At 40.9% G+C, this 288,358-nt stretch overlaps 2 protein-coding genes, 1 long non-coding RNA gene and 1 pseudogene across 8 annotated transcripts; 2 read left to right on the forward strand and 2 right to left on the reverse strand.

The window, feature by feature from the left end:
- Positions 1–16,330: 16,330 nt before the first annotated feature.
- On the reverse strand, positions 16,331–63,476 carry AQP9 (aquaporin 9). Its single transcript, XM_043555324.1, has 6 exons — positions 62,703–63,476; positions 33,977–34,103; positions 30,352–30,489; positions 28,656–28,774; positions 23,130–23,347; positions 16,331–18,244 (listed from the first exon to the last, which is right to left on the reverse strand). The coding sequence occupies exons 1-6, from the start codon at positions 62,811–62,813 to the stop codon at positions 18,070–18,072; spliced, it is 888 nt and encodes a 295-aa protein (XP_043411259.1). The 5' UTR covers positions 62,814–63,476; the 3' UTR covers positions 16,331–18,069.
- On the reverse strand, positions 48,209–48,298 carry LOC122469728 (annotated as a pseudogene).
- A 58,740-nt stretch (positions 63,477–122,216) lies between the features above and the next one.
- Positions 122,217–222,710, forward strand: ALDH1A2 (aldehyde dehydrogenase 1 family member A2). Of its 6 annotated transcripts, none has more exons than XR_006293282.1 (15): positions 122,218–123,022; positions 159,403–159,507; positions 159,690–159,830; positions 162,829–162,958; positions 175,415–175,476; positions 177,491–177,619; positions 177,741–177,854; positions 209,101–209,203; positions 210,916–211,100; positions 212,462–212,626; positions 213,311–213,468; positions 213,818–213,892; positions 218,545–218,606; positions 220,607–220,774; positions 220,868–222,710. XR_006293282.1 is itself a non-coding variant. In XM_043555329.1 (15 exons), the coding sequence occupies exons 4-15, from the start codon at positions 159,756–159,758 to the stop codon at positions 220,938–220,940; spliced, it is 1,437 nt and encodes a 478-aa protein (XP_043411264.1). In that variant the 5' UTR covers positions 122,909–123,022; positions 126,403–126,530; positions 159,403–159,507; positions 159,690–159,755; the 3' UTR covers positions 220,941–222,710. The 6 variants fall into 6 exon arrangements, 5 of the variants coding, with proteins under 5 accessions (XP_043411260.1, XP_043411261.1, XP_043411263.1 ...); XM_043555329.1 differs by lacking the exon at positions 218,545–218,606 and adding an exon at positions 126,403–126,530 and having other exon boundaries at positions 122,909–123,022; XM_043555325.1 differs by lacking the exon at positions 218,545–218,606 and having other exon boundaries at positions 122,217–123,022.
- Positions 222,711–262,459: 39,749 nt separating this feature from the next.
- On the forward strand, positions 262,460–268,516 carry LOC122467841. Its single transcript, XR_006293091.1, has 2 exons — positions 262,460–262,589; positions 268,364–268,516. It is a non-coding gene; the product is annotated as an uncharacterized LOC122467841 (long non-coding RNA).
- Positions 268,517–288,358: the final 19,842 nt, after the last annotated feature.

The following is a 288,358-nucleotide window of genomic DNA, read 5'->3' on the forward strand; positions in this document are numbered from 1 at the left end:
TTTTTTCTGAAATTTATTGACAAATTGGTTTCCATACAACACCCAGTGCTCATCCAGGAAACCTCAGTTTTAAACAAAAGGTTATACTCAGGACAGTATCTTCCTACAATTTCCAGAAAAGTAGCCTGCAGCACACCTACCTATAAATACAACTACAAGGCTGAGAACATTTTGCCAGTTAGTGACACCATGAAAACAAAACATTTTCCAATCAGCCTTTCTTCTCCCATAGGAAGGGAGATGGTGGAGATACTACTCTCTGGAAATGAAGCGTAAACCATGGGGCTTACACCTGCTACGGTGGAAGAGTAGAAACCACTCAAGGATCTTCAATAAGTTTGGATTGAACCACTCTGCTAGTTGACCCCTTCCCCTTTTTTCATTTGCATTCATCATTACATTTTCTCTTTCCCATTCTGATGTGCCTACAGTTTATTTTTGTGTGTGTGGTTGACTGAAACAAAGTGATTGTTATACTTCATGTGTATTGGAAGTTTGGTATAGAAGATTCTAGACACCCAACTCCTCCCCCCCCCCCACCTAGTTGTTGCTTACAATGAACCTCTTTTCAATGAATATCTAATGAAGGTAGCTGTTAAATAAAAATGAATGCTATGTATAAAATTGTGAAATGTTATTTTCTACCTTGTAAAGAAAAAACATACCAGTGTGGAATGTATAATTTATAGTCAAGCTGGAAGACTGTGGTAACTCAAATGGCATCAGGCATGGAGTGGGCAGAATGTAAAGTCACCAAGAAAAACTGGAAGATATTCTAGAGATTGCAAAAGAATCCTCAGGAGTTCAGTGTGTTTGCTGAGTAAGGTCCTTGGAAAAACATTCCTGTGGGTTCATATTATTGGCACTCCAAATGAGAGACATAATATCTTTTCCTGAATTTATTGGGCTGAGTTTCTCAAGTCTAGTGTGTTGTGTGTCTGCTGCATATGGCACTCTAAAATTAACTTGAAAATAACAAGCTGCTGGCCTGGATTTTATTTGGTCTGTGCAACATTTTTGAAAATCAGAAATTTGCACATAAAAGCCCAGATTCCCAACTTCTCTCAACATGTTGGAAGATCTGACAATAGTGGGCTTAAATTTCTTCCCAGTAAAGGTTGTCTCCCTTGGCCATGAACTCTGTGGTTTGCCATAGTCCCTAGAAGTCCCTGTTGTTATATATCCAGGCAATTTTATTTAATTTTTTTAAATGTTTATTTATTTTTGAGAAAAAGAGTGTGAGTGGGGGAGGGGCAGAGAGAGAGGGAGACACAGAATCAGAAGCAGGCTCTGAGCTGTCAGCACAGAGCCCAATGCAGAACTCGAACTCATGAATGGCGAGATGATGACCTGAGCTGAAGTCAGATGCTTAACCGACTGAGCCCCCTTGGCGACCCCCAGACAACTTAACTTAAATGGCTAGCTTCTGTAAGCATCTGAGTTTGAGACCCACATTATCTATTTTCAATTCATTTAGATAAAATAATTTCTTTTGACAAAAATGGGTATTTATATCTATTAAGGCACCTCATGCGCTCAAGGCATGAAATGCCTTACAAGACATTTTATATTGCATTATTTCATTTGCTCCTCCTTTGAAAGAAGTATAATTATTATAACCACTTAAAATCATAGGATTCTGAATTTTGGAGAGGCTGTGTAACTTGCCCATGGTCACACAATTAGTAAGAGGCAGAGCCAGGATTCAAACCCAAAGACTATGCTATCAGATAAGTGAGGCAAAAGAGAACATTGAAGTTGCAATAATCTGTAGCTAATTTCCTTGAAGAACAAGAAAACAATTATAGTAGCGTATGAAAGACCACAAGTCAAAGACCCAGGAACCAGGATTGAGACAGACTTGCTTTTCGGATAACCTTACCACTTATTATTTTGTAACCTTGGGAAATCTCCTTTCCTCCATTGGCCTGTTTCGTAATTTATAAAATGAGGGTAGGAAGGGTGAATAAGGACACCTCTAAAAGCCCCTGACCTGTCTCGCTCTTTTTGGTACCTAATCAGAGAAAGGATTTGTTCCTTTTCTTTGGCTCCCTCTGCTGACATAGAGCAGGAGAACACATTTGTTGCCCAAACCATTTCAAATTTAATTCAACTGTTCATTGAGGGTTTGCCCTTTACAAGGTCATGGTGGGAACCTGGTTACTTGGTCAGAAAACTTAGACCAGCGATAATTATGAGTTACTTCCTGATTGCTGCTGAGAAGAGCAAAAGAAGTGAAGGTCTAAAGTGATTCGAGATTTTATTATATACATGGAAATCATAGAATCAGAAAATATCATCATTGTCGTCACCATGGGAATAATGAAAGCTAATATTTATTAAGCACAGAGAATAGGCCAGTTGCTATCTAAAGTACTTTATCTACTTTCATTTCCATTTTATTCTTAAAGTAATTCCATCAAAGTTGTTTATTATCCTCACTTTGTACTGGGAGGGAAATTACAATTCAACCCCTTCCTTTTTCAGAAGAAATTGAGGCCCAGGAATATTAAGTGATTTATCCAAAATTATATGGCAGCTGACTGCTGGGAGAGCTAACACTAGAAGCTGTCCAGAAATATTTGTATTTATTTTGTTTTGTCCAGCTTCTTCAATTTAAAATCTGGCTGAAGAGATGGAATATACCAAGGAATAATTAACAGGAGGAGGTGTATAATTAGAAACTTAGTTTTTGAGGTTGAAGGGGGCCTTGGAATCTATCTAGTATGACTTCCTGTTCAGACAGAAGCTTCTCACCACACCCTTGACAATTGGATACATAGCAGTTGAGTTGAAACCTACCCTCAGTCCTAATTTTGTGCACTGGAGCTATACAGGGTATATTTAAGCTGTCTTCTGTATACAGTCCTCCCAAAATTTGAAAACTCTTGTGAACTATAAGACATCATGTCTGTGCTAAAATCTCCAAATGTGTTTGTCTTTCACCTTATATATAAATTTTATTTTATTTTATTTTTTTAAATTTTAAAATGTTTTTATATATTTTTGAGACAGAGAGAGACAGAGCATGAGCAGGGGAGGGGCAGAGAGAGAGGGAGACACAGAATCTGAAGCAGGCTCCAGGCTCTGAGCTGTCAGCACAGAGCCTGACGTGGGGCTCAGACTCTCGGACTGTGAGATGATGACCTGAGCTGAAGTCGGACACGTAAACAACTGAGCCACCCAGGTGCCCCATCACCTTATATATAAATTTTAAAATAAAATTAATTATAAAATTCATTGCCTTCCTGCAGTAGACTCCAAAGATGGGCTCCAACGAATGATTCCTCCTAGTATTTATGTCCTTATGTAGTCCCTCCCATCCTGAATTTTGGCTGTCCTCTGACCTACATTGAATGGGCAGAAGTGACTGTGTCAGTTTTGGTCCTAAGCCTTGAGAAAGTCTGACACTTAGAGTCATTGTGCTCCGTGGAAACAAGCCAACATGTAAAAAGTTTAGCTGCCCTGCTGGGGAGGAAATGCCTGGGAGGATAAGATAGCATGTGGAGAACTGAGGTGTCAGCTCTGTGAGTGAAGATGCCATCTTGAATGTTCCTGCCCAAGGGCCTCCAGAGTGCTTCAGCCCCAGCTGTCAACTGAGCAACTGCAAGAGAGATTCTGAGCAAAACCAAGAGAAGAAACACACGATTGAGACCAACCAACACACAGAATCATGAGAGATAAGAATAAAATTTATTAAGCTACCGAGTTTGAGTGGTTTTATACCAATAGAAAACTGAAACAACCCACTCAGAAAATATTTCCAGAACCTAAATTGGATGTCTAATGCTGAGGATGGAAAGAATAGTGTCTGTTTATCCTGGCACTATTAACACTGCCCCAGACTTATTTTCCATTTAACAATCATATCATCAGATTGAATGTGTAGTTAACATCTCTAGCATCTGTCACAGGATGGCTGTGTGCCTACTTCTCTCCAATGTCTTCCTTAAAGGTACTATGGACCTAAATAAAAGATTCTGTATCTTTTTTTCTTCATAATTTTTATCTGGTCTGCTGTGACTCAACATTCCAACCTGATGAGATTTTTAGAAAAAATTTTTTGCTCTGTTATCTAATAATTATTTCTTTTGTCCTCTACAATTTGACAAACATGCCATACATATTTTATTCAATTCACTGATAAAATTGTTGACTGGGCCAGGCAAATTCAGAGTCCTTCAGCAGGGCACTGGAGGCCTCCTGATGAGTAGGTTTGTTCCACTGTTTGAGCAACACTTTTAGGAAATGATCATTCCAGCTACAGGTCTGTTTAGTCTGTTGTCCACCAAGCTGTTTTTCTTCTTCTTTATTCTTTACAGTGACATTGTACAGCATTTTCCTTCCCTGAACTTTGTGGGTATAACTTTCCAGTGAAGTGGTTTAAATACAGTCTGGCATGATGGGCTGTTAATCAACTCATGTAGGCTCCTAACAAATACCACTTTATTTTCTACACAATCATAAACAACTTGTTTTGGAATCTGAACTGCACAGGTTTGGTAGTTAAACACACCTGGGTCTAAATCCTAGCTTTTTATTGTGAGCTACGTCAAGTTATTCAGCTTCTCTGAGCCTCAGTTTCATCTGTCAAATGAGGATAATAATACCTTCTTTAGGGGTTTTATGTGATGATTAAAATGAGATCATGTGTGGAAAACATTTAGTACCATGCTCATCTTGTGATATCTCAATACATGTTGCATTTCATTATTGTTCCTGTTTTATTATCGTAACAATAAGTTGTTCCTCAATCTGCGGTTTCTAAAATTGACCTCTTTCTTTTCACTTTTCTGAAAATTTGAATAATATATGCCAATCCCTAGTTTTATGGCACTGTGTTGAAGAATATAGCAAAAATAAAAATAGTACTTCTTTCTATCTGCCATCTGTTAACATTAACCATCTGCCCGAAGCTGTAGGCCTCTCGCTTTTTTTTTCTTTCTGCTCAAAACAGTGATTAAAATGAGTCCCCCGCCCCTGCATCTAACTCATACCTTTTGTGTTCCTAACCTGTTTCACATGGTTCAACTCATGTGGGGCTCCAACCTCCATCAGACAAACCCACTGGACCACTCTTTTGCTTCTTTCATATTTTGCATAGGTCTGTTATCCTGTCATAGTTCTGTCAACTCAGGAGTAGGTTAGGCCAGACCTAGAAGTTATTTGCTCGCGGGTTAGGGAGCAGGGCTTGGAGAAGCAAGAGAGCACTCTAGTCGTGAGGGAACTGGGGCACCAGAAAGGGAAATGGAATAGAATTATAGTAGCAAGGACCTGGGTACCAAGTCATAGGATGGGGTGCAAGGCTGACATAGTGAGATACTAAAAAGTATCAAATCCAGGGTTCCTTACATCTCCCCTCTAAAACTGGTGGTATCAGGGCACCTGGGTGGCTCCGTCGGTTAAGCGTGTGACTTTGGCTCAGGTCATGATCTTATGGCCTATGAATTCGAACCCCGAGTTGGGCTCTGTGCTGACCACTCAGATCCTGGAGCCTGCTTCAGATTCTGTGTCTCTGTCTCCCTCTCTTTCTCTCTCTCTTCCCTGCCCCTGCTTGCATGCTCCCTCGCTCTTTCTCCCTCCCTCTGTCCTTCCCTCCCTCTCTCTCTCTCAAAAAAAAAATAAACATCAAAAAAAATTAAAAAAAATTTTTTTAACTGGTGGTATCAGATCTTAGGTCTATTAGGTGGATCCAGTGGTGGGGGTAATTACTGTGCTGCCCCAGCACAGAGCCAAGTGAGATACTGAGATGTCCTCTAAGAGAATTTCCAAGATTCCTGACACTTGCTTATACTATACAGTTCTTCCAGCTGGTTTTGAATTAAATCTTGAAGAGCCTTTCTTTTACTGATTTCTGAGACTTTTGAAACATCGCCATATTGTAAGACTAGACAGAAACCTATCAGATACCTTTCTTCCAGCAGGATGATAATATTTGACTACAGCTGAGTGGGATCCAGGTCACTGGTGACTCTCTGAGTACTCAATATGTCAATTTTATGTTAGAACAGATCTGATTAGAATGGAGAGAGGCAGTGATGGGTTACACTTCACAGGGCAGTCATTTTTAATCCACTTTAACAACCTAAGGGAATGGTACTGGTTATAATCCTTTGGCTGTCTGCAGCATCAAGGTGCCCTTAAATGTCACTCAAAAGCTATCTAAGACTTTTGCCATTTCTTAATCTTTTTTAAAAAAATTTTTAATGTTTGTTTTTGAGGGGAGGGGAATGGGGGAGGGGCAGAGAGAGAGGGAGACACAGAATCTGAAGCAGGATCCAGATTCTGAGCTGTCAGCATAGAGCCAGACACAGGGTTTGAACCCATGAACTGTGAGATCATGACCTGAGTTGAAGTTAGATACCGAACCGACTGAGCCACCCAGGCGCCCCCATTTCTTAACCTTTTAAAATAAAACAAAATATTCCCTTCCCATTGTTTTTAAAAGAGGTGGAGAAGTAAAGAGATGGGGAAATAAACCTCACCTCCTAGAGATAACATCTCTTAACATATTGGAGTGTATTTGAGCTAGCTTCTCTCTGCCCTCCTCTCCTCCCTAGTCCTTCTTTCTTATCCTCCTCCTTCTCTGTCTCTCCTTAGGCCTCAAGGGCAGGAAGTTGCGTTATTTACACTTCTCAGTCACGGCACATTATCAACATTTGCATGTCCTTGGCTTTGCTTCTATTTTATTTTATTATTTTCCCCCTTCATTCTGAGTCTTTATCCCAGTCCTCACTCCCACTAAGGGTAGCCATTCTAAGATGCTATATTCTTGCATTTGCATATATCATTGAAGAATATGTTATATTTATGCATTTTTAATTTACACAAATAGTGCTTACTATAGATCTTGTTCTCTCTCTTTTTATTTTTTAACTTGACACTGTTTCTAGGATCTATTTAAAGTGCAAGATGTCCATCTGGCTCATTGCTGCTAACTGCTGCATGATGGTTGATAACATGCATCCACCACATTTCATTTCCCTAGTGATGGACTTTTAGATTATTTCTAACATCCTTCTGTCAAAAACAACACAGTAAACATCCCCATGCATATGTCCCTATGGATCTGATTATCAGAAGTATATGGACAGGAGGGAGGTGCTGAATCACAGGAATACAAGTACCTACTACGACTAAATGCTTCTAGGTTGTTCTTTAAATGGTCATGATAGGGGTACCTGGCTAGCCAAGTTGGTAGAGCATGTGACTCTTGATCTTGGGGTTATGAGTTCAAGCCCCATGTTGGGTGTAGAGCTTACTTAAGAAAAGCTAATCTAAATGGTCATAACATTCTTTTTTATTGAGAGGTAATGTGTTTCCTGTAAAATTTGCTCTTTTAAGGTATATAATTCAGGGGTTATAAATTACTCACAGAGTTGTGCATCTAATTCCAGAACATTTGTAGCACTTCCAAAAGAAATCTGGTATATATTTGCAATCACTCTCCATTTCCTCTTCCTCCAGACCATGGCAACCAGGTCCTAAAAACCCTACTGTCTGACTCTATAGATTTTCCTGTTCTGGACATTTTGTATACGTAGAATCATATTATGTGTGGTCTTTTGTGTCTGGTTTCTCTCACTTAGCAAATTGTTTTCAACGGTCATCCATGTTGTAGCATGCATCAGTACTTCATGCCTTTTATGGCTGAATAATATTCCGTTGTATGGACATACCACATTTTATTTTCCCACTGATCAGTTGATGGATGTTTGTGCTGCTATTTGGTGTAATGAGTAAGTGTCTATGAACATTCATGTGCAAGTTTTTGTATAGACATTTTTGTGTAAATATTTTCAATTCTCTTGAATATGGACCTAAGAGTGGACTTGCTATGTCATATGGTAACTCTCCTTAATCACTGAGGAACTTTTTCTGAAGCAAACATATCATTTTACATTTCCACCAGCAATATATGAAGGGTCCAGTATCCAGACATCCTAACCAACACTTGTTGTTGTCTAGCCATTCAAGTAGGTGGGAAGCAGTATCTCATTGTGGTTTTGATTTGAATCTCCCTAATGATTAATTATTTTGAGCATATTTCTATGTGTTTATTGGGCTTTCTATGTATTCTATGTGCTTATTGGCCATTTATATATCTTCTTTGGAGAAATGTATATTTAAATCCTTTGTCTGATTTTCAATTAGTTATTTGTCCTTTTATTATTGATTTCTGTTCATTTTTTATATATTATGGACATAAGTTCCTTATCAGATATATGATGTGCAAATATTTTCACCTATTCTATAGACTGTCTTTTCACTTTCTTGATGGTGTCATTTGAAACACAAGTTAATTTTGATGAAGTCCAGTTTATTTTTTTTCTTTTGTTGTTTATACTTTTGGTGTAAGCCATTGTCTAATCCAAGGTCATAAAGATATATGCCTATGTTTTCCTTTAGGAGTTCAATAGTTTTAGCTTTTACATTTAGAGTCTTTGATTCATAATGGATTAATTTTTGTATATGTTGTAAGACATGGATCTACATTCTTTCCTTTGCAGGTGTATATCCAGTTGTTTCACTATCATTTGTTGAAAGAAACTTATTTCTCCATTGAATTGTCTTGGCACTTTTGTTGAAAATGAATTGACTGTAAGTGTGAAGGTTTGTTCCTGGGCTTTCAATTCTATTCCATTGTTCTATGTCTATCCTTATCCATACTGTCCTGATTACTTCAGCTTTGTAATAAGTTGTAAAATCATGCAGTGTAAGTCCTTCAACTTTGTTTTTTTCAAGATTGTTTCGTGAGTGTTTGACAGTGTTACCATTAGTATTAGTTTTCTATGGCATATATAACAAATTGGCACATAGTGGCTTCAAACAACACAATTTTGTTACTTTATAGTTCCATAGGCCAGAAATCCCACATGGATTCACCGAAATCAAATCAGGATTGCATTCCTTCCTGGATGCTCCAGGGAATAATCTATTTTCTTTTTTAGCTACCAGAGGCCACCCTCATTCCTTGATTCATCACATGCTTGTCCATCTTCAGAGCCAACAATGGTAGGCCAAGTCCTTCTCATGATATTTTCTCACTTCCTCTTTCTTCTACAGTCACATCTCCTTCTTACACTGTTTTACAGTTTTCAGTGTACAAAGCTTGAAAGCATTTTGTTAAATTTATTTGTAAATTTTATACTTTTTGATACTACTATAAATGGAATTGTTTTATAATTTCATTTCAGATGGTTTGTTGCTAGTGTATAGACATAAAGCTGATTTTGGATTCTTGATCTTTTATCCTACAACTTTGCTGAACGTATTTATTATATCCAATAGTGTTTTCTAATTTTTAAATTTTTTTAATGTTTATTTATTTTTGAGAGGCAGAGAGAGACAGAATATGAGCAGGGGAGGGGCTGAGAGAGAGGGAGACACAGAATCTGAAGCAGGCTCCAGGCTCTGAGCTGTCAGTACAGAGCCTGACATGGGGCTTGAACTCATGAACTGTGAGATTGTGACCTGGGCTGAAGTCAGAGGCTTAACTGAGCCACCCAGGTCCATGATATCCAGTAGTATTTGTGTGTGTGTGTATGTGTAATCCTTAGGATTTTCTACATACATGATTCTGTCATCTGGAAATAAACACAGTTTTACCTCTTCTTTTCCAATCTGATGTCTTTTACTTCTTTTTCTTGCCTAATTGTACTGGCTAGGATTTCAAGTAAAATGTTGAAGTATCTGAGTAGACATAACTTATCTTCTTCCTGATCTTAGGGGGAAAGATTTCAGTCTTCCATCATTAAGTATGATGTTGGTGTGTGTTTGTTGTAGATGTCCTTTATCAGGTTAAAGAAACTCCCTCCTATCACTAATTTATTGAGTGTTCTTACTATAAAAATGTTTTAGATTTTTGTCAATTGATTTTTCGGCTTCTACTAAAATGATCATGTCACTTTTGCCTTTTATTCTATTATGGCTTATTACACTGACTGTTTTTCATACATTGATCCAATGTTACATCCTTAGGATAAATCTCTGTGATCATGGAATATAATTCTTTTTATATGTTGCTAGATTCAGTTTGCTAGGATTTTCTTGAGTATTTTTGCATCAATACTTATTAAAGATTTTAGTCTGTAGTTTTATTGTAATATCTTTGTGTAATTTTGGTATCAGGATAATTCTGGTCTCATAGAATGAGTTGAGCAGTGTTTTCTCCTCTTCCATTTTTTGGAAGAGTTTGTGAAGAATTTGTACCAATTCTTCTTTAAATGTGATGTGGAATTCACCTGACAAGCCATCTAGTTTTAGGTTTTTCTTTGTGGGAGGTCTTCTGATTATCAATTTAATCTTTTCATTACAGGTATGTTCAGATTTTCTATTTCTTCTTGAGTCAGTTTGAATGCTTTTTGTCCTCAGGAAATTTTTTTTTTCAAAGTTATCTAATTTGTTGGTATATAGAAGTTCATAGTATTCCTTTATAAATCTTTTTATTTCTGTATGTTCAGTAGTTATGTTCCTTCTTTCATTCCTGATTTTAGTAATTTGAATCGTATTCCTTTTTTCTTGGTTAATCTAGCTGAAGTCTTGTCCATTTTGTTGATTTTTCAAAGAGCCCATTTTTTAATTTTGTTAATTTTCCCTATTGTTTTCTATTTCCTTTTAGTTTTGAAAGTTTTTATTTATTTAGGTAATCTCTGCACCCAATGTGGGGCTTGAACTCATGACCCTGAGATCAAGAGTCATATGCTTTTCTGACTGAGCCAGAGAGGCACCCCTGTTTTCCTATTTCCTATTTCATTCATTCCTACTTTAATCCTTATTATTTCATTCCTTTTGCTTGCTCTTAAGGTGTTTTTTTTTTATTCCAGTGTAGTTAAGATTGTTCCGAGTTTAGTTTGATCTTCTTTTTCAGTGTCTTAAGGCAGAAGACTAGGTTGTTGATTGGAGTTTTTTTTTCTTTTAACATACGCATTTATAGCTATAAATCTTCCTTTGAGCATTGCTTTCACTGAATCCCATAAATTTCCATATGTTGTGTTTTCATTTTCATTCATCTCAACGTATTTTCTAATTTTCTTTGGATTTCTTCCTTGACCCATTGATTATTTAATAGTGGTTGTTTAATTTACACATACTGGTGAATTTCCCAAATTTCGTAGCTATTGATTTTTCATTTCATTGTGGTCAGAGAACATATATTGTATGATTTCACTGCCTTTTTAAAATGTTTATTTATTTATTTTGAGAGAGAGTATAAGCAAGAGCGGGGCAGAGAAAGAAGGAGAGAGACAATCCCAAGCAAGGTCCACATTCAGTCTAGAGCCCACATGGAGCTTGATCTCAGGACCTTGAGATCATGACCTGAGCCGAAATCAAGAATCCAACACTTAACTGATGGAGCCAATCAGGCACTGCTGTATGATTTCAATCCCTTTAAATTTATTGGGATTTGTTGGCCTACTTATAGTCTGTCCTGGAGACTTGTCCTGCTTTGTGTATTTTGGAACTCTACTTTCAAGTACATGTATGTTTACACTCCTTAGGTCTTCTTGATGCACTCTTTTATCATTTTTAAATGTTCTCTTGGTTTCTAATAACAGTTTTTCATTAATACCTATTTTTCTGATATTAGTAGACACTTCTCTTTTGATTACCATTTGCATGGTGTGTATCCTTTTCCATCATTTTACTTTCAACCTATGTTTGACTTTCAATATAAAGTGCATCTTTTGTAGACAGTATAAAATTAGATGATATTTTCAGATTCATTCTGCCAATCTCCATCTTCTCACTGAAGTGTTTAATCTATTTACATTTAATGTAATCATTAATAAGGTAGAATTTACAATTGCTATTTTGTTATTTGTTTTCTATATGTCTTATGTATTTTTATTTTTTTATTCCTCCATTATTGCCTGCTTTTGTGTTAAACATATTTTGTAGTTCAGTATTTTCATTCTCTTGTCTCTGTTACTATTTTTTGAGTTATTTTCTTAGTGGCTGTCCTGGAAATTACAATAAGTTTATTAATTTATAACAACCTAGTTCTGATAAATAGCCACTTGATTTCAATATTGTAAAAAAAAACCTAGCTCCTATACAGCTTCATTCCCTCTTCACTTCATGCTGTTGTCACACAAATTACATACTTATACGTTATAAAACTATCAATAGAACCATGTAATTATAGTGTTATACAGTTATGTTTTAAAATATGCCATGTGAAAAAAAGTTATAAACAAAAGACATGTATACTGCCTTTGATATTTACCTATGTAGTTACTTTTATCAGTCTATTTCTCATGTGGATTTGATTACTATCTAATGTCCTTTAATTTCACCCTGAGAGATTTCCTTTAGTATTTCAAGCAGTGCAGATCTATCGGTGACAAACTCTCTCAGCTTTTGTTTTTCTGGCAAAGTCTTAACTTTTCCTTTATTATTTAAAGGGTAGTTTTGCTGGACATAGTTTTGCTGGACATAGAATTTTTGATTGATGTCTTTTCTTTTATTACTTTGAATATACTATCCCACTGACTTGTGGCCTTTATAGTTTCAAATGAGAAATCATATATTAATATTTTTAAAGATTTCTTGTACTATTTACATACAGTGAACTGCACAGATTTTTCAGTGTAAGTTTTGACATACATATACATCTATATAATCTTTAACCCAATCGAGAAATTTAAAACTTTTATTTCCAGAAAATTTTCTCTAGTCCTTTTATAATCAATACTGCTGCCCACCTCTGCAGCAAACAATACTCTGATTTCTTTTTCCTGACCTTGAGCTCATTAAAAATTGAACCATACAGTATGTACTTTTTATGTCTGATTTCTTTTACTCTGCATGTTTTAAAGATTTATCCATGTTACGGCATGTATTAATAGCATGTTATTTTTAAAGTTTGTTTGTTTGTTTATTTGAGAGAGAATTAGTGGGGGAGGGGCAGAGAGAGAGGGAGAGAGAGAGAATCCCAAGCAGGCTCCGCACTGACAGTAGAGAGCCCAACGCAAGGCTTGAACTCATGGACTGTGAAATCATGTCCTCAGCCCAAACCAAGAGGACTGAATCTGCTACCCAGGTGCTCCTTTAGCATATTATTTTTGATTATTGAGTAATGTTTCATTGTAAGAATATACCACAAATTATATATCCATTTTCTTATTGATGGGCATTTGGATTTTTTCCAAATGAGGGCTATAATGAATAATGATGCTATGAACATTCTTGTATAAGGCTTTTTGGAAGACATATTTTGTTTTACTTGGGTCAGTACTTGAGAGTAAAATGCACGGTCATGGAATATATGTATGCTTAATTTTATAAAAATACACTTTTACAGAGTAGTACCATTTTACACTTCTACTGATAATATGAGTTCAGCTACTGTTATTAAGTCTATTTTGGAATTAGCCATTTTAGTGCCTATAATTTAATACATTATTGTGATTTTAATTTGAACTTCATTCATATTCTTATTGGCCATTCATATATATTCCTTAATAAAGTGTCTATTTAAGTCCTTAGCTCATTTAAAAAACATCTGTTTGTCTTTTTTATTGAGTTGAAGGAGTACTTTAGATACTCTGGGTACAAGTTCTTTGTTAAGTATATGTATTACAAATATTTTTTCCCAGTCTGTGGCTTTCACATTCATTTTCTTAATGGTACCTTTTAATGGGTAGAGGTTTTACATTTTGCAGAAGTCTGATTAACCTGTTTTTATTGTTTTATATTCTTATACAAGAATTCTTCTAATCCTAAACTTGTAAATATATCTTCCCATGTTTTCCTCTAGAAGCTTTAGCCTACGATCCATCTTGAATTAATGTTTGTGTATTATGTTACTATGAAGTAGGAGTCAAGATTTCCTTTTTTCTATTCCTTTATTCATTACTATTTTTTGAAACCTGTGTCCTTTCTCTATAGGATTACATGGACTCCTTTACTGAAAATCAATTTACCGCATAAATGTGGATCAAAGTCTGTATTCTCTATTTTGTTTCATTAATCTATTTGTCCCTCCTTAGGGACATGCTCTGTTAATAGCACACTGTCCCTGGCTGTATAGAAAGTAGTGAAATCAGAGAGTATAAGTCCTCCAATTTTGTTCCTTTTTTCATTTGTTTTGGGTCTTCTAGTGCCTTTTCATTTGCATAAACATTTTAGGCTCACTATGAACTTCTCACTTGTAACTGCTTTTACTTCATCCCACAAATTTTGGTATATTTCCATTTATATTTACCCCCTTGGTATTTTTTCATTTCTGTTTTGATTTCTTCTTTGACCCACTGGTTGTTCAGTAGCATGTTGTTTAGTCTCCACATATTGGTGGATTTCCCAGTATTCCTCATGCAATTCATTTCTAGTTTCATACCATTGTGATCAGAAAGATGCCTGATACAATTTCAATCTTCTTAAATTTGTTAAGACTTATTCTGTGGCCTACCACATGATCTAACCTGGAAAATCTTCCATGTGCCCTTGAGAAGAATGTATGTTCTATTGCTTTTGGATGGAATGATCTGTATCTATCTGTTTAGTACATCTGGTATAATGTGTTGACAATAAAAATACCTAGCTAAACCATAAAACTTGTGTTATTTAGGACAGTATGACCAGTCTGACTCCTCACACAATGGAGTCGAACCAATTAGGAATTGACAACCCAGCACCTAAAGTTGTCCAGCCAGTAAGGGAAAGAATGAGGGGGGAAGGGACATGGGTGCTGACCAGAACCTTATAAAACAAGGACCCTTACCTATGGTTGCAGGCATTAGCTTTTGAATGCCCCCTCTCTGTAACGAGAGCTTTCATACTATTCTTTTCTGGTCTTATACTCTAATAAACTTCTGCCTGCTGCTCATTTTGTGTCCACCTCTTCAGTTTTCGAAGTGGCAAGACAATGAACCCTGGGTATTGAGGTAAAAAAAAATTCTACAACATTTATAAGACGTGTGTGTGTGTGTCTGTGTATGTGTGTGTAAACAACTTAAAGGAAACAATAATTTATATCTTAAGGATCAGATTTTTAAATGTGATATTTATCCTTTGCTTATCCTGTTCAACAGCTGAGTATTAACCTTGGTTCTTACTAGTTAGAAAAGTCTGGGGTGTCTCAATGGCTCACTAGGTTAAGCGTCTGACTCTTGGTTTCGGCTCAGGTCATGAACTCATGGTTTGTGGGTTCATACTCCACATTGGGCTCTGTGATGACAGTGCAGAGCCTGCTTGGGATTCTCTCTCTCCTTGTCTCTCTGCCTCTCCCTACCAATAAATAAACTTAAAAAAAAAAGTCCTACAATATTTTACATGCTTTGAGATCTCAACAAGTTGGAGAATCATAGAGAAATTCTGTTTGTCATTAAAATAAATACTTTCTATTAAGTTTCATGATTGACAAGGAGGGTGGGGGATGTTAAAATTCCAGCTCCTAAAAGGTCTATTTAAAAAGTAGGTTATTTGGCTCTAATTGACTTCTGATACTGATCATTCAACCACAAAGACATTATCTTGCATAAGAACCTGCCACAGGCAAACTCACTTGTAAACTGGGGCAGAGAGAGAATGTGAGCACCTAGAACAAGAGGAACTTTTTTTTTCCATTAAAAAAAAAGGCTTCCTGGGTTTGATTTCCATAAGTGTGCATTTCTTCTTTATAATTTCAGTAGATCATAAATTACACAATTTAACCTGAAAACTAAAATTTTACGTTGCCTCTTCCTCTAATAATTATAATCTACCCTGGGACTGTTCCTGACTTGTTTGGCTTCTCTGTTTTTGCAGAACTTGAACCAGGGCACAGGGTTTCGGTGTCTTCTCTTATTCCTCACCTCACTTTTTTTTCCAAATCCAGGGTCTCTTAACCTTTGCATTATTGCCATTTTGGGCTGAATAATTCTTTATTGTGGGGGAGGGGGGTGGGGCTGTCTTGTCCTTTGTAGGATGTTTAGCAGCATGCTGACTTCTATCCACTAGATGCCAGTAACTCTCCTGCCCCAATTATGACAACCAAAAACCTCTCCAGACATTGCCAAATATCCCCTTGCAGGGGGTGGTGGAAGGGAATGGAAAGGGGGCAAAACTTCCCCCTATTGAGAACCACTGCTCTCAAATCTCTGAGGATCCCAAGCCTGTGAATGCTACCAGGAATCACCTGGCCACCTCCAGACATGGTTCTCAAAGAAAGCTTAGACACATATAATTTAACTAACTCAATGTTCTCAACCCTGGCTATGCATTTGAATCACTGTGATATTTACAAAAGAATAACTGGGTATTAGTAATTTTTAAAAACTCCCCAGGAGATCTCAATTTGTAGACAGAATGAACATATGTACTTAGAAGTCATAATACTCCTAAAAACTTAAAAAAAAAACACTAATTTTATTTCAAAGAGGAAATATCCAGGTAGTTTCAGAGCAAGGAAAAAAAAAATTCCAGGTTGGTAGATGGTAGAACATAGGCCACTGGAAACATTTCACATTTACTTTTTGTTCTGTGATCATCACAAAGCAATTGGGAAAGTGGATACCTCTGGGAAGGCTGGGATTTTTAACAGTTTGAGAATGAATCACTTGGTGTAGGGCAATTTCTCTGGTGCTTGTGAGTTACAAGCTTGTGTAAACTTGTCACCAAAGGAACATCAATTGGAGCACTTCACAGGGAAGAGCCTGACCAACAGGAAATTCCCCAAATGTAATGTTTGTGATTGGCAGGGAAGGAAGGAGGGGGAAGAGGAGCAAGATTTAGCAAGTGCAAGCAAGAGAGGCCTTCTGATAACGTTTTTCAGCACATGAAAAGTACAACCAAATTGCTACCTCTTTCCTTTGTTAGTGCTTCAGTAACAGTGGAAATAAAACCAGATGATAAAGGTCTTTATATTTTAGGATCCCAGGAACATTATGTCCAGAAGATGTGCACATTCTGGCAACTGCCAATCCATGTCTTCTGGCTAGCCAAGAATCTTGGCCAGTTATTGATCTTCAGAAAGGTGTAGGATGCATTAGACAAGGCTCAATTTTCCTTGTGGCCTTCGGCAACTCACTTAACTTCCCTGAGCTTCTGTTTCTTTATCTGAGAAAATGGGAAGCATGGCATATACCTCAAACAATCACCATGAGAATTAAATTAGATAATAAATATGGAAGTGTTTTGTGAGTTGTAAAGCCCAATAAGGTAATGCTATCTTTCCAGGGACCTTCTATCCTGAAGATTCCTCTAGTCCAGGTTCCAGTGGCTTTCAGTTTTGACTTCTAGGGCATGTGAAGAATAATGGATGAGTGCAGCCATTGACATCTTTTTTCAAACGTCTATCCTCAAGTGGACAATTAGGAAAACACATTTGAGTTAAAAATACAGAGTGATGTATTTTTCATAACTGAGGTTACAGTTGTATTTTAGGTTATTATATACCAAAGACAAGGAAATTAGTTGGTGCCCTCTAAAATGCAAAGAGCAAGAGATTAATCTGATAAATGGTTTCCATTAAAAAATTCCATTTGGTTTCCCAAATTTGTCTTGTCTCCTGAGGTTTCTGAATGCCACAATGTCCTTCCCCTGTGCTTTCCAGCTGTAGTCTACGTTTCCTTTATTCCCAGGTTTGAGGAATATCTGTATTCATACAAAGATAGTGGCACAACATAACTACAGAGTTAATGCTAATCCGTGGACATATTAACTGAAATCACTATTTTGTCTTTCAATTTAGTTTTGGTTGATACTCAAAATGTAATCTTTGTGGAATTTGAAAACAAGGCTTTTGTAATGTCATTTCATACAAGTAATGCAGCTAAGATCATCCAAATAAGTCCATGGTCAAAGTTCTAAGTGATTAGTGCTCATCCACTAATAAAGATTCCCATCAAAGGATAAAATAAACAGAGCAGGGAATATTCAGTGCTATTCTGGGGGCAGCTGATGGAGAAGAGGTCGGCATTTGCAAGCTTTTACTCGAATGCTTTTACAGTTAGGTGCCTCACACGGCTAGCAGAGAAAATTGGATGGATTCCATCCTAGTCTTATGAAAACACAGATGCCTGGATGCCATCTTTTCTGAAGAGAATACTAGTTCAGCCAATTGCAAACCCAGAACTGAGCACACTACTACATTATCACACTAAGTTCATATTTATCTGTTTTGTCTTCAGTTTGTTCTGTCTCGAAGTCTGGGTCAGGGTCTGGGTGGTGGATTTCAATGACAAGCACATAGATGAGGCCTCCAATGACAGCGCCAACCAAAGGGCCCACTACAGGAATCCACCAGAAGTTATTTCCAGCTCTGAAATCAAACAAGATATTAGTGATATTGCACTTGGACCTTTCTCCTGATATTATTGTTTAGTTATCCACTAAACAAGCCAGTCTTTCTCAGGCTCATGGTTCCCTTTTAACTCAGCAAGAACTAAGCCTAAGGACACTTACTGTAGCTTGGCAACCATCATCCTGGATTTTCCATTTACCTGATTTCAGATGATCTATTCCATTTTCCTATGAGTACTCTTGAGAGAATATGCCCCATTTATTTTCCTTTCAGAAAATATAGTCCCTGAACCCACTGTCAAAACTGAAGACATCTAGGGATAGTTCAGGTTGATTACTCAGGAATTGCCTTTCTTGTATCCTGAAATGATGAATCCTGGGGATAATGAATGGAAAGGTGTGGAGGGGTCCCTGGAAATCATCCATCTATGAGGGCAACCACAAAATAAACAATCAGGAAGTGTTTATCAATGAATGAATTAATTTTAAAAAATGAAAGGTGGCTATATGAATTACCTTCTAAATATAATTTAGTTACATGCTTATTTTTTGAGGTCACAGCATAAAGTTCCTCTCTGATAAGGGTTTTGTGCCTTGATTCTGTCTTCTGAAGAAGTCTTCAATGACGGTACATTATACTAAAAGTATAGTTATGGGAGAAAGCAGATGCCTTTGTAAATTGTCACCAACTTTTTCAGAGACAGGAAATTGATTTAAATAGCTCCATAGAAAGGAACATGATCCTCAGAAGCAAGCAAAACTGTACACTATATTGTTCAACGACCTATATATTTCAGATAAAACTTTTTAAAGCAGGGGAATGGTAAACACAAATATTCAGGATAATGCAGAGGAGGCAGGGGAAATAGCAAGAGCACACACATATACTTGAGGACTTCACATTGTCCTACCTAGAAAAGGTTGATGGCTTTCCTTTTTATCATTCTGCTTAATAACTACATATATGTTCCATGTGGCCTTTTGTTTCTATCACAGTTTGATTAGAAAGGATAATAAAGGAAATAAGCCCTGCCCTTGAACTTCGTTCTTTCATCTGCATGGTGGTCTCTTCTACCTGGATCATTCAAGCACTCCAAAATCTTAGATTAGGAATGCAGGCTGGAGGGCAGAGCACCGAGGGTGAGCACAGCAGCCACCAGATGTCACTCTTACGGCACGGGAGAGAGGAAGCTGCACTCGCTGCTTTCTTAGTGCCCCTTCACAAGCCCCCAAGGACTTTCCTAGGAGAGGCACGTGGGCTTTAAAGAGCTAGGAGACTTCTCTTTGGTAAACACATGAAGCAAGTCTAAGCCATCTAATTTGTCTACCATTTTGTTTCGTTCGTCATGATTTAATGGCGAATCTCACTGTCATTTAACAGATTAGTGTCCCAGATATCTGCCAGGACACATGTGCTCTTTTCACTGGCTGGGCTCTTCCTTCTGTCAGGGTTGAACCTATTGTGCCAAGGTCACAAGTCATAAATGAAGGTCCTCACATGTAGTATCCTTCTTGGCCCAGTCTTAAAAGTCCACAGTGTCATTTGCACGCTGTGATTGGGATATCCCAGGAAAACGTCTGTGTTATTTGCTTAAGGTACATACCATCATCAGGGATTCATTCCTTTGGGTAAACTATTTAAAATATTAACAATACTCCTGAGATCCTTCATCTATGAAGTCATAAACAACTTAATATGAATTAGTGGAGAGAGCTTAGATGGGAAACATCCTAATATTTAAGGGAAAAGCAGTAGTCAGCTAGAGTCTGTTGACTTGTCCTTGTTGGACCCTCTGGTGCCCCACTCCGCCATCATCCTCACTGCCTGTCTTACAGGGGCAAGTGAGGACTTGAGAATAAGGCAGTCTTGGTTTTATCTGAGACTGTGGGTGTAGATCCAAGCTGGGATATCTTCTGAGATGCTTATCAGGGATAGGGAATCCTGAAAAGATGGGAGAGTCTGGGAATACTTTGGAGACCTGTTATCCCTCAAAGGTTTTCTCAGAAATTTTTGACGATTATCGGCCAGCCAGCTCTTTCCTAACTGGTTTCTGATCCTCTACTCTCCTTTTTATTCATTTTATGTAGTGATGTCAGATTAATTTTGCTAAATTGGAGCTCTAAACACATCAAACTTTTGCTCTAAATCTTTTGCTACTTCCCATAATCTACACAATAGGGAGCGGCCAAAACCCAATTTTTTCATTCTGGGAGTTTAGATCCTCTGTGATCTAACAAGAGTTGTCCTTTTCAGCCTTCTTCATGCACTCTTCCAGATAGACTAGATCACATGTCATTTGAACATTTGTCTTCGTATACAGCAGCATCTCTGCCTGAAATATTCTCTTTGTCCCTGTTTAAACATGTCCAAATACTATAAAATGTCCCTACTTCCACCCCTATAATTCCTAAATTTGAAGCTGAAAACCGTTCAAGTGCTGGTTTTAATGAGTCAAATCTGTTTAATGCCATTTGACAACTTCAACTTGTGTAAGAGCCTATGCTAACCCCTCTGAAACAAAACAAATAAAGCTGAAGGACAGCAACTGGTTTTTGTCATCTCCAGCACAGCTCCTTGAATGAGAGCTCAGGTAGCTGCATGGATGAATAAATGAATGAATGAAGGGAGAAGACCCTGACAGAGGGACACAGAGCTCAATTTGGCACTAGGTGATTGTAGCACTTTGCCACAGACATGATCTCCTGCATATACATAATAAAGCCAAGAGAGAGTAGGGAAAATCTCTGCCTATCTTAGAACCACGATCACTCTTAGAGCTTTGGATGAATCACCAAGCGGGGCTCAAAGGGAGGCCTTTGAGGCATCTTTGCTCAGGGTCTGTGTGAAGCTAATTGAGGTGACCTGGTCATGGGGGCAGTGGTCTCCTAGAGCGAAGCTCAAGAAGGTGGAATTAACGAAACTCATAGGTTAATTCTGGGCTCTGGTTATCTTTCTGACATATGTTTTTCATTCTCTGTTGGAAGAATACAAAAGATCCTTTCTAGTTGGAGACATTTTGTTCAACCTTTTCATGTTCTAGTGGTAATCATTCTGGAACAAGAGCCCTTCACCTGTGGTACTCTTTTTTTTTTTTTAATTTTTTTTTTCAACGTTTATTTATTTTTGGGACAGAGAGAGACAGAGCATGAACGGGGGAGGGGCAGAGAGAGAGGGAGACACAGAATCGGAAACAGGCTCCAGGCTCTGAGCCATCAGCCCAGAGCCCGACGCGGGGCTCGAACTCACGGACCGCGAGATCGTGACCTGGCTGAAGTCGGACGCTTAACCGACTGCGCCACCCAGGCGCCCCGGCACCTGTGGTACTCTTAACAATTTGTCTGAATAATTCTTTGTTGTGGGGATCTGTTGTGGGTACTGTAGGATGTTTGGCACTATCCCTGGCCTCTACTCACTAGATGCCAATAACAACTTTCATCTCCACCCTCCCCAGTTGGGACAACCAAAAATGTCTCCAGGCATTGCTAAATATCTCTGGGTGGAAAAAAATCACCTCTGGTTGAGAACCACTGCTCTAGAAAATTCACTGCATTACTAGTTTCTTAAAGATAGGGGATGTGGCTTGGTTTTCTTTGTATCCCTCATCTCTTAGGACATGTCTGGAATATAGTGTTTATCCATTATTTCATTCAGACATTAATTAACTTCTATGAGCCTCTGTATATGACAGGCCCGAGTCTTGTCACTGGGAGTGCAGCAGTGAGGAAGCTGCCAGGTCCCTGTCCTCGGCATGCTTATACTCTAGCAGCTCTCAACCCTGTCTCTGGTATTCTGACTGGTATCAGTTATTTCAATAGCTAGTTTTTCACATTGGAGAAGACAACCCAGCTTACACTTAAATAAGTCATAACATGTATATGACTATATGTATAGGTCAGTGTTTAGAAACACTCAAGTCTTTTCTCATAGCAAATATCAAACTAACATTTCCTTACACATGTCTCTCCTGCCTCTCTTTCTCTGTATTAGAGCCCTGTTTCCTGATGAACCAAGTGAGTTCCTTTCCCAGAGAGAAATGTGATAAAGGGATGGAGACAGGCCACTGTGATTTTATGGGGCAAAAGTGGGAAGGAAGAAATGGGTACAGATTGTCCTGGAAGACTGGTCCCGACAGTTGGCATGTTTCCACAGCACATTCTGAGGTAGAAAGCATGGCGTCTTGCCTTTTCTTATACACAGGCTCTCTTTTATGTCTGTTCTACCAGGGACTTCCTACTCATACCTCAAGACCCAACTCAGCTCTCACTTCTTCAGTGATGCCTTTTCCAATTTCCCCAGGCATAGCTAGCTAGTTACTCTCTTGTCTAGCACTTAGTTTTAGGAGTCGCCAGAGCACTTATTATGTTGCTCAAGGCTAGTGTCTTAGCTGATTTTGAAATTTCCTTACCTAGCACAGTGAACACAGCACAGATAGTGTTCAGTAAAGATAGGTTGAATGACTGAAGCATACATAGCATGATTCCCTAGAAAGAGCCCTGCAGTAGTATCGGAATATGTAAATTATTGCCACAACTTTGTATCAAAGTGAATCTGCAGAGAAGTTATACAACCAAAATATCCACATAAAACCATATATCAATTGAGGATTGATTATTATTATATAGGGCAAGGCTATCTCTTCTGGAATTTACCTGGAGCCTCTCTCTCTGTCTCTTTCTCTCTCTCTTTCTCTGTATCTGTGTCCATGTCTGTCTTCCCCACCCATCCCCTACCACACTGCATACCACAAATCACTAGTGAAATATTCCATACTGATGACCAGAGTGTGCCCTTAACCTCCGTGCTCCTGTCTGAACTCTCTTTGACTTCCATAGTCCAAACACAGCTCTCCCCAGTAAAGCATAGCATGAATCTTTCTCTCTCTCCCAACACCACTGTTACTTACGTGAAGACCTCAAACCCCCATCCTGCCAAAGCAGTGAAAAGCCTGGGACTCAGGTCTCGAGCTGGGTTCATGGCACAACCACTGTTCAATCCCAAGGAGGAAGAAATGACAATAATCAGAAGGCCGATGGCAATGGGTTCTAGGCCTTTGGGGACTCCCAAATTTCTGGAGTCAAAAATGGCAAAGACAATCATGAGGAGGAACATGGTGGCCACTACCTGCAGAAGGAGAAAATACATAAGGGATTGAACTTGTATTCTACTCATTTGCCCACTGCAGAATTTACCCCCTCTTGTTAAAGAACAAACCTAGTAATGACTAACATGCATTGGTGAGCAATCCTAGATGTGGGTGCCAGTGTCATCCTCATTTACACATTAGTTACGTGCCAAGGTCAAACTCAGTGAGCGGCAGTCAGGTGTGGACCCAGACAGTTTAGCTCCAGTGACTCTTGCCTTCACTACACCATTCTGCTAAGCTACTACCCAGCTAGCTAAGCAATGAACTAAGGCCCTCAGTCAAACTGGCAAGACACCAGTGGATAAACGGGTAAAGGAAATGAACAGAAAATTCATAAGAAAAACAGAATTAAGAAACAAATAAGTGGGAAAATCTGATTCATATTGGAAAAATGCAAACACGACTAAACGTTAGGGAAATGATACCAGTTTCCTCAGGCTCTTCTGGCAGAACTAAATGTACCACTCTCAAAAGGAAATTCAGCAGTAATTTAGCAATATGCATTAAAAAATCCATAAAATTGTCTATTCAGTTTGACCCAGCTAGGTATCTGAAAACCATACCCTGGAAATAATCTAAAATATGAAAAAAAAAACCATAAAACAAACATGCTCACTTCGGCATTATTTATAGTGCTAAAAAATTGGAAGAGATCTAAAAACATATTAAATAGGGAAAAAGCTAAAAATAATAATGGGAGTGTCTATTTATGGTCTACTCTACAGCCATTAAACACAATAAATATAAAAGCTATGTGATAATATTTAAAAGTGCTTATGATATTAAGTAAAAAATATATGCACGTTGTATTTCATATTTAAAAAACGTGCATAAAAGAAATACTGTAAGAAAACATTGTAAGAAATATTGTAAGAAATACAATAATAGGTATTCTGAAGTGGTGCATTCTAGTTGGTATTTTCCCCACTATTTATTTTCCCATATTTTCCAAACTATTGTTTTACTTACTTAACCACTAATTGATGGACACTATTCACTGAATACCTATTAGGTGCCAGGTGTTTCATATGTTTATCTCATTAGCACTTCCTAATAACCATCAGATAAATCCTATTATTATTATTATTATTATTATTATTATTATTATTTTAAGTAATCTCTATACCCAACCTGGGGCTCGAATTCACAACTCCAAGATCAATAGTTGCATGCTCCACTGACTGAGCCAGCCAATTGCTCCAAGACAAATCCCACTATTACTCTCAGTTTACAGATGAGGAAACTTGCAGAGAAACAGGTTAAGAAACTTGCCCAAGGACACACAGCTCATAAGCAGAAGAATCAGGATGAGAACCAGGCAACTGATTTTAGAATTTGAGTTCCTCATCCTTTCATCTGTTTTCCAACACAAGAAGATTAAAAGTATTTGTATTCAAAGAATCATGTTATCCCAAGGGTGCTCTTCCCTGGAAAGTCTTTTCCCACTCTCCCAGGCAGGATAGAAGCTTCTACCTCTGGACTTCCATTATATTCGACTTTACTCCTATCACAATCCTGATCACCCTGCTACAGAGGGATCTGCTTACTTGTCAGATTGGGCACCAGACCCTGAACGTTGAGGAAGGAACAGCCATGGAGCTGTATCTGGCTCAGTAGATACCAACAAATATCAGCTGAATGAATGACTGTTTGTTAATTAAATTGTGGAATATCCTTGAACAATACTTAGAGGTAAACAATTTTGTGCTCTTGAGATAAACTGACCCAGAAATATAGCCATGGTAGCCAGAGTTCTGTTGTGTGTCCACTGACTAACAGTTGGTACTCTCTGGAACTCTCCGCAAAGCCTAAAGAATACAGAACCTTCAGGGGTCGCCCATGGTTGAAGCATCAGGGTTTTCTAATATTCATTTTCTCTACTTAGCTATACATAATAACTGGCTTAAACCCACGGCTCTTAGAGAAACTGGCAACTCACTTTGAGAAAAGGTGAATGAAGTGAACACAGTGACTGAGGCTTAGGAGATCATATGGGGATAAGCATCGGGTAAGAGATGGCAACCCTCAGTGAGGCTGGACCTCCACTGACCAGAAGACCAAGCAGTTTTCTTGTCACCAAGATACTCAGTGGTACATCTTGAAGACAGGAATTGGAAGAGCATGTAACATGATATAGGATTGCATTATAAGAACAAGGTTGGGAGGGAGAGAGGGCTGGCTAAAGGTTGAAAAATAACTGCTTGTTGAGGGATTTTACTGCTACCTACCGTGTATTAAGCAGGCATTATTGATGCCATTTATCAGAAGACTAACCTGAGGCTTCAGTAGGTTCTGAGTGACTTGTTTAGGGCAGATGCTTGGAAAGAGGCAAGACCGGGCCCCATCTCCCAGCACACTGCAGAATTCTGAGGGAGGCTTGTGTCACTCTCCTGCCCCCGGAGTGGCGGTGTGTCAGGGATGGCTTGGCCCCAGCTAACTCTCAGGAGGAGTAAGGAGGACAGCATTGCACCAGGACTCAGGGGGGAAATATGTGGGGCTAGAGGCTTCACTTTGCTCCTCACATTCTCAGAAAAGTCTGAGAGCACAGGGATGAAACCCTGTGACCACACTGAATGAACTATGCAAACCACACTGAATGAAGTATGCAATGAAGCCACTGCCCTTTTCAATGCAAGCCGGGGTTTCAGAGAGAAAGTCAGTATTCTTTCTCTCTTAGTTCAAATGGAAAGGACCTGAAATCACAGGAGACATCTCTAAAGGTCCCTCAACAGCTCTTGACTCTGCTCCCCTCTTCTTCATTATAAGATAAACTGTGCCTGAATTTAATGGAACGTAGGATCCCTGAGAAACCCAACGGTTTGGCATCCCCAGAGTCCATTCTGAGGCAGCCCCTGCATCCCTTACTGACTCAGCAACTGCACCAGTCAATGTGGACTGTTCCCACCCTCCCTGTCCTCCTGGCAGTTTGAAACCATTATCATCTAGCCATTCTCTCTCACTTAATAGAGACTGATGCCCAGAGGGGTAAAGGATGTCCACCATCTTGTTTCCAGCAATCCTGCGGTCTCTCCCCTCCCGTCTTTTTCTGTGTTGCTGTCCCAAGTTTATGAAACAACTTCCCTCCTGCTCCTTTCCTTCAGATGACACCAGTTTTTCCTAGTTTCCAACTGGCTAATTTAGTCTCCAGGCTGGAAAGGACCTTAAAGGGGACACATCCCACAATGTCCATCATCTGGTGTTTGAATCTCTGAATCCAAGCTTTCCAGCCCTGGAGGTTACCCAGACAGGCCTACCACTAGACAGGCCTAATGACTGTTGTCCTGTGACAAAAGGGTCTATATTTAGCCCAGCCCCAATTGCTAGAAGAGCTTTCCTTTTATTGAATATAACTTGATCTCACCATAATTTCATTCATGTAGGGATTAAATATTTTATAATTAGTATATAAATACTGGTGTACAAATTTTACATAATATATAAGTATAGTAATAAATATTTATTGAGTACCTGCTATGTACTAATTTCCACCAAATCTCCATGGAGGGTATACACACCAAGTCTAACTTTTTTTGCACTTGACACTCCCTCAAATCTTTAAAAGCTACTGGTACATGATGATCACATACATCCTCCCCAGCTCCTGCACGCACACCTTCTCTAGAGCAAACATCCCTACTCTCCACTCATTGCTGTGTGACCTTTTTGGATCCTCTCTTTCAGTAGTATGTCCTCTTGAAGTGTGACATTTGGATGAGTCTGATACTCCAAGTATGGAAATAGAGTAAGACCCTAAACTACTTCATTTGAATACAATCCTTCTATCTTTTCAGCTTATGATAACATTCCTTTTTATGGCAGCTACATCTCTCTGTGTCTTTTCCACCAAAACTTTTCTTATCATCGCAGCTCACTTAGACTCTCTGTTCCAAATTACTAATGTGACTCCTACAGTCCAGTTTCCCATCTAATTATCCTCAGTTTTGCAATGTTCCTCTTGTTCTTAAGTGATCATTTTGTTTTTCACTAGATTCTAAATTCCTGAGCAGAGACTGTTTACATTTTCCTCATATTATTCATTTTATTCTTACAAGTAATTTGATAAGTACTACTACTATCCCCACTTTACAAATGAAAACCTGAGACCCTGAAAGTTCAGTAGTTTAGCTAAGGCTACTCAGGGAGTTCAGGCAGAACTGTTATTTTAAGTCAGGTACTCAGACTCCAAATCTTGGATCTTTACAACTCCTGTTTACTTGTCAGTCCCTCCAGCTCCAACACAGGGCTGAGCGTATAGAAAGTGCTCAAGAAAGACTTGTTGCCTATTTGGTTTATTGATAAAAGTGGGAAGGAAAAAGGCTCAGGACATGAGGGCATAGTTTCTTTCATCTATCTTAAATGGAGGTGGACAGAGTTGGCAAACTGGAAGATTCATTTTATACACATGCTCACTCTTCCCTGTCCCACCGTATAAATCCTGATCACAAGAGAACAACTTAGAGTTGCTGGAGATGTCCTCTCTCCCTTTTTTCCTCCCTCCCTCCCTCCTCTTCTCCTCCTACCCTTCCTTCCTTCCTTCCTTCCTTCCTTCCTTCCTTCCTTCCTCCCTTCCTTCCTTCCTTCCTTCCTTCCTTCCTTCCTTCCTTCCTTCCTCCCTTCCTTCCTTCCTTCCTTCCTTCCTTCCTTCCTTCCTTCCTTCCTTCCTTCCTACCAGGTTGACCAGCAACCTTCCTGGGATACAGTAAGGGAGGAAGAGACTATCAGGTTGATAATGTTGATCCTCCAACAAATAGACCAGAATAACTGTTCATTTGGCTACATCATAGATGGTGGGTGCATCTTGTTTAAATGCCAATAAGGTGGAGACACTTCTGGCTACCTTGAGAGTTTAGATAAACCTGTGCATATTAGGAGACACAGAGGATCAGTGATACTCTAGGCTCAACTACCACACTTCACAGTCCTTGAATTGAGATAGAAATGTCTTTTCTTATGGCCTCCCCATTCAGATCATAAAAGAGACTGTAATCCTGAAACAAACCCTATTTGCTCCTTGAGGGGTTGAAATGTCTAGTCATCTGCTCTCTTCTGGACCTCAACCAAAGTGAAACAAGTGTATGTATTAAAGAGGAACCAGAAAACTTTTTTAGTAGTGTCAACTTTGGTAAAGGAAAAAACTTGTTAACAAAAAGCTTGGGTTATGCCTAATGACCTCTGACTTTGGAAACACAGCCTTTCCTTTCTGCTAGCTTATAATGCAACTATGCTTTCCCCTTACTAGGTCATAGCTTTTCACCAGAGTTAGATCTCTGTCAAATGTACACTTACTTGGTCTGCAAATGCATTTGTCAGGGACAGATATGGAGCTGGGTATGTCGCAAAAATGTGTGCTGTTGCATTTTCTCCCACGATGAGCAATTTTCCACCAGCAAAGGACATAAGTCCATCTATGGAAGACAGAGCTCTGGAACATTAGTGTCCTCCTGGCAAAGCTGAGTGCAGCCTATGTCCTGTTTGTGCTAAATAGCTACAATCACTCAGGTTCAGCTTGGCAGATCCACACTGTTTGCCACTCCTCACTTCATAGTGTGGTAGTTTTATGTTTTTTTTTTTTTTTAGTTTATTTATTTTGAGGGGCGGGGGAGGCATGGAGAGAGAGAGAGTGGGAGATAATCCCGAGCAGGCTCTGCACCATCAGCGCAGAACTCAACACGGGGCCCAAACCCACAAACTGTGAGATCATGACCTGAGCCGAAATCAAGAGTCAGGCACTTAATTGACTGAGCCAACCAGGAGCCCCCATAGCATGGTAGTTTTAGAGATGTACAAAGAAATTCCAGGATACCAGGTCAAAGATGGAAAGCCCTGGTTGCCCTCTATGGTTCACTCCAAACTTGAGCCAAATCCTTAGCCATTGGATCTGGGGAACTAATATTCTCTGGGGGAAATTCTTGGAATTTTTGATATCAACCAAATGCCAAAGTGGAGCTTTGATGTACTGTAGGCAGAACTCGTAATTCCCAGAGGGTTCTCAGTAACCCCCAATATGAGTCCAGAAATTGGGGGTGTGCTGTGGTACAGTGAAGATGCCCTCAGAACAAGGGAGACAGCAGTCCTCGACACAGCCAGCACTGGCCCCAGTCCCTCCTGCCACAGCAGCTGGCTCTCCAAGTTTCTGATCTGGGCTGCAATTCTCTGTCATTCCTCTTAAGCTCTCTTTCTCAGAAAGACACTCTGTGGGAAGAAGCCTCCTTCCACGTTGTATTTCTCTAAGGCATGGTTTCATAAATTCTAGTTCCTAAGGGCTTCAATTCAGAGGCATAATGTAGGAGACTTAACTTAGGTTAGACAGAAGGAACTATTTTAACAGTTAATTTCATACAGTCTCAAGATTTTTTAGTTTGAAGAGTCTTAGAAGTCAATTCTCTCACTTTCCAGAGAAGGAAACTGAAACAACAAAGTCAGATGACTTACTTAAGTCACACAGCTATTTACTCACACAGCACAGAGTTAAAGTCTGGGGCTTCAATCGTCAGGGCTGTGTTTTCACCCCAAGACTGCTGCAGAACAGAAGTCCTGGTTGTTGGACGGAATGGAGAAGAGATCCCCACCTAGCCTATTCTCAACTATGCCTCTTCCTTCAAAGACTTTGTTCCAGATTCTTTCTCTAAATACTTACTCATCATATCCTTTGCTACCTACCAGTCAACACCTCCTCTCCCAGCCAACTCAGAGAAAGCTTGTGGAGAAGCCACTGGCTTATTGCTTATTTTGTGCATGTTCACATTGTGGTACTGATTGGATCTAAAATAGACTTCAAGTTCTGCCCTCCGTTTAAGCTTGTGACCATTTTCTTAAACAGGCTTCATGAATTTGTCCTAATGATAATGTTGGTCCCATTATTTAGAACCTAGAATTCTTAGAACTGCCTGTCAACTGCGGAACATGTTCTGCTCTTGCCTTATCTTATCTCTTCCTACCAAGTAATTCTGACTTTAAAATCATGGCCAGCTGTCCTACTCACCATAGTAAATGCCAAAGAGGGCTGCAGCTCCTACAAAGGCTCCCAAAAACTGGGCTCCCACATAAAAAGGAAATTTGAACCATTTCATCCGTCCAAAGAGACACATTGCAAAAGACACAGCTGGGTTGATGTGGCCACCTACAAGAAAGATAAGATGATTAGGGATGTCAGCAGCAGGCCAGGGAGAATTATTATGAAGAAAGCCTTATCTAGAGATCCCAGGCAGAATTCAGTCTTCTAGGTAGAGAACTGTATGTGAAGAGACAGAGACTTAAGCATTTGTGAGTGTAAGTATGTGTGTAAGTGTGTGTGTTTGTGTTTGAGTGGGGAGGAAATGGGAACTAGTAACCTGCAAGTGTCATTAGACACTGTTTAGAGAGTTAAGCTTTCTGAAAAGGGAGTCAGATATAGAAAGAAACTTGGACTCACGAGGCTTACTTTCTGTCTATATCTATCATCAATCTACCATCTAGCCATCATCCATCCACTGGGCTTTATCTATCTATAAAACAGTAACCTCAAAGAGATTGATATAAACTGATAACTTCAATATATTTTTAAGTCAATATATTTATACAATATATTGTTTAAGGTTTAAATCTGCATCTAGTAATTCCTTGGTCCACATCCAGAAGGTCTAAAACAATCTTAAGATGGAAAAGAGATGTCTAAGGGGAAATGAACCCTCATAAGCACTCTGAGACAGAGACCTCATTCTTCACCTTGGCCTTCACACAATAAAAGGCACATAGCAAGAGTTCAAAATATGAAAGCCAAATAAATAAATAAATAGTCAGAGGATTTTATTCAGGTGACTCAGACTGCAAAAGTACTGAAAGGGAAAGTTGTTTGGGAATTCGAGAGGGTATGTTCAGGATGGTGCCTTGCAAAGCAACAGGTGATTTCTCCTGGCAGAGATGAGCGCACAGCCTGGAATACTGCTGGACAAAGCAGAGCGGTGTAGTGGAAAGAACATGAGTGCGAGGCACAGAGAGTGCCACCCTCAAGTCTTGGCTCTGCCAAGGTTGTTGTAACGATCAGATGATTCATACGCAGAGCCCGGGGTGGAACTGGAGCCCACCAGGCCCAAGACGGAAGTCTTATGCGAGCAGATTGAACCCTTTCAAGGTGCTGTTCTGGGCAAGTGACCCCCTTTCCCACACTCAGAGACCATTCTGTGATAGAGGCAACCTTAATATTTTATTTGTCATCACGCAAAGCTCTTTTGTTTCTTCAAGAATTTATACTGCTTATAGAATGCTACATCAAAAAAACCCACCATAGCCTAGGTAAAAGTAGGCAGTGTGACCACTGTCACGGGGGACGTTGCAAAATTAATGGAGGAGTTGTGAGTTCCGATTGGCCAGATTTGAATGGCAGACCACTGACATGTTCACAAGGAAGCAGGGTGTGGTAACTTCCTTCCAGTAAGGTAATGTTTTCTATTTCAAAACCAGATGTCGTTTGACTTCACCAGTCTGTGACCACAAATGAGATCTTATTTATATTTATGCCCAGTGCACATTGGTTATTTTTGGAATCCTCAAAGAGGGCCTCGTATGTGCCCACAAACCAGTATGTTAGCTGTAGCCACATGAGAAAGTCATCTCATGTGGCTTCCTATCCTAGTCCCGTGGCTGCTGAAACAACCAAAACGGGTGTCTGTGTGGATGGCAGTGGTAGGCTGGTGTGTTGTCCCTGCACCTTCCCACCAGTGGGAACGCACCAGTCTTCAAGGAGCCTCTCCAGAGATGGGGAGATGAGCTTCCTTTCCAACCCAATGCCATCTTGTATTAACCGGGCTTAGAAACTGCTGTACTTGTATTTTGGGGTCTCACAGGCTCTCGTGAACAACTTGGTCAGCTCTTAAGCCTCACCCAGAAACAGCCTCTAGTGGAAACAGTCTCATCAGCTCTGGTTCTCACCCCTCTGGCCACAGGGGCTTAACCCAGGTCTAGGGGCCAGATGGGAAGACTTCACACCATCCCTCACCCTCTCTTCCTCTTCTTGCCGGTCTCTGCCCCTTTTTTTCCTATGGTGACCGCCCAAATCCCTGAGTATATCAATGGATACCAACAGACATGGACTGCAGTGGTGATGAAAGCAATTTCTTACACTCCTAGGGCCTGGGGTCAATTTTTCTAAATAAATAGAATTCAATTCAGGGTGTTATGCAGGTGAAATATTCCCAAACCGTGTCACTACCTAAAAAACAGCTGAGAATGCACTCATGTTTATATCCCACGGTTTGTGGAAACCACACTTGTTGTGTGAACATAGGAGGGCCTGGGGGGCAGCAGTGGAGCCTCCTGCATGCTTGTTTTAAGCCACAACTGTGATCTGTGCCTGCTGTCAAGGCCTGCACTGTAATTTGGCCTTGGCGCAGTCAGGATGGTCCCCTGTGTACTCTTGTGCTTAGGTAGGCAGTGCAGCCCTGGGATCACAGCAAAGGCTTGACGAGAGAGTGAACATAAACACTGGTCACGCCAAACAAATCACACATACAGGCATCTCTAGCCTGGACCACCCCAGGATCTGAGTCCATGTGCTATGGAAAGGGTGCCAGCCAGCAAATGACCGTTCCAGGTGCCCAGCCCAAGGAGGCTCCCCCGGGGTCTAGGCAACCATTCTTCAGGGCTCCAATGGCAGTATCTGTCACCAGGCCAGCTGGCCAGCATGGTTGTCTGGCAGGCCTGCTCTGCCCAAAGGCCCTGCTTATAACGCCCTTCCCATAATAGACCACTGTGAATATTGTGTGACCGTGGGGACATGAGGTTTGCTGTCACGTAGACCTGCGTCAAATCTTTGCTCTGCTCTTTGCCAGTTGTGCGACTCCAGCAATTTATTTAATATCTTGGCGCTCCACTTTTCTTGGTGGGATGTAGACAGTAATGCCTGCCTCAGAGGGCTGCTTTAGAGAAAAGAGATAAAGTATGGACAGTCCCAGGATAGCACCCAGCACGTGGTGTTTCCCTTTCTTCCTTTATCCCCAGTGGTCCCGGCTTAGTGTTCTGACAAGGATTCTGAAAGATTCTGAGTGCCTTTGAGAACTGGATCATGTCCACAGTGCTCTCCTAAGTCCCCAGACTGCGTTAAATATCATCATTTCATTTTGCTTCTCAGAACATTGTGAGTGGCTTCTAATCAGGGCAGAATTAGCCCATGATCTGCTTGATGAGACCTGCACTTCCATGACAGCACCAGTCATTTTGCAAGTGGCATAGACTTTTTCATTGCTGTGGGTAAAGGTCCAGGGATTTTTCTCTCTTGGAGTGATCTTCACTGGGCTCGGCATAGGGTATCCGAGAACAGCTTCCAGGCATGGGGTAGATAAGTTAAAAGATCATATTGATGGATGAAGAATACAATATAGTGACTAGATTTAGGGGTCAGCTAGTTCTGAATCCTAACCCCATCTCTGTCTCTTGATAAATGTTGCCTTTGCACAAGTCACTTACCGTTTGCTGTCCCCTTTGATTTTAACATCTATAAAAATAGAATCAAATACATATTCTTTCAGGGTTGTGGAGATCCAAATAAATTGAGGTATGTAAAGCATCCAACACTGGGCTAGCACACTGGAATGGTTGAATTAACAGCAGCTATTATTATTTCTATTACTTACCAGAGACACCTCCAGTCACATAAATGGCCATTACAACTGCCATTGCAAATCCAACATTGATAGTGACAATTCCTCCCAAGTGTCCACGACTGAGGATAGCTTGGGCAACAGAGCCACATCCAAGGACCTGGAATGAGAGGAAGCTTCATAAGTGGGGATGGCCACTGTCAAAGACAATGGAAAGCCACAGGAACAAGAAAGATGTTTTAAGCAAACATGTAGATTGGGCTGCCTCAGGCTTCATGCAAATCAAATCGTAATAATCCCCCTGTGCACAGAGAGCAAAATGGTGGTTCTGAAGCTGTATCTGGCTTACAGATGAGGTTTCTGGGCCTGCAGCATTAACATTTTCCCCATACTTGTAAATCGGGTAATTTCACACCATGATCCAGGGTTCTGCTCTTAGTTTAAATCAAACTTTTTATTTGAGGCAGTTGTAGATTCCCTTGAGGTTATAAGAAATAACACAGAAAGATCCCATGTACTTTTTACCACTGGTTCCTTTTCATCAATCAGAAGATCTAGCAACCCCAGGGAAATAATTTCCTGGAGCAGAGCAGCAGCTGGTCACTCCCTTTAAATTAATGTTTATTTTTGAGAGAGAGAGCATAGGTAGGGGAGGGGCAGAGAGAGGGGAGGCTGCTCACTCCCTTTAAACAGAGCTTGTATGCTCCCAAGCGGCTCACTCACTTCACTCCACTCACGGAGGTCTCCTTCCTGGCCCCTATAGGAGAGCTGGCAATCCCTGCTCTAGAAGTTCCCAGTGTAAGCCATCTCAGGCTCACAGTCATGTGCACATCTGACAAATGGAAAGGCCATTTGTGCCATGTACAAAGCCATGGGAAAGGGCATCTGATGTGCAAGAAAACAAAGGAAAAGTGGCAGGGGGATAGCATTGGCAATCTAGCTCTTCTCATCCCCATGTCTTTTCTCCCTGATGAGGCTGTACTTTCTTAGGGAGCCGGGCTGCCAAACTTACTGCTTCTTGCATTCCCTCTGGCACCAAGCACAGAGCTGTGCTTATAGGAAGCACTCTGCAAACAGTTATACAGTAAAGATGAAGTAGGATCTTCCATAGTCTTCAGTTGTAGAGGGTATTTTGGAGAATGGGATAAGTATTCAGAAATGTCTGGAACAAATATATTATGGTACATCTACTCAGCAGAGTACTATGCAGCTGTATCACAGAATGAAGCAGATCAGTGTGTACGGAAAGATTCCCAATATATACTATTAACTTTTTTTCATGTTTATTTATTTTTGAGAGAGGAGAGAAAGTACAAGCAGGGGAGGGACAGAGGATTTGAAGCAGGCCCTGCACTGACAGCAGCGAGCCCAACACAGGGCTCATACTCATAAATCATGAGATCGTGACATGAGTCGAAGTCGGACGCTCAACCAACTGAGCCATGCAGGCGCCCCTATATTAATAACTTTTAAGAAAAGATATAGAGCAGTGTTAAAGCACACTGCCAATCGTATTCAAAATATATTACATTAAAACCTTGGATTGTGAGTAACTTGTTCTGCAAGTGTTCCACAAGTGAACAAACATTTCTAATAAATTTTAAGTTGATAAATGAGTGATGTCTTGCAATACGAGTAGTATGTGATGCCTAACATCACATGATCACAACCAAGTTAATGATTCTCTCTCTCTCTCTCTCTCTCTCTCTCTCTCAGTGGGATTGTGGATGATTGTTTCTCATGCTCAGATGCTCGGTCTCAGGCTGCAGTGTTTGGCAGTTATCATTGATTTTTCAGAATGTTAGAAAGTGCCCACAACTGACACTAGTGTATTTTTTGTCACTTCAGAGCACCTATGGACAGTCCTCTGCTTTTCCAAACAAAGTAAGCTTAGGAAAGAATGCTTTGCTTCATTCTAGGTCAGCCTGCCTGCAGATAGAGACCCCTTCTTCTGCTGCCTTATTGACAATTACATTAAATACAGTATATGACAAAAGTTTATTAATACTGTACTATAGTAACATCCATATGAGCATATACAGTGGCCCCCATGCAGAAAAAATTCCATTGAGTCAGTAGATAGCTGTGATAACATAAGGGATTGTGAAAGTCGTCCTACACAATAACCCTTCTCTCTCTTGTCTCCCTCACACCAGCCACACAGTTTTTCAAAGGCAAGTAAAAAAAAATTTTTTTATTTTCTTTAGTATTTTGTATTATATTAAAGGACTGTAATCATTTCTACATGAATATTTTTGAGTTGTGGAATGAATCATCTGAGTTTCCATTATTTCTTAAGGGAAAATTTGCTTTGATATACAAGGGCTTAGGATTACAAGCATGTTTTTGGAACTAATTATACTTGCAAACCAAGGTTTTACTGTGTATGTATTTCTTTTTACATTCATGAGCCATCTCTATGAACACAGATCAGGAGATGGTACTGGATTCCATGGGGGGAGCTAAATGGCCAGTGCAGATACTGGGAGGGCAATTTTCATTGCATACTTTTTTTTTTTTAACCATGTGTTTCAGTTTGTTTGTACCTCTATAACAAAATACCACAGACTGGGTGGCTTATAAACAACAGGCACTTATTTCTCACAGTTCTGGAGGCTGGAAGTTCAAGATTAGGATGCCAATATGGTCAGGTGAAAGCCCTATTCTGGGTTGCAGACTTCTCTGTTGTATCCTGCAGAGCAGAAGGGACTGAGCAAGCTCTCATGAGTCTTTTAAAAGGGCACTAATCCCATTCATGAGGGCTCCATCCTTGTGTTCTAATCACCTCCCAAAGGCCCTACCTCTAATACCATCACTGTGGGCATTAGGTTTTTAGCAAATGAATTTGGCGGGGGGGGGGGGACACAAATATTTGTAGCATCATGCATTTCCTAATTTTTAAAAAATGAGTCCTATATTTTCACTGAACAACTAAAACCCTTTAATCACGGTCCATTAAGGAAACATTTGATGAGGGAGTGTTACTGGGAAAGACAGATTAGTTACATGTAAGTCTGGTAGAAAAGCAACAAGACAATAAATGGTCATCAGCCATCCTCATGCTGTGGTTTAAACAGCTAGTATGCTCCTGGAGGAATAAGTTCTGGACTGAAGGATCATTAAATCATTGCTCTTTATATTTTGAATTGGCCAAACTTTTTCTAGAATACATGGCTCAGCTTGGGTTTCATAATGAAACAACAACTTCAAGAAGGACTCAGCATCAAGTAAAGAATATTATTTAAGGACACGTGAGGAAAGGTTTCAGAAATAAATATGCTCAAGGAAAAAAGAGATTAAACATGTGAATGCCTCTTATCAGGAAGATAATAACCAGCCACTATGTGTCTCTTCACAAAAGGATGAGAAGAGAAGTGTGAACCTGAAGTAGGAGAGGTAGCACATAAACAATTTCTTGACAGTGATGGATTAATTCTAAACCGCTCCCCCAGGGTGCATTTGTGAGGTCTTTCATAGAAATATAATATACAAACAATAATTTCATACATATAGAATGATTTTGTTTTACTCCTCCCTGAAGGCAGAGAAATTATCTTGATGGTCTTTCAATAGCCTCTGTAATCCCCAATTCTAAGACATATTGACTCACCTCAGTTCCAACTGCTGGATGGTAGGGTTAAGTAGGTGGCTTGATATCTTGAGGGACGCCCTTGGGCTACCCATCACACATGCACTGGCTTGGCTCCAGACCCTACACTGAATCCTAAGTGAGGTTGTAATAGGAACATGTTCCCCTTTCCTTATTCAAAAACATCCCCTGGGTCCATTTCATAGCCTATCAGTTTCACTTAGACTTGACCTATTTTTTTCCCAGAATCTCTATCTATTATAATAACTCTCTGAATTAAAACCACCACCACATTGGTGTCTTTCTTTTTAATTTAAACGGAATTAACTGCCCTGTGCACAACTTCCAAAGTAACTGGCATTTTGGCAGCATCTTCAGAAAACAAGAATAAAAGTTTACTGACAACTGCCATGACTTGATTTAGACAGTGAGGTGTAATGAGACACATCCGGACACAGTCCAGTCCTGAAATATTACTGCTTTCCATATAAGCATCTTCCTGCTTTTATGGTCTGATGCGCGTGCACTCGTGCTAGTCTAGAGGGGACAGAAAAGTTTTAAATGGCCTGAGTGGATTCAGGGAGGCCTCTGCCCCGTCAAATTTCATAATGATTAATACTCTCCTTTTCCACCCCAGATGCTGAAATGGTTTTTTTGTTCTTTCCTCGGGAGGATAATCGATGCTGTGTGCTGTGGGAAAGGAAGGCAGACAAATGAACAGTGTGGGGACTTCCCTGACCATCAGAAATTGCCACTCAGATTTCAGCCCAGATTTACATCATTGCTTTCAAATTTTAAAATACATTTACTATAGTCTCAGACGCAATGAGGAAGTCAGGCAACTACCCTCTAGTATCACCCCTTGCCTGCCTCGTCCCACCTGAATTTACTGCACAGGGAAGCAGTCCTTGGATATCCTAATGTATCGCGGCCTGATTGCTAGGGAACTGGTCACCCACTCTGGTTTCCTCCTTCTGTGCGCCCAGTGTAGTTTTTTTCCTTCCAAAATGAAAGAACTTTCCTTCATGGTATTACTGAGAAATTTTCCAACCAACTCCCTGCCCTAACCTTTGAAAAGCCTGCCCTACCATTCTCCTTCTTAGATACAGAGAAAGCCTATTATCATATCCACTTTGTCTCAGTTTTCTGGTCTCCCTATCTGGAAAGCTGTTTTGGACCCATTACCCATTTATAACTCACCACACCTAACCTTTGTTCTTTGAAATTGAATCGTACTGTCCATACTATACAATTAGTGCTTAGTTGTTTTCCAAATGCCGGACCTTGGTTTCCTTATCTAGAAAACAATTTCTAAGATTCCTTTCCATACCCACAGCAAACACTAGGCTGGTTTATTTTGTTTTATTGTTTCCTTAGGTGTTGTGTTTCCCACGCCCACCATCCCCTCCTTGTATGTGGAGGCCATGTACAGACCTTCAAGTTCTGTTCCACCTTCTTGTCAGGATCTAGCAACTGCTCAGTCTAACTGCCTTCTCCAGGAGAGTTAGAGAACTCACAAAAACATGTAGAGGAAGAAAGGTGTTACGAGTCATGGATCTGGTCCTTACTGTGTCCTTTGCTGTGCCCCCAAAGCTCCTCATTCATCTCTCATTCATATTCTCCCAATAGCTTCACCAAGCTTTCTCTTCTCTCATCTGCCAATCCACCAACCTCCTTTCTGCAAATACCACCACCTTCTACTTACTCCGTGCCTGTAAGTTGCCTTGAAGCTCAATGACAATGTAGAATATCGCATTTGTGTTCGTTATCCAGCACTATGTAACTACCCCTGAACTTAGTGGCTTAAAATGACAACATTTATTTTGCTTGTGAGTCTGCAGTTTGGGCAAGGTTGGTCAGGGCATTTCAACTCTGCTCCATTTGGTGTCAAGTATGTTGGTTCAAAGTTGATAGGATTATAATTATCTAAAGGCTAACACATTCACGTGTTTAGTGGTTGATATTGGCTCTCAGCTGATGCCTTAGCTGGAGCATTGGCCCAAACACCTACAAATGGCCTCTCCATGTGGACTGGCTTCTTTACAACATGGTGGCTGGGTTCCAAGTGTGAGCACCATAGTCTCCAGAGCCTGGGGTCTTAAACCCTGCATGATGCTCTCTCCTCAGCCTTAGCACCATGCTGGTTCTGAACTCAATGGCACACATACTGGATCTTATATAGGCATTTCACCAACAACATCCTAAACAGGTATTCATCTGGTCCATGTTGGATTACTGTGAGGCATAGGGAGCTCATTATCACATCAGGCAGTTTGTGCTATATATTTTTTCATTGTTCCATTGGCTGGGGAGTCCTTCCTTATATGAAGTTGGAATCCTCTCTCCTGTAATTTCTGTCTATTAGCTCTAGGCCCATTCTTGGGACTATAAAGAATAAACTTCTTTCACATACCGGGCTTCTAATAAATGGAGGGAGCCTAAGGTCCTCTCTAAATTCTCTTTCCTGGATGCCTGTCCCTTCATTTTTTATTCCTGAGAGTCAGATTCCCAGTGAGTCTCACCTGGTTGAGCTCTGGGTTGTCAGCATTCCTCTTAAAACACAGGGCCCAGAAATGGACACAGTCCTCCCTTATTCGTGTGTCATGTTCTGACATGGTAATTTATCCTATACCCTCTGCTCATTGCTTCTGCTGCCATCTAGTGGGACACTCAGGCACAGGATGTACTTGAACTGTTCACGTATCTATGCCTGATTTTCCCAATTTTATAAGGTATACAAGATCATGTGTTAAACTTCTTTGTCTCTGTAACAGCATCTAGAATATTGGAGGTAATTAAATAAACAGATTTTAGCTGCTGTTTCCAGGTACGACTGTCGGTGTCTGTGTAAATGAACATGTCAATTCTCAGTCTCAGCTTGATTATCTATTAAAGCGTAATAATAATAATACCAGCCAGGCTTGTTTCATAGGATTGTTTAGTAAAGGTGAAAATGGGATAACAACAATGAAAGCACTATTTAAATGACAAAAGGCAATGACAAGTGCAGGATATTATTGCTTTTAATATAGACTAAAAAAGAAAACCCCCATTTTGGGTGAGTAAGTTAAGACAAACGGACTCATGAACTTAACCACTGACTCACTGATGGCTAATAAAACCAGGGAGAAACACATCTATGACATGTATTACAAATAGTTGCTGTTTCATTCCTAGTAGTGGGATAAATTTGCGGAAGAGAGAAAGTGGGAAGCTGACAAGAGCTTCACATTGTTTTGCCTATTTATGATTCCTCTCCAAAGATGGGTCCTTTCATATTTGGTGGGGTTTTAGTGCTTTTGGTAGGAAAGCAACACAGAAAGGGGAGAGGGTAAATACTGTTGTTATTATCAGGTACCACATGTGGCAGGAGTGGGAGAAAGAATTTCAGTGGAAAAGCAAGAAGGACATTTGAAAGGCAGTTGGACTGGTGACCAGTCATTCTCAATCATCCAGGCCAAACATTCTGGAATCATTTGTATTCCCTCCTCTTCTCTCCCTTTGCCATTCATAGCCAATCATTCTCAAATTTTCTGAGTCTTCTTCTGCAGCCCCAGCCAGTGTCCTCACCCCCAGTGTCTCCCCACTCAGTGACCATGCCAGATGAAGCACAACTTATATGCCATTACTCAGGAAGTAGCAGCACAAACACCTCCACCTGGTCCTCAGGGCCCTCTGGTGCCTTGCCTCGTGACTCATCCACTTTCTGCCCGGTATTCTTCAGCATAAATCTGCATCAGCCAGGCTGGTGTCCCAGTCACTTGAGTCCTTTGAGCTCATGACACTCATTCCCACCCTGTACACCTGCTCATGCTATACCGTCCAGCAAAATGTCCCTTCTCTTCACTTTCCCCAGCCAAACCCAATCTATTCTTAACACTGAACTAAAATCCTACCTCCTCTGTGGGGTTTTTCTTTGACAGCTTCAGCCTGCAGAGGCCTCTTCTGCTTCTTCTACTATGTCTTTACAATGTCATTTCATTATATTCCACCTTGCCTTGTGTCACCCCACCAAGACTGTAGCGTCTGCCACAGCAGCTCAAACGATATCTGATGTAATATATTAAAATGTCTAAACATAAGCAGGGAAAATAAAACCCTGTGTAAATGTCTTTTCAAGAGAAACAGTCAATTTCAGGGTGGGATGTGAGAAGTGGGAGGTGTGATTTCTAAGAAATATCAGTTGGGCTGCTGGCAAGTTCCCAACTGAACCATGACCCCTACGACAAGCTGATTACTGGACACAGATCAAGTTATTATCACAGACAAATGCTGGAGATGAGGAGAAAAGATAATAAGCCTACTATTCTCAAAACTCTTAGGTATCTATTACCTCCTTTACAGTGCCAACCAAGATGTTCCCAACACAGTACACAGTGTGTAATAGACCCTCAACAAATATTTATTTAGTCAGTATGTAAAACAGAGACTCAATAAACATTTATTTAGTAAGTAGGTAAAAATTGAGTCCTTTCAGAAAAGCAGTCATTAATAAAGGCTAGGGATTCTTTAGCAAAACGTTTACAAATGTTTGCAAATGCTTGCAACACGAGGCCAATGATCACTAGGGAAACTTAATTATTATAAGGGGTCTGTGATTCTTTGTGTGCATCAAACATGGTCCAAATAAGGGGAAAAAACCCATGTCTCATATCTACTTTTTGTAGTTCAGTATTTTCAGAATTAATAGATACTGAAAGAAGAGTTGAAAGGACTTCTTGGGAAATACTGTCATGGACTTTGGAGTTAAGGCTTCATGAAATGCTTACTATCTTTCCTCATCTGTTTAGGGTAGCATGGATAAAGAAATATAAACACCAGCTACGATCTATTTGGTGTGTTCTTTGTGCCGGCTTCCATGCTAAGTGCCTTACCTGTATTACTTCATCATTATCAACTTATGTTCACCCTAGGAGAAAAGTACGGTATTATTATCTCCCTTTTATGGATGAAGAAATTGAGGCTGAGAGAGGCCAAGCAATTTCTCTAATGTTACATAATAAAAAAATAAAAGAGACAGAACCTGGATTTGATCCCAGGTCTGTCCTAATCGGAGGCCTGTGCTCTTAACCATTACACATTGGGTGGAGTGAGAGGTCATCAGAAGGAACAAATACCCCCGAGAATTGATAGAAATATTCAGGTAGAATGCTGGGCTCCCACAGTGTGGGATCAGGGCACCAGTTTTCCTATCTCATACTGCAAGTGAAGGGCTGTCCGAGAATGCTGAAGGACTTGGAGACCCATGATAGCAGCCATCTGTTATCAATCTACCCAGTGCAAACAACTGCATTGTAAACCAGGTATATCAGTCCAAGGGGGCTGAAGGCCTGAGGATGATGCTCATTTGGGGACTCTTCTTATAGTTCTTGGGCTCCTGTACCAGGGCACGTGGCGTTTCTGGTGATAACAAACATGGTCACTTTGGTCCGACACTTGTGAATTTTCACCAAAGCTTCTAGTGACCCAGCAAAAAATCCTTTTCAGGCCCATTTCCCTTCTTTCTCAGAGACCAGTGAGATAGGCTGGTGACGAAGTGCAGCTTTTCAGTTTATGCAAAACCTGTTTCACTGATTAACATTTGCTTGCTCTCTTGCTCCTCCTGCATAGGCAACTTCCACTTTTGTCTGTCTTCTTTCCTCTTGGTGTCTCGCAACTTTGTGGTCATCGGGAGAAGGTACACTCATGTGCCCGATGCTGACCAAACCTGCCTGGTACCGGAAGTGAGTGGGCTGAGATAATGGTGGGGCAAGGCCTTTATCTGTACTGATGAACCACACCCACGAGCCACATAGATGGCACTGGCCAGCATTCTGGGGACTTATTAGCACTCATATCTGTTCTCAACACTAAGATCCAAGAAGTGAAGCCATTCCCCTACTCTCACCTGCCCCTTTAACCAGACCCAAGAAGTAACCCAAGGGGCCATTGTAAAATGCCCCAACATTTCCCAAGCTCACCTGGCTAGTATTTATTTATTACCATTCTCTTGAAAACTTTTCTAAGAAGGGAATATCCTCCTTTAATTTAGTAATGCCAGTTTGGGACATGTTTGTTATGTCTCACGTGGGAAGCAACCATGTGAGCCAAGAATGTGAGTCATGTATGGCTGTTTACCTTGTACATTGGTGCAGGTCTTCTTGAAATTTAGGGGAGGAATATATTTTAAATGAAAAATATCCTTCAGTGGAGAATTTGGCATTTAATGTAAATGTTCATAAAACAGAAGTCAGTATTCAGAGTATGCCTGTGGCAACATTTGTAATTTAAATGAACTGATTTGTTTACACACACACATGTATGTTACAAATACTCTCTTTTAGTCCCCATAATAACTCCAGGGAAGGAAAACTCTGCTGTTTTCTTCTAAAGAAACCCTTGGACAAAGAAATTAAGTAATTTGCCCGAGGCCATACAACTAGTGAAAAGATCTTTTGGAACCTAAAATTAACATTTGTGTCCAAAGGTTGTGTTTCTTCACTTACCCTAAACTGCCCTCAACTGTACCTGAACAAAATAAGTAGTGTGTCCAGATTTGTGCTTTACACGTCTGTCTTTCAAAAAATGTAATATAGTAAACTAAGATCCCCAAATCTGCAAGTAGCCCTAATTGTGATCTGGCATTCACTCAGCCATTCCTTCCTCTCGTCATTTATTCCTCCATATATATGTACATTTGGCACATGTGGTGCCTCATGGTAGCAGGGGTGCAAACAAAATTCAGACACAGGTCCTCTAAGAGCTCACAGAGTAGTGGGAGAGGTAAGATAGCTGAGAACCGGTAAGAAAAATATGGATGAAGTGTGGTGCTGTTATTTAATATTCTAAGCTTGTTATCTTTTTTTGATGTTTATTTATGTTTGAGAGAGAGAGAGAGAGAGAGAGAGAGAGAGAGACAAAGCGTGAGTGGGGGAAGGGCAGGAGAGGGAGACACAGAATCTGAAGCAGGCTCCAGGCCCTGAGCTGTCAGCACAGAGCCCAATGAAGGGCTCAGACCCACGAATCGCAAGATCATGACCTGAACTGAAGTTGGACTCTCAACCGACTGAGCCACCCAGGCACCCCACTAAGCTTGTTATTAGTAAATGGCTTAAGCATTTATGGCTAGGGAAAGTATACCTGGAAATGTGGTTTTATAGTTTAGTCTTACGACCTAAGTGACAGCTATTTTGACATTTCAGTCTCCCCAAATTCTTGAATTATCTGATTAATACCCCAAATTATTGAATCATCATAGTATTTAATAATACTATTAAATCTGAGATGTATTAATATATGCACATAACAGATTGGCCTAATGAGCAACTTGATTAAAATTATATGAGATCAAGATTTCTGGTACTGCCTGAAATAAAAATGGTTTTCACATGATTGCCTCAATCAATTTTGCCAGGTGTTAGGATGAGAAAAGAAAAGGACGACAATCTTGCACTGAGGAATTTGATTTCCAATAGCAGGCCTCTTATAAACAGATGATATTGAATAGAAGGCTGAGGCCCTCACAATCTCTCCACTTGCCCTTTTCTGGTGAGAATAGTTTGTAGAGTGTGGTTAAGGACATCTTGAGAGCACAGTCACAAACTGGTGGTCCATGACTGAAGACAGTCTATGAGTGGGATTGACTCAGAGATATGCTTGGCCTACATGGTGATTTTTTTTTTTTAATTTTAGAAATTGTCGCTAGTATTTAATCTTATTTTTTAATGGTTATTTATTTGTTTTGGGGGGTGAGGGGCAGAGAGAGAGAATCCAAAGCAGGCTCCATGCCCAGTGTGGAACCCAACGCGGGGCTCCATCTCATGAACCACGAGATCATGATATGAGCTGAAATCAAGAGTCTGAGCTTGACCTACTGAGCTACCCAGGCACCCTTGTTGCCAGTATTTAAAAAGAAAAATTACACATAGACCTTTTTTTTTTTTTTCAAACTTGAAAGTCTGATAAAAATCTACCCCATTCCTACTTGGCCATAGTGGAGACAGTCTGGGTGGCAGACACCTCCTGAGACAGGACAGACACTTTCTTCTTAACCCTGCCATGTCCATTTCATCCATATATGTTACCTGCCTCATCTCAATAAGCTTTGGGGCTACTGACTCCCATATTAAGTCCTGGGAGGAGAAATCCATTTAGCTTTTGGTGTCGGTGACTTCCTGACCCCACAGATATCCTGGTGATAGCAGCCCCAAGATGAGATGCAGCACAGACTCTCAGTTCCTGGAGAGAGAATCTGTGGCTACCTTCAAATGAAAGACTGACTATGGGCAAGACTTTAAGGTAGCAGTGATAGGGAGACCAAAAGCATAGTCTCCTTTATTATTTTGTACAGTTTATTTTGAGAGAGAGAATGCATGAGTTGGGGAAGGACAGAGAAAGAGGGAGAGAGAGAGAATCCCACGCAGGCTCCACACTGTCAGCGCAGAGCCTGATGCAGGGCTTGAAATCATGAACTGTGAGATCATGACTTGAGCCGAAATCAAGGGTCAGACGCTAAACTGACTCAGCCACCCGGGTGCCCCGCATAGTCTCCATTCTTGAGAAGGGAGTCACTTTGAGCCTTTGCCAGAGGTTTTCCTCCTCCTATAAACATTTTGTTTTTTGTAACTGGAGAGGAAGGAGAACAAATGCCAATCTGTCAGTACATTCTCTGCAAACCTTGGCCCTTCAGCCTGTGCTGTAGGTATATGTTACTATAAGTCGCACATCCTACCTATCATACATCTATTTAGTTTTTGTGACTATATCCACTGGAACATGTCATGATAATAGAAACAACAACAACAGCTAATATTTTATTGAGTGCTTTTTATGAGTTAAGTACTTTCCATACATTAGCCCATTGGTCTTCACATCAACCCTTTGAGTCAGGTCCTCTCTCTTACTTCCTCCATTTTACGAACAAGGGAATGAAGTTTAGAGAGGTTAAGAGAATTTCTCACATTCACACACATGGGGCCCAGGTTTGACTACACATGATTTCGACCACTGGATAGGTGAATGAACAAACATTAATAGCACATGTATCACACTGTCATGTACATTGCTTCCATTATTCTTCCCAACATTTAATCCGCATTTAAAAATTGGAAGCCCAGGGCTCCTGGGTGGTTCAGTTGGGTAAGTGTCCGGCTTCAGCTCAGGTCATGATCTCACGGTTCGTGGGTTTGAGCCCCAGGTTGGGCTCTGTGCTGACAGCTCAGAGCCTGGAGCCTACTTTGGATTCTGTGTCTCAGTGTCTGCCCCTCCCCGGCTCTCAGTCTGTCTCTCTCTCTCAAAAATAAATAAACGTTAAAAAAAATGTTTTTTAAATAGAACAAAAAGTGGAAGGCTGGAGAGAGACAAACCAACACAGACTCTTAACTATAGAGAGCAAACTGATGGTTGGGGTTGGGGTAATGGGTGAAATAGGTGATGGGAATTAAGGAGGGCACTTGTGTTGAGCACTGGGTGTTGTATGGAAGTGTTGAATCACTATATTGTACACCTGAAACTAATATTACACTGTATACTAACTGGAATTAACATAAAAACTTTTTTTAAAAAAAATGGAAGACTGGATAACCTGACAGAATTCATACAGCTAACAAGTGGCAGAATTTGAGTCTGGAACCAGGTCTTCTGATTCCTAGCTCTGTGTCCCTCCTGTGCCAACTGCTGCTGTTTTGGTGGGTCTGTTTGTTCCCTTTATTAGGACAGAATGCATATTTATGCACAGCTTTCTAGTCAGTTAGTTTTCAAACTGGAAAATAAAATGTTCTTAGTCATAACAAAAATAGTCACAAAAAAAACCCAAGACTGAAACCTGGACCTTCTGGTTAAAAATAAAGTATTTGATGGTATGTGGCCTGAGAAAATATCAGGATAAGATCAATCACCCCTCAAGAACCAGCTGTACTTGAAAAGAGATGATGTTAGGGCAAGCTCATAAAAACAGAGGAATCTGAAATTTGAGAACCAGGTGAATGGGCGAATGGCCAACCTCAGTGCTCTCTAAGTAGAAAAGAGGACCAAGCACAAACTTGGGTCTCAGAAACATAAGGTGATAAACATCATTCTTTCTCATAGGATGAAAAGAACAATGCTCTCCTTTTCTGGCCTGTATCAGGTGTTCATGTCCCTCAACTCATCCAAAATAATGCTAGCTTGGACAAGAACTTGATCACAATCCCTGGGTCAGAATTAGGAACTAATTAAACATTTATTTATTAAGGTATGAGTGTTCAATAGGATAAGCATGGGTCTGATGATGCTGTACATAGATGGAGGGTTGCTGAGGACAGTTCTCTCCCCCTCCCCCACTTTTTTTGGTAAATGTTTATTTATGTTTGAGAGAGACAGAAAAAGCATGTGAGCAGGGGAGGGACAGACAGACAGACAGACAGAGAATCCATCACAGGTTCTGCACTAACAGCAGAAAGTTTGATGTGGGGCTTGAACACACAAACCGTGAGATCATGACCTGGGCCCAAGTCAGATGCTTAACCAATGGGACCACCCAGGCACCCCAAGGACAGCTCTCTCTTTATTCAAAGTGGCCTAACAATGTTAAGAACACCTTGGGTCACTTTCAGTCTGGAAGATACCTGAAGAAGGAATTCTGGGGCAAATTTGTTTCTTAGATTCATTCCAGACCCAGTATGTTCCACAGACCATTAGTTCCATGAGATGCTCCTCAAAAAAAAAAAAAAAAAAAAAAAAAAAAAGGGATCTGTGCAGGGGCCATGCTAATCTTCTCTGTATTATTCTAATTTTTCTCCAAAGAAGACATACAGATGGCCAACAGACACATGAAAACATGCTCAACATCACTCATCATCAGGTAGTGCAAATCAAAACTACAATGAGCTATCACTTCACACATGTCAGAATGTCTAAAATAAAAAAACACAAGAAACAACAAGTGTTGGCGAGGATGTGGAAGAAAGGAACCCTTATGCACTATTGGTGGGAATGCAAGCTAGTGCAGCACTGTGGAAAACAGTATGGATGTTCCTCAAAAAATTGAAAATAGAATGACCATATAATACAGTAATCACACAAGTGGGTATTTACTCAAACAATATGAAAACACTAATTCAAAAAATATATGCACCTTTATGTTTATTGCAGCATTATTTACAATAGTCAAATTATGGAAGCACCCCAGTGTCCAATGATACATGAATGGATAAAGAAGATGTGGTATAAATACATACAATGGAATATTATTCAGCCATAAAAAGGAATGAAATCTTGCCATTTCCAAGGTGATGGATGGATCTAGAGGGTATAATGCTAAGCAAAATCAGTCAGTCAGAGAAAGACAAATACCATATGATCTTACTCATGTGTGGAATTTAAGAAACAAAACAAATGAACAAAGGAAAAATAGAGACAGACCAGGAAACAGATTCTTAACTATAGAAAACTGATGACTACCAGAGTGGAGGTGGGTGTGGGTGATGGGTGAGATAGGTAATGAGGTTAGGAGTACACTTATCCTGATGAGCATTGAGCAATGTATAGAATTGTTGAATCACTATATTGTATGCCTGAAATCAATATAACACTACATATTTACTATACTGAAATTAAAATTTTAAAAAGGGATTTGTTGGCGTGACTGGGTGGCTCAGTTGATTAAGCGTCTGATTGTTGGTTTTGGCTCCAGTCATGATCTCATGGTTTGTGAGATCAAGCTGAGTCGGGTTCTGTGCTGATAGAGAGAAGCCTGCTTGGGATTCTCTCTCTTTCCCTCTCTCTCTCTGCCTTTCCTCCCTCTCTCTCTCTCTCTCTCTCAAAATAAATAAACATTAAAAAAATAAAAATAAAAAATGAATTTGTAGTCAAGTAAGTCCAGGGTCTATATATTCTATTTCCCTCTTAGAGTTTATAGTGAACATTAAAAGCTCTGATAAGTCCTATAGTTGAAGAAACTGCTTAACTTGGTTTAACCCAGTGTTTTCCAAACATATTTGGGACGGACAGCATATTTTCTTTCACTTAATTCTTATTAGCATTTCATGGAACTAGTATTCTTCAGAATACATTATGAGCAACTACCTAAAACACCTTGAAGGGAGAAAATCTGCTGAGTCAGCTCTTTTAGGGGAACAGGGGATTGAAGAAAATGTACATGAATATGTAAAATTTTTTTCAGATACAAAGGGTATACAATAAAATATAAGAAATTTATCACTTGGTGTGTGGGGGTGGCTCAGTCAGTTAAGTATCTGACTTTGGCTCAGGTCATGATCTCACCTGTATTGGGCTCTCTGCTATCAGCACAGACCTCTCTTCAGATCCTCTGTCCCCCTCTCACTCTGCTCCTCCCTTGTGCACAAGCACTCTCTCTCAAGCAAAAAAACTTTAAAAATAAAAGAAATTTGTCTCTTTCCCATCCCAGATTTTATATTTTATTCTTTACAGTAACTAATATCACTACTTCCTGGTATATCCTGTAAAAATGTGTGTGTGTGTGTGTGTGTGTGTGTGTGTGTGTGTGTATGTGTTTATACAAATAGGAGTATTTTATACATACCATTTTCTGCTGGCTTTTTCAAGTTGTTAGCTTAATGAATCTTTTCGTAACAGCATACAAGAATTGGCCTCATTATCTGTAATTCCTATATAGCAGTTCATTGTAAGGATGCACCCCAATTTCTTTAACCACTTATTTGTTGATAGAGGCATGGGTTTTTCAGGAGGTTTCCTCCCTAGAAAATCTAAACTTTTAAATAGAGACTAAGGCATGTGGGCTGATTCTAGGCTGGGAGAGAAATGAAGCCCTCAGATCTTTTTTGGTCTTGGCTGGTCATGCCGGGACTGTGTGTCTTAGCATGATCAGCCAATCTATCATGATGGAGGAGGGGGGCACATTTTGCTGGCATATTTTCTCTTAAAGCATTTTCTTTGCTTGGTGGGTTCATTGGGCTCAGCAATCCTACCAGGACATGAAATAAGGTGCCCACTACATGTATGGAGTAGACTTCATTGCTGGGCTGTTGTAGCATTTTGATCAGGCCTATCAGCTACCTCACTTTTATGAGGCTTCTCTTCCTCCCAGTCCTTCAGTTTATGCTGTATCTTCATCATAAGGCTGATGAGTAAAGAGGAGACAACGTCTGCTCTCATTTCTATGTTCTCCTTTCTTGTCAAGTAATGGAAACATGTTGCAATGGGCTTTGTCACTAAAGAAAAAAAATGAACCAAACCCATTCTGGAAAGTAGAAAACAAAAATACTTCCTCTTTGAAAGTCAATGAATGTAGCAAGTTTTCTGAGTCAAAATTCAAACTCAGGGATCAAAAACAGAGTTCTGTTTGGCAGAATTGTTTGGCTTTAGGAATCTGTAGCCTTTAGATCAATGACCCAGAACAGACTTTTCTCCCCAGGTCTTTTGGAACTCTGAAATTTTCCAGGCCAGTCTGGCCCTTCATGTTCACTGTTGGTAAGGGGAACTCTATAGGAAAGTCCTCCTTCAGCTGATCCTGACTCAGGCTGTAAGGACTAGAAGAGAATCAGCTTCATTTGGAGAAAGCATGGGATTTCCTAGTTAGTCATTCATGGTCACACATCCCATGTAGGGGAAAGGGAGCAGAGAGACATTCTTTTTTTATATATATATATATTTTTAATGTTTATTCATTTATTTTTGAGAGAGAGAGAGAGTGACTGAGGTGGGTGGGGAGGACAGAGAGAAAGGGAGACAGAGAATCCCAAGCAGGCTCTGCACTGTCAATGCAGAGCCTAATGTGGGGCTCAAATCCACAAAACTGTGAGATCATGACCTGAGCAGAAACCAAGAGTCAGACACTTAACAGACTGAGCCACCTAGATGCCCTGCAGAGTGCCACTTTTTTGGGGAGAGTGCTCTTCAACAGGGTATGCACATTCATCAGTCTTCCTTTTCTAGTTTTCCACTTTACAACAATCATTTCTTGGTGGTGATATACCCGAGCAACCTCCCAGAAACAAATGTAAGCCTGCTGTGGAAGAACAACCCCACAGTGCAGGCTGTACAGAATTCCCACAGAGAAAAGCAAACCCTCCTGGAAGAGTTTACACTACAAATTTACAAAACACTAAAGGAAGTTTTCTTTTGTGAATGAGAGTGCATAAAATAAACAGGATTATTAGTTCCCCCAAAACTTGAGATGAACAGAACAATCATAAAATACCATCAGTACATTAGGCTTCAGTGAGTTAGAGAGATAAAAGAAATAAACACATGAGAAGAGAAAAGAAAAGCAATTTTTGAAAAGAACCAAATAGAACTTCTAGAAATGAAAACATATTAATGAAACTAAAGACTTAATGAATGTATTAAAAGATTAGACACAACAGAGTGAGGAATTCGTGCATTGGAAAATAGATATGAGACAACTACATAAAATTCATCATGGAGAGATTAAGAGATACAAATATGAGAGAAGGGTAGAGACGTAAATAAAAAAAGTAAGAAGGTCAGGCATATATGCACATTTAATAGGAATTCTATAAGGAGAAAACAGAGAGACTGGGGAGAGGCAAGGCGATTAAACTAAGAATTTTCTAGAACTGTATAAATTGTGAATCTTTAAATGCTGATAAACAATGAATCCTGAGCATTATGTATAAAATAAAATAAGCCCTAGTCATATTGTAGTGAAATTTCAAGGGAAAAAAAAGAGAAAGTCTTTTTGTTGTTGTTGTTGCTTTTATAATTTTTAAAATTTCAGTATAGTTGAAACACAATGTTACATTAGTTTTAGGTGTACAACATAGTGATTCAACTTCTCTATATGTTATATTCTGCTCCTTTCCAATGCAGTTACCATCTGTCACCAAACAACACTATTACAATACCATTGACTAGATTCCCTATGCTATGACTTTTATTCCTGGGAGCCTGTATCTCCCACTCCCCTTCACCCATTTTGCCCATCCCTCTATTCTTCTCCCCTCTGGTGACCATCATTTTGTTCTCTGTATTTATAGGCCTGATTCTGCTTTTTGTTTATTTATCCATTCGTTATGTTTTTTTAGATGTCACATCTGAGTGAAATCACATGGTATGTGTCTTTCTCAGTCTGGCTTAAATACCCCCTCTATCTAGGCCTGTCCATGTTGTCGCAAACGGCAAGATCTCCTTCTTTTTTATGGCTGTATAATATTTGTGTGTGTGCGTGTGTGTGTGTGTGCCACATAAAAAGAGAAACTCTTAATAGAAACTAGGGAAATTCAGATTAAGACAAGAATTAGATGAACACTAGACTTGTCAACAGCAATAAGAGACATTGGAAAGACACCTGCGAATTGCCAAGCAAAACCAGTTGTCAACCTCAAATTCATCAGCCAATCATTGAAACTTGAGAGTGAAATAAAGAAAAACTCAGGCAAACAAAGACAGAGAAAGTTTATTCCTCACACACCCTTTCTGGAAAATTTCCTAAGGAAAGGTTTTTTTACTGCACAAAGAAGGAAAATGCACCTAAAAGTAATGCATATATGTATAAGTAATTAGCAAATAAACTGATAAGTGGTAGTAAATTTAAATAAGTAATCATCATTAAAAATACCAATAATAAAAATATTGGAGGTAGAATTTAAATATCAGACAATAAAGACATGTAAGATAGAGTGGTTGATTACAATCAGGATTTTAAAAAGTTTTTGTGTTGTTCAGAAGGAAAGAGGTTGATTCACTTTAAACTTTGTTAACTCTAGAATACATTTTTTAAAGATGAAAGGGTAAATACTTAAAAATAGAACAAGCACAGGAGAAAGGGGAGAAATAAAGAAACCTGTTCAACTCAATGGAAAAATGTAAGAAAGGTCACTTAAAAAGGGGGGCCAGGCACCTGGGTGGTTCAGTCAGTTAAGGGTCAGACTCTTGATTTCTGCTCAGGTTATGATCTCACAGTTGGTTCATGAGATTGAGCCTCTGCTTGGTATTCTCTCTCTCCCTCTCTCTGCCTCTCCCCATTCATGCTGTCTCTCTTCTCTTTCTTTCAAAATAAACTTTAAAAAAAAAAGATCAAAGCAGAAATTACTGAGTGAAAAAAAACACATTAAAAATTAGAGAGAATCATCACAAGTACAGTAGAGATATTAAAAGCCATATGGAAATTCTATGAAAAATTATTTCACAATTATTGCTTTCACTGTATTGATTTTGAAAATATTAGCAATTTTTAAAAACTATGTTTGAAAACACAAATGAAGTACGGTTTCCTAGAAAAAATATAAATTGCTAAAATGTAATTAAGAATAGAAAATCTAGGGGCTCCTGGGTGGCGCAGTTGGTTTGGCTGAGTGTCTGACTTCGGCTCAGGTCATGATCTCAAGTTCTGTCAGTTCAAGCCCTGCATCAGGCCACATGTTGACGGCTCGGAGCCTGGAGCCCGCTTCATATCCTGTGTCTCCCTCTCTCTCTGCCTCTCCCAACTTGTGCTCTCTCTCTCAAAATAATAAATAAACATTAAAGAAATTTTTAAAAAAGAATGGAGAATCTAACTTAGACAATTAGACATAAGTTTTAGAGAAATCTTGTACACTTCTCTCTCACTCTTTTTTTAGTGCATATGCTAAGTAATCTTCAAGGAGTAGGTAATCCTTTATACAAAGTGTTTCAGAAAATATAAAAAGAGGGAAAGAACTACTTTTCATGGTGCTAATGTAATCTTGGTGATTAAATTAGACAAAGGACAACATAAAAAGAAATTATAGTCCAAATCCTTAATAAAACATTGCAAATGAAATGCCACATGGTTAGGTGGAAATTCATCTCAGAAATGTAAGGATGGTTTAATGCTAAAAACATTGTCAATGTAATTTTCTTCATCAACAGATAAAAGAGTAACCCCTATGCTTATCTCAATAAATATAGAAGAGATACTTTTTTAAAAATTCAATAAACATCCCTAATGAAAGTTTTAGTAAATGAGGGGCAGATAGGAATTCCCTTACTCAAATCAAGAATGCCTACCCAAAGCCTATAGGAACTATCACACTTAATGGTAAAACATGAGAAGTAGATTCTTTAAAGTTGGGAATAAAATAACAATGCTACAATGATAGCTTCTAATAACCTTGTACTAGGAAGGTTTTAACCATGGTAATAAGAAGAAATTAAATATTAAGGTCTAGAAAGAAAGAAAATAAAAGTTCTCATATTCTCAGGGAAAAAAAAAATTGTTTGTACCAGCACAATCCAATAGAACTTTTCACATTAAGAAGGGCACTTGTTGTGGGAGCACTGGGTGTTATATGTAAGCGACGAATTACTGGGTTCTAATCCTGAAACCAATATTGCGCTATAGGTGAACTAATTTGAATTTAAATAAAAACTTGGAAGAAAAAAAAGAAAGTAATTATAACAAAAATATATGGCATTGGTGCTGGTTTGGACAGAGAAATCACTAGAACTAAAAAAAGTTTTGACATACAACCACCTTTATATATGCACTGATATATGATCTATCTAACTGGTATATGATATCATCACAATCAGTAGAAGCAGAACAGACTGGTCAAATACATTACTGAAACAATTGGCTATTTTACCAGATAAAGGGCACCTACTCTGCACCATACACCAGAATAAATTCTAATGATTTAAAGACTTAACTATGAAAAGTAAGACAGTAAGCTATAAGAAAACACAAAATATCAAAATCCTATTATAATCAATAAGAAAAAGTTAAAAAATGCAGAGGATATGAGCAGGCAATTTAAAGAATAGGAAAGCTAAAGCTTCAGTAAACCTGAAAAAGATGGCGGATTGCACTAGAAATTCATTAAAATTACTAGTGAAATTCTATTTCTTTTTTTTTTTTAAGTTTATTTATTTATTTTGAGAGAGAAAGAACGCACGAGGGAAAGGCACAGAGAGAGGGAGAGCAAAAATCCCAAGCAGGCTCAGCACTGTCGCATGTCAGCGCAAAGCCTAACGCGGGGCTCAGTCTCACAAACCGTGAGATCATGACCTGAGCCGAAATCAGAGGTCAGACACTTAACCAACTGAGTCACCCAGGCACCATGGCTTCTTATATGTCGAATGGGCAAAAATCTAAAAGTTGGATAATATCAAGGGTCAGTGAGTACATGGAAAACGGAGACTCCTATGTTGTTGATGGTACTTAAATTTAAAACCACTTTAAGAGCAATTTTACAATATGCATAAGTTGAAGATGCACATGCCTAGGGCCACCAAACCTACTTCTAAGTATGTACTCAGAAGAACTCTGGGGCACACACACAGGACACGTACAAAGATGTTCACTGCAGCAGTGTTGGTAATGTGTTGCAAACCACATAACTGTTCATGAGGGGAACGGATACACAAACCCACCGTACTACAAAAGTAAAATGAATTGCCCACACCTACATGTCCCCAAATAGATAAATCTCAGAAAGTGTATTTGGGAGGAAATTTTCAAATCGTAGAAGGCATACAAACTATGAAGCCATATATGTACATTTTGAAAACATATAAAACATATATTGTTTCAGGCAACAGCAGTGGAAGTTCAAAAGCATAAATGAGAACGGTAATTTCAGCATGGTGAAGAAAAACCAGAGATTTGATTCTAATCCCAGCTCCACCACATATTTGCCTTTGGGCAAGGTGCTCGATCATACTAAGCCTTCATTTCCTTATCTGTAAAATAAGAAAAATTCCCTTACCTCATGAGATTTTTCCAGAACTAATGATTGTCTGGGTACAGTGTATGTTCAACAAATGTTTACTCCTTTCCTGGTCTTTTGTCCTCATCTCATCACCATGCTGGAAGGCAGAGAACCTTCTGCATCAGCCTTCTCACAGCTGCTAAAGGTACAGGGCAAGGGCCCACAGAGAACCTTACATGCTTAGTTCTTCCACACTTTCATATTTAGAACCTGGGACTTTCTTAAAGTGACAGAACACCCAGTACAGAAGTACAGACCCATGAGAGGCTGAGAACTAAACGTAAATCGAAAGTAAATAATAAGAAGCAGGTGGAATTGACTGTGGTGGAAAAAGCATTTGACAGAATCCTGTGAGTGTGTGGGTCTCTGTTTCTTCATCTGAAGGACACAGAGGCATGGCATTTGGGGCCAGAATCAGCCAGGCACTGCTGACAGCAGAGGCTTCTGCCCAATCATATGTTGGCAGACTGACAGCTCTAGCTCAGTGGGACCCTCATCATTGGCAGCCAGGCTTGGAGGGGGACAGGTCTTTGCAAAGTCATAATCCAGACCAAGCAGAGAGGAAACAGAGAAAGGGCAGGTGACTGTTGAGCAAGAAAGTGTGAGAGAAGAGTTATGGTGTCCCTTTATTCCCCCTTGCCTATTGGTCCCTTGCTCTGAGCCACAAGGTGTCCTCAAGGAGAATCCAGAAAATAGAAGCTCTAGGGGAAACACAGTGCAATGCATGGTCAATGTGTTCATTAAGGACATGAAGATATGACTGAACCACCTCAGAACCCTAGTGTTACAAGAGCTTTGAGTGTGTTTGTAGATACTGAAGTGGTCCATAAACTCTATGCTAATAGAGCTTCTGTAAAATTTCTCTGCCAGGATCATGTCTGCTCTATATAATCATCTTTTGGTACCTTTACTATCTAATGTATTTTAGGCTACAAAATTAGTAAAGTTCTCTTGAGCTTTCCCATGAAAGGAGTTAATTCTCATCAAACAATGGTACATTAGTAATAACTAAATCCAAGATATCAAGCCCAGCTCTCACATTCATGGGCTGGGTGACCTTGGGTGAACCTCTTAATTATGTTATACCTATTTCTCCCACTTGACAAAATGGAGTTGATATCTTTCTCTCTCTGTATCTCTTTCTTTCTCCCTCTCCCTCTCTCTTTCTCTCCCTTCCCCCCAGGAAAGATATAAATATAACAATAAACAAGAATCTATCTGAGATGTGCAACAACATGGATGGATCTAGAGAGTATAATGCTAAGTCAACAAACACCACATGATTTCACTCATATGTGGAATTTAATAAACAAAACAAGCAAAGACAAAAAGAGACAAACTCTCTAGAGCACAAACTGGTAACCAGGGGGAAGGTAGGTGGGGGCTGGATGGAATAGGTAAAGGGGATTAAAAGTACACTTATCATGATGAGCACTGAGTAATATATAGAATAGTTGAATTTCTATATTGTACACCTGAAATATAACACTGTATATTAACCAAAATGAAATTGAAAAAAATAATCTACCTGAGAAGGCACTCTATGCCTCTTGGAGGGAAAACGCAGTGGAAACCAAGAGAAGTTTATGCTTAAGGCAGTGTGGGCTCCACACTGACTCAAAGGACATATGATTGCATCAATCTGTGTGTCAGCTTCCCCATCAATAGGAAGGGCCAGCAACATCTATCTCATCTGGTTCTCAGAGCTGTCCTACTAGTACCTGGAAATTCTAAATATGCAGCAGTCCCAAATGTCCTGAATTATGCCCTGCAAAGCACTTATTTTAAGAACTGGCTTGTTTTAATAATTTTCCTATTTTACTCTAAATGCTAGTCACATATTCTTTTGTTTCAAAAGCTCTCCAGTATGAAATAGACCCACTCTAAGATCTGAGCACACTTTGTAATAATCATTTTAAAGACCTAGAATTTCTATAGTTAGCATATCTGGTATCTCTCCAAGAACAGAATGGCAAACTCAGTGACTTTGGCAAGGTGGGAAGTTTGGTCATAAAGTCACGGAGGAAGGCAGAAGCAGATATAGAAATCACTGTGGGGTTTGACATTTGTCATGTGCCATCCATCTCACTTCCTCCCTCCCTCCTGCACTGCCCACTCCCTTATGCCCTCCACATCCTGTGTCCCAGGTCTCTGCTCATTCTATTTCACCTTCAGGGCACAGATCGAGGCTATTACTTTTAGCAGAAGTATTTACATTTTTTCAATCTTAGAGATGCAGAAAGGTAGATCTCTAATGTGCAAGCTTGACAGAGTGAGACAAGAATTTAGAGTCTTTCCCAATACACAAAGAGATGATCACCCACTCATAAATTCTGCCCTGGAAGGATGCCCTTCCACTACAAGAGGAAATATAGCTGCTGGCCAGGCTGTTCACCTCAGCATCTTCAATAGGATGAACTCTGTATCAAAGAATCCGGAAACATTTGAAGACAGGAAAGGGTGCATGGAGTGGTGAGGAGTAAACATAGCTGCTACAAGAAACGACTAGAGATTCTGGGAATTTCAGCCACCAAAAGACATTTTAATTGAACACACATTTATGGGGACCCATTTACGTACGTGCAGAGTTCTGTGGCAGATGTTGGGGAAAGGAGCCTGCAAGATGTCCAGAAGGAGACAAAGAAGCTGTTTTCAAGTACTACAAAGACTCTGAAGTAGAAGAGGGGAAGGGGCGAGCATGGGGAAAGGGAGCCAGCATTTTATGAGCGGTTCCTATCTCAGGAGTTTACATGTAGTGGGTATTTAATGTGCAGTTTGAAATCCCCAGGCCCTGAGCCATGTGCAGAAGGCTAAGGATTCCCCTGCTCGCTCCCTTCCCCTTGTTGAGCAGTGACCCTTGTTGAGCAGTGTTTTCTGCTTCAGAAAGCTTTGGGGGTACAACTCATGGTCTGGCCTCATCAGGTGCCCACCAGTTAAACTCACGTGACTGCAAGCAAATGAGAGAGGTAACTCATGGCTCCAGTCTATGGAGACGTTCAAGTGGAGGGAGTCTGATTTACTATGTACCAAGGACATTGTGGAAGGAACTCCAGCAATGGGTGGGAAGTGTAGGCTCTAGAATTAGAAAGAATGCCAGTTCAATGCTTTCCTGGTTTGGGCTAGTGACTTCATCTCTTTGAGTCCTCATTTCTTCAATTGTTTATGAGTAATAATAAAGCCTTCCCAATGCAGCTATTGTAGGATTAAACAAATGTATGTAAAGAAGCTAACATATGGTAGGTACTTAATACATACTCCCTCCCTACGTTTGCAGCTCAAGGCTTTGAAACCCTTCTATGTATTAGGGAAGATCCACTGTGACCCCTCTCCCTGGCACTAGCAAAGGTGGAAAGGTATACCTATCCCATGTCTATAAGCCCAAATTAGAGCTAATTCTTTGGCTTATAACCTAGTTATTGCTGTTTTTAGTTATAGTTTACAAAGAATTTTTCATGGACCTTAATGCTACCAGTGGGCCTTATTAGTCATTTGCACCATGGTATAAATGAGTTTAAGATACTTCTTCTAAGGGCAGGTTTTTGAGAGGAAGGAGGAAAATGGCACCAGACTCTCAGGGTCTGGGGGAAAAGCCAAATTTGAAGGACTGATGAGTCCTGCATATCCTCTGCCATCTTTTTTTTTTTTTTTTATGTTCCCTTTTGCCCATACCTTGTCAGCAATCAAAGCTTTCTACTATACAAAGCAACATATTATGCACATTTTCTAATAAAGCAGAAATAATTATTTTGGCTAAGAGTTGAGCAAAGCCACATAATTGGTTAGAAAAAATATTGTGTTGTGCGAAAACTTCTGGCATATATACCCCCAAGCCTTAATAAAAATATTATAATCACAATTATGGATTCCACAAGAGTTTGCTTTAAAAAATAAATGTACAGTGGAGATGGAAATGAATCATTTAGGAAATTATTGGCTTTGGCCAGAAGACACAAAGTTTTATTTTTCAATATACAGTATGAAGATATGTGTTTAGCTCCCACCGTGAATGGTAGGGGAAGACATGCTACTAATTGTATGAGTAAATGGCTGACGGTAACTTTCACTTACTCAACTCGGAGGGAATGAGATTAAGAAACAGCTTCTTGTTAAGAAAGGAGGGTTTAAATTAAAAAAAAAAAGAGGGTTTTTAACTTTTTCAGTTGCAAAATGGTTGTTTAGTTCACTTCCTCCTCCGTGTGTTCTGCAGATGACTACAGACTGTAACTGAATTTGCTTTATTTCTCAGTACCACAGGTCACCATAGAGCTGCATCGAGTCTGTAGTGACATCCACTCTCTTCTTTGGGACCAAATTTCAAGTAACATGAACAGTTTTTGTCTCACTGAGGGTGATTTTCCAGTAAGCACAGAGTAAGATCAGAAGAATCATGGGCTTGGGGCACCTGAGTGACTTAGTCCCTTAAAGTGTCTGACTTCGGATCAGGTCATGTTCTCACAGTTTGTGAGTTTGAGCCCCGCATCGGGCTCTGTGCTGACAGCTCAGAGCCTAGAGCTACTTTAGATTCTGTGTCTCCCTCTCTCTCTGCCCCACCCCTGCTCACACTCTGTCTCTCTCTCCTTCAAAAATAAATAAACATTAAAAAAAAAAGTTTTTTTAAAGAAGAATCATGGGCTTTTATTTTCTCTCTTTTTCTCCAACCACCCGCCCTCCCATCCACATTCTTAACACGAGTGAGGACAGTCAAGAAAGAGTGCAAATAGCTGTCCATTTGCCTCAAGAATACTTGAGTGAATTCAGTAAAAAGAGGTTCTCAGAGACCAGAACACTTATGACTTTCTCTCAATTTACACTAGTTCAATTTTTTGAGTTCACACTTGTTTCTTGATCTTGGCTTATTCTCCTAAATTATGTATTTATACAAAGCAAAGAACTTTATTCTGAGATATAGCTGACTTATAAACATTATGTTAGCTTCAGGGGTACAATATAATAATTCAATATTTATATATATTATGAAATGATAGCCACAATAAGTCTGGTTAACATTTATCACAACATAGTTATAAATTTTTTTCTCCTGATAACAAACTTTATCTATGCTCTTAGCAACTTTCAAGTATGCAATACAGTATTATTAACTGTAGTCACCATGCTGTATATCAGCAAGAACTTGTAAGTTTATGGACAAATCTCTATAACTTTAAGAAAAATGAAATTATTAATATTGAAGTAGGGAATCTTTGAGTGGATTTTTTTAAAAAAAAATTTTTAACATTTATTTATTTTTGAGAAAGAGAGAGAAAGAGAGAGAGCATTAGCAGGACAGAGAGAGAGGGAGACACCAAATACAAAGCAGACTCCAGGCTCTGAGATGTCAGCACGGAGTCCAACACGGGGCTCGAACTCACGAGCCATGAAATCATGACCTGAGCCGAAGTCAGATGCTTAACCAACCAAGCCACCCAAGAGCCCCTTGAGAGGATTTATTTTTAATTTTTTTTCAACATTTTTATTTATTTTTGGGACAGAGAGAGACAGAGCATGAACGGGGGAGGGGCAGAGAGAGAGGGAGACACAGAATCGGAAACAGGCTCCAGGCTCTGAGCCATCAGCCCAGAGCCGGACGCGGGGCTCGAACTCACGGACCGCGAGATCGTGACCTGGCTAAAATCGGACGCTTAACCGACTGCGCCACCCAGGCGCCCCGAGAGGATTTTTTAAAAAGCAAGTTAAAGTCAGTGGTTGTTGCATATGAGAATAATTGAAAATTTAATTTTCTGGCTCCAGCTGAAAATTCAGGATCCAAAGAATGCTATAGCATGCAATAGGGTGGAAGCTTAGAGCCCGTGCCACTTACATAAACTATCCAGTCTTTCCTTAATAGCTATGCAGTTCTCTGGACAAAATCCTTGAGTGGTTCTTAGAATCAATCCTTCTGTTCTCACACACACACACACACACACACACACGTTTCTTATAACTGTTGTATTGAAGATCTTTAGATATCAGTTTCAGGTAAAAAGAGGGGGAAAATGAGGTAAAACCAAAGAAGGATGATTGTAGAATGCATATTTCTATCTAGTGTAATTTCTAACTTGTTAAAAGTCAAATGATATGACAACACAATCTTTGCCGAGCACTTGTAATACTGAGCTGTTTCTTGCCGCTCATATTTATCGACTGCCAGTTCTTACTTCAAGTGACTGAGTCACCTCAATATTTGTGGGAAATAAACAAGGTATAAATCAATTAATCAATGAGACAAATTACTAATGACTGATTTTAATCAAAGCCAGCTCAGAATCTCAGTAAATTGCTGAAGTGAAGAAAGTAGTTCACTCCCCCTCTCCTGTCCCCATCAACTCTTGTGAATAAATGAAATGTGTAAATGGAAACCCAACCTTGTGGCCAGTACAGAGCCAAACAGCCCGGAAGGAATGTGCTATTTCCTGGAAGAGATGAATCTAGTGACAAACTTAAAGAAAAGAAAACAAAACTATTCATTACCAGCTGGGTAGAAAGGAAGGCATAATTGGGTCAGGATTCAGGAAACACTTACGATCATTATAAAGGTGCCCAAGAACTCAGAGATTGTTTCTTTAGCTAAGGTGCTCTTCAAGACCAGTCTTTGCTTGAAGCTCTTCCCCTTTCGTCCTTTCCCAGGCTGCATCTTGGGTCTTCTCCAAGGACCACTCTCCACCAATACCTGCTTCTTCTGGTCCCTACTTCACTCGCACATGAAAATGGAAGTTTTGACAACTGCTCACAGATTCCTGGAGATGTCTGGTGAGCTTCTCTGACTGTACAAACTCTGTCCCAATTAGAACCCGTGACTTAATCCTCTTCTGGTGAAATTGTCGTCTCCTGTTCACAGTTGTTTATTTGAATTAGCAGGTTAGAACCTGAAATCCCCAAACGATCCTTTTTGTGTCTGATAGATTAATCATTACCTTTATTCTCAAGGTATTTTTTTCTCTGTTGGTTTTTGTTTTGTTTTGTTTTGTTTTTTTTCTTCAAGAGATGAGAAAAGAGATGTTGTGCTGGTTGTGTTGCCAAACCACAGCGATGGGCTCCCGTCCAGAAGATTTGCATGTTACACAATTGCAGTCTTCTGTTTTCTTTTTTTTTCCCCTGTTCAGAAGTGGGTGGTTGGGGTGTAGTTTGGGATTGTCAAATCAGGTACAGATACATCCAGTGTAAACATTCTCTTCTGAAGGAACTTTTCATGCACATTGGAGAATATGAAGCAAATACAGATGTATTGTTCTGCAAGATTAATCCCTCTTGTTTTCTTCCAATGTAATTCCAGTGATTTAATGACACCTTCCTCAGGGTGGTAAGAACAGCTGCATCCATTCTAGAGATGGAGAAACAAACATACAAAGAGACCATTGCAAGTCTTTAGGACAGGATGGATCTCCTCCTTGGTTACTGTGGCTGGGTTTCATCTACTGAGGATAGACTGGGATCCAAGAATTAAAATGATGGAGAAAGCAACTTGTTGACTTTCTTCTGAAGGAGGATTCTGGTTTGAAAATCTAGTTACTCCCTTTTGTTTACCATGAAATATTTAAGCAAAATTCATAGAAAATAAACAATAGCAGCTTGAAACTGTTGGAGATCACTGAGCCAGAAAGAGATCAGTCTGAGTATATGCCACGCCAGTTAAACAAGAAAGTAGTTAAATACATCTAAATAATCCTTCTAGGTTATGCCATTTAAGTTTGATGAATTATCATCCTTGTAGGCAACAAATTGTTTAGGACTAGCTTCCTGTCGTGTCAAATATTTAAGCCTTGTTTTTTAAAGCTAGTTTGTCTGAAGAGATAGAATGCATCAGTTGTTTTTGAATATCAAGGCAGTGCCATGGAATTAGTACCCACGCTTTGTGCTGCCTCCCAACCCTCCCACAGAGAAGCCAGCTCTGTTTCAGGTCTTTCCCTACCTTTGCAGGAGGCCTACAGTCATTTCCAACTGAGGAGGCAGGCAGGAAGGGAGGGAGGTGAGATCTGGTGAAAACAGCTATTGAGAGTCAAAGGACAGAGGAGATACCTAATCTGTAGGTGAGGTAGAGTTTAGACCTAAAGAAATTATAACTTACCTGAGGGCACATCATTGCAGAGCCAGGACAGGAATGTAGCATTTTGGCTTTAATTCTTGGTTAAGTTATCATGGATACCATTGTCCAGAAGGATTACTTGTGACCACACTATTCCAAAGTCCCAGTAGATGAACCAGAGAAACAGGACTTTATTGCTGTGACTACAACTAATATCATACAAGGGTGTTCTTTGGTCTGTTTATTCACTCATCTAAGAAATATTTATAGCATACTCATTATGTGCCAAGCACTGCATTTAGCAAAGCACACATAGTTCTTGTCTTTTACAGAGCTTAGAGTCTAATGAGGAAGACAGGCATAGTGAAACAATCATACACACAGAAATATGAAATCATAATTGAGATGTATGCTATAAAGATATAAGACATACTTCTATGAGCGAATAAAAGAGGGGGATTTCACCTCAATGGAGGTATCTCTGATGGCTTCTCTAAGGAAATCATGTCCGAGCTGAGATCAGAAGGAAGTGTAGGGCTTCACTACCTGAAGTGGGGGAAGTGCATGTTCAATGGCCTTGGGCAGTGGGGGTGGGAACAGTATGATGTTCTGGCCAACCTACTAGCTGGCTCCCAGGGACAGTGAAGGAACACGGTGCAAAAAGAACCTGAAGCCATAGGTGGGAGTCAGACCATACATCCTGAGCCCTATAAATCATATTCAGGGCAAAGCAATGATAAGCCATGAAGGTGGTTTAAGTGAGAACACAACACCACCAATTTGAGTTTAAAAAAAAATCAACTTGGGGGCTCCTGGGTGGCTCATTCAGTTGAGTGTCTGACTTCAGCTCAGGTCATGATCTCACAGTTTGTGAGTTTGAGTGTCAGGCTCTGTGTTGACAGCTCAGAGTCTGGAGCCTGCTTTGGATTCTGTGTCTCCCTCTCTCTCTGCCCCTCCTCTGCTCATGCATGCATGCTCTCTCTCTCTCTCTCTCTCTCTCTCTCAAAAATAAACATTTAAAAAAAATCAACCAGGTTATGTGGTGGAAAGGGGATTTGAGGGTGCCTGAAGTGGTCATATGTAGACCCACTGGGGGATATTACAGAATTTCAGCACTGGGTGGTGGCTTTGACAGGGAGAGACATGGAAGGATTCAAGAGTTCTTTGTATATTAAAATTGGAAGAACTTGGTGATTTGGATATGGAAGGTGAGGAGAGGGATGCAGCAAAGTTGATCATTGGGTCCCCAGCTTACTGGAGAAAGAGGTGCTAAGTAATGGGAGAGGAAACACTAGAAAAAGATGAGGATTGCCATGGAAGATCATGACTTCTGCTTGTGCCGATTAAGCCTTAGGGGCTCTCTAGTGCTTTGGAGAGAAGATGGTAAGTGGGAAATAATTTGGTTCAGAGGAAAGGTCTGTGTGTTCATAGATGTGATCATTGAAGCCAAGAATAAGGTGAGGTTGCCTAGGGGGAGAATTTGAAGAAAGCAGAGGCTGAGTTTGTGGTGCTGAACATTTCATGCTCAGGGAGAGGAGAATGGAATCTTTGTTATGTCTTTTATTCTCCTTTCAGAAAAGTCACACTTTCACTTTCATCACCAAGAACTACTAACTTCACAGTGAACGTAACTCACATTCCCGCTTGCACCCTCACACCAAAGTTCCTATTAGAAATATGCGGCTGCTTAGTTTTCATTCATTCATTCACTCACTCATTTGGTTTTACTGAGTATACCATGTGTCAGGTACAGGGGATTCAAAAATTAGGAACACAGATCTCTAGTATAGTCTAAGTGACAAAGACTTCCAAGTGAATACATCATATAGTAAAATAGGAGCAGATGCAAAGCATTGAACTAAAATTACAGCTATCACCACATGGACATCTGAGAGGTCACTATCCATTGCCAACATATTGACTCCTCCTTCTGCCAAGACTTCTAGAATCATAATCCCTGAGATGCATTGCCATGCTGACTCTCCAGGGCTAGCTTCCCCAGCTCTTTTAGATCCTCCTGACTCTGTCACTCCCTGACCCCAACGTTCTCTTCTTCCCTATCTGGTTGTACCCTGAGTAACCATTTTGGTTCCACTGATGGGATTCAACAAGTCTGGTGTTCATAAGGAAAATTATCTCACACTCTCACCTCACTTCCCCAACCTCTTCTACTTGGCCAACTTTATCTCCACTTTAGTTGAGAAGCCCTTTGATGGCTATTGTTGGGATGTGTTACCATCTTCCCTTTCAGAACCTTTCACACCAAGACATACCTCGCTGACTAAAACTTCCAGTTCTCACATTTCACCCACTGTCTTTCACAAATGTGTGGAACATCCTCCTCTTGGACTCAGTCCCTCAGCTCCTTCTTCTCCACCCATCCTTAACCTCATGATCATCCAGGTTAACAATGCACTTACCAGTATCTCAGGCTCCACTGGCACATTGACTTTCTTCCACATCCACATTACCAAAGCCCAACTCTGAGTATAACCTAGCCACCTGTTTTTCTCAAGTACTCCCTTCCCAGGCTACTGAATGAAGCTGGAGATCATCATATTAGTATATTGATTGACCCTATTTAAGATCATTGTGATCTATCATCAGCGGTGGGTACATAATCTTAGTTGCCCTTTTATTTCGAAGGTTCCAGATTTTAGTGTGCATTAGGATCACCCACCTTCAGAGAGTATGCTTTGGTAGATCTGGGATGGAGTTCAGGAATCTCATAAACATATAGCTGATGGTTCAGACACCTTGCCTCATTTCAGGCAGCAGCAGTACACTTTCTACGCCCCTCCAGATAGCTGTCCCAAACCTCCTGCTCAGCTGATAAACTTTTCTCCCAATCCATTGAGGGGGAAAAATGGGCTTAATAGCTATCATACGTTTTGTGCCTCTTCTTCTCAAAAAATTGTCCTGCTTCTATTTGTGTTGTCCTCTTTTCCTTTCCTTCTTTCTACCGTTAGCCCGAGGTTGCTATGCTATTCTAGCCCCTCTAGGATGGCAGTTGATTAATAATCTCCTCACACTCCCTATCTCTTTTCCCCAGTACTTCTTTCCCAGGGCCTACAAACAACAGAATAGGTCTTACCTATTCTGAAAAGCATCCCTTCCCAGTTGTTCCACCTCAAATTCTTTTTTTAGTTAGTTGGAGCCACTACAGAAAGACTGAAATTAGGGTGCTGGTATGGTCGGGTTTGGGTGAGGACACATGTTCAGGTTTGTAGACAGCCACCTTCTTGTATCCACGCATGGCAGAGAGACCTCCTACCTCTCTATCCCTTTTTTAGGGCACCAATCCCATGATAGGAACTCCACTCCCAGGACTTCATTCAAAATCAATTTCCTCCTGAAGGCCCCACCTCTGAATACTACCACATTGAGGACTAGGGCTTTAACATGAATTTGTGGGGTGGGGGCAGGGGAGACATAAACAAGCAGTTCACAGCAACCATTTCATTGGTTTTCTCCACATTCTTTCTTTTCTATCTGGGGGAAGAAATAACCAGTTCCCCTCAAGCATAAAATCATGTTACATTGAAAAAATAAAACTAATTCAGAAATACTTAAATTAAAACATACAAATGTCTCATAATCCCAGCCCTCAGAGATTACCACTATGGTTATATTCAACCGCAGGTTAAACTATATCTCTCCAGAATTTTTTTTTCAGTAGATATATATAATTTTTTTCCCCTAATACTATGTTTGTAGGGATTTTTTCCACTTACAATATTTTGCTCATCTTTCTATGACAATGTTCATCTTTTTAATGCTCATCTTTTTAATGACTACATAATATTACATTGTATAAATATGCCATAATGTAACAAGCTCCTTTTGATAGACAGATGTTTCCAATTTTCCCCCATTAAATGAACATACTTATGTAAATACTTACGTACCTCTTAGTAAAACTTCCTTGAAGTTAAACTATTTACTAATCAAAGAATATGCATATATCAAGTGTTTTAAAAGTACTGATTGCTCCCATTCTTTTCAATATTGGTTAATATAAATCCTTTCAATCTTTTCCTAATAGTTAAGAAATGGTATTGTACTACTATGCACTTATTTGGTTAATGGTGAGGTCAAGCATCTTTCACGTGTTAGCTATTTGTACTTAATCTTTTATAAATTTTATATTTTTGTCCTCTACCCAATTTTCTTTTTTTAATATAATTTATTGTCACATTGGTTTCCAGAAACACCCAGTGCTCATCCCAACAAGTGCTCTACCCAATTTTCAATATAATGTTTAATTTTATTTATTAATTTTAACTGCTTATTTATTTATTTTGAGAGAGAGAGAGAGAGAGAGAGAGAGAGAGAGAGAGAGAGAACAAGCAGCAGAGGGGTAGAGAGAGGGAGAATCCTAAGCAGGCTCCATGCTCAGCACAAAGTCCGACATGGGACTCAATCTCACAACTGTGAAATTATGACTCAAGCTGAAATCAAGAGTCGTACACTTAACTGACTGAGCCACTCAGGTGCAGCTATTTATTAATTTTTGTCACTCTTTACAATATAGGATATAAATATTTTATATATTATATGTGGCAAATCATTTTCCACATATATTTTCCACATATATTTTCCAGTTACTCATTTATCTTTAACTTATGATGGTATTTGGTTGTTATATAGTTTAGAAAATTTATATACTCAAGTCTGTATACCTTTTTCTGTATGGTTTCCAACTTTGTTATTTATTCTAATAAAGACCCGATCTACACCAAAATTACAAAAATACTAAACTTTGTCCTGTATTTTTCCAGTATTTTCATGATTTTCTTTTCACACTTAAATTTAAAATTTTTCTAGATTATGATGTATGGCATAAGGTAGGACTCTAATATATTTCCCAACTATTTTGACAAGTTTTCCAACACAATTTGACTTGAAACTTCTTCTATATATAAAAAATTCCCTAACATAAAATTGTGATTTTTTAATTACTCTAGTCCTACTATGCTTTTAATGTTTTTCTGGTTAGAGAAGTTACCCTCCTCAATATTATTTTCAAATATTTATTAGCTAGGTGAACTTTAGAATAATTTAGAATCATTTTTTAAGTTCCATCTTCTCCCACCATTAATGAGAAAGCATTAACGTTATAGATAAAGTTATAATGTGAATTTTCCCGTTCAGAAATATAACTCCCATCTCTCTATTCATCTTTTTTATGTTCTCAAGCAAAATTACATTGTACACATTCTCCATTGGGTCTTGTAAATTCTTAAGTTTATTTGATACTTAGTTATATTTATTTTTAGAGTAAGGATGGAATCCCTTATTTTATTCTATTTTCTAACTGACCATTGCAAGCAAAACTTTATTTCTGTGTATATATCTTTTAACTGTCTATCCTAATGAAATTTCTTATAGTTTTACATAGGTTTCTAGTTGATATTGTAGTGAAAATTGTTAGTTGCCTACTTGGCATCTATTAAATCCTTTTTCTAATAGTACCAGATTTTCATTTGGGTATCTTCTTTTTATTCTATGCAATTATAGGCTTTGGGTGAAAGATTAGTTATACTCGGGTTTAAAGGTAAACACTGATGAGTCTAAGCTATCAGAATCATTTTCCCACCCTCAAAAACATACCTAGTTCAGGAATAATAATGTCATTTAATTTGGGCCAAAAAATTTGAGGGGAAGCTTTCTAGGGCTTTGAAAAGGAATTCCTCAATTCTTTGAAAGCTGTAGGAATCCTCTGCCCAATTCTCTACCCAGTTCTCTATCATCTCTTGGACATGAACAGGGAAGCTTATAGCCCCAAATATTATAGACACCCGTACTATAATCTTTGGGGAAACTAGGCTTCTAATTAAACAGGTAGAATATAAATGAAGTATAAATAATCATCATTCACTCTTTTCCTTTTTAATATTATTATTTATTTCTTTTTCTTTATAGTATGGGCAGAAGTCATTGCAAAAATATTGAATCATAATAATGAGAACAGGGAGGGGCACCTGGGTGGCTCGGTCAGTTGAGCGTCCGACTTCAGCTCGGGTCATGATCTCACAGCTCGTGAGTTCAAGCCCCCTGTTGGGCTCTGTGCTGACAGCTCAGAGCCTGGAGCCTGCTTTGGATTCTGTGTCTCCCTCTCTCTCTGCCCCTAAAGCACTCGCATTCTGTCTCTGTCTCTCTCAAAAATAAATAAACATTAAAAAAAATTTGTTTTTAAAATAATGAGAACAGGCATCCTTGTATTGTTTCTAAGTTTAAAGACAATGCCTTGATTGTACCATTCATTGCTTCATGTTCTTTATTTATCATACTAAGACTTCTTAAAAATTTACTAAGAAATGTTATTTTAAAAACAGGAATGGATAATGGGTTTCATCAAATGTCTTCTGAATATTTAATGATGAAATTGCATTTAAAAAATCATTCTGTTAATCATTATGTCATTAATTAATCATACTATATTTTGAATGTTCTGTTAAAATGACCTTGCATTCCTTAAAGACCCCTACTTGTCATGATACATATATACATGTACTGCTAAATTTAATTTTCCAAAATTTAGGTTTTGATTACTCTTTTGGACTTGGATATTCACCATTAAAATGATAAATAGGTGATTTGTGTTTTATTTGTCAGACTTTATGTCAGACTAATACTCTCCATAAACAAACTGGAAAGATTTCCATATTTCTCTATTCTATGAAACTGTTTAAATAATCCAACAGATATCTGTTCCCTAGAAAAATGATAGGCTCCATTTATATACAAATATGAGCCAAGCTCCTTTTTGGGTAGTAGATCTTTGAGTATTTATCACAGTTACTGTTGTTATATGTCTTAAGTGTTTTGGTCAGTTATGCTTTTCTATACATTCTTTTATTTAATATAGATTTTCAAAATTAACACAGACACATCATACAATTTTAAAGCATCTTTTTTCATTTCAAGTAGTATTTACTTTCCTCTGTTTTCTCACTGGTCTCAGTTGCCAGAAGTGTACTATTTTTACTGTTATATTTGAAGAAGCATGACTTGATTTTGTTTGTCAATTATTTTCTGTTATTTAAACTCAACTAGTTTCTGAATGAAATCTTGCCATTTGCAACAATGTGGATGGAGCTAGAATGTATTATGCTAAGGAAAGTAAGTTAGTCAGAGAAAGACAAATATCATTTGATTTCACTTATATGTGGAATTTAAGAAACAAAACAGATGAACATAGTGGAAGGGAAAGAAAATAAGATAAAAACAGAGAGGGAGGCAAACCATAAGAGACTCTTAAATACAGAGAACAAATTGAGAGTTGCTGGTGGAGTGCTGGGTCGGAGGTGGGCTAGATGGGTGATGGGTATTAAGGAGGGCACTTGTGATGAGCACTGGGTGTTAAGTAAGTGATGAATCACTGAATTACACTTGTGAAACCAATACTGCGCTGTATATTAACTAAAATTTAAATTAAAACAACATAAATTAATAAATAAAATAAAAGTGTCTTATTTTTATTCATATATTTCTCCTGATTTATATAAATTTCTTTTACTGTTCTTATTTATTTCTTTAGGTTTACTGATTAATTTATTTTCATTTTCATACAAAATTGTTCAACATATTTTTAGGGACCAAACTTAGGTGGTAGACCTGTGAAGAAATGTAAAGAGATGATAAACAACAAGCTCAAGATAGAGGTTACCTATCAAGCAGTGGGAGAACAGACAGATGTGAGGAACCACACAAGGGACTGTCAGGTGATGGTCCTATTGCTCATCATAAACTGGGAAGTGGCTTCATAGATGTTCACTGTATCATGGATTTTCATACTTTATATCTGTTTTATTAATAAAGAGAAAAAATAAAATATCATTGAAAATAATAGAAAAAAATGAGCTCCCTGCTTCCCTCTCCTCACTGATTCACCTTGTACATCCTTGAGAGAGGAATCTTTTAAAATCATGATTTCATTACAACATTCCCTTCCCTAAAACTCATGGATTCCCCATTCTCTAAGGGGTAAAATCCAAACTCCCTAGACTGACAGTTAAGGTCTTCATCTGCCCAAATGTATACATCAATATCCCCAACATGATTCACTCCATTTTATCCAGAAGAGCCCATATAGTTCCCACAAAATGCATTGCTCCCTTCTTTTCTTTGAATTTATTTATTTAAATTCAAGATAGTTAACATACAATGTAGTATTGGTTTCGGGTGTAGAACCCAGTGATTCTTCACTTACATATAACACCCAGTGCTCATCACAAGTGTCCTCCTTAATGCCCATCCCCCATTTAGCCCATCCCCCCACCCACTCTAGTTACATCTATGTTGTGTCAAATGGCAAGATTTCATATTTTTATTGCCAAGTAATATTCCACTGTATGTGTGTGTATGTATATATATATATACATATACATATATATGTGTGTGTACGTATATGTATATATAAATACCACATCTTCTTTATCCATTCATCAGTCAATGGACATTTCAGCTCTTTTCATAATTTGCTATTGTTGACAGCACTGCTATAAACATTGGGGTGCATGTGCCCCTTCAAACCAGGTATTTGAATAAATACCTAGTAGTGCAATTGCTGGGTCGTAAGCTAGTTTTATTCTTAATTTTTTGAGAAACCTCCATACTGTTTCCCAGAGTGGCTGCACCAGTTTGCATTCCCAACAGTGCAAAAGTGTTCCCTTTCTCTGCATCCTCGCCAACATCTGTTGCTTCCTGAGTTGTTTTAATTGATTTGTTTATTTCTGCCTTCAAGTCCTTGCTTGTGGTCTATCCTTTCATCTGGAATGCCCATTCTCTGCCTCTCTTCTTGTCCAAATCTTATTCATCTCTTCTTTTGAAGGTCAAGCCCTCTTTCTAACTCATTTATGAACGCTTCCTCACAATTCCACTGAACAGTGAAATATCCCATAATCAAATGCCTCTACCACTCGTGGTGTAAATTGCTCACTTCAGTCTTAAACATATACAGTTTCTTAACCCTTCCTATCTGTGTGTGTGTATATGTGTATATATGCATGTGTTTTTTTTCCTCCCCATATGGATGATAAACTCTTCAAAAGTAACAACTATTTTTTATGTTACTTGCTATGGCCTAAAAGGTTTCGTATAGTAAACATTTGTCATATAAATAAATATGCTTTTTCAAAAAGCTTTTCATGGCATGGAATGCTTTGAAAATGCTTCACACTAAAATAAAACTTGTAAACAGTTTTCAAAATTAATTCCAATGTTAATGTGTTGAAATGTGTCTAGCTTATACTGTGTGCTGTGATATTTAAATTTCCCAGTGGTCCTTCCTTTCAGAAATATTCTCATTTAAATGGCATTCCAATGGAGTCATTTTTATCCAGCCACCATGGTACAGAGATATTTTCACATGACCCAAGAAAAACTTTTATTTCTTTCATTTTTTTTATTTTTACTTTTTTAATGTAATTTATTGTCAAGTTAGCTAACATACAGTGTATAAGGTGTGCTCTTGGCTTCAGGAGAGAAACAAACTTTTAAATATTCAACTTAAAATTGACCAGTAATGTGCACAACAGAACTTCTATCCTATCCTGTCCCATGTCCTGAGACTCACCCTATCTATGAGTCAAGATAGCTTAGTCAAGAGGCTTCAGGAGTGAGGTAAGGAACTGTGTGTCTTAGAGGTCCCAAAGGTGAGACTTTGGGAAAGAATAAGAGAGATTACAGAGTCACATCAAGGTGGTCCTGTAAAATATAAAATGTAAAATCTCATGAATCAGGAAAACCTATAAGTCTGTCTTTACCAGACACACAAATTATCTCACAACAAAATGATCATCATAGAAGTAAAATTTAATAAGTATTTATGGAGAATGTAGTATGGGCAGGTTGCTGGCCCTTTTTTAAAATAGCTTTTCACATTTTATCAAGCATTTGCATAAATCATTTATTTTTACCTCAAAACCAGCATGTAAAGTAAAATATAAATTACACATTTTTGTGACTTGGCCTGTCTCTCATACTATGCCAATGCTTAGAAGGTTAGAAACTATGCTATGTTAGATACCCCGCACCTGGTATGCCTATGGTATGCAATCTTTGAATAAACACATGTGTAATTAGGGAGAGAAGAGAATCCTCACTTTCAATTGAAGAAACTGAAGCCCAAGAAAGTGCAGTGACCTGTCCCAAACCATGTAGTTAGTGAAACAGTGAGGATTCAAATCTGAACCTTTGGACTCTGGATCCAATGCACTTCTGCCATTGCTTGGACACAACAGAGAAATCTGATTTTGCCACAAACGGAAAGATTTTGGCTTATGGGGAGGTTTTCATTCAACCTTTCCTAGTTTCTTTACAAGTATGCTATTTCATAGAATGAACACGCTATAATTGGGAAAAGGTTTCTCGGGTAGAATTGCAGCCCTGCGAGAATGAGGCTGAGGCTAAGGGCTTGGCAAGTGCCACTTGGTCTAGTGGACTCCACCCTGCAGCCACATGCATCTCTCAATCACACAAAGCTGATCACAAAGACTGAGAATGATCTTGTACCAATTCATCTCCAGAACCGCAAAAACAAAAGCAGGTGCCCTCCTGAAAGTGCATTAGCAACAACAACTGTATATAGCTCCGTTACTATTATAACTGCAACTTTAGTATTTCAGAAGCCTAAATTCTTCATCAAGTTGGGGATCAGGGTGAGGAGTCCCACGTCCCACAAAGATGCCATTCCCCTGGAAGTCCATGCAACCCTCACCCCCCACTAGCAAGGATGCTGGACACGATATCCTGAGAAAGACGTTGAAGAGCCCCCGAATCTCTCAGCAATTGGGATAGGAGTCCATTGCCTGCTTTTCAAACTCTACCAGTGGACACCCCCAAATGCCTACTGGTTGCTACTTAATAGACTAGTGTGCTCTCCATATAGTCCTGAGAACCTGGGATGTTCCTTCTTGTTCTAGCCCATAGCTAATACTCTTTCAGTTGGTTATATTGTCAGTCATATGTATGAAGTGCTCCATCAGAGCACTTTCCTTTCAGAAGCTTCTCCACAAATTTTAATTCTAACTGTTCCATTAAGCCAGAGGACACAAATATCTGTTTTCAGAGCTCTTTTCAGGGTAATCCTCCTCTAACTTTATATTTGTTGTAGCACAATGGGGAGAAACAGCAATGATCCTGATGCACTTCCAGTAAAGAGATTAAGTAAAGGGTTTAAGTAGAGAGTGACCTTTACCTGACCCTCAGAGAAGATGTGGTGCCCCAAGCTAAAGAACATCCTGGAGCTCTCTTCATAGGAGACTCCCATGAGCCACTGAGGCACACATGGGAGGTAAGTTTCCCTCATGTCCTGAATCCAGTAAAGGTGGATTTTCAAAAATTTTTTAATTTTTTAAAATTTAACTTGTTGGCTGATGAAAAATATAATGATCTCTTGAAATTTTAAAATAAATTATAGTTTCCAATAGATCATTATAGTGATATATATATATCACTATATATATAGTGATATATATATATATCACTATATATATAGTGATATAGTGATAATTTAAAATAAATTATAGTTTCCAATAGATCATTCCAATAGAAATTATAGTTTCCAATAGATCATTGCAAACTATGCCACTGGTAGCAAAGCTTTCGTCCTTGGTAGTAAGTTAAGAGTGTGTTTTGACATACTGTATTTCTCAATGGAAATACAGTCTCAGAATACCTCTAAACATCTTTTAGTTTAATACAAAGAATTTGGAGACTATGATAGTGGCCACCCATATAGACCTTTTGCAGATTAATCTCTGAATAATTGATCAAACCCCCACGTAGCCGAGGTGCTTAAACAGTTGAACTGGTAAAAATAACCAATTAATTAATAATCACATAAGCATTACAGAAACAAATTTAAAGTCAACTCCATTTTGAACTGAATCATCTGAATTGAACATAGTCATGACTAATCTGTGATCAGTGAGGGGATCTTTGACTCCATGATTTTCATGACCTCTATGAACTGAGTTCATTGATCTTCTGTTTACCCAAACATTTGCTCAGGGAGAATTTGTTTAAGAGAAAGTGTGTTGACTAAAAGCAAGGTCACTTTTACTTGTGTTTGTTCTATGATATCAAAGGGTTTAACTGTTGAAATTTGGTATGCTACTAAAGAAGATGAAGGAAAATGTTACAATTAGTTGAAAACAAAAAGGCAGTCACTTAATATTTATCAAATGAGCATTTAATGTATAATTTTAAAATATCTGTTATATTCGGTACATGGAGAAAGGTGAAGTGAAATCTTTCTATCCACTGTCTGAAACATACTGGGCATATTGCCTGTATTGTCTATAGTATGATACATTGTTCTTGTCCACATTGGGTCAGCTCAGTTCAGCAAACAGTTTATGAGTATACAAGTGCCTGCCATTGTGCTAGGTACAATGAAAATTATGCTGGGCACATGAAGATCAATGGAGGCATCCTGGGCCTTCAACGTTATCTCAAGATAATTAAGAAACTACATAGATTATTGGTAAATTTGATAAATGCATGAATGATCAAACTGGGTGAACTCTAAGAGCATAGAATTCCTAGAACTTCTTGTCCCTAAAAAGATGTTAAAGAGAAAGGCTGACTCTCTTGTGAAAGGAGATTGTCTTTTGAATGGAATCAACTGAGACCCAGGATGTTGTCTTTAGCTTCATAGATCTAAAACTTAATTTTACTATGTTTCCCAAATGTGACTAAGCCCTGGAAGCCTGACTCAAGTTACCAAATGCAGGAGATGCTAACTAATGAATGGCATGCCTGTTTACTGTTTGTGATGTGGAAATCCACCATGTTACTCCTCTTGGTTGACCTGCACACATCTTTTCAGTGGTCGTGTCTTCATAGAAGCCAACTTGGGGAAATATGTATCAGGACAGGGGGAACTGGCCACATTAACAATTGCTTCTTCCACCCGCAGGCTGGCTCCCTTCAAAAAACGATTTGCTTACCATTCTACACTCAAGGATTCTCGCTGCAGGCTCCAAATCCCCCTGAATCTCATTACTGCATCTTGTTGGCTTCTTTTCATACTCCATTTTCCTCAACCAGCTTTTCACCATTCAGTTCAACTGGTTTGGGATTGCTATTTCCTTAGGTGGTCCCTGGTGTTCCACCTGACTTTCACCCCTGGCTCCTGTCCTTCAGATAACTCTTGAAAAAGTATAGAAACTCTTGAAAAGGAAAAAGTTATCCTTCAGATAACTTGCTTCCAGCAACCAGAATCCTCCTCCAACCAGTAGTCTAGCACTCTCATCCTTATCACTTTGTCCTGGAGAGGATTCAAAAAGTAACCTGATTCACTCATTTCTACCATGGGGATCTCTCCATGGAAGAAACTAGAACATTTGTCCATTGATTATGACTCCATTAGCAGTTCTGGAGACCATTCCTTCTTTTGAGAGACAGAAGAGTGTGGGGTTGAATTTGTAGGCCCTGGAGTTAAGGGAGCTTGAGTTTCTATCTTCATGTCATCACTCAACAGCTGTGGAACTTGGGGCAAGTTATTTTTTTAAATTTATTTATTTTTAATGTTTATTTTTGAGAGAGAGAGAGGGACAGCATGAGCAGGGGAGGGACAGAGAGAGAAGGAGGCACAGAATCCGAAGTAGGATCCAGGCTCTGAGCTGCCAGCACACGGGGTTTGAATCCACAAACTATGACATCATCACCTGGGCCGAAGTTGGATGCTTAACCGACTGAGCCACCCAGGCGCCCCAACTTTGTGCAGGTTATTAACTGCTTTACACCTCAGTGTCCTTATTTGTAGAAAGGGAATAATAATAAGGCTGTTTTTGAGGAATAAATGAATTATTTTATATAATACAATCCATATGGCACACAGTAAGCACATAACACTTATCCCTACTCTTTATCTATACTTTTTCTAGATTCCAAGCAGCCCCTTTTTTCTTTAGGACAGCACAGTGACCTCAGATGTTTCACAATACAATTGAGTGGGTTATAGTTGCAAAGTAACACTCTCTTGATTTGATATAGGACTAGATTAGATTAGATAGCACGTTCATTCTGCATACCATCTCCAGGGTATCCAACTTAGCAGCTGCCTAATCACAGTGACAACAGTTACCACTTATTGAGCACTTTTGATGTGCCAGGCACCATGCAAATTGCTTTATGAATATTACCACACATAATGTTGACAACATCCTTGTAAAGGAAGATATTGTTTTTGTAGTTCTAAAAGTTGAGGAAACTAGACTTCATGGCCTTAGGACATTTGCTTGGGATGGGCAGCAACTGGAGGAGATCTGATATGAACCAAAGTCTTCCTAGTTTCAGACCCCATGCTTTTTTCCAGAATGCTCTATTGTCTCCCTCCTAAAATTCAGAGTGACCTTTTCCTTAAGTTGTCTGCGTAGTGTAGGGGCACCTTCTTAAAGACTCCTCAAATAATGACACAGATTTCATTGTCCACAATCAATTCAGGCCAGACACCCAGATCTTCTTGGGACAGCCCTGGTTGTACGTTTTGGCACTAGGCTATCCTGCATTTTGTTTATTTGTTTTGCTTCTCTTGGTGGTATTGTTATTTTGGCACTGATTCAGGACTCCTTATCTTTTTTTTTTTAATTTTTTAACCTTTATTTATTTTTGACAGAGAGAGAGAGAGACAGACAGAGCATGAGTGGGGGAGGGGCAGAGAGAGAGGGAGACACAGAATCAGAAGCAGGCTCCAGGCTCGGAGCCACCAGCCCAGAGCCCCACACAGGGCTCGAACTCACGGACCGCGAGATCGTGACCTGAGCCGAAGCCAGACGCTCAACCGACTGAGCCACCCAGGCGCCCCCAGGACTCCTTATCTTAATGGGAACCAGTGAATTGAACTTTTCTGTCGGACTAGCCCTCTGACTGAAAACCAATTCACTAATTGTAGAGTTAATGAATTCTTAACCTAGATTTCTAAATTCTTTTCCTCCTGCAGACAGATTTCCTCCTGCAGACCCCCGGGTAGCAGTCATTGTATCAATTAGAGGAATTGGTGGCTGTATACTGAGGGCACCATTCTCACAACCTGAGGCTTCCATGGTGGCTTCCATGGTGATCATTCCATCCCTTCTCCAGCCCTACCCAATTCCTGGCTGAGGAAACAGTCCCCAAAACTCTACCCTTTGGGTGCTCCCTTGAGCCTGAGTCTGGCTTCTGGGTTTCCCTCACCCACAAATGCTCTCCTTGGAGATCCTAAATCCTGAGATAAACTAGGAAATTTGATTTTGGCCCCAGGGGCAGGCTTGTAACTGGGGCCCAAGGGTGCAAGAGTGCCTGGCTCTGGGGCCCCCCCAAGGAGACCAGGTTTAATCACTCACCACTGACAAAATCCAAAGGCACAGAGTTGAGTGGTGGTGAAACAAGAAAGGAAGTTATTTCAGTGAGGCCAACAATGGGAAGACAGTGGACTAGCTTCTCAAAGACCGTTTCCAAAGTTCTGAGAACACTTCCAGGTTTATGTAAGGAGAATGTGGGACAGAGGTCAGTGGGTACATGCAGGTGGGCATTACAGGTCAGGTGGATCATTGTCTTGGGGTCACTTTTGCTGGGTCTTGCTGACTCAAGGCAGTTGTTATTGCTTGAGGGAGTAGTTTCAGTTCCCCTCATGGAATGCTCTGTCAGCCGGGTCTTTTGCCTGAGTTAAGAGATAAGCTGGAAAGAAGAACTTAATCAGTTAGAAAGTACAGACTGAGGTCAAAATAGAGGTAGGTGAAGTCCTCTTTCAGGCTCTGTATCATGGGTGTTCCCCCATAACCTTTCCTGGCAAACTTTCTTGTCTTTCCACCTTCTCCATTTCTTGTTAACATATCTTCATTCTCTTGGTATCTCAGATTCACAGTCTTGGAGTCACCTTGGTGTATGTCTGTCCTTAGGCTGCACACCTAGTCTTCTACCATAGATGCTCTCACATTTATGTCATCTTTCTATCTCGCTGTCATAGCCTTAAGCCTCTTTATTATATGTATGAGGTATTAAAATAAGCTGTGAGCTCCAGAGTTTTTAACCTGTGAACCAAACACCCCCTAGATGGTAATACACAAGCTTTAATGGGCCTGTAAAACCCCTGAAATTCTTTTTAAAAATACTGATATGCTGGGGTGCAATACATGCATTTTTCTTTTTTTTTTTTTCCAAGTTTTTACTTAAATTCCGTTTATGTAACATACAGTGTAACATTAGTTTCAGATTTATAATTTAGTGATTCATCACTTACATACAACACCCAGTATTCATCACAAGTGCCCTCCTTAATCTCTATCACCCGTTTAACCCTTTAGCCCACACACTTCCCCTCTGGTATCCTTCAGTTTTTTCTCTATAGTAGTTAAGAGTCTGTTTCATGATTTGCTTCTCTTTTTTTCCTCCCCTATGTTCATTTGTTTTATTTCTTAAATTCCACATATGAGTGAAATCAGATGGTATTTGTCTTTCTCTGACTGAATTTTTCGCTTACCATAATACTCTCTAGCTCCATCCACATCATTGCAAGTGGCAAGATTTCATTCTTTTGATGGCTCAGTAATATTCCATTATATATATATATATATATATATATATATATATATATATATACACACTCCACGTCTTTTTTATCTGTTCATCAGTCGATGGAAATTTGGGCTCTTTCCATAATTTGGCTATTGTTGATAATGCTACCATAAACATCAGGGTACATGTATCCGTTCAAATCAGTATTTTTGTATCCATTGGTTAAACACATAGTAGCACAATTACTGGATCATGGGGTAGCTCTATTTTTAACTTTTTAAGCAAACTCCATACTATTTTCTAGAGTGGCTGCACCATTTTGCATTCTCACCAACACTGTAAGAGGGTTCCCCTTTCCCTGTATCCTCACCAACACCTGTTGTTTCCTATGTTGTTAATTTTAGTCATTCTGACAGATGTGATACCTCATTGTGGTTTTGATTTGTATTTACCTGATGATGAATGATGTTGAACATCTTTTCATGTGTCTGTTAGCCATCTGTATGTCTTCTTTGGAAAAATGTCTCTTCATGTCTTCTGCCATTTTTTACCTGGATTATTTGTGTGTTGTTTGGGTGAGGAGTTGTATCAGTGCTTTATACTCTACACACACACACACACACACACACACGCACACACACACAATATACACAAAATATACACATTTTGGATACTAACCTTTTATCAGATATGTCATTTGCAAATATCTTCTCCATTCTATTGGCTGCCTTTTAGTTTTGTTGATTGTTTCCTTCCTTGTGCAGAAGCTCTTTACTTTGATGAAGTCCTAATAGCTTATTTTTGCTTTTGTTTCCCTTGCCTCAGGAGATGTCTCTAGTAAGAAGATGCTATGGCCAATGTCAAAGAGGTTACTATCTGTGTTCTCCTCTAAGATTTTGATAGTTTCCTTTTCATACTTAGGTCTTTCATCCATTTTGAATTTATTTTTGTGTATGGTGTAAGAGAGTGGACAGTTTCATTCTTTTGCATGTTGCTGTCCAGTTTTCCCAACTTATTTGTTGAAGAGACTGTCTTTTTTCCATTGGATATTCTTTCCTGCTTTGTTGAAGATTAATTGACCATAGAGTTGTGGGTTCATTTCTGGGTTTTCTATTCTGTTCTATTGATCTTTGCGTCTTTTTAATGCCAGTACCATACAGTCTTGATGATTACAGCTTTGTAATATAATTTGAAGTCCAGAATTGTGATGCCTCCAGCTTTCCTTTTCTTTTTCAAGATTGCTTTAGCTAGTTGGGGTCTTTTGTGGTTCCAAACAAATTTTAGGATTGTTTGTTCCAGCTCTGTGAAAAATGCTGGTGGTATTTTGATAGACACATTAAAATGTATAGATTGAGGGGCGCCTGGGTGGCGCAGTCGGTTAAGCGTCCGACTTCAGCCAGGTCACGATCTCGCGGTCTGTGAGTTCGAGCCCCGCGTCAGGCTCTGGGCTGATGGCTCAGAGCCTGGAGCCTGTTTCCAATTCTGTGTCTCCCTCTCTCTCTGCCCCTCCCCCGTTCATGCTCTGTCTCTCTCTGTCCCAAAAATAAATAAACGTTGAAAAAAAAATTTTTTTTAATAAAAAAAATAAATAAATAAAATGTGTAGATTGATTTGAGTATATTGACAAATTTTAACAATATTTGTTCTTCCAATCATGAGCATGGAATGCTTTTCAATTTCTTTGTGTCATTTTCAACTTCTTTCATTGGTGTTTTATAGTTTTCAGAGTACAGATCTTTCACCTCTTTGGTTAGGTTTATTTCAGGAGTATCTTACGGTTTTTGGTGCAATTGCAAATGGTATTGATTCCTTAATTTCTCTTCCTGCTGCTTCATTATTGATGTATAAAAATAAAACAGATTTCTGTGCATTGATTTTGCATCCTGAGACTTTACTGAATTTGTCTTATCAGGTCTAGCAATTTTTTTGGTGGAGTCTTTTGGATTTTCTATATAGAGTGTCATGTCATCTGCAAATAGTGAATATTTTACTTCTTCCTTATGAATTTGGATGCATTTTATTTCTTTTTATTTTCTGATTACTGAGGCTAGAACTTCCAATACTATGTTAAATAACAGTGGTGAAAGTGGACATCCCTGTCTTGTTTCTGACTTTAGAGGAAAAGCTCTCAGTTTTTTCCCATTGAGGATGATATTAGCTGTGGGTTTTTAGTATATGGCTTTTATTATGTTGAGGTATATTCTGTCTAGCCCTATTTTGTTAACAGTTTTTTATCATGAATTAATGCTGTACTTTGTCAAATGCTTTTTCTGCATCTATTGAAAAAAATCATATGGTTTTGTTTTTTTTTTTTAATTTTTTTTTTCAACGTTTATTTATTTTTGGGACAGAGAGAGACAGAGCATGAACGGGGGAGGGGCAGAGAGAGAGGGAGACACAGAATTGGAAACAGGCTCCAGGCTCCGAGCCATCAGCCCAGAGCCCGACGCGGGGCTCGAACTCCCGGACCACGAGATCGTGACCTGGCTGAAGTCGGACGCTCAACTGACTGCGCCACCCAGGCGCCCCAAAAATCATATGGTTTTTATCATTGCTTTTATTGATATGGTGTATCACATTGATTGATTTGTGAATATTGAACCATGCTTGCAGCCCAGGAATAAATCCTACTTGATTGTGATGACTGATTCTTTTAATGTACTGTTGTTTCAATTTGCTAGTATTTTATTGAGAATTTTTGCATCCATGTTCATCAGGAATATTGGCCTATAGTTCTCTTTCTTAGTAGAGTTTTTGTCTGGTTTTAGCATAAGGGTAATGCTGGCCTCATAGAATGAATTTGGAAGTTTTCCCTCTATTTCTATTTTTTGGAATAGTTTGAGAAGAATAGGTATTAACTCTTCTTTAAATGTTTGGTAGAATTCCCCTGGGAAGCCATCTGGCCCTGGACTTTTGTCTGTTGGTACATTTTTTATTACTGATTCAATTTCTTTGCTGTTTATTGATCTATTCAAGTTTTCTATTTCTTCCTGTTTTAGTTTTGGTAGCTTACGTGTTTCTAGGAGTTTATTCATTTCTTCCAGTTTGTCCAATTTGTTGGCATATAATTTTTCCATAATATTCTCATAATTGTTTGTATTTCTGTGGTGTTGGTTGTTATTTCTCCTCTATCATTTGTGATTTCATTTATTTGGGTCCTTTCTCTTTTCTTTTTGATAAGTCTGGCTAGGGGTTTATCAATTTTATTAATTTCTTTTTCAAAGAACCAGCTCCTGGTTTCATTGATCTATTTCTATTGTTTTGTGTTTTTTGTTTGTTTGTTGGTTGGTTGGTTGGTGGGGTTTGTTTGTTTGTTTGTTTTTAGTTTCTATATCATTTATTTCTGCTCCACTCTTTGTTATTTCTCTTCTGCTGGTTTTAGGCTTCATTTGTTGGTTTTTTTGTAGCTCTTTTAGGTGGAAGTTTAGGTGTGTGTTTGAGACTTTTCTTGCTTCTTGAGGTAGGTCTGTATTGTTATTTGCTTCCCACTTATGACCACTTTTACTGTATCCCAAAGGTTTTGGACCATCATGTTTTCAGTTTCATTTGTTTCCATGTATTTTTTTTAAATTTCTTCTTTGATTTCCTATTTGATCCATTCATTCTTTTGAAGCATGTTGTTTAGCCTCCATGTATTTGTGGTCTTTCCAAATTTTTTCTTGTGTTTGAATTCAAGATTCATAGCATTGTGGTCAGAAAATAGGCATGGTATTATGATCTCAATCTTTTTTTATCTGTTGGGGCCTGATTTGTGACCTAGTATGTGATCTATTCTGGAGAATGTCCCATGTGCACTTGAAAAGAATGTGTATTCTGTTGGTTTAGGACATACGTGCATTTTTCTATGTAAAATAATAGTTTTCAGCAGTCTCCCAAACGGAGATGTATTGGTTTGCCATTACCACTGAAACAAATTACTAAAAATTTACAGGCCTAAAAAAACAAGAATTTATTCTTTCATAGTTCTGGAAGTGACAAGTTTGAAATCAAAGTGTTGGCAGGGTTGCATTCTTTCTGGAGGCTGCTATGTCCTTGCCCTTTTCTTAGTTTGTACAGCCCACCTGTACCCTGTGGCTTGTGGCCCCTTTCTTGCATCTTTCCAACCTCTTGCTTCTGTTGCCATATCTACTATTACTTATGCTGATCTGCTGCCTCCCTCTTAAAAGGACTTTTGTGATTATATTGGGACCACTCAAGTAATCCAGGATACTCTTTCTTCCCCTCCCAAGATCCTTAATTTAATCACATTTGCAAATTCCCTTTTGCCATATAAGACAAGATTCACAGGTTCTGGGGATTAGAATATGGACATCTTTGGAGGGGGTATTATTCAATTAACATAGGAGGCATTGCCCCAAATATGCTATCCTATCTTAACTGGCTTCTTTAACAACTCACACAAGTATTTGTCAAACATCACTCTCATCTTGCCATTGTCTGTGTAAAAAGTTTACAATAACTTCTGCTTACTTATCAGGTAAATACACTCTCTGAGCCCAGCATTCAAGGCCATTAGTCAATTGCTCCAATAGATCTCTCTAATCTCATCCCCAGTGTTCTTCTGCCAGGACACTCTGTCATTCCCCTAAGAATGCTTTATCATTCCCATCTTTGCCCCTGTTCACACTGTCCACCTGCCACACATAACCTCCTGACTCACTCTTCTCCACTACTGTGATTTCCTTCCTTTTATCAAAGATTTTCCTCCATGTCATTTATTATTCATATGTTTTTCTTTATGAAGTCTTAGAGCCATTGCTGCCCAAAACTATAATCAAGTATGATCCTCTAGCTGAGGGTGAGCAAATATTCTAAGGGTAGAAATTTCTTTTACATTCTTCAAAATGCTTAGAGGGGCTTATGAATGAAAAGCTCCTTTTATCTGTTACACCTCTCCCCAGAAAACAAGTCTATACTTCACAAATACACTGTGTCCTTCTTTCTGGTCCAACAATAGTTATTCTGAAATATGGTCCATCATGTGACTTACATAAAGAAAAAAAAGTTTGATGGACAAGAATTTTAAGAAATATCCAATTAATAAAACCATCTTTATTTCAACCTCTAATATTTAAAAGCTTAAGAGATATTTTGCAGATGTTCCTCCCTATAAAGGATGGAGAGAGCACAACTTAGGAAAGTTTGAAGAGGGGCATTATCTTACTTTGAGTACAAAAGAATGTGTTGTTTATTTATAGTGAGTTGAAAAAACACTCAGTCTATCTTTTCCTTTTCCCATCAATTGGGGATAGGCTTGGTCAAAGTACCTGGGCATCTTCTTGTAAAATTCTCTTTAGAACCCCGGGCAAACCCCCTGGTTGATAATAGGGCCCTTCCACCTTCACCTTTTCCATCTGCTTCTCCTCTTGGCTCTAACTGCAAGTTGTCTTTCCTCTAAGAACCCAGTTTCTTTTGTGACTTTATTTCCAATAGTTCATTCTTCTACATCCCCTTTCCTGCCTGCATCTCTGGGACAAGGGAAAGAGACCAGCTTTCCTGAGTCATCACTATTTCTTCTACCCTCATTTATTTGAGTTCCAAATTCTTTGGACACAATATCCTTCACCCTCTTTTATTTCTGTCATCTTTTGATCACAAGAGCATGCAAATTCTCCATGCCCCAAACTGAGTCGACTCTCTTCCTTGTAAAGCTTCTTCTCTCTCCTCTGTCCCCATACCCATGAACGGTATCACCATCCATCCAGTCACTTCATCCAGAAACATCCTTAAACTTGCCATCCTGCAAACCTGTTTGCATCATCATGTTGTGTCGATCCTGTCTCCTTTATTCTTCCAGAATTTGTTCTCTTCTCTCCAGCCTCATTGTCACAGATTTAATCCAAGCTGACATACTTTCTTATGTGGACTAACTACCACAAGAGTTTTCTAATGGAACTGGCTTTTCCTCTGGTCTTGTTCTTCTCCAGACCATCCATCATACTGCTATAAAAATGACTCTCCAAAATGAAGACTGGAACATGTAATTATTCTATTGTCAACCTTCCACCGGTTCAGTCAGGCCATGTCTCAGTTGAAGGATCAGGCCAAGTGGGATGTGGTAGAGTCTATGGGTGACTTCTCTAGGAAACATTTCCTGGCCCTTACTTGGTAGAATGCACCACTTCCTCCCTTGTACCTTCTCTCACACGTACCCTGTATATTATTCTACCATAACACCCATAACACTACAACACACAATTGTTCATATTCCTATACTTTCCTATGGAAAGAAACCCTCTTGAAAGTAAAGACTGTACAGCAGACAATGCTGATGCCTTGCCCCATGACCCTTTTGCTGACTCTGAGCTTCCCTGAAGCTGCAGCTGACAGCTAGTGTGCACACTGACACCTTCTTAGCTCAAGTGTTATGTTGGTCTCCTCTGCTCCATGAGGGCTTTCTCCTAGGCCATAGGAATTTGCTCTGCTTTGCTCTGCAGAGAAGCACAGAAAAGCCAAGGATGTAACATTTCCAGGGGAGAAAGCTCAACCAATGAGTGACAGAAATCTATGGATAAATGCTCCAGCTTCCTGGCCCTCGATAGGACAATTCTGAGGCATGTTCTACATAGTTCCACAGAGGATTCACAGAGAGATTCAGCCTCTGTTGTCCACAGTGATGACTCACTCATGCTTTCCCCATTCTTCCCCTTATATTCTCTGAGATCATCTCCCAAGTAAACCAACTGCACCCTAATCCTCATCTCAGTATCCGCTTTAGGAAGGATTTCAAAGTAGGGGTGAGAATTTCTTATTCATTTTATTGGCACATTTTAAGAGCTTAGTAAGTTTAATATATGAACCAAAGAATAAACTAATGAGGGCTGTGATGACTCCAGGAGCCAGGTGGGAAGTTGTCCTAGAGTCAGATATGATGAGCAGGGACGGGACAGCAGGGAATAAACAGAGTTGTCTCAAATAGAACCAGTGGTAATAAAGAGGTTAGAGCCAGAGAATGTGCAGAAGTTGGGGCAAAATCTGAAAAGTGAACCCATAAACAAACTACTTGGATGGTCCAAGATTAGCAGGGACCACAGGGGCTTGTTTAGACCTAGAAGGGACTGCTAGGAGTCAGGGGTAGAGGTCAGAGTTGGAGTGATTTCTTTGAGCAACAAGGCAGAGCAGGGCATCTTGTGATATGCAGCTCTCTTCTATGTGTAAGGGATGCCTGCCCAGCTTAATCCTTTCCCACAGCTTACAACATCAGTCTTCATGAACTAGCCCATGAACTCACATATTATTCTAGACTCATATATCATCACTTCCCCTAAGAATCCTGCTCAGAGTTCCTACATAGCTGTAGTTTAATGTGTGGTACCCATCTACGCCATGTCATTTCCAGCTTCCATGCCTTTGTCAGTGCAATTTCCTTGGTGCAGAAAAGCTTCCCTTACTGCATCATCCTATTTAATATCCAATTGTCCTTCAACACTAGGCTCTAATGTTACCTCCTCCAGAAGATTGTCCCTGATCTCCTCCTCGCTATTCCACAAAGTCAGGTGACTCTCTTTTTGCCACATAATACATGTGCACAGAGCCATCAGCACCACCCATCCTAATTGGGGTTGGCTTTTCCATCTCCTTTATTAAACTGTGAGCTCTTTGATAGTGGAAGCTGCAACTCTTTCCTCCTGATACCCAACTTTTTCTTGGGACCCTGGCACAATCAGCACATTTAAAGTAGCTGCGGTAACATACATTTTATCTTACCAATTCATCACATAAAAACAGAGTGACTAGATCACAAAACCAAAAATCCATCATTAATAATTATTTAAGTTGTTTGTTTGTTTGTTTGTTTGTTTTTTGAGAGAGACAGAGGCAGCATGAGTGGGGAGGGGCAGAGAGAGGGAGACAGAATTCCCAAGCAGGCTCCATACTGCCAGCATGGGGCTGGAACTCTGAACTGTGAGATCACAACCTGAGCCAAAGTCAAGAGTCAGATGCTTAACCGATGGAGCCACTCAGGTGCCCCCATCATCAACAGTTATAACAGAAGTTAAGTGACAAAACCTCCCCACGACTTCCAAGATACAAAGGCGAGGGAACAAACCACCAATAGCTATAAAACATGAGCTCTATTGGCTTCTTCTGCAGAGAAGGAATCATACCAGACTTTTTGACAACAAAAAATGTATCTCAACTTATCATTGGGCTCAGTCTTTCAGGCTGATAAGTGTTGAGACGTCCAATTCTCATTCTAATGAGCTTCTTAAAAAGAAGACTTAAAAAGATCAGTTTATTTCCAAAATATTGCTGTCATTTATAAATTTGAAAAATGGCCATTTGTTACAAAAAGAACTTCCCAGCATATGCTTTTTAAGTCTCTCATATCATGCTTTTCAATTATCTTAAAGAACATATACCATTCACATTTCCAGCCCTCACATTTATTTTGGGTTCCTTCTTTCATTCCTGAAACTGAATGGGTGACTGTGCCAGGACACAGAGCGTTAAGAGGAGTAGAAGAAATACAAGGGTCCTGATTAAAAACAAAACAACAAAAAAGTACCACTCATTTTAAATTCCAAATCAAGAAGACCTGGTCCATGCCAATTTAACATACAAACATTCAAATTCTTATTTTTGACCAGGACCTATGTTCACATACCTGGAAAGTCTACCTCTGATCCAAGAAACTTAAGTTTCTAAACTGTTTATATCGGTCTCCGTTAAGTAACTACCCAAATATCATCAACAGAGAGAGACACAACTAATTGAATTGAGTATAACTGATGTCAAGCTCCTGAAACACTTCTATTTATAGCACAAACAAATAATGAAACAAGACAAACCCTTATAATGGAACCATGTTTGGAGACTAAAGCAAAGGATGACAGTATGTCTCCAGCATGAATGGAAAGAGAAGAGGAGCTGAGCTAGGGACTGACAAAATTAAAGTGCCTGTGGAGGAAAGTGACCTGAAAATGACAGAGTGGAGGGACTGCCCAGGTTTATTCTGGAGAAAAGAATGGAGTGGGACATGATAACTGTCTTTGAATATATAAAGGGCTTTGATGTAGGAGACAAAGCAGATGGCTCCAGAGCCAGGACTAGGATTAATGGGTGGAATTAATAAGGAGGAATATTTGAGTTCATTCTTAGGAACAGAACATTTATTTGTCCATACCATGCCTGTCTTGGGTTTAATGGCAAAGATATCTGACTCTACCCACTTAGAAGTCACAGAAGGGTCTGTGACCCTTCTTCCCAGTGGGTCTGTAGGCAGCTTGCTCTTGTTATCCTCATCACCACTTCCCCCACTAGCAACAAAAGTGCCCCAAAGCCCTGTATCCTGCTGCCACTGCTGTCAATGTAGGCACTTCTTTGCCACCACTTCCTTGGGGACTCTGCTTTTTTTTTTTTTTTTGAAATTTATTGTCAAATTGGTTTCCATACAGCACACAGTGCTCATCCCAAAAGGTGCCCTCCTCAATACTCATCACCCACCCTCCCCTCCCTCCCACCCCCCATCAACCCTCAGTTTGTTCTCAGTTTTTAAGAGTCTCATATGCTTTGGCTCTCTCCCACTCTAACCTCTTTTTTTCTTTTTTTTTCCTTCCCCTCCCCCATGGGTTTCTGTTATGTTTCTCAGGATCCACATAAGAGTGAAAACATATGGTATCTGTCTTTCTCTGTGTGATTTATTTCACTTAGCATCACACTCTCCAATTCCATCCATATTGCCAGAAAGGGCCATATTTCATTCTTTCTCATTGCCACGTAGTACTCCATTGTGTATATAAACCACAATTTCTTTATCCATTCATCAGTTGAAGCACTGCTAGGAATTTATCCAAGGGATACAGGAGTACTGATGCATAGGGGCACTTGTACCCCAATGTTTATAGCAGCACTCTCAACAATATCCAAATTATGTAAAGGGACTCTGCTTCTTACAAACTAAAGTAGGATTCTCCCCACAAGTGATTACAATTCTTTTGACCAATTGTAGATTGTTAAGCCTTTGAATGACCTGGGGGTTGACTACTGGAAAGCCACAGCCGGAGGTTGGCCCTTGCTTACTCTAATCCATATAAACTATGATTAGCAAAAATTGTTCTACAAGATCTAATATTTGAATGCCACCCTTTACAAGCTTCTAGTGCTGATTTAGTTTATAATGTTTTTATCCCATTGACCATCAAGAATCCAATCACTATTTTACCTGCCTGGAGTTCATTTTACTTATCTTTGTATTCTTTTTTCCCAGCATAAAGCCAGGCTCTTAGGCCTGTAAACGTTGAGTGCATGAATGAAGTCTGCAGGCAAATCTGAGATGCTAACAGGAAAAGAAGAAAGGTACAGTGAGTACTCACCACTGTTTCTCACTGTTTCATGGTCCTGTTTTTATGAAAATTCTACTCAGCCTAAGAGATGCAGACTTTTTTAAATGACAGAACTTCTCACTTTTTTCAATAAGATAAATGACTAGACTGAAAAGGACACTTTGATGAAAATCCATAAAATAACTCACTCAGTGGTAAGGACTGGAGGTGAATATACATACCAGAGGTCAGCTCAGGGTACATAAGAGTCTAGCTTCTGTTTAGAGGAAGCACCTGGAGGGAGTAGGCAGTAGCAGTTTTTAATAACTTACCCTCCAAACAGAGGCCCTGTCCTGGTTAATTCTTGGCTGCCATAGCAAAGCTTTCTTCCGAAAAGCATCAGGCACTAGCCCTCTTCCTACTTTCCCTAGGCTGCTGCATATTTATTTTTTTTAATATTTTATTTTACTTTTGGGAGAGAGAGAGAGAGAGAGAGAACAGGGGAGAGAGAATCTTGAGGATTTTCATGAGTATTCTCCAATTGGTAAGGCGTTTACTGTAGTAACAAGTCAGTAGTCTTTGTAAAAGCTAAGGAAAAGTCCTAAAAGCAGATGCTGTCCATGTCCCCATGGAGCGCTGGCAAAGGTGCAGGGACTTTAGGACCTGCTATTATCCATGGCACCTTGCTGAGTTTGGGAGAGTCAGCTGGCATCCACAGAAGTAGTGCGTACTGCTGGCCAGGAGGATGGGCCCTGATGGACAATGTCTGCATTCATTTCCCTAGATGCCGTAACAAATTACCACAAACTTAATGGCTTGAAATAACATAAATTTATTATATTATGGTTCTGGAGATTCTGGAGATCAGAAGTCTTGGGCTATTCAGAGTGAACCAAAAAGAAACGAACAAGCAAACAAAAATGAGAGAAAAGGATTGAAGCAATTAGGCAGAAGGAAACAGAGGAGACAATCCAACATAAGGGTAATTTCTATCTCTATTATAGAAAGCCCAAAAAATAAGACAGAAAAAAAAGTTTTCAGAAAAAAATTTTTAAAAATGTTTATTTATTTATTTTGAGGGAGGGAGAGGGTGAGAGAGAGAGAGAGAGAGAGAGAGAGAGAGAGAGAGATTGTAAGCAGGGAAGGGGTTAAAGAGAGAGGGAAAGAGAGAATCCCAAGCAAGTTCTGCACCGTCAACACAGAGCCTGATCCAGGGCTCGAACTCACGAACCATGAAATCACGACCCAGGCACTGAGTCACTGAGCCACCAGGCACCCCACAGAGAACATTTTAAATGTCTCTAAAGCAAATGAAAAACTGAATCTTCACGTTGAAAAGACAAACCATATATACCAGTAAAAATAATACAGAATGACAAATAAGGGCATTTCTAGTTAATGAGAAAAGAACTCTTCAAGCAAATAGGCAAAAAATGAGACCTATATTTATATATATAATGCAGATATCCAGTTGTTGTTTATATAAAGTGTAAGAACTGATACTATGAAGTCTAAAATATCATGTGGTGGTTGAGGCTTCTGGGGGCATCCATGTGAGGAAATATAGGACTTTAGTGTTTAAAGTCACATAGTATTTACCTTTGACAGTTTGAGGGAGTTTGTGGGTTGGCAAGTTTTTATAACTATGCAGCTATTTATAATTGGAGAGGGACAGCACAGCTTTAATAGGTGCATGTAGTACGTGAACCTTGATATGACCTAGGTGGGCACAACTTTGGCCCAAACAGATTCAGCTTAGCTTCAGCCTGGTTGAAGCAGGGATTAAGTTATTGGGTACTATGTCACATTACCCCAGGAAAATTTCATCTCAAAACAGGCAGAGCTTTAAGGTACAGGTGTTTTAGGCATTAGTTGAATGAACAATTTTCATTGCTTTTCTTTGGTTTATCAGTAAGGTTAGCGACCATGACTTTAGACTCTAAAGAGAGCTAGGCTGATTCTACTTGGGCTCCAAAACACTAAAGTGTGAGTTTCTTGCCAGGTCTCCTTAGGAAGAACCACATAAGTCCCTTGCGTTTGAGCTATCACTAGGGCCAAGAGAAGTAGTAGTGAATGACTTAGCTTCTTGGAATCACATATTTGTTCATAGGCTGAAGTGGTCTCAGGTTGGCTCTGGTTTTGTTGGTTTGGGCAGTTATGACCATGGTTTGAGATCTGGTTTCTTCTACAAATGGTGGATAATTGTATTCATGAGCAGATCAAAAGGAATAGAAGCTTTTATTATAAAGAGACCATGGCATCCTTCCTGGGTTCAGGAAGAGAAATTTCTTAATGAAATTATTACAAACCTAAAAGTAAAGAAGAAAATAGAAAAGGCCTATATCTACAATATTGTCTTTAGGAATAAAGTGTGCTTAGGAAATAAAGAAGGTATTGTTTGAAAGGACTAGATGTAGGCAGTTTTGTGGGCAGTGGAGATATACAATTTGGGTGCCTTCTTAAGAAAAAGAATACAACATTTTATTTTTCTTTTTATTTTTTTTTTAATTTTTTAACGTTTATTTATTTTTGAGACAGAGAGAGACACAGCACAAACAGGGGAGGGTCAGAGAGAAAGGGAGACACAGAATCCGAAACAGGCTCCAGGCTCTGAGCTGTCAGCACAGAGCCCGACGCGGGGCTCGAACTCACGGACCATGAGATCATGACCTGAGCCGAAGTCGGACACATAACCAACGGAGCCACCCAGGCGCCCCAAGAATACAACATTTTAAATGCAAAATTAATGACTCAACATTCTTAACTTTAAATGAAATCCAACTTATCAGTCTTTTCCTGTTTAGTTTTTTATATCTCATTTAAAAAAATCCTTCCCAAATCCTAAGGTCATGAAGATACTCTTCTATATAATCTTCTTAGAGATTTCTAATTTTGTCTTTTATATTAGATTTTTAATCATCAAGTATTGGTTTTTCTGTATCCTGTAAGGTAGAAATCTAATTTCATTTTTCCTCATTTGGATGGCCAATTGTTTTAGCCTCACATGTTTAAAAAGTCTGTCTTTTTGCCCCTTGCCCTTCAGTGCCCTTCTGTCAGTACTCACATAGATCTTTTCTGGGCTCTATATTCATTCCAGTGGTCTATTTCTTTATCTCTGAACAAATGTCACACTAACTTAATTACTATAGCTTTATAATAAATCTTGATACATGGTAGAGCAAGTTCTCCCAACTTGTTCATTTTTAAGAGTATCTTTGATTTCCTGGGCATTGTGTATTTCCACATATCTTTTAGAGTTGAGCTATTAAATATCATGAAAATACTAATTGGGATTTTTATTGGAATTGCATTAAATAATCATGTGGGGCAAACTGGCATATTTACACATTAAGTCTTCTAAGCCAGGAGCATTAAATATTTCTCATTTATATAAGTGTGATCCCAATATTAGATAAAAACCAGCTTCTCTTTGGCATTTTCCAGATGATTTTTGACAGTTTTTTTTGACAACTGTTGATTGTCTTTCAACAATTCTGGGGGAATTCTCAACCTCATGCTTCTTCAAATACTGACTCTTTTCAATTCTGTTATTCCTCTCCAAAATTCCAAGCACACATTCGTTAGTCCTTCACAATCTAGCCTCTGTGCCTCTTTACCTCTTTCATATTTTCTATCCTTTTAGCTCTTTGAACTACACTCTGGAATTTGTCTTTGACTCTATCTTCAAGTTCACGCATTCTTTCTTGAACTATGTCTAATCTTTTCTTTAATAGCAAATTTAATATGTTTACTTTCAATCATATTTTTCTTTTCTAGAATTTCTATTTGATTCTTTTTTTTCCAAGCCTTTTTGGTTGTTTTTATAGTCTTCTGTATATGTTCAAGACTCCTTTTTACCTCATTAAGCATGTTAAACATATTTTAATACATGTTAAGCATGAATTTTATATTTTTTGCTAATTTCATTATCTGAAGTCTTTATGGTTCTAATTCTGCTATGTATTGCTTCAACTCTTCCTCATAACTTATTTTCTTGTGTTCTATGATTTTAACTATGAATTCATAAGTGGGAATTCTTTGAGATCAGGATGAACTTTTTTGTTCCTTCAAGAAGGATTTGTGTTAACTTATTCAGGTTGCTGGGAGGATTATCTTTCTAGGCACATTTTATTTTTACTTCTTGCATGATGATACTTGCATTTATATTTTTGAAACAATCTCAGATTTATAGAAAGTTGCAGGAATTATACAAAGAACTGTATTCCTGAACTATTTGAAAGTAAGTTGCCAAATGATGCTGATCACTTCCATTCACCTTAGTGTTGCCCACTATACACACGGACATTCTCTCACATAGAATGATAAAACTATCAAAATCAAGAGGCAACCATTGATATATTACTATTACCTAATCCTCAGACCCCATCATGTCTCAACATTTGCCCCAATTATGTCTTTTATAATAGAAGGCAGTCTAGAATCATGTGTTACATTTAGTTATCCCACTAATTCTTCAGTGTCCTTCAGTGAGGAAGCGTTCCTCAGTTTTTCTGGACTGTCTTGATCTTGACACTTTTAATCATTACAGACCAATTATTTTGTACAATGTGCCATAACTTGGATTTGTATGAGGCTTCTTTATTATTAAACTGAGAAAGAATATAGTAAATCAGGCAAGAGTCTTGGACTGAGAGTGGAAAATAAGCTCAAGAACTAAGAAAGGTAAACCCTAGCCCAAAAGAATGGTTTTCTTTAGAAATAATTAATATTAATGAGATGATTTTGAAAAATAAATGTTGAGGCTGTGTAGGGGTACGGTGAAGTGCTCATATCCTATGGTCTCACCCCTTATGGCCAAATATCTTAAAAGGCAAATCTACTTCTACTTCCTCTTCACCCACTCACTTCAGCTCCCACCATTCTAGAGAATAAGTTCCCCTTTTAAAGGTCACCAATGAACTTTTAATTCATTCTTCTTGAACTTCCTGGTAAAAGTGATACAGTGGACCACTCCCTTCATTATTTTTTTTCTTAAACAACTAGACTGAGATATAATTCACATATCATACAATTCATTCCAATAAAGTATAAAATCCAATGACTTTTAATATATTCACAGAGTTGTGCAGTGATCATTACAATCTGTTTTAGAACATTTCATTACCCCAAAAATAAATCCCACTCTCCTTAGTCATCACCCTCCAATCCTTCCACCTGCCCACTGCCCCCCCCCCCAGGCCTAGGTAACCACTAATCTGCTTTCTCTCCCCATGGATTTGTCTCTTTTACACAATTTATATAAATAGAATCTCATATGTAGTCCCTTGTTGACTGGCTTCTTTCACTTAGTATGTTTTCAAGGTTCGTCCATATAGTAATATATAACAGTCCTTCATTCGTTTTTATGGTTGAACAGTATTCCATTGTACAGATATACCACATGTGTTTATACATCCATTAATTGATGAACATTTGAGTTGTTCCATTTTTTTGCTACTGTGAATAATGGTGCTTCCTTTCATCTTAAAACTCTTCCTTCTTCTGGTTTTGGCACCACTTTATGTCATCTTACTTTAATGTTTTTATGTTACCTTCTGAATTAAGGAAGGGAGGAAGGGAGGAAGAATGGGAGGGAGGGAGGAAGGAAGGGAGAAAGAAAGAAAGGGAAAGAAAGAAAGAAAGAAAGAAAGAAAGAAAGAAAGAAAGAAAGAAAAGAAGGAAGAAGGAAATAAGGAAGGAAGAAGGAAAGAAAGGGAGAGAGAGAGAGAGACAGAAGGAAGAAGGAAGGAAGGAAAGGAGGGATAGACTTGCTTTTCTCTCTCTATCCATGCTCATCTCTCTCTCTTTTTTTAAATTTTGTTTAATGTTTATTTATTTGTTTTTGAGAGAGAGAGAGAGAGAGAGAGAGAGAGAAAGAGAGAGAGAACACAAGTGGGGGTGGGGAGGAGAGAGAGAGGCAGACACAGAATCTGAAGCAGGTTCCAGGCTCTGAGCTGTCAGCACAGAGCCTGATGTGGGGCTGTAAACCAAGAACCATGAGATCATGACCTGAGCCAAAGTTGGATGCCTAACCGACTGAGCCACCCAGGCGTCCCTCTGTTCATCTCTCTAAGTGGATTGATTTCAAGCCTGGTTTTTAGGCTTTTTTGTATGTTCCATTCCTGCCAAAGCCACCATTTCTCATCTTCCAAGGACCAAACAAAACCTTCTAAATCTTCAAAGTTCATCTCAAATACTACCAAAAACTATCCCATGTGCTTCTAAAGTAAATTTTTGCATGCTTTGCTTTTGTCACTCTTACAAAACATACTTCACACTATAACTATTGATGTACTCACTATCTTCCCTAACAAACTTAGTCCCTGAGGGCAGAAACTAAGTCTTACCTTGTAGTTTCTTGCAAACTTGAGTTATTCAAAGTAGGGCTTGATAAATATTTATTTGTGAAACTACTTGAGGGGAATCATGTGAATTGACTATTTCAAGAGAGTATCTACACAATTGAGGGAGAATTATTTTGGAATTCTGAATTATCCAGAATCTAAAACTTCTTATTTTTAATTTAAGGAATGACTATAGAGAAGGTGACTATTGTCTTCTGAATAATTCCTATCACATTCAATTTGAGACAGTGACTCATTGTTTTAAATATACTGTGACTCAACATGAATTCTAACTAAATATCTATGTATATGAAGTGAATGGTGAGTGACTTACAAAAGTGGTGATTCACTAGAGTTAGGGGCATATAGTTTCTAAAACAGTACTAAATTCTAGACTTTTACCTAAAAAAATAAACAAAATAAAACAACAACAATAGAAGAATACAGACAGCCACATTCAGTGGCAATGTAAAATAAGAGTTTTATAGTCAACTGAATGGAACTGCCACCATGGTCATTATAGGCCTGGGTTTGTGGCAGAGAAAGATTTCTGAGACTGATAGCAAAATAGTGAGAAATACATCATAAGTCATTCTCAAAAGATTGCTAACTCTGTACCGTTTATGAAGCATTCTTGTCTATAAAATTTGGAAATGAACATAATCAGGCCTCTAGATCCAACCATCAGTTTACAGGAAGTTCAGGAGATAAAAGAAAAAGTTGAGTAACATCATGAATCCAGAACAACAGCTAAATACAGAAAGTAAATAATTCTATAACACAAATAACATGTTTGTTTCTAACGAATTGATGGCATAAAGTTAAAAAAAATAAGAAATTGGGGACTATTTTTAAACAAGAGACTTACGCACAATAAATGCACTCTGTGGGCCTTGTCTGAATCCTTATTGCAACAAATTGACTAAAACAAATCTCTTTAAGACAGTCAAGAATATTTGCATATCAACCAGGTTACAGATGATATTAAGGAATCACTCTTAATTCTGTTAGGTATAAAAATGCTATGGTGGTAAGTTACAGATGCATGCTCAAGTATTTACATGCGACATAACACAGTGGCTAAGATTTGCTTTAATATTCCAGAAACGCAAAGTGTTGTTAAGTAAAATGAGTTTGACAACCTGTTGACATATGTTGAACAGCGGGTAAGGGGTACATTAGGGGTTGTTAGAATTCTCCTTTTCCTTCTGTCTATGTTTGAAAATTTACATAACACAAAGATTTTTTTTTTTGATTGCTAGTAAAACAGATTTGGATTTAATGAAGATATGCCATGTACCTTCTATAGATAAGACCCAGTGCTAGGTGTAACACTTTTTTTATAAACTATACCCTATGTAACTCTCAATATATTCCTGAGAGAGGTATTCCATCTTGTACGTGAGGAAGCAGAGGTGCAGAGAGAGTAAAGAGTGACTTGGCCTTGCAGGGTTGGTAAACGGTGGAATTAGAATGTAAATCCAAATCCTATGACTTTAAATCCAAAACTCTCTCATAGCTATAGCACAGCTATTTCATAATCTTATCAATAATTTTAACAATTTTTAGCCATATAAATTAAACTGATCATTCCTTTTTATGTTATTGATGATGGGAGGACAAGAGCAGAAGAGAAGGGTATGAAAAAATTCAGAAGTTCATTTCTTTCTATAAGGAGATAAAATCTTAAAAAGAAGGCCAGGAAGTGTTGAGTGTTATTGATCAGAGGGGAAATCAACTTTAGGAGATGGAGGACAAGAACGTGTGACATCAGTGCCTTCTGGGAAAATGGGAAATCAGACAAGATAATTTTGAAGATCACTGATACCGAACTGCACTGATTCCACTCCCCATTGCTCTGGTTACACTTCCCTCTCCTCATGTTAATGGTATTTTAGTGAGGAAAACCACTTGCAAATGAGTGACAAGATGATTAGAGCGAGTGGTTTGATTAAGCCCACCCATGCAGGAGCACATCCCTTCAGTAAACCTTTTGATGCCTCCAGGGCTGACTGATAAACGGGATGTGAACCTAGTGTTTTCTTGCCCTGCCCGCACAGGCTTAGCTGCTGGCTCCAGTCTCCCTCCTTTCTTTCTGCTGACTGCCTTGAAAAAGCCAAGTTATAGCTATTTTCAAGTTAAATGATCAAAAACTTTTGAAGTAAACCTAGAGAAAATACTCTGATCAATCCTAGCATTTTCTAGCAGATCCACTTTCTCGGTCCCTCCTGGTTCTATGTCACATAAGCATAGTGGCACCTGGCAAGTAGCCCAGGGGGCTCTGAGGGGTGGCTTTACTTCTCACCTTCCCTCAGGACTCAGAATCCAGCTGAGTGCCCAGGAGGATTCAACAAGCCATCATACTTCAACCAGCAACCTATGCAGGTCTCCAACTCCCAGGGACAGTAACCTTGGGAAATTGTGGGGATTTACATAACAACAGTAAGGGACCATAGATAGCTCCTACCCAGTAGACACGGTAACATAAAATAATTTAGATAGTCTGCCCTCCTATTCCTGCCCCATTCATAATACCCCCCTCTTCAGACTGTAACCCATATTTGGAGATAAGGCCTTTTAAGAGGTGATAAGAAAGTAATCCTATCTGACCAGTGTCCTTAGAAGAAGAGGAAATTTGTACACACAAAGAGATACCAGGGATGTGCTCACACAGAGTAAAGAGGAACATGAAAAGGTAGCCAGAGGGCAGCTATCTTCAAGCCAGGGAGAGAGACCTCAGGAAAAACCAAACCTAAGGACACCTTGATCTTGGACTTTCAGCCACTAGAGCAGTGAGAAAAATACATTTCTCTGTGCAAGCCATCCAGTCAATGGCATTTTGCTATGGCAGCCCTAGCAAACTAATATGTCATCATTTATTTTGTCTGGATACCATGATGACTGAAGGGAGAGAGATTTTTCAAGTTCCAGACAATGGAATTCTTACATTTTGGTTGGAAATTAGGCTGTGAAAGGAAAGAAGGAAGGAAGGAAGGAAGGAAGGAAGGAAGGAAGGAAGAAAAAAAAACAGCTGTATACATATCCACACATAACTAAACATAAATGTGTGCTATTAAATTGCCAAGCTGATTTCATACTGATTCCTTAGGTTCCTGGAATAATAATAATAATAATAATAATAATAATAATACTTAAATAGCATTTACTATGTTCTAGGCAATGTTCTAAAAACTTCATCTACTATTTAACTCATTTAATCCTAACAACAAACTCACAAGATAGGCACACTGTTATTATCTACATTTCAAAGGTGAAGTAACTAAGGCACAGGGTGGTAAAGTACTACCTCAAGGTCACAGAACTAACAAGCGGCAGAGTTAAGATCTGAATCCAAATAGTATAACCTGTCAGTTTGTCACTGTGTGAGTAAAAACAAATGAAAGCAGTTTGCCTTCAATTACAGCTATTGAAAAAAATATGGCCTAAGTCCATCATGCTTTCTGGTACACAGTGAAAAGAATTCTGAATTTAAAAGCTAAAATATGTAACATCAAGGCCCTGCTTTATTACTGAGAATCATTTTATGATAGGAGAAGACAGGATTCAGTAGGCAGAGAGGGAAAGATTAGGGCCAGAGGTCCCTGGGTGGGGTGGGGGGGGGGGAGGGAAACACCTATTTTGGGACAATGCCGGGAGTGTCTGACCACAGCAAACATCCTCAGGCATAAGGTTCCTCTTAAGAATGTAACAGACGCCACCTACTCCCTCTCAGTTTTCCCCTCAGGAATTTGACAAAAGACCTAAGTTTGGCCATAGACCACCCCTGGACAATGGAAATGAGCCAATCAGGAATGGACAACCCAGCACCTAGAGCTATCAAGTCAGTGAGAGTAGAATCTGAGAAGGAACAAGGGAGAATGGAAGAGGGAGGGCTGACCAGAACCTCATAAAACAAGGACTCTCGCCTATAGTCCTCTGGTCTTCACTTTTGAATGTCCCCCTCTCTGTAGAGAGCTTTCCTTCTATTCTTCCTTTCTATTTTATACACTAATAGACCTTTGCCTGCTGCTCATTTTGTGTCCACCTCTTCATTCATCGAAGCGGCAAGACAACAAATCCCAGGTATTGTGATAAAAAATCCTGCAACAATTTAGCCTTCAGCATGTTGCTTAACTTAGAATCAGGAAAGCTTTCCTAACTATAAAATAGAGATACAATACTACCTTGTGAACTTAATGTAAGGATTGAGTAAGGTCATGAATATGAAAGATCCTGACAGAAAGAAAGTGCTCAATATGGTAGTCCTGGAAGTTGAATCACAAATGTAACCAAAATGAATAAAATTGCCTGATAGTGCATGTAAGATATTATTGCCAAGTACTCCTAGATAAATTTAGAGATGAGTCTAATACTTAGCAGGAAGAATGAAGCACAAGCAAAATGAAGGAAAAATTTTAATTCATTTTATTTTTGGCCTGCATTGCTTTTCTAAATACCTCTTAGACTTATACATTCTACTATATATACATGACAACAGGCAACAGTTAAAGAGTCTTGCTCTAAGTGGTGAATGATATTGTACTGTTAACACTATATGACCAAATAATGTATGTTAAGAAATACATCATTACTCCTTCAGTATTTACAATCATCAAAAATAGTACTCTATAGTATAAATCATATAAGTCTCAGGATTATCATTATTTAACTTATCTGTATTAAAAAAAGCTAGGATCTACTCCCCCAACAGTTGAGATCCCCTTTCCCTCAAACATGTCCTCCTATACCCCCTACAAAACTCCAGGACTATGCTTTCCCCTGAACCCAGATGCTGATGAGCTAGAGACAACAGAAACTCTAGATGAGAAGATTGGCACCATGACCTTCACACTTAGAGAGAAGGCAGGAAGACACCAGCTAGGAGGAGTGTGCTGTTGGGCACTAGACATCATTAGGGAGGAATGAGGGCACCATGAAAACAGACTCGAAAAGTCTAGGATCTGGATATAAGAAAGTGGAGAAAAAAGCTGAGATAGGGGAGAGTGAAAGAGAGTCAGCTCAAGTGTTTTGCTCTCTTTACTGACTGTCACCATTTGGGTACATAAAAGTGAGAGAGTTCCTAAACCAAACTAAAATTAGGAAAGTTTGCCTAAAAAATCAGAAATGCTTTCCTGCCCTACCATTCCCTCTGATCTGGATAACTGTAATAGCTTCCTGTCTTCCCAGCCTCTAAACCACCCTTCCACCACCATCCTATTTCCATATCGCACCAGGGCTATCTCTCTAATCTGCAATTCTTATGCTCTCCTCAGTGTTTTTAAGATGAAGTCATGCAACTCTTTGGCATGACTGTATTTGTTATCCATTGCTGCATAAAAAATTACTCCAAAACCAATTGGCTTCAAATAATAATAATCATTTATTATCTCTCAGGGTCACTGTGGGTAGACATTCAGGCGGAATATAGGAGGCCTGGTTTGTGACTGCTTTGCAAGGTCCAGGGCCTTGCGCGAAGACTCACTGGCCAAAGTCATCTAGAGGCCTGTTCATCCTACATCTGAGCCCTAGCTGGGGCCAGGAGCCAGAACACCCACACTTAGCTTCTCCACTTGGCCTGGCCTTCCTCACAACATGCTGACTTCCAAAGACAAGCGTCCAGAAACAGAGGGAGGGAGGCAGGAGGAGAAGAATAGGAGGAGGGTAGGGTGGAAGCACAGTGGGTGGAAGTCATAGTGTCTTCTATAAATGAGCCTTAGAAGAAGACTTAGAAGTCATGCGGCATCACTTCTGCCACATCCTATTGGTCAGAAAGGTTATAAAGATATCCCAGGTTCGACGAGAGGGAACAGAGCCCTCACCTCTGGATGGAGGAACGTAGATACTGTGGGATGGAATATATATTGGTGAAGTCATTTTGAAAAAGTATATCACTTGAAAAATACAGTCTGCCACATGGTAGACCCTTCACTTCCCACCTACCCTTTCAGCATCATTTCCTTCTACTCCTTGCCACTCACTCTACACTTTCCATACAGACCTTCTGTTTTGCTTAGTTTTTTTCTTTGAACGTGACAAAATTTTCCTGCCTCTGTACCCTTGTATATGCCACTCCTTATACTTGGAATGTCCTTCCTTCTCCCTGTTACCTTCATAGTAAAAACCTTCTGATGATTGGGGCGCCTGGGTGGCGCAGTCGGTTAAGTGTCCGACTTCAGCCAGGTCACGATCTCGCGGTCCGTGAGTTCGAGCCCCGCGTCAGGCTCTGGGCTGATGGCTCAGAGCCTGGAGCCTGTTTCCGATTCTGTGTCTCCCTCTCTCTCTGCCCCTCCCCTGATCATGCTCTGTCTCTCTCTGTCCCCCCCAAAAAATAAACGTTGAAAAAAAATTTTAAAACCTTCTGATGATTTAGGTCCAAATTAAAATGTATCTCTGTAAAGCCTTCTTGTCCCATGCCCCCAAAAGGTTAAGTATTCTGTTCCCTAGGATCCTATGTATGTTATACATATCTGTGTCTTACAGTATTATCTGGTTGAGTTTTTTTTTTTATGTTTATTTATTTATTTTGAGAGGGAAAGAGAAAGAGAGAATAAGGGAGGGGCAGAGAGAGGGGGAGAGAGAAAATCCCAAGCAGGCTCTGCGCCTGATGCGGGGCTCGATCTCATGACCCCTGAGATTATGACCTGAGCTGAAATCAAGAGTCAGATGCTTAACTGACTGAACCATCCAGATGCCTCTATCTGGTTGAGTTTTTATCCTCATCAGACTGTGAGCAAGTCAAAGAAAAAGACAAAGTCCTGTTACTTATTATGATTATTTGCATATTTCCCTGTTCTCTTCTGGTTGCCAAATATTCAACACAGTGCTTAGCACAATGTCCCATCCATTAAATGTGAGTTGAGTGGCTGAAGAAAACTGTGAGGCAACCTGTGGAAAATTATCATTTCAGGGGCAAGGTGGCTTTCTTGACCTTCTATTGTAATTATTTTTTTCGGCTTCTGCTGCCTGAAATAATTTATATTTTTAAACTGAGACAGAGACAGAGAGAACGATGGGTAGTACAAATGCCTGGTCAAAGCAAAACACTGCCTCAAAGTACGGCTGATGACAACAAAGCCATTTCAATGTATCTAGAGAAGAAAGGTTTGAGAACAAGGACTCACTGGGGGGATGAGGAGGTGAGAGCACTGGCAAGCAGGGGAAAAGAGCAAAAAGCTAAGTATATAAATACCAGCAACAAATTCTGCTGTACTCAGTCAAATCTTGCTTACTTTCAGCTGCTTCTGAACAACTAGAAGCTGGGGGCAAAAATCTACCTGATTCTGGTTCCTCAATGGGAATGCGGTCTAGGATTTTTCTCTTCCTCCTGCTCGTCTGCTTTCCCCAGTCACTGTTGCCAAAGAGTTGCTACTGTTGTGGCCCCACAGGACTGACAGGAGTGGGAGAAAAGTCTCTACATGCCAAGATCATACATTCACAGGAGCCCCCAGGTGGACCTTAGATTAGGCTCTGGCATGTATACTCTGGTGACATTATCATGAGGTCTACAGTCTCATTCACAACTCTCCTCCTTTTGGTCCCTCCTTTCTGGAATATGGCTTCTGGTGTAAAGGGTGATGGGCTTTATCACTGTTTCCCCAAACTACCTGATCATAAGAATGCTCTGGGAGAGCTCCAGTCATTAAACACACACTCCTGGGACTTTCCTTGGAAGACTGATGCAGCAGGAGTCTATTACATTCATGACTGATGAGAGAAGTTTAGGAAAGCCCAGACTAGATGACCTCGAGTTCTCTTGTTGGTCTTGAATGAATAGTCTACTTCTCTTACACATGGTTATACAATTAACCCTCCAAAGTCACAGCTCTGAGCGGCTACTGCCACATCAAGGAGTTTGGGCTTCCTCCTACAGGCACTGGGAAGCCCCTATGGAAATGAGTAGCCTAATCATGGTTGGTATGTTGAAAGATCACTCTATCAGCTGCATGAAGGGTGGTATAAACCAGAAGCAGGAAGGACAAAATTATTACAATAGTCCAGACATCCATTTCTCCTATCAGTAGCTCAGAGCATTCCTCCTTCCCACATCCCACAGGAACTGACATGGTATCACTTGCTTAATTTTACCTGAAATTCATTCTTGTCAGTGTAGAAGTTTGCAGTGTAGAACCTTTGCTATTCAAGAGATAAAGAGGAACAGGACAAAAGCAGTAACATTAGAGGTTGAGAAAAAGGGCAGGACAGAGAGAATGGTAGTGAGCTAGAAGATACAAAACTTGGTGAGGAGAGGGTTAACACAGAGACCAGTCTGCACCTTGCAAGGTTTTGTAGCCAGTGAAGTGTAAGTGACCCCTACTTCCTTCTTAGCAACAGCTCCAGGCCTTTCCTGTTCATCACCTTGCTTCCCCCTCCTATGATCCAAGGAATTTGCCTTATACCTGGGAATCCCCTGATTCATGGGTAGACCTTTTGGACCTTTTTCTGCTTTTGCCTGGCTATTTACAATGTTGAATGGCAATAACATACACATCACTCTTCTCTAGGATTTGCTACCATATAACCCATGTAATATCTTCATGTAAAGAGGTGTCTGAGGAGCTGGGGGGGGGGGGTTACTCTAGCTCCCTGTTCTACTTAATCAATTTCTTAGCTTATCATCTAGGCTCTGTCCTTTCCATTGGTCTGCAGTTATGTTATACTTTTCCAAAATTTGTTTCAGTATTCCTGCCACCATACTAGTCCTGCCTATGTGCCCTACCATGTAGATACAGTTCAAATGCCATCCTTCTTCTGGTTCCCATAGAGACATAACTACTTTATTTTATTTTATTTTTTTAATATATGAGATTTATTGTCAAATTGGTTTCCATACAACAACCAGTGCTCATCCCAAAAGATGCCCTCTTCAATACCCATCACCCACCCTCGCCTCCCTCCCACCCCCCATCAACCCTCAGTTTGTTCTCAGTTTTTAACAGTCTCTTATGCTTTGGCTCTCTCCCACTCTAACCTCTTTTTTTTTTTCCTTCCCCTCCCCCATGGGTTTCTGTCAAGTTTCTCAGGATCCACATAAGAGTGAAAACATATGGTATCTGTCTTTCTCTGTATGGCTTATTTCACTTAGCATCACACTCTCCAGTTCCACCCACGTTGCTACAGAAGGCCATATTTCATTCTTTCTCATTGCCACGTAGTATTCTATTGTGTATATAAACCACAATTTCTTTATCCCTTCATCAGTTGATGGACATTTAGGCTCTTTCCATAATTTGGCTATTGTTGAGAGTGCTGCTATAAACATTGGGGTACAAGTGCCCTCATGCATCAGTACTCCTGTATCCCTTGGGTAAATTCCTAGCAGTGCTACTATTTCTGGGTCATAGGGTAGGTCTATTTTTAATTTTTTGAGGGACCTCCACACTGTTTTCCAGAGTGGCTGCACCAATTTGCATTCCCACCAACAGTGCAAGAGGGTTCCCATTTCTCCACATCCTCTCCAGCATCTATAGTCTCCTGATTTGTTCGTTTTAGCCGCTCTGACTGGCGTGAGGTGATATCTGAGTGTGGTTTTGATTTGTATTTCCCTGATGAGGAGCGACCTTGAGCATCTTTTCATGTGCCTGTTGGCCATCCGGAGAGACATAACTACTTTCTCTTCTGATCTCTGTAGCACTGCACACCTGGTAGGGCACCACTGCGCTCCCTGCTGGCTTGAACACAGAGCTCTTGCATGTGAGGCAATGCTTTATGCTTCTTTATAGCCCTCAGCTCCCGATAGTGCTGCAGTTGTTTTTGTTGCATTATGAAGATGGAATGTAGTTACATATTTCACATATACCACAACTTGTTTAGTTCAACTGTACCCTCATTCTTTATTCCACAGTTTTAAGAATAACTTTGTAACATAGAAAATTGCTATTGTTTTCCTTTGTATTTAAAAAAAATGCAGATCTCCTAATACAAACTTTGACACTTTCTCATGAGTCTATACTCACATTGGCATAAACATTTTCTTGTTTTAAATATTTATTTATTTGGAGAAAGAGAGAGAGAGAGAGAACGAGAGAACGAGAGAACGAGCTTATAGGGCAGGGGAAGAGATGGAGAGAGAGAATCCTAAGCAGACTAGGGTCTGGCTGCCAGCACTATGCCAGAATGTGGGGCTCGATCCCATGAACCATGAGATCATAACCTGAGCAAAACCAAGAGCCTAACTGACTGAGCCACCCAAGTGTCTCTCTAGCATAAACATTTTCTAGTGGGGGAAGCAGGGAACATTTCAATGGCTAAAACATAGTGAGCAAAGGAATATTCAGGAATAGAATTTGGGTTTCCTGAATCCTGATCCAGTGCCTTTTCCAAACAAAAACAAAAACTTATGAAAATAAACAGCAAAATCAAAAGCTTTTGCAAAACAAAGGAAACCATCAATGAAATGACAATGCAGCCTAACCAATGGGAGAAGATATTTGCAAATGATATATCAAAAAAGGGGTTACTATCCAGAACTCATAAAGAATTTATAAAATTCAACACCAAAAAACCCCCAGATAATCTGATTTAAAAATGGGCAGAGGACTTAAACAGAACTTTTTCCAAAGAAGACATACAGTTGACCAACAGACAAATGTAAAGATGATCAACACAACTGGTCTTCAAGGAAATATAAATCAAAACCACAATGGCATATCATCTCCCACCCGTCAGAATGATTAATATTAAAAGGGAAAGACATAAAAAATATTGACAAAGACATAAAGAAAAAGGAACCCTTGTGCACTGTTGATGGGAATGCAAACTGGTATAATCACTCTGGAAAACAGTATGGAGATGCCTCAAAAAGTAAAAATAGAACTACTCTGGGGCTCCTGGATGGCTCAGTCAGTTGAGCGTCCGACTTCGGCTCAGGTCATGATCTTGCAGTTCGTGAGTTAGAGCCCCACGTCAGGCTCTGTGCTGACAGCTCGGAGCCTGGAGCCTGCTTCGGATTCTGTGTCTCCCTCTCTCTACACCTTCCCCGCTCATGCCCTGTCTTTTTCTGTCTCTCAAAGATGAATAAACGTTAAAACAAACAAACAAACACAGAACTACCCTATGACCCAGCAATTGCACTACTAGGTATTTACCCAAAGATATAAAAATACTGACTCAAAGGGGTACATGCACCCCGATGTTTATGGCAGCATTATCAACAATAGCCAAATTGTAGAAAGAGCCCAAATGTAGAAAGATGAATGGAGAAAGAATATATGGTACACACACACACACACACACACACACACACACTGGAATATTACTCAGCCATCAAAAAGAATGAAATCTTGCCATTTTCAATGACATGGATGAATCTAGAGAGTAAAAATCCAAGTGAAATAAATCATGCAGAGAGGGACAAATACCACATAATTTCACTTACATGTGGAATCTAAAAAACAAAAGAATAAACAAGTAATAATAGTAACAAACAGATTCAAATACAACCAACAAACTGGTGGTTGCTGTACGGGAAGTTGGTGGGGATGACAGGTGAAATAGGGATGGGGATTAACAGGTAAAAACTTCCAGTTATAAAATAAGTAAGTAATGGAGATGAGAAGTACAGCATAGGGAACATAGAAAAAAGGAAAACAATGATCACAAGGTAGAGAAAATCTCTACAAGGTTGATTCAATCTGTTAACAGTTGATGAAAACCACTGGAAAAAAAAGGCAATTAACATATTAAGTTCAAAATCAAATTGTGTTTCTATGAATACTTTACACACCTTTTCAGAGAAAAGTTTAAAAATACACAAGGGGAATATCACAGGATAGTTAACAAAAGAAAACAGTTGCCACCTAGCCAAGAGTCTCTGAGAAGTCAAATGGAATCAGGACACAAAGAAACATCAGTCTCTTAAGCCCACAGAGAAAAACAACTCCTTATATGTGGGCCCACCCCTAACAGCACTGAGTCCAGATAAAGAGGACAAATGGAGACCCAAGTACCATACATTTAAATATTTTACAATTTTTATCTAATGTTACCACTTATTAAATATAGTGTTCTCTTCTGATTTAACAAATAGAACTTCATGATGGCAAAATTTTTAAATATTGAAAGCTATACTTTTTATTTGGCTGAAAGCCAGCAAAATATCAAGACTACTGAATTTCATGATCATTGTGTACGTCTAAGTGTTCTGTTGATGTGTCAGCAATGTGTGGGTAACTAATAAAATAAAGACTTGCATGGTTCATAAATTATATATATTATATATTCCACAAAATGCAAAATGCAGCTTTTGCCTTTATTTAATCAAAATCACTATATTGTCATAACCAAGATTTCACATAATTTGATGATATTGCCAGCAGTGATTTAAAGTTTCTTTTGGGGCGCCTGGGTGGCGCAGTCGGTTAAGCGTCCGACTTCAGCCAGGTCACGATCTCGCGGTCCGTGAGTTCGAGCCCCGCGACACGCTCTGGGCTGATGGCTCAGAGCCTGGAGCCTGTTTCCGATTATGTGTCTCCCTCTCTCTCTGCCCCTCCCCCGTTCATGCTCTGTCTCTCTCTGTCCCAAAAATAAATAAAAACGTTGAAGGAAAAAAAAAAAATTTAAAGTTTCTTTTAAGAAGGAATTATATTTAAAGTGTACAAATTTTACTATATTTAATCAGAAATGTGAGTTAAATAAAAATAGAAATAGTAAAATATTTCTCATAGATGTTTTCAGAAGTTTTCTCTAAGCTATTTAAAATTTTCTATTAAAAAGGCAAAATAGAGATTAAAATTAATGAGTATCAAACTTATGAATAAAATTATCCAGTTAAAAAAAATATAATTACAGGGGTGCCTGGGTGGTTCAGTCAGTTGAGCGTCCAACTTCGGCTCAGGTCATGATCTCACAGCTCTTCAGTTCGAGCCCCATGTTGGGCTCTGTGCTGACAGCTCAGAGCCTGGAGCCTGCTTTGGATTCTGTGTCTCCCTCTCTCTCTGCCCCTCCCCCACTCACGCTCCGTCTCTCTCTCTCTCTCTCTCTCTCTCTCTCTCTCCCTCTCTCTCTTTCCCTCTCTCAAAAATAAATAAACATTAAAAAAAATTTAATATAATTACATCTCACAAAATATTTTTGTAAAAATGAAACTATTAGACTCAACATAATAAAGTCCACATGCAAAAAACCCACAGTTAACATCATACTCAATGGGGAAAAACGGAGAGGTTTTCCCCTAAGGTCAAGAACAAGACAAGGATGTCCACTTTCACCACTTTTGTTCAACATAGTACTGGAAGTCCTAGTCATAGCAATCAGACAATGAAAAGAAATAAAAGGCACCCAAATTGGTAAGGGAGAAGTAAAACTTTCACTATTTGCAGATGACATGATACTCTATATAGAAAATCCTAAAGACTCCACCAAAAACTACTAGAACTGATAAATGAATTCAGTAAGGTCACAGGATACAAAAATTAATGCGCAGAAATCTGTTGCATTCTATACACTAATAAGGAAACAGCAGAAAGAAAAATCAAGAAAACAATCCCATTTACAACTGCACCAAAAATAATAAGATACCTAGGGATAAACCTAACCAAAGAGGTGAAAGACCTATCCTCTTAAAACTATAAAACATTGATGAAAGAAATTGAGAACAGCTCAAAGAAATGAAAGACATCCCATGCTTGTGGATAGGAAGAACAAATATTGTTAAAATGTGTATATTACCCAAAGCAATCCAGAGATTTAATTCAATCCCTATCAAAATACTAACACCATTTTTCACAGAAGTAGAATAAAATATTCTAAAATTTGTATGTAACCACAAAAGACCCTGAATTGCCGAAGCAATTTCGAAAAAGAAAAGTAAAACTAGAGGTATCACCATTCCAGACTTGAGGTTTTATTACAAAGCTGTAGTGATCAACACAGTATGGTACCGACACAAACAGGGACACCTAGGTCAGGAGCACAACAGAAAACCCCTGTTTCGCTGAAAGAAAATCCAAAGGGAAAAAGACAGTCTCTTCAACAAATGGTGTTGGGAAAACTGGACAGTTACATGCAAAGAATGAAGTTAAAAATAATGCTACCTAAAAAATAATGAAATGGGACCACTTTTTACACCATACACAAAAATAAATTCAAAGTTGATTAAAGACCTGAATGTGACACTTGAAGCCATACAAATCCTAGAAGACAGCACAGGCAATAATGTCTCTGACATTGGCCACAGCAGCATTTTTCTAGATATGTCTCCTGAGGTAAGGGAAAGGAAAGCAAAAATAAACTATTGACAACATCAAAATAAAAAGCTTCTGCACAACGAAGGAAACAATAATAAAACAAAAAGGCAACCTACAGAATGGGAGAAGTTATTTGCAAATGACATATCTGATAAAGGGTTAATATCCAAAATGTAGAAAGAATTTATACAAATCAACACCCCCAAACCAAATAATCCAATTTAAAAAATGGGCAGAAGAAATTAACAGACATTTCTCCAAAGAAGACATCCAGATGGCCAACAGACACATGAAAATACACGCATCATTACTTATCATTAGGGAAATGCAAATTAAAACTACAATGAGCTATCACCTCACACCTGTCAGAATGGCTAAAATCCACAACACAAGAACAACAAGGTTGGTGAGGTTGTGGAGAAAAAGGAACCCTCTTGCATTGTTGGTGGGATTGCAAACTGGTACAGCCACTGTGGAAAACAGTATGGCGATCCCTCAGAAAGTTAAAATGAGCCAGTAATCACGCTACTGGGTATTTACCCCTAAAATACAAAACCACTAATTGAAAGGGATACATGCACCTCTATGTTTATAACAGCATTATTTACAATAACCAAATTATGGAAGCAGCACAAGTGTCCATGGATAGATGAATAAAGATGTAGTACATATATACAATGGAATATTATTCCAAAATAATATTCCAAAAATAATGATTCCAAAAGAATGAAACCTTGCCATTTGCAACAACACGGATGGAGCTGGAGAGTATAATGCTAAGCGATATAAGTCAAAGAAAGACAAATACCATGATTTCATCCTGTGTGGAATTTAGGAAACAAAACCAATGAGCAAAGGGGAAAAAAGACAGAGAAAGAGACAAACCAAGAAACAGACTCTTACTATAGAGAACAAACAGATGATTACCAGAGGGGAGGTGAGTAAGGGAATGGGTAAATTGGTGATGGGGATTAAAGAGTATACTTGTCATGAACACTGGGTGATGCATGGAATTGTTGAATCACTATATTGTACACCTGAAACTAATATATAACTCTTATGCTAAGTATACTGGAATTAAAAATTAAAGAAATAGGGGCATCTGGGTGGCTCAGTCAGGGGTCTGACTTCAGCTCAGGTCATGATCTGGTAGTTTGTGAGTTCTTGCCCTGTGTCGGGCTCTGTGCTGACAGCTCAGAGTCTGAAGCCTGCTTCAGATTTTCCATCTCCCTCTCTCTCTGCCCCTCCCCCTCTTGTGCTCTGTCTCTCTGTCTCTCAAAAAATAAACGTTAAAAATTTTTTTTTAATTTAAAAAATGTAACTATTAGAAATTCTAGAGTTTAATGTCCGTCTAGCTGCCAAGATAAAGAATATCATACTTAATGTATGTTATTTCTAGACCTTCATATATACAAGTTTTATAGTATTATAAATTATTTAATATTGCAAAATATCCCAGTTAACACACACAACTGATAAGAATACCATGTTAATTTGTGACTACCTGAAAAGCCACCCAGTGGAATACAAAGAGAAGCAAGAACACGGACACTCGGCCCTCTTGGGAAATACTTCTACTTTGGAAGCCTGTTATATTCATACTCTCTGAGAAAAAGGACTTGGCAAGTTAGCTAATTGTCCTTTTCCTCATCTCCACATTTGCACTGCTCAGACCCTGCCTGTGTGTTAATGATGACGATGCTTAACACACTAACCTTCCAGCATTCAAATGTTTTCTTTTGTTTTCAGGACACAGGACAAGGGATGAGGAAGAGCATTTTCTTGGGCCCTGAACTGTGTTAGTGGTGACAGTGGATGTCTAGGGTTCACTGGCACTGAAAGCTAGATCCTGAATGATTTGGGTGCCTGGGTATTTTTATTAAATTTGCTCTTTCTGTATTTGTAACATCAGGGCCCTCAATAGCAAGGGTACCAAGACAGACATCCCTCCTACCCAGGTTATTGCTTATGTTTTCTCCTTCCAGACCCCCTGAGCAGACCTGGTGCCTTTTTTTCCCCCCTGTGTTTCTTCTACTGGGAGCAACACAGGGAAGATTTACTCACACAGGCACTGTTTTTCAGATACTGAAGAGAATAAGCCATCCTTGAAACACGGTAAATCTTGTGGGCCTGGGTATATGTGTTGTCAATCATAGAGATTTTCCTTTTGAGGATCAAATTATGAATTCCTTGAGGTGACCAGACCTTAAGGTTTTCTTTGTCATAGCCCAGGGAGTCTGGCCAGTGCTAGGCACATTAGAAACTTTCTTCAGTAGTAGACATAATGAATATCGCAGTAATTCACTTTAAGAATATTTGACAAATGTGTACTTGATTCTATAGCAAGGACATTGGGACTACGCACTTCTGTAATTGAAAGTAAGAAATGTGGTCCTTCTCATAAGTCAAGTGGCAGCTTGAATGTAAGGAGTATGAAGTGAAAAAAGAAAAAAAAAAGACTTATGATGCCCCAATACAGTAGCATGCACATGTCCTGAAACACTCCTACTGTCACGTCACAGACATGAGTCCAAAGTCACTTGTTCAGTTCTTGCCAATGTTGGAGCTATCACATGCTTGGGAAGGGAGTTCTGATTATTTTCCCCACAATCTTGCCATCTCTAAAAAGAGTTTTTCAAATGAATTCTAGCTCTCAGCCACCTTTCCTGAAACTCGTGGCTTTTTCATAATTACTAAAAATATCTATTTTTTTCCTAGCCAGAGAAATAAAATACCAGAATTTTAATAACTGAAAATATTGCCGAAGTTCATTTTAGATCTCTGGATTTACCTAGAATTCAAATATTACTGGAATATCCAGTTCCCAAAATAATGTCTGCTTATATTTTCAAATCTATAAAATCCCATGATTTTAAAATGATCCTAAAGAATATTACAGTAAGTTAAAATTCTGTTTAATTTGTGGTATTAATTTTCTCAGAGTTTATTTTCTTAAGCATTTTTCATGAAAAACTCAGGTTAGAAAAACTAGATGACCTGAGATGAAAATCTAGAGCTGCGCAGTTTTCATACTGAGAAGGGTCTGTGGAGGTGTATTCCTTTTGCGATTCTGATTCCCATATTGCTGGACAGGCAGTTATCTCTGGACCGCATATTGCATTTCCTACGTCAGCCGGCCCCTAAAACTCCTTGCAGGTATTATAGCGCACAGAAATGTTAAAACTGCGAGTTCAAGTTGTTTCACTTCTATAGCAGACTTTCCTTTTTTCATAGCAGCAGCAAAGTTTGAGTCCTTTCAACTGGCAGGCAGATGTTACCCTAGTGCAGCCTCCATATTCATTAGCCTGTAATGAATCTATTAATTGAATATGTAAGTTTGGCTAATTAGATGTAAGACATTCCTTCAGATTTAAAGGGTAATAATAAAAAATTTAAACTGCAACACCAGATCGAGCATTTAAGAGTTGATAAATGTGAACTGGAAAGTGCACAATCCCAATATAAATTAGTTAATTGCCTCTGTTAATTTAGGTGAAATACATTAGCAGAAAGGTCAATCCATTTGAGGCTTGATGTGTTTTTCAAATAGTAAATTAAAAATAGCAAATCAAAGAGCACTACAGAGTAGGAGGCATGGAATCCACTTTTCCAATCCAGAGGTGGCAGAGTGGACTCAAGTAACTCCTCTGAATTAACCTTCTGTGGGTTAACCGGTGGATCTTAAAATAGGCTGTGCCTTAATAGACACCTAGAAGCTTTGCTAAAAATAGCAGTGCCTTGGGCCCTACCTTAGACTCGCTGAAATCTTTGGATGTGGGACCCAGCCTCCATATTTTTGTAAAGCACCATAAATGATTATAATTGGAAGCTGGGTTGAAAACCATTGGACTATTCCATGAATATCTGACCCCCCCCCCCACCACCAACCAAGCAGAAGTGAGGTGACAACATCAATCCACAGTAGGTATGGAAGCATTAGATACATGACCTAATGTCACACACACTTTCTTTTCTTCCTAAGTGAGGGAGAAAGATCAACTGCCCTTGGTCCCTCTACTTTCTCTTCTGGCTAGGTCTGTACCAAAAGGTTTTATACTTGAGGACATTTAACTCGGATTTGGGAAGTGGGAGGAATCTCAGCTCTGAGTATTTGCTTTTGGGAATTACAATTTTACAAAGAGCTATTTTAACCTCTCCAATAACACTAGCTGGGGGGATGGTGGTGCCTGGGGTCTCAGTTACTAAGCGTCTGACTCTTGATTTTGACCCAGGTCTTGATCTCACAGTTCCTAAGTTCAAACCCCACGTCAAACTGTACGCTGACAGTGTGGATCCTGCTTGGGATTCTCTCTCTCTTCTCTCTCTGTCCCCTGTCCGTCCCCACGCCCCCACCCCGCTCACATGTGCACCTTCTCTCTCTCTCTCAAAATAAATAAAACTAAAAAAAAAAAACAAAAACCAACAGCAACCCATTAGCTGGCTTAACACTAAAAGATGCCAAAGGAATTCCTTTTGGGCCCATGTTTTGGAAGCTATTATCTTTCCCACTTGTGTCTTATAACCCCCATAGCACCTAGAAGAGTGTGAGGTCCATGAAAAGGCTGATAAAAGTATTTGTGAATAGATTGTTGCCTGTCTGCCACCACCTTTCCCTCTTATTCTACACTGTATCGTCTGACTTCTTTCCTGTCTCATCTGGCCCTTGAATGATGCAGCCTCCCCATCATTCCACACACTTCTTTTTTGTTCTTCATAGATTCCATGTCAATGCTTGGCTCATAATGTACTGTCGGTAAATATTTGTTCAATTGGAGCTATCTGACTGACAGAGGGAGGAAAAATCTATGTTTAGCACCAGCAACCAAGGAGTCCCAGATGCCCTGAAAGGGGGAATATGTATGCCTGAAGCAAGAGATCTGTCCTCTTGGTTTGGGGCTGGATATCCAAATTGGATGTCAGTGTCTTGGCTCTGAATGCCTCCTATTTTTGCCCTGTGCTTTCACAGATTGAACTGGGTGATAGGGAAGAAAGAAGTGGCATTCCCCTTCTGTGGTCAAGACATCTAAAGTGTTCCTCATTGTCTTTTCAATGGCTTGTTCTAGCATGTGAAAGAGAGAGACAATGACTGTTCAGTTACCTCATCTTCTAGTGAACATGAATACGGATCCCTGTCCCAGATATCATCAACGTTCATGTGACAATTCTATATGAACAAAGACCCTTTGGATGAATGACCGCATAAGGGCAGAAAGACTTGGGGAAGGGGCTTATGTTTACGAATGGGAGAGCCCTAGGAAGGGCTAGGAAGTCATAGCAGCTAAGAGTTATGCGTAGATGTGAGGAATTTTAAAAGTAAAAGCAAAACCGCAAATTACGGAACATGAAAGGAAAACAGAAAAGCCAACTTAATTTAATTACAAAGTAAGCACTTAATGTGGGCAAGAAAAAAAAATTCTGGAGCGTGCAACCCTGAGCAACCCTTTCTCACTCCCCATGATAAAATAGCTGCTTCCAATCTGAGACACACCCATATGACTTGCTGTGATATACTGCATGCTCTGGACTACTCCGTGAGCAGGACGGTAGGGGTCTAAGTACTTCACTTTCTGTGGTAAACTTGGTTAATAAACACTACCATTCTTTTCCTAAAAGTCAAAAGCTTTTTTAATGAAAGTCCCTCTCCTAAATTAACTGCAGCTTGAAATTGTTCTGCATTCTGAGATTCATCCCCCTCCAACCTAATTCAAATTAAAACTGTAACATCTCCAAACATATCTCATCAGTAGCAGATAAAATACACTAAAGCCAAACTATTGCTTTTTGACATTTCACATTCATTTGCACATACATGCCATCAACTGCAGAGGGCGCTAATGCCCTTTTCCTCTGGCCCTGCAGAGAAGGCTGCATAGCTGGGATTTTAATTTCTCCCTGTGCCTGTTAAGTTTGATTATTGATAAAGTGCTGAGCTCATCCCTGCCCCTAGATTGAGGTCTCTAAAACATATATGAGGTAGAACTGGGCTTTACAACAAAGACGAATCTAGTTTCCACTTTTAAAATAGTCTCTCGAGGCTCCCAAAAGGTGGAGGATATATTTTAAAGGGAAAGAAGTGTGTTTTGTATCAAAATATTATTTTTGGAGTCATAACCAATTAGGAATCTAATCCCTGCAACCATAAATACCCCTTTTCATAGAATACAGTGACCAGAGGCCACACTGGGGTATGAAGGACTTAATATGTAGAGAATTTTTATGGTTAATAAATGCCACAATCTCAGCCTCTTTTCTTCTAAATGTTGGAAGGAACAGGATAATTAAATGAGTGTTTAGATCCTAAATAAAAAGTTAATATTCATGTTAAATAAAAATATAAGGGAATTTGTTTTACAGAAGTATTTATAATGGGTCTAAAATACTTCATTAAGCATTTCTGGATAAAAACATGTAAAGTTCTTTAGAAGGTTTTTTAAAATAAATTAAATACCATTTCTCTATAAATATACTTTGCATTAAGCTTTCCTGTTAGAGTTTTCAGGAAACATTTTAAATAAAGTAGCTGAGCATATATCCCGTTTGAGATGAATGAGATCATTAGGAAACACTTATATCTGAAATAAGCACTGAGATCATTCTGCATACAACCCAAGGCCCCTAATTTTTAAAATATTTCAAACAATGTGCTCCTTTTAAATCATTAGACTTAGAGACATTTAAGGAACTGATTCAATTAACCCGGAAGAGAGAAATGCTATAATGTGTGATTTATTTTTGCAGATAAATTAAAATGCGAGTATATCTGTTAGAAAAGGTAGGCTGTCATCATGGTTAGTAATGGGAACAGGAAGGCAATTAAGCAGGGCCACCTGAGGCTGCGATAGCCCCTGAATGTGGAAGCTCGAAGTTCAAGCTGGACATTGTTATTGTCAAAACCAAAAGTGTTCCTTGGTTGGGAGGAATCTTTGTGCTCCATTTGGTTTCCTTCACCGATTTTCTAAAGCATGTTTCTCAATTTGTTCCTGCATAACTGCAAAAAAAAAAAAAAATCCTAAATTGCTCTGGTTTCATACCTTAAAAAAAAAAAATCAAACCTCACATAAGGCAAATACCTTAAAATTACAACTTTGCATTCTATTATTTAGGTGAGGAAATATGAGGCAAGAATTTATTTTTCTCCTCTACAACTCCAGGATATTGGCTCCACCAGGCCTAATAAATTGTTTTCACAAGGAAATAGATCATGCTGTAGCCTGTGTTCCGTTGTGCAAGGGGTTTTATAAACAACATGTATCCTAAACAATAAATAATTACAGATGGGAGAGGGTGGGAGAAGGAAACATTATAAGGGTGGGAAAAAATGTTTCTTAACCAAATCATGGAAAAGACTGAAATTCAAAATGCTAGATATCAAAAGGTAGTGGTGGGGAAGATCGCCACTTTAACCATTGTGAAATCCAAAGAGAAAATGAGAAAATAAGAAGATAGTGAAGGAAAGAGAAGAAAAGGGAAGACTAAGAATGTGAGAAGAGAGGTTAAAGCAGCCTTACAAGGGAGTTAAAGCAGAGTAAGTCCTACGAACAGGAACAAAGAAAACGTATGCTGAAAAAGTAATTATAATTCACTGTTCTTTTCTGCTGAATCTTGTCCCCCATCTTGAATTGGATAAAAATGCACTAGACCTTTTGGAACTGTTTATGAGGAAAAGCTTAGAGATCCTTTTCCTGCCTGGAGAAGAGGGATCTCTTTTTTATTTTTTTAAATTTATTTTTTAAAATTTACATCCAAATTAGTGCAACAATGATTTCAGGAGTAGATTCCTTAATGCCCTTGCCCATTTAGCCCTTCCACCCTCCCACACCCCCTCCAGTAACCCTCTGTTTGTTCCCATATTTAAGAGTCTCTTCTGTTTTGCCCCCCTCCCTGTTTTTATATTATTTTTGTTTCCCTTCCTTTATGTTCATCTGTTTTGTCTCTTAAAGTCCTCATATGAGTGAAGTCATATGATATTTGTCTTTCTTTGACTAATTTCACTAAGCATAATACCCTCCAGTTCCAGCCACACAGTTGCAAATGGCAAGATTTCATTCTTTTTGATTGCCAAGTAATACTCCATTGTATATATATACCACATCTTCTTTATCCACTCATCCACCGATGGACATTTGGGTTCTTTCCATATTCTAGCTATTGTTGCTAGTGCTGCTATAAACATGGGGGTGCATGTGTCCCTTCAAAACAGCACACCTGTATCCCGTGGCTAAATGCCTAGTAGTGCAATTGCTGGGTCGTAGGGTAGTTTTATTTTTAGTTTTTTGAGGAGCCTCCATACTGTTTTCCAGAGTGGCTGCACCAGCTTGCATTCCCACCAACAACGCAAAAGAGATCCTCTTTCTCTGCATCCTCACCAACATCTGTTGTTGTTTCCTGAGTTGTTAATGTTAGCCATTCTGACAGTTGTAAGGTGATATCTCATTGTGGTTTTGATATGTATTTCCAGGAAGAGGGATCTATTTACTTGCTCTACCTCACTGTGTAATGAATGCTAATACTTCCATCATACTGTTTCTTCCCTGAGAGAGCTTTTCCAGCCACAGTGCTAGAACTAGAGTCCACAAGCAAGAGATGCCTCAGGGATGAACAAGTCTGTCTCATGCTTTAAGAAGAATATACCTTAACTATTTCTACTTTGTGAGTCTTTCCTGACAGTATTCATTTATCTGTTTAAATTATACAGATTCCCCTTTTCTCATGCTCAACATCTTTTGAGGTTTTTTTAAATGTGTATTTGTTTTTGAGAGAGAGAGAGAGAGAGAGAGAGAGAGCACTCGAGCAGGTGAGAGGCAGAGAGAGAGGGAGACACAGTATCCAAAGTAGGCTCCAGGCTCTGAGCTGTCAGCACAGAGCCTGATGCAGGGCTCGAACCCACGAACCTCAAGATCATGACCTGAGCCAAAGACGGACACTTAACTGACCGAGCCACCCACATGCCCCTCTTTTGATGGTTTCTTAGCATCTCAAGAATTAAGGTCCTTACAACCTTGAGTCAACTGCCTTGCCAGCCTCATCTGCTGCTGCTCCAGCCACATTGATGCCTCTCTCTCCACCTCCCACCAAAGCATTCTCCAATTGTTATGCCTTTGCTCTTGTGGACCCTCCTACCTATTCTGTACTCTCCTCCCCTGTGGAAGGAAGCTCCACCTTATTTATTTATTTATTTATTTATTTATTTATTTATTTATTTATTTATGAGAGAGAGAGAGAGAGAGAGAGAGAGAGAGCGCATGAGTAGGGGAGGGACAGACAGAGAAGGAGAGAGAGAATCCCAAGCAGGCTCCGTGCTGTCAGCACAGAGCCCGAAGTGGGCCTTGAACTTTCAAACAGTGACATCATGACCTGAACCGAAATCAAGAGTGGGATGCTCAACTGACTGAGCCAGCCAGGCACTCTCCACCTCTTCCTTTAAGGCCCAGCTCCAAGGTCAGCATTCCCAGAGAGCTGACCTCTTCCTTAGTAGAGTCCCAGATCATACGGTTGTAACTTTTTCCCACAGTCCCTCATAGTGATCTACCTCCCTGTGGGGAAGGGTTCCTGCCCACTGATGGCAAAGGCTATCCATTTTGTTTGTAACCCAAACTCTAGTAAGGCACCTTGCAAAACATGTTTGGAGAATTGTTCCACAAGCACCATTGATTCCCCTTGCTACTATCTTCTCCCCGTCTCCCCAACTAACTCCTGGACTTTGTTTATTTATTTATGTATGTATGTATGTATGTATGTATTTATTTCCTCAATTGTATCTCCAACTCTCCAAGCCTTAAAAAAAAAAAAAAACAACTATAGCTCATGAAGATACACTGTCAACTAAAATACAATTTTTGGCCATAGCGATCCTCTGTGAATTGAGATCTACGTACTGCTTAGGCTGAGGTAATTCACTCACGTAAACTTGGGTAGATACTTTGGGTTCTGAGAGGCTGGAATTTATTTCTATAGACCTAATACTAAAGTGAAATATTTTTGTCTATTTTCTACTTGGTTAGCATTCAGGCACTGAGTGTTAGGCACTTTTAATTAGGAAAAGTATCCAAGGGGAAATTTCTTCAGGCTGACCCTTAACAGCCAAAGAAATGAGGTTCTAAGGGCTTTGAAAATGGCATTTAAGATAAGAATCAGTAGGCCCCTGTCAAGCTTGCACTGGGAGCGAGGAGCAGACATGACCTATAAAGGTCTTTTTATCTGAAGCCCAGATTTGGCCCACGTAGCCCAAAGCCCATTCTGGGATGGAATCTCTGGATTCTTGACGTACATCTATATGCTGACCTCTAGGATCCCACAAACTAAAAGAAGGCCTGTTGGAGCTAGGTAAACATCTACATTAAAGGGGTATAAATACAGAAGCTCAAACCCAAAGGGGCAGTAAAGCGAGGAACCCAATGTCTGGAGGGACATTCACCTGTTGGCGTGAAAAGCAACAGAAAAACAAAACAAGTATATCCTTGAGTTATTTGGGGGCGAGGAGAACGAGGGCTAGAAGGGGGCATCGCAGAAGAAAGACAGGGGGGCCAAGGAAACACGCCAACTCCCTCAGAGGACCGACGCCCTCATCCTGGGGCGCAGCGCGGACCGCCCGGGGCCGTCCCGGCCGGCAGAGGGCAGCAGCTGGGCGGAAAAAGCTGGGCGAGGGCCGCGCGGAGTCGACTGCCTGGCGGGGATACTTAATTTTAAGTGTGGGGCGAGGAACTCGCACTCATCACTGCCTGACCAGGACCCTGCGGCCGCGGTGCACCTCCGGCTCCGTTGAGGGGAGTGGGTGTGTGCTAGGCCGCCTGCCCGAAGAAAGAGAGCGGAGGGCGCCCCCGGGGTCTCGGGAGAGAAGGGCCCCGGGACGCGAGAGGGAGGGGCCCCTGACGCACCCCCTCCTCTGCCGAGCCCGCTTGGCGCCCCAAGAGCCGCCCTTTGAGCTCCGAGAGCTAACTCCAACGCACCGCGTCAGCCCCCGCCAGTGCGGCTCCTGGGGTTACGACCCACGCCCGACATCCGCTAAGGTGCGCCCCCCACTGCCGCCGCCCGGACGGGAGCGAGGCCGGTCCCGCTCTCGGAGCCCAGAGCGGCCGCAGCGCGGTTCGGGCTCTGGCCGTCGAGGCCGGCGGTGGTGGCGGCTTGGGCCTGTCCCCGCGGCCGAGGTAGTCGCCAGGCGCACTTGACCGTGGGCGCGGAGCGAACGGATCGCGCAACGCGGGCGGCGGGCTTTATGTAAATCGGGGCTGCGCCCGGGCGTCCTAGGTAGGATGGACCAGCCCCCCGCGCCTCGGCCCTCACGTCCAATAAGAAGAGCCCCAGCTTGACACCTGCCTATATACAGGCGAGCGCGCCCCCGGCCCGCCGACCGCGCGCACAGCCCGCACAGCCCACGCCGCGGGCGAGCGAGACCTCGGCCCGCCACCATGACTTCCAGTAAGATCGAGATGCCCGGCGAGGTGAAGGCCGACCCCGCCGCCCTCATGGCGTCCCTGCACCTCTTGCCGTCGCCCACGCCCAACCTCGAAATCAAGTACACCAAGGTAAGCGCCCGGCGAGGACCTGCCGTCCACCGAGGCTTTCTAGAACCTTCCTTCCTGTCCCTGATCTGTTAGGGGAGTAGGGTGGCGGGACGGGGTCAGGGGCCGGGGCGTCCGGGGCCAGCCTCTCGTCCCTGCGCAGCAGAGGGACGCCCCGTCCTCGGGATTAGAGCTTCCGAAGGCCTGTCGGGGACTCGGAAAGCCTCGGGGACTCGCCCCAACCTGAACGCGGCGCTGGGGGTCGCGGTCAACGGCTCTTCACCCACGCCGCGTCTGCCGCTGCCTCCTGATCCGATTCTCGCGGTCCGGACTGTCGCGGGGGAGGCGTCGGCACCGCTTCGACTCATGGGGGTTAGAAGGGTTCCCGCCAGGTGGGCCACGCAACCCGGCCGCTTTTCCCAGCGGCCCTGCGCCTTCAGGGGCCGCTGGGCTGCTAGTCCCCGCTCGGTCCTCGGAAGCCCGCGGTGCGGAGCGGCTTTTCGGGAGGGGCCGACAGGGCGCGCGAAGCTCGGGCCGCCCTTAACGCATCGCGCCGAAACGTGGACGCTGCCTCCCGGCGCCTCCGGCTTGGGCATTTCGTTCGGCGTTTGTAGGCAGTGGCAGTTCTGCTGGACAACGCAGAAACTCTCGAAATTGGTGTGCATTAACGGGCTCGCTCTCGGACTGAAAAGAAATCATTTTTTATAACGAACCCTGACATTTTGGGTTTGCCAAGCAGGATTTGTTGCTGGGCCATATAAAAAAGGATACGCATGCGCTACCTTCATTAATGGGAATTGAATTCACTTTCTACGAATTCCACATGGAAAAAAATGTATTGATTAGATACACGGGGTGATTATAAAGTTATAACATGGTGGGGGGAGAAAGATGGGATTTGATGTCATGTTCCTTGGAGCTCATTTTACAGTTCTCTTGTTTTTCTATTACTTTCAATTGATTTCTACCCCAAATTGTTCCCGATAAACCCAAGCGCGTTTCCCAGACACACAATACGGTTAAAGTTGTTTTCCATCATTCTTACTACAGGATAAACTAAGTTTGTTGAGAAGTGTATTGTTTGGTTCTGGCTTAATGGTTGAAAGAGAAATTTTTTAAATATCCGAATTTTGAAATTTTACTTGCATTGAGTTTTAGGATGCAAATCAAGGTGATTCGTGTTCTAAGTGCCCGATTCATGATGGATTTGATGTACCTGTTAGCTTTTTTAGATGGTGTGACAAATTTTTGAAAGCCATTTTAATGGGAGGTCGTTAGTGGTTACAGCCATTTAGACATTGTTTGCATAACAATAGTGCCAGTGCGTGGCACATCTCTGGGTTTGGGAACGAGCAGGGAAATACACAGCATAAACGCTTTGTTTTATGAGGGTCGCTAACCTCTCCAGCCCCTCTTTAAAGATCTTAAGATTCAGGATCTCCCCGTGAGACGGGACCCTACTCTCATACTTTGGAAGGTTCGATTTTAGTCTTAGCTTTTCATTGGGATTTTCCTCACAGCCCCGGAAAGGAGTTTTAGGTATGCAGTAGGTATTTCGGAATTTAATTTGGAAGCTCTTCCAGTTCTCTTTTTTCTCCAGCTACCCCCGCTCCCTTTTTCTCTTGTTCTCCCCCAGTAGGAAAGACAACTGATTTATAGCTAAATGAAGCCTTTAATGTGGAGTCTTTTAGCTCGGAGGAGACTTTTATCCAGTATCCACTTTCCCACTTATTGCAAAGAAAAACAATCAGAAATGAAATAATGGATCGAAACTTGACTCTTTTAATTTGTGGGGAGGAGGCGCCTTATTTTTGGCTTGACAAACAACCCTCATAAACACTGAGTAATGCTAATCTAAAGGCAAGCTCTTTTCACAAAACCTTGTTAAATCAGGTATCTGTGAAGATTCCCAGCAGCTTACTCCCCACCCCCCAGCTTTTTAGTGAGACTTCTAAATTTTCTGACACAAGCGTCTTTGGTGAGCAGCTTTTTTAATGTGAAGAGCAGAATCTGCTCTTTTGGTAGCTGAGGCTAATGGTTTTTTTTACTTAAAAGGAAAAATAAGATTCATGGAAAGGTTTTTAAAAACTCACTTATGATCAGAAGTGAGGGATATTATCTTGGTAATTTCAAGCAGAAGAATGAACAAGGTAGAATGACAGTTCGTCCTTTAGAACAGTAGTACCACATTCATGAGAGGGATTTTTGAAAGAGTAATGGTTAAAGAACTACTATGCTGGAGGGCTTGTTGAAGAACACATACATAGGAAACAAATCCCATGTTTGTGTCACAAAGCCGTGCAGGATAAACAAGATGGATCCTTCATCATTTTTGTCTTGTTGAACGAATGCATCTTTAAGGGTATCACGATAAGATTTGTAAATGTGATTTGGGGACCAACATAAAGCCACTGCCTACGTGTAAATGTCAGATTATGAGAATTTCAAGTTGCATGCATTTAGAAAACTTTGCATTTATGATCTTGCATTTAAGATCTATGATCTTATGTATTTTTCATTTTTTATGAAGGGGGAAGTGGGGGAGATTATTAGAAATAAAACTTACATCTTTGTCAAAGGTCCAGTGAAAATACTCCAGAATTACAGTTCAGTCCCCATAGATACTGAAAGGGCTTAACTTGTGCTCTTGTAGTGATTTTACATTTAGTTTTTAAAATAAGCCTACCTGTCTGAAGTTCCAGTACCCGATTTAGACTAATGATCAGTGGCAATACCATCATTGGTATAGATCTAGTTTTATTTCCTTAATGCAGCAATCTAGATCCCAGGTTTTAAAAATGATTCCTTATTAAGGAATATGGGGTGTTGTTGTTGTTGTTGTTGTTGTTGTTGTTGTTGTTGTTGTTTTAAAGAAAAGACTGCATTAGTCAAGAAAGCGTTAAGTTTACCAACAAGAAGTAGCGAGGTGACCACTTTAAGGCCAAGACAGCGTATACTCTCCTGCTCGGATCCTCAGAAGACTGCTTACCAGCTATTGCAGGAATCTGATTGGTTTTAGGTGTGTTTCTGTGAATTAAAACTTTTCTGAGTTGTTTCTGTTTCATCAGTCTGGTTTTTCAAACTTTGTATGGCTGAATATATTATCAGAGTTCACATGTTGTAAAATTAAGGCTAGCACTTTACCAACTGCCCTTAACTGCAGGGGAGATTTCTTCCAGATTCCCAGAAGGTCTTTGGAATCTTTCTGTCTTTATCCCACCCCTACCTTGTCTGTTGTCTCTGTCGTCTCTTCTGTCTTTACTAGTTTCTTTCTACTGCCACATCCCCATTATACACACGTGCACACAGGCAGAGGCATTGTGCTGTCTCTGTGTTGAGCATTTTTTCAGTGACAGTTTATGCCTATAATTGACAGTAACACAAAGGGTTGTGTTTTCTTCCAGCATCTGATTCTGTGAGGAGCTAGAACAGAGGGAAGAAAGGAACATTAATGGAGTACTAACCTACTAAACTACTAAACTAGAAGAGAAAAAATAAAAGACAACTGAAAATCAGAGCAAATGTGCATTGGGTAACTTCTACTTATTTATTTGTTTATTTAAAATCTTATTATTGAACATTTTCTATTTTCTGCTGTCAATTTCAATTCTGTCCAAAGGATGTTTGGGTGACCACTGAGTGTTGTTAGTATTCCTAACAACAGTGTTCCCTGTTAAGCTAATTGGGCATCTCCCTTCCAGGAGCTTAGGATCTTATTAGAAAGATTGATCGCCAAAAATTGTCAGCATGGCAGTAGTTCAGTTGATCAATGTAGTAACAAATAATGATAAAAAATACATAATGCCACTTACATTGGTTATAGGGTCTAATAGTTTACCTAGCACTTTAACGTGTACCATATCTGATCCTTGCAAAACCTTTTGAAGGAGAGCGAATAGGAAGAAGTAGAAATACTTGATAAGAAAGACCTTGGCCTTGACTTTTAAAAAACTGATGGATCTTTCCTGACCATAATACACTTCGCTCTTCCTAACAGTAACATACTTTTTTTTTTTTTTTTTTTTTTTTGAGAGAGAGAGAGAGAGAGAGTTTACATCTTTATTTTTTTGTGTGTTCTTTCTGTTGCAAACATGGGGAGAATATGTGCTGGTCTACTCTTCTTAGGAAGAAGCTACATCATGTGGCTTTTGATTCCCCGACTTTAACTACTTTTTATGTTCTACTTTTTTTAAAAATCAGATTCTTGCCTATTTCAGAGATTATTATTTTTTTTTTTTTTTTTTTTTTTTTTTTTTTTTTTTTTTTAATGAGAGAGAGCACACAAGCACTCGAGCGGGGCAGGGGCAGAGAGAGACTGGGAGACAGAATCTGAAGCAGGCTCCAGGCTCTGAGCTGACAGCTCAGACTTGAGGCTCGAACCTATGAGCTGTGAGATCGTGACCTGAGCCATTGGATGCTTAACAACTGAGCCACCCAGGTGCCTTGCAGAGATTATTTCTTAAAACATGGTGTGGGTCTAATTGTTTCCAAATCTCTAATCAAGATTGTTTTTATCATAAATTATGAATAACACCTCATGTTTATAGGAACCTCAGATTTGCAAAAGAACTGTATTGCTAAACAACTTTATTGTAGGGCTTGAAATAGATAATTCTCTTGGAGTCCTGCCCTGATGCCTTCTGTACAGGATTCTGCTACCATATGGAATCATCATTTGCTGAGGCAATTCTGTCGTCTATTTCTATAAAATGAGGAATAATAGATTTTCTATTTGAGGGTAGAAGATACTCTGAGAAGCCTGTTATGTGTGTGAGGTCTGATTTCCTTGCAGCAAGGCTTAAGAGAAGCCAGGCATGCATAATATAAGTTCTCTGTTGCATTACACAAGCACAGTGATCAAATACATCTCAAATATGAGCAGATCAAAAACATCTCAAATACCAACATATGCACTTCTGTCTCTAGTCTTTCGCAGTCGGATAATGAAATAGAAATACTGGTGTATATTTTTGTCTGCTTTAATTATCTCAGTGACAGCTTGTGGTAGTCAACAAACTACAGACTATCTGTGTGATGTTGTAAACAAAACTTTATTGGAACACAGACACACCCATTCAGTTATATATTGTCTGGAGCTACTTTTAGACTGCAATGCTAGAGTCTAGCAGTTGCAACAGAGACTATATGGCCTATATTTTAGAAAAAGTTTGTAAGTTCTTGATTTGGAAAAAGAAAGGCTCTGAGTTAAAGTAGGTCTTTGTTCAAACCTTGGTCATATATGTACTTACTAGGGGTTGTTGTGAGGGCTAAATGAAAAACTGTGTGAAAGTACATATAATGATAGTTAGCCAAGGGCTAATTCCATTTCATTTTTACATTTGTAGTTACGAATTAATGCAGGCCCATTTTAAGAAAGATCAGAATTGTATGGTCAGTAAGGTTTTTACAAGACAGGCCATTGTTTACTATTTTAATTAGCCATGAGAGTTTAATATTCTGGGTAGCTGTGGGTCCCTTATATGTTTTCCCTACATTTCCATCAAATGAGATCCCTTGGCGGTTTCTCTACTAAGGTCTTCTCTTTACTAAAAAGTCACTAAATCAATTTCCCAGCCAGTTTTTAAAGAATCAAATTAGATATCTGACACTGTGGCGAAATCTGGCATTAATATGCCTCAGTACACCCAGGTGGCTTACCCTAATTGTCAGATGGCAGACAACCGTTTCTGGCATTTTAAGTAGTTTGGGCAAAGGTGTTGCCAAGTCTTTGGCACATAAATCTGGGAGGTATGGCAGCATTTGAGTACATTCTCAGATAGTATATATACCTTTTAGAAATGGGAAGGTATCTTTGTTCCTATAATTTAAAGCTAAAGAGACTTTTCATTGGTTCTGACTGCCCAGTTTGGCAGCTTCCAGAAAATAAAATGCAGTGACTATTTTGAAAGCCCTTCTAGCATTTCATTAATTTCTTTATTTGCTGCAACAAATCATTTCAAAACCAGTCATTTCCCCTCAAACACCAAATCTGATGCATATAGAAGTGATTGCCATAATGTCACTTTGGATAATTTTTTTTTAAGTTTTTTTAACGTTTATTTATTTTTGAGACAGAGAGAGACAGAACATGAACGGGGGAGGGTCAGAGAGAGGGAGACAGAGAATCTGAAACAGGCTCCAGGCTCCGAGCTGTCAGCACAGAGCCCGACGCGGGGCTTGAACTCACGGACCGCGAGATCATGACCTGAGCTGAAGTCGGCCGCTTCACCGACTGAGCCACCCAGGCGCCCCGACTTTGGATAATTTTTAATTGCTTTTTCAGATCTATCTTTGAGCTCCATTCCATTTTACCTTTCAGATATATGAGATTATCCAAATTAGGGATTTCTTACCTCTGGCATTTCTCCATTGCTTGTTTTTTGGCCTTTAAGATGAAGCTATGTTTGGGGCACCTGAGTGACCCAGTGGGTTAAGTGTCCATCTTCAGCTCCGGTCATGATCTCATGGTTCGTGGGTCTGAGCCCTGAGTCAGGCTCTGTGCTGACAGCTCAGAGCCTGGAGCCTGCTTCAGACTCTGTGTCCCCCTCTTTCTCTGCCCCCCCCCCATGCGCGCACGTGCGCACACTCTCTCCCTCTCTCTCTCTCTCTCTCAAAATAAACATTAAAAAAAATTAAAGGGGCACCTGGGTGGCTCAGTTGAGTAGGGGTCTGACTTCAGCTCAGGTCATGATCTCATAGTTTGTGAATTCTAGCCCCACGTCAGGCTCTGTGCTGACAGCTCAGAACCTGGAGCCTGCTTCAGATTCTGTGTCTCCCTCTCTCTCTCTGCCCCTCCCCCACTTGCACTCTGTCTCTGTCTCTCTCTCAAAAATAAACATTAAAAAAAAAATAAAAAAGATGAAGCCAGGTTTACATTGTTTCCCTTCAAAACCTTAACTCTCAGTGAATTTATTTACAGCACAGCTCTGTTGTGTGACATGATTTGGAAATACTTCCAGCCTTTGAAAATTCCAGTTGGAATAATAATTGGGTGCTTCACCACCTAGACGTTTGCTAGGCTCTCAACAAAATTTCCCTGGGGCTAAACACGGGGGGTTATTGACCTCTGTAGAATGTGGTTAAAAATTAGAATGTCTGTGAGTGAACATTTTAATTTTTATTGTAGAAAGAACTTTTCTTCTCACTTCAGCTCAGCCTTGGTACCTCCAGAAGCAGTTATCTGCTCTGTTTCCTTTCCTCGTCACAATCTGACCTTTGGAGAGCCGGAGTCACAGTTGCTTTACTCCTAGATCTCTGGAAAGATGAAACCTCTTGTCCAGTTAAAAACTAGACATACCTGTCTCTTATTTACAAAGAATTTAGGATATCATGAGTACCCAAACACTTTCCAATCTTCATTGATTATAAACTATAAGGAGGAAATTTCCAAATAATTAAAGATTATATTTTTATACATTTTCTTGTACATACTTTTCATTCCTCTAGCCTATGTCTTCTGATTTCAAGTCCACTGACTCTTAGGGATTGTTTTTTTGCCCCAGGTCATTTTTAGGGACCTTAAACTTAGTCAAACAAAAAGTGGTATAAGTGGGTGGCTCTTCCCACACGTATGATGGAATCTACCTCCGGGTAAGTGGATCTTGCAAAATATTGTGGTTTTAAGTAAACCTAGTAACAGGCAGATGTAACCTGGTTCCCTCTTTCCCCAGTGCCCACAAACAATACACACACCAGATCTCTGGGCTGATGTGTGTGTATTAATGGAGTGTTGAGGGTGGGAAGGGAAAGGGGAAATAAGAACTTGCCTGATAAGGTAAAATTAGGAAATATCTATAGCAATCTACAGAGGATAGCTTAAAGTCTTACTTCCCTAGGTGTAGAAATTGACTTTTACACTGAATCCTTTTTTGGGAGATCAGGAATCAGTATGACTGGTTAAATTCCCTAGCAAAACCTGAAACTAGTGACTTGCAATGCTCATCTATATTTTATAGTCTGCTCCCCAACATACCAATGTAACTTGATTTTCACAGGGAAGGGTATCTAACTCTATTATTTCGAGGTCATTTTTAACTATAGCCAGAGCTACCCTTTTGCTTGTCTGAATTTATTAATTTGTTTATTCATTTGACATTTATTTAGGACTGCTTGTGTACAAAGCATTGTTAGTCACTGTCTGGCACAAAACACCACATAGATTGTGGGGCCTGCCCTGAAGAGGCTGGAGAGGATTCCCACTTGGGTATGGGGTGAGAACATACACACATGGTGCATAATAGAAGGTGCAAATGCTTGAGATGAATGTCCTGAAGGCACCATGAGTATTCAGAAGGTAAAGAGATGTTTCAGGTTCTGCAGACCAATAGCGCTGTTTCGTAGGACATACTTGACAGACAATGAAATGTTTCAGCCTGTAGAAGATTACAGACAATAATATCACAAACATGTATAACTATACCCAGGTTTGTTAGCTCTTAACATTTGGCAGTATTTGCTTCTGTTCTTTTTTAAAGAAATACTGCATTGAAACTCCACCTGTGGCTTTCCTCCATTCCCTTCTTTACTTCCCCCTTCCTTCCTCAGAGGCATGTATCTTCCTCATAGGTGTTCAAAGGTGTTCGTATCTATGCACCTGCATGTACTCATAAACAATATGTACTGTTGTTTTGCATGCTAAATTTTTTTACACAAAGTGTACTGTGCTGCAGTTTGCTTTGTTTTCATAGCATGCTATTTTCAAGATTCCTCCGTGTTACTGGATGTACTTGCAGTGCTTACATTGTCATTCGTTCATTGTCAGAGTATTCCATTCCTTGAATATATTACAGTTTTCATTCATTCTTCTAATTGACATTTAAGATACTTCCAGCATTTTGCTATTACAGTGATGTTGCACTAAATGTTCCTAAGCGTATCTCCTTACTTGCCTGGGTGAGAGACTTTTCTAGGATGTATGCTTAGAAGTGATATTATTGCTGGCTTAAGGGGTATGTGGATCTGCATCTTAATTAGGGATTGCCAAATTTCTGTCCAACACAGTTACACTAGTTGCCGCTACCCCCAGCAGGTATCAAAGTACCTGCCACTCTCTATCGTCACCTCACTTCCATTCAGAAATACGGAGTTCTCATACTTCTGAAATTTTGCCAGTCTGTGTGAAATGGTATCTCATTGCTATTTGAATTTGCATTGCATTGATTTCTTGTGAGGTTGAGTATCTTTTCATATGTGTATTGGCCATTTGGCTGTCCTCCTTTGTGAGTTGGCTAGTATATCACTTGCTCATTTCTGTTTGCATATGTATTTTTTTTAATGATTTGTAGCCTTTTATTATGTACTTGGGATTATAATTCTTTGACAGTTATATACAGTGTGAAAAATTTCTGCCCCCTTGTGCTTTTTCTTTCTCTTTTTTAGTGTAATTGTCATGTAGTTTTAAATGCAAATAGGAATATTTCTTTTTTTTTTTTTAGTTTATTTCTTTAACTTGAGAGAGAGAGCGCACACCTACACACACACACACACACACACACACACACACACGCACACACAGGGGAGGGGCAGAGAGAGAGAGAGAGAGAGAGAGAGAGAGAGAGAGAGAATCCCAAGCAGGCTCTGCACTGTTAGTGGAGCCCCAACAGGAGGCTCGAACTCACGAACTGTGAGATCATGACCTGAGCCGAAGTCGGACACGTAACCGACTGAGGCACCCAGGAACTCTGAGGAATATTTGTATCTTTTCTTTATGGTTAGTGCTTTTGGTGTCTTTTTTAAAGAAATCCATTCTTATTCCAAGTTTTTCAAGGTATTCTTTTACATAGTCTTCTGAAGTTTACTTTTATTATTAAAAAATTTACCTTTCTCATTTGTGCCTTAATCTACCTGTAATTAATCCCATTTGTATTTGTTTATGTATAAGGACACAGGTAAATCTTAAGGACAAATGATGTAACATATAAGAAAAGCAAATGATATTAATGTGTAAAGAATTTTTCAGAATTATATTCTGTGCAATTCTGGAATAATATTAGGAGGTTCAGAATGTGTGGTTTTTCTCTAAGCCTGATCTTCTCTGTAATGGGAACATATCAGAAATTAGTCCTACTTTGGTGGATGATTTTAGTACTTGTTGGTTTCCCTAAACTAACAACAGTAGGGCATTCTGTAAACCTACCTTTAAGGAGTCATTGTATAAAATGAGATATGATCATTGTAAGTTTTCCATGTCAAGAGTTACTTCCCTACCTTTCTTATACTCCCTAGAACAGAAGAAGTGCTCAAATGTTGGTTATTGTTGTTCCCCTCCCCTCACACACACACTTAAACACACACCACTCATTTTTTGAAGGGGCATTACCAGGTTCACTGTGTGCTATTTGTTTATAGGACTGGAGAAAACTGGAGGGATGACAGCTAACATAATGTGAGAAGGAATTTCTGATGGATCTTTCCCTTGAATGACTAATTCCATACTGTGCTTCATTGTGTTAGCTTAGAGAATTTCAGTCATTTCTTAGCACCAGGCTTGAAAATAACATTGCTTTATGTTTCGTTAATGTTTTAACTCATTGTGTTTTAAACTCAAAGCTGGTGTTACACATTCACTTTTGTGTTTGGATTTCTAAGTTATTGATCTCTAACTCTAAAGAAGCTACCTGAGGAGGAATGAAATTCTCCAATCTTAAAACTGGAGCTAGCCCTCTTGTGCCTATTGCTTACATAGTACCTGACATTGTCGGTCCCACGCTTATTTTGAGGGGATGAGCCTACATTGTCTGAATGCCCATATTACTTGTTTACACTACTCGTGAATGGTACAGTTTTAGCCTTGTATGCTTATATTTTTTGGTGTAACTCCCTGTTCCTACACTGTATTAGATTATAAACTCTTACTCATCTTAGTATTTCTGAAGCATCTAGCTCAGTGCCGTATAGTGAAATGCTTAGGAAATGTTTGTTGAATGAATACTTGTTAGATTTTATTATCATTACTGGCTACTGATAGTTCCTTTTATTATTAATACTATAATTTCCAGAGTGCTTTTCCCATATGATTACATTTAATAATTGCAACAACCTATGATACTGATACTATATTAATATTCCCACTATGTAAGTGAGAAAGTCAAGCATATTAAACAAATTTTTCAGGCTCAAGAGTTAGTAGGTTTCAATTCCAAGACTTGGTTCTCTTCCTTCTCTGTTCATAACAACAGTAACAAGCTTAAGAACCACGACGACAAAGACAGTAAAATTTGAACTCAGCCTAATGCTCTGCTGAGTGTTGTATAGGATAATCCCAAGCCCAGTTCTATGACTGTGGATCCCCAACTTAGTCACAGTAGGTATGGTAGCTACCATTAGTAACAATTTCAACTTGACATAAAAGTGAAAGTGTTCATTAAAAAAAGGAAAAACAGAGAATTGATATAATCAATACTTAGGTGTGATTCTTCAGGCTGTGGTAAAGAACTGCGTTTTTGGATTCCCACTGGTTGGGCAGTTATATACTGCCCTTAATAACACCTGCTTGTTTGTATTTTTTTTTTTTTCAGTTCAAAAAGTGCTTTTATTTGTTATGGTTCTTCAGATTTACTTGGCAATGAGTATGATGAGACTGTTGAAAACGAATATATTTCATATTCTTTCTAATGCTTCCTCTTTATTTTATTTTTTTAATGTTTATTTATTTTTTGAGAGAGAGCGGTATGCAAGTGGGGGAGGGGCAGACAGAGACAGATATACAGAATTTGAAGCCAGGCTCCAGGCTCTGAGCTGTCAGCACAGAGCCCGACGTGGGGCTCAAACGCATGAACCATGAGATCATGACCTGAGCCGAAGTTGGATACTTATCCGACTAAGCCACTCAGGCGCTCCAAATGCTTTCTGTCTTTCCATGGGCGATCATTTTGTGTAACTTGACTATAACCTATGTGGTAGAGACACTTGCCAGAACGACTTAGGTGGATGTGTTCCACCTTGCCTTTTATGGGCAGTCATTTCCACTTAAAGCTTCCAACTGGAATCTTACTCCGATTAGATTTGTCAATTGTATGTAGCCTCAGCGGGGATGCAGAATAGAGAAATAGACAGTAGACCCCAGAAATTCATGTAGTGTTTATACTGTAACAGAACTTCAGTGCCCAGAGGGTGGTGGTTGGAATGCACGATTAATGTTTTATCGTAAATGGCTCAAAAATCCCATCTAAAGAATCTCCTCCCAGTAGTCTCCCGATTTCTCTGTCTTCACTTTTAGAGAGAACGCATTTCCCTTTCTCCTCTACTTCTCAGAGTTACCCCTTCTCACCTTTTCCATCTTTTTCTCTTTTCTTCTGCTTCTCTTCTGCCTCCCTAAGTATTTCTGTCAGGCAAGCCTTTGATAACCCTCATTCCTTGGTCAGATTCATTTACCTGTTTTCGTAAAATGTCTAGTTATGCCTGGGAACCTTTGTAGTCAGCTCTTCCAGCTGTTGGCCCAAATAGTCCTCGGGGACACCAGAAGCAATGAACCTGGAATAACCACATTTGACTTCTGTGAGCCCTCCTGAGAATTTAGTAATTACTTAATGGATTGAATTGGTGACACACACTATTCCAGATAACAGCCTGGGTTGCATTAAATTAACCTCCACAAATGGGTATTTATTGGTGTACTCTTAAAAGACTACATGTGTTGGCCATAATTGCTCTTCCGTGTTCCTCCGTGCCGATAGGTATTTGTACTGAGTGAAAAATTTCTCAGATTAGAGCCTGGGTGGTAGTTGGAGCCATTTAGTGATGTGTGTCCTTGTGTTCAGCACATTGAGCATAAATCCTGTCTTGTAAACAGCAGGGAGACTAATGAGGTTTGCCCACATTCTGGTATCGTTACCAGGAATTCCAACAGAGAAAAAGAGAAGGCTTGGAAAAGAAGTACACTAAACAGTGATTTTTGGAACTCTTGATGATCTGACTTAAGGAGAGAGATTACTGCTCAACACTTAGTATAGACGTGTACGTACAAACACGGGTACATAAACTACATTTAGCTAAAAAATAAACCAAACATTCTGCTTTGAATGAACACTTGCAGAGTCACCAACTTCGTTCTCCAGCGAGCTAATGAGGGGCTTATTTATGAGTGTCTCTAATTGTGAGTGGTGTAAAGGGGGCGGCTATTGAGATAATGCAGCTGTTAAAGTGATAGCGCACTGCTTTCTCAGCGTTCTTCATCACTTCAGCCAACTAAAGTTTTATACTAATTTTAGTCTTACCATTCTTGGAATGACTGTAGTTATTTTTACAATAACAAATAGCTTCTGAACTTGTTGCAAGAAGTCTTTCAAATGTGGTTTTTTAAGGCTTGTTTCAGATCTTCATTTTTATTATTACTGTTAAATAACTTGTGTGTTTGACAATGCCAAAGTAAGGGATCCAGTTTTTGCTTGATGTGTAGACTAGTTTCCTTCCTGGATTTGAATCTTCATAAAAGCCGGTTATCATGGTGGTCTTGACACCCAAAGTGTTGTCCACATATTTTTGTGTTTGAGTGAATTAATAAGTGAATGAGCACTAGAAAATAAAATTGTGATTTCATTTGCATGGTGACTAACAGACAAAATACCACAGCTAGAAAGTGAATTCCAGGTAAAGTGTTTTGAAATGAATAACTTTCTAGTGAGAGCAACATACATATATATACACACGCGTGCGCGTGCGCACACACACATACTTTAGGCTGAATAACTTCCCTCCTTCAGTCCCACTCACCTACCCCTTTCTTTGAAACAGAAGATCTTTAGGGTGCATTGTGGAGTAATGAACAAGGAAGCAGAATGAGCCCAATTCTGCCACTAATGTATGCTTTTTAACAGTTCCTTGTATACATAGGCACATGATAAAGATTCATGGAATTAACAAATAACAGATTACTGGATAGCTTATTGAGTACTCTCTTCTATATTAGGCTCTGGGAATAGGAAAATGCTTTGTGATACTGGGTTAGTTACTTAAATTCCTTGGACATCAGTTTTATTACTTATAAAATCATAGGGTAGAATGAGATGTGTATTATTAATCCACCTACTTATGAAAAGAACTGGAGGAAAAGAGCTGTAAGAGTTCCTTACCCCACCCTGACCCTTCAGAATTCTTTCATTTCCTGGGCCCGAACCTGGGATTATGAGGATCAGAAGGAAAATACTGAACTTGTTTGTACGTCTATTTGCAAACCCCTATTCTTGGACCCCAAATTTTCACTCGAAGCAATGTTTAAAATATTTTCCCAAGGATTTCCTTATAATTACAGGAAAGCAGTCCACAGAAATCTGTTCATGATTCTTCATATATGAATGATTTCACAGTGTCATAAAGAGCCACCGGCAATTAAAAAAAACATTGTGTTCGTTAAAGACTTAGAGTACTAGAAATCAGACCAGTGACTCCCAAGAGAATTCCTTCTTCAAATCTTAGAGAAGATTGATTTTAATACTAGGTAATAGTGGTAGAAAGAAAAGGTTTGTTGGCATTTCCCCCCAGCCATCTCAGCAGCTCTTCTGTCAGGCTGAGCTCTTGAAAACCACGGTGGGTCGAGTAAAGTCTGTGGCGAGGGAGCTTGTCAGAAGCCTATGGCTTTTCACTTGAGTCTAATAGAGACTTAGCACTTTGCAGGTCAGTGCCACTGCTATTTGTCTCTGACCTAAGAGATCTGGAGTTCTTCACATCAAAACCACATCTTGCTGAGCAGAGATCAAACGTAGGAAGGTAAGGATTCTGCCAGTGATTTATCATGCCAGGGAGAGCGATCAGGCCATATGGGGCCACTGCAAATGAAGTTGACATTCTGGCAGTTTCTCATACAAGGTCCCACATGTAGTTATGGCTAGTTTTTCTTGGAGAGGAATTCTGGGTCAAGTGGCGGCTTTTGGTGGCATTTCTTAGCAATTTCAAGTGTTAGCAAGACTTACCTCCAATGCGAGCTTATTTCAAAATTAAGTCCTAGCAAGATTTTTCTAATATCTTGTTTAAGTGGCAAGTAGAGATTTCTTGATTAGATATTTGAAGGTTAATTTGAGCTTTTCATTTGACATCTCCTTTCCTTTTTTCCTTTGTCAAGAAGGTGCCTATTTTAAAAAGAAAGACAAAAAGGAAAGAAAAATTAAGGTGATTTGAGGTCTGCAAAAAAAAATCTGTCTTCCTAAATATTAGATGTGGCTTTAGGGTAATGAAATTGACTCTATAAGCTATGCACAGTTAGGTTTATTAGTTCATTATCACATTTTATTAACTCGGGTTTTAGGAATTAATTACTGTAAATATTACAATTAAATTCCTGGGGTAGAGGAAGGTGTCACACAGATCTTTTCGCATATTTGTAAGGGTGGAGAGCAATAAGGAAGAATTTAATCATATACAACATAGATATAATTATATTTGAGAGTATTTGCTAAGATTTGAGTCAAGGGCAATAATTATAATTTTAATTGAAAGAAAAAATTCAGTAATTGCTCTCTTCTTTTAACTGCATCAACAGATACACGAAAATGATTGTGCTATATAAAATTCAGCTTGCTTTTTGTTTACTGTCACAAGCAAATGTTTAGTGTGGAGAAATCACTCATTTATTGTTTCAAAGGCCTCTTCAATTTTAGGATGGGCGCTGGGGTGTTTCAGCCTCTCTCTGCATAGGATGTTTGCTTTGTAACATAAATGAAAGATGACATTGGTATTTATATGTAGTAGTTCATGACATTAAGTTCTAATTCAGCTAAAGATACCAGTTGTCCCTTTTGTGGTTCACTTTTTCACAATGAGAAAATTACCATAAATGAATGGCCTTTGGTGGTTAGAACTCAGTCCCATCCTGTAGTCACAATTCACTTGATTTCCCAAGGTATCCGTTTATTTGTTCATATACTGGGGAGTATTATTCTGACTGATGAAGTTGAGCTCTGCAAGAAGCGAGTTTAAGTATAATAATAAAGTAATGAAATGGAGTTTCTCCTAGTTTCTACTTGGCATTTGTGGAGCTTGTACAATTTCCATGAAAACCTGGTAGGGTTGCCAGATAAAATATACAGCGTCTAGTTAAATTTGAATTTTAGGTAAATAACAAATACTTTTTAAATATAAGAATGCACCATGATTTCCCTGTGATTTGGGGACATACTTATACTGAAATTTAATTGGTTTTTCTGAAATTGATATTTTACTGGGCATCCTGTATTTCATTTGCTAAAACTGTCAACCCTAAACTGTTATTATACATATGGTTTGTGATTTTTATTGGCGACCAGCAATGAACATCATTTTAATGTAAAATTAATTGGCATTAAAAATCAAAGACTCAAGGAATCTTTAAAAATTGTTGCACTAATGAAGAGTGTAGTAGAAAACCTTTTTTAAAAACCATAACGATACTAGTGAATAAAGCCGCTAGGCTCATTGTAAAGACAGCTTAATCTCCTAAATGAATTGCTCCAACCTTTTAATTCAAAATCATACAAACAAAAACATTGAGATAAGCTGGGTGCTTTTTCAAATGGGGACCCCTGTGGCTTTGAAAATAAACACTTCAGCCTCCTTCCCCCCCAACACCTACACTCATAGTCACTACCCTTTCTGATGTCTGCCATTTGCAAATGAACAGGCTGATTTCTGAGAAAGACAGAAGACTAATTAAACCTAGAGAAGATAGGGAAAGGAACATTTGTTTCCAAGCACAAGACAAAAGAAATCATGTTACATTCCTGCTTTCTCAAGACTGACAGGACGGCATGAAAGCCCTTTGCTGAGTTTCCTCTTCTGAAAGAACATTCCCACACCACCGCTCAGACCCTCTCCCGCCCAGGAAACCCTGGGATGTGTGAACCAGCCTGCACTGACCTGTCTTTATGGTAGTCAGAAGAGAGTAGCAATCAGAAATTACAGGAGACCAGTTAATATGTCGGATGGCCTTCACCATCGTTACCTTCTTCCACCTATCCTTTCGCCCTGTTTATCTCTGATGGTTTCTCGAAGAGATCTTAGTTACCAGCAATGGAGAGAAGAGTAAATGAATGAGTAAACACAGAACAATCAGTGACTAGCTTTTTAAGAGCACTAATAAATTGTCTTGAATTGGTTGTTTACATTCAGAATCTGAATCAGTTAGAAGTTCTGAGTACACACTATTCCAGACTTTTGAGTAATCTAGTTAATTCTTACATCCACTCGATGAGGAGGTTTTATTTTATTTTATTTTATTTTATTTTATTTTATTTTATTTTATTTTATTTTAATTTTTTGAGTAGGCTCCACGCCTAATGTGGAATTTGAACTCACAACCCAGAGATCAAGAGTAGCATGCTCTACCCACTGAACCAGCCAGGTATCCCAAGGTGGTTTTATTATCTTATTTTACAGATGAGAAAATTGAGCCACAGAAAATTTAAATGCCATACCCAAGTCACGCCATCTAGGAATCTTTATACAAAAGGAATTATACCCATTATGAAATGGCAGGAGAGAAATGAGGAGGCAGAACGTGATTTTAGGATACCTTTGCCCATTTTTGTGATGAAAGAAGACTAAAAAGGACCTTCATGAGATTCAACCTGGGTGCTAGTCAAACCAGTCATATGATAACAGTTTGTTATCTGCCACAATTTAGTCTGTGGTAGAAATATCCTGCCCTTGGAATATGACCCTTGGAATCCTGAGTCAAATGGAACCCTATGCCTTCCCTAATCTGTATCACAGGTAACCCCAGAGCTCTTTAATCTGAATGATCCAATCAGCCTCCTTTGGAGAAAGAGGCCAGCCTCCTTCCTCACGTTCCAGTTCATTCAGATCTAGCCTTGTTCCTGGAAGGCTGCCCCAAACTGAACTGTCCTCTGGGGAACATGACTAATGAATGACCTTTTGTCTCTGGGCTCTCATCAGTGTCCTTTCACTTTCAGAAACAGACCTTGAGATTAGATGGATATTTGAAAAGCTGGGTGGATCTCTGCTACCTCACTGCTCATGTTATACTTTATTTGTTTCCAGGATTAACACAATTCATGTAATTACACACATTAGTGTAATGTGTTGGGCATACAACCTTCATTTTAAAATACTCTGGCACAGTCGCTTTAGATTAATATTTTAAAGCTGTTTTAAAATGTTGCCTCTCATTTCTCATTTCTTTTGACCTTGTGCTGTCTGCATACTTTGAAAGTCAAGATTGCAGTCTTTCCTAGTGAAGACTTTTCCTTCTTCCTGTCTTTTAGCCTGGGACTCAGGGTAAGTGGGGTTCAGAGAATACAAATTGGGTCAGTTATTAAAAAATAGTTAATTACTTTAAAATTAGAACTGGTAAGTTAGTCCTTGTCAAAGCTTTATGAAACCATGCTTTTGCCTGTAAGAGATTACACCTATTGAACCAAGGCCATGTCTCTATAATATCGAAACACTGACTTTAAAGTGCAAAATGCAATCAATCATCTAGGTGTTTTCCTATACAATGCCATTTGGGTGTTTTTTTCACTTTTTAGCCAGATGTTTTGGCGTGAAGCAGAGCAAAAAATGGAAGTCAACAGAACCACTTTTGCTCTACCTACCTAAATGTTTCAACAGGATGGTTCTGAATATTTGCTTCATTATTTTACTTTATATAGGTAGCCTCTTAATTAGAAGTAAAAGAAGATGGGGATGTTTTTCATTGAAGTTAAAAATAACCTTTTTACCTTTGATTATAATGTTCACAAGCCTAGTAGCTTTGTAGAGTAGCATACTGAAGTGGTCATCAGTACAGTTTTTCATTACAATAGAAATTTAATTTTGTACAGTTAAATGATCATGCTGTGTGTTCTTTGTTGTCCACAAATCTCTTTAAAGTACAGTATATCCGTAGAAACAATGGAATAGTCATGTAAAAGGAGATAACCAACATATGACAAGTCCTTAAACTACTTCCTTATGCTGCTCAATTAAAAGTAATTGAACTTTTCTCTATAGATACATCATTCTGGTTATTGATTTGTTTTCTGGTACTCTCCTTTGATGAACCAAAAGCAGTTTAGTGGCAAGCCGAGTAAAATTCAACTCTCCAAGGCGCCATCTACTGCAGGGTTTAAATACAAATCATTTGAAGCATTTACTATTAAAAAAACAAAACATTTTATTACTGAAATAAAACATGACAGCTTTATGTCAAAGATTCATTGAGGATAGGAAATTATTTACACCTAACTCCTATTAAAGCCTGCTGCTTCAGAATTCCTCAGGGGGTCAGATTCCCCAGTTAGAAAATTCATGGCAGCATCTCTGTATTGTCACAGCCACTTTGCTGTGGGCTGCAAAGTGTGGCAAGCCTGATTTGTCTTCTGTTATCTTCCTGGTGCAAAAGTGGCCAAGTGATGTGGCTTGGCTTGTGTGGTTAAGTTCCCTGTTTTGGGTCTTTCTCCACGTAACTACTGAGATTTAGAAAACCACGTAAAGCCACTGTTAGATGGGTCGGATCCCTGTAGACAGCCAATCCGAAGTCCGTCTTCACTTCTGTCCCAGGAGTATGATCCATTATGTCTTTTGAACACTGACTGCATGTTAAGTGCTCTATTAGAGTACGGAGAAAACCAAATGAAGCCAAGAGAGCTCTTTTCAAGGATCTTCGAGAGGGAAGAAAGTTCATCCTAGCCAGTTAAGCCTCAGGCACAGTCACATTTTATCTCACTTAATTGTACAACAGCCCTGCAAGGTGGACGAGCCTTGTTTCTGTTCCTACAGAGAAGGAAACAAAGCTCAAAGAGTTTGAGAGTCTATTTAAAGATGGCTCAGGATTGCATAAGTGGTAAAAGGCAGAGTGGTATTTACATGGAGATCTTTTGGCTCTTAGCACCTCCACTCTGGTTGTTCTATAAGGCAAATAAAGGAATATGTACAAGATTAATCACCTCAGTCCTCAGTGAATTTCCTTATATCTCTATTTCATTTTGCATATAGACACAACCTTCATGACATTTAATCATTATGATTGAATACGTTAAGCAACTTCAGTCTCTATACCTGTCTTGAGGAGAGAACAGACTTGCATGTTGCTATCCTGATGGTCTTATTTGGAAAACAACAACAACAACAACAAACAAACAACAACAGAAAGTATAAACCAGCCCAGTCACATTGAATTGGCTTTCAGAAAGCCTGTTGTTATGGTCCTTACTGTCTTAATCCAGAGACACAACCATGTACTCCACTCATATTTCAGACCTCCCTTCTTGGACACTGAGATACCTGTTCCTTTCAGATTTGGGAAAGAACACTTTTTTTTTTTTTTAAGGTTTATTTCTTTTGAGAGAGCGTGCATGCGCTGGGGACGGGCAGAGAGAGAGGGGTGGGAGAGAGAATCTCAAGCAGGCTCAGTACTGTCAGTGCAGAACCAGATGCAGGGTTTGAACTCACAAACCATGAAATAATGACCTGAGCAGAAATCAAGAGTCAGAAGCTTAACCGAGCCACCCAGGTGCCCTGGAAAAGGACACTAATGTTTGGCAGAAGACTTTGTTGTAGTATTGTACTTGTTAGAGTTCTTAAACACATTCCTTCAGGAAGGGGATAAAATTTCTGAGGTGGGGAAATAAATGACATTTCTTGCCCAGAATCTAGGATGTTATGAAATATTTACAGGAGGGAATTACACTTAGAGATTCTTTTTCCCCAAATGCTTGTGTGTAGTGTCCCTAACAAAGTGCCATCATGAATTTTTACTTTAATTCCCTTAGCTAGGAGAAGTGACTGTGAATCAAACAGCTGTGACCATTTTATAAAGATTTTGGCGTTTGATGCCCTTTTCTTATTCAGCCGTGGATACCTAGATTCTATGGAGAAAGGAAAGTATGAAAAAGGAATCACTTTGATGCAGTGAAATTGTAACCAGCTCCTAAATCAGTCAAGGCTGGCCATTCCCTTTCTTTTCTTATCCAAGACCTACTGGCCTGTGGGAAGTCATTAGGATGATTTTGAAGTATCCTTCCTGCACCCTCAAATATAGCCCTGTTGTTGTAAGAGCACAAAGTTGTTCTTTAATAAGCCCAAGAAATAATTTATTATCTGAAGATCACAATAGTCAGGTTGCTGTCTGTTCTCTGCCAGAAGTTCCTGCTTCTGCACCTCAGGAGGCTGCAGAAAATATCCCAGGACCTCATCTCTAAGCAGAATCACATTAGGAATGTAAATCACCACTGTTTCCCTAACACGTTTTGCTTTCAAGAAAGGAAATTAAAAATTATTTCGCTATCATCTGCATTGATTGTATTGAAGAAAAAAGGGACTTGAGCAAAATTCCTTGTGCAGAGTAATGTTTAAGAGACCTTGTGGAAGAAATGCAGTGAGGGTTGCTCTGATTCCCTGGTCAACCATCAAATTTGCTTTCCAAAGAAACATTAGCAAAGATTAAATTTAGAAAAAGCACTAGAATGGGAATCAGGACATGGGGGTTCCAGTCCCTATTATTCTACCACTAGTGGGGTATGTGGCCTTGTGCAAGTCATTGGCTTCTTTTGAGAAATTTATTTAGTAACATTTTTCATTTGCATACATTATATCTAGGGCCCCTTCCAGCATTGTGAATCTCTCTCTTCCTAACCCAAGCAGCCTCCACTAACCATATTTAGAGCAAGAAAAAGATACTCACTTGTTAGTTCCTTTTTTAAAAAAAATTTTAATGTTTATTTTTGAGAGAGAGAGAGAGCGCGCAGGCTGGTGAGGAACAGAGAGAGGGGGGGGACACAGAATCTGAAGCAGGCTGTGTGCTGTCAGCACAGAGCCTGATGCGGGCTCAGACTCACAAACCGTGAGATCATGACCTGAACTGAAACCAAGAGTGGGATGCTTAACCAACTGAGCCACCCAGGTGCCCCCCATTAGTGTCTTTTAAAGTGATCCTTTAGTAAGATTTGGCTGGTAAAGTATGATCGTGTCGAACCTCATAGTTTCACAACAAGCATTAAGACTGTTTGGGGGGAAGGTGGGCAGTTACCAATTGTGCTTGGTGATGAGCTTGCCTAAGTTTTAAAATGTTTGTTGCAGGATTTTTTTCCACCCAAATTGTGCTTTTTCAAAATGGTTTCTTTCTAGTTCATCAGTTACATGTTCAAGTGCTAGACATAATTGGAAAAGGAGACCGCCACTTTTGAACCCAGAGGATGGACTCTGCTCTGGACATAGAGAGGTGTTGTTGAAATGGTTATAGAAGTGTCAACATGCACTTGGAGAAGCAAGACAAACCTACGGTGTCCCAGAACTTCTGATAAACTTTCCTATTGAGCGCCCACTGGTGGCCATATGTGTTCTGTAGCCAGTACGTCAGATTCACAGAGTTAGAACTTTTACGTCCTCAGGGACATCTTCCATTCAGTTGGCAGTAGCTTTCTAAAATGCCATGTTGAAAAGTTTTCAGAAATTCAACTGGAAGATATTGTGATTGATTATCAATATCTGTCAAGGGGCTGGACAGAAGTTTTATCACAAGTGCCATAGATTAGCCTATCTTCAGTTACCAAGTTTCACTTATTATAGGTAAATCATCATTCTTTATCATAGATAAAGAAACTGAGGGTTGGGGAAGCTAGGAGACTAGCTGAACATTTAGTTTGAAACCAAGAACAGAACACAAGCACTCTTCCTCCCCCTCTTCCTTTTGCTGTAATAGAAAATAAGACCACGAAAGTGATATCCCTTTATAAACAAGCCCCTAAGCATAGTTAAATAATGAACCACACTACTGGCAGTGGTGAGATGAAGGGACTGCAGTTCTGCGTTTCAGGTTCCTCCCAAGAACTCCGGTGTCATTATCTAGTGCCCCCAGAGTAAAAGGGTTCCTTCTGAACCACCTTTATCCTAAAGAGTTTTAGCAAGGTGCATGGTTCTGCAATCTTCTTAGGTAAGTAAATAACTCCATTATCTTGGTGTCACAGTGTCTATCCAAAGCCATGTTCTAGAGGGAAACTGATTGTTGCATAGCTTCAATCCAGACAAGAAAAAGTAGGAAGCATCCAGTATTAGGTACTATTCAGTGTTGACTGGGGACCTGCTTCTCTGGATAGATAGAAACGGTTCTAGGATTCCAAGGATCTGATTCCTGGAATTAAAACATACATTGTTTTGGGTTTTTTTGACAAAAAGAATTTGCTTCTTGGGTAATACAAATGCATATAAATATTTACTGAGCATCTACCATTTCACTATTCTTTTTCTAGGTCCTGGAGATCAAAAAACAAAGATGACATAGTGACATGGTGTTTATCCTTAAGGAGCCCACAATCTAAGTGGGGGACATATGTAAAGTATTATAGATCGATGTGATACACAGGCAGAAGTCAGAGAATGATCAGACAACTCTGAAGAGTTTGGGACAGGTTTATCAAGTATTTTAACTGAGGGTTTTTTTGTGATTTTTAAAATATTTATTTATTTTTGAGAGAGAGAGGGAGAGAGACAGAGCACGAGTCGGGGAAGGGGCGGAGAGAAAGGGAGAGACAGAATCCGAAGCAGGCCCTAGGCTCTGAGCTGTCAGCACAGAGCCCAACACGGGACTCGAACCCATGAACTGTGAGATCACGACCTGAGCCCAAGTCGGGCACTTAACCAACTGAGCCACCCAGGCGCCCCTTGAACTGAGTTTTGAAAGATGACTAAACTTCTAATGTTGTGTCAGGTAAAGAAGGGAGGAAACAGCAGGCTCAGAGATCCTCATTCATAACAATTCGTAGCATTTTTGGTGTGATTTAAGTATAGGGGGGCAAAGGGAGGAACTTAGATCCACAGATTTTGAATGCTTGTGCTCCTCATTTTATGGCACACTATAAGACACTGGTCTATGCAAGACCAGTCTGGTTTTCTCCACAGGCACACACTCCATTCTACATTTAGATAGGGACATATCCTTGATGGGAAACGTGGTGTTATTTTGTCACTGCTTGTTTCTCATGAATGATACTGTCCTATAGATGTTATTCCTGCTTAGATACATGGTGAGGGATGGCCGGAGAGGAGACCAGAAGTGTTGGTTGGGACCAGATTATGAAGAAACCTACCCCTTGGGGAAGAAGCATGTTTATTTCTTTTGGAACAGTGCAGATGGCCACTTGAAGGTTATGTAGCAATGCAGGAAGTGACATCAGAGTGCCAGTCTGATATAGATACCAGTGTCCAGGGCTGAGGGTGAAGGTGCCAGACTGTGTGGGTTTTGAGTCCCAGTTCTGCCACATGCCTGGCTGTGGGTGAACTCCTCTATATCTCTGAGCTTCAGCTTTGTCATCTGTAAAACAGGGATAATAATAGTATTGACCTCAGATGATAATTTTGAGTATTTAACGAGTTAATATATGTGAAGTGTCTAGAACAGTGCTGGGAACGTAGTAAGCCTTATATGTTAACTTTTGTTATTATTCGCTTGATTGGTTGGGTTTTCAATTCTGACTTTACAGGAAAAGTCCTAATTATATTCTTTTTGCTGCTTTTGGCCTAACTGAACATAGATCTTTCACTTAAAGTTGTAGTCTAGTAGAGTTGGGGACGGTGGGAGGTGGGAACCGGTAATGTTACGAGGAATGGAAAAGCTCTGTACTTAGCATTTAGAGACCTGCGTTCAAGTTTTTGCCTTGTACATTATTTGCAGTATAAACTTGCATTTGTAACATGAGCCTTCATTTACACATCTAGAAGGAAAATACCTGCATCACAGGTATGTTACACAGATTAAATGAAATAGTAAAAATGCTTGGTATACAGTGGTCATCTAATAATGTTAATAAATCTGAATTACTAATCGAATATGTGTTATCCATGTACTTTGGGTTAAAACAAATTCCTCTCCCAGGCTCACTCTCTGCACGTGGTTTTCATATTTACTGTGTGGGGAGGCATGTGTAGATGGGCTGTGTTAGCACAGCTCTTGAAGGACTTACTCATCAGACAATCCTGTCTTTTCACCTGTGGGTTCACAGAGCCATTGCTTTGTTTCTTCGGCTTTTTTTTTTTTTTTTTTTTTTTTTTTTTGATGAAGCCCAAGTCCTGTTCTCAGAAGGATGTTCTCCTGGCTTCTGTCAGGCAGGTGTAGCTCTTTGGTTGGGTTTCCTTGGTTTCCTTGGGTTTCTTTGGTTGGGAGGCACACAAATTACCGGGCTAGTGTTTTATAAAGTTGGAACATAAAGTATAGTATCTTTGAAGCGTATTCCCAGTGGGTGTTCCATAAATCCTTTTAAATGTTGTTGTCATGTCCTATTATTAGATCCGTTGCTGTGACAGTCCTGCCCTCTGCCATGCCGAACGCTCACTTGAAGGGCGGGCGCTGGTTCTTACCTATTTCTGTCACCCCCAGTGCCTAGCGCAGAGCCTGATGAATGGTAGGTGGGTAATGGATGATTGTGACTAGAGGGAGAGCCCACGACTTCAAGGGAGGTAGAGAAAAGATGCCAGCTGCCTCGCACCATGCAGCTCTCCTTCCTGTTCTTCTTTTCTCTCTCTCTTTCCAGCGCCTCCTCCCAATAACCAGTGTCGTGAGTCACTTACCAGCCTTATTCACCATTTTAGAAGATAATACAGTATTTCTTTCATGCTCTCCCCTTACAAAAATGAAAGGTGACGTGTCTTTATTATAAAGAAATGGCCCCAGCCACTTCTGGAAAAACTGTAGTGGTTAATCAGTTACTTTTAATTTAAATATATATGCTTAATGCTGAATTACATTGTAAAACTCCCAGGCTGATTTATGGTCTCAGTCCGCCTTAATTAACATCGATTCTAGGAGAGTAGTAAATGGGAACGGCCTTCACAATTGAGGCTGAACAATGAACTCTCTGGGTGTTGTCCAATTTGTAACATGATTTACATGGAACAAGCCCTTCCTTTCCCAGGGTTATCCCTTTTTCATCTGGTGTGTAGGACGGGTTATATATAATCCATAGATAGGAGCATTTGCTGTCAAATACTTTTGCTGATTTAGAGCCGGGCCACAAAATGGTCACTATTAATAAAGAAGGAGAAAAAACCCTAATCTGAGGCTTTGCAGGGATTCCAGGTTCTTGCTATGTGTCATCGCTTGTCCAGTCTGTGGCATTTTTACGAAGTGGCCATAATGTAAGTCAGATTAAATGCACAGGATATATACATTTAATCAACAGCCATTGGAGTCTATGGTGCTGGAAGAGTTATAAGAGCCCTGTGAATGCAAATTTATTGCAAAAGAATTCAAGGAGTGGGGGAATGAACGTCTGCTGAATGGTACTACCTGACACGGGACACCAAAAAACTTTCCAGAGTGAGTGATTTAAGTGTAAGGTTTGGCTTGTAAAGCTGCCAGCTGCTTGGTTTCAAAACTTGAAACATTTCCAAAACATTGGATGAGGCACTTTATATGTGCACTAGAGTAAATACTCTGGTTTTACTGCCAATTTAAATGTGCTCAGTTTACAGTAATGAGCTTGTATAGGCATTACCTTGTTTATAGAAAGTGGAACAGGAAGAAATGAACATTAACCATTACCAGTAGCAATTCCCATTGCCTTCTACCACAACACTGATGGTAAGTATAGTTTCTTCCGATTTGGGAATATGTCACAACTGACATTGGTGTGCACTTGGCTTTAATGCCATGTTGCTTCAACAGAGTAACAAATGCTGTAATTCAATGTGACTCTGATAAGGCGGCTCAGACCAGTTGGCTGTTTCTTACTCTTTTCTTAAAACAGATGTCAAGAGCATTCTCAGATATGGGGATCATGGGGCAGTGGGGTAGGTAGGATTGATGATATATAATTGAGTTTGTTTTAGCCAGGTCTGTTCTCTACAAGTGAGTCAGTCATTGGAATGATTTATTTTCTCTTTAAAGAATTTTTTGGTGGTTGACACGCTACATGGAAGCAGTGGCCTTTGTCTTTTGGGATGTCTGGCGCAAGTACCCCCTTAGCCCTCTTGTACCCTTGGGATCATATACTGGAGACAGACAGGTATATTTAACCTGAAAGACGTAATTTGCTCATCCTGGAAAAGAAAGAAAATCCGGAAATCTAAGGAGACACTAGCAGGCCCTAAGCACCTACTTAGTACAAACTTTTGAGGAAGATAAGGGAAGGGAAGATGGAATGGGAGGGTGTTAACAGGAAGAGTCCATGGAAACCTGCATCTTAAGAGACTCATCCTCTTGAGTTCAGCTGTGTTTAGACTAGACTTTTTATAACAAAATTGTCCTTACTGATTGCCTGGAACTCCTTGTCTTTATCTCTGCAATCGTTTGCTTGGCTTTTGAGAACCTTTTGGCCCAAGTACACATACTTAGGATTCCGGATTATGCTACCCAAGAATACCACGATTCCCCTACAGTGTAATCCCTTCTCCACTCCGTGGGCTACTAGTGAAATTCAGGTATTGACCAAAACCACGAACCCAAGATGTGTCTGCAGATAGCAGGATTGTGATGACACAAGTCGATGGCTGGGTCTCAAATTGTTCTCCGCCAGGGGCTCTGTATGTGTTCTGGCTGGTCTTGCTTTAATGCTTTTTCTAACTGTATTTTCATGTGAAAAAAGGAAAGAAATCTAGTTATCCAGTCTTGAACAGTTCAAAATATTGAACACCTGAATGTTCATAGGAGATGAGTTCCAGCTCTTTCTATTTTCCCTGTCTCAACGTTTTCTTTTCCCACTACCCCCATTTCTCTTCATCATGGTTCCCCTTTCGATTCATTGTTTCTCAGTGGGAAATCTGTAAGGCTTATTTTTCTCAGACTCTTCAATTCTAACAACTACATTTAAAAAAAAATATTTGTTTTCTAACACTACTTTTTTCAGTATTCATTTTCCATATCTTTTCAAAGTTTCTTCTTCCTGTATCCTCTGCCGTATTTTTCACTCCTTTTAGGCACAGCTCTCTCTTAATGTATCAATTTACAACATTGGAAAGAATCTTTTCTCAGGTCTCCCTTCTTTCTGTGAGTGTGACCGGCTTTCTGACCTATGTCCTCTCTGGATTTTCGTGGTTTGGAGGACCTGCGTGCTGGAAGGCACCCTGCTTACTCTGAAGCCAGTGCCGCGGTAGAGGCTGGGGCTGGGTTTCCAGGGCGCTCAACCCCTGGAGCTGCTGCTAGGGTCTGGGGACTCCTGGAGGGAAGGAGAGCAGCTAAACTTGGATTTCTTCCTTCTCTGTCACACTTCCTAAACGAGTGTATCAGATAATCTTCAGAGAGGAGCTGAAGTCGAGGAGGAGGGGTAGATCGGGCCAGCTGAATCATCTTATTAGGGATAGAATTTCTTTCCTTTACCTTATCCTTTCCCTACCCTGGGTCATACTCGCTCATTATTTCTTGTTTTCCTGAAGTGTTCTTCTAACATGTCAGCCCACACCGCTATCTCCCTTCTCTGAGGTACACTCCTGCAGTGGTTATCTCTACCATTCATCTTGGCACTAAATCATAGAGTGCCTTACATTATTTAACTTTCCTGAAAGTAATCTTGTCTCTGAAACACAATTATAAGTTCCAGCACAGCAGAGAGCAGAGTACATGTCTTCTGTGGGTTTTCAGTAGAATCTAAAACAACTCGGTGTTTAGAGTAGGCCTTTTGTTTTTTTGTTTTTAGATTTTATTTTTAAGCAATCTCCATACCCAGTGTGGGGCTTGAACCCACAACCCTGAGATCAAGAATCACATGTTTCACCAACTGAGCCAGTGAGGTGCCCTTAAAATAGGCTTTCAATGAACATTTGGCAGTTTTTTTCCTGCAAAATCAAATTTCTGCTCAGCTCTTCCTTTTTCTGTTAGTTCCACCTTTTTTGTTTTGTTTTGTTTTCTATCGAATCTTTTTCTACAGGGGAGGATTGGGAGAGAGTTTTGCAGGTCCCTCAATTTTGTGAGGAGGTTACATTGCAACTAAGAGCCATAACTCTTCTTGAGACTGTTTCTTAGAGCATAATTTTTAAAGTCACATAATTTAACGGGTTAATAGTTGCTGCCAAAAGTTGCTGCCCAGGATTTCCACTTCTGGCTGTAAGGTAAGCAATATACTGTAATGGACCCTTTTGTCGCAGCGCAACCAGATCTTGCATGAACTAATGTGTGTGTATAAATATATGCGTTTAAATTTCATTTCCCGGGGCGCCTAGGTGGTGCAGTCGGTTAAGCGTCCGACTTCAGCCAGGTCACGATCTCGCGGTCCGTGAGTTCGAGCCCCGCGTCAGGCTCTGGGCTGATGGCTCGGAGCCTGGAGCCTGTTTCCGATTCTGTGTCTCCCTCTCTCTCTGCCCCTCCCCCGTTCATGCTCTGTCTCTCTCTGTCCCAAAAATAAATAAACGTTGAAAAAAAAAATTTCATTTCCCAATGATTTATTGATAGTATATTGATCTCGTATCCTGGGACTTTGCTAAATTATACTTTCAGCGTTTTTTTTGTAGATTTCTTAGGAATTTCCAGACAGGCAATCATGTCTGAAGAAAAAAAGACAATATCACTTTATTTTCAACCTTTTTGCCTTTCATTTTTTCTCTTTTATTATACGGTGTGGCATGAAATATTATTACAGTATGTAATTGAAACAGCTATCCATGCATACATTAATATTAAAATGAGTTGGGAACGGAAGGAAAATGCAAAAGCTGGGTTTTCTATAAAAGCAAATGCTGCTATTAGTTCTAAGAGTAGTAAAGTAAGCCTCCATCAAACAGCAGCAGAATACACATTCTTCTCAAGTTCATATGGAGCATTCACTAAGATAGACCACATTCTAGACCATAAAACACACTTCAACAAATTTAAAAGAGTAGAAATCATATAAAAAATACTCCCAGACCACAATAGAGTAAAACTATAAATTAATAGCAGAAAACTGGAAAATCCCAAAATATTTGGAGATTAAAGAACATATTTCTAAATAACACATGAATCAAAGAATAAGCCTCAAGAGAAATTTAAAATGTTTTAAACTAAATGAAAATACAACTTACCAAAATTTGTGGGATGCAGTGAAAATGGTAGAGGAAAATTTACAGCATTGAGTTGCATATATTAGAAAATAAGAAATAATCCAAGTTTCTACCTTAGAAAACTAGAAGAAGAAGAGCTATATAAATCTAAAGCAAGCAGAAGAAGAATAATAAAAAATTATAGCAGAAATCAGTGAAATTGAAAACAGAAAACAATAGAGAATATCACTAAAACCATGGACTGGTTCTTTGAAAAGGTCAATAAAATTGATAAATATCTAGCTTGTCTAACAAAGAGAAAAAGCGAGAAGACATAAATTTTGAATACCAGAAATGAAAGAGGGACCATCAATGGACATTATAAGGATGATAAAGGAATTTTGTGAGCAAATCTATGCCCACAAATTTGATAACTAATGGGCAAATTATCTATCTATCTGTCTTTTTTTTTTATTTTAAAAAGAGAGCATAGGGGAGAGGGAGAGGGAGAGAGAGAATCTTAAGCAGGCTCCATGCTCAGCATGGAGCCCAGTGCTGGGCTGGATCTCATGACCAGGAGATTATGACCTTAGCCAAAATCAAGAGTCAAACCCTTAACCAACTGAGCCACCCAGATGCTCCAATGGGTCAATTTCTTGAAAGACAGATTTTACCAAAAGTCACACAAGGAGAAATAGATAAATAGCCCTGTATTTATTGAAGAAATTGAACACGTAGCTAAAAAACCTTTTTGACAGAGAAAACTCCAAGCCCAGATACTTTTACCGGCAAATTCTATCAAATATTTAAGGACAAAATAATGCCACTTCTACGAAAACTCTTCCAGAAAATTGAAGAGAGGAGAAGAATCCTTTCCATCTTACTCTTTGAGACCAGAATTACCCAGATACCAATACCAAAGACATTTTAAAAATACAGAAATTCTTAAAATCTTAACACCTACCAACTTGGCACCCACTCCTGAGATATTCGTCGCTTGTTGCCCGCCTCTCCATGGTTCTTTTGAAAAGAAATGATCTTGACCCAAACTTGGCCCTTTAATGGCTTCAAACATACGTGGCTTTTCTTCTTTATGGTTACATATATTTGGACCCAAGGGTAATTATTTCATTTACATCTGGAGGTGCTTCAAAAAATGTCCTGAAACCAACCAAGTGCTCTTCTCAGGAGGTTGACCTAAGAGATGCACAAAAAAGGAATAGTTGGTGGTGGGAACCAAGGATGGAAACTCATATTGGCTAACCCTAAATGGGCCCATATAAATTTAAGAAGTCGAATTAGTAATTAGTAACCTTCCAAAAATAAAAGAGCACTGGTCCAGATTTTTTTAAATGTTTATTATTGAGAGAGAGAGCAAGCAGGGGAGGGGCAAGTAGAGAGGGGGACAGAGGATCTGAAGTGGACTCTACACTGACAGCAGCGAGCCCATTGTGGGGCTTGAACTCATGAACCTTGAGATCATGACCTGAGTTGAAGTCGGATGTTCACCCAACTGAGCCACCCAGATGCCCCTGGTCCAGATGGTTTTAGTGGTGATTTCTAGCAAACATACCAATTCTGTGTAGTATTTTCCAGAAAATAGAAGCAAAAGGATCACTCCCTAACTCATCTAATATGGCCAGCATTACTGTAATACTAAAACCAGATAAAGACATACAGGAAAGGAAAACTACAGACCAATACCTCTTATTAACATAAATGCAAATACTGTAAAAAATGTTGACACATAAAATCCAACAGTATATTATACACCACAACAAAGTGGGATTTATTCCAGGTATACAAGACTGGTTCAGAATTCAAAAATCATTTATTATGATCTGTTACATCAACAGGCTAATGAAAAAAACTCATACGATAGCATCTGTACATTTAGAATTAGCATTTGACAAAATCCAACACCCATTCATGGTAAAAAAAAAAAAAAAAACAACAACAAAAAACTCTCCACAAACTAAAAATAAAGGAATTTCCTCAACTGGATGATAAATACCTACATAAAACCTCTTGCTGAACATCATGCTTAATGACAAGAAATTATATAGATGCTTTCTATGAATAGGAACAAGAAACCCCTTTTTGCCACTCCTGTTGAACATTGTGCTGAAAGTCCTACCTAATACAGTAAAACCAGAAAAGGAAATAACAGGTATATAGACTGGGAAGGAAGAAATAAAACTGTCTCTGTTCATAAATAACATGATTGTCTAGGTAGAAAATCCCTAAGAATTCAAACACACAAAAAAGAGAAAAAAACCCTTCTGGAACTAATAAACAATTATAGGATATAAGGATAATGTACAAAAATCATTTTATATTCACTAATAAAATAACCTAAAATTTATAAAGATATAAATGAAGACTGTAAGAGATATACTGACAAATCCACAACCAAAGCAAGAGATTTCAACACAGCTTTTTAATTATTGGTAGGACATACAGATAAAATGTTAATAACAATTCATTTGTTGCATTACTGGTGATGTTAACCTTGATTGCTTGATTAAGGTGCTGTCTGTCAAGTTTCTCTAATAAAGTTTCTATTTTTCCCTTTGTAATTAGGAAGTATCTTGTGGGAATATACTTTGAGACTACATTAACATCCAATTTTTCATTATACTTTTACCCACCAATTTTATCATCCACTGATGATTTTGCCTCCAGCAATTACTACTATGATGTTTGACAAATGGTGATTATCTAATTCCACCATTCCTTCACAACTGTTAGTTGGAATTCTCCTATGAAGCAGAACTTAATCTTATCCCCCCATTTATATATTCATTAAAATAATTTGTATCATTATGGGCTCTTGAGTGCCTTTTTCATTCTATGAGTAATCATTGCTATCATTATTTATTTTGTTGCTTAAATTATGTCAGTATTGGCCATTGGGAGCCTGGTTAGGGAAGAACTATTGATATAGTATTCAAAATTTTTGAAATAGCCTAGAGAAGCTGAAAATCTTCAAGTATTAGAGGTATTTGCTAGTAGGTGTACCAACAAAGTTATCAGTACAAGTTTTTTAAGTGTCATAAGGCTAGGTCTACAAAAAGAATAACCTAGTAAAAATCAAATATTTTAACCTTCAGCATACCAGGAAAAATAGTCATCACATTTACCATCTGGGTCTGTTGGATCCTTTGTATGCTTAAAATTTTAAGTTATTTTATGAAAAATGTACAGCAGTAGTAATAGTGAAACCCACAAAATTAGAACTTAAACATAGCAAACCAAATTATTCTTCCATATTTTCCTGGATATTTAGAGGTATTGGCCAGGAATGGGTTAAGGGCCTTTGAATCTAACTATCTGCTTATCAGCCATCATGTATGAAACAGGAAATATTCATGTCATAAATACTGATTCCAGATTTTAAACATATCTCTAATAGGTTACAGCTTATTGTTACTTCTGGTTCTTGTATGTGCATTTTCACAATGTAATGCTACTGAAAAGTTTGAGTGCTTATAATTTTGTATTAAAGAGGATGGCTATCTTTGTGTTCCATAATTATAGGATGTTTCCATTTTTAGGTTTTTTTTAAAGTTTGTTTATTTTGAGAGAGAGTACATGGGGTAGGGGCAGAGAGAAAGGGGGAGAGAATCTGAAGCATGCTCTGTGCTGAATGTACAGAGCCCAACACAGGTCTCAATCCCATGAACCTGTGAGTTCATGACCTGAGCCAAAATCGAGAGTCAGATGCTCAATCGATGCCCCTGTTTTTAATATCTAATTTAAATTTCTAATTTAAACGTAGATTAGATTGATCAATGAAAATTTTTATTTCTACATAATATGTGTCCTCTAGTCACCTTTGTGTATACACCTACCTTCAGTATTTGTCCACTTATGAATCATATCAAGTAAACTTTTACACACAGATATCATAAAAGATAAAAGAATTATCACATATCCTTTTAGCAAAACACGGTGATCCAGGTTCTTGTTGCAAAATACTAAATAATTAACTCTGTCCTATTAAATGACTGAGTTAGAATATCATGTTTTCTTGGTGTATTCATAAATATCTTGTTTGCTCTTTAATTCCTGAGTTTGAGAAAATAGTCCGAACTTTTGCTTCGTCAACTTCATTCTCATCAGTAGAGTCTCCAGTGTTTCTCTCTCTTTGCCTTCATCTTCTGAATCATTTACGGTTGTGAAATATCTTTCTCTGTAATCTTCTCTTACTCATGATGGACTGAAATGAAAAAATTCTGAGTTCCTAAATGCATTCAATGAAATCTAAAAAGAATATGACAAAGATGGTGTCTCCAGACTTCTTTTATGTGCTTTCAAAAGATGATGCATTAGTTTGGACAACACAATATGAAAACTGAAGGATGATGAAATAGTTGTAATTATTTATTCATTCTATGGCAGTTCCACAATTTTTTGTTTTGTTCTTTTTTTGCATGGTTGGAAATAATTGAGTGATGATGAAGTAATTCCTAGGATGACAAAATAGCAAAAGATCACTAAGGTCCTGTAGTGTATCTTATATTTATAAGATGATCCATGCACCTAAATGAAAACAGTAAGAGAATGAATGAGTTTTATCCTGTTAAAAAATAAGTAATTTTTCTCCTTGATCTTTGGAAGACCTCTAAGAATCAATAAAGGTCATTAAATCTCAATTCTTACAGATAGTTAGAACTGCTCAGTAAAGAAACTTAAAAACTAAAATTGGATTAAAAAGGTTAAGTCTCTGTCAAATTGTGAATAAAGAGAATAAGGCATATTGGCAAGACCCCTCTTCCTTAAACTGATAATTTTATCAGATAATTTTATCAGAGACTGATAATGCTCTAGAAGTGAAACTAACCTCTCAGTTGTTGTCCTTTGTTACCTTGGAGGTCATACTGTGTTTCAAAGGAGTGTGCAGATATGATCAACTGTGAACTGTTAGGAAGTTTGTTACATGGAGTGGGAAGAGAACTAGACCAGGAGTCCAAGAACTATAGATCTAATTTAGGCTTGGACACCAACTCGTTTCTTTGGACTGAGCAATCCCGCAGACTCTGATAACACTGGAAGGAGCAGTAGACTAGTCAGAGCCATAATGAGAACCTGCTTCATCAGACTCTTAACCTCCCATCCTCACAACTTTCTCATCTTTGGTAGTGGTAATAAAATTCTGCCATTAAGGTTGTGAATATTTAGTGAGTTACTAGAGACTGTAAGACCCTGGAGGGCTGGCACTGCTAGTCCTCTTTGCCTGTCCTAGGTCTAGGAGTATTTAAGTACTTATTGAATAAATGAATACATTACATTTAGAAATTGTTTATAAATTGTTGTAAATTATAAAGCATGTTTATAAATCGTACACTTAAAATTTCTACAATTACAAGGCCATTGTGTTTATGCTTGTTACTTTTGAATTAAGTGCTTATGCAGATTTAAGGTCTTTTTTCTCTTTTGTCTTAACAAGGGGAAACATAGGCTTCATTGTTTTATCAAATCAAGGCAAAATAAAGCTTTGGAATAATCTAGAACTTAGTATTTAAAATTGTAGATGTCTTCATTTAGCCTAATCTGTAATTTACTAAAATGGCAGACAATAACAAATCAATTTATCCTTGTGTTTGTTCTAAATTGACTGATGGCTTCTGACTTCAGAAATTTTCATGGTAATGCTATAAATTTTATAGAGTAAAATATCTTTGTGTATTCTTTGAGCTGTCATAGTCCAAACATTTTGTTTGGGTTTCTCTCTTTAATATCAATAAAAATTTTTACATTTCTTTGCCTATATTTTCTCCTTTTCTTCAACTCAGTCCTTACAAATCTTCTGAGATACTAACTTGAATATTTTTTTAACTATAAGTCTCTTTGCCATTTTAATATAATCTCCATTTCCTTTATAAGGAAACCAAGACTCTTAAGAAATTCTTGAGAGACCAGTTTGAAAGACAGGCCTTTTCCCTTTGCTGAGTCGTGTAGCCTACCCAGCAAAGGGGAAGAAATCTAACTTGGATTTACACACGTAACTTGTTTAACTCACCAGTTAGAGTCATTGCACAGTTCAGGATCTGACTATAAATTAAGTGAATGCTTACTTATTTCAGCACCCTTCAAGTTCCCTGTGAAGTTACTTATGCCTCTGAGAGAGAAACTAGGATCTAAAGCGTGGTGACTCTCTGTTCCATGGTATTTACTCCTTTTGGATATTGGCCAGAGTTCGGACAGTCAGTAAATATTTTCTCAGCTTTGTGTATTGTTTGTATGTATGTGAGACTCTGTGCTTCCATCTTTGCTTGACTCCCTCACTGGTTGGCAGGTTCACTAAAGGTAAGAACTATGTTTAATCTTTGGATAAACTTGAGATAAAAATATCATAGAGGAAATTTATGAATTTGGGGAGAGGCTGGACTGCATACTGTTAAGGGTCTCTTGTAATGCTTCAAATTCTATACTTACGTGTCAACAAACATATAGAACAAATATCACTACCATGGCACTTCCATAATCCTTCACCATTGGTTGGCTTCCTATCACGTGTCTCACCGATCCCCTTCTGTTGTCTACTTCCGTAGATTTTTATTAACAACGAGTGGCAGAACTCAGAGAGCGGGAGAGTGTTCCCTGTCTATAATCCAGCCACAGGAGAGCAGGTGTGTGAAGTTCAAGAAGCAGACAAGGTATGTCCTTCTTAGAAAAAGATTCCCTATGAAATAACTGCCTTCAGACAACAGAGCACTAAGCTTATCCTCCCCAGACACCAGCGCTGATGTTCATTCATCACCTTTTTCATCGAAGCAGGTGGTTCTTCCTTTATCTGGAGTGTTCTCTCTCTTCAGTTGTGCCTCTTCCTCTCTAACAGGCAGATATAGACAAAGCAGTGCAGGCAGCCCGCCTGGCTTTCTCTCTTGGTTCAGTGTGGAGAAGGATGGATGCTTCAGAAAGAGGCCGTCTGTTGGATAAGCTTGCAGACTTGGTGGAGCGAGACAGGGCAGTTCTTGCAGTAAGTAGCCTAAAAAAACATTAAGTCTTTACCCTAAATTTACTACTCCACTGAAATGTAGATTCCTCAGCCTTTCTGAAAATGTGGTGTGAAGTCGATTTGGGGGACAAGCTGAAGAGAACATAATACACATGAAATATGAGAGGTGTTTGGCTTTTGGGATCAGATGGGGAGGTGCAAGACTAGCTGAGGGTCTCTTCTTAGTAAATTTTGAAGAACAAAACCATAGCTTCCCATGACTAGAAAGGACGTTCTTGTCATCCTTTCCAACCTTAGCCCACCCTCAATCGACAAATCAAAACAAAAACAGTTAAGCAGCAGGAGAGTCACCATGAAGCTTAGGGAAAACCAACACCAAATGATTCATTTGAGGATCAAATAGGACTGTTTTTTTACCTCCCCAGAGTTAACCTCTCTTGACTAAAGAGAATCCTTCAGAAGCAGAGGGCCTCTCAGGCACTTCTGCCCCCTTTTTTCTTCTGCCACTTTCTAGAACCAGGGGATAGGAGAGAGAGCAGGAGACAGCAACTGTCTTTCGCTAAATCATTTTCTCACATAAGGAGCATCCTCTCTCCTAGTGGTTTTTGTATTTGTTTGTTTTTGCTATTTATAAAATAAAAGTCTGTTTCTTAGGGAATACGAACTGCCTGAAACTGGAACCATTTGGGAATGTCTGTGTTGTGCACCAGGGATCTCCTCCTGGATAACCCACTGTTGATCAGTTAACGTTTAGGGCGTCCTTGTTCAGTCAGGCGTTCAAACCGTGAACACTGTATCCTACCCTTCACGTGGGAAAACAGAGCACAATTGGGCTTGCTCTGGGAGGGGGAAGCCTTATGTCCTTCCTCAGTGTCGCTGCTGCCATCATTCTTCCAGCCATCCCCTTCCAAGATCTGTTCATAGTGTGGGAACAAAAATGAATCCTTTATGGAGATTATTTGGAACTCTGGCCCCTGTAACATTTACTTCTCTATAAAAACATTATCTAATCTGGTACTTCAAGGAAGACTGTTCCAGTGAGGTGTTTATGCGTTTTGCAATAAAGGTGTTTGTTCCAGTAAAGTAGCTCCTTCTCAGATGTTCACAAGACACTGACCTATTAGAGACTCGGAAAAGCCCTAGTCACTATTTCTCAGATTTGTTTAAGCCTGAACACTATTTTTCTGGCTAATCTATCAGTATCGTGCAAAACTGAATTCTTTGGAACACTTAGGGGGAAATGGTGGTCTGCAGGCTTATGTCTTCACTGGATTATGATTTCTTCAAGCGTGAGGACTGTATTTTACTTCTTTTGTGTTCCTGGGACATAAATGGTCAGGTAGAGAGGGCATATAGATTGTCTGTAAGTGTCTGTTTAATTGAGTGAAATCTATACAATATTTACAACATTAGACTAGAGTGTGTGTGTGTATATATATGTGTACACATATATATATACACACATATATATACACATATATGTGTACACATATATATATATACATATATATATACATACACACATACTGCAGTTATATTTTCATGTCATAAAATTCACATGCCATTCTTTTTTGGACATATGCCTCACCGTGATCAGTTCCCTTTTGCCATTACACTTAAATGAGATTTCTGTTTTTAAAACACTCCTCAGGCCATGGGAGGAGTGATTTTTAATAAGAGATAGCCTCTGGAATAGACGGGAGCTTTTGACCAGAAAATGAAGTTAACACCTCATCCAAGTAAATATAATTAATCGAAAATAAACATAGGGCTGGCAACCCTCAGGTGAAATTGGCTGTTGTCAACAGCTCATTGGGACCATGTAGGTGGCTCAGATTCTGATGACTGGCTGCACTTCACTCTATACTGTGTGGAGCTTGGCTCTGTGCTGGCTGCCTGAAGAACATAATGCCCATCTCCTGAACATATACATGTTCTCAAAAGTACTGGGAAATAATTGGATTCCCGTTGGTAAAGGTGAGCCAATGTACAGTGATAAGTGATGGGATCTTTTAAAATGAGTCCTATCTTATATGCACGTGAGTCCCATCAGATCCTTACCCACGTGAGTGGGTATGTTGCCCTGTAAGTGATTGTATTTTTATGTCATCGAATGGGGAATATTTCCATCTTAGTTTTGTCAGCGCTCACATCATTTTCACACCAGTATGAGTAATAAAGTGTCCTCACAGAGAAGGACATGAGATTATAAACATATGTTTTTGCTTATTTTTAACTCATTAAACTTGTAACACCTTCAATATTTCTCAAGTCTAAATACTCCTTTCTCATTTCAGTGTGTCCATGTGGCTTTTTATGGTTGTTGCTACAATTCAAGCAGTTTAGGAACACCTCGTTCAAATAGAAACATTTGTAATCTACAACTGCTCAATATGTCTATTTTTATTCAATGGAACAGATACTTCACTTTTAATAGGTAATGGTTGTTAACATAAATATTTACCAAAAAGCAGCCCTGAAGTTGTTAAAGTGTGAGCTTCCCTAGAGGAGCTCTTGTTTATTTGATGGTAATAAATAAAGTCACTGTGCACGGTGGATATTCCATTTCTCAGCAGGGGTCTTGGCAGCGGTGGAAAATGCTTTATATTCTCATCAGTTGCATAAAGGCCCATGTCCCTGCTCCTCTTTATGGATTCAGATTACTGGTCTAGACTCCAGCACATCCCCACGCAGCTCTGATCATTAATATAACAGAAGCTGGTTTGACAGGCAGAACATTTCTTTATCGTTAGTTGAAGAAATGTTGTGTTTATGCATTTGGATAGTGGTTACTGGAGACGCACAGGCACAAAAACATGTGCATCCATATTCATTGTGGTTTTTACTAGAGACTTACCTAAACTGGCAGTACTAAAAAATCTTTTCATTTGGGAAATCAGAACTGACCAGCTATGAATCACTATTCATATTCATTCACGTTCTCGCTCTTCCATTTTCCTCTGCTCTAGAGATTATTTTGTGTGTCACTGGAAAGTTCTCTCCATTTCTTTTCGTACAGACCATGGAATCCCTAAATGGTGGCAAACCGTTCTTGCAAGCTTTTTACGTGGATTTGCAGGGGGTCATCAAAACTCTTCGGTACTACGCAGGCTGGGCTGATAAAATTCACGGGATGACCATTCCTGTAGGTAAGTGAAATCTGAGCACATCGAAAGGGAAACCAGAAACACACTCACCATCCAACACAAACAGTAGCCCCATAGAATGCAGATAGGAGCAACTCGTGTCAGACACATTACATATGAACCAAACATATTACATCACTAACTGTGACAACATCCCTGTTTCTGTATGTAGACAGTGTACATATTAAGTGCAGGGACAAGCCACTTACGTCACTACAGCAGTCGGCTGAGGCACACGTATGGGTTTGTCTGCTGCTAAGTACTCAGCACTGTGCTACGTTAGGTGCTGGGAGTGTGGAGAGGTATTGGACATGGGGAAGTCGGGAAAGTTATCAAGGACATTAAGACTTGGTCCTTTCCTTCCTGACTGTGAGATCTACTTCTTTGGAAGAGGACACTCTAAATGTTAACAGTTGTCTCTTAGAGGAGAGATTGTGGATAAGTTATTTCTCTTTTTTATATTTTTCTATATTTTCTGTAATAAGCATGAATTACTTTTTCAATCTGTAAACACAACAGCCATCCTTTCTTTTAAGATCCAGGTTAGGAGAGAAAACCAGCGGCACAGAGATCTCTATGGGAGAGTTACAGTTAGGTGCTGAGTTGTGTGGCCTTGCCTGTCAGTGGTGTAGTCCTTTAAAGGAGAGGTCGAATGTGCAGACTAAGTCAGTGGACAGGTCCCAATCGGCACACGAGGTGCCAGCCATCCAAATGCCAGATTGAGAGCTTTCACAGCAAGCCCAAGGGGAAGGCACTATTATAGCATCCTCACTGACAGAGGAAGTAACTGAGGGCTAGTGAAGTTAAGTAGTTTTCCTAATTCACCAGCAAGCAAGCTGTAGAGCCGAAATTCTGACATTAGAGCCTGGTGAATCACTTCACTAGCTGGTCCGTTTTCAATACTGGGAGGAAGAGGTAGGACAGGAAAGGGAATGACTGCAGGAGATGTGAGGGTGTTGGTAGTGGTGAGCAGACATAAGGACAGGAAATACATCTTCACCAGTGGCTCCTGGTGGCTGCTAAGTACCTTGCCCAGGCCTCTACCTAGGTTCTCTGGAAAACAGCCTGCTTTCCGTGTGCATCCTAGGAAGTGTGGAAAGCAGGGCTGGGCACTTTGGAGTGCCCCCTGAGGCCCTTCCCAGGCCAAGGGGTTGGTTTACCTGGAACGGGGGTGGCCGGCAGATAGTGCGGTGGGCTTAGAGCAGTTCTTCTCAAACTTCGATACACATACGTATCACTTGGGGTCTTTGTCAAATGCAGTTTCTGATGGACTAGGTCTGGGGTGAGACCTGAGGTTCTGCTTTCCTAACCAGCTGCCAGGTGATGCCTGTGCGGCTGGTTCTCTGCCTCAAGCAGCGAGGAGAGGGTACAGAGACTGGCACCAGCCAGTGGCTGTTGGGATGCTTCATTTAGGCATGGGGCAAGAGGAGGAATCACAGAGTGGAGAAGGGACAGAGATGAGACTTCAAAGGTCTATTTTAAAATTACCTCCATGATATACAGCAACATGTGGAATGTTAGCCTTTAGAAAATGGGTTTGCAGTTACAGACACTCTTCCTTGCCACCCATAGGTTTTCCTTGTTCAGTATGGAGAAGATTCCTCTTAGGGAATGTCAGACTCTGGGTTCAGTTTTGTCTGTGAAGATTTTACAGAATTCCTGTTCTCTAGCATCGCTGGCAGGATTTGGGAATGGCCTGAGTGGAGCAGGGTTACTAGGTAGTGTGAGCATATCTGTTGGAGGGCCTGAGAATTACAATTTTTGTTAAAAACAGGACGTGTGTCTTCCTTTTTAAGCTGGCCTTTCCTGTTTCAAGGCAGAAATGTAAATTAACAAGACCAAAGGCCCTGGTGTTTTTTTGCATGTCCTCCCCTTGCCGTTTCACTATTAAAACAAAATGTGTTTGGGGCATTTAAATATCTTTTTTAATGACTTATAAATAATCTTAGAAATGAGGTGAAACAGAAGGCTGTACACATAAATCTCTATTTGGCCTAACAATGTCTTGGTTGTCTTTTTCTTTCTTAGGAGAGAAGACCTTGATAAGATAGAGATTTATCGAGTCTCTGATGTTTGATGCCTTATTTTACTCTATCTGGCAAGAGGTGGTGTGTGTATAAGCCTCACTGTTTTCATGTGATGCTCTTTGGAGTTCCTGAGGATGTTGACCTAGGAGTTAGGAATACAGGGCTCAGAAAAGGCTTTCACAGAAGTCCCTCTCACTTTTATTCACACACTGGTGTTCAGCCTGTGAAGGAAAAAAGTGAGGAATTTTCTTATATGCTAAGTAGTTTTTAGTTTCCCTGTGTTTTCTTAAAGTGTGTTTAGAGGTGACGTGACTCTCAAGGGAGTCAGGAGAAGGCAGTACCCCTAGGAGGCTGGGGATCTGAGATGTAAGAGCTCTGGCTGTGGTGCTCCAAGCAGATGAGGGAAGGACGGAGGCAAACATGAACTTGGCAGCTTTCCTCTCTGTTCCAGGTTTAGGTACATTTGAGCTTGCCTGTTGTAGGCTACTGAGAATTCTGCTCATAGGCCCCTCTGGCTAGTTCAGTACTTAGGGATTCTAGCTGGACTGAACCCGGGGTGGGAGAGCATAGGGGAAAATCAGGAAAAGGGGGAGGGGTCATTATTATTCACTTATTTATTCTCAGATATGTTCAGTGAGTCCTTTTGTGTTTGTCATTTGTAACTCCATAATTTATCATCAGCTTGGTTTTGTCCCTTCTCAGGCTTTTCCACTGAAATCTAGAACATAAGGTTATTAGTCTCTAACCATGAGGTCTTCATTGTGTTACATACATTTCTCTGTGAAATACCTTAATTTTACATTTGGAATTACAACATAAAGGAATAATACATATTTGCACAGTACTTGATTGTGTAAACTATTTCACCCCCAGGACCTATGTGATTCTGTGTATGATCCCTGTGAAACAGTTTGGGTTTTAAAAGGTACTCCATTTTACAGATAAGAAAATGAGACAGCAAGGATTTAGTGTCTTGAACAAGGTTACATGGCTAGTAAGTGACAGGCCTGAGATTCAAACCCAGGTCTCTACTGGAGGCCCTCTTCTTATGGAGACTGGTTCAGTAGGACAGGATGATGAAGAGGCCAGTCACCCTGGTGAAGTCTTTAACCCTCTGAAGGTTTTTAGATCAATATGCTTTTTATTCTCGTTATTCATGGTAGTTATGTTATGTAACATCGGCTTGCACACTGAATCAGCAAATACCAAATCGTTGCTTCTAGAGGACATATGGGAATGAAAAGCACAGTTTAATGAAAAGCACAGTTCTTTCTGGTCACCTGTAAGAAGTAAACTGGAAAACTTGTTTTGTTTTATTTTTTGAGAAAGCGCTTGCACAGGTGAGAGATACCACGAGTGGAGGAGGGGCAGAGAGTGGGAGAGAGAGAATCCAAAGCAGGCTCCGTGCCCAGCGTGGAGCCCGGTGCGGGGTTCCATCTCAACCCTGAGGTCATGACCTGAGCCAAAATCAAGACATGGACACTTAACCAACTGAGCCACCAAGGCGCCCCAGAAAGCGTTTTTTTAATCTCAAAAATATAAGATTACTTAGTTTCATTGAAGGATATTCTGTGGTTCATCCAGTTTAGTATCTCTGACACTAAAGCATGAGAACCAAAAAGAGCAGGAGGAATTACACCATTGTCTCTTTCACTCCTTCCCGTTTAGGAAGGCAGGACAGTCTGCCAGCTAATGGGAAGAGCTCTTCCTTCATCTCCTGTATCAGATAACAACTTCGGCCTCTCAGTCATTCACTCTTTGCTTCATACAGTCATTCATTTTTTTGTTTTGTTGTGTTTTATTTGTTTGGGAGCATCTGCTGTGTTTCATGTCTTGTATAAAGCACTGGAGATACAAAGGTGAGTAAGTAAGATGTTCAAAGAATAGTAAAGAAAACAAGCCAATGGACAAACAATTGTGATATAGTGTAGCTCATTCAGCTATGGAGGCATGAATTTCTCCACTGGAGAGGCAATTCAGCCGGTAGTAAGGCTTCCTGGAGAGGGAAGCGGGACGTATGAGATGAGTGGGCATGTAAGTGAAAATGGAGGAGGCCATCACAGGTGGTGGTAATAGCCTGTACAGAGCATGGAGGGAGGAGAGTACGGTGCTGTAGTGGATCTGAAAGCGTAGCCGGGTTGAGAAGACTCTGGGGCTCTGGGGCCTGGTAAACCATGCTGCAAGTTTTATCACAGCAATGGTGAGTCACTGATTCATTTGAAATAGACAAATGCCTTGAACCAAATTGTGTTTTACAAGGAGCACTTTGATTATATAATGGGTACTTAGAACAAGGACCTGCTTTTTCCCCTCCCCCTGAAGGGTAACTTAGAATATTTGGGAAGAGGAGAAGTGGGTTATGGCATTAGCACTTTGAACTCTCCACTGGACAGCTCTTTCTCCCTCTGAATCGAGAGATTCTCCCATCCCTCTCTCTTCCCTCTCATACAAGGCCCACGGTCGGACATTACCACAGAATTGTGCGGTGTCAGTGTGATTGACAAGGGTCTCAGTGTTGTTCACTTGACAGACTGGCTTTTATTTCCTGCCATAGTATTCAACGGAGCTCTTCTTTCTGACCATAAATCCTGTGCTTTGACCCTTTTACTATGGCATCTCCTAATTATGCTGATAAATAATAATCATTACTGTGATTTATTGATCACTTTGTGCCCATTATATCATCTCTAATCTCATAGCAGCCCTGCAGGGGAAATGTTATTTTCCCCATTTTGGTTATTTTTAACCTAAATCAAAATCCTCTGCTTCTTCTCATGTCCACAGACTCCTTGTGATGGAGGAATGATCCAAGCATGTTTCCAGTTTACTGGGGGAGACTAATTGATCTGCACTACGTACGATTTTTCTCTGTTTAACAATTGTTGGTTTTATTGATTTTGTGATATGTAAGCAGGGAAAATGTAGTCCGTGCTTCAAGCTGAATCCTGACATCAAAATGGCCTTAATGATACATTAGAACAAGCTAAAAACTCCACCCAGGTCATATGTAATTATTTGTCCACTACACCCCCCCATCAGTTTTACCTTTTAAACTAAAGAAAAGGCTACAGATGTGCAGGGCACTGACTCAAATCGTAAGGTGTTGCCTTCAACAGCTGACTCTAGTGTGCACATACAAAGCATGCATATGGTGAGATGTTTTGTTCGCTCACTGAGCTTGAGGAGAAGCGGGGTCCTCAGTGGTACCTGAACTGCTGGCGACAGGAGGTTATGAAGTCTGCCTCACATGTAGCCTCTTTGAGGAGGTTTGACTACAAAAGACCTCCTGGGCCCCAAGGCCAGTCCACTCATTTCTCAGACAAAGAAACTGAGGTCCAGAGAAATCATCTTTTTTTCAAGACTGCATAATAGTGTTGTGGTGGGGTTAAGATATCTTCATGACAAACTCAGGAACGCTTCATCTGACTCCTGAGAAGCTACCAGCAGACTCCCGGAAGAATAGCGTTAACACTGCTGTGTACTAGCATGAAGTCTCAGTGATTGTGTAGGCATTTATAGAGCTTATCATGATAATTGTAAATGTTCAGTGAGGTCTTTTCAGTGTCAGAATACATAGGTATCTGCTAGGGCACATGATGGAATAGCTCATTGTTCCTGCTCTAATCATTTAATACTGGCATCATCAGAGGGGTTACCAGCTCTTCAAAAGGTAACTGTGCACCCAGATTAGAGATTGGAAGATGACCTACCATTCACTGAATTGTGTTACATATTTTTATGCTATTAAATAAACTCACTTTTAGTGTTAGCAGGTATATAAAATTTGCTGCAGTTCTTGAAATACTCTTAGTATTATAATTGGGATCTAGTTCTTGAGGTCTCTATTAGATAAATTTCTCCTCAATTTCTGGCACATTTTAGATTTTTATGATTTTATCGACAATACAGATTTTCTAAACATACTGTAGTTCATGTAGAGACTGCCAGGTGGCAGATATTCCTATGAGAATAAACATTCTGTAAAACAAAAACAAAAACAAACAAACAAAAAGATTATTTCAAGCAATGACAAAATCTGCCCTAAGAAGTAGTGATAGGGGCACTTGGGTGGCTTAGTTGGGCATCTGACTTCACCTCAGGTCATGATCCCACTGCTTGTGGGTTTGAGCCCCACATCGGGTTCTGTGCTGACACTTGCAGCTCAGAGCTTGGAGCCTGCTTCAGATTCTGTTTCCTTCTCTCTGCCCCTCCCCCGCTCAAGCTCTATCTTTCTCTCTCTCAAATATAAATAAAAACATTATAAATTTTTTAAAAATAAAAACATAGGTAATGATAACTCTGAAGGAATAATACAAATAATAAAGTTGTTCTAAGTAACTGAATAATTACTGTCTCTTCTGTGTAATTAGACAAGTTCCCATCAAAGAACATAGAACAGTGGCATGATATTTTCCCAAATACAGAAGAGGCTGATTCTGTTCCTCATTTCTAAGGTCAAAGACTTTTCTTAATACAGTTCTAGAAATGGCTCAGTCTAAACATTGTCAATAAAATGTGGTCCGTAGTTCACCCAGATTAAGGGTATAATAAAGTATTTAATTGTAAGATTTTTATATTCTTCACGAGGTGTAAACATTCAAATATAAAAACACGTCAGAGAAGTTGCCTCTTGGTGTGTTTTAAAATAAACTTTTAAAAAACATTTTTTTAATGTTTTATTTATTTTTAAGATCGAGAGAGACAGAGCATGAGAGGGAGACACAGGCTCAAGGCTCTGAGCTGTCAGCACAGAGCTCAACGTGGGGCTTGAACTCATGAACTGTGAGATCATGACCTGAGCTGAAGTTGGACGCTTAACCAACTGAGCCACCCAGGCACCCCTAAAATAAACTTCTAAGAGAAGTACCTGTTACTCTGTCTTTTTTTTTTTTTTTTTACTTTTTTGAGTGCAATAGAAAAGAGGCTGAGAGATAGAATTCCTATACATGTGATTTTGTGTTTCTATTTTGGTATCTCATCTCTTCTTTAGTTTTCTGCACCATAGTTATGTTCTAACTTGTTGGCTCAGAACGTTTTTCTGGTATTCTCATCAAATACAGCCCTTTCTCGCTGAGTCTGAGCTCTCTCTGTAATACCCCATATAGGTAAGAAGACCTAAGATCATCGTAGCCTTAAAACGGAGTATCTGAGTTTGGGTGGCAATTTTTTTTCTCTGTCAAGCTGAAGCACTTTAATAGCACAAAGCTAAAGAAGTGAAGGGAACAGCTTTTTAAGTCATCTTGCCAGATTTAGAGGACATTATTAACATAAAAGGTGGGAAAATGGGCTGTTCCTTTCTCTTAGGCAGGGAAGAGTTCTCGGTGTGTACCCTCTTAGGAATATGAGAGACAGAGAGAAGTAACACTGTGACCCCTTTGAGTTGACTCTGCTTCTATGAAGAGGAGAGAGGCACTAAGTCCTGGGCTGCCCCATCTCAGGGGACGTGGTGTTGCACTGCAGTGTTCCCTTTAGATCTTACCTCTTGGAGTTTATGTGAGTTCTCTGTGTCCACATACCAAATCCCCACAGAATCTTCTTCACTCTTCACAAAAGCATTGTCTTTTCCCCCTCATTTGCACTCCATGACATCACATCATACTCTTGATTTTGTGGTTTGTGATACCCATCTAAATCCAACACTCTGTTCACAGGAAAGTCTTACAATATTTCTAAGGGCAATGAACTGCAAGTCTGATGACCCAGATTCAAGTCCAGAAGCCACAGTTTAGCCAGTTAAATCACTATAGACCTTACCACTGTGTGCCATTTTTTTTCTCGACTTAGAAAATATAGATAATAACTGTTGCCCTATCTTTTCCATAGAGTTGTTTTGAGCACGAAATGAGATAAGAATGTGAAAATAGTTTGTAAAGCTTTATAGAAATACATGTGTTTTGTTCTTATTTTAGTATTTTTTAAATATTAAAAAGATGGATCAGATTCTCCTCCACTTAAACTCCTTGCAAGCAAATGAGGAGAGTTACCAGAGCTAAGCAAACAGCGAGTAAATAGAAATGAACTCAGCAACTATAAAGCAGCTATAAGTCATCATGATACACTTGGAGCCTGGGCTGTAGATCAGAAGCACCATAATCACCTGGGAGCTTGTGGAAATGCAGACTCTCAGGTCCTGCCCCAGACTTACTGATTCAAAATCTGCATTTTAACAAGCTCTCCAGGTTCTTCATGTACACATGTAAATTTGAGAAACACGATGGGCTATACCACCTGGCACTGGAGCATGCAAGGTGATTCCACACAGTAAAGTAGTAAACATTTTTTATCTGAATTATTTGGTTTGAAGTAAATATTGCTAGCTCACGAAACCTGTTGTGTCATACATGTTTTTAAGATGAATCTAACAAGTAGCTATTTACATATTTTTAAAAGCTGATTTAACAAATCTTTAAGTAATAGAGTAAGTGAGGGGCGCCTGGGTGGCACAGTCGGTTAAGCATCCGACTTCAGCCAGGTCATGATCTCACGGTCTGTGAGTTCGAGCCCCGAGTCGGGCTCTGGGCTGATGGCTCGGAGCCTGGAGCCTGTTTCCGATTCTGTGTCTCCCTCTCTCTCTGCCCCTCCCCCGTTCGTGCTCTGTCTCTCTCTGTCCCAAAAATAAATAAAAAACGTTGAAAAAAAATTAAAAAAAAAAAGGTAATAGAGTAAGTGATACTTGGATGCGACAGAAATTATGAGGGTGTCTCTCAAGTGATTGGCCTTTGGGTAACGTCAGTGTAGAAGCTTGGTGGGATTCAGGGCAGGGCCATAGTGCTGGAAGGACCTGTGGTGCCACTAGCCCTAGCCAAGGGCCCACGTAGAAGGCATAGCTCTCACGATTGCCAGGCATCCTAGGTCAGACTAGGGGTGTCCAGAATTATCTTCTACTAACCAGATGAGAATACAGACTGAGCTCAAGGCCAGGGCCCCTTTATGTCTTTCACTCAGGATTTTTTGAGGAAGAGTTCAAGCACCGAAATACCCTTTATTTCTTTATTTCCTGCTTAGAGGAGCTGTGGGGATAGAAGATTCTCTAGCCCATTCTTTGTGCCAGCCTTTAGCTAAATGTCAAGTCTGTGGACAGTTCATCCCAGAAGTGTTCACTCCCCATAACTCAGTTTCTCCTGGGACACACTTACAGAGTCAAGTTCAATTCCTTATGAGCCCAGCTTTGTAAGATTTTGCCTACTTTTTTTCTCTTCTTTCATTTTTTCAGTAACTTTCAAAATTATGTAAGGAATACAACTAAATTCTCCAGTCATTAGAATATAGAGGGGGACACGCTCCATCTGAACCGCTTCAGTTTCCCACATGTGCTGCCCCCGGAAACGCCTGTGTTGTCCTTTAGTTCAGGTTCCCATCTTCTCAGCCCATTCGCATGCCTTCTTGACCTGACACTGATTCTGTCATCTGTGATTATCCATCCGAAGCCATCACCTTGGCCAAATTACAGTTGGGAAGGATTTCCATTCGAATGAATCCCTCTAGCCTCTTGATAAGGGTTATTGCTCCTCGTGAAAAAGCTTCCAGGAGGAAGAGCCTGGCATCATATTTATATCTTCCATACACACAGCGAAGTGAAGCAGTAAAAGGTATTGATATTAAAAAAAAAAAAAGAACCTTTTCAGAGATCTTAAGTTGAAGAAGGGTAGTAACTTGCACTTTTGTAAAGAATGATGTCTATGAGGGGGTGCCTGGATGGCTCGACTTCAGCTCAGGTCATTATCTCACAGTTTGTGAGTTTGAGCCCCATGTCGGCCTCTGTACTGACAGCTCAGAGCCTGGAGCCTGCTTCTGATTCTGTGTCTTCCTCTCTCTCTGCCCCTCCCTCCCTCTCAAAAATAAATAAACATTGAAAAATTAAAAAAAAAAGAATGATATCTGAAACTTCTTGAGTTGTCTGCATGCAAAGCTAAGATATTTGATTTGATTTTTAAAATATCACTCAGACTTATTGTCATCCAATGGCAGTTTCCACCTTTGGGCTATTGTTTGTTTTAATGGAGATATGTTCTAAATTAATTTCTATAGTTGTTGAATGCTTGCATATTTCCTAATTTCTTCCATTTGAATCAAGATATGTAAAGCAAAATTCAGGGACAAGCAGCAGATTAGGAAAAAACTTCACATATACATGTGACAGAGACCTGATTTCCTTAATATACATATGTAGAGTCCTTCAAATAACCAAAAGGTTGAATGACCCAATAGAAAAAATGGCAAAAGATATCAATCTGAAGGAAAAAAATTGAAAATGGCCAGTAAACATGAAAAGCTTTTCAAGCCAAATATCTACCATTCGTCACAGATCAACACAGGTCGCCAGTTGGCACCTGTCAGGTTGACTGAAATTAAAATGTTTGAAAAATCACAATGTTGAAGGATAGGGAAAAATACCATGTTGTTGGAGTTACAAATTGTGTGACTTTTAGGGGCACCTGGGTGGCTCAGTCAGTTAAGCGTCCAACTTCGGCTCAGGTCATGATCTTGTGGTTAGTGAGTTCGAGCCCCACGTCAGGCTCTGTGCTGACAGCTCAGAGCCTGGAGCCTGTTTCGGATTCTGTGTCTCTCTCTTTCTCTGCCCCTCCCCTGCTCGTGTGTTCTCTCTCTCTAAGAATAAGCATTTAAAGATTTTCTTAAAAAATTGTGTGACTTTTCTGAAGGGTGATTTGGCAGTATTTATCAAAATGTAAAATGCGCATATTCACTTTAATCATGCAATTCTCCAGATATGCAAAGATCATATACAATGAGCCTGTTTAAAGCATTATTTATATTAGCCTAAAGGGAAAGCAATTTCTGTGCCCCTCAGGACAGTTCACAGCAGTACGGTTATGCAGTGTGCCAATGGAATAGCATTCAGCAGTTGAAAAGATGTGTAAGCTATATATGAAAACACGTGAGAAAAAATACAGAAGATTGTGAGTAATATGATCACATTTATATTTTTTAAAAAGGTGGGGCAGAAATAAAAGGATGCTGTATATACTTGTATGTGAAAAAAAGTTTTGTGAAAAGACCCAGAAGCAACAGATTGCTGCAGATTCTGGGAAACGAGGTTCAGGGGAGAGAGACCTTCAATTATTTTTAAATGCATAATTTTGTATTTAATTAAAACAATTCTGTGTGAAAACTATGAGTGGCTTAGTTGTGTTGAGAGACAATGATAAACCATCACGTTCTTTCTCTTCCCCCAACCCACACACTCCTGTTCCCACTTCATCCTTAATAGGAGTGTTCGTCACGAGTAGTAACTGAGGGTCTTTGCTTTACTGGGAACAACTCTTGAGACAGAAAACAAATATGAGGGAAGTGGCCACAGGGTTGGCAGGTGAGGGAAAAACAAAGACATTGTCCAGTACCAGCACTGAAGAGCCATATGCTAAAAGCAAGCCATTCTTTGGTTATTTCAATTAACCATTTAAAATAATTCAGATAAATATAATGGCATTTCTCTAAAGAAAAATTTGGTTTGGATTTCCTGGGTAATTATTCCAATTGCCTATTGCTCCTATAGGGAAAATAAGGTTATTAAATTGTCCTCATTTCCATGGCTAATTTGAGGGCAGAGTCTTTGGAATCTTCTTTGAAGCGGACTTTTGACTTCTTGAAAGATGCCTGAAGATGTCTGGCTTCCCCAGTGCCCAGAAAATCTGTTTTGACACCTGGATTGAGTTACAAAAAAGACCTTACTTTTACTACTCACCTTTTCTAGTTGCCTGCCATTTTAAACTTACCCAGTAACGTGTTACTTAGTTTTGTTTTTGTTTTTTTAATAGTGCAGAAAGTTATTTAAAATGTTAAGGTACCTCAGCTTTTAAAGAACTGTTTTACATTTAAGTATCATTTTAATTTTTTTTAATTGTTTAGAAAGTTTTATTTATTTATTTTGAGAGAGAGACAGTACAAGCAAGGGAGGGGCAGAGAGAGAGAATCCCAAGTACGCTCTGTGCTGCCAGTGCAGAGCCAGACGCAGGGCTCAAATCCATGAAACTGTGAGGTCATGACCTGAGCCAATTCAACAGTTGGACAGACGCTCAACCATCTGAACCACCCAGGCACGCCCATTTAAGTATCATTTTAATACTTAACATAAAATTTAGAACTTACTGTTTTCTACTTCCCAACCCCCCTCTTCCCATCTTCTCTCCCCTCCCCCCACCTCCTCAGAAGACTGTTTCTAGTGTCATAAACTTGTCTTTCATTTCGCCTTTAAGGTTCCCTCATCAGTACCCTGGGTGTCCAGGAGCCATATCTGGAGCTACCCCAGGCCAAGTGATAAGCTCTTCTACCAGCTTTCCTATATGGTTGAGTAGGATGTTTTCTCAACTTTATTTCTGGTTTTGTGGTTGCCACCCAAATTCTCCCTCTGCGGGTTTTTTTTTTTTTTCCCTAATCCGAATTCTCTTGTCGTGATCCTGCTCATTTCTTTCAGATGGAGATTATTTTACTTTTACAAGACATGAACCCATAGGAGTGTGTGGACAGATCATCCCGGTGAGTGTATCTCCTCACGCCTCATATTTATTTTCATTTGAACCAGTTCTCTTAGAGATACATAAAACATGGACCTCAGGAGGTGTGCTTTCCATTACTGGGGGAAAAAAACTGAGCTCATGTTGTTGACATATCTTTAACAGCCTCCCTGCAAATGCTTATTTGAACAGGTTAATAGGGTTTCGGCTCCGTTACCAGGAGTTGAGTTCTCAAGCCGTGGAATTCTCATGATTAAAATAAGCAAAGCAAAGCCCAGTGTATTAATAACCTGCCCTTGGTTATGGATGTCCATTCTGCTTATGGAAAATTAATGCTTTGTTATATTTGCTTGTTTATTTTTTAGAACTATGACTCACCATCTTTCCAGGCATATTGTTTTATATGGTCTTTTAATCCCATTCTTTCCCACTGTTTCTTTTCACAAGAATCTAGATAGAAGACTGTACAGAAGACACAGCAGTACAATTAACGTCACGGTCATAATTGAAACCATGCCGGGCTGTTGTATGTCTTGTAAAGGGAAATAGATGTAGTGCTTAGTGTTTGGATTGGAACATTAAACATTGTCTTTTTTTCCCCCTTTCTCTCATACACAGCCTTGGCACTGTACAAAACATCACCGAGTCTTCCAGCAGTACTAGTAATCATTCTGGCAAGGATTTGAGGGGAGGCTCAAATTAAACTCTTAAAGCATAGACAAGAAATTTTCTCTTTTCAAAATATAGGAGAAGGTAATATTTGGCTTTGGGGGCCAAAGATCTTTGAGAGGTATTAGTACTTTTTTAACTGATCTGCAAGCTGTGGGTTTCTGTGAAATTTATTAGAGAATAGAACAGAAAATGAGAGGTTGGTGTAAGTTCTGCTGCTCCTGTACCACCCAGGGTAATCCCATTTGGATCAGAACAGGGGTGAGGTCTGTCACCTCAACTGCGGGAACTCAAACCTGCTCGCCTTGCCCTTCCCCACACTCTTGGGGCTCCAGCTTTCACTGCCGGGACAAGAGCCACTTGTCAGCCAGCTCAGGCTCAATTACCGCACTCCAAGATTTATATACTGTAGATGGAATTAAAACATCACTGTGGACTCCCAAGTTTATAAACAACCAAGGGGAAAAGAAATTGGGTGTTTGGTGAAGGCAAGACACTTGTATATTTTTGCAAGCTTGCCAGGGCCAGTGGGAATCTCTCAAGGGTGGCAGCTGAGATGCTTCAGGCAGAAACACACTGTGGTCAAGGGCTGAAGCAGGGGACCAGGATTTCTGTCTTCTTTCTTAATGAAACTATCAATGACACCTGATAGTACTGAGGTTCATCCCTGTGCTTATGACAATACAAGCTTAATATGCTTTTAAAATCCCTTTAAACCATTTTAGGCCCCCAATTCAGATACTCAACATACATTTTTCAGTGTCTGTTAGTTTTATTTTGCAATAGAAGGGAGACAAGCGAAAATTGTTGCATCCTCATCAGTAGGTGTGCTTTCTTTTGTGTATGTTTTGTGACACCACATGTCTATAAAGAAAAGGCACTACCTTGAAATACACGTTAACTTAAATATAATTCACAACTGGACTTTTCTCATCTCACTCTTCCACACTGAAGAGCTCTGAAGCCAGTCTGAAATTCCTGGTGTAAAAAATCACAAATGCAAGAGAGAGTTTTCATAGACAAGTACTTAACTGGAACCAAAATCCGATTTTAAAAACATAAAATGACAGCAATGAAAAGCCAAAACAAAGCAAAGAAAAAATTCAGACTCCCTTTTCACCAGGAGATTTCTTTTGGTAGTTGGGCAGTTGGGATATAATAATTTGCCCAATAGAAAAGGAAAGCTTTTCCAGGTCGGTCCTATTCTCTTCTTAATGAAGTAATTAAAATATCCGAACATCGATACTTGGTGGTGGGACAAGATTTATGTTGAGGCCTCGTCTGAGAAATCTGAGCAGTCACAGCTTGAAAACAAAACAGTAGAGGAATATTTTTTCATTTATCAACCTTGAGTTTCTTCCTTTCAGTGGAACTTCCCCCTGCTGATGTTTGCTTGGAAAATTGCTCCAGCTCTTTGCTGTGGCAATACAGTAGTTATTAAACCAGCAGAACAAACACCACTCAGTGCGCTCTACATGGGAGCCCTCATCAAGGAGGTAAGAGAAACCAACCTTGGGAGTGGCTCCCACTCCCCTTGTAGGCCTACTGGAGCATAGCCGATTTAATGTGCTTCATCAGCTTTCACAAGCCACGTTTCCTCCAATTCTGTTTTGTTAGGCTGGCTTTCCTCCGGGAGTCATCAATATTTTGCCAGGATACGGGCCAACGGCTGGGGCGGCAATAGCTTCTCACATTGGCATAGACAAGATTGCATTCACAGGGTCAACTGAGGTAGGTACCTGAGAAACCATGGGTCAAGGAACAGTCCTGCAAAGGAGTAGAGGGTTTGAAAGAAAACTGGGTATGTTATCTACAGGCTGGACACCAAAAGAGCAGCGAGTACCCAAGCCCTCAAAGGGGCAGCATTGGTATCATAGCTAGAATGCTCGTGAATGTCAAAGTAAAGTTGTGCATTGATCTTTTGATGTTGCAGGTTGTTGAGTGTTTTTTTCTGTGATGCCATCTTTATAAACCTGTCCCGGGAGGGGTGGGGAACCCTATTATATTTTGAAATAAAAGGAACACTTACCAGAGGCAAAAAGAAACAAACAAAATCTGTCCCAGAAGCTGGGGTTCTAAACACTTTTTGGAGTCAAGAGCATTAATGGCAGAAGCAGGTTAAGAAGCTGGAAATCTAGTCTCCAGTTGAGATTAAAATGGAAACACAGTTCTCTCTCCTCATTATTTCACCACATCCTGTAGGTGCCATTGGCAACTGTAACTATGTCCACGAGCCATAGGGATGGTAAAGAGCAGGGGGTCAGACAACTTCTCTTGGAAAAGGCCAGCTAGTAAATGTTGTAGACCTTGTAGGTGGTACCGTTTCTGTTGCGACTACTCCACTCTGCCCTTGTAAAGCATGAAGCAGCTGTAGGAAATGTAGAAGCTGAGCATGGTGACGGGCTCATAAAACTTTATTTATAGATGTGAAATTTGAATTTCATATAATTTTTACACATCCCAAAATATTAATCTTCTTTTGATTCCCGCTCCCAACCATTTAAAAACACAAAAACTGTTTTTAGTTTGCAGGCTTTACTAAAGTAGGCAGGAGGCCAAGTTGGGCTCATGGGCCATAGTTTATTGACCCCTGATACGGAGTCATAAGTCTGCTTAGAAAAATTTTTTTATAAAATGTTACTACCAGTGTCTTAGATTCAAGTAATAGAGATAATAAAAAAGAGAGTCTGATTCATTGTTTCAAGTAGAACTTCACAGATGACATCACCTTTGAATAAAGCATGTTTGTAGATCTCGAGGAACAGTGTGCCACCCAACAGAAATACAGTGAGAGCAACATTTGTAATGAAAAATTTGCTATTAGCCACATTTAAAAATTTTTGAAACAAGTGAAATTCATTTTAATAATTATTTTATTTAACCCAGTATATCTAAAATACTCGTTTCAATTTATGGTTAATATAAAAACATCATTGTCACAGTATTTTGCATGCTCTTTTCAGTTCAAAGTCCTTGACATCTGGCATGTATTTTACATTTACAGCACATCTCAATTCAGTCTAGCCACTGTGTGAGTGCCCTGTAGCCACATGTGGCTAGTGACTACCACGCTGGATAGCACAGGCCTAGGGGCCTGATTATATCAGTGCATTTAATGATACTTGGTTAAATTGACTCATGTCAAAAAATGTCCATAAGAGATTGGTTAATAAACCTGAGTATTAACTTAGAGAATCTTGAGTTTTCTGTTTGTAAAGAGTTAATCTTGTTTCCAAACCTTTTATTCTAGTTGTACTCATTATAGTAATTCTCAATTTTAATGAAATATGTAAACCAAAATGTGAGTGTGAAAGGAAAATATAGTTCCTATTTAAACTAAGTCTAGTGTCTTGAAAAGATTTGCTAAGAGCTAGATGCCTTAGAAACTGCAGTCAGTTAGGACTGGGCAAGGCAATAATAAAAAAATTGGGGGAAAATATAATGCTAGATAGAATGTGCACCTAGATCGTTTTGCAAATATTTTTAAGTCTTTGCTCAAATTTCTTTTTTAATTTTTTAATGTTATTCATTTTTGAGAGAGACAGAGACAGAGCATGAGCGAGGGAGGGAGAATCTGAAACCGGCTCTAGGCTCGGAGCTGTCAGCACAGAGCTCTACACGGGGCTGGAACCCGCAAACTGTGAGGTCGTGACCTGAGCCCAACTCAGACGCTTAACTGACTGAGCCACCCAGGCACCCCAGTCTTCATTCCACTTTAAGGAAACTGAAACCAGAAACCTTAAACAGTATTTTAGGAGTATGGTTTCATCAGAAAGGACAGGTGAACCTATAATTAAAGTTCTTAGTTCTATATCAAAAACTAGACAATGAATTAAAATGAAATACTTAAGGATCTTTCCCTGCTTCAACCTCTTTATATTAATCAATCGGCGGTCCTGATTGAGTCAGTTAAGGGCTTTCTAGTATAATGTATTTTTGTAAGTTTATTTATTTTGAGACAGGGGGTAGGGGCAGAGGGAGACTCTGCGCCATCAGGGCTTGAACTCACAAACCCTGAGATCATGACCTGAGCCGAAATCCAGAGTTGGATACTTAACTGACTGAGCCACTCAGGCGCCCCTGTAATATTTTTTTTAATAAAAATGAGATCGTAATATATAAAATGAGATATGGCACCTTGTATGTCAGTACTCATAGATCTCTTTTATTCATTTTAATAGCTGAGTAGAATACTCTTGCATCAGTTTATCATAGTTTAATTAATCCTTGCTAATGTACATTTCAGTTTTTTGGATTTTTTTTCACTTTTTTTTCTCTATTATACAGACCACTGAAATGAAAATCTTTGGAGATCTAAGTGAAATTTTGTTCATATACATATTAGACATTCTACTAGCTACAGTTTAAAAGTGAAATTATAAAATAAAAGGATGTTTATGCTTTAATTTTCTTATTACCAAAAATGCATTAGAGTGATGTTTCATTTATAAGATCTCATATATTAAGTATGTTAATCTTTTGTTCCTTGTAGGATTTGCAAATACTCTGCAAATATTCTCAAAATATTCTCATGTATTCTCTTTGCTTTTATTATTTTCTTTTTAAATAGAAGTGTTTGCTCTGCACAAGTTTTTAATTTGTCTCTAGTCATATCTTTCATTCTTTTCATGGCTTCTGGGTTTCCGGCTGTCTTTAAAGAAACCCTTTTAAGATTATACAAATGATCCTTAATATTTTCTTTTATAGTTTTGTTTTTGTTTAAATCTTTAACTTGGTTGGAATTTATTTGCACGTGTAATGAAAGATGAGACCTAAGTTTGTTTATTTTTTATTGTTTGAAGTATTTATTTAAATTCCAGTTCGTTAACATACAGTGTAGTATTAGTTTAAGCTCTACAATTTAGTGATTCAACACTTCCATACAATGCCCGGCTCATTACAGCAGGTGCCCTCTTTAATCCCCATCCCTTATTTAACCCATCCCTCTACCCATCCCCTTTGTTTGTTCTCTATAAGAATCCATTTCTTTTTTTTTTTTTTTAATTTTTTTTTTCAACGTTTTTATTTATTTTTGGGACAGAGAGAGACAGAGCATGAACGGGGGAGGGGCAGAGAGAGAGGGAGACACAGAATCGGAAAGAGGCTCCAGGCTCTGAGCCATCAGCCCAGAGCCCAACGCAGGGCTCGAACTCACGGACCGTGAGATCGTGACCTGGCTGAAGTCGGACGCTTAACCGACTGTGCCACCCAGGCGCCCCTAGAATCCATTTCTTTTTGTCGTTTGTTTTTTTAGAGAGAAGGAACATGAGCAGGGGAGGGGCAGAGACAAAGGGAGAGAGAGAATCTCAGGCAGACTCCACATTCAGCACAGAGCCTGAGGTGGGGCTTGATCTCCTAACCCTGAGATCCCTACCTAAGCTGAAACCAAGAGTTGGGCACTTAACCAGCTGCCCCTCAGGAGGCTCCAAGAGTCTCTTTCTTGATTTGCCTCTCCCTCTCTTTCTCTCTTTTTTCTTCCCCTTTGCTCCTTTGTTTTGTTTCTTAAATTCCATATATGAGTGAAATCATATGGTATTTGTCTTTCTCTGACTGACTCAATTTGCTTAGTATAATACTCTCTAGCTCCATCTATGCTGTTGCTAATGGCAAGATTTCATTCTTTTTTATGCCTGAGTAACACTTCATTATATATACATACCTGTACATACATACATACATACATACATACACATCCCCTGTTCTTCTTTATCTGTTCATCATTGGATGGATACTTGGGCTGTTTCCATAATTTGGCTATTGTAGATAATACTGCTATTTTATAAACATAGGAGTGCAGGTATCCCCTTGAATTAGTATTTTTGTATTCTTTGGGTAAATAACTACTAGTGTGATTGCTGGATCCTAGGGTAGTTCTATTTTTAACTCTTCTGGGAAGCTCCATACTGTTTTCCCGAATGGCTGTACCAGTTTGCACTTCCACCAACAGTGCGAGAAGGTTCCCCTTTCTCCACATCCTCACCAATACTTGTTTCTTGTGTTGTTTATTTTAGCTATTTTACAGGAGTGAGATGATACCTCATTGTACTTTTAATTTGTATTTCCATGATGACCAGTGATGTTGACTATTTTTTTTTTATAAATGAGTGTTTGTTACTTCAACACTGCTTATTGAATACTCTATCCCTTTGCAGCTAATTTGAATACAACATTAACATTATATGATAAATTTCCTTATATATATGCTTCTGTTTTAGGACTCAAAATGTTGTCTATTTTTTCACTAGTACTAGATTCTCTTAATTACAGGGTTTTGAAAGATGTTGCAGTATGGTAGGCAAGATACCCTCTGATTTGGTTTTTCAAAACCTTTTAGCTATTCTTCCCATTCTTTCAGGTAAAATTTCAAATTGATTTTCTTTTTATTAAATTTTTTATTGTTTTTTATTTATTTTTTGAGAAAGAGACAGAGAGCAAGCTGGGGAGGGGCAGAGAGAGAGAGAGAGAGAGAGAGAGAGAGAGAGAGAGATACAGAATCTGAAGCAGGCTCCAGCTCCGAGCTGTCAGCACAGAGCCTGACGTGGGGCTCGAACTCACAATCTATGAAATCATGACCTGAGCCGAAGTCAGAGTCTTAGCTGACTGAGCCACCCAGGCGCCCTCAAATCGATTTTCTAAACACTTTGCCTTCCTCCCAAAAACTCTCATTGAAATTTTGACTGACATTGCATTATCTGTGTGTAATATTGAGGGCATGTGCTTTCTGTGCGAGATTGACTTCTCATCTGGGACATCAGGCAAATCTCTTCATTTATCTGTCAGTCATGCAGGGTTTTTAAAGTCACAACATCATGTATCAGAAAGTTAAATTGATGCATGACCTAATCCTCCAGACTGGACAAGAAGTGGCCTAGTGATATCAGCAAGAACGTAAGGACTTGTTTCTGGGCTGCTTGAGTTCAAATTTCTGTATTGCCATTTAAGATTTTTTTCAACTTTTTAAAAAACTTCACTGAAGTATAATGTACACACAATAAAATATACCCATTTAAGTACCAGATGCACACAGAATTCATCATAATCATCGCCCAAATCAAAATACAGAACATATCCATACTCTAAAAAGATTTTGCATGTCTCTTTGTGGTTATCACCCTTGGCCCCAGGCAACCCACTGATCCTTTTTATATTTCTCTAGAATTTTATATAAATGGAGTAATACAATATGTACTCTCCTGTGTTGGGGTTTTTTTGTTGTTGTTGTTGTTTAATATGAAAGATTTATTATCGCTTCTCGGCCTTTTGGCTAAGATCAAGTGTGAAAGATTTATTGATGTGGTTTGGTTAAGTCTCCGATCCTGATTTTTGTTTTCTACTTGTCCCAGCTGTTTTTTTGTTCCTTTGGTCCTCCTTTTTTTGCCTTCTATTGGATGAAATGAATACTCCATTTTATCTTCTATTGGATTATTAGCTATACCTCTTTTTAAAGTGATTGCTTTAGTAAGTACAATATGTGTCTTAATCATAGCCTATCATTAAATAGCATTGTTACTTCATACATAATATAATGACTGTAAAACAGAATTCTTCCACTTCCCATACCATCCTTTTATGCTGTTTTCCTATAATTTACTACTACATATGTTATATACTTTTTGGTAACACAGCTGTCTTTAAAAAAATATTCAAAGCAAGAAAACAGAATTATTTTATATTTGCTCACAAACTTGCCATTTCTGGCCCTCTTCTTTTTTTGGTGTAGGCCCAGGTTTCTTTCCAATACCATTTTCCTTCCGTGTTACCATCTTCCTTTAAACATTTCTTAGAGTGCAGCTCTGTCAGTGACAAATTATCTTGGCTTTTGTCTGCAAATGTCTTCATTTTGTTTTCATTTTTTTAATGACTTTTCCTGAATCTAGAATTCTTATTTGACAATTTTATTTTGTTTTATGACTATCAATGCTTTAAAGGTGTCATTCTCATTTTTTTCTGACATCGTTTTCTGATGAGAAGTTAGCAGTCATGATCTTAGTTTTACTGTACATAATGTTTTTCTCTGGATGCTTTTAAGATATTCTCTTTTCATTAGTTTTCAATAATTGGATTATTATGTGTAGTTTTCTTTGTCTCTTTTTCCTGGTTGAGGCTCATTGAAAAATATTGGACCTATGAGTTTATAGATTGCTTTATAAGTTTATTGTTTACATCAAATTTGGAAATTTTCAACCATTATTTTTTTAAATATATATTTATTTTCTTTAAATGTATATATATATATATATACATATATATATATTGCTTTTTCTCATGAGTGTTAATTTTTTTTAATGTTTATTTAAAACATTAAAACATTATTTAAAACATTGAGAGATACAGATAGAGACAGAGTACAAGTCGGGGAGAGGTAGAAGAGAGAGGGACACAGAATCCAAAGCAGGCTCTAGGCTCTGAGCTGTCAGCACAGAGCCTGATGCAGGGCTCGAACTTTAAAACTGTGAGATCATGACCTGAACTGAATTCAGACGCTTAACCTACGAGCCACCCAGGCACCCCATGAGTGTTAATTTTTTTAATATTTAAACATGTGATCTCTTCATTTATTTATTGCCATAGCATTTTATTTATTATTTTTTAATTTAAATTTCAGTTAGTTAGCATCCAGTGCAATATGGGTTTCAGGGGTAGAATTCAATGATTCATCACTTACTTACAACTCCCAGTGCTCATCACAACAAGTGCCTTCCTTGATAACCATCATCCATCTAGCTCATCTCCCACCCACCTCCCTCCATCAACCCTTAGTTTGTTCTCTATTATTGAGAGTCTCTTGTCGTTTGTTTCCTTCTTTCCTCTTTTTTCCACCCCCCCCCCTTTCCTATATGTTCATCTGTTTCTTAAATTCCCTATATGAGGGAAATCATATGGTATTTGTCTTTCCCCAACTGACTTACTTCACTTAGCATGATACCTTCTAGCTCCATCCACATTGTTGCAAATGGTAAGATTTCATTCTTTTTGATGGCTGAGTAATATTCCATTATATATATATATACCACATCTGCTTTATCCATTCATCAGTTGATAGAAATTTGGGCTCTCTCCATAGCTTGGCTATTGTTGATAATGCTGTTGTAAACATTGAAGTGCATGTACCCCTTTGAATCTGTTTTTTTTGTATATCCTTTGGGTATATAGATAATAATGCAATTGCTGGGTAGTAGGGTAGTTTTATTTTTAGTTTTTTGAGAAACCTCCATACTCTTTTCCAGAGTGACTTCATCAGTTTGCATTCCTACCAATAACGCAAGAAGGTTCCTTTTTCTCTACTTCCTCGCCAACACTTGATGTTTCTTGTGTTAATTTTAGCCTGTCTGACAGGTGTGAGATGGTATCTCATCATGGTTTTGATTTGTATTTCCCTGATTATAAGTGATGTTGAACATCTTTTCATGTGTCTGTTAGCCATCTAGATTATCTTCTTTGGAAAAGTGTCTGTTCATGACTTCTGCCCATTTCTTAACTGGATTATTTGTTTTTTGGATGTTGAGTTTGATAAGTTCTTTATAGATTTTGGATACTAAATCTTTATCAGATATGTCATTTGCAAATATCTTCTCCCATTCTGGAGGCTGCCTTTTTGTTTTGTTGATTGTTTCCTTCACTGTGCAGAAGATTTTTATCTTGATCAAATCCCAGTAATTCATGTTTGCTTTTGTTTCCCTTGCCTCCAGTGATGTGTCTAGTAAGAAGTTGCTCCAGCCGAGGTCAAAGAGGTTGCTGCCTGTGTTCTCCTCTAGGATTTTGATGGTTTCCTGTCTCACATTTAGGTCTTTCAGCCATTTTGAATTTATTTTTCTGTATGGTGTAAGAGAGTGGTCCAGTTTCCTTCTCCTCCATGTCACCAGCCAGTTTCCCCAACACCATTTGTTGAGCATGTCTGTTAATTTTTGAAAGGCTTGTTACCATGTGAAGTTTGTTGTCTTTCTTTAAAGAATGTTGGGGGTTTTTGTTTGTTTGTTTTTTGACAAACGGTTAAGTCACTTGCTGGACAGCTTGACCTTTTTGACACTTAATTTTAAGCTGTTTTGGGACTACTTTATCTTTTACTAACTACTAAAATTTACTAAGATTACTAAATGGAGATCTTTCTGGAGCTTCTGCTGAATGCTCCTGGTGTTCAGCAAGGTCTTTTCACTCTAGCTGGTCTGAACTCCAATGTCTCCCAGCCCTGTATGAACTCTGGGAATTATTCAGCATACAGATGACCTGGTCTTCCTTCTTTATTCAGTCTAATGGAGTCTCACCCTATGTATTCCCAGCTTAGCATTCAGCCAGAACTCAAGGGACCCCCCTGTTCAGATTTCTGGACCTCATTCTCTCCCTCTGGTACTAAGCCCCTCACATTTTAGCCACTGCAGCCCCTGTATATTCTGATATTTATCATCAACTTAGTGAGACCACCATATTCTCCTTTGGTCTCCCCACCCCCTGCTGCAGTCGAGAAAGTCTTGGCAGAAAGGTTTTCCCTTACGTGTTTCTCTTATCTCTAGGATCATAGTCCCATACTGCCTCATGTCCACTTTGGAGAAAGCAGTGTCACATACTTTTCTAGTTGTTTTCAGTAGCAGGACAAGTCCAGTGCCAGTTACTCCATTACGACCAAAAGCAGAAGCATCTGTCACATCTTTTGATTAATTTGATACCATTATTTGATTTCTTTTAGATTTCAGGCAGATCACTTATTCTCATAGTTTATCTTCATCCTCATTGCCTCAAATTGAATATATTATAATCAGTGAGGTTATCAATTTCTTTACTTCAGCTGATACAATTATAAAGTCTAAAGAATACAATCCTAAAGATGTTTGGATTCAGGAAAAGCCCTTGGTGTGTTTGGTATAGAATATTTGTATATTATTTTTGTCCCATAGGTAACTCATTTTTAATCTTTTGGGGTGAATTCAAATATTTGCTTATCACTTTTGTGTTGACTTTTTTTTAGCTTTAGTTTCAGATGACACTTTCTGGCCATAGATGCAGATTTTGGGGTGGAGGTCTCTTTAGAGTCGATCTTAGGCATTCTTCTCACCACCTCAAGTAGTATCTGATGTGTAGTCAACATGCATTATAAATATTTGTTAGCCCCAAAAATAAAGACTGAATTTGAAGGGAGAAAAAAGCTTACTCTCCAAGCCAGAAGGTGATGATTACGATTATGCTGTGCTCAAAAGTGTAGCCAGCATCTTTTACCATTCAACACCATCACAATATCATTAGTTCAAGATATTTAAGTTCAAATGAAAAGCAGCTTCATTCAAAGGTAACAATAATTGATTGATAATAATTTAAGAAAAAGATAATGCTACATCTTAATTCCAGAGCTGTTAGTATTCACAGCCCAGAGAAATGTAGGTCTGTCTTCCTTTTCTCTTTGAAGAAAATGAAATGATAGTCATACGGGGACCAATGTACAAGAAGGACTTGGAGGAAAGTAGCCCCAGCTGCAGGGACCCTTGTGAGTAATGTGTCATTTGCTATTGGCAGATAATCAACAAATACTGGTATCCATTCAATTCTCAGGGTCATTTCCCAAGCCTGATATTAAGGACCAGCACTTTGAAAAAGCTTGCTCCACGTTTTGCTGGCATGGTGTAAAATGGGAGATTAGGTTTCACTGTTCCCCTCAAAAGCAAATGTAGTTTTCATTTTTCTGTCATTTCAGACAGCTTGACTTTTTAACAGGCATTTAAACTCCAGAGCTGTAGATTTTATACTAATTCAGTATGTATCCTTAACAGTCTCTTCTGGAAGTGAAAAGCTTTCTAGAGATGGGGGTAAAAAAAAGTCCTAAGAACCTACATCATGGCAGATGGGACACATTGAGAAGTGGTGTGTGTTTGATTTCCTAGTGCCCCAAACACTTGGTAGAGTGAGCCAACACTGGACACCAGATGTTCAGTGACTGCTCAACCCATAATCCCAGTGTCCTAGTGGAAGTATTTAATACTTAAAGGACACAAAAGTGTGCAAAAGCTAGGTAAAATATTAGGTTTCCCCCTATACCTATTTCTCGTAAATCATCTTTCTACTGCTTAGATTGTGTTACTCTCACCTGTATTCAGGCCAGGTTAATTTCCGTCTGCAAAGATATCCAGTGGCTTATCAAAAGCAAAGTTAATAACTAAGCCAAACAGTTAGTAATCAATCCAATCAGTCTAATGATAACAAAGACCTCCTTCCAGAATCTTACATTAGTTTAGAAACTTTAGTTCAGCTTGAATGTATGTAGTTCAGCTTGAGTTAATTTCTTTCAGTCCTTTATTTAGAACCTCTTAAAGGAAAATAAAGTACTCCTTTTTTTGCTAAATGAAAGCTTGAAAGAACACTGCATCATAACACCATACTTGGCCTCTTAAAAATAAAACAGAGGAAATCCCTTTTACAACAAGAAATTCCAAGCACTGTCTTCAAGTCATACTAAAGGTAATCAAGATTAAATAAGATCTGTCAGATCCATATCAGAACACTGGACATAATTTAAACCTCTATAATGATGGTGTGGACTTGTTCACAGTATGTGTTAGTATTTTATCCTTCCAGCCCTCACATTCCTGTCTGAAGATAAGGGATGATGGTATCTAATTCATGGACCGTGAGGATGGAATAAGTGAGTATATGTGAAGTGTTTAGGACAAGGCGTAGTTCTTAGTAAAGGATCAGTAAATATTGGCTGTCATTGTTTTCTATTATTTTTAAATGAAATTTATAGAACAGTTTATTCTTGGGAAAGTGGGGTAGAAGAGAAGGGGGCTGGATTCAACCAACCTTGGATCCACATCTCCTGCTGTGTGACCTTCAGCAAATTATTTAGTCTTTCTGACTTCTCATTTCTTCATCTCTTAAGAAGGGCTATGAATAATAACTCCTTACATATTTATTTGTGGACCAATTGAGATAACGCATTTGAAAGTTCCAGTCCTGTTGCTTGGCACATTGTAAGAACTCAGTAAATATTAGCTGAATCCGAAACTTCCATTTGCAAAGAATATATCTGTCAAAAACTAATTCCTACTGTCCTCTGGCAGTTTTACTTTCCTATTGTTTGTTTTATAGCTTTTATAGTTTATGAATATTTTTGTCTTCTAATAAATGTGAGGTTTTTGTTTGTTTTTGCTGTTCTATTTTACTTTTTGGAAAGATCACTCAAGTGCTTGCTTGGATAAACTGATTTTGAATCCTGTTTTCTTTTTAAGTGGAACAGCGTAGTTGATTTAGAGAGCAGTGCCGGAAAAGGACACTTAGTACCTGTTAAGGAACTCCCGATTCTGCTACTGGTCTAGAGCACGGGCCACTCCCACAGCCTGTGTTGGCCAGAACAAAAATCTGGTGCAGGGAAAATTTCTTCTCAGAGAAGTGTAATGTGGTTACCATTGCTTTCTAGTAGCTCTTCAAGGACTACCTCACCTACAGGGATGCAGAGGGGGCATTGGGGGAGGGCCGAGAGGCTTGTTTAAATGTAGATTCCTGGGCACCACCCAAGAGCTTCTAAGTTAGATTATTTGGAAATGAGGTCTAGGTATTCTTATTTTGATAAGCTTTTCTAGTGGTTCTTATGTTCATTAGCTTTCAGGAATCACTGTGATTCATACATAATTTGACTAGTTGGATCATACTCCAAAACATGTTCCTAGATGCATTTAAGAAAACAACTACAGGGGCGCCTGTAGGTTGTTTGTCGGTTAAGTGCCGACTTCAGCCAGGTCACGATCTCGCAGTCTGTGAGTTCGAGCCCCGCGTCAGGCTCTGGGCTGATGGCTCAGAGCCTGGAGCCTGTTTCCGATTCTGTGTCTCTCTCTCTCTCTGCCCCTCCCCCGTTCATGCTCTGTCTCTCTCTGTCCCAAAAATAAATAAACGTTGAAAAAAAAATTTTTTTTTAAATAAAAAAAAAAAAAGAAAACAACTACAGCCCTGAGTTTGTTAACCTGTGCAAGGGAAGACTTTGTGTGAACTGACAGCCGCCACTCCCAGTGTCTGCTCTGTCTGTAATTTCATTCCAACGATGATAGCTCTTCTAAGCACCTGAAGGGGGAAAACAAATGAATTCAAAATCAGTTTAGCACAGCAAAGACATCCAAAGCATTCCCTTCACCCATGAACTTCTCAAAAGATAAACAACAAAAGTGCCTCTATTTTATTTAGAAGTTTACAAAACTTCCCAAGAGCTTATACTATACCACACAACTATGCAGTATTGGTAATTGGGGAAAACACTCACTGAACGCAGGGGTACTGTTACCATGGGGGCCAGAGTTATGCTTTGATTATATTTCTCAGAAGAATATGTCACTTCTATAGTCCGCCCGTGAAGTGCTGAGACTCTTCCTGTCGCCTTAAGCTATATCTCATGGACAAGAACCGTAGAGACTCCTTTGCCACTTCTTTCTTTAAATTTGCATCCAAGTTAGTTAGCATATAGTGCAACAATGATTTCAGGAGTAGATTTCCTGATGCCTCTTACCCATTTAACCCATCCCTCCTCCCACAACCCCTCCAATAACCCTGTGTTTGTTCTCCATATTTAAGAGTCTCTTCTGTTTTGTCCCGCTCCCTGTTTTTATATTATTTTTGCTTCTCTTCCCTTATTTTCACCTGTTTTGTCTCTTAAAGTCCTCATATGAATGAAGTTACATGATATTTGTCTTTCTCTGACTAATTTCGCTTAGCATAATACCTGCAAGTTCCATCCACGTACTTGCAAATGGCAAGATTTCATTCTTTTTGATTGCCAAGTAATACTCCATTGTGTGTGTGTGTGTGTGTGTGTGTGTGTGTGTGTGTGTATACACCACATTTTCTTTATCCATTCATCCATCGATGGATATTTGGGCTCTTTCCATACTTTGGCTATTGTTGATAGTGCTGCTATAAACATTGGGGTGCATGTGCCCCTTCAAAACAGCACACTTGTATCCCTTGGATAAATACTTACTAGTGCAATTTCTGGGTCGTAGGGTAGTTCTATTTTTAATCTTTTGAGTAACCTTCATACTGTTTTCCAGAGTGGCTGCACCAGTTTGCATTCCCACCAGGAGTGCAAAAGAGATCCTCTTCCTTCGCATCTTTGCCAACATTTGTTGTTGCCTGAGTTGTTAATGTTAGCCATTCTGACAGGTATGAGGTGGTATCTCTTGTGGTACTTCCCTGATGATGAGTGATGTGGAGCCTTTTTTCATGTGTCGGTTGGCCATCTGGATGTCTTCTTTGGAGAAGTGTCTGTTCATGTCTTTTGCCCATTTCTTCCCTGGATTATTTGTTTTTTGAGTGTTGAGTTTGATAAGTTCTTTATAGATATTGGATACTAGCCCTTTATCTGATATGTTGTTTGCAAATATCTTCTCCCATTCTGTCGGTTGCCTTTTAGTTTTGCTGAGTGTTTCCTTTGCTGTGCAGAAGCTTTTTATTTTGATGAGGTCCCAGTAGTTCACTTTTGCTTTTGTTTCCCTCGCCTCCGTAGACATGTTGAGTAAGAAGTTGCTGTGGCCAAGGTCAAAGAGGTTTTTGCCTGCTTTCTCCTCGAGGAGTTTGATGGCTTCCCGTCTTACATTGAGGTCTTTCATCCATTTTGAGTTTATTTTTGTGTATGGTGTAAGAAAGTGATCAAGGTTCATTCTTCTACATGTCACTGTCCAGTTTTCCAGCACCACTTGCTGAAGAGACTGTCTTTATTCCATTGTATATTCTTTCTTGCTTTGTCAAAGATTAGGTGGCCATACGTTTATGGGTCCATTTCTGTGTTCTCTATTCTGTTCCACTGATCTGAATGTCTGTTCTTGTGCCAGTACCATACTGTCTTGATGATTACACTTTGTGGTATAGCTTGAAGTCTGGGATTGTGATGCCTCCTGCTTTGGTTTTCTTTTTCAAGATTATTTGACTATTCAGGGTCTTTTCTGGTTCCATACAAAGTTTAGAATTGTTTGTTCTAGCTCTGTGAAGAATACTTGTTTTACTTTGATAGGGATTGCATTGAATATGTAGATTACTTTGGGTAGTTTTGACATTTTAACAGTTTTTGTTCTTCCTATCCAGGAGCATGGAATCTTTTTCCGTTTTTTTGTGTCTTCTTCAATTTCTTTGATAAGCTTTCTATAGTTTTCTGTGTATAGATTTTTCACCTCTTTGGTTAGATATTCCTAGGTATTTTATGGTTTTTGGTGCTATTGTAAATGGGATCTATTCTTTGATTTCATTTTCTGTTGCTTCATTATTTGTGTATAGGAATGCAACCGATTCTGTGCATTGGTTTTATATCCTGCCACTTTGCTGAATTCATGGATCAGTTCTAGCAGTTTTTTTGGTGGAATCTTTTGGGTTTTCCATATAGAGTATCATGTCATCTGCGAAGAGTGAAAGTTTGACCTCCTCCTGGCTGGTTTGGATGCCTTTTATTCCTTTGCGTTGTCTGACTGCTGAGGCTAAGACTTCCAATACTATGTTGAATAACAGTGGCAAGAGTGGACATCCCTGTCGTGTTCCTGACCTTAGGGGGAAAGCTTTCAGTTTTTCCCCATTGAGGATGATATTAGTGTTGGGTCTTTCATACATGGCTCTTATGATCTTGAGGTAGATGATTCTATCCCTACTTTCTTGAGGGTTTTTATCAAGAAAGGAGGTTGTATTTTTGTCAAATGCTTTCTCTGCATCTGTTGAGAGGATTGTGTGATTCTTTTTTTTTCTTAATGTTTTTGTTTTTGAAGGAGAGAGAGAGAGACAGCATGAGTGGGGGAGGAACAGAGAGAGAGGGAGACACAGAATTTGAAGCAGGCTTCAGGCTTCGAAGCTGTCAGCACAGAGCCTGATGCGGGGCTTGAACTCACGAACTGTGAAATCATGACCTGAGCTGAAGTCAGACATTTAACCAACTGAGCCACTCGGGTCCCGAGGATCGTGTGGTTCTTTTCCTTTCTTTTATTGATGTGATGAATCACACTGATTGTTTTGCAGATATTGAACCGGCCCTGCATCCCAGGTATAAATCCCACTTGGTCGTGGTGAATAATTTTATTAATGTTTTGTTGGATCCGGTTGGCTAATATCTTGTTGAAGATTTTTGCATCCATGTTAATCAGGGAAATTGGTCTATAGTTCTCCTTTTTAGTGGGGTCTATGTCTGGTTTTGGAATCAAGGTAATGCTGGCTTCATAGAAAGAGTTTGGAAGTTTTCCTTCCATTTCTACTTTTTGGAACAGCTTCAAGAGAATAGGTGTTAACTCTTCCTTAAATGTTTGGTAGAATTCCCCTGGAAAGCCATCTGGCCCTGGACTCTTGTTTTTTGGCAGATTTTTGATTACTAATTTGATTTCTTTACTGGTTATGGTCTGTTCAAATTTTCTATTTCTTCCTGTTTCAGTTTTGGTAGTGTATATGTTTCTAGGAATTTGTCCATTTCTTCCAGATTGCCCATTTTAGTGGCATATATTTGCTCATAATATTTTCTTATTGTTGTTTTTATTTCTGCTGTGTTGGTTGTGGTCTCTCCTCTTTTGTTCTTGATTTTATTTATTTGGGTCCTTTCCTTTTTCTTTTTGATCAAACTGGCTAGTGGTTTTATCAGTTTTGTTAATTATTTCAAAGAACTAGCTTCTGGTTTCAATGATCTCTTCTCCTTTTATTTTGGTTTCTATAGCATTGATATCTGTTCTAATCTTTATTATTTCCTGTGTTTTTCTGGTTTGGGGTTTTATTTGCTGTTCTTTTACCAGCTCTTTAGGTGTAGGGTTAGGTTGTGTATCTGAGACCTTTCTTCCTTCTTAAGGAGGGCCTGGATTGCTATATACTTCCCTCTTATGACCACCTTTGCTGTGTCCCAGAGGTTTTGGGCTATGGTGTTATCATTTTCATTGGCTTCCGTGTACTTTTTTAATTTCCTCTTCAACTTCTCTGTTAGCCCATTCGTTCTTTGGTAGGATGGTCTTTAGTCTCCAAGTATTTGTTACCTTTCCAATTTTTTTCTGGTGGTTGTTTTCGAGTTACACAGCATCATGGTCTGAAAATATGCACGGTATGATCTCAGTCTTTTTGTACTTGTTGAGAGCTGATTTGTGTCCCAGTATGTGATCTATTCTGAAGAACATTCCACGTGCACTGGAGAAGAATATGTATTCTGCTGCTTTAGGATGAAATGTTCTGAATATACCTGTTAAGTCCATCTGGTCCAGTGTGTCATCCAAAGCCATTGTTTCCTTGTTGATTTTCTGATTAGATGATCCGTCCATTGTTGTAAGTGGGGTGTTGAAGTCCCCCACTATTATGGTAAAATTATCAATGAGTTTGTGTTTGTGATCAATTGATTTATATATTTGGTTGCTTCATATTGGGGGCATAAATGTTTATAATTGTTAGATCTTCTTGGTGGGTAGGCCCATTAATTATGATACAATGCCCTTCTTCATCTCTTATTACCATCTTTATTTTAAAGTCTAGATTGTATGACATAAGTATGGCCACTCTGGCTTTCTTTTGGTGACCATTAGCATGACAGATGGTTCTCCATCCCCTTACTTTCAATCTGACAGAGTCTTTAGGTCTAAAGTGATCTCTTGTAAACAGCATATAGATGAATCTTGTTTTCTTATGTTACCCTATGTCTTTTGATTGGAGCATTTAGTCCATTGACGTTTAGAGTGAGTACTGAAAGATAGGAATTTATTGCCTTGTGTTGCCTGTAGAGTTGGAGTTTCTGGTGGTGTTCTCTGGTCCTTTGTAGTCTTTGTTGCTTTTGTTGTTGTTTTTTATTTGATGTTTTGTGTTGTTTTTAATTTTTTAATTTTAATTTTTTATTTTATTAGTTCTTTTAATCTTCCAAAATGATAAAATGAAGGAATTCACCCCAAAAGAAAGAGCAGGAAGAAATGAAAGCCAGGGGGGGTGCCTGAGTGGCTCAGTCAGTTAAGTGTCTGACTTCAGCTCAGGTCATGATCTTGCAGTTCACAAGTTCTAGCCTCGCATCGGGCTCTATGCTGACAGCTCACAACCAGGAGCCTGCTTCAGATTCTGTGTGTCCCTCTGTCTCTGTCCCTCCCCAGCTCACACTCTGTCTCTCTTACTGTTAGATGTTTAAAAACATTTTAAAAAATTAAAATAAAGAATTAGAGAACTCAGTGACTCATTAAAAAGGAAAAGCATCTGAATCATAAGAATCACAGAAGATGAAGAGAGAGAAAAAAGGGGTAGAAGGCTAGTGTGACCAAATCATACTGGAGAACCATCTGTCATGCTAATGGTCGCCAAAAGAAAGCCAGAGTGTCCATACTTATGTCATACAATCTAGACTTTAAAATAAAGACGGTAATAAGAGATGAAGAAGGGCATTGTATCATAATTAATGGGCCTACCCACCAAGAAGATCTAACAATTATAAACATTTATGCCCCCAATATGAAGCAACCAAATATATAAATCAATTGATCACAAACACAAACTCATTGATAATTTTACCATAATAGTGGGGGACTTCAACACCCCACTTACAACAATGGACGGATCATCTAATCAGAAAATCAACAAGGAAACAATGGCTTTGGATGACACACTGGACCAGATGGACTTAACAGGTATATTCAGAACATTTCATCCTAAAGCAGCAGAATACATATTCTTCTCCAGTGCACGTGGAATGTTCTTCAGAATAGATCACATACTGGGACACAAATCAGCTCTCAACAAGTACAAAAAGACTGAGATCATACCGTGCATATTTTCAGACCATGATGCTGTGTAACTCGAAAACAACCACCAGAAAAAAATTGGAAAGGTAACAAATACTTGGAGACTAAAGACCATCCTACCAAAGAACGAATGGGCTAACAGAGAAGTTGAAGAGGAAAATTAAAAAGTACACGGAAGCCAATGAAAATGATAACACCATAGCCCAAAACCTCTGGGACACAGCAAAGGTGGTCATAAGAGGGAAGTATGTAGCAATCCAGGCCCTCCTCTGCCACTTCTCAATCTGTGTGTAGCAACATTTCTCTCTTTCTTGCTCCCCATGTGCTGGAGCAGCCCTGGAGCCCAGAAGGGTACAAATGGGCTTGCCAGCTGCCAGAAAGAGAGGACTTTGATAATCTTAGAACTCCAAGTCCTCTTACATCAGTAAGTATTTTGATCCTCTACTGTGTTCCTTGCAGGAGTAAAGATGCCCTTAAGTCACTCCTTATTTTACAAATGACCTTGGGGTTTCCCTGGCACACAGGGCATAGAACTGACAATCGGCAAGCTTGCTTACTCCTCCCTCTTTTTGCTAGTTCTTCTATGCTCCAGGCTTGTTCCCCAGAGGGTTTTCTAGGTTCAGCCCAGCTCCAAGGCCATGGCATCATCATGTGCCCCTTGCAGTGGCTGTTCAAGAGAACCCAGGGAATCAGCTGATGAATTCATAGAAAATTTGGCACTGCAGGCTTAGCTGGTCACATTTTCTTCTTATATGCAATTTTTGTTGACTTAGCTTTTACTGCATAAAAGCACTATTCCTGGTGCACCTGGGTGGCTCAGTCGGTTGAGCATTCAACTTCGACTTCGGCTCAGGTCATGATTTTGCAGTTTTCTAGCCTCACCTCAGGCTCGCTGCTGTCAGCATGGAGCCCTCTTTGGATCCTCTGTCCCCTTCTCTCTGCCCCTCCCCCACTTCTGCACACACTCTCTCTTTCTCTCTCTCTCTCAAAAATAAACATTAAAAGAAAAGCACTATTCCTAAGAGAAGGTGCAAGTTTCATTTCAGTCATCAATGTTGGTTTCTGAACTTGGAATTTAACCACCATTTTCCACTCTAATTCTTCCTTCCCCATAAGACCATCAGTACAAAAGGTTTTTCATTTGTACTAACTTTAATTGGTCCATTTAATTTTTTATTTGTCAATATGAAATAATCCTATGAGTGAACACAGTATGTCATAATATGTCCTTGAAATAGCTCACTGTAATTATTAGCTGCTTTTTTGAGCTTGAGACTTCTGTTTCTATCTGTAGAGTAAACATCTCTACCTGGGTATCCAAAATTCTTTCAGGTAACAGACAAGTTGGTTCATGACCTGGCCCCACAACTTCCCCTTTCTCTAGCCTTCCCAGACTGCTTGCAGACACTGAGACGGGCCGTGCCTTTCAGTTCTGTGACTGAGTATGTGCTGTTTCTGCTGCCTGAGTGCCCACCCCTCCCTTATCTGGCCAGTGAGTCCTTAGCATCATGATTGTTTCCTGCCTTCTGTGCAGATAAATGAGAACTGGTCAACCTCTGTAGTGAGTATGGTGGCTTCATTCTTATTGAGACTTATTATCTCGTGTTGCCTCTTTTTCTTTTCTTTTTTTTTAAGTTTTATTTTTGAGAGAGAGGGAGAGAGTGGGTGCACAGGGGGTAGGGACAGAGAAAGAGAGAGGGACAGAAGATCTAAAGCAGAGAGCCTGATACAGGGCTTGAACTCACGAACTGTGATATCATGAACTGAGCCAAAGTTGGAGGCTTAACTGACTGAGCCACCCAAGTGCCCCGCCTCTTTTTAGTTCTAATTGTAATCTCTTCTTTTGTCCTCTGACCTGTTCTTTATTTTCACCACCTTTTGCTTTCCTTTAAGTTTCTTTTTTTCTCTTCACTTCTCTTTCCCTGTCAAGCTCCAATTATTTTAAAATGTAATTAATTTATTCCTAAGGCATTTGACTTTAATTAAAACCATTAAATCATATTTTAAATAGTCAGGTAGATTCCATATAATTTTCCCCCCAACAGTTCCCAAATGACAACAAATAGATGTATGACATAATTGCTCTAATAAAATAACACTTTCATTGTTTAATGTGTATTTATTGACAGCTTTATTGCGGTATAATTGATACATAATAAATTGCACATAATGTACAACTTGATACGTTTTGACATATGTATCTACCTGTGTGACCACCACCACAGTTCAGATAGCAAACACGTCCATCTCCCTCAGAAGTTTCCTGCTGGCCCTTTGCGATCTCCTCTTTTTGCCCTCCACCCCCTGCCCATTCTCAGGCATGGATCTGCTTTTTGCCATGGTAGATTGTTTGCACTTTTTGGAATTTCATATAAATAGTAACACACTGTATATACTCTTCTGTCTGGCTGTTCTTATTCACACAGTAATTTTGAAATCCATCCATTTTGTTGTGTATCTCAGTAATTCATCCCTTCTTGTTCCTGAGTCATATTCCATTTTGTGGATATACCAGAATTTGTTCGTCATTCACCTGTTGGTGGACATTTAGGTTATTTCTGGTTTGGGACTGCTACAAATAAGAGTTCCTGTGAACATTTCATGTACAACTCTTTGTGCATCTTATGTGTTCCTTAACTCTTGGATAAATACCTAGGAATGGAATAGCTGGATTGTATGGTAGGTTAAGAAATTGTTAACTATTTTCCAAAGTGGTGGTACCACCTTACATTCCTCCCAGCAATGTCTAAGATTTTCAGCTCCCCTACCTCTTCTCCAGCATTTGGTACGGTCAGTATTTTTATTTTTAGCCATCCTAATAAGTGTAATAGTGTTATCTCAACATAGTGGGTTTTTTTTTAATATATGTATATCTTGGGAACTTTTGACTACGCACCACATTTATTTAAAGGTTTTTAAAATTATAGAAGCCCATTTGAAAAATTTGCTACAAATTTATTTCACAGATATTTAATTAATTCCAGTTCTACCTGATTATTCATTAGCTTTCTGAGTCTGTTTTCTAGAAAAAGGAGGGAGTGACACCTACTTTGCCAAGCAGTTATGAGCATTAAACTAGATAATATCTGTGTAAGATCCTGTTATACAGTTACCCTGTTGCTGGCTAATAAATGATTCTTCTGGGCTGGGGATGAAATCAGACATTGTATATATTAATTATCCTTAACAGTATTTGAAATTAGGTAATTATCAGCCCATACCTTATCATGAGGTAGATCGACATAACATACCATGTGGCACAATTGAAATTGAATTCACTCAGATTTTATAGGTGATCTTGGTGCATCTGTTGGGGAGCTTTTCTCATTCTCAGGATCACATCACTTGTGTATATGTGTGCTTGTATGTAGAGTTAGTTGGTTTTATGTGGTGTTTCCGTTGCACATTTAAAATTTTTGGATTCTGGGGGCGCCTGGGTGGCACAGTCGGTTAAGCATCCGACTTCAGCCAGGTCACGATCTTGCGGTCCGTGAGTTCGAGCCCCGCGTTGGGCTCTGGGCTGATGGCTAAGAGCCTGGAGCCTGTTTCCAATTCTGTGTCTCCCTCTCTCTCTGCCCCTCCCCCGTTCATGTTCTGTCTCTCTCTGTCCCAAAAATAAATAAACGTTAAAATTTTTGGATTCTGGCCCTCCTCACTGTAATGTTAGTTTCTAAAGCACAGTAGCTAAAAAAAACACTGAGTGCATACATACTGACAGTTATGGTCCTGGAAGAGTCCACACACACACACACACACACACACACACACACATACATATAAATATATAATATGTGTATTTTAGATTGCATATATAAGAGAGTTCCTACAGTATTTGTCTTTCTCTGTCTGATTTATCTCACTTAACAATGTCATTGAGGTTCATCCATGTTGTCACAGATGGCAAGATTTTAGTCCTTTTTATGGCTGAATATATATTCCAGTGTTAATATATACCAGTTTCTTTAATCATCCATTGGTGGACTCAGGTTGTTTCCATATCTTGGCTATTGTAAATGATGTTGCAGTGAACATGGAGGTGCAGATCCCTTTTCTAGTTTGTGTTTTTGTTTTCTTCAGAAGGATACCCAGAAGTGGGATTGTTGTTGGATCATATGGTATTTCTATCTTTAAGATTTTCAGGAACCTCCGTACTATTTTTCATAATGGTTGCAGCGATTTATATTCCCACCAGTAATATATGGGAATATATGCAACTTATATTCCCCACAAGTAAATTCCGGAAGGGTTCTCTTTTTCTCCACATCCTTGCCATCACTTGTTATTTCCAGTATTTTTTATAGTAGCCATCCTAATAGAGGTGAGGTAATATCTCGTTGTGGTTTTGATTTGCATTTCCTTGGTGATGAGTGATGGTGAGCATCTCTTTGATGTGTGTGTTGGTCATCTGTGTGTCTTCTTTGTTGAAGTGTGTTTTAATCTTTGCCCACTTTTTTTTTTTACTGTTTTGTTGTTTGTTTCATTGTTGAATTTTAAAAATTCTTTGTGTATTCTGGATGCAAGTCCATTGTGCTCTGCAAATATTTTCTCCTAGTCTGTGGTTTATCCTTTAATTCTCTCAGCAGTGCCTTTTGCAGAGCAGAAGTTCTTAATTTTAATGGCATCCAGTTTATTGATTCATTATTTTTTTATTTTCTGGATCAGGCTTTTGGTGTCATGCCTAAGCAACTTTTGCCTAACTTAAGATGACAGATTTTCTTTTATGTTTCCTTCTAGAAATTTTATAGTTTTGTGTTTAACACTTAGGTTTATGATGTATTTTTATTTAATTTTCGTGCATGTTATAAAGTGAGGAACTAACTTCTTTGTAGATAATACTAGTTCCAGTACCGTTTCTTGAAAAGATGGTCTTTGTTTCTACTAAAATGACTTTGTGCCTTTCTCAGGCTGCAGTTGTGCATATTTGTATGGGGCTCTTTCTAGACTCTGTTCTGTTCCACTGATCTGTGTGTCTGTCCCTTCACCAATACCACAGTATTTTTGGTCACTGTAGCTTTATATAATATAACATAGGAGATTCTCCATCTTAACAGGAAGAGCATTAAAAACTAAATACGTAATCTTCAAAGATGCCGATATTCAGTGGAGGGACCTGAGAGAGAGACACACACACAGACAGACAGAAAAAGAAAAGTTTGGGAAAGAGAATGAGGTGGAAGGTGGCCATGTGAAGTGTTCTGTTCTTAGGAATACTCACAACATGAGGTAGCCTATTGCAGTGTGCATAAAGCACATTTCACTAAGTTTTTCTGACAAAATCTATATTTGATATTTCTCTCTCTAGAAAGGCGTTTGCATTCACTTAGAGGGGAACTACCGCTATGGCCTCTGGAGTATCTCCTAGTTTCTTTTCTGGAGTAGTATCTTTGACAGATAGATAATAGAAGACCTGAGAGAGAAGCATTTGTCTAGAATATGAAAGCCAACTTATAATTCCCCATATTAATGGTGGTGGGTAGAGAATTTTTACAGGCAAATCAAGTGATCACATAATTCCCCAAATCATTTTCAGCTTGCTTTCATCAGTTTTTACTTCTTTATCCGTCTATTCTCTTTTAACTTCGTAGGCTCCTTGGGAAATTATATAGATTGTTCCAGAGGGAACATGTCACTTAAATATGAATTTGAACATGGCCCCTGGTATGATTACCCTAGGGAGAAGTGACTTACTGGTACATCACAGAATGTCTGCAACAGTAACAAGAAGCTTATTTGAGGTGGCTGCTTGCCATTTTACTTCAGCAAAAGGCCTTTGAAAAACAAACAGAGTTACTCAGATGGAAGATAGGATTAATTTCTCCTTATGCAGCTAAATACATAAGCAATGCATGTAAATATTTAATAAGTGAATATAAAAGGGCTCTTATAAACACAGAGTCAATAAACAACCTCAATAAAGTACAGGAAAGCAGTTTGCACTTTGCTTGGTGTGGTGTTTTCTTTGTTCAGTTAGATTAACAAACCATGATTTCATCATTAGTCAACAAGATAGTAGAGAGACCATCAAAGCAAACTACAGGAGAGTCCAGATTGATTCGTGCCAAACAAATGTTTGTGGCTAACAGCTGTATTATCACTGATTCTAATTTACGCAGCCGGGGTTCTCCTTCACTTCCTAAGTGAGATGAATGTCATAATGCATGGTGTAGACACCCTCGCTGCGGCTTGAGTAATGAATTGGGTCAGCTCTTTCCACTTGTAGCCTCGCCCCTCTTTGTAGGTGGGGGAGTTGCCCTGCTATCGTTTTGTCTATTTTTTCAACGTTTATTTATTTTTGGGACAGAGAGAGACAGAGCATGAACGGGGGAGGGGCAGAGAGAGAGGGAGACACAGAATCGGAAACAGGCTCCAGGCTCTGAGCCATCAGCCCAGAGCCTGACGTGGGGCTCGAACTCCCGGACCGCGAGATCATGACCTGGCTGAAGTCGGACGCTTAACCGACTGTGCCACCCAGGCGCCCCTAATCTATTTTTTTAAAAAAAGCTCATGAGCTTCTTTCTAAGATTGTAGGGGTCCACTAGTAAACCATCCAGCATTTGAATCAAAAATACCAGTTGAATGTGTCAAAAAGTACCTGGATGTACAGGCTTTAAAGTATCTTCTTTTCCTTTCCTTAATTCTTAAATCAAAACTTGAGTACTAAAGAATAAGAAAAAGTATGCTGTGGCCTCTGCCTGCTCGCCGAGATTATTTACTCTGCAAGGGGTTTCTCTCCTTGGAGCTCTGGGTGATAATGAGCAGGTCCTATGATGCCCATCCCTTCATTCAGTTCACCTGGTTAGTGGGAAATGTAGTACCATTGACTTGAGTACTCCACGATTCTTCCTATCAAAGCAAACCAAAACAACCAGAATCTTGACTTTTTTAGTTATCTGAAATACAAAGGGAGAGTCCTGTGTAGTTAACATAAGGATGGCTAAGTATCCCAGACAGTTGATCTGGAATATCTGTTAGCTGTGGATAGAGTGTTTAGCTGTCAGAATTCTACTCTGAGCAAAGGGGACCTAATCCCCAGGAGAGCATCGGAGAAGAGAAGTAAGAACCACAGAGGGAAGCCGTAGTGGAGCAGAAAGAACCCTAGGCTTGGTACGGACACTCTGAGTCCAGTCCTGGCTCCGCCTCTCAGTGGATGCCTGTCAGCAAGTCATTTCTTGACCTCTCTGAGTCACATTTTTTTTTCCCGGCTATAAAATGGGGGGGGGGGTAATTTTGCCTCACAGAAATGGATGAAGATTAAGTAAAGTAATGTTTGTGAGAACAAGCAGTACAGAGTATGTGTTCAATAAACAGTAATGTTGAACAATTGCAAAATAGAACCAATGATGCAAGGTTAGAGACAAGTATGGGAGCAGTGCCCTTAAAGGTTCTTTCATCTCATAGTTCTTAACCCTAGCAGCAAATTAGAATGTTCTTGGGAACTTTTACAAATAATCCAGAGTAAAATAATCAGAATCTCTTGAGGTAGAGCCCAGACATAGAAAAAGTGTTTAAGTGCTCCAGGAGCGGTACAGCCAATGTTAGATGAAGTCATTCCCTTCATTAAAAATGAGGAAATTTAAGCCAAAAATAAGTGAAAGGGAAGCCCAAGATTATTCTGCTAGTTATGGCAAAGTACGACTACCTTGGACACAAGCATCTTGTATTCTCTCACTTGTTTCTCTAACATGGTCTCTGATTCCAAGAGACCTCCTAGAACAGGTGTCATATTCTGGTGCAGTGACCCAACAAATGAGGAAAATCTTCCATATGTATGTCCGGTAGGTAGGTAGGAAGGTAAAGTCTCTCTGTTCACGAATTCAGGCTAGAAGACAACTATTAAGAACAGTGTGAGAGTTTTGTTGGATCAGAGACCAGACCTGTGGGGAGGGTGGGTCTGGAAAGCTAGCTTCACAGAGGAAGTGGCAGAAATAAGTCAGGAAAAATGATTTTATCAAGTAAGCAAGGGGAGGAAAGGCATTTTAAGCAGATGAAACCGTCTGGACAAACACAGAGAGGCATGTTCCAGGAAGGGCATATGGTTTCATGTGACTGGAGGGACAGGTGCGATGGGACTGGTTGTTAGCGGCCATGTTGGTTTTCATAATTGGAATTTGACAGTTTTGAAATTGCTGTTATCACTGAAATTAAAGGAACTGCTTAACTGTTTTAGTCTTTTTACTTTCAGGTAGAAATCCGAACAGACTGATTTGGCCTGTTCTTTCTAGGTATTTCAGAAAGGCAAGAAATAGCCAATGACATATATTTTTGTCATTCCTGTCTCCATCATAGTTAGCCAGTAAACACAACAGTGAAAAATAAGGGGAGGAGGGAAAAAGCCATAGAGTCAATCTGTTAGAGGTTTAAGAAATGAAGATATATTCCAAAAAGCAGGCATCCTTCAACCAGCTTACTGAACTCTGTACTAGAGATTTTTGTTTTGTTTTTTTTTTTTAAGGAGGCATGTCTCTGAGAAAGAATCCACCCTTATTAATAGATGTAATTCACTAATTAATAAAAAGTTTACTCAGCTTCAGGAACACTGTTCAGGGAGTAGCAGCATTAAATAAAGAGGGCATGGAAAGGCCTTTTGTGTTCTTTTTTGTCCTGTATGAGGAATCCTTTCCCTTGCAAAGCACCAAATTGCATTTCCCTACCCTGCCACATTGCCGTGAATGTGTTCTGGTACATTGTGGCTCTTCCAGGGATACTCCTCATATCAATCCTGAAGCCTTTCAAAACATGGATGGGAGTCAGAGTCGATCTGTGCCAACATTCCTGCTGAGAATGAGCCCAGTTCCAATATGTGTGGGGGAGCCCCCACTTCCCGCTCTTGCCTGTTTGGGGTACACAGATACAGCTGACTACAGGGAATGCAAAGTTAAGAAACCACGTGGCTGGAACACTATCACTTACTCTTTCATAATGACCTCTGTCCAGGAAACTTAAAAAAAGAAATCAGGTTTTTCTATCATTCTGTGCAGCTGCATGCTTTGATGAAAAGCTACTTCTGCTCCATAAGCAAGAAAAATGCAGAAGAACGGTGGACAGATTCTAAATACAGGCAGGGGCTCCGGGAGCCCTATGTGTCTTTTAAAACGCTTCCAGCCAACTCGAGTACTAAGAATAGAGGAACTACTTGGCTTGTGCCTTCATTCTGCACATGAAGAAACTGAGGTTTCAGGAGCCAAAGTGTCACTCCCAAATTGAAGGAGGAGTTGGGCACCACGCCAGTGTGTAGTACCTGGGTCTCTTGACACCTGTGGGTAATCCATAAACCTGAATATGGTTGCAGTTAGCCAGCTTGTCAGTGATGGGGTGGGAGATGTTGCCTATTTGATCAGAATAGGACTTGGTTTTATAAATCTATCCCTACTGACTTGACTTTTAACCACTCACAAGACCTGTGTGTCTTGCGGCCCCATTTACCTCTCCGTGCACTTCTGCCTTCTGATCCTGCATACGGGGGTTCACCGTGACCGGGGTCACACATACTCCCAAGGAGTACTACTCACTGCCTCTCCCAGGCCCTTGTGTGGTGTCTGTATTTTGTTCTTTCTGACATTGTCTAACTCTGTAGATTCTAATTTGGGGAACCCTTGTATGGGCTTTGTACAGGTAGTATTTTTGGCCGGTTTGCACGGGTCCTGTCAAATTTTATAAGCAGACATGGAGTCAATTCTCACTTGAACACTTGATTTTTAAATATTACTTTTCCCTATTAAGAAAATCTTGCTAAAAAAAAAATCTCTTGCTTTGGACTTGTATCTGTTTTCCTTTCCGTCACTTCTTTCCCCTTCTTGGTAATGATAATGAGGAGTGCCTCCCATTTGCAGTCATTTAACCTGTGTCCACTCGCGGAGAGAATTCATGAGTAATAATGTGTTCTCCAAAGCCCTAATCTGTGGATAAAGACCGGAGGGAGAGCTCTGACTCTGGCTTATAACAAAGTACCTCAGAGCCATAATTCTGTCCACTCTTATCTAATATTAAATCTGACCCAGATTTTTGTCCCAGTGGACTGTAAAGCTGCACTTAGTGAGCACCTGCTAGGTTTGTGTGGGAGTCCTCTTAGCTGTGAGGTCCTTCCTGGTACAGCATTGCACCCGGCACGAAGTTGGAGAACCAGGAATATGTGTGTTGAATGAAGGGGATCGGTGAAAACTGCATTTCCTCAGTGTCTTATCCTGAGGCCCCTCCAGATGGGAATGGTTCTCCCGTGGCCTAACACATTCAGTTGTTTCTTGACTCTGAGCTGCAACTTGACCTTCTTCCAAATATGAAGAGGAAAGGCATTATTCATCTGAGATTTGCCTCACAATGTTTAGCACAAATTTGGTTTCTAAGGAAAGGCTGGCAAAGCACTGACACAGGAAAAATTATTCTTAGGTATTCTCTGATGACCATAGACTGAGCAAGGTTTTTGTATAGTTACCGTAGCCATGAAAATAATCACTGGACAACATTCCTAGTGGCAAAAAATACCAGCCCCTAGAACTTTTTGATTAATGTCAGGAGTAGGGCTAACAGAAATGCAATGCCAGCTGGGCCCGCACTCTCTTTATCAACCCCAAACATTTATTCAGCATCTTACTGTGTGTGAAACCCATGATTTCCCCTTGCTTTTGCTTGTTTTTTAATGTCATTCTGAAGCCAAAAATGAAAGTTTTGCAACTGATGGTTTGTGATCATCATTTGTATCTATAAAAGGTGATATTCCTACTCACCTGGATACAATTAGGAGTTCAGGGACAAGGTTTTGGTGGTGAGTGGCACACATTAGGTGCTCAGGAAATACAGAAAGGAAGGCGGAAAGTTGAGAGGGAGGCGCATAGAGGGAGTGATCCGCGCTCGTGCCCTGGCATCAGTCTACCTGGGGTCTGACAGGCTCTGCCAGCCCACCTGCTGGGTAACATGGTACCATCCATTGACTTCCAGCTCGTAAGTTTGGTCATCTTTAAAATGAGATAGTATCTACTATGTAGGGTTTTTGAGCGACTTAAATGAGATCAGCTCAGTAAACATTCATTTTCTAATATAATTAATAATAAGTTCGGGAATTCCAGTGATTGCCTTCTTTGAGAAAGCACTCGTCTGTTTATCTTCCTGGACTTAAAGATGAGTCATCATCAATATGGATTCCTCAGGGCAGAGAGAGCCAAGAACCCTAGAATTCCTCAGGAGAATCATCAGTCACAGAGGACAGCTGTCAGGGACTCCCCATGGTGCTCTTGTCCCAGCTGTCCTCCTCTGAAGGCTTCCCCTCTCAAGCTAGGGATCTCAGGTGTCAGTCACAGTTTTTACCTGACCGCTGTCCTCTTGCCAGAACAGAGGGCCAGATTCTCCTTTCCATTGTGTACGTACATTTTCTTCCTGAAGAAGAGGAAGCATGTTTTCCTGAGAACAGGGCCTTTATTAGCCTGTCTTCTAGGGAGTTTGCCTTGAGGTAGAAGACAGACCAACTGGCACGGCAGGAGAGGCACCATCTGGCTGGTGGGCTGATGCCTGCCCATTAATCTTAGGGCCGGATGTCAGTATTTCTTAACCTCTTGGAAACTAGCATTGTCCTGTAAACTAAGAAACACCAATTCTAGCTCTTCCAGAGACATCACTATTTTTCCCCCATGGTTAGGTTTCCTGGGAGTGAAAGTACATTTTCTAAATTTTTTGCCATAAGGTAGAGTAATGATAAAAACATAAAAGCATTTAATCCAGTGAATGAGTAATACTGGCAACTGAAGGAAGTCCGAGAATTTCCCCAGTATTTTCCTGAAGCAACTGATAAGCATAAGCAGTTTGGGGGAAGTGGGGGCAGGGAGGGGGGAGCCCTGCTTTGGAAAGTCTTAGCAGTAGCTCCTCTTACGATCACCTCCATTGCTCTGCACTGAACATGGAAAGAGAGTGGCCTGGCTTCTCCCGCCTTCACGTAGCTACCATGAGTGGGCACACTGTGTACGAGGAGGGCTTTAAGGACGAAATATCTTCACTTAATCCTCAGGACAACTGAATTCTGAGGTAGATACTATGTTTAGCCCCAGGTACAGAGGAGGAAACCGAGGCTCCAAGAAGTAAAATAAATTTTCCAAGGTCAAACAGTTGGTAAGCAATAAAATCAGTAGAAAACTTCCAGGTTCCAGAACATTTTCTCTTAACCATGACTACCCTGCCTGAGGAATTGTTAGTCCTACTTGAAGATCTCAACAAGAGGCTGGAGGGACTCAAATTTAGCATTTCTTTTCTCCAGGCTTTTAAAATATTTTATTTTCAGTAGAATTCAGTAGCATTTTTGATCCCAACAAGAGCAAACTGCCCATATGGGCAATTTGGGGACTTGGTATTTCCCATAATGTGACCTCTACCCTGATAGTAGAGTAGCACCCTATGAGTCAGGTTCTCCGGAAGCAGCTGCTGAGATGGAGTTTGCCAGGCAGGTTATGTATTAGGGATCACTGCTGAAGGGGAGTGGGCACAGGGGAAGCTGAACTGCAGTGCAGGCCTGACAACGTCCGCCAACCATATGCAGCATGGCGGAGCATCCATGGTCCTGCAGAGCTGTCCTGTGGTGAGCTGAGAGCAAGGGCCTCTACACCCCTGCTGCCATCGGTGGATAGGCCACCCACGGGAGGGTATTCCCTTGGGCAAGGAAACACTGTTCAGCTGAGGCAGACTCTGAAAGAGTGGACAGCATTTCTATCACTGAGGCAGTGTGTTCTTCTGTTTCCATCTTGACACTTTCAGTTTCATTGGAAGTGTGAGTTTACACCATGGTAAATGCTATCTCTAACTCAGCCTATTGTTTGCTTGGCTTCTAGGTAAATAGGTATTGCACAGTATAGACAGTTCTTCAGCCATCGGGAATTCTTCTACTCTAGACCTAGGCAGAGGCAAAGGTGTAACATCTATATTTTCTTTGAGCCCTGTGATTAAAGTCATATGTGGCATTTTTTTTTAAATACATGAAGATTTTGTTTTACATTCATCATGTATCATGTCTTTCATGTGGAGCCAGTTGGCTTTTTCGGAGACCAGTGATTAAGATTCCAGATTAAACCCTCTTTCCATGCTCCTTCCATCATGAAACTAAAGCAGTCTTCCAACTCACTTCAGCACAGACATTAAACTGCATCCCAGCTGATTTGTATCTCGTCCGCCCAACCCGACCACAGGAGTTATTCCTGCCGCCTCCACTGGGTTAGTTTGCCTTGCAGGATCAATTACTGTTGCCCAGAATTGGCTTGGCCACTGACTGTCTCAGCTGCAAGGTGTGCAAAACCTTCCTCCATTTCCTTTCCTTTCAGGTTGGAAAGCTTATCCAAGAAGCAGCTGGAAGAAGTAACTTGAAGAGAGTAACTCTGGAACTTGGAGGGAAAAGCCCCAATATTATTTTTGCCGATGCTGATTGTAAGTCACCCACAGATCTCATACATGTGCCAGCACACTGCCTTCCGGTGCCCTCTTTGTATCTCCACTTTGACAGGACACTAAGAAGAAGATCTGGGAGACTAAGGGGCACTTAAGTAGAAGAATGTGGATCTTTCCTTCTAAGGAGCAGATAGACTAATGTTGGGAAAGAACGCTTGTCAGTTGACAGCTGAACAGAGTTTGTTTTCTGGACACTAATGAGCTTCTTTGACTCTGTGATGCTGTAGAGCAGGATAGAAGAGATGAAGGCTTGCTCAGGGCTGTGCAGTGCAAAGGGGAGTGGCCTAAGCCTCCAAACGGCTGAAATACCCTCTCTCTGCCGAGATGCAAGAAATCTGAAACTTCTCAACTGTGCCTGGTGGCTCTGCAGATCATTAAAAAAATACTAGTTCACTAGGCCTGCCAACATTTCCCCAAACCCCCAACCCCTTCTCTGTTTAGTGCCCCCATCCTCTGCTGCTTCCATGACTTTCAGCCAGAATGACAACCTACTTTGGTAAGTCCCGTATGAATGGAACTCAATCAGGTGATTACGCCTTGGAGGTAGGACTCTGTGGCAGCATGGAGCAGCAAACCTAGGAAATCCCATGTCTCCAGGCATGATGCCATGCAGTCCATCCTGCCTAGGTGTGGCCTTTCTGTTTAGAAAAGCTTTCCAGGGAATGCAATTCCAAAGTCTCTTTCATTCTTTCTTTTTCTTCTTCCCATCCTGCCAGGCTCAGCTGCTTTCCCTTTCATCACTGGAGAGATCAGAAAGCAGAAAGCAGTTTGTCTGACTCTCAGCCCCAGCTTGGAGTCTGCAGAGAGTTCAGCATCGGCTTCATGCTGGCTGTCCAAGGGATCAGAACTCTCACACCTAAATTTCTCTTGGGGAGTAGGCCCTCCACTCACACCACTGGTTGACTGATGGGAGTCAGTCATTTAGCAACTAACACACCATACTTACTAGTCCTATCTTCAAGGACACGCTACAACATGAAAAAGTTTTATGCCATTACACCATCCCATGTAAATATAGAGGAAACTTGGTGACTTTCAAGAAGATCAGTTTCTGTTCTAGCTTATTAATTCGACAAAATACAAATTGAGCATACAGCTACAAGGTTCTGTAGGGTAAGGTTGCATGTTGGCAGTCAATAGACAAGATGCAGGCATACATATGTTTACCTGTCTAAATGTCACACAGCACTTGAAAAAAGAAAAACTGCACATTAAAAATACTGACATCTGTTTTTTCTTAAAATTGACCATCTGGCAGCCAGTGGCTTACATTCGCGCAGAGCAACAGCCAAACGTAGTGTCTTTCCTTCTGAGCCTCCATCAGATTGTTTCAGTAGCTGGCAGATTCCTACCGTTGCATTATCTGCCTAGCCCCTTGGCATCCTGGAGTTTGAGACCCCTGTTCTAGATGACGTGGTCCAGTCCTTCTTTTTACAGAAGAAGAAAGAGGCTCAAAGAAGTGAAGTTGTCCACGTTCACATAGCAAGTAACATCAGGGTCTAGTTAGAACTTCCACCTAAGCTGCGTTCTCAATCCAGTGCTCTGCCCGGTGCTGCCTACTCACCATACGCTCTGCGGTGAGCGTGGCATTTATACCTAGGGCTCTGGGGAGAGGGATGGGAGGTGACTCTGTAGACACACCCCTCCGCAGGAGAACTAGTGCTGAGGACGTGGCTGTTTTCCTCTTGCAGTGGACTATGCTGTGGAGCAGGCTCACCAGGGGGTGTTCTTCAACCAAGGCCAGTGCTGCACCGCGGGATCTCGCATCTTTGTGGAGGAGTCCATCTATGAGGAGTTTGTGAGAAGAAGTGTGGAGCGGGCCAAGAGGCGCATAGTGGGGAGTCCCTTTGATCCCACCACTGAGCAGGGACCCCAGGTAGAGAAATAATAAACATCCGCTTTCTTAATCCTTGGCGAACACTGGACACTCTAGTGGGACCCCAGAAACAACTTCTTTTTTCTGCTTCCTCCTTACTCTTCCACCTTGTCTTCATGGCTAGAAATGTAGCTGGTGAGGCATTCTTATTTCTCATGCTTCTCTTTTCCTTTCTAAATTTTATCTCTGAAACACTAAGGGATTAGGGTTGCCTTAAGGATACTTTGAACTTTGGGGGTAAATTGGAGTGTCTCAGCCCTAAAAAAGACCTGTGCATGACAAGATGGATGTTGGCCTTGAGAACTGAGACCCAGTGGTAATCACTGGCCTTCAAGACCCCTCTACAAATGCCTTTGTCAGGGAGAGTGGACATCTCTTTTTCCCAGAAGCCACTTATCCTTCTTCAGTGGCTGAGGAATCTCTCCACCAACCTGACCTACTTTGGGGAGGTCCCTTGTGGCTTGTAAATGTGTAGGAAATGAGGGCTATCTCCTTCCCACTCTGCTCTATGTTTCTCTCTTACCCTGAATGCTTCATGTGGTGGGATGGGGTGGGGAGGGCCACAAAAGTCCCTGCAGTCCACACTATTTGGCTCTGCAGGTTCTCCACAATCATGAAGGCATATTTCCAGATAGAATTCTGGTTTTAAACTGTAGATAGAGCCCGAGAATTTGTAAAGGCTATTTGGACCAGATTGCATCTAGATCTCTAGCGTGTGGGTCTTCCCGATAAGCAACAACATCACCTAGGTTGGGGGACCGTTTGAAAGATGACTGATGAACAGTTAAACCCAAGTGAATTTAGGTTTTTAACCATGGTAATTGAGTGATACTTACGACTTTTGGGGAGCAAGGTTGACTTTATTTTATGGAATAGAAAGTTAGTCCTCATTCTTTGGACTTGCTCTTTTCCTCTAGGGGTGTAATAGGAGGTCCAATTAAAAATATTTCCCAATAGGATTTGATGTGTGGCACCATATAGCTCACCTATTGTTTTCATCTTTTTAGTATCAGTACAACTTGCTGAACTGTTCATTTGGATGTAGAGGTCAGTTTTCCCCCATTTGTAAACAATGACTAATCAATTAGCCAAGTTCTCTATCATCTGAAAACATGGTCTATGTCTGATAGTTCTGATTTGGCACTCTCACACTGTCATCAGTGCAGTAATTTGCTGAAGTTCCCAACATGCTGGGTGGAACCATAAAAAAACCACATGTTTTGTTGGTGAAGAATGGGTAAGTGACAGCAGTTCCATGTGATACGACTAGATATCATGGAGCTTTGAAACACAATCGCAGATGAGTGATTCTTGAGAACCCACTTACTTTACATGGAGTCATTAGGAAATTTCTTTTGTAGATTGACAAGAAACAGTACAACAAGATCCTGGAACTCATCCAGAGTGGTGTGGCAGAGGGTGCCAAGCTGGAATGTGGAGGCAAAGGACTGGGCCGAAAGGGATTCTTCATAGAGCCCACGGTGTTTTCCAATGTCACCGATGATATGCGGATTGCCAAGGAGGAGGTATCCAATGTGGGGTTCTAACAAAAGCCACATCTTTCTGGAATGGTTTCCAGAGCACTTCTAGTACATGATATTCTAGCTTTAGCTCTTTATATTTTATATATATTCAGTAACAGCTATAAACATCACTATGAAAAATCTCACTTTCAAGAAAATGTTAAATCAAAAGGCAAGCAAGCTAGATGGAGTCCAGGTGACCTGCTAAATGATTGCAGTTATTATTAGCCCAGAGGACAGTCACCATAGCCAATCATTGGCCTTAGTAATACACTTGCAATAGGTCTGTTCCTTCAGATGTAGGTTACTAAGCTGTTCCCCAGGAAGGAGAAGGCACCCAAGCATCCTCACGTTCGTGTGAGAGAGGAACCAGGAGCACATCAGCCAACAGTCCAGACCAGCAGTTCTGAGATCTGGAGCAGTGTCTGGAGAATCATGGAGAAGGCAGCTTTAACAGTAGAATCGAGTGATGCCAGGGAGGGTGGAGGAGTCAGGGTCCTGAACAAACTCTAAGGTTAGACACATGTACAATCCTATTCTGCCAAAGGTTATTTTACAGTTCTGTGCTGCTAAGCTGAAATGAAGTTTAAATAATGAAAGCAGAGCAAACTTGTTTTGCAGTGTGGAAAGCAGTTGTAAAGGTGCTGGCAAAGCAGCCCTGTGTTGGGTCAAATGATTTTGTTGCAGATCTTTGGCCCCGTTCAGGAGATTCTGAGGTTTAAGACAATGGATGAAGTGATCGAAAGAGCCAATAACTCAGACTTTGGACTTGTGGCAGCTGTCTTCACTAATGACATCAACAAGGCCCTCACGGTGTCTTCTGCAATGCAGGCGGGGACTGTTTGGTAAGATCAGAGTCAGCGTCATTGTTCTAGCCGTAACGCATGCCAGTGGCTGTGTGGGGACCTCATAATCTCCAGAACCTGAGTGAAGTAAGCACATTCTCTGGGGGGATGGGAATACCAAAGGCAAGGAAACTCCCCCCCCCCCCCCCCCCCGAGAATGGATATACACCCATTCCTGGCCAGATCGGGAAATCAAAGCAAATTTTAGATTAAAGGTGTTCCGTATGTAAAAAAAAAAAAAAAAAAGGAATTAAAAAAAATAAAACTTTTAAAGGAAATACTATGCCAGTGGTACCATTTCTGTGCAAGTGGAATTCAGCACTAACGGTACTATGTTTTCTTCCCTTAGGATCAATTGTTACAATGCCTTAAATGCCCAGAGCCCCTTTGGGGGATTCAAGATGTCTGGAAATGGGAGAGAAATGTAAGTGTCCAAAGTTGCTGGTGCCTGCAGAGAAATAGGGATTGCAGATTCCAGCATAGAGGAGTAGTCACACAATTGTTGATTTCTCTTACCCTCATCCATTCATTAAACAAACATTTTGTTGAGCACATACTTCTATAGGCTAAGCATTGTACTACATGCTACAAAGATGACTAGAACACAGCTCCCTTACCTTAAGTGGGAATGGAGAAAAATTAATGCACCATCTATTTCATATAATAAGGGCTATTTTATTAATAGAAGCGTGTCACACATCTTGCAAGTACTGAGGAAAGAATCCATTAATTTTTTCACAGAACAAATAACATTTCAGTTTTGGAGGGTGGGGGGCAGTCCTCCCATGCAGAGGGAGTAGCAGGAACACAGGCATGAAGACACAGCAAATTCAGAGCGTCCCAGAGTTTGGTGTGTTTGAAACAAAGGTCACCAACTGGCAGCCCAAGGGCAAATCTGGCCTGCAGAAATGTTTTGTTTTGCCTCACAACGTTTTAAAATCTTTAACTGGCATTCAAAAATGAAGAGGCTCTCCATAAAATCCAAATTTCTTGCTTATTTTCATTCCCCCATAGCAAAATCACTACAGCTGTGAGCTCTGGAATCTGTTTCTTTCCCCACCACTCCTCTGGCTTCTGGGGGCTGAATATTGGTGGTCAGTCATTTTACACATACCCAGTCCACTGGCTTATGTCACCTGCTTGGCCTCTGTAGATTCTCTGAGTCTGGGACCACAGGTTTGGACATAAGATGACGAGAAGGGGCTTGCTGAAGACACAAGTGGGAAGGGTGGCTGGAACCCAGTCACAGAGGGCTTAAGTGTTCTATGGGAGCTGAGGAGATATCAAAGGACTTCAGGCCAAAATTTCTGGCATATAGAGGATATTCTGGCAAAGACTAGAGGAGGAAGACCGGTTACAAGTATGCAGGTGATCTGGAGACCCTGCTCTGAACGATGCTGCTGTAGGAGGGAAAAGAGCAGGGAAAGATACATCCTAAACAGCAAGTATGCCGTGGTAGATATCATTAATTAAATGCCTGCTCTGTATTTGGTTTTATGTTAGCTTCTTTCCTAACATTGTCTCATTCGACTTTCACGATGATGAAATGGAAGTGATACACTTAACCCCTCACATCCACATGGTTTGGACGGGGAACTGAGGCTTACAGTAGTTAAGCAGCTTGTCCAGGTCGCCCAGCCAGTAAGTGGCAGATGTGAGGTTTGAACGTAGGTTTCAAGTGGCTCCCATGATATCCAGCCAAGGAAGCAGGCAGGCCAGGTACAGACAGTCTTCAGGGATCAGATCAGAGTGGGGAAGAGTCCTCCTGAAAAGCAAAGGACCTGAAAAATGGGACTGTAACAAAGAAAACCTACACTCAAGGGGATTTTATTTGCAGCCTTCATATATAAATGGATTTTCTTAAGATTTATTTATTTTTGAGAGAGTGAGCAGGGGAGGGACAGAGTGGGAAGGGGACAGAGGATCCCCAAAGCAGGCTCTGTGTTGACAGCAGTGAGCCTGATGTGGAGCTCGAACTCACGAGCTCTGAGATGGTGACCTGATCTGAAGTCGGACACTCAACCGACTAAACCACCCAGGTGCCCTTATAAATGGATTTTTTTGAGCAGCATTCCAAGGGTAAATGATAGCCAGGGTTGTTCTAAGCTGATGCACCCCCTCCCCCCATCCAAAAAAAATTTTTCCCTCCTTTTGAAAGCAGCTGGTTCCATGTTTTTAAAATCCTGTGATTCACAAGAGGAGACATCTTCCATGTCTGTTCCCCTCTGCCACTCTTAAATGCATCCTTTTGTGAGTAAATGCTTAGTCCATAATCAGTCTACTAAAAGTAGTGAGCCATATACCATGTGCAAAGCGTTGTGCTTGACCTGTGGGGGAAGATGTGGCTCATTAAGGCACTAGAAATTTTGCTGGATAAATTTAATCTACAACATTGAAAGAATCCAAAGAATTCCAGAAAAGACTGTAAAGTTATAGTGGAGTTTAGGGATGGGGGGAGAGCCTTGTGAACTGTAGAAGTCTGGAAAACCTTTAGATACGATCAAATATGAAGACGTGAATTGACCTATAAAGGAGAGGAACATTTGACTAGACAGAGAGAGGGAAGTATGTTTGCAGGGTTAAGGGGCAAAGCAAGGTACAGTGGGGAAAGAGTGAGTAGAGGCATTGGGGGAGAAAGAAGTGTGGTTTTTGCGACCAAGTACAGTGAACCTGTAAGACCAGTGCAGAGGATTTACATGCTTCACATACTTTAGCTGGTCATTTCTAGCCCTTGGCCATTCCACTGTAAGTCAGGCATAGCTTTGAGACGAAGAGTAGAGTTTCTGGTACCACATTGCTTCAGAGATGGATGCTGGCTCTACCACTTAACACCTGTGCAACCTTGGACAAATCACTTAATCTCACTAAACCTCTGTTTCCTCATCTATAAAATGGGAGTAATCACCGCACCTACCCCAAAAGGTTTCTGTGAGGATTAAATGGTAGGACTGAGTATCCCAGACATCCAGACCTTCTGAAATGTTAGCTGCTGTCATCACTGTTGGTCAAGTAGATGAGTGCTATGGAGGCGATCCTTCTTTTTCTTAATACATGTCTTAGCTCAGAAGTGTGGCAGAACTTTTCCTGAGTTCCAGCTAGTATCATCAGCTTACGCTCTATCTCTGGAAATGCCAGGGAGAGGTGGCTCCTGCCTGAACCTTGCTTCTGGCCTTCAGTACTTCCCACTTGCTTTACAGCCAGAACCAGAATTGTTTGCTCAGTTATTAGTATTTTTTCAGCTTTTATAAAGTCTTCATGTGCTCCAGGTATCTCTTCTTAACTTGCTTATGGCCTTAACGTTCTGCTTCCACTTCTCAAGATGTATTCAGCCTGTCCTTTCTTATACTGCTTCTGTGTTTGTGCTTTCCACTCCTCCGAAATGTTGGGGCAGTCACTGGCTCTGGGAATGCTGCTCACGCTGTTTTGCTACAGATCATTGAGAGAGTGAATCATGAGCATAAAGTATAATAAATAATCACTGGTTGATGGAGCCTGTCCCAGGCTAGCCCTGGCCCTCAGCATGGGCAGGATGAAGGCTTGTGACATTGTCCAGGTCTAGTCTGTCCCCATTAGAAACCTTCCCCTCCCCTGGAAAGATGGTCCAGAGAATGGTTTGGCTGTGTCAGAACCACACAGAGGACAGTGGCCCAGGAGACTGAAAAGCAGCCTTTCTCAACTTGTCTTCCTGGTGCTATAATGATTTGGCCTTCCCAGTGCAGTTAAAAAATAATTAGGAAACAGTGCCCTTTGATGAGACTCCCTTCATCTTGTCTAAATTATATGATTCTTTGTCCCTACTTGCTCCCAAAACATGGGGGTTTTTTTCCTTCTTTAAATGACGTAGAGTGGTCACAAAGGTTTCAAGTCAACGAACCCGGCCTCTCGTGGTCCCCCATTCTTCCTTCTCACTTAAAGCTCCACTTACCTTCTTCTGGACAGTAGTGTTTATCTCATGGCCTTGCAAACTTCATGTGGCTCTGGTTCCTGGCCCCTCCTTGCCCACTTGTAAGAGACACAGAGAAGAGAAGTAGCACCTTCTAGAGACAAACTCCAAGGAGAGCTGTGGGAACCCCTGAGGTGTCCCCCACATCACCCACCACCGCCCACACAGAGAGCTGTGGAGGACTGCCCTCTACAGGTTACCTGATAGGCTGGCTACTGATTCCCAGGGCCGGAGAGAGGGCTGAGCTCACCTCAATTCTGGCCTGCAGCTACCCCTCCCCCCGCTTTCATTCTTCCTGTCCTCTCCCTTACTCCTCATTTAAGCTTCCCTGAGACAAGCTGTAAAATACATGTCACAAACTAAGGGGGTGGGAGGAAAGCTGTGAGCTTCAACATTTTAAAAACTAAGGACACAGCTTTGAAGATGAGATGCATTATTAGGGTATTCTAAATCGGGGCTTCCCAAGTTTGCATCACAGCATACATGTGCACCAAAAGTCACCTGCAGTCAGAGAAGGGGCTTGCTGGGCATGCCTATATGGGAACCCCCTCTCTAGTAAGTCTGGGCGAGGGCTGAGGGGCTGCAGTGTTAACAGGCTTCTGGAATGATTCTGATGCAGGCGATCTGGAGACCCTGCTCTAAACGATGCTGCTATAGGAGGGAAAAGAGCAGGGAAAGATACATCCTAAACAGAAATCCCTTTTTGTTTTAGGAGTGATTTTCTAAAATGTCTGGCTGAGAGACCCCAAAATGTAACATCTTACCTTACCTGTAAGTAGGCCAAGTTTGGTTCATGTTAGGGAATATAGCCTAGTCTGGCTCAGAAGTAGGGATACAGGCATCTCAGTGTGCCTGAGCTCCAACACACTGTGGAGCCATGAAGGCGACCACACAGAGAGATCAATGACAATGTGTCTGCCTTTGCCCTGTTGTGTGGTTGAAGCTTCCTTCACCGTGGAACCCTGTGTGCCACAGAATTTAACTGGATTAAGCAAATTTGAGAGAAAAACCCTGGAATGAGGTGGTCAAATAGCTCTGAGAAGCTTGGGGGCTCTCAGAGACTTTACAGCAGTGTTTCTCAAAGGGTGGCTCAAATAATAACCTGTAGCATAATCTCTTGGGTTCCTCCCCAGACCTACTGAGACAGAAGCTTTGGTGGGATGGTCAGGAATCTACAACGAAGCAAGCTCCAAAGGTGATCCTTACGTTTGCTGGGGTTCGGGAACTGCTGCCCGTGAGGTGACAGGGCACCAGAAGGGTGGGAGTGGTGGCTCGCCTGGAGTCATACAGCCACTTAATGGCAGAGCTGAGCTGGCATTCCCCAGCTCCAGGTGTTCTGGCAGATTCGAGCCCACTCCTCATTCTCAGAGTGGGCTGTGTGTGGACCATGGTGGCAGACGGCTGCCCCAGGACCCAGGGGAAGAGCTCCTCCAGTCCAGGACGGTTTTCCATGGCATCACGCACCCAAAGATTATGGGACCCAACAGCCACACTCGAAGGCAACCATACCAGCACGCTTCTGACTCTAGACTTTCTTACATTTGTCACAACCTACTTAGAGGTCTGAGGGGGAGGACAGTGGTTCAGGGTCTGCCCCATGTGCGTGCACAAGTCAGAAAACAAGAAGGGAGTAACCTTACTTCAAACAGGAGGCAGATGATGTCTGTGATGAAGAGACACTTTCGGAATTGCCCAAGGGCAGGAAAAAGTCCAGAAAGAGCCAGAGCTGAGCTGGTAATAAAGACTCAGGGCCTGAAAAGAGCTAATGAGGGAATCTTATACTGAATGGCACGGGACAGTCCCAAATTTATTCTCATTCCTGTAAGCAAGATGGCCAATGCAGATAAGAGAATAGCGCACATGTCCTGGTCTCTCCTTGGCTGCCTCTGATGTCCCGGTGGGGAGGGGGTGGCCCTAACAACTCAGGTGACCTTGGTGCTGGGAGTTGCTGCTGGCAAAGCGATTAGAGCCTTGTGAGGGCATGGGAATTCCTGGAAGGAAGCAGAATGAATCGTTTCTTGGTTGTTAAGCCCAGTTACTGTAATGTATCTTGTACACATGACTGTTTCTTAAAGACAGCCTTTATTAATATTTTCTTATTCAAATGCATCTCTAAGTGTTCTTTTATTTTTTCCTGGCAGAGGCGATATATCCACCCGGGTAGAGGGGATGGGGAGAAGCCTTCCTCCCTTCCTCCCTTCCTCTCTTCCTTCCTTCCACAAGTACTGTATTTGAGCCTGAGCTGTAGGCTGTACTCTAGGCTTGACAGTGGGGGGGGGGGGGGCGGGGGGGGGAGCAGAAAGCAGGATCAGTAAGATACAGCTCCATGGGGGAGGACAGATACTCAGGCAGCCCCGTTGCAGGTGACGGGGCTGTGGTAGAGGCTGTGAACACGGAGGAGGGAGGAGCTCTTATGAGAGAGCCAGGAGAAGCATCACAGAGAAGTGACTTTAAGAAGAATAGAAGAAAAAAGTTGAACTTTTTTTACGGAAAAAAAAAATAGAATGTGCTTGATTTTACAATGAGATTTAAAAAAGGGGGGGGGAAAGGGCAGTGACAATGAAGTGAAATGAGAAGGGAATACAGACAGGTGAAGAAAAGGAACATTGTGGCCAGGAGACGTGGCCACACCCCAGCATCCTGAAGACAGTGACAGGTGACCCAGCTCCCAGTCAGTAAACGTTTCCCCGGAGTCTTGGGGGACCAGCTGACTACCACTTCCTTTACTGTCAGTTATTTCGATTTCCTGCCTCTTTGCCCTTACTCTGTGGGCATGTGGGCAGCTTGTATCAGGATTGTTTTTAAGCGTTGCAGGTGATCCGTGCTATTCCCTGGTGAGCCTTTAGGTCTTCCTTTCCATTTGTTAAGTCTAAGGTCCAGTGAAAAGGAATTTAGAACATCAGACAGAGGGGATCCCAGCCCGGAAATCTCATGCTTTTCTTTCAGCTAAAGTAGACTAGATCTCTAGGGGAGCAACTGGAAAACACACATTAGGGGGTGTCCAGTGGCAGGAGCAGGTTTTAGAGGAGGAAGGCACAGCATCGTCCCCAGGAGCCATTGCTGCCTGCAGTAGAGACGCGGAGGCAGAGACCTGGGCCTGGTCCACTGCTGTCCACGGTGCCCACCCAGGGGCACAGTTCAGGGCCTGTGTGACCGCTGGCCCAGGCTAATCCACATGCCTGTTTCTCTGAGTAGGTGGCAGTGCTGCACCCTTCTGTGCAGTGTTGTGGAGACAATCAGTCTTTGCCGTCAAGAAACGGTTACTGCTCGGGATATGACAGCTCTCTGTGCTCCTCAGAGGAGAGCTGGGCTGTCCACTCATCAGACATTTCTACATGGAAACCCAGGGCCTGCTGTTAGCAGGTGATAACCCTCCCCTTCTCGGGACTCTTGCCGTCCCTCAGGCCAGGCCGCCCAGCCCTCTGGTGTCTGATACTGCCTATTTCTGCCTTTTAGGGGGGAGTTTGGCTTGCGAGAGTATTCGGAGGTGAAGACGGTGACAGTAAAGATCCCTCAGAAGAACTCCTAAGAAGGCCAAGGGGGAAGGTGGAGGCCATCCCGCAGGACTCTCCCTCTCTGCTCTCCCTGGGGGGCCCGGCTCTCAGGAATCCAAAGTCCGTACTTGGTCCTTATTTAAAGTGAAATAATGACACGTAGGCCAGACCAGTCAGTGGGTAATGAAAGCAGACCATGTGGGCACCATTTCCTGGCACTCTGTAAGGGTTCACCTGAATAATACCAAATACTGGGGAAAGGGGACGGAGAGCAGAGGAGTAGCTGTCAGGGACTTCGATCTCTCCAGAGGGATGGGCTGGCGCCTTTTGTCACAAAGAACTTTCCTCCTGAGGGAAGGTTGTCCTTCCATTGTCTTCATTTTCCCCTTTCCAGCCTCTCTCTGCTCACCCATCCCTCCCACCCCTCCAAGGAGATCTCAGCTGAGCTCATTTGGGGCAGATGTTTGGGCCGGGAACAATTTTCCAAGGTTTTGCAGCCAAATTACCATTTCATGTTATCCACTTCTTCAAAGCAAAACATGAAATGGTTTTAGTTAGAGCCAGACCAGACTGAAAATGCCAGGAGCTGGTACACTGCAGATGTACCAAGAAGCAAGAACTGGGGACGTTCCTGACCCAGTCTGGCTTTCTTACATCCATAAATAACACGAGCAAAAGAGCAGGAAGATGGAGATCTGGAGATCATCCTATGTAGTTCACAACTTCTGATCTGGCTGCTTGGCTTTGGGGCGTGTGGGTGCGCGTGTGTTTACTTCCTTCTGGGTGATTCTGGAATAAGGTAGGGCAGGGGGGATTGTTTTTCATAGATTGATAAGATCTTTTTCCAAAGCTTATCTTAACAACCCAGAAACGAATGGCTGGGCTCAAGAATTTGGTAAGAGGTAATGCTGGGGGCCTTGCAGAAATAATTTCATTTTCAGTACTGGCTGACAATTCTTATTAAGTGAATTATCTCTGCAGTTGGACTCTTCAGCCTCTGTCCCCCGCCCCCCATTGCCCCAGCACTGCTACTCCCAGTGCTCTGGCTGTCACTTTGGCCTATCGTGCCCTAAATCCACTGGCAGTAACCCTGGAGAACCTGAGCAAGCCTGCAGATTCCGTGTCACTCGCAGACTTGCAGCGTGCCACGATTGCCACGCTCCACCAGACTTCTGCCAACTCGTCCAGCGGCTCATTCACATCCACGCGGCATTTTCCCTCCCAGTCTCCCCAGGAGCCTCCCGAGGGGGAGGCACCAAGCGGTGCCCCTCCCTCCCCTCCAGTCACACCCTCCTCTCCTGCTTTCCAACGCATCCACCGCATCCACCGGTTGATGGACAGCATCACCTTCCTTTCCTCCTTCCGCTTTCCTGGCTGCCGAAGTCAGTCCGGTCTGTAACGTAGATGGAGATCATTTATTTAAAAGTACCAAACATAGTCTAGAGTACATGGAATATGGCCAACACATATATAGCCTTCTGTATTTAATGGGTTTCTGCTTTCTAACCATCCTGGGTTTCTATTTATAAGTCTTGTCTATTCATGATGTTTAAAAGAAATCCCTCCTCGCTGTTATTTACGAACGGCAGTGCATTCAGTGGCCCGATGCCTTGAGAGACGCCACATCTCCGAGCCCTTCCATGTGACTGTCATGCTCTCCTTATAGCTTGTGTCCAAGTGAACATATCCATTAACCAGCTAGTTACCTTTCAACTGCAGTATAGAATGTGAAAATGAAGATTTATTTCTTTTAATTTACTTAAAAAGAAACCTCTGTGCTAGCAATAAAGCATTTATATTGTGTACTCCTTGGGGTTATTTGGCTGTGTTTATAAATCTTTGTGTCATACTGAGTACACTTGGGTCCTTCTCTCAGTGGCTGGGGCTTTCAGCTGGGCTGTTTTCTCTGGTTACTGACCAGAAGTCTGGGCGAGTATTTTTACAGAATGCAGTAAAGGGAACAAGACCCTTGTTTTCTGACACAATTCAGAATTGGTGTATACATACAGTTTTGTGTGGCAAACAAGTATAATAATTTATGAAGCCTGGGAAATGACTTCATTCAAAACGCAAAGGAGCCTCGGGGCCTCGTCCTCGCCGTCACGGCTACATGACAGAGCTCGCGTTGCTGATGGTATTTGGCAGTGGTTTTATTTTTATTTACTGTGGTGCAATGAAGTCAAAAGCTGACAACCTGACGCAGTATTTTGGCAGCTGTAAGAAGGAAGCTGTGAATGGTGACTGTATTACCGGCTAGAGTTTGTTTGCTCTGCATTCTCAGAGTTGAGCTTTGGGGGAGTGCTTTCCACTCTTCAGACCTGCACATCCCCTCCTTCCAACGCTTGGAATCTTCACCTGAGCCCTAGTCATGTGAGACAAAACAAAAACTGATGACTTGGCCACAAAGGGGATCAGACTGGGTGGAGAGTCGTGCTGCTCTCTTGACGGCTGAGATCTCGTCCCTCAGAGGAGGAAACTGAACCTGGGGAGCGCAGTCCCCAGGGCACTGGGGTGTATTCTGAAATATAAGATGCAGGCTCCCTATGAATCTACTTCATGTTCATTACTTTCAGTCACCAGGAAGAAAATGAGAACCAGATGGGCATAGAGTCATCATTGAAGAGTCCTTTGGAAGCTGGCACTGTAGAGCTTCTAGATAATGGGAATCCAGAATAAGATAGACATAATTTGATGGTTCTTCAAAGCATAAAGATCCTCAAACCTCACCCCTTTATGGTATCAATATAAAGGCAAATAAAGACAGCATTACAAATGTCAGTAATGAAACTAATACAGAGACACTCGATTCTTGTCATCACCACTGTACGTTTTTTTACTGTTAGTCCCTGAGCTTTCCATTATACCTTTTCCTCCAAAACACTCTCAGCGCCTTCATATTGATGATCTCATTCTTTTTCATGACATTTTAGACCCTAAAGGGCAAGGAAATCATAAGGTAGGGACTAAAGAACAGAAAGAGTAAGTACACTAGACTACAGTAAAACAAGAAGATGGCCAAGAAAAGAGGACACTCCGGGAGAAGCTAGCGGAAGAGGCGGGCTTTGATCTGGGCTTGAGGAAGGAGTGCAATTTCAGTAGGCAGGGGAGTGAGAAGGAGGAGTCCTTGGTAAAAGCAGTAATCTGCACAGGCGCAGAGGTGAGGCAGAGGTATGCTCTTGTGATTGTGAGGAGATGGGAGTCATTGAGATTGTGGAGGGCCCTGAGGGTCAGCCAGAGCTCCAGGTACTGTAGTAGAAAATGGGGTCCCTGGTGGTATGGGGGCTGGAGAATGACGGAGCGGTGGTTAGAGCATGCTGGTCTGGAGCAGAGAGGATGGCAGAGAAGCAGACTGGTTACAGGATGAGTGTGGTGTTATCCCAGCTTGGTCAGGGGATGGAAAGGGAGGAAACAAATCAGTGGGGAAGTCACGAGAACTCAGTGAATGAATAGGAAAGAAGGAAAAGTAAATGAGTACATCTTCAAGCCTGGATGACAAGGAAATGGCAGTGCCATCAGTGCAGAAGTTGAAACATGGAACAAAGTTTTAGGGAAAGATCTTGACATCAGGCTTTGGACATGTAATTTTGAAGGTGATGAAGGAATATCCAGCCAGAGGAGCAGGCAGATGGAGATAAGAGATTGGAACCTGGCCCGGGAGACTGAACTGGGGCATGACTATGAAAGCGATGGTTCTGAGAATGCAAGAATAGAAACAACCAGGGCCAAGGAGGAGCCGAGTGAAAAAAATGGAGGCAGCAGTCAGAGAACTGGCAGGAAACCATGTCGTCCCCAGAAACCCAGGGGAGAGAATTCAAGGAGGGCAGGCAGCCAAAAGCTTGAGAGCCTGATGGTTTGAGGAGCCCCACGTTAAGGGATTCTGAATTTATCTCTTCATTTACAAAGTGGAGGCTGGTGGTGGCCGTCAGTCGAGAGAGGTGATAAGCAGCCACTGCCACGCACACGCTTCATGCCGTGAGCCGGGAGGCCTCTCAGAGTTCCACAGTGCTCAGCAGCCAGCAGAGCCCCCGCCTCTCCTGAGCCGTAGTGCGGGCTCGTAACCAAGCAGCCAGTGTCTGTCTACGTCTGCCCTGCCCTGCTCTGCTCCATCCTGCTCCGTGCTCTTGTCCGCCCTAGAGCCCCCTGGAAACAGAGGATGTGAGCTCCCATTCGATACTGGCCGCCTTTGATTAGAAGAAACTAGAGCTGGATTAGCTGGCTGAGGTCAGGAGGGGGAGAATGGCCTCGGAACAAGTGTCCAAACGTGGGTAGAGCTGGGGAAGGCCTAGAGAGGAGGCATAGGGGGACTATTGGGGAAAGTCTCCTCACAGTGGAGTCTCCTCACGTGTATTTATGTAATTATTAGTTTTTCTAGGGTATTTTTTGGGAGAGGGCTGTTGACAAATATCCCCAAGATATTTAAAGGCAATCACAGTGCTTGAAATACACTAGGAATAATAGAGACAATTATAAAATCACATGAATTAAAAATGGGATGAAAAGAAAACAACAGTGGGAAACAAGTGCAGCCAGAATGAGGCTGGAAAATAACACATTCTGCAAGGTGCTCTCACTGTTTGTAGGGGTCGCTGTTAATCCGATCAGGAAAGAGCTAACACTGCAGACCACTGACCCTAAGAAACCACTCCCCTGTCTTCCATCACCTTCCCTCCACAAATGTTTATGACGCCAGGCGTTGGCATGGATGCTGGGGCGCAAAACCAGCCAGGCACAGCTCCTATGTTGTGAAGCTTCCAGTCTAACAGGATAACCATAACTGTGGGACGTCTGCTTTGCTCTCTCACTGTAACTCCTTGCCGGGCACATACATCCAGTTTATGGAAGGATCACACAGACCCTTTCTCACATCGTCTTGTTGGTAATCCAGAGTGACAGCCAACTAGCAACGCGGTGTGGGGAAAAGCACGTTGCATGAGAGGGTCCGAAAAGTGATCAGCAGCCCTCCCTTGTAGTCCCTTTACAGGAAGTTGTGTGTGTCTTTGGGGAAGTCCCTTCACTTAGGTGGGCCTCGCACCATGCCGTGCGGGGATGAAACATCATGAATGGTCAGTTTCTTCGGTTGTTCCTAAGCGTCATGCACACACACAGCTCTAAGCTACAAAAAGTAATAACAAAGTGACCCTGTTGCTTTGCTGATCAATCCGTAGGACACCAGAATTTGTCATTTCTCACTCAGCTTTAAGGCCACCACCCAGACCCTGACTCTCTAGAGTGGGATTCCTCGGGTCTCCGGGGAGGCCGCCTTGCCTGGAGTTGGGCCACACGTGCAGCCCTCAAGTCAGCTAGGACCGAGGGGGATGCACGTAGCTCCGGCCGTTCCCCAGATTTCGGTCCTGTGTATTCGACACATTGTTCAGACGCCGCGTGGGGTGATGTCGAGGACTGCAGGCTCTGGCCGGACTGCCGGTGCCTCCCCGCATGTCTCACACAACAACTGCTCCTCAGTGGTGCTGGCTGGGAGTGAGAGCATGGGAAAGTCCAGTCCAGAACGGCATGAGCCCTCTTCCTAAACACATACATGGTCTAATTCTCACTTGGTTATTGGCCAGATTAACAGGAAGATCGGCTTGCCATGTAGCCTTTGATGTGAAACTGCTTAGATAATGTTTCCTTTGGCCATTTATCTATGTAGCAAGGAGGAACCTGAAACCAGCCCAGCCTGGGCCCCCTTCCTGCTGGAGCATGAGCGCCTCTTCATGGTTTCAGGGTCTTTGAGCCTTGCTTTTCTGGTTTGTTTCTCAAGAGCAGGTCCTTGTCCCTCCTCTCCTTCTCCCCAAATAGATGTTATTATCAAGTGGGCTCAAGTTGCTGAATTTCTTTTATGAAGCGGTTTCCCCAGTCTGCTTCAGAGATGTGCCATAGGCTTCCTATTTTATGTTATGAGCAGGATAAAAAGTACTCTAAGCCCAAGCACTCGTGAGCTGCAAAGAATAGACTCCTCCAGGCGCCATCCCATCTGGAGCCAAACGCAGTGATTCCAGGGCTCTGGGAAGACCTCTTCTAATTCCAAGCAGATACATCCAATTGATGGAAGGATAATGTAGAACGTTTCCCAGTTCCTCTTGGTTGGTGACCTAGAGGGAGAACTTTCAGAGATTCCCATGAGAGCCAAACAGCAATGAACAAGCACCCATAGTGCTTCTTAAGTTTGCCAGAGTTTGGCAAACCCAAGGGAAGTTTTATTGGTTAAACAGCTGAGATCTCAGTCTCCATTTCCCAAGTTAGGTTCATTCATAAACAACACAGAATTCGAGTAAAATTGGATAAATTCCAGATGCCACTTGTGAATACAATTAGCTCATGTTCCCTAGTGGCCCTGAGGGAGGTGTGATGGCCACAAACACTCTCAGAGGCTGCTGCAATGTCCACTCCCAGCCCTTAATTGTGTGTGCCTTGCCAAAGAGAGGTGGGGACAGGAGCTTGTCAGACAAAGGCTGAGGACCACGGGTGTGGTGTGTGTGTACATGATATGCACCCACCACATGACTACTCTTTTAAGTTCAGATCTGACACACTCTGATTCCAGGAATTGGAGTTAGTAACTGTTAGTAACAGTTATGCTAGTAGCATAAAGAGATTCCCAGTGGGCAAAGCAGCAAAATTCTGGAGTGTTCCACCTCTTACTAGCTGTGTGCTTTGGAAAATTTGTTAACTATCCAAGCTCTCAGTTTCCTCACCTGGAAAATGGGGGTAATAAAATTACCTACTTCACACAGTTGTCATGAGAGTGGAATAAGAGATGTGTGTAAAATGCTTACTGAGGTCCACTGTAAGGGCTCAAAAAAATGGCAGCGATGAATAAAGATGAATAAACAAATCCATAGTCAGGAGAGCTCTAGTCCCATAGAGGTCATAAATTTCGCAGTCCCTTAGGTTCAGTCTAGCACATCCATGGCTTTGGGCTCCCATGCCGAAGCCAGGCAGGAGGACACCTGCACTCTGGTGGCCTTAAATAGTGGCATTGGAACCAGGAACTCTGGTGAATGCTGGAAGGATGGCAGGATAGAATCATTGAAAATCACATGTCTGTGACCAGTCAGTTCTATTCTGCATGCCCTGTCACCAAGATCTAGAGATTGTGTCCCACAGAAGATGTGGTTCCAGTTCCCATTTGTTTAAAAGAACAGGTAGCAAGTGGGGCCATGTTGGTGAAGGAGGCAATTACTAACTCAGAAGAGGCTTTTGCTGCCTTGTGCTGTTTGCTATGTTGAGGTTATTATTACAACTTTATTGTTGTTGTTATCGCTGCTTCCGATAACATTGGGGTAGGGGTTTTGCCTAGGTGTGCTAGAGGGAGTCACCTGCCTGTTTGAACATTTAAACTGAAGCCCAGGTTCTCAGGAAGGCGATGGTAACACCTCTGGAAGGGCAATAACTGTGGGAAGGCCTCACCTCTCCCCAGAGCTACAAAATGTAACTCTGAAATTCTAGGCCCTTTCAGAGGAGCGGGGGCTGCTTTGGCCCAGATGTTGAAAACAAGAACGCTCTCCCAAGCAGAGGCCTTGGTACAATCAGCTAAGCCTAAAGGACCGCAGAAAACAAAACTGAAAACTGCCCAGAACACTTTCTTCTGTTTGTTTCATTCCCACAAGAAACTGTTATTCTTCCAAACTAGTTACAAGGCTTGCCCACAAGAAGAATAGATAACCTTAAAAAACTTAAGGAAAATAAAACCACCCTGGAAATTCACTCAATCCCAAGGGCCATGGTGACCCAGGATTCTGATTTGACTTTTTTTTTCTTTTTTTTCATTTCTCGCTCAAAGATAACAAATAAACTAATGCGCAAAGCCACATACATATTGGAAACACTTGTCCTTTATGTTTTTCCACTTACCCTCAGCGATATCAAGGACTTTGCAACAAATTAGCTTGTCAGGAATTCTTTTCAGGAAACTAAACCACAGTTTTAGTCTTGTCTATTCAACACATTGTTCAGAAATGTTTTGGTAACCTTTAAAGCCCTACTCTAGGAGAGAAGTTCCCATACCCTCCAATTAAATTCTTTCCTATTTTGAAGGTCGTTAAGACTTTGGAAGATGTGCTTATACGTGAGTTTGAGTCACATATCCATGTCCTCAGATGAGGAAGACAGGAAGGTCCCCGCAGCCACCAAACTGTGCAGGGCCAGGGCTCTCCATGGTCAGGAAGGAGAGCCCGGGGGTGTTGGACACAGCTACTCACTAGGGAAGGTTCACTGGTGGGTGGATGCCAAGGTGTGAACAAATCTGAAGGGCTGAGGGCAGAGGATTCATCCAAGGAAAGCCTGTGAAAAAACCTGAAGTATGCAGTTGGTCCTCAATGCCCCAACCTGCCACATATGGTCCTCCCACCCTCATTAAAATCTGGTCACCGGCAACTGTTCTCCAAAGGGGAAGTTGTATTTTCTAGTGCCTATCATTGAAGATACAGATTTAGCCAGAAAGGGAAGATTTAGACAGGGTTATGTAATGGGATTTTAAGAGTTAAAGGGGACCTTTGAGATTATCCAGTCTAATACCTTCATTTGACAGATGTAGAAAATGAGCCAAAGAGAGAAATGACTTCCACACGGTAAATAAACCTTTCAGCCCAGAACTTCAGTCTGATGCTTTTTCTCCTCTACCACCTGGGATGGAATTTTTGGAAACTTGTTATACTGAATCCCCAATCTTACTTTACAGAAGTAAAACATAGCCATTAATTGCAAATGTTTCCAGAAGGGTTCAAGCAGAGTCTTTTAATAGAACACATTAGCCCATTAGTACCCACTAAACACATCATCACTCAGTTTCCCAGACCAGCTTAAAGAAAGCAGGGTTTGAAGGGCGAGGGAGCTGAGATGAGGAAAGTCTTTCTTGCGTAGAGAAGTAGAATGAAGAGGGAAACACGCCGGGGGCCGCAGCAGGGTGAGGGTGAGGGTGTCATGGTGTGGAGATCTGATTTTCTTGCTGTTTCTGCTTCTGAGCAGCAGTATGACTTGGCCCCATCCTGGCCCCACTCAGAGCTTGGTTTTCTATCTGTCAATTACGGGTCGTGGGTGGGGAGAGGCAGGGGTCCTTGAACCTGGCATCAGACTCACTTTGGAGAATTGGTTAAAAACACTGCTCCATTTCCTCTGTGGCTGTTTTGATTCAGTGGGACTGAGGTTTGGCCTGGAAATCTGTATGTGTGGTTTGTCTTGCTTTAAACGTGAATCGCTTCAGGTTATTACTGAACAGCTGTTTGCATGTGTTCGGTTTAAAGCTCAAACGTTAATCACACACGAAAAAGAAAGAGCATTTGTGTATGGGAAGATTTCCTTCCAAAGCCTTGTCCTGGTAGTCCCCAGCCCTCTTTCCAGAAGCACACCCCTTATCGGTTTCTTGGTATCTTTCCCGAGATGCCATGGACGTTGTTAACATGTGGCCCAAGTGACTGTGGCGCAGCTCGTCTCGAGACAGGCGTTGGGGGGACGGGGGTCTACTCCAGAGCCTCCTTACCCTGCAGATGAGGGAACTGAGGCTTGGACACAGTAAAACATCACGCCTCACGGAGCAGTAGGGCAATGACAGGCTCTCGTACACGGTGCTCTTACTTCCATGCTTGGCCTTTGCTCGTGTCCTTGTCTTGCTCACGGCCACTGCTGTCAGGGACGGGAGGGCTCTGGTGCGTCTTGGGTGGACAGGAGAGCTGAGTTCTCCCCGAGCATGGAGCCAGGCCAGGAAGGGCTTCTCCTGCACTCTCTGCCCAACTCCCGGCCATGGTTTCAGGGGTGCTGGGAGAAGACTGTGGGGATCCCGGCGCTGCCCCGGAGGGAAACTTGACAAGTAAAACCTGCCTCTCCCCAGCACCCAGGAAGACTCGAGCTCTGCTGTGGGTCCTGCCTCTTTCCCTCCTCTTCCCATCCTTTGTGGCACCCCAAATTTACGCATAGGGATTGTTTTTCCCAAAGCTGACCGATTTCAGGTCTGAAAAACCGTCCCAGAAAAGGAGCTGGAAATTCTAGAGACGAAAGCGTCTTCGTTCCTGATACTTGAGTCAGTAATGGCCTTAAAGATCTCCCAGTAATAGTCCCAGCAACCGTCACTTCCACAGCCTTCTGCCCTTAACTAATAAATAACACAGGGAAGCTTCACCAGGGGTCTGTTTCTGGACAAATTATCTTTTCAACACTTGGATCAGCTTACTTCATGGCTTGGTTGTTTCCTGTTTCTCAGCATCCAATTCAGTTGGCCTGCCTCGTAGCTGGCCGTGAGTCTGGCTTTGTGTGCGAGCATATGCGTGGAATCTTCTGAGGTCCTGAGGTCATGGTTCCTGCTCTGGAGCCCGAGGGGCAGCCCCCTGAGGCTGGAGGGCCCTGACTCGCAAGCCAGGCACCCAGGCTCTGGTCTCGGCCGTGTGCTGGCGCCCAGCCCTCGGCCGGCCGGCCTCCTCATCGGCAACTCTCCACTTCAGTCCCAGCACTACCCGCTATGAGGGGCTTGGCCAACCCTGTTTCGTTGATGGCGTTGAGATTGGAGAAGAAATCACAAGTGGCAGCACACGATCCGGGGACCAGTCTCCTTCCAGGCGAGCAGGTAGAGTGTCTGTCGGGGCCCTCACCTGCCGGCCTCTGCCTAGCCACACATCTCCATTACCGCTGTCCTCCCTCCACTGTCTCCTCCACTAGCCCTGGCTGACCCGACGGCTATTGTTCCTAGCTCCTCTGGCACCTGCTCCCTCTGCCTGAACTCAGCCCCGCTTCCCCGACTTCCCTTTTCCTTCTGTCCTTCCTTGATACTTTCAGCAGGATGACCGCTCCTTGCCTGTGAGCTAGGCGCTGTACTAGGTTCTGGGAACACCTAGAGGGTGGGAGGAGCTGGTCCTCTGAAGCCCAGAGGTGGAAGACAGAGAAATAAATCACTCACACTAATGTCATAGGATAAGTGCTGTACCAGGAAGAAGAAAAACTGCAGTGAGAAGGCAGAGGAGGGAAGTGGTCAATTTTGATAGGTGAGCAGGAGCTAGACTGAGTTTGGGGGGAGGGCGGTGGGGAGAATTTTATAGAGTAGGTGACACTGGAGTTTTTTAAATACCTCCCTGCTTCCACAGAGGATTTTAGAAGGGTGAATAAAGGGCAGGGACCAGAGAGTGAGAACATTCTGATTTTATTATGTAGCCATCTACATATCAGGAATTTTTTTTTTTTTTACTTGCTACATGGCTCACAGTTAGAGGATTCAGAGGTATGTCCAGAGCCCAGAATCTTACTTAGCCTCATACAGACTCCTTCTAGCACAGTAGCTTCTAGGGAAAAAAAAAAAAAACCAAAAAACAGTGCAGATATAAGCAAGAAGAGAAAACCCAGAGTACCCGGGATCAGCCTCAAGAGGAAAACATCTGTCCATCAGGCAAGGGTAGATCCAAAGTGTATATAAGCAAAGTGGAACGTGCCTGTAGAGCCTCGAAGACTGATTTGGAAAAGCAGGGAAAGGTGGCCAGGCATCGACGACAGCCAATAAAAATGATGGCTACCCTACTCTCCTCTGAAATGCTAATGGACCTTGTGAGGAGGAAGGTGGGGCATGTTTTGGGAGAGAGGCTCTTGAAGAGAAACTCAGTACAACAGTCTACTTGTCCTTTGCTCTGTGACCCTGATACACTGGTTTTGATCAAGGCGTCTCAAGGGTGCCAGGCTGGCGAGTGGACTGAAAGCCACAAGCTGCTCTTCTGGAATGCAGGAGGAGCATCGAGTGGAACCGAAGAGGAAGCTCCCTGCAGGTGGATCTCCACCCACAGATCTCAGCCCAGGATCCAGGGTGGAAACACGTTCCCAGGGACACAGAAGAACGCAAGTCCCTCCACGGCGGCAACACCAGGCAGGTAGAATTCTGCCTGCTGTGGTCAGAGCCTTTCATTTCATCGAGAGCCCCCGCAAGCCAGGCACTGCAGCAATAGCACCATATGAGTAAGACTTGGCTTCAACCCGCAAAGCTTTTGTGGTTGCATTTATACTTCTGGGGCCTGCTTGCATATTGCCACACCAAATGACCTTAACGGAAAATAGGGGAACTTACTAGTCGAATTTAAAAGTTTAAATTCGTTGTGTTCTAAGAATGACCTGATATGTAAAAAATGATCCTTGGGGCACCTGGGTGGCTCAGTCGGTTAAGCGGCGGACTTCGGTTCAGGTCATGATCTCGCGGTCCGTGAGTTCGAGCCCCGCGTCGGGCTCTGTGCTGACAGCTCAGAGCCTGGAGCCTGTTTCAGATTCTGTGTCTCCCTCTCTCTGACCCTCCCCCATTCATGCTCTGTCTCTATCTCAAAAAAATAAACGTTAAAAAAAAATTTTTTGGGGGGCGCCTGGGTGGCGCAGTCGGTTAAGCGTCCGACTTCAGCCAGGTCACGATCTCGCGGTCCGTGAGTTCGAGCCCCGCGTCGGGCTCTGGGCTGATGGCTCGGAGCCTGGAGCCTGCTTCCGATTCTGTGTCTCCCTCTCTCTCTGACCCTCCCCCGTTCATGCTCTGTCTCTCTCTGTCCCAATAATAAATAAACGTTGAAAAAAAAAATTAAAAAAAAAATTTTTTTTTTAAATGATCCTTGTGTTTGGCCACATGAAACTGTTTGCATAGATAAAATCAAGAGTGGTAGTAAGACTGGGTCTGGACTCAGACAGGCAGGCCTCAAATACTGGTGTTGCCATTTATGTGTGACTTGTGGCAAGATGCTTATCTTTCGCAGCTCATGTTGTTCTCGGAACCTGCGGGAGAGTAACAAATAATCTGCAGCATTACAAGGATTATGGTCAATGCACGTCAAAGCCTAGAACATGGTAAGCGTTTTAATAGATGGGATTTAAAAAATATATTCATCCGGAAGACTAGGAGGCAATATTTGCAATATATGTGACAAGGCATCAGCATCCAGAATATATAGAGAGCTCCTAGAACTCAGTAAGAAAAAAGCAAGCCAATAGAAAACTGGACAAATAATATGAATAGTAATTCGCAGAAGAATAAATACAAAAGGCCAGTTCAGTCTGTATACGAAAAGATCCCCATTCTCACTAGTAATCATGACAGTGCAGACTCACAATGACATGATGCCATCAATACTAGTTAAATATACTTTTGTGTAGCTCTGTGGAGAATAAACCACACCTACTGGCTCCTTTCCATGTACCAGGAAGAGGGGAAACAATATGTTCTTAAATATAATGTTAAGTGAAGAAAGCTATTCAAAAACAATACATGAAGCACGATGCCATGTAGATTAAGGCACACGCACCAACATGCCATATATGTGCATAGTGCACACGCATTGTGTTAAACGTATAGAAAAAGACGTAGACTCACGCCAAATGTCTATCACTGGTTACCTATGGAGAAGAGGTTGGCATAGGCGTGGGGTTGTCAAATGGCACTCAAGCTTTATCAGGAAAGTTTTCATTTCTTTTAAGAACGTGTCCATAGATTTGTTTAAATGGGTAAGTTAAATGAATACAAATTTAACATAGATAAAATTTATCTCAGCATAGAGTGTGGTTGAGACTCCTGGTGAAAACGCACACAGCCTGGGTACATACCCCAGCTCCATGGCTTTCTCGGTGTGGATTGAGCCAAGTCATATAAAACCTGTCTTGCCTTAGTTTCCTCATCCTTGATACAAACGTAATAGTAGTTATTGTGAGGATGTTGTGCGGATAGATGAGCCGACAGAATGGCATGCGGAAAGGGTTAGTAATGTAGCTTTTACTGTTATTACCCTCCTTCCTATGGTGGGTCAGCAAAAGTCAACCTATAGTGGAGTTGGGAAGGTCCACATTTAGCCCAAAGTCTTTCTACAGGTAAGGAAACTAAGACCAGAGAGATTCAATGGCTTGTCCAAGCAACACAGTTAGTGAGCTTTCCACTGGTTCCCAAGACTTAGTGCTCTAATACAAAATCAAATTCTCCAAGGCATAAAAACAGTCAGACTCAGCCTCATTTCTGTGCCTGTGAAATGTGAATGTCTCTTTCTTTACATACGTATCACCAGACTTCCTTAGGAAAAGTACAACTCCAGTAAAAGCTTGACTCATGGCATGAATATTTTGCTTGTGGGCAGAGGCAAATGGTGATTATGGGGATCTTCTTGCTCCCAGTCAAAGGAAATAAATCACTCACAACCAACATTTGCATTTCAGAGCACTTTCACTTATTATCTTATTTAGTCCCCAAGACTCTGTGAGGCAGGTGTCATCATTATCCCCAAATTACAGAGGGAGAAGCTGAGACTCAGAGTTTAAGTAGTATGCCTGAGAGTTTTAGAGAGGACTTAACTTTCTACTAAATTAAATGGCAACTTTAAAATTAAAAAAGAAAAGAAAAATTTTTTTTGAGTTTATTTATTTTGAGAGAGACAGAGATAGGGTGAGCAGGAGAGGGGCAGAGAAAGAGGGAGACAGAGAATCCCAAGCAGGCTCTGTGCTATTAGAGCAGAGCCCAGTGTGGGGCTCAAACTCACAAAACCATGAGATCACGACCTGAGCCAAAACAAATAGCCAGACACTTAACCAAGTGGGCCATCCAGGCATCCCCAAAACAATGAGAAAGTTTGGAATGCTGTTTTTGTTTTTGTGGAGTTGGGACAGAGACAGGTTAAAATATCTGTTGTGAGAACATACATTTGTGTGGTAACTGCACACATCTCCGATATTCTCTGGCAGAACCATTTTCAAGTACCTTGACTAATTGACAGAGTATGCGTCCTGATGCTTTTCAAAAAATAGTTACCATTCCTTTTTTCTAATGTTTTTTATTTTTGAGAGAGAGAGAATGAAGGAGAGACAGAGAGACAGAGCACAAGTGGGGGAGGGGCAGAGAGAGAGGGAGACACAGAATCAGAAGCAGGTTCTAGGCTCTAAGCTGTCGGCACAGAGCCTGATGCAGGGCTTGAACACACGAACCATAAGACCATGACCTGAGACAAAGTTGGACACTCAACCGATTGAGCCACCCAGGCACCCCAGTTACCATTCCTATAGAAAAATGTTTCCAGGGGCGCCTGGGTGGCGCAGTCGGTTAAGCGTCCGACTTCAGCCAGGTCACGATCTCGCGGTCCGGGAGTTCGAGCCCCGCGTCAGGCTCTGGGCTGATGGCTCGGAGCCTGGAGCCTGTTTCCGATTCTGTGTCTCCCTCTCTCTCTGACCCTCCCCCGTTCATGCTCTGTCTCTCTCTGTCCCAAAAATAAATAAACATTGAAAAAAAATTAAAAAAAAAAAAAGAAAAATGTTTCCACTCAAGATATATTAAAGGTCCAAAGTATCATTATGAAACAGTGATCATTGTTTCTAACTGTTACACCTTTATACTAGTTTGGGGTGGCAGATAGCTATAACTTGATACAGACCACCAAGTAAACTTTTAAGAAAAGTTTCAAAAGCTCATCCAGACACAGGGTGAACTATGTGAGGGGCTCCCCTTCACAGGGTGTCATCTGTAGATAGGTCCAGGAGCATTTGGAGAGGACACAGAAGAAAGTACTCCTCTCTATGGGAGTTAGTGTGCATTGCCTCCAGGTAGAAGTCTCTGGAAACAAAGATGCTCAGCTTTCAAATGTAGAGATGTGTTGGCTGTGCATCCAGTCAGACCCACTGTCCATCCAAGAGTTTACATGAATAGAGCCGAGAGCTTAACTCTAATCCACAAAGTTTATCAAGGGAGGCTTCTCAGAGTGGGGATAGGCATGTCCAGGGAGACATAAACTACTGATATAAACGAGAAGAAGGAGAAGGGGCTCAGAAAACAAAGGAGAAGCTTCTGAGTGGAAAGTTCTGCTTTCTGGAAGAAAAAGAGCTGCCTGGGCTTCCCTGAAGTAAGGACTGAGCCCGGGAGGAGATTCCTGTGGGAAAAGGGAAACCCTATGTCCTGGGAAGGAGGACTGCTCAGGCTGGAGGACATTTTAATGAACTTCTACCTTTAGGTAGACAGGTGGTAAAGTGCAAAATGCAAACAGCGCAACAAAGAAATGCAAATGGGATGCCTGTTTGCCCAGCGGAGCCCACCCCCCACCCGGGAAGCACCCCGGCTCAGGATGCGGCCGTGAAGGTGATAGATGGAGCCCTGACCTCTCCACGCAACCAGCTCTCAGAAGCCCACTGCCTCCTGGAGGACTTTGGGCGACCAGATTCTCACAATAGCATCTGAGCATTTTTGTGTTTCTGGGTCAGATCTACCATATTTCAAACGCAGATGGGAGAGTGTGGTTGGACATATATTCCTCTTGCAGCGTCTGAGCGCCTCCAGCAGTGGTTGAGCACACGCATCGCATCGGTACACGGGATTTACTTTCAGCATCTCTCCCCTAACTCGGGGCTTGTTGGTGAGGCCAGTGGATGTCAGGGAATAGCTCTTTGTATGCAAAAATGGAGAATTTTGAAATTCTCCACCCTAAAAAAGAACTCAGACACATTTGTAACAATAACCAGTGAGTGCCACCGACAAGAACTCCTGTTTCGAAAGCTTGTTCGTGAAGTGAATTCCCTTTGGGGATGGGGTGGTTGTCTCGGCTTGGACCCCGGAGTCAGGGCATCGGCCCATCAGAGCAACCGTCACAGAAAAACTGCTAAGGAGGAAAAGGAAAGAAGATAGTACCACAGCCTTGAGGAAAATTGTACTAATGCAGCCACCGAAAGAGACTAAGTTCTTTAAAAAACAGGAAATGCGCTGTTAGCAGAATGCATACCAAATTAGCAGCGAAAGGCAACTCAGATGGCAAGAGCTACCCGTTGGTGGCAGGCTGTACTGCAAATGTCCCCAATATGAGGTGAAGTGGGGAGAAGTGTGAGGGGAGCCTCCAGCCGCCCACACATGGTGTGGGATTCACTCAATACACCTTAGGCTGCAGATATCTGGCCCAGGGGGTGGGGGGTAGGGCAAACTCTCAGAAAGAAAGAGGGAAAGAGTAGGAAGGAAGGGAGAGGGAAACAAGAAAGACAGTGACTGCCTACACTCCATCCATGACAGCTGCTCGGGGCGGAAGCCCATGGGGTCTCCTCAGAGTGAAAAGATAGTACTCTGAGCTGTTCTCCGATCTGAAGGACAAACGGAGAACAAGGTGGTGACCAGATAAAGGGGGTGAATCCTCGCAGGCACTGTTCTTGACATCTACCAAACAGAAAGATGGAGCATGTGCTGGCCGTTCAGATACTTCCTTTGCCTTAAACACGGTACAGGAAAAGGGCTTCTTTTAAAAATTGCCGATTTCTCGAGACTGGGCAGAAACAGGAGATCCTGAAACTAGACTATACAACGACAGAGTTAATTGTCAGCATTAAGGAAACACATGTAAGCAGCACAATTGTTTCCTTTGGTAGAAGGGTCTTAAGCTGTCACTGCAGGGTTAAGTGTTCACGGTTGAAAAGGAAGGGCCAGGCAATGAGCGCATTATCATGATCCCAGACTTCAGAGCCAGACGGCCACCAGCACCTCTGTGGCGTGAGACGGGACACAGCCACTCGGGGCTCTGGTACCTCGTCTGAGGTTCAGACTGGATAAGGGCCTTGCTGAGGTTCATTTCACCTTGAAGACCAATGCTTCTCAGATTTGTCTCTAAACAACTCTAGATATAATAAATACCTGGGTCAAGAGTGAAGCTTGTAAAATTTGTTGAGGTTTTGAAATGGTCTCTGCTACTAGAGTAAGTCTGCTGAACACTTGGATTCGCGCTACTTCAAGTTCTATAATTGTCTTTCCTCCGGAGAAACGCATTTCATAATAATAAGAAATCAAGGGGCTATTAAAAAGTAGTAATAGGGGCCCCTGGGGAGCTCAGTCACTCAAGCCTCTGACTTCAGCTCAGGTCATGATCTCCAAATATGTGAGTTCGAGCCCCGCATCGGACTCTGCGCTGGAAGCTTGGAGCCTGGAGCCTGCTTCGGATTCTGTGTCTCCCACCCTCTCTGCCCCTCCCCCACTCATGCTCCTTTCTGTCTCAAATAGAAAGAAACATTTAAAAAAGTTTCAAAGCAAAAACACAAATCTCTCTCTACCCATTCCAACTTATCTCTAAAAGAAAGATGAAGATAAAGATTAAGCTATCTTTTTCCAAAATTAGATTACTTTCTCTGCCTAGATGGGAATAGTACATTCAGTCAGAATGATTTTTTTAAAACCATTTTTTTCTCCATTTTTTTGTGTGTGGATAATTTAAATATTTAAAGTATTCTTTAAAATCTGTTATGCATATCTGATGACAAAGAAGGACTTCTAAAATGCTCCATGATTCATAGTGAAGGACATGATTTGATGTCCAGTGGTCACCTGCTGCCCTGGACTTGAGCCATCCTCCAGTAACTTGCTATGTTTCTGCTTCATCCAGCTTTCAGTATAAAAGGGTCCAGCCCTTACTGGGTGTTCTACAGTAACTGTACCCCCATTCACCCCTGAGGAGCTTCCCAAGTGAGTTTATCCATCAGGCAGGCTCTGTCCTGCAGCATGGAGAATGGGCTGAGGTGTCTGGTTTCTGCTGGCCTTGTAGAATAGGCCCTTGCATTTAGATGCATGGGCCAGATCTGTACCAGATGAAGAGAAGAGTCTAGCTTGAAAGCCTCGATCCTTCCCGCTCTGATCTGAGAAAAACTTCAGGATTCGTGAGAGCAGAGGCTGCTGAGGAGTGGTTTTACTTTGGCCATTCCAGTTCTCTTGCACAACAGAATAACTCCAGAGTAATCTGTGACAAATCACTTACATATGAAGAGGCTGTTGACTGAACCATGAACACCAAACTCCAGCTCTCTGAATGACAAACACATTTTCATTGAGTCTGTGGCTCTTGCTATGGAACCCCAACATGCAGGGTATTGCCACACACATTCTGGGTCAATGACACAGCTGCCACTTAAAAAATTATGAAGGTGCGTCCTTAAGTTATATCTGTGCAAGGTAAGGGAGGGGTGAGGGTGGACCCCAGACCCAGCTTTGTGTCAAAATCAGTTGGGGCTTTGCAAAATACAGCTTTCCAGACTCTCCCTAGACACATCAAATCAGTATGGATCTGGGTGGGGTCTGGGAATTTGTGAAAATCTCCTTTTGAGATTCAAACGTCCACTACCCTGTGCTAATCCTGGATTTAGGGTTTGGGAATCACTGAACCAGATAACTATTCTTAGTATAGTAACTTCCCAGAAAATAAATTGGTTTTACCTAGAATTCTGGATAAGCCCAAGAAATATTTCTAAGGAGAAGCTTTCTGTGGAAGTTATTCATTTTAACTTGGCTCAAGTTGTCACTGTTGCTTTTAACCACACACGACTTAATTCCCATTTGTAGTCAGACTAGTAAAAATTACAAGTTAATTCTATTTCTATTTTCAGATGATTATATATGCTGGTTGGTAGAGAAAATTCAGATACATATATACATATGTATATGTGTGTGTATATATCTATATATATATCTATATATATATAGATATATATATCAATGAATATCAACTAGAACAATTAAAATATTAAAACGTCTATGACATTTTGGCTTTGGGGCTGTGCACTTAATGCAGTGTATCTCCAAAATAGCTGTGGTTAACCCACTGAACTGGAATAGGTTTTCATGAAAAAATAACAGAAATATGCCTCAGCTTGCAGAGTTTATATTGTTTCTTTTTGATGGAAAGAATAGCTCTGAATCTCGCTCCTTGGGATAACACAGTGTTGTCAACGACATTCCATTCCTTTTTGTTAAACCAATGAGAAGGGCAGAATGAGGGAGGTGTGGGGGTTCATTTCCCTGGATTAATTTGCTGGCAGAGATTTTGTTCAAACCTTGCGCTGAACCAAACTCTTTTCCAAGACTCTTCAGAGTTCAATAAAAGTGTTTGTTTGGGCATAAACATCACATTTTGAAAAAGCATTTTTTGCTTGCATGCTTTAAGATATTTTACATACCACCCACCTCCCCAACTCAGGAAGAATCAGAAATAGCCATACCACATCATGAGGCACGAATACATTCTATACAGTCATTGGAAAAATCATAAAATTTGTAGGAGAACATGGCCAGTGAACTAAGTAAAGACAAGAGGAAGAACCAACCATCTTGCACAAACAAGAGGTTCATTCACCTTTCAGACAGCTACCAAGTACCTTCTATCTCTAAGACAGGGGATTGATAGAGACTAATAAATAGCTCCCACAGCTAAGAAACTCTCAGGAAGAATGACAAGTGTTAAATAATTACGATACTATTGGATAATTCAAACACAGTGCCATCAGAATACACAGGAGGACAATTCATGAGTTGGAATTTGCAAGATGCATAGGAGTTTGCTGGATAAGGAAGGGAAGGACATCCTTCCCACTTTCTGAATCTTGAAAGCATAGAGTAAATGTCATGCACGGGCAGTGGTCAGTGGTTCAGTGTGGCTGGAATACAGGACTAAGGTGTCATTTGCCTGAGTCTGCAGGTCCTAGCAGGTCTGTGTCATAAGGGCATTAAGGGTAGGGACTCATGCTCAGAATTTAGATTTTATTTTTTAAGGAGATAGATGGTGTGGCCCTTGAAGGGTAAGATTGCTGATGGCAGAATGGAGGAAGAAAATAAGATTGGATGCATGGAGAGCAGGTAAAAAGGTAAGAAAAGTCAAGGTGAGTAGTGACGGGCACCAGAACCAAAACAGTGACAGAAAGGAAGGAGAAAAATCAGATCTAAGAGCTCTTTGGAGAATGCACTTGACAGAATTTGATTGGATGTGGATGACCAAATGGACTTCAAGCTAGGAGGTGAGAGGGAAAATAACTGATCAAGGGTTGATTCTTAAACATCTTGCCTCCTCTCTCCTGGCCACCACGCGGCCCTTGTTTTCTTAGATCCCTTTTCTGTTTTCTTGTTCCTACTTTTTTACACTCATCCATTAAGAATTAAAATATCACCACCACCATCACATGGGCCCCCATCACCAAAAACTATCCTGCAAATTATAAAAGCTCAGACCACAAACAGAAGCTTGTGAGGCAGTGGGTCCCTGGTGCTCATCATTTCTCAGCCATAAAAATAAAAGCAAAAACATTTGCATGCTGCTTCGCAGTGCTGTTCTTTTCTCTGCTGTGCCTCACTCCAGTCTTATAAGCACCCTTGTAGGACAGACAAATGTTACTGTTCCCATTTCAGGGAGAAAGAAACTGAGGCTCAGTGCACAGACCACTCTTGGGGAAGTTGTGTGGAGCAGCCTAGAAGCCTGTCCCAGCGACCCCAGACTGGTCTCCTACTGCCTCTGTGATGTTAGACCCATGAAACAAGCTCTAAGTCTCAGTTTCCTTCTCTGAAGATGGGGACCGCAAAAGGACCTGCATCCTGGGATCACTGCACAGGCTCCAGGAAGCAGTGCACAGAAAGCACTTGGCCCAGACCTAGTGAAGTCCTAATAAGTGTTAGCTATTGCTTTTACAGTTCTTCTAGCACCAGAGACTCTCTGCCTCAGCTCTCCTCTACCACAGTGTCCCTACTCCTGGAAGAGAAGACACTTTTTCAGAAAGCTGAAGTCTGCCACTGGATGGATTTCTGCTTGCCAGCTAAAGAAAAATACCAAAAAGAAACAGGACTATTTCCCTGGGCCTGGCATATCACTTAATAGCCACAACTCCTGCCGGGAAGTGTCTCCAAGCACAAAACAGATAGTGTCAATGGAGAGATGTTAATTTTTCAAGACCCACCCTCAGGCCCCAAGAGAGCTTCCTGTAACTGCAGGAAGAGTAAGTTTGATAGAATGAAAGTCAACATGTCTATGTGTCTTACAAGAAGATCAACTACCAGGCTTGGGTGGGGTGTTTCACTTGCCCTGCGTGGCAGCTTCAGAAGGAGCTACAATCAGAGTCATCAGGGTGTTTCTGAGATCCCCGCAAAACTGGGTGTCTGCACAAGTGATGAGGCCAAGGGGCAAGCAGGGGATCCTCCTCACATCCACTTAATGGCTTGAAGCCTTTCTTAAGGAAAAGCTTATTTCCAGTTCTGACGTCAGGATCTGTTTCCACCTGGTCTGACTTTTCTAACACAGTTTACCCCAGTGCTAATGACCCATAATGCGCAAAAAGAAGATGGTGGGGAAGGGGAGGGGCATGAGAATGTTGCCGTATTACTTGGGGGCACTATGGGGGAGGGATATCTAAGGAAAACAATTCAGGGAGAAAGGAAGAGGACTTCCATTCTGCTGGGTGGAATAAATGTTTGACTGAGCAGCATTCTGTCCAGCTGGGGAAAGGCCAAGACTAATTTAACCTTTGGTCAAATGGTTGGGAGTTAGCTAGTTTCCTTTTTCCTCTTACATCACTCCTAGAGATTCAGACAAAAATAACATGGTCCCGATTACATGACATTATGGGCTCTGAAAATACACCAGGGAGGATAGTGTTGAAACCCCTCAGAGACAAATTAATCCTAGCAAAGCAACAGCTGTAAGATTGATACAAACAGAAGAAACAACAGCATATTGGTTTCAGGCTTGTTTAAGATTTGATCTTAATCCAAGCAATTTTTTAAAAAGGGTTAAAAGCACTAATTTGGGAGCGTTTCTGTTACTTTAAGATGGTGCTGTATGAAAAACTCATCAATCCTCTGCATGCTATAGTCTGCTGTTTGGCACACTTTTGAACTTAACTTCTGAATTTGCTCCTTTTTTATCCTTGTTTTAAAAAATTGAAATACATGCACTGAGAAAGAGGTGACCTCGGCTGCAGCACACCTTCAGCATCAGGCCTTCTGTCAGAGAAGCCACGGTGTGGGAGCCACAGCTGCCCAGGCCCAAACCGGGCATTCGGGGGCTGGGCACCTGCCCCTCCTTCCTGGGCAGATTGCATCCAGAGCGGACACTTGAGCCTTTCCTGAAAGCACAGCCTGTCACCCCTGGAGGACAATCTGCAGAACTTGTATGCACCATTGACACTCAGAAATCAAAATATTTCCTCTCCCTGGGACACAGCAGCCCTCTCCACACCCGCTCACTGTGCAATCGGGCATTACTTAGAGACCCAATATGAACCCTAGAATAGAAATCTCACAGCTGGAGCCCAACTCAACTGAAAGGAACACACTTTTGGGACAAGAAGAAATCTATTTTAATGGGTAAGGGAGTGGTGTCTATACCGAGACTTCTGGATCCAAATTTAGCTCAGCCCATTGCTCTCTGCGTGACCTGGGCAAGTTCCCCTCAGTGCTCTCACATACGGGAAACGAAGGCAAGAATGGCATCTACATCACAGGGTGGCTCGGGAGAATGGATGGCAATGCTCAGCACGGGCCTGACACCTAAGGACGCAAATAATGGGCCCGCTGTCACTGTCAGAACCACAGTCTCGGAGGTCTTGACAAACTTCTGGCGAACAAGAAATCGGGAGCCAGCCGGTCCCCCTGAAATAATCTTCAGGATTGGCCTAATTTTTAACCCTCTAATAATAAAAGCAAAGACTGTCAGGATGGCGGCCACATATTCAGTAAAAAGAGTCTGGTTGCCAAGTCTGGGAAGCAAGCTGAGGAGCTCTGAGTCTTTCTCCCTCAGGGAGGGAGAGCAGTTTTGGGGGAAGAGGGAGTCAACTCATCAAGAAGGAGAAGGCAGATGTCCCAGCACAATAGGGCATGCTGAGGCTTGGAAACTGTTTCCATGCTCACTTATCCATCTATCCATCCATCCACCCACCCACCCAACAGATCTCCACTTAATCTATGCCTGGCAGGCCCTGTGCTAAAGTCTGTTCATATAGAACAGGCATTTCATAAAACTTATACCCTGTTTAAAACATAAGAGACATGTTTAAAACATAATCAAACAAATAATACTTCATTTAAAATTGTGTAATTTTTATGGTTTATTCCTAAAGTAGGGCACTATGACAAGAAATAATGGGGGACCTACTTTACACTGGTTCAGGGGGCATCTTCTTGATGAGCTAACAGGCAACTGGAAATTTGAACGGATGCCTCCTAATGTCTCAGGTCAACAGCCTCATCCCACCTTGACTTTGATCTTGTAAACTACCATCTCTTCTTGCTTCTGTGACAACGCCCTCAAATACAGCTTCACCCTGGGAATGAGCATTAAAGTACTGCAAATTTTTCATTCTCTATGTGCAGAAACTCAGGCCCTGCTGGGACAGGGGTTGCATGTCCTTAGTCATAGGGCAGGTCGGGTCTGCAGCCAGAACTCCTGAGGCTGGGTCAATGCTCCTCCCCTCCCCCCATGACTCAACGCTCACACCCTGAACCCTCTGACATCCGACTTCTTCCCAAAGAAAGAATGATGAGAGGTAAATGTCTCTTGGGGAAATGTGTCCTAGAGAAATTCCTTCTGGGGCAGCCCCACTACTGAGGGAAAACTTAGCCCCTTCTGGGAGATCCCTGATCCATTCCCAGCTTCCTCTAGGATCCCACAATTGAAAAGTAATAAAGGATGAAATGAAATAAAATGAGCCCTTGAAGGACGTGTTAGAGCTAACACCTTCAGAACAATAATCTTTGCTTCTTGGTTCACCGTGTTTATACTCTGACTGGCCTGGCTTCCAGGTTCCTCTACCCCAGAGGAAACATATTTCTGAATATTTCTGAGTTGTCTATAGACCTTTTGCTAGCACAGCACATAACTAGTGGGACTCCAACCCAGATCTTTTGACTCTCAGCCCAGGGCTTTTCAACTCCAACATGTGAAGTCAGTAACAAACTCTGTTTGGGATGCATGGAGGCTACAGAAATGGTGAATGTTTCAAACGGTGATTTCCCATGGGCAGATAGAGTGAGGCAGATGGTCACTAATTTATTCAGCAAACATTTGCTTAATGCCAGCAAGTCAGGCCTTGTGGATTTCCTGGTGAATAAGACCAATTCAAGTCCCACCCTCATGGAGATAATAATTTCCAGAAAATTCATACAATGAACACATCACTACCCAGATAATGATTAATTACAACAGTGCTAAGTGCCGGGTGGGTTTTACAGGAAGAACTTATGATCTGGCCTCCCACACCAGGTCCTGTTGGGGTCCTACCCATCTCAGAGAGCACCCCCACCCACCGTGTGGGAGCCAATAACCCAGGAGTCATCCTCAAATCCCACACTCCCCATGACCAATCCCTTGCCAGACCCTCTTGATTTTGTTCCCTATGTATCTCCACCTCCACTGCCCTGGTCTCCAGCAGAATCATCACCTTTTGCAGGCACCATTGTAGTCCCGCCCACCAGATCTACCTTCCCACCACGGGGCCCCTGCTATCTACCCTACACAGGGTAGATAGTCTGAAAGGAAAACCTAATTATGCCACCTCATCCCTTACCTCTCATCCTCTACCCTTCTAATCCCACCCCCATCCCACAAGTACAACCCCAATGTGTCTTTGCTCTTAGAATCAAAACAAGCTCCAAAGCATATTCCACAAAGCCCTGCATCTTCTGCCCTGCCCTCCCTCCCCAGACTCATCGTGCACACAGTCGCACTCTCTGGCCAGCCACCCTAGCCCTCGTTCAGGCTCTGGTATGTGCTGTGCCTCTTGACAAATGACCTTTCCATGGGTTGTTCCTCCACCTGGAATGTCCATGTCTCTCCTGCTGTCTCATACAGCTTCCCCGACCTCTTTAACTAGGTCCAGTTCCCAAGTAATGCATTCCTGGAGCTGCACTCCTATGTCCACCAACTTGACTAGCTGCTCCTATAAGACAGTGAGCCCCACAAGGGACATGCTTGTCTTGGCTCATTATTATATTTCCAATATCTGGCCCAGGAAATGGTATAGTGTAAGGAATGAATGAATGAATGAATGAACTCCCTGGGGGAACTTTGAGCTGAGATGTAGAAGACAAACAGAAACCAGCTGGAGAAAGGAACTGGGGAAGAAGGAATATTCTAGTCTGAGGGAAAACCATGCCCATAGAGAAGAACTGAAATAGACCCTCCCTTACTTGCCAGAGAGAAACAGGGGGCATCACAGAGAAATGATAGGAAGACGGTACCCACCACCCCGAATGGAGGCAGAGAAGTACAATTTCGGCTAATGTGGGGGTGGGAACTGAAGTGAGAACTCTTTGTAATGAACACAGTTCAGGAAGAAAACAAATGTGCATACAACATAAAAAGACCAGAGCTTTTTCACAAAATCAAATTCACGTAAATAGAAAAAAATAGGCTTTATCATAGACCACGATGTGGCATCCTAGGAAAAAATACTCATTTGCACAGCGGCACAGACCCAGGTGATTCCAGGAGAAGCCAGGGATGAACATCCCCCATGGATAAAGACCAAACTGCAAATGAAGCGGTCACTGTCACTCTGTACCTCTGAGCAGGGAGAAGCCTGGGAAGAGGAATGGCCCATTAGCATCTGCCAGCACCGAGCCAGGGGCATGGTGGACAGGATGGGGCTCTGACTTCCCATGGGGAGTGTGAGAATCCTGAGGAATGCCGACTGGCTTTTTGTCTCAGCTTGGGCCACTGTGATAAAATGCCATAGACTGAGTGGCTTATATAGCAGACATTTATTGTTCACAGTTCTGGGGGCTAGAAGTCCAAAATCAAGGTGCTGGCAGATTCAGTGTCTGGTGAGGGCCCTCTTCCTGGGTTACAGAGAGCCGCCTTCTCACATGGCCTGTCCACAGTGCGTGAACATGGGGAGGGAGCTCCAGTGTCTCTTCCTCTTCCGATAAGGGCACTAATCTCCTTATGAGGACCCCACCCTCACGACTGCATCTAGATCTAATCACCCCCAAACTCCACCTCCTACTGCCATCACATTAGAGGTTAGGATTTCAACATAGGAATTTGGGGGGGTGACAAATATTCATAACAGCTTTGGATATGGGACTTTCAAGGAGCCCCCAAACAGGAACAAAGGTGCTTTAGGTGATAGCAAGAATGGAGGAGTAGGGGCAGGATCTACTACTCAAAGACTGGTGTGAGGCCAGCCCAAAAGACAAGTTAGCCTAAATCAGAACTTCCTGACTCCCACTCGGAATGGTTTGAGGATGCTCTCTTAAACCTTCAGGAAAACAATGGCTTGTAACCAATCTGGAGTCAGCATGTGGACTGTCAGTGGGAACAGATGTGGTGATGTTGGAGGTAAGGAGACATGGAAGCTACTGGAGGGTTTCCAAGAACACCCCATTTCCTGGTAGGACCTTGTGTCAGGATGTACCGCAAAGACTACAGACCAGCAGGGGACCCTGCAAGCCATGGAGATCATATGGCCCCCCCTCCTTTGATGTTTCCCTTTCCTCAGTAGGTTCTGAGTATGAATCTGGTTCCACAGAAAGGAGACACCCTGATATGCCAGTTTCAGATGCTAAAGCTACACGGCAGGAAGGAATTTGGGGTGTTGATAGGATAGGAAGCAGGCCTGGCATCCAGTAGCCCTGGGTAGGACAGGTGCAAGTTGGGGCTGGAGCAGGGGCCGATCCCAGCAGCGTTGTGGGCCATGCTCACTCCGTTGGACTTGATTTGAGGACAATGAGAAGCCACGGGCAGGCTCTCACCATAGGACAAATGCCATAGGAGTTACATTTTTTTTTTTAAGTTCATTTATTTATTTTGAGAGAGAGAGAATGAGATTGGAGGAGGGGCAGAGAAAGAGGGAGAATCTCAAGCAGGCTCTACGCTGTCAGTGCAGAGCCCGACGCAGGGCTGGAACTCACAAAACTGAGAGATCGTGACCTGAGCCAAGATCGAGTTGGAAGCTTAACTGACTGAGCCACCCAGGCACCTGAGAGTTACATTTTTAGATCCTCTGGCTATGGAGTGGGCAATGGATTAGGGGGAACAGGAGTGGCTGCAGGGAGGCCATCGGGAAACTACTACCAGAACATACCCCAGGTGAGAGGGGGTGGTGGCCTGAGCCAGGCGATCACAGAGGACGCGGAGGGAGGAAGTGCTCCCAGAATATGCGATGAACCTGGAGGAAGAGGCCAAGTAGACTGTTCCAGGGTTTCTGGCAGGAACAACCTGGGTTGTGGGTGACACGGTGGTCTGGGCTGGGGGACACTGGAGGAGGATCCCACACTCTTTGGAGGAAACCGTTTATGTGGCTATTTCCTCAAGACAGCTCCACAAGCAGCTTCCTGGTGGTGGCGGGGCCTGTTGTTCCAGGGACTTCCCTCCCCCGCACAGCTTTGTGTAGAAGTGGGTGCCTGTGGGGGTTTCCATTTGCTTTTTTGCCTTTGAAATGACTGGTTCTCATTTCCTCCTCCGCATGCTCTCTGAAGTGGTGTGTTTGGGAACGTTACATAACGGCCCTTCCCCGTCTCTCTCCTGTTTATCTTTGCCCGTGGACCTCCCTCCCTGATGGGATGGGTGACCACATCGGTTCCAACAAAATGGATTTGCCAAGCACCTGCCTAGGAGGCCACGGCTGGGCTTCATTCTCTGTGATTTCTTGAAAGCCCACAAAGACCTTTGGGATAAAAGTGTCCTCCTTTCCTACAAGGTTGAGATCTCTGTTACTCCCTTCTCTGTGGCTTCGGGTACATTTTGGGGATGGGCCCTCCAGTGACCAGAATGAAGACTGTGATAAAGAATAACGAAGGGAGAATGATTAAGGACAATACAGGAAAGCTGGCTAACGAATGCCAAGCAGGTGCCAGCTTACTTATGTTAACGCTTTTTTGACTTCTAGCCAAAGCTCTCTATCTTTTGGCTGTTTCGATTTTTCCATGTGCGGGTTCTGCCCTCTCGGGCCTCCCAGTCTACTTCAGCAGCTTGATCTGCCCGCCTTCCTCCATCTTTCTTCTGGCAGCTTCTCTTTCTGGCCCTGCATTTCCTGGCTCCTGGTCTCCGGGGCTCTCCCTTGCGGATTCCTGGCCCCTCACATGGTCGTTCCCCTCCCCCACCCCATCCCCTTCTCTCCCTCTCTCTTTCTTTCTCTCCTTGTCACCATTTGTTCCCTATCACCCTCCTTGCTGGCTGGCTGATGTTGGAAACATTTCAGGAATTTTTAATTGAACAATGCCATGAGAACTGTTATCACCTCCGTTTCACCAGGGAGAGAACCCGCGGCTCGGGGGATGGCCATGGGTGCCTCCCGGGGCGGGTGGAGTTTAATATCTCACCTAGGTTAACCAGGGCAGCCGGGCTCTGCTAACCTAGGCCCCAGGGTGGAATGTGAGAAATGAAATATGGTCTGACAGGAAAGAGGGTGTGTTGAATAACCAAAAATTCCTATAAAGTCTGAGGAGGTGGGAGAGAAGCCCAGGATGAGGAATTAGTGAAAAGAAACAAAACAACCCAGGAATTCTATCAGCCCTCCCTTGCTCTCCGACTGTCCACCACAAAAATGCCTGTGCTGCGGGAAAGCAGGTACCACCTGGAAGTCTGAGGAGGAGTGGGAGCCTCCTTCCTCCCGCCTGGAGCGCTGGGTGCCCTCCCTCTGTTCTCACAGCTGTCCCCGGCCCTGTGTCTGTGGCCTGGGTCAGATGAGCTCAGCCTCCTTTGATCTCCTCCCCTGTGAGGTCACCAGCTCCCCACCCCCAACACTCCCCCAGGACTTCTCCCAGGTCCCAGGTCAGCCTTCACATCTGCAGGGCCTCAGAAACTGGGAGGCTGAGGAAGACAGCGACAGCAGGCCATGACGGGGGCCCGGCTGGCCGCTCTTACATAACGCCATACCGGAAACGGAGGGTCCTACTTTCCACCAGTTGCTTTGGAGTAGAGAAGGCAGGCAGGGACGCTGGGACCACAGGGCAAGAAGATGGTGCTCTGGTTCCCTCCTTTCCTGCATCCTCAATGTGGAGTCAGGGGCTATGGCTCCTGAATCATAGACTATGGGAGCTGGACGGGAACAGAGCAAGCATCCCCGTCGCCACCGTGCCCAGCCCGGGCCCTGGAGCCAGCGAGCAAGCCCTCCCACCCACCTTCAAGCAGGGTGGCTCCACCTTTATGTGTTTCCTGTCATGAGGTCCTGTGAAGGATTTTGAGAAAAGGATGCCACTGCTGAAAAAATTTAAGAAGTAAAATTTTGAAATCCACGGATTTAGTCCAAGCCTCTCTTCCTTATTTATGGATAAACTGGGGCCCAGAGGAGTTATGTGGTGAGCCAAGATAATATAGCTGTAACTGCACAGCCGGTCCCACGCAGGGTCTCCCACCTTCAGCTAATTTCCCTCTTAAATGAACCTCCGAAGAGGAGGAGCAGGGCCACAGCAAGGGCGAGGCTGCTGGACACAGATTCGCCTATCTTCATCCTCCCAGAATCTTACAGCTGCAGGTACTTGACATGGGACCTGAGGCCCAGAAGGCCCCTCTGGTTTCCCAGAGGCATGAAAGTATGCCTTTCCAAGTTTTGAGCAGAGCAGTTTCTATGACTTTGGGGATAAAGCATCATCAGTATTTCCCTCTGAGCTGCTGGGACTGCTTATGCCATCTCTGTAGCTACACGCTGAGCTCCCTTCTCCCCAGAGATAGCAATCCTGGAAATCATTGAGAGAGAGAGAGAGAGAGAGAGAGAGAGAGAGAGAGAGAAAGGAAGGAAAGAAGGAAGGGAGGGAGGGAGGAAGGAAAGAAGGAAGGAAGAAAGAAAGAAAGTAAGAAGGAAAGAAAAAGAAAGAAAAGCAAAAACATAAAAATATATTTGTCAAATAGGACTTACGACCCTCTTATTCCTGATGAATAGTCTGGAAAATGGAGAGGGAAAGAAGATAAATGCTTTTGGCCAGCTCCCACCATATGTCAGAAGTAAATATTGAACCGTAATGGGACATTTTCATTTGATAATATTCTACAAGAAGACAAAAGCAGAGAAAATGAAAACCCGGGAAGAAAACATGAAGCTGAAAGTGCACCATGGTAGGGGTGTCAGGAGAAGCCAAACATCTGGGCAGGGAGGTGGCAGGACCAGTGTGTTGATGGAGATGCTGCCAGGCTGTGACCGGAAAGGGTGAAGCCTTCTCCCAGGACTGGGGCTGAACCAGGGCAGCCCTCACCCCCCTCCTCCCAGATGTCCTTCCCTTGGCCCAAGCATGAGCAACTTCTGCTAGCACATGGTGTTTTCTTTTTCCTGAAATAAAATATCATCACCTGATCTTAGCTAAGTAACTGTGAACTTGTAAAAGTCTGTTTGTTGTTCCCCAGAGACCCATTCAAATGGTTTTTCAGATGAATTTGTTCATTCAAACACTTTGCCATGTTTCTCTAATTATTTCTCACAGCCCTACCATGAGAGATCATTATTCCCTCTCCCTCACTCAACCCTGCTGCAGGTGAGTAAACTGAGGCTCATGAGAGGGGTGACATGCGAGGTAGAAACCAACCACTGATCCATCCTCCTGACCCTCAGACGCTTGTGGGCATTTTCCAAACCCAGAACTCGCACAGAACTGACAGATTGCATGCTTCCAGCTCACCCTGGACCATCAGACCAGGCGGCTGTTTGCTTTGGCCAGGACGCAGCGTCCTGTTGATAACCATTAAGTAATTTTACAGTGTGTCAGGAGCGTCAGTGAAGCTAGTACACTTCAATCTCAGAAAACTAGGAATTCAGGAGATGGAAACTAATGAGAACAGGGTTCTAAGGAGTCTTTAAAGATATTGGAAACGCCTAAGAAAAGCATTTGGGGCAATATATTTGGGATTTGGTTCTCCTCCTTATAACTCGTGAACTACATGGCTCAGAGACAGCCTTCTCTGTCTCCCTTGGGGTTTGGTCCTGCAGAAGTATATGGAGATATAGTAATTATGAACTAATAAATTAACATTAATTATAATATTTTAAGTTACATATTCTAATGTATTATATGTCATGTATCATCATGTATTATTATATGGAATAGATAATGATAGTATATATTATATACATTATTTTATATAGTATATGTAAGTATAATAATGTCATTAAGTATATAGAATATGTAAATAATCATATAAATAAATAGAACATAAATATTATAGTAAAAATAGTATGATAATATAATAGAATAACGTATCATAAATATTAAGCAAATATCTGGTGCGATGTGCAAAGCACCTGTTGCTGGTGATGTGTATATGTGTTGGGAACGCAAAACTGAATGAGCCCCTCAGAAACAGGGTGGGTGGGGCTGGGAGTCATTCAAGTCTAGGGCGGGAGAAGAGCATGGGCCCACCAAAACCCTCCTTTAACGGTTGAGTTGGAACTCCCCCATGGAGGCTGCTTCTCAGCCAGGTGTCGCAGTGTGGTGACATTAAGGGCTCTCAAGGAAGAAGTCATGAAAAGTTTTCCAGGATCAGGGAACTGCACAGAAGGACATTTCCCCCCATCACCTCCAGCATTTCCACTCTGTACTAGATTGTGACCCTTTACCTCCTGGGCACAGGGAATCTTAACTGTGCTGCCTGGAACCTAGCGCTAGGGCGGGGCTAGAGGGGGAGAACAGCTATTGTAAGAGCTGCTCGAGGAAAGCGTGCCTGCCTCGTTCTGAGGGGCGGGCTGTCTGAGGCCAAGGGAGGAGGGGATTGGCTGTCAGGGAGGCAAGAGTCAGGAATTTCCGGAGGTGGGTAGTCAGGGCGTAGGTTGCGGGAAGGCGACCTGGCCGGACAGTTCAAGGGGCAGGGGGAGGGGCAGGCTCCAGTGCGATGGAAGATCCCTGCCCTGAAGACCTGGGAACGCCCAGGTTTATCCAGTTTTTCTGCCTCTAACTTACTGTGTGGTATGGGAAAAGTCACTTCTTCCTGGCGTTGGTGCCCTCTTTGGTGAAATGTAAAACCCTGTTCCTTGGACTAGGACTCACTTTCCTTCCTGCCCTCAATTCTGAGATTCTGCCTGGACCCTGGCAAGAAAGAACAGCGATGCCCGGAGTTACCCAGGAGTAAAGACACTGCTCGGTTCTGGCCCAGGACCATATTTTGCGTAAAGAAGAAAACTGGCCTGGAAGCAGGAAAAAATGGGTCTGGCCCCACCTTGGATGCTTATTCAACATGAACTTGGACAAAACATTTCATTTCTTTACTCAGCAGAAAAATGACAGTATTGATCTTCAGACATTTTGTGGCTATTTTAAACAATTTTATTTTTTAACAGGAGAAATCGCTTATCAGTGTTGGGACAAAAACAAAAAAACTTGCCCTGATTGAAGCAGCAGGAAAGGCTCTTGAGTCTATCCCTGTGACTTTGGGGAGTCATTTCACTTTGCTTGGGCCTCTATCTGTAACATGGGAATAAGAACTGCTCTTCTGATCTCATAGTTAATTGGAGAAAATGAGACAAGATATGTGGAAAGATTTTGCAAACTCTAAATTGAGGTACAAATGTACAAATTCATACTCAGGCCTGGTATCAACCCCTTTATCACCTCTTCTGGTCCAGAAGTCAAGTCCTCCCAAAGGCATTCCCAAAGCTCATGGCCATGGAAGGAAAAGATGTCTGTTTCTCTCCAACATGGTATGCGGCTGGTAGCCCCGGAAACCAGAGTCAGCATCTTCCAGGTATGTAGATGGGGCCCAGGGCTGCTACAGTTAGGGATACATGGGGACAGAAGGTGGAGCCCCTGCTGCCCCCACACGTACCCATGCAAGGGTGAATGAACAGTGCAGAAAAGGAGACTGTCTTCAGGAGAAAGAGGGTTCTCTGGGCTGGGACCAAAAGAAGGTAGAGTAGCAATGTCTGGCTATAACATGTTTCTGTGTACGTTTCATGAACACATTTGTTTGGGATTTCTGTGTTCCTGAACTCCTACACCCCCAGCTGGTTATCCTGGTGATCACCAGCATCTCTGCCCTAGGAACTAGCTCCCCAAAGAAGAGCTGTGATTTCCCCCCAAGTCAGCCACCTTGCCTTCCTGCCCAGGCCCCATCTGCTGCTCCCCTGGTGCCCTCAGTGCTCCCTGTGTTGTCTCTCATTCATCCTGTGCTTTGGTTTTGACTGGGCTCCAGCCTCTGGGACTCCCCAGGTTGGGCTCTAGCAAGAGGAGGTGGGTTTGGTTTAGCCTGCTCTTTGCTGCCCTCACTCTTTTGCTCCTCTTGCTTCAAACAGGCCCCTGCTGGCTTTAATTAAGCTTGTGGAGCCTCCCCGAGGGCTGGCCCTCACGAAATGAGGTGACCCAGCTCACCAGGGCTGCTCCCCAGAGGCCCCTCAGCTCCGGGCTTATCACAACAATTTCTGCTTCACATTTTCCATAGAACATTGTAACCTGCACAGGAAAACATAGCCTGAGACTGCAGGAGCCAGCCAGGGCACTAGATTCCAAATAGGAAGGCTTTGGATACTCTTGGTGCCCAAAGGGCCTGGCCTTTGGAGAGATTGCCAGTGAGAGACTTAGCTTCTCAAAACCAAGGAAAATGGCTCCTGGGTAGAGCCAGAGGGAGCTCAGTCACAGAGTGTAGAGTTTTGCAACTGGGCCACTACCTCTCATAGTTCTTTCATAGATTGAATCCAGGATGTCCAGCTCTGTGGAAGTCTCAGTCACCTAGCCAGTGGCGTCTGTACTTCTAAGTCTGGGATTCAAGACCCTCAGCAGCTTTCTCTTCTTTGCTGTTCCAGGTTATAATCTGAAACTCTTACACAGATCCTCAGGTCTTGCAAAAGGAAGCTACTGGGGAGTGCAGCATAGTGGTTGCATCTATCAGTCAGAACAGGTTACATTACGCTATAGTAACAAACAGCCCCAAAACCTGTGGCTTAACATGCAGAAGTTTATATTTCACATAGTCATTCCCAGGCTGACAGAGTTTCCACTGTTTTGTGTTGGGATCTTGTGGCACCTTGTGTTGGGATCCCTTGTGTTGGGATCATAGTGGATAAGGACACAAGCTTTGGAGTCAGAGCTGAAATCACTTCCCAATATTACCACTCACTAATTCTGGATCTCAATCAACTTAATCTCTGAATCTTATGTGTGTGTGTGTGTGTGTGTGTGTGTGTGTGTATGTGTGTGTGTGTGTGTGTGTGTGTTTTCATTAAAAAAAGTAAGATATCGTACACATACACATACAGTCAATTAACCATCTTTAATGTATAGTTCTGTAAGTTCTGATAGATAACAGCAGGATAACTACCACCACAATTTAGATCTAGAATAGTTCCATCGTCCCTCCCTCCAAAACTCCTGGCAACCACTAATCTGTTTCCTGTCCTTATAGTTAGCTTTTTTAAGAATGCCATTTAAGTGGATTCATACAAGGTAGCATTTGACTCTGGCTTAGTTTAATACACCCGAGATTCATTCATGTTGGTCTGTGCATTAGTAGCATATTCCTTTTTCAATGCTGCATAGTGTTCCTTTGTATAAATATACTGCAGTTTGTTTACCCAAGTTTGGAAGACATTTGGTTCCAATTTTTGCCAGTTGTGTGTAAGGCTACTGTAAACATTCATGTACAAGTACTGTGTGAATATTAGCTCTTATTTCACTTGGGTAGATATCTAGGTATATGTCTAGGAGAAGGATTGCTATATAGCATAAGTATATGTTTAACATTAAGAAATTGTCCAACGGTTTTCAAAGTGGCTGTACCATTTTGCATTCCTACAAGAAATGTATAAGAATTTCATTCTTAATACTTAGGGGGTTTTGTTGGTGCTGTTGTTTTATTATCCTCTTTAAAAGGTGGGTAATGTTAACACATGGTGGTTTTAATGAACATTTCCCTAATGATTTACAATGTTGAGCATCTTTTCATGCTTTTTGTCACTTACGTTTCTTTGTTGGTGAAACATCTGTTTAAATATTTCCCCCAACTTTAAAATTTTGTTTCTTACTAACTTTTTAGGGTTCTTTATACATGTGGATTCAAGTCCTTTATCAAATATGTGATTTACAAATATTTTCTCCCAATTTTGACTTGTATTTTCATTTTCCTGACTGTCAAAAGCAAAGGTTCTTGATTTCGATGAAGTCCAGTTTACCAATGTTTTCTTAGGCAAATCATGCTTTTTAGTGGTGTTTCAAGGAAATGAAAGTTAGCAAAGATTTTCTTCTAAGTTTTCTTCTGAAAGTTTTATAGTTTTAGGTGTTGTATTTATATCTCACCAATTTTGAATTAAGTTTTGTATATGTTACAGGTATGTATTTAACTTTATTTTTTTCCATATGGTCATCTGTTTGGTCCAATACCATTTATTGAAAACATTGAATTGGCTCTGCACCTTTGACAAAAATCATTTGAGGTAAATGTATGGGTCTATATATGGTTTCTCTATTCCATTACATTGGTTTATTACATGTCTATTCTTCCATCAATACCATACTGTACTGATTACTGAAGCTTATGGAAAGTCTTGAAATTGGGTGGTGTGAGTATCCAATTTTATTCTTTTTTTTTTGATTTTTATTTATTTTTGAGGGGAGAGAAAGGGGCAGATAGAGAGGAAAACAAAGAATCCCAAGCACAGATAGCACAAAGCCTGGCACAGGGCTTGAATTCATGAACTGTGAGATAATGACCTGAGTTAAAACCAAGAGTTGGATGTTTAACTGACTGAGCCACCCATCCAGGGAAAAGTTGAGTTCCCCGTCCAACTTTTTTTTTTAATTGCTTTGACTATTCTAGTTCCTTCAGCTTTCCATTAAAAATTTTTAATGAACTTGTAGATTTCCACAAGAAGATTTCGCTGAGATAGCTTTTGATTGGAATTGCAATGAACCTATAGATCTATTTGGAGTGAATTAACATCTTAATGATATTGAATTTTCTAATCCATGAACATGGTATTATCATTTCATCATTTATTTAGATCCTTTGATTTTCCCATCAGTGTTTTGTAGTTTTTTGTATGTTTGTCGTACAGATAGTACACATATTTTGTAAGATTTATACATAAATATTTCATGTATTTCAGTGATATTGTAAACTCATTTATTAGTTCTCGTGACTTAAAAAAATTTTCCTTAGCATCTTGTAAATAAATGATCATATCTTCTTAAAATAAAGATAGTTTCCTATCTGGATGCCTTTTATTTATTTTTTTGCTTTATTGTACCTCCAGTACAATTTGAATAGGAGTGCTGAAAGCAGACGTACACACCTTGTTCCTAATCATAGGGGAAAGCATTCTGTCACTCACCATTAAGATATTAGCTGTTAGTTTTGCCATAAATGGCCTTTATCAAGTGGAGGAAGTTACTTTCTATTCCTACTGTCCTGGGAGTTGTTGTTGTTAATCAGAAATGGAGTAGCATCTTCTTTTCTTTTCTTTTTTGCATTGAGGTGATTATATAGTTTTTCTTTTTTACTCTGTTAATACGGTTAATTGCATTGATTTTTGAATTTTAGACCAAGTTGCATTTCTGGAATAAGCCCCATTTTTAATGATATATTATCTTTTTTTATGTATTCTTGGATTTGATCTGTTAGAATTTTATTATGGGTGTTACATCTATGTTCATGAGATTGGTTTATAATTTTGTAATGTTTCTTTCTAGTTTTCATATTAGAATAATGCTGGCCTCATAGACTGAATGGGAAAATGTTCCCTTTCCCTTATCTTCAATTGTCTTGAAAAATTTATATAGAATTTATATTATTTCTGCCTTAAATGTTTCATAGAATCAGCGGTAAACCCATCTGGGCCTTGAGGTCTTTGTTTCTGCAATGGGAAGGTTCATAACTCTAGACTTTGTCTCTTTAGCATATATATAAGGATTTTCAGGTTCTACATTTCTTCTTGAGTGAGTTTTGGTTGTTGGTGTTCTTTAAGGAATTTGTCCATTTCATCCAAGTTGTCAAATATATTGGCATAAATGTGTTCAGATTATCTTCCATTTGTTCATTTCAATGCCTTTAAGACCTGCAGCAATGATACCTCCTTCATTCCTGATATTCTTAATTTTTGTTATAATTTTTTTTAATCAATCAAGGCAGATATTTATTAACTTTATTGATTTTATTAAAGAATCAAGTTCTGTCTTTATTGATTTTCTCTATGGTTTTTCTCTTTTTTTGTTTCACTTATTTCTGCTCTTATCTTTATTATCATTGCTCCCTTTTTCCTAGTTTCTTCATATGGAAGTTTAGGTCATTTGTTCAAGATCTTCCTTCTGATATGGCATATTTATTAGCTTATAATATTGCCATATATATTTCCTTCTAAATATTGAGTTAGCAATATTTATATTGCTAAGTTTTATATGCTGTGCTTTCATTTTAATATAGCTCAAAACACTTTCTAATTTCTAATTTCCCCCTTAATTTCTTCTTTGATCTGTGGACCCCATGGCTTATTCAGAAATGTGTTAGTTTCCAAATATGGGATTTTCCAGATATATGTTATTTCTCATTAATTTCACTGTGGTCAGGCAGAGCACAAGCTTTGTAGGATGCTAATCCTTTTAAATTTAGTGAAATTTGATTAATGACTTAGAATACAGTCTATCTTGGTAAATGTTCTATGTGCACTTAAAAATAACGTGTATTCTGCTGTTGTTGGGCTGTTTCAATGACATGCGAGCAGACAGAAAATGTACAAATGAGCTTAAGCCTGGCAAACTATTAAGTAGCGCAGTCATGGAAGAATTTTCCAAACTATATTTGTAAGTTATGAACGTCAAGGTCTCTTATAATTCAGCAAAAGGACAAGGAATTTTGTTCTAAGCACTCATAGATATAATCTCATTCAATTCACATAACAGACTTTCAGGATAAAAATATCCATTCTGGTTTTATTGATTAAGTTACTTGGACTTGTAGCAACTGAATAAATTGTCTAAGTTCATAGAAAGGGACAGGGTGGAGCTTTGAGCTAGAACCTGAAAAGTCACTCTCCTAACTGTAGTGCTGTTGTGCTTGAGGTATGGAGAAAGCCTAGAATTTGGAATCAAAAGTCAAGTGTGTCCTTGGGCAAGTCAACCTCTTTTTGATCTATGCAATGAGTAGAAGGTTCTTCCTAACTCTTAGGATTTCAGTGCGGCTCAAATAAGATGAGTTACGAGTGCTTTGAAAGCTCTGAGGTAAATCAAGAGGCATCACTACCTGATTAACAGCACTGTCAGGAGGGGCATGTGAAGGTAGTGGGACTGGATATGAACAGACAAATTGACTAAAGCTCAACTCTACAGAGGTGAAGGCTGGGGAAAACCATCTCCAAAATTATAAAGTGTGTAAATCCAAAATTTTAAATTACACAGTATCTTTGAAAGATTGAAAGGGGCAAGTTCAGGACAAGTAAAAGAAAAAATTACCTTATAGATAAAGTGATAAATTTATGTAACACATTACCCCTGGGGTGTTGTACATGCTGAAAACACAAATGGATTAAAGAGAGTTTTGATAAACTTGCAGGTAATAGTTAAGGAATTATTAGGAGGTGCTATGATTCTTCAATACACACCCCTAAGCTCTCAAGATTGAAATCAAGAATATTCCTTAAAGTCTCTCAGTGCTATCAAATTAAAAACAGAGCTGGTCAGTAAGTAGTTATAAAATAAATATATATATTCAGGACTATCACAGTGGTTGATAAGAGACCCTGGAACAGAACTGGGCTTAATTCTGAATTTGACATGGGCGAGTGGGAATTTATAGCCAAGGAGTGGGGTGGAAGTCAGTGGATAGAAAATTGCTGAGAAGAAACATCAGGGATAGAGAGATTCTGACTCAACTGACCTAACAGGAATCTTGCTGAAGACAGGCCAGGGTGAGCAGACCCCCTGGGGGGAGGGGGGATGATGTGGAACCCCATCAGATATCCAGGGCAGGGGGTCCTGGTTAAGTGACTTTAGCAGTTCTTGCTAAAACTGGATTTTACAAGAAAGTGCAGAGATAGGCCTAGGAGAAGGTTCAGGAGACTGACTAAAGTTTGGACAAGCATAGAATCTTGGTCAGTGCCTCTGTCAGAAAAGAGGGCTGGATGAGGCCTGGGTCAACCTCCCTGGACAGAGCTGATCTGAGAACAGAGCACCTGTGGCAGCTGTATCAACTGTCAGCTTCTTTCACAGGACCTTTGGGATAGCTTTAATGATAGAAACATTGAGTTTGAATTATGGTCAGAAAAGAAGAATAAGGGGTAGGCCACTGTGCACTCCTCCATCACCAAGTGGGATCCTGGCAAGGGCCCTGGTTTCCCTACCCAAAGAGCAAGCTGTGGATACATTGTTAGTCTCATATTACACCCTTCTTTAGCTACCCACTTTTGAGGCCACCGTGGAGACTGTGTTATCTCCCAGAACTGCTCCACTTCTAAGGTTTCAAATCCCAAGTGTCTCAGCGTCTGACCCCAGCATCCTCCCTTCCAGGCCTTTGACTCTTCAACTCCTTCATGGCACCTGGTTTTCTGCCACCTGCTTTTTTTGCTGTCACCCAGCCTTCTCTGACTCTATTTCTGCCTCCTCCAGTCCAAATCCTTCTAACCAGCATCTTCAACTTCTGTACCTCATTCCTCTGCCCACCTTCTTGAGAACCTCCAACTCTGAGTTATCTCAACCAGCCCAGATCGCCATCCCCAAACCTAGGCTGCCGAGTGACATTAGCAAAAGTCCCACACAACCTTGGGTGGAAATCAGCACTCCTTCACTGGCTTCCGCACTGCTCTGCAAAGCTTCTCATCCCCTAGGTAATGCTCCCACTTCCTGTAGGGCCACCAAGAATCCCCACTACTTCTCAACCCCCCAGTAACATCCTCTGCTCTCGCTCAGCAGATGACTTTGACCCCTGCTGTCAGGTAGCCCCCTCCACTTCTACCTACACTCTGTCTTCGTGCACCTACACCTTCATCCCTTTCCCATCCATCTCAGAAGAGGTGATGTCCTTCTGATGTCCACGGTTAATTGCTCCAACTGAGTTACGTACCACAAACTATCCTATTCCCATCAGGCTTTTGCTCTATTATTCCTTCTTGTAAAAATTTCCCCCTTATTTATTCAACCTCACTTTCTTCACTGTCTCCATCTTCTTACCCCATGAACACAGGTGTACTCTATCTTAAAATTAAATAAACAAAGAGCCTGTCTTGGTTCTTGGACATTAACTACTGTGAGGATCTGCATTCCTTCACAGCTGCTATTCTGGAACTTGTTGCCTACACTCACTGTTTCTGCATTTCAACCTTCCATGTTTTTCTCCATACTTTCATGATGCTGAGAGATTATCTTTCTGAGAGCCACAGACCTGGTTGTAAGTGGGTATAAGGGAATGAGGCCCACTAAGTCATCAGTGATCTGTGACACCGAAGCAAAGAGGTTTGGTGCTTTAGACAAACTGTTTTCTCCCCCAATCTCAGTATAATGAAGATAACTTACTTGCCATGCCTGTTACCTAGGACAGAAGGTAATAAACGGGAAAGCATGTGGAAGGAATATAAGCCAAAGTTTGTTTTTTATAAAGCTCTCCTTTCTCTCTTGCTTCTCACTAGCAAACACTTTGAAAATGGGATGGTTCATGGGGAGCCTGGGTGGCTCAGTCGGTTAAGCATCCAACTTTGGCTCAGGGCATGATCTCATGGTCCATGAGTTTGAGCCCTGTGTTGGGCTCTGTGTTGATAGCACGGGAGCCTGGAGCCTGCTTCAGATTCTGTGTCTTCCTTTCTTTCTGTCTCTCTCTCTCTCTCAAAAAATAAACCAAAAAAAAAAAAAAAGAAAAGAAAAGAAAATGGGATGGTTCAATCTTGAAACAGACAACCAACGGGGGTTGTGGAATATTCCAAAACAAAGTATGGAATCTTCAACTGCGGTGAGGCATTGTTGCCTGGAGGCAGCAGAATCAGCTGGATGACCTTTTGAGGTCCCTTCTAACATGCAGCCCCTCTGAACCCCAAGGAACAAGGACTGGGGAACAGTGTGAAGGAAATGTTGTTCGCACCTGTCCAGTCTGGGGCCCAACTGGTAAAAGGTGAGAACACACTGGAGAAGTCAGGAAATGGCTTGAAGTTTTCTTATTTTCCATCCGTTTTGGATCCTGACTCCATGTGTCGGGGGTGCAGGAGCTCAGATTTCATAAACAGGGTCTGTGGAGGCAGGAAGCTCACGCCGTGTGAGCTGTTTGCTTCCCTCGCTTGCCCACGTCTTACAATTCTCTTTCCTCCTTTCCCTTTCTGGTTTCTCACCCCCTTGCCTCTGGCACTGTAAAATCTTGGCAGGCCCTGGAGCCAGATTTATTTGGGTTGAATAAACAGTTAAATGAGGTTTTATTTTCTTGTTTCTGCCCTGAATTGGAGGAAGGGGAGTTACAATGCTAAGCTGGCCTCTTGGGAAGCCATTACATAATTCTGCTATTCCTCCAGGAAGATCTCTTATAAATAACCCTTATTTACAATAAATCATCAAGATGTTGAGGAAAATCAGGTCATTTCATACAAGAAAGGTGAGCAAATTGAAGGAAATGAGCCAGAGGCCCACATTTGGAAAAGGACACCTCTCTGCATTTGTCCAGCCAGTTCTTTTGAGCAGCCGCCCTGGACTACTCCTTTGTCCTTTTCCTAAACAGAAAAGCTGCCCTTGAAAAGGGTCACTTTGACATGATTGATCGTGGAAGCTAAGGGGTGTCTCATAATTTATTTCTTTTAAAAATGCTCATCAAAGAAGTGACTTAGTTGGTGGCTGTAAGTAAAAACTTGTTTATTAATCATATTTTGCTCTTTTTAATCACAATTAAAATAACTTTAGAATCAACAATATTTGTTTATTAACCAAAGACTCCAAGGGTTTGGATACATTCAGGGAAGATTCCATCCAGTCATTACCACCCATTCACTAGGACACCAGAGACTCTTATGCGTATAAGGAGCGTGGGTGGTTTTGTTTCTCTTTGTACATTTCTGTACCAATGATATAGTGAAAGTGATGAAGATAAAAAAGGTGGTGCGTGTGTGTGTGTGTGTGTGTGTGTGCATGTGCTCATGCATGTTTATGAGTATGGATGTCCCAGGTAGTTTCATTAAAAAATTTTTACATTGAACTATGTAATTGACATACAGTATTCAATTAGTTTTACGTATACAACATAGTGACTCAACATTTGTGTACATTGCAAAGTCCCAGGTAGTTTCATTTAAAAATTTTCTTATTGGGGCCCTTGGGTGGCTCAGTCGGTTAAGTGTCTGACTTCAGCTCAGGTCATGATCTCACAGTTCATGGGTTTGAGCTCCGCATCTAGCTTTGTGTTGACAACTCAGAGCCTGGAGCCTGCTTCGGATTCTGTGTGTGTCTCTCTGTCTGCCCCTTCCCTGCTCACGCTGTCTTTCTCTTTCTCAAAAATAAATAAACATTTAAAAAAATTTAATAAAAAATTTCTTACTGAACTATATAGTTGACATACATTATTTAATTAGTTTTATGTATTCAACATAGTGACTTGACATTTGTGTACATTGCAAAGTGATCACCACAGTTAAGTCTAGTTATCATCTGTCACCACCAGATAGTTTCATTGACAAGGTGACTTACCCACTGTCCAAAAGAACAATTCTAAAAACACAGCAGGATCATAGATGTGATATCACACAAAATAATGGATAACACAAAATAATCCATTTCTCTTTCCACCATCATCCATACTCCTTCAGGCTTCATCTGATGATAGGATACCATCCAACAAAGAGTATATCCAAGTAAGATACACACACACACACACACACACACACACACACACACGCCTCCTACATAGACATTTTTCAAAAGGAAAAATCTCTCCACAATTCTTGCCAGCGTCTAACAACCCACACTGCCCTGAGGGTTTTCAGCAGAGCTAGTCTGATGTAAAGTTCACTTGTAACAGTTCTGTTTTCAGGGGAGAAGCCAAGTGGCTGTTTTCCAAATATTTATATTGCATTAGATAATGGACAAGAGAATGCCTAAGGGCCACGGTGAAGAATCTTGAGCCATTAGAAAGTCTAATTTCTGGTGAAGAAGCCGACCTATAAGAATGAAGGTAGCTCGGTTAAGCTCTTCCCAACCAGTGGAGGAAGTGGACAGGCCAAAGCTGAAGTTCTAGTTTGAGTTCTACAGACTAATGTGCTATCAAGCCCCTTGGTCTACATTTCCTCAACAGCAAAAATAAAACAATAAAAGAAAAAAGAAAGAAGAAGAGGCTAGACTTGACTGTCTTTAAAAATCCCTCCTCTTCCAATGTTCTGGGGTTCCAGAAAATATTCAAGGCCTGGAGACCTTGTCATTTTGTGTGGAAGAAACAATGGAGGCAATCAACTGCTGGTCTGTGAGATCAAATCTTTATGTCTTGTGAGAGCATTTTAAGAGTTGCCTCATCTGCTTGGCTAAGGAAAGCGACAAATGGCATCCTCCTCCACCCTCCTACTCCAGTGTTAGTCCCATCCGTCCCAAGAGGATCCTGCAGAAACCCCTATTAATGTCTCCTCGATTGTGGCCAATAATAATGATGGTAATGATAATGATAATGTAATTATCCTGGTTTATTGATGTCAAGTGCATGTTGATTACAAATGGAACAGGAAGTATTTACTTGCCTCCTGCTTCTCCAGGCTGGTTGTGAAATCAGAGCTGGGCTTTGGAGCAGGCATGAAGCCTGCACCTTTCATAATTGTAATGGGATCCAGATGTGGCTCAGTCCCACGAAGGCAAGTGATGAAAGCAGTAAATGGGTCCCATGCACATATGCTCTGCCCAGGTGGGGTCCACTTCCAGCTCCCTCTCTGTGAGCCAATATTGTTCTGCCTTTCCTCCAATTAACTCTGATGATGGAAAAAAGATTAAAATGCATCCCCTGCGGTGGCTTGCACATAGTAGGTGCTTGATCACATTTATTCACTTATGTTCCAGTGATGGCAGGGCATCTCAAGGAAAGTGGTCTGAAAGCCTGTGTACATGTGCTGGTCTTAGGGTGATTTGGGGTGAGATGGACGTTTCTGGATATCAGAACGGATTAGTGGGAGACCAGCACCACAGTGAAGGAAGAGCCTTGCAAAGGAACCACAGCCGAATGCTAAGAACTGAGCCCCAGGGATGGTGAAAAGGGCAGAAGCCAAGTGTGAAGAGCTGGGAAGTCAAAGGGCACAGCATCTTGGAAGCTGGGAGGTGGGAGTGTCAGGGAGGGAAGGGTGTCTCTCTTGCTTTTGGAAGCCCTGAAGCTCTCACTGTCCCATTACATTCATTTCGCTGTTGGAAGGCAGTGGGCAAGGCTTTCCTTCTTTCCCTCTTTTATTTTCCCGTGTATTCACCATCCTGTCTCTCTACGTACCTCCACCCAAATTTTGAAGTGTATTTCTGTGATAGCAAGTTCATTGTTTAAAAACATTTCTGTTTCCTCAGTTGAATATAATAAGAAAAAGTTGTGATTTGACATGGTTTATGGGCAGGCAGGTCTTCATTAAGTTTTTAGGAATATCCACCTTTCACAAAAATGGGGATGAGTAGGAATTCTTTTTTTTTTTTTAATGTTTATTTATTTTTGACAGAGAGAGAGAGACACAGAGTATGAGCGGGGGAGGGGCAGAGAGAGGGAGACAGAATCCGAAGCAGGCTCCAGGCTCTGAGCCATAAGCACAGAGCGACACAGGGCTTGAACTCACAGACTGTGAGATAACGACCTGAGCTGAAGTTGGACACTCAACCGACTAAGCCACCCAGGCGCCCCACGAGTAGGAATTCTTAACACAAAACACTCCTAGAGAGAAATTAACAAAAAATTAATTATTTTTTTAAACCAAAAAGAACACTTTCAGAGAGTCTCTTTACTTATCATAGAGATCCAGTTGCCAAATAATTTAACATAGAAGTGGCTTAATTTGAAAACCACACTATGTTGTAATCTGAGTTAAAAAAATATTTGTGATTTTCAGTTTTGCTCTAGTGTTCTAGAGCAATTTAACATTCTATTCGTAAATTGTAGGTTTAAAAAAGAAATTCCATGTTGGGAGTACCTGTCTGGCTCTTTTGGTTAAATGTCCGACTCTTGGTCTCTGCTCAGGTCATGATCTCATGGTTCATGAGTTCAAGTCTCACATCAAGCTCCATGCTGACAGTGTGGAGCCTGCTTGGGATCCTATCTCTCCCTCTCTCTCCTCCCCTCCCCTGCTCGCACTCTCTCTCTTTCTCAAAATAATAATTAAAACTTTTAAAAAAATTCAATTCTGGAGGTTTATTGCAATATTTAGATTATCATCAGGAAATTCCATGATTCATAGGATTGACTATTTGAACTGAAGCTGATTTGATCAAGAGGCAAATTTTTTTTTTATTTTATTTTTTTAATGTTTATTCATTTTTGAGAGACAGAGAGAGAGTGCAAGCGGGGGAGGAGCAGAGAGAGAGGAAGACACAGAATCTGAAACAGGCTCCAGGCTCCCAGCTGTCAGCACAGAGCCCGACACGGGGCTTGAACCCACAGACTGCGAGATCATGACCTGAGCTGAAGTTGGCCACTTAACTAACTGAGCCACCCAGACGCCCCAAATTTTTTATTTTTAATTAAAAAATGTTTTTTCCTAATATACAAATACACATGTTTATTAATACAGAATTTAGAAAATGCAGATAAATCAAAACAGAAAAATAAAAATGAATCCCATCCTTCATAAATTATTCATTCAAGTGCATTTATTAATATTTAGTTAATATTGGAGATATTGGAGAATAGAAAGGAGCACTAAGGGGCCCACCCTCAGGACGAGAGGCATAAATGGGGATGTCCTAGGCAAACCAGCACATATGGTCACCCTATTTATCAAACACCTACTGTGCCCCAAAATTGTTAGTGCCGTGAAGACAGCAGTAATCAGAGCCTATATTCTAGTGTTAGCATTGGGTATATATTCTTCTAGTCACATATATGGACATATTTTTGTCCCTTTATGTAAAAACATTATGTGTTTCACCATTTTAATGAAAATCTTTTAAAGGGTACAGTGCATGCTCCTGACTTCTTCCACAGAGGATCCTCAACGTCGTTTTGCATTTTCTAAGGAGGCAATGCTAGAAAGAGTAGCACACCAACCCAGGCTCCTGTGTCTTGTACCAACCATGACGCTTTGTCCTGCTAATTCCTCTTCTTTAGTCTCAGCTTCTTCATTTGCAAAATTTGAGCAGAATTTGGACATATACTCTGCTCAGGTGGGGTCGTCTTTTGGCTCTCTGTCTGTGAGCCAAACCTGTCCTGCATTCTTCCAGTTAACTCTGATGATGGAAAAGGGATAAAATGCGTCACCCAACACCAAGACATCTTTAAAATCTGTGACTCTATAGTTTTGTGATCTCTTCTAACAATATGGGCCAGATTTGGATAAGCGGGGATAAATTCTCTGACTTTTCCAACAAAAATAAGAAAGAAAACATTTCTCCATTAAGATGTACTTTATAATGTGATGAATATAATGATTGTATGATGGATATGTTAATTAGCATCTATGTATGTTATTGTTCCATCAAGATGCCTTATTTTGCAAAATGGCTCTCAAATATGTGCCAGGAAGTATTTCTTACATTATTCAGGAGGATAACTTTGTAGGTAAGATGATCAAGCGTAGCAGATGATGCCAGCGCCTGAGCTCTGAGGACAGACAACACTGTTGTCAACAGTAAACACGAGATGTTTCTCTGCTTTGGGGAGTATTGAAGAAACTCAGTATTGTCTTTGCTTGTGGTGTTATCATAAAGATGCTGACAAACATATTCTTTTCTTCTGAGTCTTTGCAGAGGGAGAGTGAAATTCCACGTTCCATCCGCTTGCCCATGGCTTTCGCCTATTATTCCCATGTTGGCAAAAATGAAGAGACTCCTATTCCATATGATTTGGCAGATTGTAACATGAAAAGTGTTTTCAAATAAATTCAATGAGCAAATCTACAATTATTTACCAGCAAACTTTTCCTTTAAATTTAATGAGATGTAATTTTATAATGTCTATATATTTTGTAGCACTAGATTCAGTTAATTCTAAACCTGTAAAGGACAACCAGAATAACTATATGCATGCTTTGCAATAATCCTCAAATTAGCATATCCAGTCATAAGAGAAAATAAATGATTTCTTTTTTATCTTAATTTTTTTAATGTTTATTTTTGAGAGAGAGAGAGAGAGAGAGAGAGAGAGAGAGAGAGAGAGATACAGAATGCAAGCCAGGGAGGGGCAGAGAGAGAGGGAGAAAGAATCTGAAGCAGGCTCCAGGCTCTGAGCCATCAGCACAGAGCCCGACATGGGACTTGAACTCAGGAACCATGAGATCATGACCTGAGCCGAAGACGGACACTCAGACAACTGAGCCACCCAGGCGCCCCTAATGATTTCTTTTAGAACTATTTTAACTACCCATTAAAAAAAAATTACTATAATTTAACCTGGTTCTCAGCCTGTTATGTAATGTGTTAATCAGGAGTCTATGTCTAGTCTGCCATTCGTGTGTGAAAGTCCTGTAATTCTCCAGTGAATGGCTGAGTGTCAGTCCTGACGGGACTGGCAGGAAACTGGAGGAAGGAAATGGGGAACCAGGGTGTGCAGGCACCCCGGAATGGGCAGAAATGTGGGCCTGGTGGCCTGAGGTCTTCTGATTTATAAAGATAAGCCAGAAGCAGAAGTTACAATGAAACCTTTTTGATGTTAGCTAATTTTTAACGCATTGTACAATTTCTCCGCCCAAAATCTGTGGGCCAGAATCAGCCAGTGGGCTGCTAGGTGATGACAGCTCTTCCTTAGATGCCCAGCAATGTGAGGAGCCAGACTGGTGGAGATCAAGAGAAATGAAACAGTTGTAGTACTGGCTGTGTAGGAGGGACCTAAGGCTTACTTGATGGTGCCAAAAGAACGGGGGTCTAGAGGCAGGAGCATAGTCGCAGTTGCCCTGGACTTAGGATTTAAAGACAAGGACTGAACATGGTAAAGGAAGAAGGGAGTCTGTTTCCTGAGATAGTTTATACACGGGCATGAAGGTCTGCCAGTGCAGGAGGGGGCACCCCTCCTCTGGCTATAGCTTCGTTCAACGCAGCAGTGTGTAACAAAGGCAGCATTTGGCCTTGCTTGGGTCAAGGGTCAGTGGAGAGAGATGACTGATGAATGAGAAGCCTGTGGGGCTGATGGACTCTGGCACCAGTCTGAGGAGAAGTCTAGAACCAGCTCAGAAAGACCTGGGGGTGGAGCGGTAGGAGGTGGGAGTGGAGGTGTTGCTGAGAAAGTGGGAAATAATTACCAAGAGACCATTATAATCATTTTGGAAGCTTCTGGGTTTCTTCATGCTTATTATTCCTTTTACCACCCCTGTTGGTGTTCTTGTGATGGTTAGTGGGAAAACCCTGAAAAGGAAGCAAGAGAGCGTGTGTGCTTATTTGGAGGGCCAGAGAAAAGAAGCTGGGAAGTATGAGGACTCCAGGAAAATTTTCCATTGGGATTAGGAAGTGGCTCCAAGGAAGGAGAGGAAAGCAGGCCGAGTTTCTGGAGATTTGAGAAATTTGGGAGAGGAAAGGGTTGCCTGAAATACCAAGCCAGGAAGAAGAGCTGAGCCCAGCACTGTGCTGTTTGAAGGCTGGGACTGTGCTTCCCTCCCATCTCATGCTGCCAGGCTCCATATGGGATGCCTAGTTTTGACTGAATTTCAGACAGACCCCCAAAATCTTAGTATAAGTATGTTCCATGTGATATCTGGCATGTACTAAGAAATTATTTGCTATTGGGGCGCCTGGCTGGCTTGGTCAGTAGAGCATGTGACTCTTGATCTCAGGGTCATGTATTCAAGCCCCACGTTGGGCATGGACCCTGCTTTAAAAACATTTTTTAAAAGAAATTACTCATTTTTTATCAAACTTAAAGCTAAGTGAGTGTCTTATATTTTCATTTGCTACATGTGGCAACCTTGCTTCTGTTTTTTTTAATTAAAAAAATTTTTTTTGCATTTATTTATTTTTGAGAGAGAGAGACAGAGCACAAGCAGGGGAGGGGCAGAGAGAGAAGGAGCCACAGAATCCGAAGCAAGCTCCAGCCTCTGAGCTGTCAGCACAGAGTCTGACGCGGGGCTCGAACTCAGGAACTGTGAGATCATGACCTGAGCCGAAGTCAGACGCTCAATCCACTGAGCCACCCAGGCGCCCCACTTCTGTTTTTTAACTAGCCCTCCAACTCCACTGCACCGCAGTGTGATCAGGGGCTATGGGAGCCCCCCATCCAGGACAGAAGGCTGACTTGGAAAGCAGCCTGCTGAATTTGAAATGAACTCCCTAACAAAGGGCTACAGACCCAGGGACAGAATCCCCACCTGGGCAAAATGGACACTGAAGTCAGACACTCATTGCTCCGCTTCCTACCAGCTTTGTGAATCTTGGCCAATTATGTGATACCTCTGACTCTCGATTTGTTCATTTGTAAAATGGAGAAAATTATGCTTCTCACTGGTGTTTTGCAAATATTAAGTGAGATGAGGAAGTAACATTCCTAAAGTGTCCAGATAAAATGCATGATAATATGGTAGGGGTAGTTCTCATTAGTCTGTTCATGGGGTATACTTTTTTGTAAATCACATTCCCGTTAGTAAGGCCTTATCAAGGAAAAACCAGTGCCAGTGCCCTCCACCAGACTTTCCCAAAGGGTGCTGTAGGCTAATTTTGTTCCCTTGGAAGTTTCTAGAAACTTGGCAGATGTAGAGAGGATGGGATAAGCTCATACTCCTCTTCTCAAAAAGTACTGTAATTCAGCGTCTCCTTGTCCATCCCCTGGTTATTGGTCTGGAACAGAGCCAGCAAATACCCTATCTTCATTCCAGGTAGTGAGGGAGAGACTCGGACCATCACTGTGTCTTATAGTTATAACAAACCAAAGCAGACACACTCACAGTTAAATCTAACACTGAGCTGGGAGGGCAGGTAGCCTTCTTCCTCCCAACATTCCTCTAATAAACTCAGATTCCCCAAAATTAAGTGCATTGCCAAGGAATTTCAAGGCACACAAAGGTGAAGCTCGGAATTTGCAAAGAAGAAATTACTTTTAGCTTGTTTTCCTAAAAAAAAAAAAAAAAAAAGATTTTTGCTTGAATCTTTTCATCTCTGTCTGGACCACTGTGTTACAAAAATACAAAATTGTCAGGATTTCAACTATATTTCTTTGGGTCAGATTTTAGTAGGAAAAAAGAGGTATGTTTGGAGCCAGAGGGCAGTCAGCTACAGGCAGGGTGATAGGAGCCATCTAAGATGCTTAGATCTTAGATGCTAAGACTCTAGTTTTATGTTCCATCCACAGCACATGAAGGAAATCCAGCTGATAGAGCCTTTTCTCCCTTTCCCATGTATAAGGAGTTTCCAGAGTGATTATCAAAAATGCAGAAGCAGCAGAATTTGGATAATACTGATACAGTCTTTCTCTCTAGAAGGCCATGTTGCAGGATAGTAAATGTTGCAGAAGGGGTCATACCAGGCCTATTCTTGACTTTGCTCCATGAGACCTTGAGCAAACTGATTTCTCAGAATTTCTCATCTCTCGTCTATAAAACAAAGACTAAAATAATCTCCATTCAACCTGCCATAGTGATTATGGTGAGGGTCAAATGAGTTAATGTATGTGAAATGTTGATGTGCCCTAGAAATATACCCTCAACCCTCTCTTCCTTGATCTGTAGTTCCTGCATGTCAGCTGTCACCAATACAGTGATGGAATGCTGAATGGATCATTGATTGTATTTCCCACTAATAGGACTGTCTTCTTGGATTTTCCAAAGTTCTCTTATGGCCAACAAATTGAAAACTGAACCCATTACATCATCACCCACACACCTACCCAAACCTGCTTCACATGCCTGTGATGGATCCAGGTTTCAGTTTAATGGATGGGTCTTGAAAAGACCTGGTGCCCACTCAGCTGCTGGATGCCTTTCTCACAACAGACTTCTCCAGTCTCCCCAGAAGGAACCTGGGCAATCATTACCTTGAAGATACCCAGATCCTGTAAAAGTAATGCTTGGACTTGGAAGGTGGAATTAAAATTTTTGCCTCTTGTTTCATAAAAGATAAGGGTTCTGGATTTGAGGAAAACCAATTAAAAACTGACAGGCCGATCAAAACTATGTGGGTTGTCCTACTCTACTATCTTACAATTCCATGTGATAAGGGACAAAGAACAGTGCTGAACATAGAAATCTCTTAGACATATGAGTTTGACTGTCTAACTGGGGTGAGCAGAGCCAGATAAAAAATCATGCCATTTCAGGAAAATAATGTAAGATGTTTGAGGCAGGAACTTTGCTTACTCCCCTACTGAATTTCCTGTACTTAAAGCCATGTCAAGAACACAGTAGGCAATCAGAAAATGTTTTTTGAATGAACAGAGAAGAGTAATGTGTTCAAAGAGGATCTCTAGGCCCATGAGCAATGGTGCAGACCTGATTTTCATGCATGCTGCACTCCATCCTGTGATCAGGGCTGGTGATATTCTCATGGGCTGCATAAATGTTGAATCCATTTTGAAAATTACTTTCAAACTCCTACATAAACTCTGATTTCTATGGTTGGACAGTATTCAAGGTTCAAATTCCCCCCCTGTAAGCCATATAATTTTCATTTCTTAATGTTTATTTTCTGTGTTTTAAGTAGTTATTTCAAAAATAATGGTGACCAGTTATTCTTTGCCTCTCCAGAAGATAATCAAGAGCCAACAGACAAACTGAATGTTGACATTTATATTGAGAATTAGGAGAGAAATATTTTTACTAATGTTATGAATGCTGAACTATGGAATGAGTTGCTTAATCTGGTGGCCTCGACAAAACATAAACTCTGTAATCATTGGTATAGGCTAACTGGGTAGGAATTGTGCCTGATGAAAAGATGCAGGGGTGGAGTGGGGAGGACATTTGCATGGCAAGTGTGATGGCACTGCAGCTCTTATAGCCATAGCAGTCATCACTATGACGGCAGCACTCTTCCTGCTAACCTCAGGCGATCCTTGCTATTAACGCGGGGTTTCAGGTAGCCATAACCAATTGATCACAGAGTGGCATGGGAGATTTATCCTTTTAACACATATTTACTGAATGCTGGCCATATGCCTGGACCGCAGATTTGCAGAGACTAAAACAGGCAAAAATGTCTATCCTTCTAGAGATTACATTACAGTGGGGAGCAGGAGAGGAGTCAGTAATTAAGATAAGTAAGTAAAATATGTAGTATATTAGGTGGTAATAAGGGCAGTGGAGAAAAATACCAAGAAAGAGGGACAGAATGTTGGGAAGAGAGGGGTTACATTGTTAAATAGGGTAGCCAGGTGTTTCAGTTATCTTTTTCTGAGGAGCAAATTATCCCAAAATTGAATGGCTTAAAACAACATCTGTTATTTCACAACTTTTGTGGGTCATAAAATCACGTGCAGCTTAGCTGGGTGGTTCTGGGTTGGAGTCTATAACAAGTCTGCGATTAAGATGTCAGCTGGCCTGCAGTCATCTGAAGGCTTGAATGGAACTGGAAAATCCCCTTGCAATATACCTTACTCTCATGGGTTTGGCAGGAGGCCTCACACACTTGCTGGCTCTGGAAGAAACAGACCTTAGCTCCTCACCTTACAGGCCTCCACCTTGCTGCTTGTGTCTCCTCTCAACATGGTAACTGGCTTCCCCCAGAATGAATGACCCAAGAGGGCAACATGGAAGCCAGTGTGTCTTTTGCAACCTAGCCTGGTCATATTCTTTCATTTCTGGTACATTCTATTGGTAGATGATCCGTGTGGGAGGAGACCATGCCATAGCATGATGCCAGGAGGCAGCTATCATTGGCACCATCTTGGGGCCTGGATATCCTAGCAAGGAAGATGGAAAAGAGAAATTTGAAGGAGATGAGAGATTGAGTATGAAAATAACTGGGAGGCAGAACCTCCAGGCAGTGAGAATAACAAATGTAGAGACTGTGTTGCAGGGACGGGCTTGCTACAGTCAAAGAATAGCAAGTAAGCCAGGATGCCTAGAGTGGAAGGGGGAGGGTGGTAGGAGGTGAGGTCAGTCAGGGCCATAACAAAGAGCCAGATTATGGGAGACCTTGTAGCTACCGTAAGGACTTTGGTTTTTATCCGATGCTCCAGTTACCTTTGTTGTGTAACAAACCACCTCAAAATGTAGTTTCATAAAATAATCATTTTATGATGCATGTGTGGGTTAGGAATTCAGACAGGGCATTATAAGGATGGATTGTTTGTGTTCCATGATTTCCCACAGTGTTTGGGGCACTTAGAATCTGCAAAGATGCAAAGGCTGGTCTAGCCTTGAAAGTTACTTTTATGACTTTTGCCATAGTCATAAGCCTGTCCAGATTCAAGAGAGAGAATACAAATCCCATTTCTCTAAAGTCATGTTATAAGAAGAGCCTGTGGGATAGAAAATACTGGTATAGCCATCTTTGAAAAATATAATCTGCCACACTCTGTACAATGAAAAACCATTGTATTATTTTGAGCACAGTAACATGATATGAATCAAATTTAAACAGGATCTTTCTGGGGGCACCTGAGTGGCTCAGTCAGTTAAACATTCGACTTTGGCTCAGGTCATGATCTTGCAGTTTGTGGGTTCAAGCCCTGTATCATGCTCTGTGCTGACAGCTCAGAGCCTGGAGCCTGCTTCTGATTCTGTGTCTCCCTCTCTCTGCCCCTCCCCCACTCATGCTCTTTCTCTCTCTGTCTTTCAAAAATGCATAAATGCTAAAAAATTAAAAAAAACCAGTATCTTTCTGGTTGCTATATTGAGAAAAGACTGAAAAGGGGATGAGAGTAGAAGCAGGAAGACAAATGAAGAAGCTATTACAATGTCCTGGCAAGAGATGATGAAGGCTTGGATGAGGGGTACGGTGGATGTGTTTCAAAAGAGAGACATAGGTTGGACATAAAATTTTATAATACAGATATTGAAAATTATGAAGTAGAGTGAGATCATCAAGAGTATAGACAGACAAAAGAGGAATTCCAGGAACTGAGCCCAGAGACACACCAATATCGTGGTGTTGGAGGAGATCAAGAGGTGGTAACTCTAGAGACTGAAGAAGAATGGCCAGTGAGGTAAGGAAATGTGTTGCCCTGGTAGCCGATAAAGAGATTTTTTTTCAAGGAGTTATGAGTGAGCAACTTGTTAACTATTGACTCATCAAGGAAGATGGAACTGAGAATTTCCATCGGATCTATCAACATGGAGGCCATTGGTTATTCTGATGGAGCAATTTTAGCGGAGTGGTAGGGTGAAGGCCTGATTGAAAGGGAGGCAAGATTGGAAGGGATGCAAGTATAGTTGTGCTATTTGAGGAATTTGAGGAATTTTGCTGTAAAGGGAAGGAGGGAAGTAGCTCGAGAGGAAAATGATGTCAGGAGAAATAGATTTTCCATACATATTGTCATTTGTAGTAGAGTGGAGGTGAAGAAAGAGGTTGGGAGCAAAGGCTCAGGAATCACATTTCCTCATTTTGAATCTTGACTCCACATCTTACTATTTGTGGGAACTTAGGCAAGTCACCTCACTTATCTGTGCCTCAGTTTCATCTGCCACAGGCAGATTACAATAGTACCTCCTTATAAGGTTGTTAAGAATGAGTGAGGCTTCATGTAGAGCATTTGAAACAGTTCTTCTTATGTAATGTACACTCATATAAGTGGTAGCCATGTTGATAATGATGATGTGATGGACTAGCCACATTTCCACACCTCTCAGGAACACCTGGAACATCAGAAGAGAGAAGTTTAAGGCTCTACTGATATAAAAGCTGCTGACATAGTCTTTATTCCCTACATTGAATGTGGTTGACCTAGAAATGAGCTTGAAACTGAGCCTAGGGATGACCCAGAAAGAGACATGAGTCTGGGTGGCAGGTACTGGCAATTCTGTTGGTCTATCCACTCAGTGCTAAAGACATACACATTTTCTTTCTTTCTTTCTTTCTTTCTTTCTTTCTTTCTTTCTTTCTTTCTTTCTTTCCTTCTTTCTTTCTTCTTCTTTTTCTTCTTTTTTTTTTTTTTTTTTGGATTAAGTACTGCTCAAGGGACAATAGTTTCATGGCAGAACATTTTGTTTATATCTCATTTCCTGAGGATCGTCCTTGGAAGAAGGGATTTGATTCTCTGCTATTTTGTCTTAGGTAGCGGAGTAGATGCTCATGGTAAGACTCAAAAAATAATTGTTTTTTTTCCTTTTTAAATCCAGCTACAATTTTATCTGATGGCCTTTAACAAGTGTGGATTCCTCAAGTGAAAGGGCATTGAGGCAGAGAAGAGTCAACAATTTCCATCAAAAAGTCTTAACTGCCTGAGAGATTTTTAAAAAATTATTGTTGGATTCCTACTGAATCCATCTTAGATCACTTTGCAAATGTTGCAATAGTTGTTTTTAAACAAATATCTTTCCCACTTCAATTTCCTAACCTGACTTCTCACTTCAAAAAATACAAACTTAAAAAAAAAAGACAAAACTTATATTCATTGACCTACAAATTAAAACAAAAAATCTCTATACAATTTGTCACCCAAACTGGGACTCTTGTGATTGAAAGGAAACAATCTTAATTATTACACAAGGACAATAGATGTAAAATGAGTTTGTCCTGGGTAATCAGAATATATGCAAGGGAAATCAGAATAATTAGATCTTCCAAATTATACATATCCAGCTTTCAGGAGGAAGAAGTCTCCCCACAGAGGAAAATTGTACATTTAATTTAACTCCACTAAAGTAACTTTTAGTTGATTTAGGATCTCCAGATCATTAAAAACTCATTTTAGAAATCACTGAAAATATCTTTTGTTGATACCTTCCATTTTTTCCTGCTCAGAGAATCCTGAACAAGTATTCAGACTTTAGATGTTTTAGACCAGGAGGAGTGGTTCACTGTTCATTAATAGGACTTCCCCCCATAGAACTGGTCCTCAGAGCCTATGTCCTTCTAAACATTAACAATATCTTCATTCTAGGCCTGAATTTGGAGGTGCATTACCTGGACCTGGGGGCTGTCCATCAATAAGAAGGAGGTGGGGGGGATGTGGGTGCTTCCTGTTTGAAGATCACCTTGACTTCAGTGTGTTTTACCATTGAGATTGATTGCTCTTTCCTTCTGATTTTTAACCTCTTGAACCAACTGAGCAAAACCTGGCTCATGATGTGATTTTTTGAATGGATGTATAACCTCATTCTGATAAAAGATCTCTTTCCCCTTGTTGCCATTATAAAGGCTTTCAACAGGTAAAATACTTCCACCAAGTACAGAAGCTGATGGAAGAAGCCTGAGCTATCACAGTGCCATTGTAATTTACTCATTGGACCTGGCCACTCCTAAGCCTGGCCTAGGCTGTCTTGGACGTCTTGTTATAGCATTTCCTTTTAGGCTACAGCAGAGAAAGGTGGTTTGCGAGCTTCAAGGCAGGGACATTCACGTGAAATAAGACAGTATATTAATGACATTAATAATATAGTGATTGATAAGCTCCAAGACAATTAAGGTTGCCCACTGATTCCTGGATTTCATTAGACACTATTAATAGCTCTCCATTCCTCTGCTATGACAGTCCTACATAGCTGAGATCCTCAGAAAAGTAAAGGAAACAAATTCACCTGGCAAGGCTTCAACATTTCAACAATTGAAAACTCATTTCGAATCTTTGCTTATTCCAGCCTACCTTGATCTTACCTATCCAGAAAATAATCTAAAATAGTGCTATTCAAGGTGTCATGGTCCATGGACCACCTACATCAAATTTCCTGGGCTACTAAGGAATTGTTAAAAAAGAACAATTCCCAGGATCCTACTGTATCAGTCTTTGGCATTGGTGTTCAGGATTATATTTCACAGAAGCTCTCCAAATGATTTTTATACACATTTAACATTGAACAACCACTAACCTAGAACTGTAGCAGTGGTTCTCAACCTTGGTTGCACATGAGAGTTACCTGAAGAAGTTCTAAAAATCCCAAATGCTCAGACCACTCCCTGGCCCAATCAAATCAAAATGTCTGGGACATGGAATCCATCTTTTGAGCTTCCCAGATGATACCAGTGTGCAACCAAGGTTGAGAATCATAGCAGATCCATCATTCTCAGAAGGTGGCAAGGCTTCCGTCTCATGGGGATCACATCTATGAAGTGACTGTGGTCAAGACCAATTCTCCTGTGTGAATGCGGGAACTGAGGGCTATCTAGGCAGGTGATACTCAAAGCATGGTCTGCAGACCACTGTCGATTCACTAATTCTTTTATTACTGGTCCTCAAGAAGGTTGTACAATCATGTGAAACAATCATATTTTTAAGGGTTTATTTTTTTGGTTTTTAGCTTTTGGGTTTTTTTGGTTTTGGGGTTTTTTTGTAGTAAGACTTTCCTTATGAAGTAAGCAGTACATTGATATACATTCTGATACAAGTGACTTATCTCATCATAGACCAGTAACAACTAGTCTGTGGATGGACGCTTTAAGCAGCCCTGGTCTAAGCCAGCTGTTCAGGCATGAAGATAGAACCTCAAGGGTCCCCATGGCAATATAGCCCAGCCATTGACCCTTGGAATAGCTGAGACCAAGCTGGAAATTCAGCCCCACCATGGAAAGTGTGCTGCATTCTCAGAATGCTGATGCATTGTCCACAGGGATAATCTTCTAGTCCAAAAGAGGCTCAGCTGGAATCTTTCAGGAAGCCTAAACACAAGGGGACATGCTTGATGAAAATGCTGTGGTCCCAAACTCACAAACTAGGTGCCTCCTAGCTCATCACCCAGCATGGACAACAGAAAGTTGGCAAAAATGCTTGACCAAGGGCCAGAGGACCCCACAGGTGGTTTTAGAACCTCAGAGCACAGAAGCAAAGCCCTGTCTCAGCTACAAGAGACAGAAAAATCAACCTAAACTTTGTGACACAGAAAAATAATTTTTTAGCTTATGTCAGGCTATTCCCACTTAGTGGCTAATATGGTGGCCAGCATATTTACCATCTGACATCTCCCAGATTAGCAACCATAGCAGAACAGCCATGCCTGTTTCCCAATAGTTCCAGCAAAAGTACTGGGACTGACCCTTATTGAGCCAGACTGTGTCATGGCCCTATCTCTAAATCAATCATAACTTTAGACATATTAAAGTCATGTGGTCATCACTGGATCTGGGAAGTGTGGTAAATCCCACCTGAACCACATGGATTGAGATTAAATAAGAGGTGGATCCACCAAAGGACAATTGATAATCTAGCAATCGAAAGGGGAGTGGATGATGGGCAGGCAAAGAAAATAGCTGCCTCTATGAAAGCTTCTCAGAATCTCTGGCTTATATGCTACAAAGAGTCCTGAACCCACATTCCAGCACCAACATGCCTCCCTGACCAGCCCCACTGTTTTATAGAGACATGTGGAGGCCCCCAAGCCAATGACCAGCCTCAGGAACCATGGCACTCACTTTTGTCCCCCATTTGCTTTAGTGATGTCATTCATAATAGACTTTTTAGGGATTTGTTCTTGTTACTTCTCCAATTCCAAGCACAGTTGTCTAATTTTTTCATTCATTCACTCATCCATTCATGAATTCATTAGACAAATATTTATACTGAGTGCTCATGATGTTGTCAGTTAGAGATACCCAAATAGATAAGGCATATTGCCTTCTTTCAATACTTGCTGCCTTAGTAATTCCCCTTGGATTCAACTTCCTTTTATTTCTGAGTTTCTCTCTCCTTCAGTCCTGGAGCAGAAACCGAGGGGGAAAAACTGAAAGCTTCATAGGGGGTCTGTCTGGTAAGAATGTGAAAAATCCTGTCCCCTAGATTTTCTTCAGCCAAAAATGAGATTGTCTGTCTCTATGCTGTTAAATAAAATCCCTTCCCATAAGTTTTCTAAGGAAATGTAACCTGGATCTGGAAACAGTGACTCCTTCTCAAGACTGGTTAGCCAAGCATGACTTACAACTCCCTGTTAAATGAAATTTCAGAAATTATATTGGAAAAAGGTCCACATACTCAGACAAATTATGGCATTTAAAAAATGTTTATTTATTTATTTTGAGAGAGAGAGAGAAAGAGACATCAAGCATGAGTGAGCGGGGGAAGGGCAGAGAGAGAGGGAGAGAGAAAATTCCAAACAGGCTCCATGCTGAGATCTCAGATCCTGACACGGGCTCCATCTCATGATCTGTGTGTGAGATCATGACCTGAGCCAAGATTTGGACCCTTAACCGACTGAACCACCCAAGCACCCTAATATGATATCTTAAAATTTTAGACCCATGCAGAATCTGGGGACAAGGATTATATCTACGACCTTCTCCAAATTTCTGTATTTGACTTGAGATGGCACAGTAGATGGCAATGAAATCACTTAGCAAGCAGGCAGTGGAGACTGCAACCTGAGGGGTGGCCCCACATCTACAGATCTGCAATGGAGGGAAGCCTGAGGAGGGGACAGAAGGTAAGACTGTGCTGGCTGCTAAAGGAACTGGGATGGGACATTGTTAGGACCAGAAATCCACTCCATTCTGCTTATCAATTTGGCTGCAAGTTGGCAACCACACTGGAAAAGGGGTCCCTGGGAACCCTAGGGGAGTTAGTGCCCCCATTTCCACTGTGACCTAGTTGGAAACCACCTTGGTTAAAGCCAGTGCCCTAAGCTATGGGCAAAATGCCAACCCTGTTAATAGGGTGTCATTTGTCTGAATTTGTCCAGGATAGTTCCAGTTTGAGCCTCTTATCCTGCAATAGCTGTCAGTGGTGTCTTTTGCTATTAGAAGAGTCCTACAGTCCCCTTACTACCAATCTTCAGCATGAATTTCCTCAGCGTGAGCAATGTGGCAAGTACATGTCTGCACCCACCCCAGCATCTGGCACCAAGCCTGCCATAAGTTAGGCGCTCAGGAAATGCAGGTTGGGTAAATGAACGAATGCATGAATTTGGTTTAGCACGTGGTAATTCACAAAGCAATGCAGTTCACTTTACATCTGGTCTGCCTACTGAGGCTGCCTATTTGGAGATTCTTCTTATCACCTCTGCCTACCCTTCAAACTTGTCAAGAAGTGAGATTGTGATACCAGAAGGCCAGGACTTGGGGTGAGATGTGCTGAAACTCACTGAAACCAGCCAATGATCCACCCAGAGTGTGTACATGGCAAGAGGTAAAAATCCCAGCGTGGGGGCTCGGCACTACTGAGGAGGACCCCCTTTGGTTGTGTGGATACATGATGGGAAGCTAAGGAAGAAACATTTTCTGGACTCTAGAGAGAGCAGTTTTGCAAAAAGGGGTGTCAGGGGAGAAGGGGAAGCAGGAGGTTGTGCAGATGTGAGGGAAAACCAGAGAGAGAATTACTGTAAAAAAAAAAAAATCTTTGTTAAGTAGCAAAACCAGCAGCTGGACCAGATTAGCTGTTCCCTTCTCTTTCCTATTTTTGGACTTGGAAAGAAAATGTGCAAAATAATTCCTGTTTTGGAGAAAAGTAGAAAAGGAGGCTGGGGGTGATGGGGATGGGCACGGGTGATGAGGCTGTGGACCAGGCCAGAGAAGCAGAAAGAACCGAGGGGCTGCACAGCTAGGGGGCTCCACTCTTACCTGGGGGACACGGGGGTACCAGCACTGCTTTCTCTTCATCCCAGGGGAATGTGAGGGACCAGGTCTCTGCCAGACAAGTGCCAAACCTGTTGTTCTCATGGGGCACAGCTGAGGCCAGGCACAGACCCGACAGCCAGGGACACAACCTTAGGATCACAGCGTTTCTACTGTCCCCAAGTCTACTTTCCCAGCCACAAAGTGCACAAGGTTCTCCTGCCCTGATCTTGACTCTTGTCAAAGTCTCTCAGCTTCCTGAATGAGCACTAACTCCCACACAGTGTAGATAACCAGTAAGGGCATGGGCTCTCCCTGCAGGAAGTCACCTCCAATGACGACACCTCAGATGTCTCTGAGGGGACCAACAGGGAACACATTTCAGGGGTGACAAAGCCTTGCTACTCTCTTGCACTATTGAAGGGAATGTGAATTGATACAAATATTTTGGAAGCTGGTGGCAGTATTTACTACAATCTATGCTCTCTGGGCCAGTAATTCCATTCCTGCTGAAGAGGAGTAAGTATGTACATGCTCAGCAAAATGCATGTACCAGAATGTTCAGCATTCTTTATAATAGTCCCAAATCGGAAACTACCCAAATGCCCATCAAACAAGTAGACTTGTTATATAAATAATACTTTATTCACATATGAGAATGAATCATTCACAACCATGGCTGGATCGCACAAATGCAATGATGAGCCAAAGAAGCTGGGCCCAAAAAAGGACCCAGATTTCTGATTCCATTTACATAAAGTACAAAACAGGTGAAACAGTGGATGCCCTTAGAAGTTGGCATAATGGTCACCCTTGGAAAGGGGGTATTGACTGGAAGAGCTCTCTGGGGAGCTGGTAGCAATCTCTGTGGTCACTACATAGGTGTGGGGAGTGTGTAAAATTTCATAGAGCTGTTCAATTATGGGAATATTTTTCTGAATATTTGTTGTGTTTCAATAAAAAAGGTTTAAAGGCCTCCCAAGGCCCTCTGAAGTTGTACCATGTGAGTGGCCGGACTTAAGGTGGGTTCCAGATAGACAGTTTTCCCTATAATCAACAGAAGCTGATTTGTTGCCACGGCAACCCTTGCCCTGGTCCTGCCCTTGGCAAGCCACAGACATGTGTGATCTCCTGATACCTTCATGTCCCCCTGAGTATTTGTTTCTGGATTAAGCATGTGCCCTTTCTCAAGCCCACTCAATGGGATAAGGTTTTTATTCTAGAAATGCCAGGTGTAAAGACCACTCTCCTCTTTGGGAGAGACCTTAAATTGGTCTTGTCAGCCGGTCAGAGTTTTTGTTTGTTTTCTGTTTTCCCTCAGCACTCACTGGAGACAATGCTCCAGCTTCTAGCCCTCCACCAGAAACTGGAGGGGTCAACTTCTTGATCAAGCAGCAAGTTGTGGACCCCCCAGCTGTCTCAGTTCCTTAGGACAAGGTGAGGGCCAAGAGGGACTGGCCCATCACCACAGCCAAGCCTCAAGGCTGGGCCTGGAAATCAGTTCACCATGGGTGGTGGTAGTGGTGGGTGTTCTGACACTTTCAGACCTTCCCCTGGGTTTCATACTGTATTACCTCATTGAATTAAGGGGTCGGTGCCTCTCCAGGCAGGAAGCAAGCATAATTCTTGCACTGGAAGTGACTTTTCATTGAATCTTATAAACTTGGTCAGGGAAAAAGCACTCAGACCTTAGTGTGGTGGCTCTGAGGACTGAGACAGCGGCCATACTTGGTTGAGCCCATTTGCTTCCCAGAAAAAGGAAAAATAATGAATTCCTTAGCGAATGTTAACAAGGTCTTCAGGCTCGAGAAGGGAATCTGGCCAATAGTTTCCTAAAATGATTTTTATATTCACTATTTTATTTGGTTGTTTTCTTCTAATAATCCAAATTGGAATGACTTGATTGCTGACCTATTAGGACAACCGATTTCTCATGGCTCCACTCTGCATTAGGCTCAGTCACAAGTCACTTAAAACATCCTTAAGTTGATTACTTTTTTTTTTTTAACAGATAAAACAGCTTCTTTATACAGAACTTTTAATAGAAAAAAGAGCGACAACACAGCACTGGCATGTCAACAAAAGAACACTTTGATAGCCAGGTAAGACAAGGCCATTGAGTAGAAATTATACTTTGCTAACTCTTGACTGTTGTAGATTTTGTTATATAACCATCACCCACTGTCCTCTAGACAGGGGACCCCCTTGTTCCAAAATTATTTTGATTTCACGATGGCGATGACAAACCATTAAACCAAGTCTGGAGCCCTATGTGACTATGGAGGTTATGTACAGCCTGTGAGGCGGGCCCTGGGTGCAGAAAGACTCCCTGGATGTTCCTTTAAGGTTGAGAACCAGTCAAAATTATTGGTAGCTTACACAACAATAGAAATTCCTGGAAAAACTGAGGTGCCTGGGTGGCTCAGTCAGTTAAGCTTCCGACTCTTGATTTTGGCTCAGGCCATGATCTCACAGTTTGTGAGATCGAGTCCCCATGTCAGGCTTTGTGCTGACAGCATGAAGCCTGCTTGGGCTTCCCTCTTACCCTCTCTCTCTCTCTGCCCCTCCCCCATTTGCTCATGTGCACTGTGAGAGCATCTGCGTGCTCTCTCTCTTTCTCCCAAAAATAAATGAATAAACTTTTTTTTTTTAATTTTCTGGAAAAATCAATATAATCAACAGGAGAATATAACTATTAGAACCAATAAGATAGGTCAGCAAGTTGACTGGATACAAGATTAAAACAAGAGTATAAACAAGTGGAGAGAGCAGAGATGGAGCATGGACTTATAAAAGGGAGGTGTCTTAGAGCTGCTCCCATCTTGCTACAGGGACTTGGAGGGATGGGAGGGCTCTAGCTCCTTTGTATCCCTTGCCCAGAGAGGACCTCAATGTGGTTCTTGGAAATTACACTTTGTATCCTCTGGAGTTTGGGGCATCTTTACACTGGGTCTGCACAGGGCTGATGGATCTCCAGACAAGAGGCTTAGTGTCTGTGGCTACAGGGTGAAGTGGGAGCAGAAGGCTGATGGGGAGAGACCTGTCTTCCTGCTGGTGGCAGGTCTTGTGCCATCATCATAAGGCACAGAATGATGGGGGAAAGAGGTGCAAACTGGGATGGGAATGTTTTGTTTAGGGTCATTTAAAAAGAGATCCAACCCAGGAGGATCACCAGAAAACAGGTATTTCACGTAGAAACTTCTGTGTGGAGAAGATCCTGATGTAGGTCAGGAGATCTTACACTATCTCAAGTCTATACTTCAAATGCTGTGTTCACAAATGCTGTGTAGAGTCAGAAATGCAGGACATAATCCAGGCTGTGCCACATTGCAGTTCTGTGAATGTGTTCAAATCCCTTGACCTCTACAAGCAAGAGTTTTCCCCTCTGTGGGTTTGATGTTATTCTCATAACAATATCAACTCCCCAGGACTGGTGACAAATAATGTAATGATTATCTCTGATAGTCACTGCACGTGGATTGTAATGACAAAGCCTTTCTATTTGTGCCCTTTAATTTCTTTAAGTTTATTGTGTGGGACTAGTTCTTCTCTGCTCCTGGATGAAATGTAGGACAAGTCTCCGGAGTTTTTGTGGTCTCTTTCAGGTAATAAAAGTAGTCTCAGCTCAATAATTCATATTTTCCGTCCAGTGAAAAATTAGACTTTACACATCATCCACAGTTTGGGCTTCTGCATGTTCACAGCCTGGGCTTGGAACAAGGTGGAGGCCAAGATTAGGAGTTTGAGTTCCTGAGCTCTGATCCCGGTCTTGGCCCTCCCGATCTTGGGAATTCATGGTTTTTCGCCCCTGTAAGATCAAAGCATGAGAGAGTGGGGAAAGGCGGTAGGAAAACTGTGACTTCTTTGACACAGGGATCTCTGGTCTCCGTGGTTCTCAGGGGACAGTGGGTTTCTTCAGGAATAGCCCCCCTCTCTGCCCCCAAACTGAGAAAAGCATCTGAAGTTTCTCCATTCAGTGTAACACAGGCTGTATGTTGGCATAGAAAACCTTTATTAAATCAGGAAGGCTCTTTTTCTACTCTAGGGTCTAAGCAATTGTTTTAAAAATAACACTTGAATCACTGCTTTTTCTGGTAGCTTAAGATATCATGTGTTTTCTGTTGTTCAGTCTATTAACAGGGAAAATTACATTGATAAAATTTTTGGTTTCAAACCATTTTCATAAACTACTTAATCATGATGCGTTTAAAAAAATAATTCAGTATCTGATTTGGGAAGCCAAAACTTTTATTTTGATTTTCACATTTATGTTCATAAGTGAAATGGGCCTATAATTTCCTGCTCATATTGTTTTTATCTGAGTTTTAATTAAAATGCACTGATCTCATGGAAAAAAGAGGACAAATTTTTTGTTGTTTCTGTTTTCTGATACAGTCTATTTAAGATTAAAATTAACTGTTTCTTGAGAGTTTGGTAGAACTTACCTGTAAAACCATCTGGGCCTGGATTTCTGGGGTAGAAGGGAGATTTAAGTCTTGTTTTAATCTCTTAATACTTACTAGTCAAGTCAAATCCTTTATTTTTTTTCTGGTGCTGATTTTGCCATTTTGTGTTATCTTGGGTACTTGTGTGTGTCACTACAGTTTAAAATATATGCATGCATAGCATCTCATAATACCTTTTTAGAGAACAGTTTTATTGAGATGTAATTCACATAACATGATATTGACCCTTTGTTATGTGTATGATTCAGTGATCATTCACAGACTGGTGCTACCACTGCCACTGGCTAATTCAAAACATTTTTGTCATCCCAGAAAGAAATCTCATGCTCATTAGCAGTTCTTCACCACTGTCTCCCACCCACCCTGCCCCCTCCCCAGCCCCTGGTAATGGTGAATGTACTAGAAAGTACATTCTATGTATTATGTAATCCAAATCTCTATGGATTTTCCTGTTCTAGATGTTTCATATAAACAAAGTCATACAGTATGTGTCTTTTTTGTGTCTAGCTTTTTAAACTTACCATAAAGTTTTAAGGCTCTTCCATATTATAGAATTTATCACAATGTCATTCCCTTATATGGTTGCATAATGTCGCCTCATATGGATATGCCACGTTTTCTTTTGCCATTCTTCATTTGATGGATACTTGGTTTGTTTCCATTTTTGGTGTTGTGACTCATACTGCTGTGGACATAATTATTAGTAAACAGTTGCTGTCTTGAGCTCTCAGCAGGATGCCTGAGCCATGGGGCCTATTCCCTAAGATCCACCCCCAGCTCCCTCTGAGCACAGAACGAAAGGGTTCATGTTAGGCAGGGCAGGGAGCTCCCAGATCTCTACCACAGGACTGTGGTCAACGTATGTACTGACTGGAGGGACCCAAGCACTTCTGGCTGATAAGTATTTTAAATATCAGCCTTGGGTTTCTCAGTTGGATCATTCAACTGCTTCATGTTACATTTGAGGAAACTGAGATCCAGAAGAATTAAACCATTTATTCATAATCGCACACATAATTCATTCAGAATCACACGTCAAGTAAGTGACAAATTCAAGATTAGAAATGATGACTCCGTCTAACGTTCTGCCCACCCCAATCAGAGATAAATCAAATCAAGATGAAGACCTGTCAGCAAAACCCAACAGTTGCTGCTTTCTGATTTATGTCAAAATGTGGGCATGTGAGATTCTAAAAAGATTTCTTTTCCAGAAAGATAAAACATTAAAAAAAAAAAAAAGGACCAAAAAATGTGAGTACACTCACAGGTCTATCAGTGCCAGAAGTAGGTAAACAAAATTTTTTAAAATTAACATTCCAGTTCCTCTATCACATAGCGTTGGTCATCTTTATCCTGAAGAGAGCCAGACAGCTGCATTCTGTGCTGGCCTGCCACATCCTATGAGAGCCCAGAAAGTCCATCTGAAGCAAATGCTTTCTGGAGCATTTTGTTTGCATTGGGCTCTGGTCCTCCTGCACGTCTGTACACAGGCTCCCGCATTTGCTGAGTTGAGGCCAAGGTCTGGGGTCTTGAATATAAGAGCTTCTTAGGGCTGCAGCATCTGCTGAAGAGTTTGTTTTTGTTGTGCTGTTTCATGTGGATGGCTCTGTGCCAGCCATGCCCAAGGAAATGTATAGGAGCGGAAAGTAGGCAGGGATGTGCTGGGAGCACTGGGGGCAAAAGCCAAGAAGTCCTGCTGGGACGCTGCCCTGGCACAGCGTTTCCC

This window comes from Prionailurus bengalensis, chromosome B3 (genome assembly GCF_016509475.1).
Source record: "Prionailurus bengalensis isolate Pbe53 chromosome B3, Fcat_Pben_1.1_paternal_pri, whole genome shotgun sequence".
Classification (NCBI taxonomy): Eukaryota; Metazoa; Chordata; class Mammalia; order Carnivora; family Felidae; genus Prionailurus; species Prionailurus bengalensis.

Coding starts and splice junctions, on each gene's coding strand:
- AQP9 (XM_043555324.1), bottom strand. CDS start 62,813: ATGCAGCCTGGGAAAGGACGAAAGGGGAAGAGCTTCAAGCAAAGACTG. Junction 28,775..30,351: donor CCTCTTTGGCATTTACTATG/GTGAGTAGGACA, acceptor TGTCTTCCATAG/ATGGACTTATGTCCTTTGCT. Junction 18,245..23,129: donor TGGGGGTTTGAGGTCTTCAC/GTAAGTAACAGT, acceptor GTTTGATTTCAG/AGCTGGAAATAACTTCTGGT.
- ALDH1A2 (XM_043555325.1), top strand. CDS start 122,906: ATGACTTCCAGTAAGATCGAGATGCCCGGCGAGGTGAAGGCCGACCCC. Junction 177,855..209,100: donor CATTCACAGGGTCAACTGAG/GTAGGTACCTGA, acceptor CTTTCCTTTCAG/GTTGGAAAGCTTATCCAAGA. Junction 213,893..220,606: donor TCTGGAAATGGGAGAGAAAT/GTAAGTGTCCAA, acceptor TTCTCTGAGTAG/GTGGCAGTGCTGCACCCTTC.